General features: G+C 48.1%; 6 protein-coding genes, 2 long non-coding RNA genes, 2 other non-coding genes and 1 pseudogene across 17 annotated transcripts; 6 read left to right on the top strand and 5 right to left on the bottom strand.

Moving 5' to 3' along the window:
* Positions 1–1,821: 1,821 nt before the first annotated feature.
* CNBP (CCHC-type zinc finger nucleic acid binding protein) lies at positions 1,822–58,489 on the bottom strand. Of its 7 annotated transcripts, none has more exons than XM_057555672.1 (6): positions 11,598–11,762; positions 9,507–9,563; positions 4,223–4,339; positions 4,013–4,103; positions 3,660–3,863; positions 1,822–2,797 (listed from the first exon to the last, which is right to left on the bottom strand). In XM_057555672.1, the coding sequence occupies exons 3-6, from the start codon at positions 4,323–4,325 to the stop codon at positions 2,680–2,682; spliced, it is 516 nt and encodes a 171-aa protein (XP_057411655.1). In that variant the 5' UTR covers positions 4,326–4,339; positions 9,507–9,563; positions 11,598–11,762; the 3' UTR covers positions 1,822–2,679. The 7 variants fall into 7 exon arrangements, with proteins under 7 accessions (XP_057411655.1, XP_057411651.1, XP_057411652.1 ...); XM_057555668.1 differs by having other exon boundaries at positions 4,202–4,339; positions 11,598–11,760; XM_057555669.1 differs by lacking the exons at positions 9,507–9,563; positions 11,598–11,762 and adding an exon at positions 58,362–58,489 and having other exon boundaries at positions 4,202–4,339.
* Positions 58,490–59,099: 610 nt separating this feature from the next.
* COPG1 (COPI coat complex subunit gamma 1) lies at positions 59,100–84,049 on the top strand. The gene is made up of 24 exons (XM_007179173.2): positions 59,100–59,257; positions 60,145–60,197; positions 60,636–60,716; positions 60,956–61,027; positions 61,156–61,235; positions 62,301–62,376; positions 62,584–62,676; positions 63,108–63,194; positions 64,363–64,520; positions 64,615–64,748; positions 66,319–66,386; positions 66,574–66,762; positions 68,683–68,778; positions 70,763–71,006; positions 71,836–71,911; positions 73,250–73,353; positions 73,732–73,857; positions 74,169–74,237; positions 76,798–76,940; positions 77,225–77,396; positions 78,004–78,101; positions 80,279–80,417; positions 80,652–80,750; positions 83,567–84,049. The coding sequence occupies exons 1-24, from the start codon at positions 59,221–59,223 to the stop codon at positions 83,695–83,697; spliced, it is 2,625 nt and encodes an 874-aa protein (XP_007179235.1). The 5' UTR covers positions 59,100–59,220; the 3' UTR covers positions 83,698–84,049.
* A 994-nt stretch (positions 84,050–85,043) lies between these two features.
* On the top strand, positions 85,044–101,518 carry HMCES (5-hydroxymethylcytosine binding, ES cell specific). Of its 2 annotated transcripts, XM_057555401.1 has the most exons (8): positions 85,044–85,117; positions 85,535–85,743; positions 92,609–92,752; positions 93,539–93,664; positions 95,993–96,174; positions 99,204–99,396; positions 100,307–100,407; positions 100,860–101,518. In XM_057555401.1, the coding sequence occupies exons 2-8, from the start codon at positions 85,561–85,563 to the stop codon at positions 100,987–100,989; spliced, it is 1,059 nt and encodes a 352-aa protein (XP_057411384.1). In that variant the 5' UTR covers positions 85,044–85,117; positions 85,535–85,560; the 3' UTR covers positions 100,990–101,518. The 2 variants fall into 2 exon arrangements, with proteins under 2 accessions (XP_057411384.1, XP_057411383.1); XM_057555400.1 differs by lacking the exon at positions 100,307–100,407.
* An 8,236-nt stretch (positions 101,519–109,754) lies between these two features.
* LOC130709096 (histone H1.10) lies at positions 109,755–111,164 on the bottom strand. The gene has a single exon (XM_057555327.1). The coding sequence runs from the start codon at positions 110,814–110,816 to the stop codon at positions 110,175–110,177; it is 642 nt and encodes a 213-aa protein (XP_057411310.1). The 5' UTR covers positions 110,817–111,164; the 3' UTR covers positions 109,755–110,174.
* Positions 111,165–112,762: 1,598 nt separating this feature from the next.
* Positions 112,763–142,362, top strand: LOC130709097 (uncharacterized). The gene is made up of 3 exons (XR_009009574.1): positions 112,763–112,838; positions 120,828–122,257; positions 142,224–142,362. It is a non-coding gene; the product is annotated as an uncharacterized LOC130709097 (long non-coding RNA).
* RAB7A (RAB7A, member RAS oncogene family) lies at positions 142,175–213,612 on the bottom strand. Its single transcript, XM_057555328.1, has 6 exons — positions 213,391–213,612; positions 158,607–158,667; positions 155,658–155,784; positions 148,041–148,259; positions 146,385–146,513; positions 142,175–143,617 (listed from the first exon to the last, which is right to left on the bottom strand). The coding sequence occupies exons 2-6, from the start codon at positions 158,657–158,659 to the stop codon at positions 143,522–143,524; spliced, it is 624 nt and encodes a 207-aa protein (XP_057411311.1). The 5' UTR covers positions 158,660–158,667; positions 213,391–213,612; the 3' UTR covers positions 142,175–143,521.
* On the top strand, positions 176,103–176,175 carry TRNAG-CCC (transfer RNA glycine (anticodon CCC)). Its single transcript has one exon. It is a non-coding gene; the product is annotated as a tRNA-Gly (tRNA).
* On the top strand, positions 189,243–189,349 carry LOC130709145 (U6 spliceosomal RNA). The gene has a single exon (XR_009009633.1). It is a non-coding gene; the product is annotated as a U6 spliceosomal RNA (small nuclear RNA).
* An 8,389-nt stretch (positions 213,613–222,001) lies between the features above and the next one.
* On the bottom strand, positions 222,002–245,474 carry LOC103018116 (26S proteasome regulatory subunit 4-like; annotated as a pseudogene).
* A 10,923-nt stretch (positions 245,475–256,397) lies between these two features.
* RPN1 (ribophorin I) lies at positions 256,398–274,226 on the top strand. Its single transcript, XM_057554283.1, has 10 exons — positions 256,398–256,737; positions 259,614–259,678; positions 261,123–261,429; positions 265,175–265,384; positions 266,389–266,581; positions 267,655–267,754; positions 268,545–268,683; positions 268,924–269,043; positions 272,280–272,525; positions 273,658–274,226. The coding sequence occupies exons 1-10, from the start codon at positions 256,474–256,476 to the stop codon at positions 273,838–273,840; spliced, it is 1,827 nt and encodes a 608-aa protein (XP_057410266.1). The 5' UTR covers positions 256,398–256,473; the 3' UTR covers positions 273,841–274,226.
* Positions 262,224–276,284, bottom strand: LOC130709015 (uncharacterized). The gene is made up of 3 exons (XR_009009428.1): positions 274,974–276,284; positions 266,196–272,784; positions 262,224–262,470 (listed from the first exon to the last, which is right to left on the bottom strand). It is a non-coding gene; the product is annotated as an uncharacterized LOC130709015 (long non-coding RNA).
* Positions 276,285–278,182: the final 1,898 nt, after the last annotated feature.

Here is a 278,182-nt window from a genome sequence, read left to right as displayed (position 1 = left end):
AGAAGCTGAGGAGAAATAGCTATTCTAGAAGTACACAAAAGGGAGGCGGACCCTAACAGGTGAAAGATGCTACCTCCAAACAAGCCTCACTTTTCACAAAACCATTCATGTATCAAGGCAATGTTACTATCTGAAAACTGTTTTTAAAAAGTAGCCTTAAGGACTTCCCTGGTGGCACAGTGGTTAAGAATCCACCTGCCAATGCAGGGGACATGGGTTTGAGCCCTGGTCTGGGAAGATCCCACGCCACGGAGCAACTAAGCCCATGTGCCACAACTACTGAAGCCCGTGCACTCTAGGGCCCGTGTGCCGCAACTACTGAACCTGTCTGCTGCAACTACTGAAACCCACACGCCTAGAGGCTGTGCTCCACAACAAGAGAAGCCACCGCAATGAGAACCACACGCACCGCAACGAAGAGTAGACCCCACTCTCGCTGCAACTAGAGAAAGCCCGCGCGCAGCAACCAAGACCCAACGCAGCCAAAAAATAAATAGGATTAAAAAGAAAAAGATATCTAAAGAAGCATTTAAAAAAAAACAAAGTAGCCTTACAACCAAGTTTGACAGCAAAGCATTAATCCTACACAAACTGCTCATTGGCTCCTAGCAATTAGCTCAATATCCCTGTAAAACACATTTTCTCACTGGACTCGTTCAGTCATCAAGGTCAATGCAAAGAAATGCTACCTTATGAAAGCACACTTTGTGGTATGTTTCAAATAGGTCCTTAATTATGTGCGTCAAAGGGTCTCGAACAAAAGGCACCTGCTAGGTACTACAAACGTAGCACAAAGGACGGTGCTACGTTGGAACAAAGCAGTTCTAAATATCTCGTTTGCTGTTTTATGTTTCCCACTTGAGGTTGGAAACCTTGGGAGAAAATAACCTCATGTGCGCTGGCCCCCAACCCTGAATTTAATTACATGTAACAGTGATGCCTTTGAAAACAGGGCTTCCCTTACACTGTCTCATGCTTGTGCTAGAAACTAAAAAAAAATCAAATAGAAAGTAAGCTTGTACTCATAACGAAATGAACCCATGTCGTGTTTTCATTTTCTTGCCTGCTCTGGACTATTAATTTGACCAAGCTGGAATTAGCACAGCACAGATGAAACACCAAATCTTAACACTGCAGTGATACACCAACATAAACTGACCAGACTTTACATGGAGGGTGAAAAATGCACGATACATCCAAGGTGAAATCACATGGCGGTGTGAAGGGGGAACAAATGAACTAGCCTGGGGAAGCATGTGCCACTAACTGTATGTAGTTTGGGGTGGGGTGGGGGGACGACAAGAAAGTATAGAGGGCGTAGGGTAGGAAGCGTACTTCAAGTTCCCGGCTCTAGGCAGCTGTACACCCTTCAAGCAAGTTAAGCTTCTAGTAACTCACCTATAAAGTGAGTTCATTAAACCAGATGACTTCTAAGGTCCATCTCAACTCTAGCTCAGACCCTAGGGAAAAAAGAAGGAATCCAACATTTCAGATCCCCGTGAAGCCCAGGAAAAATATGAAATGCTAAAACAGCAATAGTATTAGAACTGTTCAGAATGAACACGGAGCTAAAGGCCATCATTATAATGGATTAGAAAGAATTAAATTTTCTATATCCTTGCAAAACAATTGACCCCAAAGTATCTGAAGCCTGTGCTTCCTTGTAACAGCTATTTTTCATTACTGAAGACATGACTTAGTACAAAAAGAAAAGTCCAAACTGTGAGCTTTCAGTCCTCCACATTCCCCCGTTTAATATGGCATTTTGCACTATATACATTAATGAAAATCTGAAACAAACAGAAAGAACTTTAGTCAAACTCCCCTTCCTCCTCCAGCTTTATTGGATAGTTTAAAATTACATTTCTATTTTCTAGGACTTCAGTTGCTTTTTCCATCTGACTTTTAAAAACTGATTACAGCAAATGAAACACAGTTGTCTAAGTGATATAGTATACAAAAATAACATCTTGATTTCTGTGAAAATGCATTTCTCTGCAATTCCTGAATAGCTCCAAATTATGCTAGCTCTGAGCATAGATGTTTACTCTGGGTTTTAGATTTAGTCTTTGAAAAAATGTGTTCTACACCTTTGCCATCGCCATCTGTTTACCCAGCATCAACGCTGCGGGGAAGTTGTTCCTGTTCAGGCTTTTATCCCAAGTTTTCTCGCACAGCCGTTAACACGCATGTTTGGTTTTTATTTTGTTTACTCCCAGTCAACTGTATGTCCTATGTAGGGCCTGATACAGATGTTACTTGATGTTATTTAACAGCTACTGAGGTCAGACAATCCAAGGCAGTCATTATGCTAAAATTAAAGTTACTTATGGAAGCTCATGGACACTTCCAGGATTGGTTTTTACCTCCTACATGGGAACATATTTGAGAAACCCAGAACGGGCTTACTGGTCTGACTCAACTCTTCCCATTCATCAATCCCTATTCACCAGTGGCGCGGAAAGGGGGTTCTTTAACAAAGCATTATACATAACACCTCTACCAAACTAAACATAAACTTTTTTTTGTAGTTAAATGCAGGAAGTCGGTTTTTTTCCACCCCTTTCCTCCTTTTACACGGCAAGTAAAGCTCACTGGCCTGGGAGTAGCCTCTATCTGCCAACCTTTGGCCAGTGAAGAGGATTCAATCAGAAAAGGAGGGGCGACAGAGGACAGTAATTAAGCCGTGGCCTCGATCGTGCACTCCCGTGCAAGGTGCCCTGACTCGCCACAGCGGTAACAGTTGACTTCACTCGTCTTGCTGCAGTTGATGGCTACATGACCAGTCTCGCCACACCTAAAGAAAGGAAAGTAGAACAACTTCATAATAGCGCTCAGAAAATGCCAAACTGGACTAAAGCAATAGTTACTGCAGAACAAAAAGCAACAATAAACCAGTACAGCTTTGTTTTCAGGACAGTAAGTCTTATTATCCCTAAACTAAGAGCAAAAAGGAGGAATTTGATAGTGAAGCTACCCAATTGTGCAGCCTAAGGCATAAGACCAAAACTTTTGCCATAAGAGTCCAATCAACACCACAACCAAAACACTGGCCAATGTTATAGTTTCACACAAATGAACCCCTAAGATTTCACAGGCATATACATATCAAAACTTATAAAATTTTACACTTTAACGTGTACATATTATTATATGTCACATTCACAGACAGGCAGAGACTTCTGGTTTCATGACAAAAGATTTGTGTGTGTGAATTACACGGTTTTCTACAAAGTCTCTGAAAACCCCAAATTATTGTAACAAAACATTATTTTTGGCAGGGGGGGAGGGAGCCCACCCTGCACAGTTAGGCGGGATCTTAGTTCCCTGACCAGGGATCAGACCCATGCCCCCTGAAGTGGAAGCACGCACGGAGTCTTGACCACTGCACCGTCAGGGAAGTCCCAACATTCTTATTTTTAGAACATTAAAAATTCCAAAGTTGTGCTGCGTGCTGCCCAGCTGCCATAACCCACCAGGCATCACGGCAGGACACTGCCCAAGGTAGAGACAGTTCGGCTACGCAAGCCGGAAACCTCTCCTATGGTCGCAGCCACCTCAGGGCATGTACTATCCCCAAGGCCCTCCCATTTATAGCCAACTCACTCTCCAGGAGCCCCTGCCATGAGCTCTCGGCCAGCAGCACGCCGGCAGCTCACCTGTAGCACTTCACTTTGGTGCAGTCTTTCTGAATGTGCCCGAACTCGCCGCAGGAATAGCACTTCTGCTCGTCGGCATGGTCGCAGTCCCGGGCCAGGTGGCCGGGTTTGCCGCAGTTGTAGCAGCACTGCTCTCGCTCCCTCTTGGGCTCCTTGCAGTCCTTGGCAATGTGGCCTCCTCGGCCGCAGTTATAGCAGGCTTCAACAATAAGGAAAAGAAGCAGACCAAGACTATAAAACCTTACAGACGCCGCTACGTTCCAAACCATACAGCACACACCCTCAGAGGTGGAAGATCTCTTCCAACACAGCAGTGCATGCTCGTACGAAGAGGAAGTGTTAAATACTTACCATCCTCCTGAAGATCACAATCCTTGGCAAGGTGACCAGACTCACCACAGCGGTAACAGATGTCTGGAAGAGACGAGGAAACAAACTGGAAACCTATTTTGGGCAGAAACAAAAAGAATTTGACTAATTAGACCAGTCTTGATACTTATGCATGCTGAAGTACTTCAAAATTTTTTATTCGACAAAAATACCTCTATCCGAGGTAAAACCACCTCTGCCACGGCTTCTCATTCCACGACCACGGCCCCCACCAGTGGGGCACTCCCGGGCCCAGTGGCCAGATCGTCCACACTTGAAGCATTCATTACTGCTCATGGCTGCAGCCAGATCTTCAAAACATTAAAAATGACCACATTAAACCACTTGAAATTACTTTTAGCTTTTATTCCCCGTTTAGTGTACTTTTAGATAATTATTCCGGAGAAAAAAAAGCCAACCAATATATTGGTTAGAAAAACAATCACATAACTATATATGTAGGCATTATATATCTATTATGAAATATATTAAAAGTGAAAAACACATTGAAAACATTATGTATTTTCATAAACTTGTGATCTTTACAATCATTAAGATTATGCATACATGTTAATCCAATTATTAATGGGATGACGGGACTTACAGGGTTAGTATCCATGAATATCCATTATTAGAAATAATTAGTAATACCTCATTCCAGGTCCAACTTAATGGACATTTTCATGGTTACAAGCCAGTAAACTTTATTGTGGGCAACTGGAAGTCATTTACTGGCTATAAAACTGGAATAAGCCAGTGGAGCTGTAGTATGGACTCTGAGAGGGGATGAAGAAACATTCTCGTCTGCGCCCTTAGCACCTAACACAGTGCCCAGTTAAACTGCAGCACTACGTGCCGATTCAGTATTTAGAGCAGGCACGTTAGAAGAAATGCAGGCAATTCTGTCTCTAGACGGCACAGTATGTTAAAAATATTAGAAAAATGACAAAGAGGACACCAAAGTAAAATACCAGTAGCACTGGGACCATTTTTTCCCTCTTCTAGTCTCCCATTTCTAAATTTTTCTGTAATTTTACATTTAAAACAAGGCTACTTGGAATTTCATAGACGACTCCTTTATTGGGTATTGTTTCAAAATAAAAGCAAAACTCCAACTAAAGCAAATGCATTTTATACTTCTTATGTAACAATCCAAAAATAAGCACGGGCTATTCCTAGAATAGAATAGAATGGAATGGAATAGAACAGAATGGAATGTTGCAGGACAAAGTCCCAGTAAAGTGGCCTTTAAAAAACAAACTAGTTAAAAACAATGTAACCTTTACATTTCCACACTTCCATATCTAAACATTTTTACCCTTATTTCCAGTGTCAAACAATGGTAAACAAAGTTTTTAAAACACATTGTAGAGCAATCTAGTGACTAAAAATTATGCTCAAGTTTCAAGTCTCCATCATCAAATATTGAAAAGAACTCATTACCTTTCCCAACTCTCTGCAATCAGAGCCAGGATAAATCTTCAGAGGAATCTTTCTACCAACTCTTGCCACTTGCCGTATAAACTTATTACCAATAGGGGGTAGGGGAAAGTGCCTGAATGCATAATGCACGTTTCTAGTCGGATGAAACCAGTCAGTGAAGATTAAAAACGTATTTTTGCAAAATTACATTTGCTTTCTTATACGGGTGCTGGCATTCTAAGTCATGTGCAGGGCTGGTTTCCACCAGAGAGAATACTCATGATTAAAAAACGAATGGCACATAAAATGATCACAAAAAAATGCAGCTTATGGTATGTCATCCTCCCCTCAACCCCATTTTCATTTTGCATCTTCTGTTTACTCGGGACCAATTTGAGCACATTAACTCTTGGTCCCAAGGAGTTCTTTGCACAAACGATCACTTCCTTTCACAAGGTAATCCAGGCAATTTGACAAGTTCTGAGTATTTTATAATTCTCTTATTTCAATAAGATACTTATCTTTTCGAAAAATGACAACCCAATATTCAACATGCATTTTCAAAGCTAAAGAAATGATAGTTCCGGGCAACCTCCCTTTTAGACTGCTGCTTTAAAAGGACCTCTTGTTTCATAATGGTAAAGTACAAAGGAAATACGTTATAATGAATCATCAGATGTTTATCAGTGTATTGAATAAAGTCAGCAGTTAAAATTTTAGGTTTACTTTTAGCCTACAAATATTAGTTTAAAAAATTTAGCTACTCAAGAACTGATTAAGCTAAGTGTGGATTTTCCATGAACTGTTTCTCTCTCTTTGGCCAAGCCGACCTCAATCAGCTGGTCTACATTTTCACCAACTCCTTTATGACAGAGAGCTCTTTAGTAACATTAACCCAACTGATTCCCACTATGTTTTTAAGGCATGCTACTGATCCTGGTACTCATCTTACATACAAATGTATTTATAAGGTTATAAGGTCTTTAGAGAATGGCATGCTATTATTCCTTAGGAAAACTAGAGGCGGTAAGACAAAGCGGCAAATCTATCATGGCTCCCTGACTCCCACAGCTCTTGGCTGCGAGTTTGCAGCATGGCACTGACCTGCCCCCGCCTCTCCCGCCTGTCACAACCTTTTGCAGCCTTCAAGGGCCAACTCTATAAAAGAACCTGACCACACCACCCAGCCTGGAGCTATGCTTAATCCCTAGTAAGACCCAGGGCACTCTACACTACCATTTTGCTTTTTATCATATTCCTTCAGAGTAGACACCAAGTAATTCACCTTTGAATCATAATACCCCATACAATTATCCTTTTAGTAGCAGTATAACTCAGTATTTTAACTGCTGGGGTCTTTCGGGTTTTTTTTTTGTGGGGGGGCACCAATAGTCATTTGCTGAACGAAACAATTTGTGTTTCTTGTACAGACCCGATCCAATCCAGTAAGTACTGACAATAAAACACCTGAATTCTTGCTATCACAAGAGTTGTTGCACCATTAATTTAAAGTAACGATGCTGAGAATTCCCTGGCGGTCCAGTGGTTAAGACTCAGCGCTTTCACTGCCGGGGCCCGGTTCAAACTAAGATCTCACAAGCCGCGTAGCACAGCCAAAAAAAAAAAAAGTTAACGATGTATTTTCAACTACGTACTCAATGAGGACTGACTACAATCACTCTAAATTCAGTATGTATTTCAGATTGTCTAGTAAAATCCCCACATGTAACTGAGAAATTTTCACTCCAGGTCACTAAAATCAGCAACCGAGCCAGGACCCCTAACTTGCCATCCAGACTCTCAGCAACATTTTATGGAATGCTACAAAACATATATACGAATTTAAAAAACAAATACCGTATTTTCACTGTTGCCAGGCAGCAGGGGAGCATATTTTTCTTCCTTTTGCTGCTAAAAATCATTGCTGTACCTACACCCATGGATCCCTCACACAGTATAAAAAGACTGACCACTTAACCCAGCTTAACCACTTGCTGCGTTACCTCAGGACACCTGACCCCTCTCCTGTCTTGAGGAAGATAAAACTGATCTGTAACCAGATTACTACCAGGTGCCTTGTGCTTAATAGGTGCTCAATTTAAAAAAACGTATGGATTTATGCCCACTGCTTACACAGTTATTCCTGCCTTTCCACTCTTCTCCCAGTTAAGCTGGATTGTAGACAGAGAGATGAGCACTCAGTCCAGGGAATTCCCTGGTGGCCTAGTGGTTAGGGCTCTGGGCATCCATCCTGCAAGCCGCGCAACACAGCCAAAACAAACAAACAAACAAACAAAACCAATCTACACAGCAGGCTTGAAGTGGGCCCAACTCTGCTTATACTGAAGTTTCCCATCTCATAAAATCTACTTCCTGAGTGGAATGGATTAGAGGTAAGACAAGAAAAAGGGTGAATTCCTAATGACTCCACATTTTCAATAACAGGAATCAGGATCTGTTTCCATTTCGACTGCTGTGTATTGAATTTTCATTGCCATAAATCACATGTAAAGACGTGGTAGGAGCACAGGCATGCCAGGCAGGAGGAGTAAGGCAGTCAGGATACGGTTTGCAAAGATTCACTGTGAGGGCCACGTAAGCTAAACTATGAGGCCTCGTTTACAGATACTGCACTCGTCTAGGCTTTAAGGCTTAAATCCTGGAATTGGTACCAAAACGCAAATGGAATACAAATGTCTTCGTGAATGTAATTCTACCATATTTTTGATACTAAGAACAAAGCCAGTAAACTACTTAAATCTTAACAGCACACGGTCAAGACTAACAATGCGTTCCAACGAATAAGAGACCATAACTCTCTATAAATACGTTTAAAATAAGTAGCAAGAGGCAAGGGGGGAGGGGGAACGTGACATAAAGCAGTTGATGAGGATCAGCTTGGACTGTTTTCCTGACACAGCCGTATTGATTCACATCTGCTGTATCTCCAGTCACCTTCCCCAAACTCAGGGTTGCCCCCGACTCGTCCACGTTGACCTAACCTGCACGGAGACCACAGTGGGGCTTCTGCCCCTTGAATGCACTCACCCATTTTTACGCCCTAATAAGTTGGGTCAGAGTTCCAACATGGTACTGAAACACTTCAAACTGCTGAAATAAAGATAAACTACAGATAGAATGGAAGGAAGCAAGTTATATTGTGCACTACCTGCATTCTGGCCAGAATACTGTAGAAGACAGTACAGTCCTGGGAGCAATGCTACTCACACCCATTTCTGCATGTCCTGAAGGGTTTTAGTCAGTAGCTGAACACCAACTATAAGTCAAGGATTGATAAACACATTATCTGTAACTCCTACAACCTTGCTAGTCATGTATTCCTGTCCCCATTTTACAATAAGGAAACTGAGGTTCTGAGACCAAATGACTTCCCAAAGCCATACAACTACTGGGTTGGCCACAAAGTTCGCTCGGGTTTTCCCATAACACCTTATTTCTAGAACTTTTTGGCTAACCCTACAGAAAGTTCTAGAGTCAGGATTTCAACAGTTGGCTCCAAGTCCTCTGCAGAGGCTTTTTGTTAGGGTTAAGTGATACAGTACACGAAAATGCTATCAGAAAAGCACACCAATTTAGAGAAGTCAAAATAAAACTAGAATCAATACGTTTCTAAAAATCCACACCCATGAATGAATTCAAAGCCACTTTAGATTTTAACCTTCTTCCTGAGGCAGAGCTTAGGAGTGTCACCACAGACCAAAGACCGGCAACCTGATGTCACTAGTTAAAACCCTCATGTGTAACTATGGAAACACTCCAGGCGACCACCATACTGCACTCTCAGTCCTGATTAACAGAGCCCATCCACTCACACCGTGAACGTTGGTAGCCACAAGCTCTATTTTATTATTCCAGCAGTTTTTTACAACATGAAAATGGTGTACACTTTACTGTGAATCTCTCAACAGCATGCCCTTACTGCAGCGGCATCTGACACTGGCAGAATAAGAGTTCTATTAAATGAGACAGTACAGAAAGTGTTCTCCACATAGCAGGCCAGGATGCCTTGGCATCAGTCTTCTGCTCTCCACTTACTGTCAGAAGGCTGGGAAGAGGAAAGAAGCCAGCAATTCTTAAAAGAAACTCTCACTCCTGCAAGGGGGAAAAAAAAAAAAAGCAAAATCTCTCTTGTGGTCAAGAGTTTAGACAACAGACCAATCATTCCAACTAGTCAAACTGTGGTTCTACTGCCTTTAAGTACCCATTTTAAGCTTCCATTTAGGTACCACAGACTTCAATTAGATTTTAAGAAAGGTAAAAAGAATCCAATCCCAAAACTGTATTACAAAACTCACTTATAATACCTTAGAAAAGACAGCATTCGGCCTGTTCCAGATGTTCAAATGCAAGTGTAATAAATGCCCCTTAAGTTTTCCACTGATTTGGCTCAAAATATTTTAAAGAGACTGCACGTATGAAACACCTAGCTTGTTATCAATAGGAAAAGAAATGTGGACCTTTGGTTGCTGAGAAAAACTTACCCAATTTATCTGTGACATATTAGATAAGTTCATAAATATATACTGTTAGCTTTTTTCAAATACTGTTGCCAAGAGTTGCGATTTGGAAAAATCTTAAGTCCTTAATTCAGCCCTTGGGAACCTAATAAATTATTCCTTTTATATTCCAGTACAGAGAGCTCCTTGTAGACAAGAATCAGGCTCAACAAACTAAAAACAGCATGAAACTATGTACGCGGCACTTTGTAGGTGTTTAAGCCTCCATCACAGTAATTTTTAAGAAGCATTTGAAAATAACTGCTTTGCAGAGGGGGAAAGAAAAAGCCTAAGAGGTAGGAACTTCTTTTCATCCATCTCTTTAGAACCTCAAAACCTTACACTCAACTTATAGGTCTTGAGCAAAAGAATAACAAAGTTCTTAATTCAAATTAAGGTTAACTCACTGATGCAGAAATTAACTGGTTATGTTCCTCTCCCAAAACTGGGTCAAACAATAGGAAAAAGGGAAAACCCTGTTTTTAAAAACTTGTCATTTGGGGGTACAAGATGAGGACGTAAATTAATCCTCCTGAAAAGAAAAAAAACTAATCCCGACTCTTGGCTTCTTTACCTTACCCTTTCTGTGGATCCCTCTGAATAATGCCTGAAACACACTATCTGAAGACACAGATGAAAACTGAGCAATGTTTTCTTTTCCTAAGACCCCCAAAACCAGATGTAATCACTTCCTTTGGAAGTGCCCTGTGGCTGCGGCCATGTGGTTAACATGTGGCAACAAGCACAAGCTTTACCAATAATAAAATCAACACCCAAACCCAAATGTGGGCCATTATGCCATTCTAAAATAGGTTTTCACGTTTGGAAAATCCAAATGGAGGTTGGCTAATTAATCTTCTCGCCTCGTTTTTAGATTAAATCGTATTCGTTTCACCTATCCAAGAGATGATGCAAAGGTTACTGCTGCTGCCATGATTTTGGAAGTTTGACAAATTCATGCTTTTTTCTGATAGCGGAGTTTTTTAAAAAGCCTCCGTACCTTAAATTAGTGTTGACTCAAGAAAAGCGGGCCTTATCTGCCCCTTCCCGAACTGCACCGTAAGACAAGTAACTCAGCATGTCAATGACGATAAAAATTCAAGAAGCGGGAAGCTATCGGGAAGTAGGCAGAACGAGTCCCGAAGCCTCACGGGCCTTCCGGCGGGGTGTCCCCCCACCCTAAACGGAGAGGTTCTCCAAGGCCCCACCTAAGCCCACAGAGCCCCTGGCATATGGCCCGCGCCAGGCCCAGCCCCCCTGCCCCCCGCCGCTCCAGGGCCCTCCCCCCACACGGACCCCTCCCCGCACGTTCCCGCCAAATCCACCCCCGCCCTGCGTTCCGCGGCCCCGGAGCCCCCGCCTCGGCCCCAAGGACGCGCGGCCTCGTCCGCGGCGAGGCTGCGGCCTGGGCCCGGCGGCCCGATTGCGGCGGACCCGCGTCCCGGGCGGCAGGCAAGGCGGGAAGGCGGCAGGCCGCGGGGCGCAGTCCGGGGCCGGGCGGCGGCGGCCCGGTTCCCGCCTGACGCAGCAGCGGCGCAGGCCGGAGCGCGGCCGCCATCGCCGCCTCCCTGCTCCCGACCCTTCGCCCGCGGCCCCCACACCGCGGCCCCCGGCATGTTCGCGGCCTCACCTTCACCGTCGGAGAGGCCAGCAGCGGCGGAGACTCGGACGCAGGCCGAGAAGGCGACTCGCGAGGCAGCGGCTGTTTATTTTCAGGGTCCTCGCCTGCGCCACACGCGGGTCTGCACACGGCCCCACACACGCCGCTGCGCACGGCTCTCCTCCGCCTCGCCCACGCGGCCAATCAGCGCGCGGGGCTCGGCCGTCCAATTAGGGCCGCCTGCGGGGAGGGCCGCCCCGCCCGACGCGGCGCGGCGGGCGGGGCTCTTCCCCTGAGCGCTTGGCCCTTCCCGCCGTGCCCCGCGCGCGGCCTTCCCGCCCCGAGATCCGGCCTCTCAGGATCGGGGATGTCGGGGTCCTGGTTCGGCGACCGTTCTGGCAGCAGCGCCGAGGGGCGCCGCGAGGGGGTCTCAGGGAGGCGGTTGCGGTGCGCGTGGGGCCGGGAGGACTCCTCCCCGTGGCGGGCTCCGGAAAGCGTGTGCCCGCGGACCCTGAGCTCGGCGCGGCCGGAGCCCGGCCCCACTTCCGGGGCCTCTCGGTTTGGGGAAGTCGGACTGCCCAGTCACGCAGGTGGCCGTGGCTGCGGCCCGCAGGCCTGAGATTCGTTTGGGTTTTTCTGGGGCCCAGGCAGAGCCCCGGAGGCCTCATAGCTCCCACTTGCAGGACTGATAACACCCCCTTTCAAATAAAAGTCCCTCCCTGGGGAGCGGGCGGGGGTGGAAGGACGGCCCGCAACCTCGGTCCCAACACCCTTGTCACCGGAGGAGCATGTGATGAGTGACGTTCCCTGCGACAGGAGGGCCACCCGGCCTGGGCTGTCACGGTCCCGAAAGGCCTTTAGATTTTCTCCAAAAGACATTGTATATATAGCATAGATATTCTGTCATGGTGGAATAAAGTCAAACTGTTCAGTGGTAAACTAAGAAGTTACAGAATTTTGTGTCCCATTTGGGAATGGCCTTTATTAAAAACATGAAAGAAAAAAAAAAAGGAAGAGTCCCTAGTCTCTTGAGCCCTAAAAGGCCCTAAAATCACTTCAGTCTCATACTAAACTTGGTGTGCTCTTGAGGTTAGTCTGCGGCCCATGCTGGCTGATGCCTGCCAGGAGTGTACTTTTCATTCTTTTAATGACTTACACTTGGAAAGTAAGCGCTCCTATCTTTTGTTATTAAGATGTTAAAACTGGGGTGATCAGTCCTTGTTTGTCGCGTTAGCTCTGCAGGTGGCTGTGTAGACTTGAGCTATTCATTTGCCCCCGGTTTCACCTCATTTGAATCCTAGTCGCAAGGCTGTATGGCTTCTTAAATCATGTTGTGAGGAGGTAGTATAGCAGAGTGGTTAAGAGCTCAGATGCTGAGAGTCAGGGTTAAACCTGATTCAAATCACTTAATTATTCTAAAGCATTTAGCAGATTGTGTCCAACGTAGTGCCCAAGAGAGGGTAGCAATTATCAGAGTGGATGGACTATTTTAAGGACCAATGATTTTTTTAAAAACTTTTGTTAAGGCAATTTAAAGTAAAAATATTTTAAAATTAAGTATGAAAAGTCCCCATTTCCAGTAAGATTGAGTTGCCTGGCACTTTATGCATTAAGTTGCAACACCAGAGTTACCAATAATAAAATGGTATTTTGTGCTTACATAGTTTTATTACCAAGAAGCTTATACAGCTTCATGGACTTCCCCTCCCTAACTGTTGAATCTTTATAATATCTTGAGGTAAGGCGTAGTGTGGTAATTGCAGACACAACTAGTGATTTCCTAAGCCCTAACAGTGAGTCAGTGCAACACAAGAGCCTATGTAGGAAGTCCAGCCTGGGTGCCTCCACGCCACACCAGGAGGATGAATTAAAATTGTCGTAGGAACCATAAATTAATATTTTCTGACTTGATTTTTGTTTACCATTCCAACCACAGTGCTACATAAAATATTTGCTATTCATTATAGACTCAGGGACTGAATGTTCCTAATATTAAAAAAAATTTTTTAAAAAAAGGGTGGGTGTGAAATAAAGATATTAGACATAATGTTCTTCTATAGGTTTAAAAGACTTAAGTAGAGGAATGGAAACATAATGTGGGCTTTGCTGTTTGGCTCTGGGAGGAACAGCTAATGGCTCTCTACCTGGCGTCCAGCTTTCCGCAATGACTACTCTCTACCTGGTGTCCAGCTTTCCGTAATGACTATTATTAATAGAGCCAGTCTGGTCATGAGGCATTCTGACTGACCCAGAGAAGGTCTGGGATGGAGCTGAGCTACAGTGACTCGTGTTGCGTGGATATGCGCCTCGGTACACCTGTTTCACTAGCGATGTTTGAAAATAAAGGGAAAAGGCCACCCCACTCAAAAGATAAGCTGCCAAGTGTATTTGAAGGCAGAGGCTCCTATTATGTTTCCCTCCCCTGGAGATGTATTTTATCCCCTCCTGCCCTCCAGTGTTCAGTCTAACCCAGGGTATTGTGCGCAGCATTGCAGGGGTTACAAAGGTTAGTTAAGACACAGACCATGCCCTTGAAGATCTTGCAGGATGACACGGGCCAAAAGAAAGTATTCAGTGTCCTCAAAGGACCAGCTAAAATGCTGTGATTCAGCATGATTCAGGATTCTTTCAAATGAATGCCAGTTGAGCAGCAATATCTGCCAACTCCTAATTTCCGCCTAAAATGCCCGACTGTCCAGCACAAGCCTTAGATCCTGTTGTTAAATGGAGATGATACTGTGTATATCCTTCTAAACCCTTCCGTGTCTTGTTTTCTCTGCCAACAGGGAAATAGTCTCTGACTTTGCTTGGAAAGTATGCAACTAAGGTTAAGGAGAATAAATTGTTTCCACCTCTCATGTCGGCTTCTAAAGCAGAAACATAGCTTACTAAGCTAAATCCTGAAATAGGAAGCAGTTATACAGTACTAATAATAGCTAATAGGTAATATAGAGAGAGTTCTTATTACAGTGCCTGGCATAAAGTAATTACTGTAAAGTATTATCCATCATTATTGTTATTATCATTATCTACTGAGTGCTTACTATACACCAGGCATTGTTTATAACCTCTTTGTAAGTTTTCACAAAACCCCTGTGAGATAAGTACTTTTATTATCCCTATGGGGAAATAGGTCCAGAGAATTTAAGTAATCTGCCCAAGGTCAGAGAGTAAATAAATGACTGGGCAGGCTTCAAACAAGGGCGGCTGAAGTGCTTCACACAAAGCTTCCAGCCTCCCAGTAGTTACTGAGACCGAATCCTGCAATTTCCCACTGACTCCTTAAAGTGACAGAGTGGGGAAGGATAGCTGATGACAAGGAAAGTATGAAACACTGACTAATCATTTAGTGAGCTTTCCATTGGTTGGCTTCCTTCTCTGTGACCTTATGTTGAAACTGTCTCTACTTCTGCAAACTAACTGGTAAAAGAAAAACTTTATTTGCAAATAGTTTTAAAGTTTCAAAATAAAACCACCCATCTTTTTTTTATTAATAGAAAAGTAGATGCATTCATTTTAAAAAAGTAATTTCGGGACTTCCCTGGTGGTCCAGTGGTTAAGACTCCACACTCCTAACGCAGAGGACCCGGGTTCGATCCCTGGTCAGGGAACTAGAAACCACATGCCACAACTAAAAGATCCCGCATGCCACAACTAACAGCCCGCATGCTGCAATTAAGATCCCTCGTGCTGCAACTAAGACCCGGTGCAGCCAAATAAATAAATAAATAAATAAATATTTTACAGTAATTTCATGTCAAGCATCTACATTATTTAAACTTTGAAATAGGTAGTGAATAGCAAGATAATGGTGTGTTTAAATTGTTTCCAAAGAGTATTTTTCAAGATGTCTTATGCTGTGTTTTGAGAGAGCATGATACAGTGTAAAATTGGATCATGTAGCTCTCATAATCTATAAACATAATGTAATTGATTTTTTTGGGAGGGGGGAAGGATTTCTTATTTATTTATTTATTTATTTTTGGCTGTGTTGGGTCTTCGTTTCGTGCGAGGGCTTTCTCTAGTTGCGGCGAGCGGGGGGCCACTCTTCATCACGGTGCGCGCGCCTTTCACTATCGTGGCCCCTCCCGTTGCAGGGCACAGGCTCCAGACGCGCAGGCTCAGTAGTTGTGGCTCACGGGCCCAGTTGCTCCGCGGCATGTGGGATCTTCCCAGACCAGGGCTCGAACCTGTGTGCCCTGCATTGGCAGGCAGATTCTCAACCACTGCACCACCAGGGAAGCCCAATGTAATTGATTTTTAAAGATTAAATTTAAAAAGAACTATTATATAATTGGGTGAATAGGATCTAAAATCTAAAAGGACATGTAGTCTAATCTCAGAGTATTTAGTCTAATCCTCTCACTGTAAATTTAAATTTAAAGAAGACCTATAGAGTTGCACACAGTTCCTACGAGTGCTAAAAAGAACTGATGTTTCTTCAGCCATAAAAAAGAAATAATGCCATTTGCAGCAACATGGATGGACCTAGAGATTGTCATATACGTGAAGTAAGTCAGAAAGAAAGACAAATACCATATGATATCACTTATATGTGAAATCTAAAATATGACACAAATGAACTTATGTATGAAACAGAAATAGACTCACATAGAGAACAGACTTGTGGTTGCCAAGGGGGAGGGGGTTGGAGGAGGGATGGATTGGGAGTTTGGGATTAGCAGCAAACTGGTATAGATAGAATGGATAAACAACAAGGTCTTCCTATACAGCACAGGAAACTATATTCAATATCCTGTGATAAACTATAATGGAAAAGAATGTGTATATATATATATATACACACACACACACACATACACAACAATCACTTTTCTGTACAGTAGAAATTAACACATTATAAATCAACTATACTTCAATAAAATACATTTTTTTAAATATGAAAAAAACCCTGATGTTTTTAATATGAAAACAGGTGCCACCCACATGTCATAAGGGCTGTTACCTGTGCTTGTGCCCTGATTAGTCCAGTTAACTGCAGTGGAGGTAAGAAAAGGAGGGCCCAAATCTAATACTATACATTTCTTCATTGTGTCTCCAGCCCTTTTCTGTGGAAATTTACACAAATGGCCATTCTAGTTTATAAATTAGTAACTTATGAGTTTGGCAAGGATGAATCAATTTCTCAATCTTGAGAAATATACTCAGACTTCAATTTAAGAAACATAAACTTTAGACTCTACATTTTCATAAGGACTATGAAAATGTCCTCCAATTATGAATTATAACTACAAAAGAGAATGTTTGAATTTATACCTGGCTGAAGAATGGCTTTTAGGTAATTAAATATTACAGTCCCCACCCCAAGTGCCACTTCCAAGTGCCCAAATATTACCATCCCCACCCCAAGTCCCACTTCTTTCTCTTCCTCCCAATATCATGCAAATGGTATATATCCTTCTGGTCCATTTTTTATATTACATAAATAAATGTATGTATACATTAAATGTATAAACTTGGGCAGACTATTTAAATATAAAATTTTTATAAATATGTAAAATTTATAATAGTATATTGTATTATATATTCTGTAATATATATTACCATATGTATAAATTATATAAAATGTATATATAATCTATAATATGAATAATTTAATTATATAAATATAGGTTATATATAATTTTTATATATGGTTTATACATATCAAACAATACATACATAGTATCATATCTATCTGCTTACTTGTTTGTGTTCCCTTACAAGGACCTAAGAGCTGCAAGGCAGGGACTTTGTCTTGCTTTGTCTGTTTTCTGCTGTACTTCCAGCTCCTAGAATGGCCCCCTATACATGAAAGGCACTCAAATAGTTGCTGAATGAATAAACATCAATCTTTATCTTGCTTTTCTAATTTGGTATTATGTTTCTGAGATCTATCCATATAAATGTATATACACACATATATCTGTATTCTTTTTTATAGTTCATTATTTTTTACTGCTGTGTATTATAGATATACTATATTTTATTTATCCACTTCCATATCCATTTCCCTAATGGAGGGTATTTATGTTATTTCCACTCTTTTGCTATTATACAATGTTGTAATAAGCACCCTTGTGTACAGGTCTCCTCAGGCACGTGTGGGAGAGCTTCTCTACGGTATACAAACCCAGAGGAGAGGTGCTGGCAGTGAACAGGCTGTATGTTACGTTTCACTGGTTGCCTGCCATGTGACTCTCAAAGTGGCCATACCAAATTATACTCCCAGCTGCAGTGGCTAAGCGTGCCATGTTTCTCAAATCTTTGCCAACATTTTATACGGTGAGATGATTTAATTTTTGCCTATCTGACGGGTGAAACGTGGGGTCTCTCTTGTTTGTTTGCTTCTATTGAGATAATTGTAGATTCACGTGTAGCTGAAAGAAATAATACAGAGAGATCAGATGTACTCTTTACCCAATTTCCCCCAATAGTAACATCTCGCATAATACAATGTCACAATCAGGATGTTGAAGTCGATACTGCCCACTGATTCTGTTCCGCTGTCCTCAGTTTTACTTGTACTCTGTGTGTCTGTTGTTTAGTTCTATACAAGTATGTCTCACGCATAGGTCTGTGCATCCATCTCTCCGCTCAAGAGACTGAACGGCTGCAACGTTGAGTTCCTTCAGAACTCAAAGACATGTATGTTATGTGTATCTCTTGAGGAGGAACTAGGACTCTATTTTATTGCTGAACTATTGTTTCTTGACTGCTTTTCCTTTATTCCTGCATTCCCTCACTTCCCTTAAGATCCTTAATTACTGAGACCTGTTCAAGGGCAAGCACTGTGGCCAGGCTTCGATCCCAACATGGCTTAGGCCAAAAATGGCTTCTCTTATGTCAAGAAAGCCATGCCGGGGCTTCCCTGGTGGCGCAGTGGTTAAGAATCCGCCTGCCAATGCAGGGGACACGGGTTCGAGCCCTGGTCCAGGAAGATCCCACATGCCGTGCAGCAACTAAGCCCGTGTGCCACAACTACTGAGCCTGCGCTCTAGAGCCCGCGAGCCACAACTACTGAAGCCCGCGCGCCTAGAGCCTATGCTCCACAACAAGAGAAGCCACTGCAATGAGAAGCCCGCACACCGTAACGAAGAGGGGCAAGCGTGCGCAGCAACTAAGACCCAGCGCAGCCAAAAATAATAAATAAATTTAAAAAATAATAATTAAAAAAAAAAAAAAAAAAAAAAGAAAGCCATGCCTGGTTCTCTTTCTCCAGAGACCACCTGCCCTACCTGGTAACACAATCTTCAAGTATTACAAATAAAGCTGCTGTGAACATTTGTGTAAAGGTTTTTGTGTGCACATGTTTCCACCCGGTATCTTGTCTTTTTCCCACATCACAGTGAGGTTGAACATACTTCATACATTTGTAGGCCATTTAAGTTTCCTCTTGTGAGAAACGCTGATTTGCTCATTTTTTCTATTTTGTTGTTTGCCATTTTCCTACTGACTTGAAAGGGTCCTTAATATGTTCTGGATACCAATCCTTTGACAGTTATACGATGGATGTTGTGTTTATTGATGGTTTAGTGATCATTGTTTCTCAAAGTGATGTGAAGAGTAAGAATTGATAAAGAATTTCTGGGGCTTCCCTGGTGGCGCAGTGGTTGAGAGTCTGCCTGCTAATGCAGGGGACACGGGTTCGAGCCCTGGTCTGGGAGGATCCCACATGCCACGGAGCGGCTGGGCCCGTGAGCCACAACTACTGAGCCTGCGCGTCTGGAGCCTGTGCCCCGCAACGGGAGGGGCCGCGATAGTGAGAGGCCCGCGCACCGCGATGAAGAGCGGTCCCTGCACCGCGATGAAGAGTGGCCCCCACTTGCCGTAACTAGAGAAAGCCCTCGCAAGAACCGAAGACCCAACACAGCCAAAAATAAAGAAATAAATAAATAAAGTAGCTATAAAATTAAAAAAAAAAAAAAAAAAGAATTTCTGAAACTTGCATTTGGATGAAGGGACAGAGGGGTTTCATTCAGGCTGCCCACACTGTGTTTGGGAAGACGGCTGCCCTACTCCCCAACGCTCTGTAGCACCACCTTTGCCTCTGTTATATGCCAACTATATGTTTTAACGGTGGCATGCAGGATGCCAGCCAGAGAGCATCAAACCCTCTGCCTGCTGCAGGGCAAACGCCAGGCATCCTTACGTTTGCTTTTAACAAACCCTTTGCCTCATTCAGAGGAGGCATTCAGACGCGTTATTGCATCACAAACCCATGCTTCTCAGCATTTCGACCCTCGGAAGCTGCTGACTTCATGATATACTTTCTTCACGATGCTGCCATTTTCCCCAGCGCTGCAGCCAGAATTTAGAATCCTGACTCACCCTCCAGCCAGCCACCGAGAATGCTGATTATTCTGGTATGGTCAGTGCTCTCAAAGTGACTTTGATGGGGGAAATAGCTTCTGGACAAGCCCAAGCCAGTGCAACCTCAGGTAACAGGGAGGCCTTTTCTTTCCTGACTCTCATCTGCTCAGCCTCTTGTTCTTTCTGCCTTGGCAGATGCAGAAGCCATGCTCCTGCAATCCTGGCCAGAAAGCTGCGGATTGTACGAGCTGGCAGAGCCTGCACTGTCCTTCTGAGCTCAGAGAGTTGTCTTTCCCATCAGCACTGAAGTCCCGGCTGGGGGCGGCACCCACAGTGCAGTGGTCTGCAGAACTGAGTTACAATTCCAAATTCAGCTGGCATTTCGATAGATTACCTTATAAAACATTCACTCACCAAAATTATCTTGATTATCTTTTATGCACATTGCAGTTACCCAAATTGCCAATGGAGAAACTGATACACAAAGTTTCTTATAATTTCCCCTCAACCCACAGCAAAAACATAAAGGTAGGTAATAGGATTTCGAGGAGCATGAAATTTATACCTATAAAGTGTTATACCAAATAAATATTAAAGAAAAGAAGCTTTGGGGCTTCCCTGGTGGCGCAGTGGTTGAGAATCTGCCTGTTAATGCAGACGACACGGGTTCAAGCCCTGGTCTGGGAAGATCCCACATGCCGCGGAGCAACTAGGCCCGTGAGCCACAATTACTGAGCCTGCGCGTCTGGAGCCTGAGCTCCGCAACAAGAGAGGCCGCGACAGTGAGAGGCCTGCGCACCGTGATGAAAAGTGGCCCCCGCTTGCCACAACTAGAGAAAGCCCTCGCACAGAAACAAAGACCCGAGCCAAAAATAAAAATCAATTAATAAAAAAAAAAAAGATGCTTTGGATATTCAAAGGTCTGTGGTGAAGGTCGAACAGTTATAATATATGAAAATGCTTTGCAAATTCCACACTGTTTTACCAAGGTAAACTGTGATTAAGATCAGTTTCTGTTAGCCTGACACATGTCATGAAATTCTTTTTCTAGGGCTTCCCCGGTGACGCAGTGGTTAAGAATCTGCCTGCCAATGCAGGGGACACGGGTTCGAGCCCTGGTCCAGGAAGATCCCACATGCCGCGGAGCAACTAAGCCAGTGTGCCACAACTACCGAGCCTGAGCTCTAGAGCCCGCAAGCCACAACTACTGAGCCCATGTGCCACAACTACTGAAGCCTGCACGCCTGGAGCCCATGCTCCACAACAAGAGAAGCCACGACAATGAGAAGCCCGTGCACCGCAACAAAGAGTAGCCCTCGCTCACTGCAGCTAGAGAAAGCCTGCACACAGCCATGAAGACCCAACACACCCAAAAATAAATTAATTAATTAATTAATTTCAAAAAAGAAATTTTTTTTCTACACTGATTTATTACAAGTAAAGAAAATATTTTGGACACATGAATAAGCAATCATAGTATTTCTCTTGCATTTGAAGAATGATTGGAAGTAATTTTTCCCTTTATTTAGGGGTTGGTTTCCTCATTTGATGCAATAAAAGTTCTCGGGGGATTACAACTGACTCTAAAAGTTACTGGTGCTGAAGATTTACCCAAAATGAAGTCTGCTTTGAGTGGCACAGAATTCAAAGACAGCTCTGCACCAAACTGAAGTGAGTGGTGAATTCGATCTTTTCTGTGCTTCCTCCTTTCTTCCTTTTGGAAAATCAGATCCACATCTAGTTTCCTAGGGATTTCCTGAGTTGACCAGGGCCACTTCCTTCTCTCTTCCAGGTTGACCAGCCCCATTCCATCAGGGACTGTCATTTTATCAACCCACGTATGCTACGATAATAATCACCTCATTTACATAGCATTTCATAGTTTGCACATAAAAATTCAGTCAGAATTTATCATGAGATTATTATGTGCCACACTCTGCTGGGCAGCTCCACCTTTGTTACATTATTCAGTCGTTTGTCATCTTATTATTTGAACCTATGAGGTTTTTTTAAAAATAAATTTATTTATTTATTTATTTATTTTTGGCTGCGTTGGGTCTTCGTTGATGCACGGGGGCTTTCTCTAGCTGCGGTGAGCAGGGGCTCCTCTTTGTTGCAGTAAGCGGACTTCTCATTGTGGTGGCTTCTCCTGTTGTGGAGCACGGGCTCTAGGTGCGTGGGCTTCAGTAGTTGTGGCGTGCAGGCTCAGCAGTCATGGCTCGCAGGTTCCAGAGCGCAGGCTCAGTAGTTGTGGCGCACGGGCTTAGCTGCTCCGCAGCATGTGGGATCTTCCCGGACCAGGGATCGAATCCGTGTCCCCTACATTGGGAGGTGGATTCTTTTTTTTTTTTTTTAAGTTTTTTTAAAATTAATTAATTAATTAATTAATTAATGGCTGTGCTGGGTCTTCGTTTCTGTGCGAGGGCTTTCTCTAGTTGTGGCAAGTGGGGGCCACTCTTCATCGCGGTGCGCGGGCCTCTCATTATCGCGGCCTCTCTTGTTGCAGAGCACAGGCTCCAGACGCGCAGGCTCAGTAATTGTGGCTCACGGGCCTAGTTGCTCCGCGGCATGTGGGATCTTCCCAGACCAGGGCTCGAACCCGTGTCCCCTGCATCGGCAGGCAGACTCTCAACCACTGCGCCACCAGGGAAGCCCAGGCAGGTGGATTCTTAACCACTGCACCCCCAGGGTAGTCCTGAACCTGTGAGGTTTAGAAATCTCATAGATTCAAGCACGACCTCTCTAGGTGGGATCTAGATATTTAAGTAGGAGACATTAGCACCCTAACCTACTGTTTTTCACAGGGTGAGATGCCTGGATGCTTTAGGTGGTATACAACAGAGCATCAACTAAAATTGCGCCGTATGGTAATAAAGTGTCATCTCAAGGAGAAAGCCTCAGTTTGGTGCTTACCAGACTTTAACTCCTCTGTGACACTTCACCTACCCTGTGTTGAGTAGCCGTCTTGGATGTTATCATTTTATTGTGATAACATAATATACAAGTTATGCTGTTTTCTCACTTGTGCAGTAGGGTCTCCTCTTTTTTTTTTTGGATATACACACATAGATGTTTTATTTTATGGCTGAACCATCTGAGAGAAAGTTGCAGATTTTGTACATTGTTTTTACAGAGATATAATTGACATATAACATTATATTAGTTTCAGGTATACACCACAATGATTCCATATTTGTATATATTGCAAAATGATCACCACAAAAGTCTAGTTACCATCCTTCACCACAGTTACTCATTTTTTCATTGTGATGAGAACTTTTAAGACCTATTCTCTCGGAGGGATAAATTAGGAGTTTGGGATTAACACATACACACTACTATATATACGTTAGATAACCAACAAGGACCTACAGTATAGCACAGGGAACTCTACTCAATATTTTGTAATAACCTATAAGGGAAAGGAATCTGAAAAAATAGATATATATGTATGTATGCCTGAATCACTTTGCTGTATACCTGAAACTAACACAACACTGTAAATCAATTTTACTTCAATAAAAAAAAAAACAACACCTCATACCAAAAAAAAAAGACCTGTTCTCTCAACAACTTTCAAATACGCAATACAGTATCATTAACTATATTCATCATGCTGTACAATCTATTCCCAGGACTTATTTATTTTATAACTGGAAGTCTGTACCTTTTGACCCCCTTCACTGATTTTCACCTACCCAACCCCTCACAACCCAGCAACCACCAATCTGTCCTCTGTTTCTATGAGCTCGATTGTTTTTGTTTTTTTAATTCCACATATAAGTGAGATCATATGGTATTAGTCTTTCTCTGGCTTATTTCACTTAGCATAACGCCCTCGAGGTCCATCCATGTTGTTGCAAATGGCAAGATTTCCTCCTTTTCCTCCAACTGAATAATATTTAGTTGTTTATATGTACCACAATTTCTGTATCCATTCATCTGTCAAAAGACACTTAGGTTGCTTCCAAAAGTTTCCACTTAAAATAAGAATAAAATGTGAGTTAATCTAAAAATAAACATGAAGTAAATAAGAGCAGAGGAAGTACACAAATGTGAAGAGTCAAAACGATAGGTGGATGTGACAAAAGGGAGTCACGTCTGTGCCAGTGGAGCCAGTGTGGAAACCTAGTGAAATTCAAAGGACCGTCTATTGGCGGAGGAGGAGAGGAAAGTACCCAGGGCAGAGTCTTCAGAGCCTGTCGACTGGCCTGGGGTCTGCCTTTGGGCTCTGACAGGCCTTCAGGGTCCGCTGTCAGAGTAATCTGTGTGATAATCAGGGTGGAAGAAAAGAGCCTCAAGAAATACACTACTGCCATTAAACGTAAAACCCAAGATTTTCTTGAATATGGCAAGAAAGCTGTTGAAGAATCAACACAATGGTCAACTATCCTGGAGGATTGACAGTGTTTTAAATTAAGGGGAAAATAAGAGGACAGAACCAAGCTCCTGTCGCTTCCGTCTTCTGTGTGCAGAGTCTTCAGACAGAAGAAGCCGGAGCAGGGCTGGCGCTGGGACACGCGAATGTCTGCAGACTCGCAGGTCCACCAGCTTTTCCTGCTGCCTTGCTCTTCAGGGGCAGCTGTCTGCAGGGCTGTTGGGTGGGGGTGGGAAGGGGGTGAAGTGTTAGCAGAAGGGACTTTGGAGAGGTCCAGCCCCTGCATGTCGTGTATGTCTAAAAATTCCGTGTAGGCGGTAGGTGGAAGGTCTTTTTAGCCACAGGCGGCATCTCAAGTGCAGAGCAATAGTCTCACTCTGTGTGTGTGTGTGGTGTGTGTGTGTGTGTGTGTGCTCACACACACACGCCTGCATGCAGCACCTTACACGCCCTCCATGATTGGAAGATTGGAAGAATAACACAGACGGTAAAACCCCCTCTCAAGATAAACAACCCCAAGTGTGTTGACTGGGCCTCAGGGGGATCTAAGACCCCACTGGAGGTGAAAGTTGTCTTTGATTTCTGGTTTTTATTTCCTTTTCACTCCCTTTCCCCTTCCTTACTATTATCTTTCCAGTACTCTTAGGTAGTGGCCCCAGCTGAATAGAGCCAATAAATCACTTTCCCCGGAGAGGTTAGGGGACATTAGCCAACAGTCTTAGCTTTTCCAGGGTTTCATCCATGGGTCCTTCTTGGAGACCCCATTAAACCCTTTGTGGTAGATTTCACGGAGAGGCTAGCAAATACAATCTCCTCAAGGCTGTTCACATCATAACCACAGACCCTTACCTACTTTCTTCTCCTACCATCTTTTAAGACCTTTATACATTCTTCTATAAAGGACAGAACTTTGGGTTATTATGTAGGGACATAAACAATAAAACTGTAGTTTAAGATCTGCAATAGGGAAAAGAAGAGAATTCTGAAAAGTCAAATCATAGGAAGTTTTGGAAAACACACGGCTTAGTTTCATTACATGATTCTAAACTGTAGACCCTCCAAGGTCAAGGGTAGGCAAGATGTGACTAAGGTTTACAGTAGCAGCTCCTAGCAGAGGCCTACAGGGGATCATTACGGAGTGCACGAGGACTGTCCCCGTCCGCATCACTCCTGAGACTGCCCAAACTGCCCGTGATCCTCAGAGCCAGCATTTCTCAGATCTCACTAGAAAGTTGCTAAGACAAGGCATCTTCCACAGGCTTTTCCTGTTTCCTAAGTACCTTCCAACACCATACCGGTGACAACGTCATTGGCATGGGTTTTATGCTGCCTTTGCGATGATACAGCAGACAATGTGGAATCTCCAGAATCGATATTAATACAAATAGTTTTTAAATGCAACCACCACACAAAGGGAAGGTTGACACTTACCTCACCAGAGAGGGTTGTGAGTTTAGAATAATGTATGTCAGAAGCGCTTTTTACACTGTAAAGTGCTATCCATTTACTAGTTATTACTTGAATATTAGAAAACAACCCACAGGACCTTACAAGGAGTCATTATTCCAGGTCATTTTTACTCTCTGTAACAAAGCATTGATTCTCCAACATTTGTGGTCAGTTAATCATTTTGGCAAAAATACCTCAAGACTTGCCATCTCGTTCACTCTTACCATCCAATCCAAGACTTTTATGAGAATAAGTGGGAAGAATAGAGCTATTTTTAATATCCAGATATGCTATAAAAGTCACCCTTTTAGGTCTTCCTTGGTGGCACAGTGGTTAAGAATCCGCCTGCCAATGCAGGGGACACAGGTTCAATCCCTAGTCCAGGAAGATCCCACATGCCGCAGAACAACTAAGCCCGTGCGCCACAACTACTGAGCCCGCACGCCTACAGCCCGTGCTCCGCAACAAGAGAAGCCCCACCACAGTGAGAAGCCCATGCACCTCAATGAAGAGTAGCCCCCGCTCGCCACAACTAGAGAAAGCCTGTGCGCACCAACGAAGAGCCAACGCAGCCAAATATAAATAAATAAAATAAATAAAAAAAAAAAAAGTCACCCTTTTATAGTGTACAGTTCACTGGGTTTCAGTACTTTCACAGAACCATGCAACCATTACCTAATTCCAGACATTTTTTTTTAGGGCAGCTTTAGGTTCAGAGCAAAATTGAGTGGAGAGTACAGAGCTCCCACACCCCTGCTCCGGAAATCCTGGCAGCCACCGCTCATCTCACTATCTCCCTAGTTCTGCCTTTTCCAGCGTGTCCGAGAGTTGGAATCATACAGTTCGTAGCCTTTTCAGATGGGCTTCTTTCACTTAGTCATATGCATTTCCGTTTTCTCCACAGCTTTTCATGGCTTGATAGCTCCTTGCTTTTTACTGCCAAATAATATTCCGTTGTCTGAATGTACCACAGTTTATGTATCCATTCATTTACTGAAGGATGTCTTGGTTGCTTCCAAGTGTTGGTAATTATAAATAAAACTGCTATAAATGCCTGTGTGCAGGCTTTTCTGTTGACATAAATTTTCACCTCCTTTGGGTAAATACCAAGGAGTATGATTGCTGGATCATACAGTAAGAGTATGTTTACTTTTGTACGAGTCTGCCAAACTGTCTTACAAAGTGACTGTACCATTTGCCTTCCCACCAGCAGCGAGTGAGAATTCATGTTGCTCCGCGTCCTCACCAGCGTTGTTAGTCTTTGGTTTTTGGCCCTCTGACAGGCGTGTAGTGATATCTCATCACTGTTTTTTTTTTTTTTTTTAAGAAATTCACGTTCTTTTATTTATTTATTTACTTATGACTGTGTTGAGTCTTCGTTTCTGTGCAAGGGCTTTCTCTAGTTGTGGCAAGCGGGGACCACTCTTCATCGCGGTGCGCGGGCCTCTCACCATCGCGGCCTCTCTTGTTGTGGAGCACAGGCTCCAGACGCGCAGGCTCAGTAATTGTGGCTCACGGGCCCAGTTGCTCCGTGGCATGTGGGATCTTCCCAGACCAGGGCTCGAACCCGTGTCCCCTGCATTGGCAGGCAGATTCTCAACCACTGCGCCACCAGGGAAGCCCCTCATCACTGTTTTTAATCTGCAGTTCCCTGATGACGTATGACGCTGAGCATCTCTTCACATGTGTATTCGCCATCTCTACATCTTTGGTGAGGTGCTTGTTCAGCTGTTTTGCTCATTTTTAAATTGAGTTGTTCTTTTTCTTATTGTTGAGTTTTAAGAGTTCTTTGTATATTCACAATATTTAAAAGTTTCTTTGAGATTTCTTCTTTAACCCACATGTTATTTAGAAGTGTGTGGTTTAATCTCCAAGTATCTGGGGGTGCTTTCCAGATCTCTCTCTGTTACTCATTCCTATTTTAACCCCACATGGTCTGGGAGTAGGCTGGCATCATGTGGCCACCCCGTGTTACAGGGCAGAGTCATGGCCCTGAGTACTGACATCACTGAATCTGCAGCATCGGAGCTGAGTCCGACAATAACTTTAATCTGGAAGGATTAACCATCTAAAAAAAAAATGTCCAAATCTCCACCTCTCTGTGTTTTAAACTGATTTATACAATTTAAAATAAAAGGCTCAGTGTTCAGTAAAGGAAAACTAAGCAGATTTCTGTTTAACGAACCATGGCCTAAATGTACCAAGCCACACGGATTGGGGGTAGATTCCCCTTCTGAATTTTTTTATTGTGGTAAAATATACCTAACATAAAATTTACCTTCTGAACCATTTTTAAGTGTCCAGTTCAGTGGCATTAAGTACACTCACACTGTTGTGCATCCACCGCCACCATCCTCCTCCAGAACTTTCTCATCTTCCCAAACTAACACTCTGTCCCCACTGAACACTAACTCCCCCTCCCCCTCCCCCAGCCCGTGACCCCACCCCACCCCCACCCCCGCCATCCTCCTTTCTGTCTCTATGGATTTGACTGCTCTAGGGACCTCATGCAAGTGAATCGTACAGCATTTGTCTTTTTGTGACTGGCAGAACTTCCTTTCTTTTTAAGTCTCTATCTGAATTTTTATTTCTCCATTTTGTTTCAAATTAAAACTACAACAGTACAAATCAGTCCTGATTTAGCAAATGAACGTGCTGTGTGGAGGTGACCTAAAGACAGGGTAACCACCGTCTCCAGAGGCTGCTGCCTTTGCAAGGATGGTCATTTGCACAAGGAGCTCAAACCTCTCTATTGACCATAGCTGAGAAGCAGCAGAGCATTATTTAGTTTTTTTTGCCAAAAGAGAATCTAAATCGTGCTGAATCAGAGCAACTATAAACATTGCTTGCTTTTCGATATTTTACTTTATCAGGCAGGCTCTGAGATAATCAGCCTGTGTCCTGGAACTGTACTTCTGAGAAACAGATACAAATGAGTTGGCAGAGTCCATAAGCAAAATATTTCAGGCCCTCCTAATCTAGGACAAGCCAACTAACATAAGTTGTGGTTTGTATTATACAAATCTTTATAAAAGGCGAGCATTAATTGGTGCAAGGAAATTTTTAGTCTATAGAAAATGGCAACATATAAAGCAGTTAATGATTTATCCTTGTACTTTAATATTTTACTATATATACTTTTTCATATAATATTTTCTAAGTATCGTAATTTTATCACCTCTTCCTATTGTAAATTTATCAAACTGAAAATTCAAAGCAATAACTGCTGGTGCGTCTAGAAAAAAAATCCAACTTTCTTACATTGTATCACCATAAAAAATGTGGTTATAGTCTGTATGTATAAGTATATATATTATATATTTATATATTATGAAGAGTGTAAATATATATTTATGTCTGTGTATGTATGTAAAATTGCATGGTATTTACTGGTTTTGACCAAATTTAAAAGATGGCCTCCAAGTGTATAAATTGTGACAAATAAAAGCTGCCTTGATGATTTTATCAACATCCACCATAGGAGGAAAATTCAAGACAAGATAAATACTGTTGTTTAAAAATGGATACAGCCAGGGGAGGGGAGGGAAGGAATGGGAGTTTGGGATTAGCAGAGGCAAACTATTATATACAGGATGGATAAACAACAAGGTAATACTGTATAGCACAGGGAACTATATTCAATATCCTGTAACGAACCATAATGGAAAAGAATATGAAAAAGAATATATATATACACATATATGTATAACTGTACACTTTGCTGTACAGATGAAATTAACACAACATTGTAAATCAACTATACTTCAATAAAATTTTTAAAAAATAGAAATGAATACAAATAATTATAACAATATTTTAACTGCATGTGGAGTGTGAACTTGAATGATTCCATATGGACTGAAATTTAAAAAAAATGTTTAAATATAATTAGGAGCTCAGTTTTAAAAGCTCAACATGAAACTTGAGAATATCAGAAATATTGTGAAAATATACTATATAACCATGTTCTTTTATTCCAAGTAGCAAGACAGTCTTCTGAAAAAAATAACTCAGACTTCACACCTCCCAACGTCCTCCACAAAGCAACAAGCCCAGAAAACTTCAGCAATTTGCTGATGGTCACAGAGCCAGGACACCAACCCTTTCCTGAAATCCAATAGGCTCTAATAAGAAGGTTTTCAAGGACAGGAGAAAATATACAACAAAACAGAAATATTCTGGAATAAGGGAAATCTGTTTTGCTGACCATTTTTATACAGTGAGATGTATTAGGATTAAGGAGAGAGGTAATCACTACAGAATTAAATACTGACACCAAAAAGAAAACAAACCCTCAGGTGTGGCACTGAAATAGCCCAGAAATAAGCAGTTTATACAGGAGAAGTGATTTCCTAATCCCTGAAAAATGCTAAAGCAGGCTAGGAGGGAGGTGGCTTGGAGAAGGTTATTTTCTTCACAACACTGGAGTGACCCTTGTACATTACTCCTGGGGATGTAAAATGGTGCAGCCACTGTGGAAAACAGTTTGATGGTTCCTCAAAAAGTTAAACAGAGAACTATTGTATGACCCAGTAATTCCACTCTGATGTATATCCCCAAAGTAATTGAAAACAGGGACTCAAACAGATACTTGTAGGCCAATGCTCATTGGAGCATTATTTGCAGTAGTCAAAAGGTGGAAACGACCCAAGTGTCCATCAACAGATGATGAATAAATAAAAAGTGATATATACATTCAATGGAATATTACTCTGCCATAAAAGGAATGAAAACAGAAAATAACAAGTGTTGACAAGGATGGAGAGGAATTGGAACCCTCTTGTATTGCTGGTGGGAAAGTGAAATGGTACAGTCACTGTGGAAAATACTTTGGTGGTTCCTCAAAAAATTGAACATAGAATTACTGTATGATTCAGCAATTCCACTACTAGGTATAAACCCCCAAAGAATTGAAAGCAGGGAGTTGAATAGACATTTGCACACCGGTGTTCACGGCAGCATTATTCACAGTAGCCAAGGGGTGGAAACAACCCAAATGTCCAACAATGGATGAATGGATAAACAGAATGAGTGGATAAACAGTGGATAGGGCTTCCCTGGTGGCGCAGTGGTTGGGAGTCTGCCTGCTAATGCAGGGGACACGGGTTCGAGCCCTGGTCTGGGAAGATCCCACATGCCACGGAGCAGCTGGGCCCGTGAGCCACAATTGCTGAGCCTGCGCGTCTGGAGCCTGTGCCCCGCAACGGGAGGGGCCGCGATGGAGAAAGGCCCGCGCACCGCGATGAAGAGCGGTCCCCGCACCGCGATGAAGAGTGGCCCCCGCCTGCCGCAACTGGAGAAAGCCCTCGCACGAACCGAAGACCCAATACAGACAAAAATAAATAAATTAATTAATTAAAAAGAAAATCCTTAAAAAAAAAAAAAAAAAAAAAAACAGTGGATAAACAAATATTCTGCTTTAAAAGTGAATGAAATTCTGGGGACTTCCCTGGCGGTCCAGTGGTTAAGACTTCCCCTTCCAATGCAGGGGCTGCGGGTTTGATCCTGGCTGGGGAACTAAGATCCCACATGCTGCGTGGCATGGCCAAAAAAAAAAAAAAAAAAATGAATGAAATTCTGATACATGTTACAACATGGATAAACCTTGAAAGACATTATGCTCAGTGAAATAAGCTGTCACGGAAGGACAGATACTGTATGATTCCACTTAGATGAGGTCCCTAGAGGAGTCAGCTTTATAGAGACAGACAGTAGAATGGGGGTTGGCAGGGCATGGAGCAGGGAGGGGGAAGTTAGTGTTTAATGGGGACAGAGTTTCAGTTTGGGAAGATGAAAAAATTCTGGAGACGGATGGTGATGGTTACACAACAACATGAATGTACTTAATACCACTGAACTGTACGCTTAAAACTGGTTAAATGGTAAATTTTATGTTCTGTATATTCTACCAAAATAAAAACAAAAGCACGATATATTCAGCACCAAAAAAGGGGGGGGGATGGGGGAATTGAATTCTGACACATTCTATAACATGGGCAAATCTTTAAAACACTTCTAAGTGAAATAAGCTGGACACAAAAGGACAAATACTATATGATTCCACTTATATGAAATACCTATCGTGAGAAAATTCATAGAGGCACAGAGTGGACGAGAGGTTACCAAGGGTGGGAAGCAAGGGCGAGTGGGGAGCTGTTACTTCCTGGGGACAGAGCTCCTGTGTGCGGGGATGGAAAAGTTTTGGAAGTAGATAGTGGTGATGGCTGCACAACACTGCGATGAATGCCGCTGAATGGCATGCTTTGAAATGGTGAAAATGGCGAATTATATATATTTTCCCCCACCAAAACAAACAAGTAAACAAGATCAAATGAACAAAAAACGCTTCAGTGGCTCCACAGCTCTGCAGAGCTCGAAGTGCCTGCATCCTGGCTGGCGGGCAGGGCCCTTCTCTGCCTTTTCAGGCTCCTCGGCTGGTCCTGGCCGACACCCAGTCCTTCTGGCCCAGCTCAACTGGGCCTTCTCCAATTCCCAGTCTGAGTGTCTCACCCAATCCAGTGAGTAACTGGCCAATCCTGAACCACCTACGGCCCCACCCTGCCCCCTCCTAGGCCTCAACTCTGAGTCATCTGGGCTCGCACAGGGGCTGTCTGCTCAGTCATCTTAAGGACCCAGAGAGGAAGGAGAGAGAGCAGAGGTAGGGGCTGGCCAAGGTCATGGCTTAGGACACAGTGTGTGCTCCAGCAGAAAGGCCACAGGACTTGGCATCCGAAGACAGAGGTTCCAGGTCCCCTCTGCCACCAGCTAATAGGGTGATGGTGGACCACCCACTGCCCCTCTCTGGACCTGCTTTCTCTTCTGTAAAATGAGAGGGTTGGACTGGGATCTCCAAGAGTGCTTTCAATTCCAGGCTTTGGGGAATAAACTTGGGCACAGAGTAGAGCAAGATAAAAGCAACCCTTTTTCTTTTTTTAATTTGGCTGTGCCGGATCTTAGTTGCGGCATGCGGGCTCTAGTTCCCTGACCAGGGATTGAACCCGGGCCCACTGCATTGGGAGCGTGGAGTCTTAGCTGCTGGACCACCAGGGAAGTACCAGAAGCAACCTTCTTCAAAGGAGAAAGTTTTCCTGAAATTTTCAATTGATGATTTTATTCTCATCAGAGCACCTGTGGCAGCCTTTAAGGTTTCTTGAGAGAGAAATGAAAAAAATTTAATGTGTCCAAGTTAAGAGTTTTGAGGCTGAGTTACACAATAATTTTAGTTATGCAATAATTTCAGTCCATTACAATATTAGGATTTTCATAAAAGAAATTTTCCAGAGGAAATAGCAGTTATTCTTTCTACTCTTAGCCTACAAATGTAAACCTAAGATATTGAGTAGAATCTGGATATTAGTAATGCATTGTTGAAGGTAGAAGAAACTAAGAGGAGGCAGTAAAACAGGTGTGGCAGTGGAATACTATACAGCGGTGACTCGGAACTCAGCGCAACTTCCTACCACAATGCAGATGAGTCTCCCAATCATAGACTCTGTACGACTCCCCTCTGTGAAGCATTAAGAAGTGGGTGAAATTAATTGACCGTGCTTTTCCTGATTCCACAGCATTCCAGCATGAGTTAACTTTGGTTTTAAAAATAAAATATGTAACAACTGGAAAAATATTTAAGATAAGATTTTATTTAACTCATCAATTTCACTTCTGGGTATTTATCCTAATGAAATATTCAGTGATGTGCACAACTATTACTTATATGCATATTCACTGAAGGATTGTTGTTACAGACTGAATGTTTATGTCCCCCCAAAATTTGTATTGAAACTCTAATCCTCAGTGTGATAGTATTAGGAGGTGGGACCTTTGGAAGGTAATTAGCTCATAACGGTGGAGACCTCATGAGGGGGATTAGTGCCCTTCTAAGAAGAGGTCAGGGAGTGAGCATGCTCCTTTTCTGCCATGTGAGGATACAATGAGGGGACAGCTGTCTGCAAACCAGGAAGCGGACCCTCACTAGACACCAGCTCTGCCAACACCTTGATCTTAGACTTCCCAGCCTCCAGAACTGTGAGAAATAAATGTCTGCTGTTTAAGCCAGCCAGATAATTTGTTATAGCAGCCCAGATAAGACTAAGATAATTGTTTATAATACCGAAAAAGAAGAAACAACCTAAATGTCTTAAGGAATTGGTTTTATATGTATAATACATATATGTATTGATATAATAGCATACATATAAACATACGGCAGTATATACATATGCCATTATACCAATATATCAATTCATATGCCAGAGATATATCACATATATAAGTAAATATAATATAAATTACATGTAAATATATTTGTATTATATCAATATATATTTATTTAACAGATGTCAGTGTATCAATACAGTGGAATGTTATACAGCCATTTAAACTATTGGAGAAGATATTTAATCACTTAATAATAGTAACTAACATTTACTGGACTCCAATTAAGCATATGTATTATCTCATTTAATCCTTACACTATAACTCACTGTGATAAAATACTTGTATTTATAGATGAGAATACTGACACATAGGGAGTGAAGTAACTTGCTCAAAACAACCTAGTTAAAAAGTGACAAGCCCAGAAACATATCCATTGATTTTTGCTTAAGTAAAAAATCAGGTATGTAACAATATGTGCAGTATTATCCCATTTTTATTGCTGTAGTTTTTGTTTTAATTTTTTCAAAATATGTGTCTGTGCACATATGTAAGACATAACAACATATACATACATACACAACACACACATAACCTCTACAAAATGCAGTGGTGGGATTATGAGAAATTATGCTTTTCTTCCTTTTGGTTGATGTGTGTCCAGTGGGTCTGTCGAAATATGGTGCAGGATCTTACTGATTACCAGCCCCTGGGGACTGCCCTATCCGAGGGTGAGTCAACATAACACAATACGCGGGGGTTGCTGTTTGCATGTTCCTAAGACCTACAGCAGGGCCAGAGGTGCACCTGTCATTCCTAGGACCAACGTGCCAGGGGTTGCTCATTTGCATGGAGCCTATCAAATCAGAGGGCCACGCCCCACTCTGGAGTTCAGGATCCCTGAGCATGGTGGCATCTGTACCCAGCGCAGCAGGGCGGCATGCTGTCCTCCACGCTCCAACTCTGGAACTGGGGGGAGTCTCTGGCTGCAGGCTCTGGCCCTCCTTCCGGTGGGGGAGCCCTTGTCCTGGATCCAACCCACAGTGAGCAAAGGCCTAGACAGCTGCAAGGAGGGGCCACCCTAACAGGATACCACCTAGAAGTGATGGTACCAGGTATGGCCGCTGCCCCCACCTCACAGAAATCTGCCGTGTGTGCTGTTGTTCAATAGGATGCTTGGGTAGATTAGATACTTGTATCAATATATTGGACAATTTTTGTTAGGTTGAATAATTTTACAATAAATACAAGTCATTTGAAAAGGCTGCCCAAGTTACCACATCACTCTATTACAGCAAGTGGTGCGGCTATAACTCAACTCACTAAATAGCTTTGACAACGTCTACTGTCTAAAGTTTCTTTAATGAAGCATTTTTTCATAAAAACATAATCTGGGGGGAGGGGCAACATAGGGATGGGGGGAGTGGGAGGTACAAACTATTGGGTGTAAGCTAGGCTCAAGGACGTATTGTACAACATTTTGTAATAACTGTAAATACAAAGTAACCTTTAAAATTGTATTAAAAATTTTTAAAAATTTTTTTAATAAAAAAATTGCAAATATTTTTTAAACATTTTGGAAGCATTCATTCATTTAACAAATATTTGGGAGCTGGCCACAAGGAGAAGACACAAGATTCATAAGTTGTGCGTTTACGGTGTGCACACGGAAATCCCATTTTCCTCTACGCCCCTGACAAGGAAGCCCCTAGATTCTCTGCGTCTGTGTCTCTGGGGTGCAGGCGCCCTGCCCTCCCTCTGGCTCTTCTCTGACTCACTCTTATGGCTGCTGGAGGCCAACAGGAGCACTCCCCTCCCTGGGATAACTTGTAATATTCTGATACCCATGATACCTTATATTTATTGGGTGCTCCGTGTGTGTCAAGCACTTTGCCTCCCTCAGCTCTTACCCCTCCCAACAGCACAGCGAGATGCTCGATGCTCTTCTCACTTTAATGCTGAAAAGCACTCATACACAGAGAGGTCGGGTATCGGCCCAGGCAGACCGGCCCCAGCGCCTGCACCCAGTCTCAAGCCCTTACCTCGATGCCATGTCCACCCCCAAAGCATGTATACAGCCCACCCTGGCTGGCCTGGAAAGTTCTCAAGGGAGAAATCCATCTAGGCGTTCCAAATAGCAGCAGACACTACAGTGGCCAAGACTTATTGTTTCAAAATCCAGTTTTTCTCTTGCACTGTTGGTGGGAATGTAAATTGATACAGCCACTACGGAGAACAGTATGGAGGTTCCTTAAAAAACTAAAAATAGAACTACCATACGACCCAGCAATCCCACTACTGGGCATATACCCTGAGAAAACCATAATTCCAAAAGAGTCATGTACCAAAATGTTCATTGCAGCTCTATTTACAATAGCCAGGACATGGAAGCAACCTAAGTGTCCATCATCGGATGAATGGATAAAGAAGATGTGGCACATATATACAATGGAATATTACTCAGCCATAAAAAGGAACGAAATGGAGGTATTTGTAGTGAGGTGGATGGAGTTAGAGTCTGTCATACAGAGTGAAGTAAGTCAGAAAGAGAAAAACAAATACAGTATGCTAACACATATATATGGAATCTAAGGGAAAAAAAAAAAAAAGGCCATGAAGAACCTAGTGGCAAGACGGGAATAAAGACACAGACCGACTAGAGAATGGACTTGAGGATATGGGGAGGGGGTGGGGTGAGATGTGACAGGGTAAGAGAGTGGCATGGACATATATACACTACCAAACGTAAAACAGATAGCTAGTGGGAAGCAGCCGCATAGCACAGGGAGATCAGCTCGGTGCTTTGTGACCACCTAGAGGGGTGGGATAGGGAGGGTGGGAGGGAGGGAGACTCAAGAGGGAAGAGATATGGGAACATATGTATACGTATAACTGATTCACTTTGTTATAAAGCAGAAACTAACACACCATTGTAAAGCAATTATACTCCAATAAAGATGTTAAAAAAAAAAAATCCAGTTTTTCTCTGGAATCCAGACCCTTCCTTTTCTTTCAGCCCAGCTGCCTCTGCTAGGCCCTCACCGTCACCAGCCTGCACACAAGCACCACTCACTCAAGTGGAGTCATATTTAAGCCCCTCCACCAGTTCCATACTGACCCGGGGACAGAGTCCAGCCTGTTGCGTGGCAAGCAAGGTTCTCAGTGACCCAGCCCCAGCCAGCCTTCCCAGCTCCATCGCCCACCTCCATCCTGCCACCAAGCTGATCTCACCATGCTGGACCCCTCCTGAGGCTCCACCTGCAAAGGCACCTCCTGCCCTCCTCCAGGGACCCACTGGGCCAGAGGAGCCGGGCGTAGTCAGGGGGACTGATGTAAAGGACAAACTAAAATGCAGTGTGTAAGACCATCCTGAGAGAATGAGGGAAGACTGCTCGGAGGAGGAGATATTTCCCCTGTGTCTTGAAGAATGAGAAGCACAAACTCGGCAGTTGGCGAAATGCAAATTCAGGCAATAATGAGATACTCATTTTCATCTGTGGAATTGGCAAAAACTGAAAAGAATGAGAACACCCAGTGCTTGCAAAGATTCAGGGAAAAAGACATTCCTGTTCATTGCTGGTAGGATTGTGGCCAGCTATGACCTTTTTGGAAAGTAACTTGGTTCTCTCAAAATTACACTCGGCAGCAAAAAGGAAGAAACTTCCGAGATGAGCCACGAGGTGGATGAATGTCCACGTCGTTGGGCCACGTGAAAGAGCCAAACCCGGACAGCTACACACTGAGTGATCCCAGGTACATGAAGTCCCAGGAAATGGGAAACTGCATGGGCAGTGGGGGAAAGGCTCTCTTGCGAAGGTGCAAGGACCTTGGGGGGTAGAAACTTGTGTATCTGGGCTGTGTTGGTGGTGATACTGGTGAATACGCTTGTCAAAACTCACTGACTCATACACTGAAAAGGGGAGCATTTTACTGCATGAACATGGTATCTGCAAAAAGTTGATTTAAAAAATTAAAAATACAAATAAATATGTTTTTTGACCTTGCAAATCCCATTTTGGAGAATCAGGCCCGCAGATATAAAAGTACCAGTATATCTTTTTTTTTTTTTAAGTCTTTATTGAATTTGTTAAAATATTGCTTCTGTTTTATGTTTTGATTTTTTGGCCACGAGGCATGTGGGATCTTAGCTCCCTAACCAGGGATCGAACATGCACCCCCTGCACTGGGAGGTGACATCTTAACCACTGGACCACCAGGGAAGTCCCAAAGTACCGGTATAGCAGAATATATGTAGATGGATGTTTTATCGCAGTATTGTTTTTAGAGGCAAAAAAAACTGGAACTGATAGGAATGTTTATCATCAGGAAAATATAATAAATTATAATAGATCCTTAATGTAAAATATTATAAACCCACTTCAAAGAATAAGTTAAATTAGTATCTATCGGCCTTGAGGAATATGCATGCTATGGTAAAAAAAAAAAAAAAGTGAGGTGTCAAGAAATGTGCATAGTATTCCATTTTTGGGAAAAAAAGTGTATATATACACTTTTTTCGATATATCGTTTATATCTGAAAGATAGAGGAAAAAATATGGATTGAGCACTTCAGGCCGTTAATATTTATTTATTACTTCAGGGGATGGAATTAGAGTAGGGTGTGGGGTAGATATAATTTTTCTTTCACAAAATTTTGAATTATTTCAATTGTAAAAAATAAGCATGAGTTACCTTTGTAATTCTTTCAAGTCTTAAAGAAAATTTAAGAAAAAAATGATAACGAGTATAAGGAATCATTAAATGTTTCATAATATAAAATAGGATAAAAATATTAAATGGAATTCGTGCTTTACTTACAACTGGAAAAATGAAATATGCATGTGGATAAGGACCGGTAAGGAGAACTCAAAACAGGTTTTTAGAGTTTTGTGGAGCGTAGGAGTGTGCATTCTTTTTTTTTAAATCTGTGAATGCTTCCGGGCAATAACCAGAATAGTTCTATTATGTAAAATATGCAAAATATGGACGCAGTGAACAAAGTATAGATAGAAAATGCAAAAACTGAAGTGGTTCAGTAAAGATGGCAGGCTTATGAATAATTTTCTTCCATTTCCCCCAACTTTATGTAATATTACAACATCTTAGAATAAGAAGTAACTCCTCCCCTCTGAGGAGCTAGGTACTCTTTTCTGGAATCAATGACATTAGGAGAAAAGAAGAAACAAACGTCATCAGCTTTGTCAACATAAACCCCTATATGGAGAAGGACTAGAAAGAAGAAGGCTGCGATGGTTGAGGTTTCTGATTTCTCTTTCCTTCACTGTTACACTGCAAAAAGTACAAATCAAGAGTAGGGGGGAAGCAATTCGCAGCAATGTGGATGGACCTAAAGATGATCATACACTAAGTGAAGTAAGCAGACAGAGAAAGACAAACAGCATATGATATCACTTATTTGTGGAACCTAAAAAATAATAATACAAAGGAACTTATATACAAAACAGAAACAGACCCACAGACATAGAAAACAAATTTTTGCTACCAAAGGGGAAAGTTGGGAGAGGGCTAAATTAGGAGTTTGGGATTAACATATGCACACTACTATATATAAAATAGATAACCAACAAAGACCTACTGTACAGCACAGTGAACTCTACTCAATATTTCGTAATAACCTATAAGGGAAAAGAAGCTGAAAAAAATAGATATATATGTATGTATAACTGAATCACTTTGCTGTATACCTGAAACTAACACATTGTAAATCAATGATACTTCAATAAAAATTAATTTAAAAAAAAGAGTAGAAGGAATAACTTTTAATTTGTGTTTTCCCAGTTGCCAGAGGCTCTATGTTCTTTTTCCAATTATAAAAAGTCTCTGTTTTCAATTCTAGCTGATCGGGTCGTCCCTGAAACACATTACCTCAAGCTGCTGACCTTTGGAAAGCAAATCAGAGACCATGTGGAGATGTGATCCGACTCCAGCTTCAGTGAGGGTGATTCACCCCCAGTTACAGCCCTGCCCTGGGCAAGGGGGTTGCTGGGTCCGACACACGGAGGGGACACCGGAGCAGGCCTGAAGCTGATGTTCCAGGAAGGAGGCCCGGGACTTCCCTGGCAATCTCTGCCAAGCTCGCGGAGGATGTTTGTGCCATGTCTAAACACGGACTGCAGATTGAACGTGACCCAAGCAGGTCACTTTCCCTGCACTTTTTTTTTTTTTTTTTTTTCCCCTGCACTTTAAAAAACAAACTCAATCCAAGACTTGATATGGTTCAAATCAGCTGGATCAGGGGGCCTCTCGGGTTGAGAGACGCTCCAGCCACTTCTAATTCGGTTTTAGAATATGAAGAAATATCAAATTGGTATTCAAAATCGTGATATATTTTAAATATTTAGATAATTAACACTTTCAACACATTTGCATTTGTAATAGTGCTATCCTAAAGATGGCTACAGAATTATATATACATATATATGGATGGAGATACATATATTTCCTTTCTGGAATGCATAGATACATTTTAGAGTCAGGAAAAAGGATAAGTTTATTTTATTTTATTTTTTTGCTTTTTGTTTTTGGCTGTGCCACGCAGCTTGCTTTAAAGCAATAGCTCCAATTGTTTATTTGAAAAAGTACAGTAAATACACAGGGAAATTTTTACACATATTGTGCAATATTCTCTCTCTATATATATCTGCTCATGGTGTACCACAGGTGTACTGATTTGATAAAGGAAGACAAATTCAAGGTAATACGATAAGCATTTTTTTTAATCCTTCTTTTCATCTCTGACTCACGCAGGCCCTTGTATGGAGATGGAGCTCTTGGAGAATGTGCAACCTGGACACCTGCCCAGGGCAGGCCCTGCTAGAAGACAGCAAGAGCTGCAGGGGGTGGAGCCTGTGACTCGGCATCAAAGGACTCAGGTTGGAATTGCAGCGCTGCTCTTTCTTGTGTGACTCTGAGCCTATATCCTCCACAGCGAGATGGAGATAGTCGTAAGACCTGCACAGGCTTGTGGGGAAGGTAAACTGAGATCATGCGCAGAATGGCTTAGCACAAGATTTAGCACAAAGGTTGCTCAAATGTTTACTTCCTTGGGCCGTCTCTCTCCGGCTGGACGTGAGGATTACGTGGGATGATATATGTGAAAACAAATGTTAGTTATAATTAGAAATGGGCAACAGGGACCCGGAATCTGTGTCAAGACAGCACGTCTGTGTGTAAGATGGTGGTGGCAGGAGGTTTTTGCACTGCCTCTCAATTTCCAGCACAGGGATGCTAGCCCTCAAATGCTAGAATATTTTTTTTAGCTACCTTCTGAGCTCCCCTGACCTTTTGGCAGTTCCCAGATCTAGCTAGCTTCTTAGAATGCTTCTGGAAATGCAGAGGAGCACAGGAAAGGGGCAGGCCTATGGGCAAGGAACTACAGGTCACAGCTTCTGACACTCAAGCAATACTTCTGGGCTGCATCCAGAGGCTCAGCAAGGCGTGGCCTGCTCCCTCTGACCTTCCCTCCCTTCTTTCATACTCCAGCCACCCTGGCCTTTCTTCTGTCCCTAAAACACGTCAAGCTGAGTCTTAGTCAAGGTGTATTCCTGCTCCTTCCTTTGCCCTTGGTTCCCTGCTCCTAGAACATTCTGACCCAGATCTCCACAAGGCTGGCTCCCTCTCATCATCTAACTCTCAGCTAAGCTACCTGCTGCAAGGAAGGCCTCTCCTGACCCCCATAGCTAAAGCATCCACCCCTCAACCCCTGCTCACTCTCTGTCCTACTGTGCTATTTTATTTTCTTTACAGCACTTGTCATCATCTGAAATTGTCTTATCTGTGTATTGGTTATTTGATACCTCACAGAAGCAAGAGCTCGCCTATCGTGTCCATACTGAATCCCCAGCATCTGCACACTCAAGAAATACTTGTTAAACGAATGAATGAGTGAAATCCTTCATGGCATCTTCATAGCCGAATGGATAGCTTCCTCCTGGGTGATCCATGGCAGTTTATTTACTCCTGTATGCAGTACTCTTCCTGGTTGTGGTGGTTCGATATGTCAGTGGTCTCCAATGAACATCAGCCCCTTTGTGGTCCCTCAAGTGTAAATTCCGGGATTGCCCATGTGACTTCCTTTGGCCAATAGGACGGTAGCAAGTGTGCTGCGCACAGAACCTTGGTAAGTACTTGAATGCTGGGGTCTGTCTTCTTGGGACACTGTCTCTTAAGGTCTTGAGTTACTCTGTAAAGAGGTCCAGCTACCGTGATGAAGAGAAGAGACCACACAGAGGGACAAGTGAGCCCAGCCAGCCCCCTTTTCCAGCCATCCCAGCTGAAGCCCTAGAAATGTGAGAGAAGACGCTCTCTTCACTCACCTTCCACCACCAGAGATACCAGGTAGGGCAGAAGAACCACCCAGCTGAGCCCAGCCCAGAGTGCAGAGCCAGGAGAAATATGAAATCACTTTAAAAATAAGTTTGACTTGCTTACTTCAGCAGCAAGTAGCTGAAACACCAGCTTACCTTCCATTATGAATGGTCGTGTATGAGTCTACGACCCAGATCCCAAGGCAAAGGGCTGCAACATAGTTCCCTTTGTCTTCCGCACTTTGCCCGGCATCCCACACAAATAAAGTCAATAGTTCATTCAGAAGTTTATTGAACTCCTCTCCAAGCTAGTCTCTGTGCTACTTGTGTGAAGGAGAGGGTGCCAGTCATTTTCTCCGTGATCTTTAAGGTCATCCCAGAGGTGTCAGTAGGGCCGTTTCCCAGCGTGTCCCTGGTCACAGAGCTTGTGAAGGGCTGCAGCAGCTGGGCCAGCAGGGGTGAGCATCCTGCAGACTTTGCAGCTGGGTCACTGCCCTCTGCCTGGGCCTTACGTCCTGTACTCTTTCCCTCAGCAACAACTGCTCTCTGGGAGAGAGAGAGAATGGGGTAGGTCTGCCTAAACTTGAAGTTCATTCATGTCTTAAAAAACAAGAAACAAACCCTCCTCTATACTGCCCCAAACCTATGTTTTTTGGGGTTTTTTAAATTTTATTTATTTATTTATTTTTGGCTGTGTTGGGTCTTCGTTTCTGTGCGAGGGCTTTCTCTAGTTGCGGCGAGCGGGGGCCACTCTTCATCGCGGTGCGCGGGCCTCTCACTATCGCGGCCTCTCATTGCGGAGCACAGGCTCCAGACGCACAGGCTCAGCAATTGTGGCTAACGGGACTAGTCGCTCCGTGGCATGTGGGATCTTCCCAGACCAGGGCTTGAACCCGTGTCCCCTGCATTAGCAGGCAGATTTTCAACCACTGCGCCACCAGGGAAGCCCCCAAACCTATGTTTAATTAGAAAGTCTTATTTCTTCATTTCTTTTTCCCTCTTGGACAAATTAAATAAATCCAAAGTGATGACACAGTTTATCTCAGGTAGATTAGAAGCTATGATTGGTGATTTGAAAGTTAAAAAATTAATTTTACGGTTAAAAATAAATACATTAAAAAAATTTAAGGGAAGAAGTGGGGGTTCTTTTACCCCCAAACTTTTTATTATTAAAAGAAGTCGAATATGCAGACTTAAAAGATGAAACAATTGTCATTAAGTTGCCATATTCACTTATATGTGAATGTGTGTGTGTGTGTGTGTGTGTGTGTGTTTTCCTCCAAGATTTGGAGGAAACTTCAATTCTCCAACCACCACAGCACCATCACACCTACAAAAAGTAACCCCATGAGACAGAGTCTTTGAACACAGGGCTGGGGGGAAAGAGATAACACCTTTGTCTTCGCTTCTTACCTGGGAGCACAGGCTAGTTGGCCAGGGTGCTGGGCCAAGTGTGGGAGGAGGGAACGAGAGGGCTTTCTGATCCTCAAAGGCCGGGCAAAGGCGTGGACTTGGCGCCCTTCAAAGTTGTGTTTAAAACCATTTATGGGAGCGCCCCAGCTCCTGGATTCTGAGCCCGCCTGAGTAACTGCCTTTGCGTTAGCAAGCTCCGGGCTAGCTCACCCATCAGCAGTGTGGAAATGGCATGAAAGATAGAACTGAGTGGGTCTCTGAGAGACAAAACAAACTGTAGCCACAAGTCAAGCACGTGCGGGAAACAGAAAAGATTCAGTGCAAACCATTTCTGCTGTGAATGGACCCAGGTCTTCCCAGGGGGGCGACCTAGGTGGGGACAGTTGGACGGAGGAAGGACATGAGGCTCAGGCAGGGGGAAATTCCTAGCTGTGTTAACTGAGTACGGAATGTGCCGGACGGGCACCTCGCTCTTCCACCTCTGCCAGCTCGGGGTGGGGGGCTGCCACAGGGGATGCTTCCTGGCCGGGAAGGTTTTTGCAGAAGCCCTCTGTGCCTTCTCTGCAGCCCTATCTCCGTTCCTCCACCCCTCTGGTTCCATCTCTCTCACAGACTGTTTTTCTTTATCTGAGTCCCTAAACGTCCTCATCCCTGTATTGCAGAGGCGATATCTGCTTGCAGGGCAGTTCTCGGGCAGGGCCACACGGGGTGGGGTGGGGTGGGTGACCGTGGCTAGCACATTGTCAGGCACCTTAGAACAGGCCCTAAGTAAACGGTGTCTGAGTCATTTCCTGGGGAACCCCCGCCCTGCTCACAGCTGGGTCCAGCCAATGGGAGATGCCAGTGGGGGCTGGGCAGGCAGGAGGAGGGAGAAACCAGGGTTCTTCTCCCCTCCTCCCTGGCAGGGGGTGGGGTGCGAGCTGACCCTCCTCTGTCGTTCTGGCACCTGCCGACAGCTCTCCCTCTGTGCCCCCGTGCCCAGCAGGCAGCCCCGCACCTGAGCCAGCCTCTGGGCTCAGGCAACACCACCCCTTGTCCTGGGGCAGCAGAGGTCTCCCCGTTGCTGCTGCTGGTTTCTGGGTTCCCTGCCTCCTGCGTGGCTTCCCAGCCCTTCAATCACCTGGGAGACCAACTCCTTGTATTAAATTCTGTCTGTTCGAAATACCTACAGTGGTTTCAGTTTTCCTGGCTGGACCCTGGCTGGTACACATGGTAAGTGTTCAGATCAAGTATGTAGTAAAGGGATAACTCAGCAGGCTTGGGTAGCCCAAACCCTGCACATTCCATGGAAAGCACTGCCCTTGACTGGCTCCTGGGAGCTAACCTATAGACTCTTGGAATATCCTGCCTGGTAAGAGTGTCTTTGTGTATCTGGAGTCTGGGGCCACGCCAGACAGCTAATGCTAACAATGCGATTTATGTATGGTGAATGCTTATTTTTATTTGCCTGGGGCCTTGGGCCACACTGTTTTAGTTCGATGTGGTTGGGGGGTGGTAGTGGAGACCGAATACCTGTGGTCAGTCATGGGGTTGCTCCCTGCCTACAAGACTGGCCCTCCAAAAAAACCCCGAACTCTGAGGCTCAGATGAGCTTCCCTGGTTGGCCACATTTTGTGCATATTGTCACACATGGTCGCTGGGAAAACTAAGTGCTGTCTGCAGGTCTCCTCTGGGTGAGGACAGCCAGACGCTCTCACTTGGTCGCTCCTGGACCCCGCTCTGTACATTTTTTCCTTTGCTGATTTTATAAATTTATTTATTTATTTTTGGCTGCGTTGGGTCTTTGTCGCTGCGCGGGGCTTCCCCTACTTGTGGCGAGTGGGGGTTACTTTTCCTTGCGGTGCACAGGCTTCTCACTGCAGTGGCTTCTCTTGTTGTGGAGCATAGGCTCTAGGCGTGCTCCATACGTCAATAGGCGTCTATTGAACTCTTCGACTAAGTGACCATTTGCTAGCCAGGGAGTGACCAGAGAAGGTTCGTGTGGGTGAGGCCACTCTAGCTGCAGAGTGAGGGAGGACCAGGAGTAAAACAGGGCGGAGGCGACTACAGAAGCCCAGAGAGACAGGCTGGCGTGTGGACCAGGGGGGCTCAGTAATTGCGGCGCACGGGCTCAGTTGCTCTGCCGCACGTGGGATCTTCCTGGACCACGGCTCGAACCCGTGTCCCCTGCACTGACAGGCGGATTCTCAACCACTGCGCCGCCACTTCCAAAGTCCCTCCTTTGCTGATTTTAATCTCTGTTCTTCTGCTATAACGAACTGTAACCACGAGTTTAACAGTTTTCCTGAGTTGTATGAGTCCTCCTAGCACATCACTGAAGCTGAGGGTGGTCCTGGAGACCCCCAACACACCAATTAAACAGGAAACTTCGTTCTTCCCAGAGACAAAATGTCTAGGGTCCCCAGAACTTAAGTAACTTAACTGAACTGGATGCAGGTTCCACTTGACTCCAAAGGCCTGGCCCCCGTCACCACACACCATGTACTGCCTCTGGCAAGGAAGGAATGTGGAAGCGGGAAGGCCACTTGACTGAGGAGCTGAAGTAGGGACGGCTGAGGCCCCTCCTGACTCCAACAACTTATAAAGCCATACGCCAATAGGCATCTATTGAACTCTTTGACTAAGCGACAATTTGCTAGCCAGGGAGTGACTGGAGAAGGTTCGTGTAGGTGAGGCCACTGGAGCTGCAGAGTGAGGGAGGACCAGGAGTGAAACAGGGCAGAGGCGACTGCAGAAGCCCAGAGAGACAGGCTGGCGCGTGGACCGGGGGTGGCAGTGGGGAGGGAGAGACAGGGTGGATTCAAGCCACCACACGGGAAGTGGCTGCTGGGCCTCTCCGCTGGGAATCCAACCCCCCTTCCCCAAACCGGTGGTGTCCCGGCTTCAGCACTGAGGTAGGTGATACTGGATAATTAGAGTGAGAAACACAGCATCCTCTGGTCCCTTCCTTCCCCTTGCTTCACCCACCCCAGCAAATCACATCATGCCTGCTTCTGAAATAGATCTGCAAGGGCCCTCTTCTCTCTCTCTCCACCTCCACCACCAAAGTGCAGCCCGGCACCCCCTCTGCCTCTGCACCACCCGCTCTGTCCCGGGATGCTCGCCTGGCTAGTTCCTTCTCATCCCTCTGGCTCCGTGCGAGACGTGGCCCCTCAGAGACGCTTCCCCTGCCCACCCAGGGAGAGGAGGCCACGCCGTCCTCTTCTACGGCCTCCTCTTTTGTTCTCATTTACAACTTTTCTCACTTTCTCCGACAATCACAGCTAGGACTTGTTGAGCGTTTACTGTGTGCCAGACACTGCTCGAAGCATATTACTTCATCTTAGCTCACTTGGTCCTCATTTACCCAATTCCATTTTAAATTAACTTTACAACTAAGGAAACAAGTTTAAAACTACTGCCTCAACACGCCTGCGGGCACGAGGAGGGCAGGGAGCCCGCCTGCCAGGTTATTGCTGATCCAGAAGCCAGGCACACAGCCCGGTCCATAAGCAGGAACTCTGGATGTATGTGCTGGAGAGGCAGAGAAGCGTGCGGATGGACTGGATGTGGAGACGGGGAAGGAAGGTGTTGAGGGTGGACCTCGGTCTCTGAGTGAGGCAACCGGGTGGCAGCATTGACAGAGGTGCGGAGGTCTGCCGGGTGAGCCGCTGTGCAAACCCTGTGCAAAGCCCTCTCTGAACGTGGGCTGGACCTGATTACTTGATTCTACCACGTAGGACATGACAAAAGTGATGTGATGTCACATCTGTAGTTAGATTACAAAAAATTCTGACTTCCATCTCACTAGTAGACTCACTCTATTGCCCTCCTGGTTTGCACACTGTAAGGAAGTGAGCCGACGTGGAGAGGCTCGCATGGCAAGGGGCCGAGGGCAGCGTCTGGCCAAAGCCATTGAACGACAGAGGCCCTTGGGCCAGTGGCACACAAGGAACTGAATCCTGGCAACAGTCACGCAATCTTGGAAGACCTTCCCCCAGCCTTCAGATGAGACCCCAGCCCCTGTGCAGCCTCGTGAGAGAGCCTGAAGCAGAGGACCCGGCTGAGCTGGGCCCAGATTCCTAGCCACACAAACTGTGAGGTAAGAAATGGATGGTTTTTTATTTTTTATTGTGGTGAAAAGCAGGTAGCATAAAATTTACCATCTTAGCCTTTTGAAGTGTCCTGTTCAGTACTGTGAACTACACGCATATTGCCCCAGGGCTGAACTTCCTGGGGGATGCCAAGTCCCAGGCCCTTTACAAGCTGCACCAGGGTCACCCTCCAGGGGAATGCCAGTACCGGGTCCCTGCACATGAAATGTGTCCCCACCTTAGTCACACAGGGTGACTTGTGTACACGCCACGATACCATGTGTGTGTATTTTAGCTGTTCGTGCAAAGGCAGACTTGCTCTGGGGCCTTTCTGACCACAAAATCCGCGGAACCACGTACAACCCAAGGTTGGTGGGCCCCGTGGGGTGGGTGTAGGGCTCGGAGAGCTCATCACAGGCACTCCCTGTTGGTTTATTGAGCTGTCTCTATTCTGTCACTGTCCTCCAGTCTGCTGGCGGGTGGAGATGTGCTCAACCCTTTCTATTCACTGTCACCAGCTCCTGGTGAGTCACTAATAAACAATCCAGCCCCGCCACCCCTCCTGGAGGGTGAGAGCCTGCAGAGCCTACTTTGCAGCGACAGGAAAACTGTCTCTGGGGAACCCTGAAGCTTTGTTGCAGGCCTATCAGGCTTACAGACACACACCCAGAGAAGAGCAGGATGGGTGCTAATTTTGTTGCCTGGGAACTGAGAGGCCACAAGAAGCGGAGCTGCCTGACACTCCCAGTCCGGGGCTCTTTCATCACACAAAGAGAACACCATGCGGACGCTGATTTGACTTCAGATGTTAAGTTTTTCTTTTCAGTCAACCAGCAGGGATCAACGTGAAGGAATGTCTTATTGCAGAAGAAGAATAAACATGGGGTCACTCAGAGCAGGGCTGGAGTCTGGGCTCTGTCATTCATTCATCCCGCTGCTATTTACTGACCACTTATGATGTGCCAGTTGTCAGGAATATGCCAGACAAGGAGCTGCCTTCGCAGCTGAAGGTGGAGAGATGACAGTACACAAGTGTGATGGTTCACTTTATGTGTCAACTTGACTGGGCCATGGGGCACCCAGATATCTGGTCAAACATTACCCTGGGTGTGTCTGTGAGGGTGTTTTTGGATGAGATTACATTTAAACCACCAGACTGAGTAAAGCAAACTGCCCTCCCCAACGTGGGTGGGCCTCACCCAAACAGCTGAGGGCCTGAGTAAAACAAAAAAAAAAAAACTGAATAAGAGGGAACTAAACCTGCCTAACGGCCTTTCAAACGAAGATATCAGCTTTTTTCCTGCCTTTGGACTCAAATTGAAACATCAGCTCTTCCTGAGTCGAGACTGCCAGTCTTCAGACAGAAACCACTACTCAGCTCTCCTCCTCCTCAGACCTTTGGACTCGGACCAGAACTTCATCATCGGCTCTCCTGGGGCTCCACATTGCTGACTCACCCTGCAGGTCTCGGGGACCTGCCCACTCCCATAACTGCACGAGCCAATTCCTTACAGTAGATCTCAACCTCTCTGTCTCTCTGCCTCTATATATACACACACACAAACATACACATCCTATTATTTCTGTCTTTTTCGAGAATCTTGACTAATACGACAGGCCAACAAATGATCAATCCGGACAGTGATAAATTGCCATGAAGAAAGTAAAACAAGATTGTGGAAAAGAGAGGGGGTGGTACTTTAGCCACAGAAGTCAGGAACGCCTCTCTGAGCAGGTGGCCTTTCAGCTGACCACAGCAGGAGAGCAACAGGCACATAAAAGCTGTGGGGAACGGGCTGGACAGAGGCCTTGCCCACAGGGCAGGGTCACGGAGAGCTGGAGGAACAGGAAGAACCCCAGCGAGGCTGGAGGGGACCATGGCAGGAGAGTGAGGCAGGATGCAGGGCCTCACAGGCCACGGGGGAGGAGTCTGGATTTTATTCCCAGTGTGAGGGGAATCCTCTCGAAGCTTTTCTACTTTTTTGGGGGGGGACTGCACCTCACAGCATGCAGGATCTTAGTTCCCTGACCAGGGATTGAACCCGTGCCCCCCGCAGTAGAAGCACGGAGTCTTAACCATTGGACCACCAGGGAAGTCCTGGAAGCTTTTAAGAAGTTGCTAACCCTCTGGCTGCTTTGTGTCCCTAGCTTGCTGTGTGATCTTGAGCAAATGAATGTACCTCTCTGAGCTTCAGTTTCCTGGCGTTGTTGTGACGATCAAATGAGATAACGTAAGAGAATGAGTTAGCGTCCTGTCTGGCGCAAAGAAGCGGCTGTGGAAATGTCAGTTTCTCTTGCTGGTTGTTCAACGGGGGCACTGATTGGTAAATGCTGACATTAGAACTAGTTGGGGAAGTAAAACTGACATGAACTTTCTGGAAACAGGGGCAAAATGTATACCAGAGATGTTTATCACAATGTCGTTTACACGTGGAGAAACTGGAAACAGCTAAATGCCTGAGAGGAAGATGCTTTGGTGCATTAAAGCTAGAGGTGTGGGGACTTCCCTGGTGGTCCAGTGGTAAAGAATCCACCTTGCAATGCAGGGGACACAGGTTCGGTCCCTGGTCAGGGAACTAAGATCCTACATGCCGCAGGGCAACTAAGCCCGTGCGCCACAACTACTGAGCTCGGGTGCCTCAACGAGAGAGCCCGCGTGCCACATACTACAGAGCCCATGCGCTTTGAACTCCTGCACCACAACTACAGAGCCCACGCGCCCTGAAGCCTGCACGCCGTAACTAGAAAAGAGAAAACCCCCATGCCACAACTAGAGAGAAGCCCACGCACCACAACTAAGACCTGATGCAGCCAAAAATAAATAAAATTTAAAAATAATAAATACATCTTTAAAAAAAAAAACTTGTAGTCAGACAGACTTGGGTTCAAACTTTGGCTCTTCCGCTGCCTCCCCCGGGCAACTTTTGGCAAATCATCAAATTCTGTAAGCTTCAGTGAACTTGGAAAATGGGGACCGTAAGAATTAAATTAGAGAGCTTGTGCAGCCCATAACACAGTACCCGGCACCTGTCAGAGACACCGGGGGAAATGCAAGTACCAAGGTTACCTTTATTTTTTTAAATTTATTTATTTTTTATTTTATTTATTTTTGGCTGTGTTGGGTCTTCGTTGCTGTGCGCGGGCTTTTTCTAGTTGCGGTGAGTGGGGGCTACTCCTCGTTGCAGTGTGTGGGCTTCTCATTGCAGTGGCTTCTCTTGCTGCGGAGCACGGGCTCTAGGCGTGCACGCTTCAGTAGTTGTGGCACGGGGGCTCAGTAGTTGTGGCTCGCGGGCTCAGTAGCTGTGGCGCACGGGCTTAGTTGCTCCGCAGCATGTGGGATCTTCCTGGACCAGGGCTTGAACCCATGTCCCCTGCATTGGCAGGTGGATTCTTAACCACTGCGCCACCAGGGAAGCCTGATTTAATTGAATTCTAATTAAAATCCCATGGTTTGTCTATGGAACAAGCAGAGGCAAGACATGCTCTGAGAATAAGATGGAAGGACTCGCCTTCCTAGATACTAACATCAACGCTTATCCTGACTATGATGATTAACGCAGTACGGAATTGACACAGAGATAGACAGACTGACAATGATACAGAACAGGAAGCCCAGAAACAGACCCACAGAGATGGCCCTTGATGGATAACATACAAACAGAATATAAATGGAAGTTTGATATGGGGCAAAAATGGCATTGCAAATCAGTGTGGAAAGAAAGGATTATTCAATAAAATGTGTTAGGCAATTGATTATCCAAATGGAAAAACAATGAAATTGACTCCTTACCTCACACAATAAAAAAAAATTTATGATGAAGTCAGAACTTAAATGTGAAAGGCAAATTTAAAATCTTTAGAAGAAAACATAAAACTGTGCTGTTCGATACAGCTCAATATAAAAAAACCAAACAACTCAATCAAAATATGGGCAGAAGACCTAAATAGACTTTTCTACAAAGAAGATACCCATATGGCCAACAGGCACATGAAAAGATGCTCAACACTGCTAATTGTTAGAGAAACGCAAGTCAAAACCACAGTGAGGTATCACCTCACACCAGTCAGAATGGCCATCATCAAAAAGTTTACAAATAATAAATGCTGGAGAGGATGTGGAGAAAAAGGAACTCTCCCACAGTGTGGGTGGGAATGTAAATTGGTGCAGCCACTATAGAGAACAGTATGCAGGTTCCTTTAAAAAAAAAAAAAACTAAAAATAGAACTACCATATGATCCAGCAATACCCCTCCTGAGCATATATCAGGAAAAGACGAAAACTCTAATTCAAAAAGATACTTGCGGGTCTTCCCTGGTGGCGCGATGGTTAAGAATCCGCCTGCCAATGCAGGGGACACAGGTTCGAGCCCTGGTCAGGGAAGATCCCACATGCCGCGGAGCAACTAAGCCCGAGCGCCACAACTAGTGAGCCTGCGCTCTACAGCCCGAGAGCCACAACTACTGAGCCCACGCACCGCAACTACTGAAGCCCACACGCCTAGAGCCCGCGCTCCGCAACAAGAGAAGCCACCGCAGTGAGAAGCCCACGCACCGCAACGAAGAGTAGCCCCCGCTCGCCACAACTAGAGAAAGCCCGTGCACAGCAATGAAGACCCAACGCAGCCAAATAAATAAATAAATAAATAAATAAACACACACCTGTAACTACTAACACCCCCCCCCCAAAAACCCTGGAAACAATTTAAATGCCCAGCAATAAGAAAACAGGTAAGTATGTTATGGTTTATTCACAGTGGGGTATTATATAGCAGTGAAAATGATGAACCACAGCCAAGTATACTCAGGATAAACCTTGGATAGTGCTGAGGACAGCAAGTCACAGAATACTACCTATTCACAACCTCTGGGTCATATTCATTTCAGTGGCCACCTTGCTGTCCTATTGTAGGATGTTATTTTATGTTTTCAACTCTTATAGAACATTTGGAAATAACACTTGGAAATTGGGAATTTTCCTCCCAACAGTGAAGTAACTCCCAGGTCGCCATAGTCTTTGTATAACATTGGATACGTTTCTAGAGGAGCCTAAAGTCTACAGGAAGAGTGGTGACGAGGGGGAGCTCTGTCTTAAGTGAACGTGAGACGTGGAGGGAGGGCAGGAGTGGAGGGACTGGCTGGGTGTGCATCTGCTTATTTTGCAAAAAGAAACACGGAAAGGAGAAACCGTAAAGTGACACCTCAGATCTTTTCTTAATTAAGGTAAAATATGCATAAAATAGACCTTTTAAGCCATTTTTAAGTGTACAGTTCACTAGCATTAAGTATCTTCACACTGTTGCGCCACTGTTGCTACCATCCATCTCCAGAACTGTTTTCATCCCCCAGACTGAAACTCCGCCCCCAATTAAACAACAACTCCCCATTCCCCCTTCCAGCCCTGACAGTCACCATTCTACTTTCCATCTCTATGAATTTGACTACTATAGGTATCTCAAATAAATGGAATTATATTATTTGTCCAAAAAAAAAAAAAAAAAAAGTGAAATGAAAACCGACCAATAACAAAGACATGATTAATTTCAAGTAGAAGACATAATTCACAAAGCTAACATCTGTCACTTCTCATGGGTAAAGTATTTCCTTTTATATACTTTGGTAACCCTAGTATATATTAGTATACAGGAACCAACCAGAATAATATTATTTAACGCTCTTAGATTTTCAACACCTCCAATCCCATGAGCTGAAAATGCTACAAACTTCAAAGTGTACCCATAGGTACATCATTACTCTTCAAAACACCCTTCCTCAGTAGCCCACAAACTTCCCACCCCCTGGGTAGGTGAGCAGCAGTTACACCATATGTAAGTTCTTGTCTTCTTGGCAAGGTGCCACCTCCTGTGGTTGAAGGAAGAAATACAAAAACTTAATAAATACTTGTGAAACTGCATCACTCAGTCTTTTTTTATGATTTGTATGGAAATGAATCATAACATAGAGTAAATTTTCCCTGAAATTCAAATTATTTGAATGAAATGAAAGAGAATTGTATATGGCACAGATGTAAGCTCCATGTAAATTCTTTCAATTAGTTTTTATGAAAACTCACCATTGTCTATTTTATTCACTGCCAAGAATAAACTTAGAATATGATTTTTAAAGTCAAAAAAAAAAAAAAAAAAAAAAAGAATACTACCTATTGTGTGATACCATTTTCATGAAGCCCAGAAGCGAGCAAAAACTACAGGGTTCATTAAGCGTCTACACGTATGTGATTTTTTTCAAAAGGCAGGGAGACAATAAACTAAAACCTCAGGATGATAGTTACCTCTGGGCATGGGCAGGGCATGACAGTGCGGGGGGACTCTGGTTATTGGTAATGTTCTAGATCTGCACTTGGGAGGTGAGTTCTTGGGTGTTATTGCATTGCTATGCTCTAGAACTTACATGTGAACATATACTCTTTCGTATGCATCAAATATAAATAAAAAAGTAGTAAAGGAAAAAAAGTGGCCAATTTTCTCCTTTTTTTTTAAACTTTGTTGTATTGTTCTAATGTTCCCTCCCCTCAAATACATATGCTTTTTATCCCAATCAGAAAAAATATATATATATTAAATTACCTGGGAAATGTCTCTTGATAAATTCAGGAGTTGTTTGCAAGTAGAATTGTGCTAAAGGGCTCAAAAGAAATGGTGTAAGAAAGCGTATCTCGGTGGCCATCTAATAACCGTGTGTCCAGGGCAAAGCTTCCTGAAGGTGGCTTCACCCTGAGACTCCCTCTCAGTTGGTGGACTGGGGTTCAGGGAAGCAGCAGTCTTTGGAAACCCAGCTCTGTCACTCAGCAGCTGTGTCTCCTTTGGACACGGACGTAACCTCTCTGAGATTCATTTCTGTGACTATGAAAGCATAATGATGTTTACTTTGAACTTTCTTCTGGTGGTTAAGGATAAAATACATGAAGTGTCTGTCCCCTGGTGAGTCCTTGCTAAATGCCAGCACTTGCATTGTGATCCCCTGCCTCAATAATGATGGTAGCTTATTAAAGAGTAGCCCTTGACAGTTTGCAAAGGTGTGCATTGGGGGGGGGGGGGCGGTTATATTCTTTATCTCATCCTTAAAAAGTCTAATTTTTAAAAATTCTTTTGGCTTTTTTTTTTTTTTTTTTTTTGCCCACGCTGCGAGGCTTCAGGAGTTGAACCCGGGCCCTCAACAGTGAAAGCGCCAAGTCCTAATCACTGGACTTCCAGGGAATTCCCAAAAAGTCTAATTTTTATTACTAATAATGACTTACATGTCTAGAGCGCTGGCTGTGTTTATAAGTGTTATATAATAGTGGGTCCTCAGTAAGTGCTGAATGAATGAGCGCATGAGTGAGTGAGTGAATGAATGAATGCTCTCAAAGCGGGAGCAGAGAAGAAACAGGGAGAACTCTTTTATAAGGCTAGAAGCCGCCCCTAAAGCAAAGGCAGCCGTGAGTCTCCCTGTTACCTTGGGGACAGACAGGGCAGGCCCAGGACTCTGCCTGGAATCATGCTGGTGGGCAGCCAGGGCCTGGCAAGGGGCCCTGCTCTTGGCGAGAGGTCCTGGCAGACCTCTTCCTGCTGTGGCTTCTGAAAAACTAGAGGTAAAAAGAGAGAGTTGGTGCCACCTGGAGGGCAAGAGTGGGCACCTCAGAGGAAGGCTGGGGAAATTCTTAGTACAAAACAGTTTTTTTTAGTTTGGGGTGGGGTGTGGTGTCTGTGTGGTGGTAGTGGTGGTGAGAAAGTACCATTAAAATAATCTCTGCCTTTTTAAATTAAATGTTTATTAAGGTAATTGTAGATTCAGCTGCAGTTGTGAGAAATAATACAGAAAGGTCTTTCATACCCTTTGTCCAGTTTCCCCCAATGGTAATATCTTGCAAAACTATAGTACATAGATCAATGGAATAGAATTGAGAGTCCAGAAATAAATTCACACATTTATGGTTAATTGCCCCTGAAAAAAGTGCCAACACAATTCAATGGGAGAAAGAACAGTCTTTTCCACAAATGTTGTTGGGACAACTGGATGGCCACATGGCGAAAGAATGACATTGGACCGAACCTCACACCTTATACACAAACTAACTCGAAATGGGCCAAAGACCGAAATGTAAGAGGTAAAACTATAAAACTCTTAGAAGAAAACATAGGGATAAATCTTCATGACCTTGGATCAAGCAATGATTTCTTACATATGACACCAAAAACATAAGCAACAACAACAACAAAAATGAATAAATTGCACCTCATCACAGTAAAAACTTTTGTGCTTCAAAGTACACCATAAAGAAAGTGAAAAGAAAACCCACGGAATGAGAGAGAGTATTTGCAAATCATATACCTGATAAGGGCCTAGTATTCAGATTATATAAAGAACTCATAACTCTATGATAAAAAGATAAATAACTCAATTTAAAAATGGGCAAGGGATTTGAATAGACATTTCTTCAAAGAATACAGATGGCCAAAAGCACCTGAAAAGATGCTCAACATCGGGGCTTCCCTGGTGGGGTGGCACAGTGGTTGAGAATCCGCCTGCCAATGCAGGGGACATGGGTTCGAGCCCTGGTCTGGGAAGATCCCACATGCCGCGGAGCAACTAAGCCCATGCGCCAAAACCACTGAGGCTGCGCTCTACAGCCCGTGAGCCACAACTGCTGAAGCCCACATGCCACAACTACTGAAGCTCATGCACCTAGAGCCCGTGCTCTGCAACAAGAGAAGCCACTGCAATGAGAAGCCCACGCACCACAACGAAGAGTAGCCCCCATTCGCTGCAACCAGAGAAAGCCCACACACAGCAATGAAGACCCAACGCAGCCAAAAATAAATAAATAAATAAATTAATTAATTAAAAAAAAAAGATACTCAACATCATTAGCCATCAGGGAAATGCAAATCAAAACCACAATGAGATACCACTTCACTCCCACTAGAATGGCTGTAATCAAAAAGTCAATAAATGTTACTGAAGATGTGGAGAAATTGGAAACTTTAATACACTGCTAGTGGGAAAATAAAGTGGGGCAGATGCTTTGGAAACCAGGCAGTTTTGCAAAAAGTTAAACAGAGTTATCATATGACCAGCATTTCTACTCTTATATGCTCAAGAGAAATGAAGACATGTGTCACACAAAAGCTTGTACACAAGTATTCACAGCAGCATTACTCACAAGAGTCAAAAAGTGGAAACAGCCCAAGTGTCCATTAACTGATGAATATTAAATAAACAAAATGTGTGTATGTATATGTATATATATATATATATTCATAAATGCAATAGAATTCAGCAATAAAAAAGAATGAAATACTGATTGATGCTGTGACATGAACCTTGAAAATATTATGCTAAGTGAAAGAAGCAGACACACAAAAGGCCACATTGTATGACTCTATTTACATGAAATACCCAGAACAGGCAAATCCACAGAGACAGAAAGTAGATCAATGGCTGGGGCGGGGAGTGAGGGATGGTGAATGACTAGTAATGGAGACAGATTTCTTTGGGGTGGTGAGAATGTTCTGGAAGTAGTGGTGATGCACGCTCAACTGTTTGAATATACTAAGAACCACTGAAGTGTACACTTATAAAAAGGTGAATTTTAAGGTATGTAGATTATATCTCAGTTTTTCAAAACGAGTAAAGTTAATAAAAAAAAAACAATACCACAGGCAGGATATTGATATTGGTACAACCTACTAATCTTATTCAGATTCCCTAATTTATCCTGTACTTTCAGTATCCTGTGTTTCTACAAAGGACTCAGCAATTATGGTGAAGAATGTATATTACAGGGACTTCCCTGGTGGTCCAGTGGGTAAGACTCCACACTCCCAGGGCAGGGGGCCCCGGTTCCAAAATAAATAAATAATAACTAACATTTTTTTTTAAATAAGGAATGAAGTACTGATACATGCTGTAATATGGATGAACCTTGCAAATATTTTTTTAAAAAGAATGTATATTACAGTTAAAAAATAATAAAAACCCTACAATTACATATTAGCTTATACAGAAAGCTGGACTCACAACCCACAATTCTCATTATAAAAAGGAGGTATTATAAAAATTGCCCTTGGTATACAGTTCTATAGAATTAATATCATAATATAAAAGGATATTTATCTCAACACACTTTACCTGTACTTCACGGTCTTAACACAACAACGCAAATCTCTGGGGTTCTTTTCTGGTTTTTAACCATGAGGCATACTTATTTCACCTTAATTACAAACACTTTTACACCCTGCTTTTCCCTTTTAACGTCTCATTTTACTTAAGAAGTTTGGATACTGCCTCCCAAGTCCTCAGAAATATCCCTTTATAAGGGTGTGGAATATTTCATCCGATGGACGCACCACAATTCCCTTAATCATCCCCTTACTGCTGGGCATTTAGGGTGTTTCCAGTTATCTTGCTGCAAACTGCTGCAGTGAGCAACTTGATTTTCTTCCTTTGGATGATTTCCCCCGGATAAGGAAGGGGTGGGGTTACTGATTAAAGATTTTGCACATCTTTCTGGCTCTTGACAATTTCACGTTGGCGCAAGACCCCCGCCCCCCCTCCCCCACGGCCCCGGGCCCCGCGCCCCAGCTTCTGCAAAGCCGGACTGCAGAGGCGGGCCCCTGCGCATCCGGGGTCCCCGCGCGTTGCGGTCCACGCCCCCCGCACCTTGGGCACCGCCCGCGCCCCGGCTCACCTGGACTCCTCCCCTCGGGCCAGGGGACTCCGTCTCGGTGTCGCGCAAGTCCTCACCTTGGCCTCGGGGTGTCTTCCCAGGTCGGTGGAGGTAACCCTGGGCGACGTCTGTCTCTCCTTCGCGTCCTTTCCCGCCCCCAGCGCCAGGCGGCGCATCCAGTAGGTGCTCGATAAATACCCACAGATTTAAAGAGCAAGTTGACGTTGCCGCGCTCACCTTTCACTATAGTCAGATCCCTGGAAGTTAACCAAGTACCAAGCAGTTCGCACCGGGAGCGGAGGTGAGGGGGGTGGGCAGAGGTGAACTGTAGGAGCCCATTCATGCAACAATTGTCTGAGCACCTACTGTATGCCAACATCATCCACCGCAGGGAATAAAAGACAGTCAAAGCGGTAAAGTTAAGAATGTACGTAGTGTGTCAGACGGCGATTCGAGGTAGGCAGAGAAATCCGGCAGGGGAGGGGCTGAAGTGAGGCGAGGCTGGCGGGCCTCCCGGAGGCGGTGACCAGAAGAGGTAGCACCTCGGAGGTGGGCGGCTGCTTGGGCCAGCGTGCTAGGGCCTCGCCTCCGAAAGCACGTTTAAACTCCCGCCACAGGCAGTGAGGCGGGAACGAATGTACGGAGATGAGGGCGTAAGGCCCCGAATTAAGCCCCGGCCCCTCCCGGCAGGGACGGGGTTAATGCCTGATGGGGCGAAGCGTCCCGGGTGTGCGCATGCGCGGAGCGCGGAGTGCGCCTGCGCACAGCGCCGGGCGACGTGGCCGGCCGGAAGTGGCCCGTGCGGAACCTCCGGAGGACCGCCGTCGTCAGTCGGTCTATCCTGCGCTAGGTGCTGGTTCGCGCCCCCGCCGGCACCACCATGCTGAAGAAATTTGACAAGAAGGACGAGGAATCGGGTGAGGGGGGCGAGGCCTGGGGGAGGCCGGACCACTGCCCAGGCTCTCGGCGCCCTCCCCGGAGGCCTCTGTCCCGACCCGAGGCCCCGGGAGGGACGCGGGCTTGTGCGAGGGGCTGCCGCCGGTCAGTGGCAAGCCCTGGAGAGCCCGAGCAGGCTCCACTGCCCCGCACTCGTAAGCTCGGACCGCGATTCTCTGGGTGACCTTGGGCGGGTCGCACGCCTCTCTGGGCCTCAGTTTCCCCATCTGTCAGGGGAGGGGGCCGCGCGCGATGCTCTTGTGGGGATTCGCTGGGGCTGCGTCGGTGCTGGCCAGACTGGGGAGCACAGTGTCCCGTGGCTGAGAACCCTGACTCTCATGCATTTACCCAGTAAACATATATTGAGCGCTTACTGCATGCCAGGCTGTACTGTGCCCTGACATTGCAGTAGAACAAGTGAGACGCTCAGTGCTCGAGCCGGGAATATTAGAATGGTCGCGACGTAGTGGAGGAAACAGACGTCAGTCAGATACTGAGGTGTGTAACTACACGTGTGCTATCTGCCAAGCACAGACCCTAGTCGCTGGAGGTGGGTCCCGCACGTAATAGGGACTCAGTTAAGTACCAGTTGCATAAATGAATGCAAGACGTGACACTCTGAGAGGCACACAAGGACTGTACCAGGGCTGCTGGGTGACTGTGAGTCAGTGGTTTGGGATGGAGGGAGCCCCCCTTGCGGGAGGGTGGCTGGATCTCCTGGCAGGTTGTAGAGCTTTGGTTGCCGTTCAGAGGAGTTGGAACTTGACTAGGTCGGGCACTGGGACATGTTTCCCTTGGCTATGTCTGGGAGAGTTCTGAAATTCAGGGTCACAGCCTGTGCTCAGTCGTGCCTGTTCTCTGACTGTAGGCGGAGGCTCCAACCCATTCCAGCACCTTGAGAAGAGCGCCGTGCTCCAGGAGGCAAGTGTCGTTTGCTCCTGTCTCTTCCGTCACGAGTGTTCCCAGTCAGCGTGCGGGCGTGTTCAGAGTGCTGGTTTAAAGGACAGCCGGGGAAAGACCTGCTCCTGGAAAGACGGGGGCACTTTGTTCCCGGGGACGGTTCATTAGGCCTTTTTCTTCGTCTTCGTTTCTCTTTCTAGTTAATTAATAAGCGTTGCCTGAGTATCCATTAGTCACTAAATCAGCACATCCTCAGCTAATATTTAGGGAAGATTTCAGGAGTTGTTAATAGGTGAAGTAAGAAAAAAGCAAAACAAGACTCTTTCCTTATGAAAATAAGGGTGGGGCAAGTGTATTTATTTACTCTGGGCATTCTCAGACCTCGAACGTGCTTGAGGGCAGTCAGGGAAGGGAAATAAACTCAGCCAGAAGGTAATATCCTTGGTCGCTTCTTCCTAGGCCCGCGTGTTTAACGAAACTCCTATCAATCCTCGGAAATGTGCCCACATCCTCACCAAGATCCTCTATCTCATAAACCAGGTAACAGGGTGAGGCTTGGGGGTGGGGAAGATGGTACTGGGGTGTGTTGGGGGGAGGGGCACAGCCCCTGTGTAGTTATAGCCAGCGGCCCAGCTCTGGGTCCCCTCAGCGTCCCACTCCGATGTGTCGCCCTGGACGGAGCCTCTGCAGGGTCCGAGGATCTGGCCTGGGCTGATCTGGCAGGAAGAGCATTGTGGCCCGTCTGTCCCAAGCTGAGACTTCTTTCTTGATTAAAACAGGGGGAGCACCTGGGGACCACAGAAGCAACCGAGGCCTTCTTTGCCATGACTAAACTCTTTCAGTCCAACGATGTAAGTGTCCCCACCCCAGCCCTCCCCCAGAGGGGGCAGCTCTGACAGGGTGGTGGGAGGGCCTCCTGTCAGCGAGGCTGCCTTATGCTGCACCAGGGGTCAGAGGGCTTTTCGCATCTCTTGCCCAGCCCACCCTCCGTCGGATGTGCTACTTGACCATCAAGGAGATGTCCTGCATCGCAGAGGATGTCATCATCGTGACCAGCAGGCGAGTCTTGGTCTCTGAAGGATCCACCGACACAGAGCCCATCTTCTCACGAGCGCCAGGCGCTCAGACTTCGGCTGACGCGTTGCCCGTGCCCTTTTCTCCTCTCCTCTCCTGTCTCCCCCGTCCTTCAGTTACCCCGCCCACCCGTGGCGGCCTCCAGAGAGTGGGCGGTTTCCCTTTTAATTCTCTGGCCTGAACTTAGGCACAGAGCCTTCCTTCCCTTGATTCTTCTCAGTCAACTGAGGCAGCCGGAAGTTTCACAAAGACTCTAGCGAGTACCAAGAGAAAGCCCAGGAAGCATGCACGTAGGGGTCTGTATACACGGGAAGCACAGGCAGACTCGCTCACTAAGGACTGCTTTGCTCACTAAGTGTTAGGCTGAGGGATTCAGGGGACAGAGTGGACCGAAATATAATCCCTGGGCTCTCTTGTCTTATTCCTTCTTGCCACAGTTTCGGGGGGGACGTTATACATTCGTGTGTAGGTTCATTTAGACAATATTTATCGTCTGTCAGCCCCCGTGTAACTCTGGGAATAGAGCAGCAAACACGACAGGCGTGGCCTCTGCAGCCCCAGAATTTACCGAGAAGTAACCCAGCAGACAGGCATTAGGGAAGTGTGACGGCTGTGAGAGCAGATCAGGAGGACAGCCAACTTGAATTTGGGCCAGGAAAGGCCTCCTGGAACTGTCTGAGTGGAGTCCTGAGGGCTGAGTGAGAAATTGGACAGAGGTGGAGATGAGCGGGGCAGTGCGCCCGGCTGAGGGGGCGCAGGTGCCAGGGCCTGGGGTGGAGAGCGTGGCCTGTTTGGGGACGTCTTTGTGAGGGGCTGATGGGGATGGCAGCAGGAAGCCTCGGGAAGGTTTCAGTCAGAGCAGGGGAGTGACCTGGTCAGTTTTCAGTTTTACGAGAAACCCTCTGGCTGCTATGTGGTGTTTGGCGGGGAAGGGTTAAGAGCACAGACAGGACGCCCGTTAGGAGACTGGCGTGGTGACCTGGGGTGGGCAGGGCAGGGCCGGGGGGGCAGGCCCGGCCCCTGCGTGAGGCCGTCGCCTTGTCCCCGCAGCTTGACGAAGGACATGACCGGGAAGGAAGACAGCTACCGGGGCCCGGCCGTGCGCGCCCTCTGCCAGATCACCGACGTGAGTCCCCCGTGGCCAGCTCGGTCGCCACGGGGTCTCACCCTTCACGCGCTGTAGCTCGTCCCCGGCTCCTGGGAGGGGTGCGGGAACACAGGACATGAGCCTGCTTCCTCCCTCCTGGCCGCCCCTCCTCCACACCATCACCTGCACTCCTGAGGGCGGCAGGGACTCACCGGGCCCCCTCCCGCCCACCGCTTGTCCCCGCAGAGCACCATGCTGCAGGCTATCGAGCGCTACATGAAGCAGGCCATCGTGGACAAGGTGCCCAGCGTCTCCAGCTCTGCGCTGGTGTCTTCCCTGGTGTGTAGCCTCGGCAGGGGCCGGCGGGGCTGGGGGCAGGGGCTGGATTGGGAGACTGAAGAAACATCAGAGTCGCTTTCCAAAAGAAAAAAAAAGCTTTGTATCCCCAGATCTGAGAGTCCCACCCCCTTCTCAGTGAAGAGCGCCCGGGGAACTCTGGGTCAATTGAGGGGCCAGTTGGACAGCCTTGACCCATCCTTTGGGGTGACAGATTTTTGGAATTTGAGCCCGGCAGGAAGTCTGCCAGGGCAGGGAGAGTGAGGGTGGGAGCTGTCCCGAGTCTGTGCACTTCTCAGAGGACCCGGACGACAGAGGGGCCCTGGGCTGTGTCTGAGGGAAGACCCAGAGCCAGCTGAACTGTGGCCAGGCCGGGAGGTGTGATGGCAGAGCATCCTGCCTGCTCACCCCTCAGTGTGCCCTGTGCCCCACAGCACCTGCTCAAGTGCAGCTTCGACGTGGTCAAGCGCTGGGTGAATGAGGCCCAGGAGGCGGCGTCCAGTGATAACATCATGGTGCAGGTGAGCAGAGCAGTGATATTGAAGGTACTTAGGCTGGTGGCATGTCCTGGCCAGACAGCATGGACTCGTACCACGGAGACCCTGGCGGCCCCTGGCTGGAGCAGGCTTTCATCGTTTTGTCGTGGTGGCGAGACTTGGGGGGTTTGGGGAAAGAATCCAGGGCACCACTTGCAGGGGGAGTTGGGTTAGAGACGTTACTAGCTGGTACCGAAATATCGAGTATTTTGATAACCAGCTGAGTGTTGTTTTGGGGTATGCGACATAGCTGACCTGGCCCAGGCAGGCGGAGGGCCTTTGCCCAGCTGGCTTTGTTAGTGACGCATGGAAGCATCCTGGTGGGGCTTTCACGTGCTGATCTCTTCTTCAGTGACTTCAGCCAGGAACCCCTTTATTTCCATGAGTCTCAGTTTCCTTGTCTGTAAAACAGGAATGAAAGTCCTTGCCTCACAAAGCTGTGAGGATAAAATGAGAGCCTCTGTAGCCTCTGCCCATCTGGCCCCTGCCTGCAGCCTCCCTGTGTGGGCGTCTGTTCCCTCCCTCTGTGCCCTTTGTGCTGGGTCTCGTCTCCAGGACCAGCTGTGGCCCCTCAAACCCTTACCAGGGTCAGAGGAGCTTCCCACGTAGAAGGCCCTTGAGTGTCACCCTGGTAAGGATTTAGGAAAGAGCAGAGGGGACAGGAGGTAACTCCGTGTGCCTTCCCTCTGCAGACCTAGCCTTGCCGGCAGCAGCCGCAAGTCCTTGGGCAGGGCAGTGGGGGCAGAAGTACCTGTCACACGGTGTCACCCGTAAGGTCTGACGCTGTGAGGGCTCACGTCTGCACAGCACCTTACGACACGTGTCCCCCTCGAGGCCTGGCTCCCGCCTTCTCTTTCTGGTCAGAGACACCTGGTCTCCTCCTGTTCTTCCATCTGTGGCACCTGTTGTCCCCTCCACACCTGCACTCACGCTGCCCATCGAGGCCCTTGCTGAAATTGGGGGCGGACGAGGACCGCAGACGCCCAGGTGGCTTGTTGGGCACGGTCGCACCCAGGCTCTGGAGGAAGCGACCGTGGTGCCCATCCCGGAGACGAGGAGGCCGGAGCCCAGAGGGACCGTGACCTCCAGAGCCCCACGGCCAGGGGGCCCGGCCTCACACGCCCGTGCTCTGCTGCCCTCTCCCGCCTTCTAGTACCACGCGCTGGGGCTCCTGTACCACGTGCGGAAGAACGACCGCCTGGCTGTCAGCAAGATGATCAGCAAGTTCACGCGGCACGGCCTCAAGTCCCCCTTCGCCTACTGCATGATGATCCGCGTGGCCAGCCGGCAGCTGGAGGAGGAGGACGGCAGGTAGGGGCACTGTGTCCTCCTCACGCCACGCGAGGCCTCGCCCGTCTCCCGGGCGGGCCCCCCCAGCGTCCTCTTGCCGCCTGTTGTCCCGCAGCCGCGACAGCCCGCTGTTCGACTTCATCGAGAGCTGCCTGCGCAACAAGCACGAGATGGTGGTGTACGAAGCCGCCTCGGCCATCGTCAACCTGCCGGGGTGCAGTGCCAAGGAGCTGGCCCCGGCCGTGTCAGGTGACCAGGCGCTCCCCACCCAGGCCCCACGCGGCTCTGCCTGCCAGGAGCTAGGCCCTGGGCCAGGTGGCGCGGGAAAGAAAGGAAATGCCCTCAGGCGGGCCGCAGGCTACGGTTGGGAGAGGGCATCAGTCCCCAGGCAGCACCTGCTCCCTGCCGGGCCAGGGCCTCTCACCTGGGCTCTGGCGCGTGGCGGAGGCGAGGTTCAGAGGGGCTCTGCTGCCTGCGGGTGGCTGCCGTGGCAGGAGGGCCCGGCGGAGGAAGCCCGCATTTATGCAGCCGGGGCCTGGGCCGTCTCGGGGAGGAGAAAGCGGGCTTGGTCAGAGTCTGGACAGGAGCCTGGGTTTGCAGTCCTGGCTCTGTGGCGGGACAGCTGGGCGAGCCTGGGTGAGCCGGCTGTCCTCTCCGCGGGAAGGATAGCAATCGTGCCGTTACACTGGCAGCGTGGTGCACGCGGCACCTGCTCTCTGGGCGGTCGTGCAGCAGAATCCGCTGGGCTCCCGCTGCTGTCGGGCCAGCTGCCGAGTGATCAGTGCCTTGGTTGTGCAGGCCCTTGTGCGGAGCGTTGAGATCTCACTGCATGTCGGGGTAGCAGGCATGTGATGGTGGGCTAAGTGGTTGGTCCTGGAAGGCGGGTGCGTTGAGAAGTGACTTGGAGCAGGAGAGAAGGGGCAAGCGTCCCAGAAGGACAGACCTAGTAATGAAAGCCATGATGTTCTGGCCAGAGAGTTCCAGCTGCAGAGGCTGAGAAATGGTTGGCCCTCCTGCTTTTCTCATGTTCTCCAGAATAAGGTTGCAAACCTGTTAGGCAGAGAGATGGGGTTCACATTTGCAGAGAGAAGTCTCTCCTCCTCCTTGGCGACAGGAACAAAAGAACTAAATGAATTCATTCCCTGGTTCGAATGTTTGTTCTTTCTTGTTATATTACTCATGTTCCAGAATAACGAAAGCCAAACAGAGAGAGCTTTTAAAATAAGGGTTGTTTAAGAAAACCGTAAATAAGTGCTGAAAAAGTATAAGAGAATGGAAGCCAAGTTACGAGGAGAGGCGCGTAGACACTGCAGAAAACAGCAGTCACGTTCGCCTCTCCAGCGGGCGCACGCGGAGCCTGAGCTTCCTGAGGCCAAGGCGCGGGCTGGGGCGGCCGATGCTCTGCCGGGACCCCAGGGCAGGCAGCCCCGGGTGTCAGTCCTGGTTCTGCCACTTCCTGGCTGCTGGCCTCGTTCCTTCAGTTGCTCTGCCCCTTTGTGCCTTGGCCTCTGTGTCTGTGAAATGGGGAGATACGGGAGCTGCTTGGCAGGCATGTGGGGACTCGCGGGGACACGGCAGGCAGGGCTCAGCCCTGTGCCCGGCACCGTAGGCTCCTGCGTGTGAACCGCCGGGCGGTTGCAAGCGTGCCCAGGGGGAGGACGGCTGTCTCCTTGGTTGGGGTGGTGGCACCAGTAGGGAGACAGCTGGACGCAGCCTCAGAGCCCTTGCATGTGCGCCCCGCCGCTGTGCCCGGTCCCTGCCCCTCGTGGGGGCCCCTGGGCTTCCCGGCAGCCCAGCACCCATATCCGTCTCCCCGCAGTGCTCCAGCTCTTCTGCAGCTCCCCCAAGGCTGCGCTCCGTTATGCCGCCGTCCGCACCCTCAACAAGGTGAGTTCAGAGTTGGCGGAGTGGGGCTGGGGGAGTGTCTCCTGGCCCCCGCCCTGCGGGAGGTGCAGCCCTGGTCCTCCTCTGTCCTCTGGCGGTGACGCGAGCTCACCCGAAGGACCAGCGGAACAGTGGGGGGCCTGCTGTACCCCATCCCTGTCCTCATCTCTTTGCTCCCGAATCAAAACAGGTGGCCATGAAGCATCCATCTGCGGTGACAGCTTGTAACCTGGACCTGGAGAACCTGGTTACAGACTCGAACCGCAGCATTGCCACGCTGGCCATCACCACCCTCCTCAAGACGGGCAGCGAGGGCAGCATCGACCGCCTCATGAAGCAGATCTCCTCTTTCATGTCGGAGATCTCGGACGAGTTCAAGGTCCACAGTCCCCGCCTGCCGCGTCCCCGCTCCGAGCCGGGGCGGGGGTTCTGGGGGGCTGGTGGGGCAGAGGGCTGGCAGAGGTGCACGCGACACTGCGTCCGGCTTTTGTCCAGCGAGGCCAGGAGCCTCCAGGCCAGCTTGTTAAGTTCTTCACTGTTTCTTGTGCGCTTGCCGTGTGCTGGGCAGAGTTTGGAGAAAGGGGAACAGAGCAGTGGACAGACCAGTTCTGCTCTCGTGGAGCTTGCTTGCTGGGGAGGGGAGGTGGACAGTCAGCAAGGTGGGGACACGGTAATTTCACACACTAGTGCAGGGAGGAGACCCCACAGGGTAGGGGTTCCAGGAGGAGCCGCCCCGGGGAGGTACCTGGGAAGACACAGGAGAAAAGGCAGAAGCAAGTGTGTTGGGAACAAGAGGAAGGGGCTGAAGTGCCAGGTTGGGGGCTTCGCGGCCAGTGGAGCCATGAAGTCGGAGCAGGTGGTGGCGAGACCGTGGGAGGCCTGGGGGCTCGTGATAAAGAGCTGTGGTTTTAAGGAAGCTGCTAAAGCGTTTTCTGTAGCGTTCTCTAAACTTTTATTTTCAAACAATTCACAGAAGGTTGTAAAGAAATACACTGAGAATTCCCGTGCTCCCCTCCCCCAGCTGCCTCGTCCTCCAGCACCCGCAGGGCCACAGGACAGTGTCAGCACAGGCACAGGCAGCAGCTTACTCACCGGTTACACGTGTGTGTGTGTGTGTGTGTGTGTGTGTGTGTGTGTGTGTGTGCGTGTGTGTGAGAAACTCTGCGTAAGATATAGGATGCTCAACTACACCACCACCAGGAGACTCCCTGGCGTTCCCTGCATAGCCACACCCATCCCCTCCTCCCCATCCCTACACACTGTTCTCAATTTCTGTAATTATGTTATTTCACAACAGTTACATAAACGTTAGTATGTTGTTGGAGAGCTTTAATCAGGGTAGAAGGCAGACAGACGGCAATGTGAATGACTGTGATAGAAAGCGTGGTGAGTTCTGCAGCAGGAATGACGCAAAGTAGGCAGAATAAACTCTGTGGGTTATAGGAGTACTTTGTAGACTGTGGAATGACACAGTGAGACTTGCGTGTAGAGAGATCCTTCTCAAGCTGCTGGAGGGTGAACTGGGCTGAGACTTGGCTGTGGGAGTTGGGCAGAGAGGCGAAGGCACCCGCAGGCCTGGGAAGCGGGAGGGGGGCTGGTCTCAGAGCCCCTGGGGAACAGAGCCAGGTGTCGGGGCGCCATGTGGCAGCTGAGGGCGTGAACGTCCTCAGAGGTGAGTCCGTGTTCTGGTTTGGGCTCGCGGTGCTTTGGATGCGTTTGGGGAAGGAGGGAGACGATCCGGGCTGAGAGGAGGGAAGCGGGGGTAATGGTGATCGCGGCCGAGTTTGAGGTGCCTGTGGGCACCAGGTGAGGTTGTGTGGTAGACATTTGGAAGCACTGCTCTTGAACTCAGACCAGAGACGAAGATTTGGGCATCAGGGGCATAGAAGAGGTGGTTAAAACCACGGGAGGAGATGAGATTGCCAAAGAGACTGAGAAGAGAAGAGGGCTGGGGCCAGAGCACCCCAGGGGGCAGCCTGAGCTGGAAGGCTCAGGGGTGGGAATGGTGGGGGAGGGGAGAAGCAGCACAGGCGGGATGGCGGGGCTGGCGGACTTTCCTGGAAGTCTGAGTAGGGGGCCCCAGAGTCTGGATCTGGGCCTCGGGACTGCTGTGCGTGCCTCCCTGTCTGGGGGGCTCGGGGCTGCGGGCGCCCCGAGGGTGGAGGTGGGGCTCCCCTCGCGTCTCGGCCTGTTGCTCCCAGGGCCCGGCCCTGCCTGAGGAAGGACTCCGCTGGCACTGGGTGCGTGAAGTAACCACCAGGTGGCGGGGCCACCGCTCACGCATGTCTGTTTGGCCCAGGTGGTGGTGGTCCAGGCCATCAGCGCACTGTGTCAGAAGTACCCTCGCAAGCACGCCGTGCTCATGAACTTCCTGTTCTCCATGCTGCGTGAGGAGGTAAGAGCAGGGCGCTCGGGCGCCGGGTCTCCTGTGCGGGTGGTGGCCTGGCCGCTGGCTCCACGCCCAGCTAGTTCTCGGGTGTACCCGGTCCACCTGCTGGCCGGCTGCTTTCGTGGTGCCCACGACCCTTGAAACTCCTCATGGGCTGACAGTGTAAACATGCACCGATCACTAATAACCCTAATGACACGCTACCCGGGCTCTAAAGACCCAGCAGATGCCCCAAGGTGATGCTTGTGTAGAAGATGGGAAACCGAGTTCTGTCTGGTGTCATCTCGCGTAGGAATATTCCAGCCATTCCAGGAGTTCCAGGGTGGTTTCTTGGGAAACTGAGGCTAATAATGTGACATTGGTTCTATTTTTGTTCCTGACGTGAATTAGTGATTCACGTGGGCCACCTTTCTTGGTTGTCTCAACAAAACCGGTCCGTTCAGAGGAGCAGACGCAGAGTGTCCATCAGTAGATCTGGTCCCCGGATATTTGGTGGCCCTTTGCCGCAGCCCCAGGTGGGCCCTTGCACCAAGGCAGTAGAGGAACCGTTGCCTTGGGTGCCTTTGGGGTTCCCAAGAATACGAGAAGGGAGCAGGGCTTAGGGTGCCTTCAGCTGACGGCCCAGCACAGTGGAGACACCACGCAGCGTACACAATCTTGTGATCCGCATAACAGGCCTTGTCGTAGACGTCATTTTCTCCCTTTAAAAATCTGGGGTCTGAGAGCACCTGCCCGTGGCCACCTGGTCAGTAAGTGTCGGGCTCCAGAGCCCGTGGTGTTCTCCCGGGCCTCCCTGCCTCCCAGGACAACATGTAGCTCCACGGGAGACAGCGCGAGAGCTTCACTCGTTAGAGCACAGCGCTCAGACACCGAGGCCCTGTCTGCTGGAAGAGGGCCTGTCCCTCAGCACAGGGTGTGTCGGCCACGAGCTGCTGCAGGCGAAGCCCTGATGCGGTGGCTCCGAGCCTGTCAGTGCCCAGTCGGCGGGCGGGCTGCAGAACCGGTGTTATAACTAGGGCACCTGCTGACAGAACAGCCTTACTGAAATGTAAGGCGCGTGTGTAATTCACAGAGAGTATCTATTCTTCACAATAACCCACGAGGTCAGTACGCTAATGGTCCTTGTTATGAAGGTGCCTGAGGCTCAGACAAAGAGAGTGACTTATCACGGCCGTAAAACAAACTAATCTGAGAACAGGGGCTAGATTTGACCCACAGACAAGTTCTGCTTGGGTTGTGCAGAGTTTTACACATTTTGAATTAGTAGCCATTATTTAAAAATCAGGAAAACCACCTCGATAGATTTCCAGTTTCTCTTTAAAAACTTCTAAGACCTGGCAACGCTAGGCTGCGTGGTGATTTCGCTCTTTAGATGGTGTTTAGATGGCACTGTGCACGGCACGACCGTCCCATCCAGTGTGCTGCGCGTTGCCGGGTTACGGCCGGGCACCTGGGGGCATCTCACTTGCCACTTCTGTTATTAAAGTCTTTAAGTGGCAGAGCATAGATTTGACCCGGGATCGTTTGTCTCTCTACTGCCCCATTCTGCCTTTTTTTAAACTGTCATAAAATACCCACGACGTAGAATTCCATCATCTTACCTGTCTTTAAGCGTAGAGTTCAGTTTTGTGCAGTACATTCACAAGGGCGTGCAGTTAACCTCCAGAACTTTCTCATGCTGCAGACGGAGCTCTGTTCCCATTAAACACTAACACCCCACTCCTCCAGCTTCCACATCACCCATTCTGCCTTTATCTCAAACTTGGAAAGAACATGAAGTCCCAGATATTTCTATTAAACCATCTACTCTTAGAGCAGGAAGGGCCCCAGCGAGCATTCAGCCTGAGCCTTTTGTTTTACACAGAAGGGAGGTAGAGGCCGGGAGAGCCGGGCGCTCGTCACCAGGTTCAGTGCCTGGACCGCTGTGCCGGGTCCCGGTTAGGCTCTGGCGAGAGCAGCCTCGGCACTCAGCTCGCCCCTTGTGCCGCAGGGCGGCTTTGAGTACAAGCGGGCCATCGTGGACTGCATCATCTGCATCATCGAGGAGAACGCGGAGAGCAAGGAGACGGGGCTGTCGCACCTGTGCGAGTTCATTGAGGACTGCGAGTTCACCGTGCTGGCCACACGCATCCTGCACCTCCTGGGCCAGGAGGGGCCCAAGACCAACAACCCCTCCAAGTACATCCGCTTCATCTACAACCGGGTGGTCCTGGAGCACGAGGAGGTCCGGGCAGGTGGGTCAGAGCAGGGCTGCCCCTGGGCCCCAGGCTTGCCCTGGAGTAGACGCCCCAGCAGAGGGCCCTGAGCCCCCGGGGGGACACGGGCACCTGGTGTTCTTGCCTCACAAGCTCGGTGTTCCATAATCTTGTAGGAAGGACCTTAGATGTTTGGGCGTCATCTAGGTGAATGGTTCTTAACCTCTAATTCGCCTTAGTGATTTTTTTAAGTGCCACTATATGTTGTCATTTAACTTTCTTTCTCTCTTTCTCGCTCCCTTTTTCCTTTCTTTCTTCCTTCCTTTCTTTTTAGTGTTTAGTTTTTTATTTTTTTTTTATTTTTTTTTTTTATTTTTTTTTTAGTTTTTTATTTTTAATAGTAGCTTTGTTGAGATATAATTCACATACGATAAAACTCACTCTTTTAAATGAGGATGCAATTCAATGTGCAATCATCATATTCTTAATTTTACTTTTAATTTACTGCTCTTTTCTTCTCATGCCCTCTCTGGACAGATGTTCCTCTTTCAGCAATTGTTACTCATTCAGTAGTAGTTTGTTCTCTCGTTTATGGTCGTATACTGCTTCACTGCGAGCTGAGGCCATTTGGATACAGAAGTTGAGGGCAGCTCTCGTGGCCTCTTAGTTAATGCTGAAAAGGACTCCTGGGACCCAAGAACAGGGCTTCCTTCCCCGTGAGAGGCAAGGAGTTGAGGCCGGTGGTGTCCACGTGACCGAGGCTCCTTGTTTCATGGTGTCGGGTTGGGCCTGCTGGGTCGGGCCTGCTTGGCTCTGGATGGCCCGTTCCGAGCCCTGGCAGTAAATCGTGTTTGCTTCATAAATACAGGCGCCGTCAGTGCTCTGGCCAAGTTCGGCGCGCAGAATGAAGAGATGCTGCCGAGTATCTTGGTGTTGCTGAAGAGGTGAGTCCGGGCCGCGGGCCTGGTGGACAAGTGTTCCCGCGGGCCCAGGCGGCTGTCCTTGGTCTCTTTTTAACTGAAAAAGGGGAGAAAAGGTACACAACTATTGATTATAGGGAAAAATGGAAACACAGAAAAGTATGGGACTTCCCTGGGGGTCCAGTGGGTAAGACTCTGCCCTCCCAATGCAAGGGGCCCAGGTTCGATCCCAGGTCGGGGAACTACATCCTGCATGCCACAACTAAGAGTTCCCATGCCGCAACTAAAATCCTGCATGCCGCAACTAAGACCCGGCACAGCCTAAATTAATTTTTAAAAAAAAGAAAAGCATGAAAAACAATGTCATGCAAATAATCCCTCCACCTAGGCGTTAATTTGAGATGTTTTCTATTTTAAAAAACAGCTTTATTGAGATACAATTCGAGACCCATACGATGTACCCATTTAAAATGTATAATACGATGGTTTTAGTACATTCAGAGTTGCATAACGATTGCCACAGTCTAAGTTGAAAACTTTTTTTTTTTTTGACCATGTCACGTGGCTTGTGGGATCTTAGTTCCCGACCAGGGATGGAACCTGTGCCCCCTGCAGTGGAAGTGCAGAGTCCTAACCACTGGACCACTGGGGAAGTCCCGACAACGTTTTTAGCACCCTCAAAAGAAACAGTGTACCGATTAATAGTCACCACACCTCCCCCAGCCCCCCAGCCCTAGTCAACCACTCGCTTTACTTCTGGCTCTGGATTTGCCCGTTCTGGACACCGCATATAAACTCAGGCATACAGTGTGTCGCCTTTCATGTGTCTGGCTTCTTCATGATGTTTTCAGGGTTCATCCGTGTTGTAGCATGTGCCAGTACTTCATTCCTTCGTATGGGCAAATAATATTTAATTGCATGAATAGACCACATTTTGTTTGTCCGTACATCCGCTGATAGGCATCTCGGTTGTTTCCACTTCGTGGCTGTTGTGACGAGTGCTGCTGTAAACATTTGTGTGCGACTTTTTATATGACATGTTTTCAGTTCTCTTGTGTGTATACGCAGGAGTGGAATTGTTGGGTCATATTAAATTCTTTTGTGATGTATGCTGTGGGTATAGGAGATTGCCTCCCTCACTGGGTGGGCTCGGGGGAGAGGGTCCAGGGAGTATGAATACGGCCACCTCCTAGTTAATTAGAGTCCCGCGGGCCCTTCTGTGCATTTGATGCCTGGGTCCACATCCGAGGACTGAGCCTTAAGAGACCTGCTTCCTCTCACCGACCTCTGCTGAAGCCCTGCAGCACCCCTCCTGCCGCCCTGCGGGGCCCTGGTCAGGAGGACCTTGTGTTCTGGCCACAGGTGTGTGATGGACGATGACAACGAAGTGAGGGACCGAGCCACCTTCTATCTCAGTGTCCTGGCGCAGAAGCAGAAGGCCCTCAACGCAGGCTACATCCTCAACGGTGCGTCCTTCCCGGCCGGCCCCGACCCAGCGCCCGACGGGGCTGCAGTCTCGCCGGGCAGGGGGATTCGGAGGCAGCGTGCTCTCAGGGCTTTCCTGGCACCTGCAGAGCGTCCCTGTGACCTCAGGAGACCCGGGGCCCTGCGTTCACAGCCCTGTGGGTGGAAACAGCCCAGTGAATTGAAACACGAATTAGTCATAGAGCCTCCATTTGCAGAGCGCTTTACCCTTTTTAAGTCCCTCTCCTATGTCCGTTTACTCCCCACATCAGTCCTGCGAAGGACAATGTCATGAGAAAGTGGGACCTCAGAGGCCTAAGTGGTTTTCTCAAGGTCCTACAACCTCGACCCCAGGATCTCAGTCTCCCAATGGCCTCTAGGTCTGACCGTGTCCATCCCTGGTCTGGAGAGGGCTCTGCAGCAGTATACTCTAGAACCATCGGAAAAGCCTTTTGACCTCAAGTCTGTGCCCCTGGCCACCACACCCATGGCAGAGCAGAGAACAGGTAAGTAACACCTGCACTCCTTTCATAGGCCCTCCGGTCCAGGCCTCCGCTGGAGGGTCTGCGTTGGCTGCAGAGTCACTAAACCTGCCCAGGATGGATGGGGCTGTGCTGGGCGGAGGGAGTTACCCCGTCTGCCTCTGGCCGCAGGAAATGAAGGCACGTAGGCACAAACACGTGCTCTCTTCCTCACGTGCTCTGTACTTCACACTCTCGGGGGTAGAAGTGATAATCCCTGAGTAACAGCACCGTGGTCAGCACTACCCTGGCCCGTTCCTGGAGTTGTGGGTCACCATGCCTGTTTGTTCCTGCAGAAAGCACCCCCATCACAGCAGCCAAGCAGCCTGAGAAGGTGGCAGCCACCCGGCAGGAGATCTTCCAAGGTGAGTAGTGGTGCTTGGTGGGGCTCCCGGGACCACGGCTAGGGTAGCGGTTCTTCTCTGGGGAATTAAGAGTAGGAACTGTCATTGGTTGGGTCTCTCCTGAGTGCTGGGCTCTGAGAGTATTTAGACAGCATGTTTGACCCTCAGGTGGAGGTTATTGGGTCCATTTGGTATTGGAAGATTTGGACGTTCAGAGAGAGACAGTGATTTGCCCAAGTTTGCACAGCAAGAAGGGGCGGTGGGGGTTGGCGGTGGAATTAAGATCCAGCTCCAACTGGCTCAGAGCTGCCTCGGCCTTGGTTCTGAGGCTCAGTTCCCTGAGGCCCAGGCCAGTTCAGGATGTCTGATGCCACATAGCTGACTCAAGGGACACGGTCCTTTGTCTCGGATTCCAGATGTGTTCCGTCCACGTTGTCTTGCAGGGTTTTGTTTAGGTTTTCATCTGTCCCTCTGCGTGTTTTAAGGGGAGAGGCTGCGCGTCCAGTTGCCAGACCACGTTATCCACTAGATTCCTACCTTTGAGGCCTAGCACGTGTCCCTCGTCCTTGGTGATGCCCCCCCCCCGACTCCTCCCTTCTCTTCCGTGGTCCTGTGCAGTTCTGCACGTTCTGTCGTCTGTATTCTCTGTCACTGCACTTAGTGCCTTCCTTCCTCACAGTAGGCTCCCGATCATCATTGAATTAAATTAAATCCCACCTTTTCCATTCCCTTCCCGAACCCTGTCTTCCATCAACATACTGTCTCAGATTCAGCAAAACTAGGATCCTGAGCCGACTGGGATCACTCTAATCCGAAACTTTTCCTTGTGTGTTAGTTCTCTCTTGCTGCCGTCACAAGTTACCATGAAGTTAGTGGTTTAACATAACACAAATTTATTACCTTGTTCCGAGGACAGAAATCCAAAATGGGTTCCGCCGTGTTGGCGGTGCCGAGCTCCCTCTGGAGGCTCTGAGGGGTTCGTCTTTGGCGGCCGCCTACATTCGCTGCCTAGAGCCCCTGTCCTCTGTCTCCAAAGCCAGAAGCACAGCCACAGTCACATCTCTCTGCCTCTGACCCTCCTGCCTCCCTCTCACCTGGACCTTGTGGTCACATTGGGCTCACCCAGATAATCCAGGAGACGCTCCCCATCTCAAGATCCAGTGTAATCCCTGCAAAGTGAGGGAACATACTCACAGGTTCTGGGAATTAGCTCGTGCACATCTTGGGGGGCCGTCGTTCTGCCACGCCCTCCAAGGAAGACTCCTTTGAAGCCTCTTTGAGGGACTCAAGCCCATTTGTAAACGACCTTCCGAAGCCTAATGTTTATTGATCACATGTTAAGTTCCAGGATCTTTGCTAGATCTTGACCTTTATTGCCTCTTTTATCTTCACAACAACCCTGTGAACAAGATTATTGTATCTATTTTATTGATGAAGAGTCTGAAACTCAGGGGCATTAGTTTATAGCTACTAGCAGAATCCCCCAGGCAGTAAGGGGCATGTCCGCAAACTTGATGCCCAATGAAATAAATTCCCATAGAAAAGCACTCTGGGGGCTGATGCTCACAGGGGTCCTGAATGTGCCTCCTAATATGTAAGCTGACTCTTTCTGGGCTTTTTATTGCCTGCATGTTCAGAGGGCTGAAGCAGGCACACAGGCTGCCTCTTTGTGGGGGGAGAAGGCCAAATAATAATAATGCCTTCTTTCTCTCCCTATCCCTGAAATGTGAATCGAGTACCTACTCAGGCAGAATATCAAATCCCTGGCCTCAGGCACAGTTCTTTTCCACATGGAGTTCAAGTTAACTGGGAAGACAAGTTAAAAATCTTGAGTAGTGGTCTTCAAGTATCAGTATACATCAGAGTCATCTGAGGAAACTTGTTAGAAATGAAATTGGTGGATCCCAAACCTAGAGATTTTGATAGAGCCGATCTGGGGTGGGTCCAAGAATCTGTGTTGTTAACAAGCCCTCACCCCCAGGTAATTCTGACACAGGTGATTCATGACCACTCTGTGGGGAATTCTGCCCCTGCCGTAGAATAGGGGCAGCTGCCAGACGCCTTGTTCACCTGGACTCACCAGGGCTGGAACCTGGCTGTGGGCTGCAGGGAGAGGCCTTACCAAACACCCACCGTCCACACTAGGTTGGGTTTTCTGCAACACTCTGAATCTGCAGCCTCTCCTTTTGGGCCACCGTCTTAACTGCCACACGTCTAAGACCAGTTTGTTCTTTCACCTGGTTCCGTGGCCATCGCAGCATTCAGCGCCTCTTAGTCTTTTCCCAGTCTCCCTCTTTTAAGAATCCTTGCTGAGCTTCTAAGGTTGAGGGAGTCTCCACATGGATTAGGCCTGGGACGTTGGGCCTAGTGTCCGTTGGTTGCTCTGGCGTCTGGTGTGGGACAGCGGGGCGGAGTGTTTCGTGTGGCTGGCACAAGCTGAGCGGAGGGAGGGAGGTGAGGAGACGCTCGGGTGTGTTTGGGAAATCGGGAGTGACTGCTTCAGTGGGTGGGAGAGCTTGAGGACCAGGCCTGAGGATTGTTTAGCGACATCGCTGAGTGAGGTGTGGCCCGGGGGTTTCAGAGCAGCTGGCGGCAGTGCCGGAGCTCCAGGGGCTGGGGCCCCTCTTCAAGTCCTCGCCTGAGCCCGTGGCCCTCACCGAGTCGGAGACGGAGTACGTGATCCGCTGCACCAAACACACCTTCCCTGAGCACATGGTCTTCCAGGTGAGCTGGGGGAGGTCCTCCCGCAGGGCCCTGGCACCCCACGCCGGTGCTTGGAGCCCAGCCCGATGCCAGATCCACAACCAGCTGCTGTGTCCCTCGAGTCCTTGGTGCAGGGCCTCTGTGGCGCCTGAGTGTCCACGTGCAGACGGGGGGCCTGGGACGGGGGCCTGGGATGGGCGTCGGCGTGGCCCTGGGGTGAGAGGCAGGACCTCCTGGCTGCTCCTGGGCAGCAGGCTTGGGTCCAGGGCAGTGTCTCAGCGCCCACGCCCCGCTCCCTGGTCCAGTTTGACTGCACAAACACGCTCAACGACCAGACCCTGGAGAACGTCACCGTGCAGATGGAGCCCACGGAGGCCTACGAGGTGCTGTGTTACGTGCCCGCCCGGAGCCTGCCCTACAACCAGCCCGGGACCTGCTACACGCTGGTGGCCCTGCCCAAGGAAGACCCCACGGCGGGTGAGCCCCTCTGCAGATGCCCCCCCCCCCCGGCCTCGTGGGAGCCCCTGGGGGTGGGGTGGGTGGCTTGTGCACCAGCTGTTTGCTTCCTGTCAGAGCTTCAGCTCCTCGAGGTCAGTCCCGAGAAGAAGAGAAGGATGGCTAAGTCCTGGGGGCTTTTCACACGTCAGCTCATTTCCTCCTCATAGACCCCTGGGGAGCAGGAAAGTAAGACTCGGGTTAAATGGCTTGTCTGAGTTCACGTGGCTGGTAGGATGCAGAGCTCAGGTCTGCCTGGTCCTCAAACCAGGACTCTCTCATTGTACCAGGAGAGAGCACAGAGGAGGGCCCAGAGACAGGCACAAACATGGACCGTCCCAGGTCCGCTCCAACCAAAGAAACCAGTTGCTTTTTCCAGGAGCCACCCTGCAGCATCTCTGCCTTCCTCTTTCTTCCTTCCCTGTGAGGGCAGCTCCTGGGGGCTGCAACCTGGCTCTCCTGCCTTCTACCAGCCGGCGCCCTCTGTCCAGATTTGTGGGGCCGGGTGGCATGTGCCGCTAGTGGGGCGGGCTGTGGCCGCCCGCCCGCAGAGGACCTCGCCCGACCGCCCGGCCTTGCCTCCCCGCAGTGGGCTGCACGTTCAGCTGCGTGATGAAGTTCACCGTCAAGGACTGCGATCCCACCACCGGGGAGACCGACGACGAAGGCTATGAGGATGAGTATGTGGTAAGAAGCTGGGGCAAGGAGGCTTCAGGAGCTGACAGCCAGTCTTGAAGCATTTTCCTGCTGGTTTTGGTTTTGAAAGAATTTTTTTTTTAACTTAAAAAAAAAATACATGTTCGTGTGTAAAAAGAAAACTTGGGAAATACAAAAACAAAGTATACACAAACAGGAAAACATTACCCATAGTCCTTGGGAATGACTGGGTGGTGGGGAGAAGTTGTATCGCTGCGGTTATTCTGTACATTACAGATCTTGCTGTGCTCACTTAGAACCAGAGTGTATTTTCCTACCATTACAAATACCTCATAAACACAATTTTTAATGACTTTAAGATACTCCCTTATCTTAATATATTCTAACTCACTTGACCTCGTATTCCTTAAACACTTGGCATTTGTGATTCCAAATTTTCACTTAAAAAAAAAAATTTTTTTTTTTTTTTTTTTTTGGCCGCACTGCACGGCTTGTGGGATCTTAGTCCCCCAACCAGGCATTGAACCTGGGCCCTTAGCAGTGGAAGCATGGAGTCCTAACCTCTGGACTGCCAGGGAATTCCCAAATTTTCACTTTTTAAATGCTACATTAAGCATCCCTTTGGGTACAAATTTTTATCTGCATTTCAAGTTATCTTCTTAGGACAGATTCCTAGAAGAATAATTGGGTCAAAGGGTAAGCCTGATTTTAAGACTTTTTTGAGGGACTTCCCTGGTGGCGCAGTGGCTAAGAATCCGCCTGCCAATGCAGGGGACACGGGTTCAAGCCCTGGTCCAGGATGATCCCACCTGCCGCGGAGGAACTAAGCCTGTGTGCCACAACTACTGAGCCTTCGCTCTAGAGCCCGTGTGCCCTAGAGCCCGTGCTCCGCAACAAGAGAAGCCACCGCAGTGAGAAGCCCGTGCACCACAATGAAGAGTAGCCCCCGCTCGCCGCAACTAGAGAAACCTCGTGCACAGCAGTGAAGACCCAACACAGCCAAAAAAAAAAAGGACTTTGATTCATACTGTCAAATTGCTTTCTAGAGAAATTGGATCAGTTTGCATCTGCTGGGCAGTCCTTTCATGCACTGAAACGGCCCTTCCAATTCCAGCTCTCGGAGCTTGCATGGAACTGAGTGCAGGGTTGTTCTGGGGTTTGCCCAGGTCACAGTGGCTCAGTGCCATCTGAGTGCAGACCCTGATACTAAACCTGGGATGGAGATTGTCAGAGCCCTCATGTCCAGAGGGGCAGTCACCGAATACAGCTGATGGTCACTTGTGTCCTCCCAGGTCCATTGTTGAGGATGGGCCTTCCCTGAGCCAGCAATGACCTAAGGGCGGGAACTGCCCTAGGACAGGAGGGCTGGGTCTGGGGCATAGCTTCTACCGTAGGAGCTGAGTCCTACTTGTGAACACCTTACACGTGCACAGGAGTAGGGGCTCAGTGAAGAGCTGTTGGGTGAATGAATGGGGAACGTTTATGTACAGTTAGTTCAAGGTGGGGGGCAGTATGACATGTCGGCCCCAGGGAGGGCACGGCTGAGTCACAGGATGCGGGCCTCCTTCCCGTCCAACCTGGCACTTACTCTAGGCTTCAGAGTGATGTGTTCCCACAGCTGCCACCCGAGGATGAGGACAGTGGGCCCTCCATATCTGTTGGTTCTGCCTCCATGTGTTCAACCAACAGATAGAAAATATTCAGAATTGGGGTGGGGGGGTGTTCCAGAAAATTCCAAAAAGCAAAACTTGAGTTTGCCACAGAAGGCAACTTTTTCCATAGTGTTTGCATTGTACTTACAACTATTCACATAACATTTACATTGTGTCAGGTATTATAAGTAACCTAGAGATGATTCAAAGTATAAGGGAGGATGTGTGTAGGTTAAATGCAAATACTGCAGCATTTTATATAAAGGACTTGAGAATCTGCGATTTTGGTATCCGAGGGCGTCCTGGAACCAGTCCCCACAGATACTGAGGGACGGCTGTAAACGGGTGAGGCGTTTTCTGCCGAGGGGACACCACTTGGCTGTGAGCACCCTGAGGACAGGGAGCCGGTCAGGTGGTGCCTGTGCCCTGACCACAGTGCCTAGCAAGCACCTGCGGCTGCGCGGTGGGAAGGGGCGGGCGGCCAGAGCGGAGCAGAGGCTCGGAGGTGTCTCTCCCCTAGAGCTGTGTGCCTAACGCGCCCCTGCATCTCCCCAGCTGGAAGATCTGGAAGTCACGGTAGCTGATCACATCCAAAAGGTCATGAAGCTGAACTTTGAAGCAGCCTGGGATGAGGTAGGGGATGAGTTTGAGAAGGAGGAAACATTCACCTTGTCCACCATCAAGACACTTGAAGGTAAATCCTTGGGATGCCATTTCCGGCTTGCTTGCCTTACAAGATCCTTGGCTACTGTTGAAGAGCTCCCCCCGTCCCCCGCCCCCAAGTCCCCAAAGATCCAGGGCCGTGTCTAGAGCACGTACTTCAGATGCCACTTCATTAAAGACTGCAGAGTGGGGTCAGGGGATGGGGGGTTGGTGGCGGCACCAGGGGGAGGTCGTGGGTTAATAACACTGGGATTTCTCCCCACAGAGGCTGTGGGCAATATTGTGAAGTTCTTAGGAATGCACCCTTGTGAGAGGTCAGACAAAGTGCCGGATAACAAGAACACGCACACGCTGCTCCTGGCAGGTAAGCAGCATTTCTGGTGGGAAGGGTCTTGATGCCACTGCATCCTGGGCTGAGGGCTCCCCCCTGGGAACCTGGGAATTCAGAATTCACAGCGTTGAATGTTCACAGGGCATAAAGAGACCTGCAGTGGAATGTCTCCCTCCCAACACTTGCTGCCAGTCATTCAGTTTCCCTTCCACCAGGCACCCAGTGTTAAATGATAAAGGATGCTGTAGATCCTTCCTGTGATCATAGGGATGTAAAGGCAAATGTGTACGCATTTCCCTTTTTAAACTCAAATGTCTATATACAGGTGGTGTATACATCGTTCTGCACTTGGTTTTCACTTGATGGTGCATCTTGGAGAACTTCCCTATCGATACTCAGAGCTTCCTTTTTTTTTTTTTTAACGTAACATGAAATTTACCATATTAACCATTTTTAGGTGTACAGTTCAGTGGCGTTAAGTACATTCACATTGTTGTGCAACTATCACATCATCCAACTCCAGAACTTTTTCATCATCCGAAACTGTGCTTTCTTTTTTGTAGTTGATTACTATTCCATTCTATGGATGGACCATATTTTGTAGAACCAGTTCATGTATTGATGAACATTTAGATTGTTCTAGTCTTTTTTTTTTTAATAAATTTATTTATTTATTTTTGGCTGTGTTGGGTCTTTGCTGCTGCACGCGGTCTTTCTCTAGTTGCGGCGAGCGGGGGCTACTCTTCGTTGCAGTGCGTGGGCTTCTCATTGCGGTGGCTTCTCATTGCGGAGCATGGGCTCTAGGCACGTGGGCTTCGGTAGTTGCGGCACACGGGCTCAGTAGTTGTAGCTCACGGGCTCTAGAGCACAGGCTCAGTAGTTGTGGCGCACGGGCTTAGTTACTCCGCGGCATGTGGGATCTTCCCGGACCAGGGACTGAACCCGTGTCCCCTGCATTGGCAGGCGGATTCTCAACCACTGCGCCACCAGGGAAGCCCCTATTCTAGTCTTTTGCTGTTAAAAACTGTGCTGCAGGGCTTCCCTGGTGGCGCAGTGGTTGAGAATCCGCCTGCCAATGCAGGGGACACGGGTTTGAGCCCTGGTCTGGGAAGATCCCCCATGCTGCGGAGCAACTGGGCCCGTGAGCCACAACTACTGAGCCTGAGCGTCTGGAGCCTCTGCTCCGCAATAAGAGAGGCCGCGATAGTGAGAGGCCCGCGCACCGCGATGAAGAGTGGCCCCCACTCGCCGCAAGTGGAGAAAGCCCTCACACAGAAACGAAGACCCAACACAGCCAAAAATAAAAATAATAAATAAATAATAAATAAATAATTAAAAAAAAAAAACAACTGTGCTGCAGGGAATAATCCCATACATACATGTATACATACACACTTTATTTTGCCTATGTGCACTGAGGGTATTTGTAGGGTAAGTTTCCCAAGGCTTTACCAGGTCAAAGTGCATTTTTCATTTTGGTAAATATTTCCAGTTGCCTTCCATAGGAATTGTATGCCTTTTCTCCCACACTTTGGACAACACAATGTGTCAAAATTTATGATCTTTGCCAGGTGTAAAGAATGGTGTCTCCATGTAGTTTTTTTAATTTAATTTATTTATTTTTGTCTGCATTGGGTCTTCGTTGCTGCACGCAGGCTTTCTCTAGTTGCGGTGAGCAGGGGCTACTCTTTGTTGTGGAGCACGGGCCCTAGGCACGCGGGCTTCAGTAGTTGTGGCACACGGGCTCAGAAGTTGTGGTGCGCGGGCTCTAGAGCGCAGGCTCAGTAGTTGTGGCACACGGGCTTAGTTGCTCCACGGCATGTGGGATCTTCCCGGACCAGGGCTCGAACCCTTGTCCCCTAGCATTGGCAGGCGGATTCTTAACCACTGCGCCACCAGGGAAACCCTCCGTGTGGTTTTACTTTACATTTCTTGTATATTGAAGGAAGTTAAGTATCTTCTCAAATGCAAAGTGCCATTTGTATTTCCTTTTCTGTGAATTGTTTTCAGATCCTTTGTCCAATTTTCTATTGGGTTGATTGGTCTTTTCTAATAGGAGTCGGATTTTAAGCACTTATCATGGAAATTTTCAAATTTACACAAAAATGGAACCCCCAAGTACTCATCCTCCAGCTGCAACAACAGATAGTGTCTCTACCTATACTCATTCTCCACCCCCAGATTATTTTAGAGCAAACTCCATATATGGACATTTCATATGTAAATGTTTCTGATCTGTATGCTTCTCTAGAAGCTAATGACCCTTTGTTTAAAAGGGAGGCAATACGCTTATCACACACCTAAAACAATGAACGAAAGGAAATTTTTTTCTGAGTGTTTATAAACAGGGTTAGGAAGTAGTTCTGCTTCAGTGCCCTGCTCACAGCTGACAGCCCCCAAGCCCATCATTTCTGACCACAGTGAAGCAACCCAGTCCCCCGGGGTTTGCACACACCTGCGCTGCGGTTTTGTCATGGTGGGGCTGTCCCTTCGTCTGTGCTCTTAGATTCCGGCAGCGTGTGTGAGTGCCCCTGTGATGTCAGACACAAGCCATAGGTGTCCACTAATTCATTTTAGCTTGGCCGAAGCGTGAAATACAGCTAGTAGAGTGATCTCTGCTGAGATCATTGATGATGCTGCAGCTCAAGAGGTAAAGTGACGTGCCCAGGGCCTCACGCAGGGATTTCAGCCAGTGCTCCTGGTTGCGGGCCCCTCCCGTCTCAAGCCCCAGAGCTGCCTTCGCCAGTTGCTGCAGGTGCCCCTCTCAGCCCAGCTCCCAGCCCCCTTCAGCCTTACACACCTGTCCTTCTCACAGCCTTACACACCTGTCCTTCTCACTTCTCTTCCAGGCGTATTCCGGGGGGGTCACGACATCCTGGTGCGCTCCCGGCTGCTGCTTTTGGACACAGTAACAATGCAGGTGACAGCCAGAAGTTCAGAGGAGCTGCCAGTGGACATCATCTTGGCGTCTGTGGGCTAGGAGGCCAGCCTGCATAGGATCACATCCTACCCTTTCCCCCCCAACACTGTGCAGAAGTCAGGCCTGCCTTATGAACCCAGTGGAAACTCCTTTCCAAGCCAATTGTATTCAAAAACAATTAGGAATCAATGAGGTTTTTTGTTTTTTTTTTTTAATTTAACCCCTGCCCCAAAACTCCCTGCTGAGGGTAACTTTTGAAAGAGGGGGATGATTTTAGCTTGTCATAGAACTTGCTGCCTTGCCTGCCAGGGAAGGGACATCTCAAATGAATAAAGTGCTTGCACCACCTCTTGAGTTGATCCCCTAAGGAACCATCTTATCCCTATAAATAAATCAGCATGTATTTATTGAATGACTGCTACTTCTGCAGACTCGTGCTTAGGGGTCCGGCTTCCCTACCACCAAGAACACCTCCGCGTCCCCTTTGCACCTGCAGCCCTTTGCCACTGTACTTACCATGAGGGAGGACCCTCTCACTGGCCTCCGTCCGAGCCCCATGCCCAGGAGCAGGAGCAGTGCAGGTTTGCTGAGGGAATGACAGCAGCTGGCAGGCGTTGAGCCTTTGCCCTTAAACCACCCTCCTTTTACAGGACATGAGTGAGGCCGGAGGGTTTGGGTGGATTACCTGGCTGTTGCCTAGTGCCGGGTCTGAGGTGGCCGGTGCACTTCCGCCGGAGGAACAGCCCTTACAGAGCAGAAGTCACTCGTTTCCTCTGCTGGGCTTTTAAACACAAGCCAGGTGGTTTGCCAATTTTGTGGCTGAAATACACCTGTAAAGCCTATTTTTAAAAAACATAGGCCTCAACCCTTAGAGATTCCGGTTTGGGGGTGGGGGAAATGTGGGGCCTTGGAAAGTGTTGTGGTGCCCACCGAAGTTTCAGAGCGACTTGTGTGATCCATGGCAGTTTTCCTGATGGTTTTTCAATTTTTGCCCGGAACTATGGGCCGTTAGTAGGACTGCGAAGTAAAGAAAATTTCCCGATTTCACCCCTACGAGAACCCGGTGCCCTGGAGTTGTGGTTCCCGCTGTACGGAGAGGGGCTGCAGGCCCCCGGGTCGCATCTAGGGTCTCTGCCAGCCTGCACCCTCGGGACCCTTCCCGGCCCATTCCCGAGGTTCGCCCTGGGAGGGAGTTAACCCCGCGGGGGAACGGCCCATACGGAGGACGAGTCCTCGAGACAATCAGCGGCTCCTGCTCGGGCTCCTTCAGGATTGTCAGGTCCCACAGCGCCAACCCTCTGCACGGTGCGGGAGGGGAAGAAGCCCCAGCGCTAGGCGGAACCGCCGGCCGCTGGGGGTTGGGGCCGGCCTGCTGGGGGCGGGGCGGCCTGCGGGGGCGGGGCCTAGCGCGGGGGGCGGGGCCTGGCGCGGGGAATGCGGGCGCGCCGAGAGCGAAGCGGACGCTGGGTCTGAGGTGGAGGTGAGGAGGGGACGGGCGGACGGGCAGGCGGGCCTGAGGGGGAGGCGAAGTGGGACGGACGGGGCCTGAGCGGCGGTGAGCGGGGCCGAGGCGGGATGGGAGGGCGGCGGGCCTGAGAGGGAAGTGAGACCGGACGGGCGGCGGGGGTGGGGTGGGGCGCGGTCCTCGGGGTCAGCGGTCCCGGAGGGAGCGGGGCGGAGCGGGGGAGGCCGGGGCCTGCGGGGCAGGAGGAGCCCCCGGCCGAGAAGCTTCCTTTCCTTGCCCGGCCGGGCCGCGGGGCGGGAGGTGTCCCTGTGAGCCCGGCGCGCGGGCCTGGGGTGGGGGTAGGGTGGGGCGGGGCGGGGCGCGGAGGGAGACCCAGGGGGCCGAGGCCCGAGACCCGCGTCTGAGGCGCTCGAACCCCGTCCTCGCGTCCAGGACCCGCGGTGTTCGCAGCGCCGAGGATGTGCGGGCGGACGTCCTGCCACCTGCCCAAGGAGGTCCTCGCCCGGGCCTGCGCCTACCGGGACCGGCAGGGCCAACGGCGGCTCCCAGAGTGGAGGGACCCGGACCGGTACTGCCCGTCGTACAACAAGAGCCCGCAGTCCAGCAGCCCGGTGCTCCTGTCCCGGCTGCACGTGGAGAAGGTGAGCGCGGACCTGCCCTGCGCCCGCCGCTGCGCCTGTGCTGACGCCTCCGGGACGGGTCACTGTTCCTGGGGCCCCAGCTGCGTGCTGCTCTGCACGAGGCGCGCCGGCCCTGCTGCCTGCCCGGTTCATATGCATTTGAAAGCACTGTTTAAGGTAGCGTCTTTCAGACCTCACTGATCATCAGGGACCTTTCAATATCTTTAAAAAAAAAAAAAAAAAAAGGGATTTCCATGCCCCTTATGAGTCCAGCGAAGTCAGAATCTCTGGGCTTAGGGCAGGATTAAGACTAGCTAGTCTAAAAACACCTCTGACGTTTCTTGAACATTTAAGTTTCTATTCTTTCTGCTTGCGTCTTCCATCTTTTTATGTTTGTCTTTTACTGAAGCTAGGAACAGAGGTATTTGGTTTGGTATTCTGAAGTTTAATTGCATTCTTTATCTTGGTAGAATCTACTTCCGTAGTGTTGGAGTGGTGGATAATTTATAATCATGTTTTGGTTCTTGGCTTTATCTCCTGAAAGGGGGGGGGGGATGTGTCTGTATGCATGCATACCTGCAGTGTAATAAAAATGCTTCATTCCAGAAATTAGTAGTTCTTCCATGTCTTAAATATTTTAAATATCCTTGATATGTTTTTTAAAATCCTGATTGTTTCCATCTTGGATTTTTATTCTTTCTGATCCATAATGCTTAAGTCACTTGATACAATTGATTATACCCCTGCTGCATACTCTTCAGAACTGTTGTGATAATATGATAGTCAAAAAAGATTCATTTTTCCGTTACAGGGATCAGATTATTTTAGAAAAAAAAAATACCAGATGACTTTGATCTTTTTGGTTGAATGAAGCCATTTACATGAAATAGTTTATTCTCGAGCCATTTTTAGTGGATGCATACTTGTTGAAACTAAACAGACTTTTTTTAATGAGAGGCAAATCAAAGTAAAATCAATATCATGGGGAACCTTGACTGGGAAAGGAAAAAATAAAACGTTTCAGAGGGAGGCATAATTTGAAGAGAAAGAAGGATTAACTGTGTGAGGTTTCTTATTTTTTAGCCTTGGTTCTCTTTGTACCACATCATTAAAATTATAGAATGAATGTTAGCTGGAAGAAAACTTTAACAGATGTAAAGACAGAAGTGTAGAAAGATTATGAGTGGTCCTGGGTTACCCAGGCAGTGAGGGAAGAGCTGGTACCGAGGTCCCGTCCACTGTTCCCACTCCAGTGGATACTTCCTGGAACTAGGAATGGGGAAGGTGGAGCCCCTAAGCACGCACGCATAGCCCTCCTCTTCTGTCAGTGATGTCAGTTTGCTGATGGAATGTTTTGACTCCACATCTCCAATAAATTTTATAAAGATTGCTAGGGTTTCCTAATTTTGATAAATATTTGAGGTTTCATTTATCTGAAAATGAACATCGTAAATTGTAAAGCGAAAATAGAACTATTTCAGATCACTAATCCGTATCATCAATGTCAGCACATGTGTATAGATTGTAACATTTGCATTTGAAGCCACTGACTTGCAAGTTACTTCCTCTTTCATTTATCTACCCCTGGTGCTACCAGCTGTTCAGGTTACAAGTCCAAGAGGGTAGAGGAAAAGATGACTAATATTGAGCAATATTTTCAGTATTTTGGCTTAGAAGCTGCTTTCTATTCATTGCTCCCAGTATGGGGCAGCCCTGTATTTGGGTTTGGTTTACAATTGTCCATTGAACACACTCAGGTTAAAGGTGATCAGTGGAATTCGTACGAGCATGATTTCTCAGCCTTGGCACTATTGACATTTTAAGTGGGATAATTGTTGGGGGAAGCTGACCTGTGCCTTGTAGAATGTTTAGCAGCGTCACTGGCCTCTACCCAGTAGATGCCAGTTTTCCCTAGGTCATCATAACCAAAAATGTCTCCTGACATTGCCAAATACCCACACGATACACCCACTCGATGCCAGTGGACCAGCCCTCACCCCCGGGCTTGGTGAAGTGAAGGCTGGGGGGGGGGGGCGGTGTCAGAATTGTCCAGTGTCCAGAACCTCAGATCTAGAGTTTTGTCTTGTAAATTTCTGATGCGAGATTGTTTAGTTGGCTGTGAGATAATGTTATCTCTTATTTTCATTTATGCTTTGTGCAGGGAGCCCTTCTGCTTGGAAGGTACATTTGACACATTTGATTCCGGAAGAGAAAGAGGATTTACAAAAGCTCTGTGTTTTCACACATTCTTTCTCTTCCTTCCTTCTCTACCCTACCATTTCTTCCAGGATCACCTTTTCCTTAGTTATCCTGCGAGCTCGTTTATTGGTTTTAAAGGCTGCTTCTGTCTTTAAGGAGGAAGCAACACATGCATGTATATATGTATGTATGTATATATGTATGTATGTATGTATGTATGTATATATGTATGCATGTATATGTATGTATGTATATGTATGCATGTATATATGTATGTATATATGTATGCATGTATATACGTATGTATATACGGATGTGTATGTATGCATGCATGTGTGTATATGTGTATATATGTATGTATGTATGCATGCATGCATGCATGCATGTATGTATACATATGTACAGTTGATCCTCATTCTTCATAGATTCTGTGTTGGTAAATTTGCCTACTTGCCTACTTTGTAACCCCCAAAATAATACTCATGATGCTTTTATAGTCATTCGTGGACATACAGAGTGGTGAAATATTCAAGTTACCCAAATATGTATTCCTAACTGAGATCAAGTAAGATGAAGTTCTACTTTCTTGTTTCACTTTTTATACTATAAACAAGTGTCTTTTTTGAGATCTGTTTATTGCCATGTTTTTTGCATTTCTATGCTTTTTGTTGGTGATCTTAGTGTTTAAAATTGTCCCCAAGCATAGTGGTAAAGTGCAGGCTAGAATTCCTAAATGCAAGAAGGGCGTAATATGCCTTACAGAGAAAATACATGTGTTAGAGACGCTTCGTTCAGGCATGAGTTACTGTGGCTGCTGGTCATGAATTCAACATTAATGAACTAACAATATATGTTAAATAAAGTTTAACATATAATAATAAATATGTTAAAAACACACAGAAGACAAGGTTGTATATTGATCAGTTGATGAAAATGTTGTCACTATAGGTTCCTGGCAACCTAACGGTGTTTCCCCTAAGAGCCGCAGTTCAGCGTTCCCTACTTCAGTGTTCGTGGCAACTTTATACAACCTACCTGCCATGTATAACAAGAATGGGTCTGTGTTGTGTATGTGTGTGTGTGTGTGTGTGTTTGTATGGCAAGGGGATTAACTAATACAGGCAAGATATTGAAAGAAGTGGGACAGGATCCTGTGAAGAGCACAGTGGAGGAATTAGCTTTAAACAAAAGGGAAGCCCAGGACTTCCCTGGTGGTCCAGTGGTTAAGACTCCGCGATCCCAGTGCGAGGGTCCCGGGTTCGATCCCTGGTCAGGGAACTAGATCCCGCATGCCGCAACTAAAGATCCCACATGCTGCAACTAAGACCCGGTGCAGCCAAATAAATTTAAGAGAAAACAAAAGGGAAGCCCTTCTAAGACACTACTACTGACAGTTCCCCTCTTGGAATTCCATCCTCTCAACTTTTTTCATTCTGCTTTTATCTCTCTAGGAACTTTTTGTTGGACTGCACTTTTTCCTCATTTCTCCTTTTTGTTTTTGTACCCCCAGGTTTGATCCTGTGATTGATTTGCTCTCTAAGAAACTTTATCCTAATGGCTTTACCAGTCACCTTTGTATAGAAGATTTTGCTGTTTCTTTTTCATCATAACCTCAAAAAATATTAAACTACAATTAGTGTGCTTATTCCATGCCACACATCTAACCTCATAAGTAGCAGAGAAGGGACTTTTGAACCAGGGTCTTCTTACAAAGGCCGTTTTCTTTCCTTTATACCAGAGGTTGGCAAACCATGGTCCTCAGACCAAATCTGGCTCACTGCCCGTTTTTATCAATAAAGTTTTATTAGAATACAGCCATGCTCACTTGTTCTTTGGCTGCTTTCACACTACCAACGGTGGCAGAGTTGAGTTGAGTTGCAGCAGAGACTGTGTGGACTCAGAAAGCCAAAAATATTTACTGTCTGGTCCATTACAGAAAAAGTTTGCTGACCCATTCTCTACCATGCTGCCTCTCTCCTAAGCTTTAATTCCACATGCTTGTTGGACATAGTAAACCTCTGTCTGTGGATTTTATTCTAGTAACTCAGAACAACCTTTATATTATGTTCACCAGTGAGGAATTAGGAGAAGGCATTGCAGGTATGGTTTGTCTCTTCCCTGGAGTCTGGGGCCTCAGCTGAGAAGGCATTGGGGCTAGAATCATCTAGAGCAGGAGGCAGAAAACTAGGGCCCTCTGATCATTTTTGTAAATGAAATTTTATGGGACAGAGCAACATCCATTTATCAATTGTCTATGGCTGCTCTGTCCCTATAATAGCGTTTATAACAAAGACTGTAAAGTCTACAGTACTTAATATTTAGCCTTTTAGAGAAAAGTTTACCAACATCTGATCTAGAGGCATCTTCAGGGCTTCCCTGGTGGCGCAGTGGTGGAGAATCTGCCTGCTAATGCAGGGGACACGGGTTCGAGCCCTGGTCTGGGAAGATCCCACATGCCGCAGAGCAACTAAGCCCGTGTGCCACAACTACTGAGCCTGCGCGTCTGGAGCCTGTGCCCTGCAACGGGAGGGGCCGCGATAGTGAAAGGCCCGCGCACCGCGATGAAGAGCGGTCCCCGCCCCGCGATGGAGAGTGGCCCCCACTTGCCGCAACTAGAGAAAGCCCTCGCACAGAAACGAAGACCCAACACAGTCAAAAAAAATAAAATAAATAAATAAATAGAGGCATCTTCACTCTCTTATCTGGCAGTTGATGTTGGCTCTGAACTGGGGCTTTTGACCAAAGCCCCTACATGTGGCCTCTCCACAAAGCCTGGGCTTTTTCACCAAGGTGGCTGGATTTCTTATATGGCAGCTCATGGCAGCGAAGGCAGTGTCTCGGCAAACAAGGAGGAAGCTGAAAAACCTTTTCTGACTTAGCCTTAGAAATCATACAGTGTCACTCGTGCCACATTCTGTTGGATAGAAGCAGGTCACAGGCCCGTCCAGATTCAAGAAAAGGGCACATAGGTCCCCCACACAGCTCTTGATGGGAGAAGCGTCAAAGACTTTGGGACCCTTTTTCTAAGCTGCCACAGACTTCCCGCTGTTACCTGAAATTCAACATGTGATCTTTCCCCACATCAAACCTCTTTTCGGATTTTTCTCTTTTGTTCAATAGCACCGTCATTATTTCAGGCTTCTGGGCCTGAAAACTTAATCATCCCTGTTTTCTTTGTCCATTTGACACCACAATTTCTTTTCTTCTTTTTTCTTTCTATCTTTTGAATGTCTTTTATTCTCACTACTGTCACCAGACCTACTGTACCACCCTAGTAGAACCTAAAATGTACTCTCTGCTCACTGGTGTCTTCCAACTCAGTGTAGTACACCGTGAGAATAGTGTGTGTGCGTTTTAATCTATAGATTTCATCAAATTCTCAAGGGACCAGTTACCCCAAAAAAGTTTAACAACCATGTGTTGAGGGTGAGGCCCCAAGACTACCCCCACATTCGGAGGTGCGTTCGAAGGACTCAGCATGTGACGTGGCTAAGCTTTATTACAGTGAAAGCATACACAGTAGAATCAGCAAGGGAAAAGAAACAAGTAGAAATCTGGAGAAATTCATGCACAAGCTTCCTTATCGTCTCTCCTTCCTGTGAGGGGGCACACCAAGCATGTTTTCTCTCCAGCAGTGAAAAATGTAGTAACGTGCAGTGTTTCTGCCCAGGGAAACCCATTAGAAACTTAGGCCCAAGGTTTTTGTCGGGGGCTGGTCATCTAGGCACTCTCTGCCTGGCAAGTACCAAAGTTCTAGACTCCTAGAAGGAAAGCAGGTACTCAGCATAAACCTCATTTTTTGCACAAAGTAGGCATAGTATACCATCTTTATCAGTTAGGGAAAGGTGGAAACACTAAAAATCCAAGTTCTCAGATCCTAACTGAGGGCCAATCCTGTAAGCAGGCCTTCCTACAAATAGCATCCTCAGGCTTGCTATAACTTGGCTACACAAAACCACTTCCTGCACATTCTTGACACGGCCTCTAATTTCATATCTGGTCTTTCCTCCCATCTCTTCTCTGTCTGATTCCTATACCTCTTGTGGGATCCAATCCAAGAACCACCTCACCCTATTCCTTCCCCTCTGCCTTTCCCAAGGAGTTGATAATACTTCTCCATTCCATCTCTCACAGATCACTCTCCATTGAACTTTTTTGACACTCCTTGTGTGTACCACTTATATGGCCCTTAGCCTATGGTATCTTATCACTTCATATTTTTAATGTCTGTGTGGCCTCACGAGTTATAGTGCAAGCCCTTTGAGGTTAAGCACCTTCCATGTGCCCCCATACTACCCTATGTATCCCTTAATCATAGCATGTACCTTTTTGTATGATGGTTGTCTGTAACGTGTGCTTCTTGAGAGCTGGGGCCATGTGAAGTGCAGGGCCTGGAACTATGTCTCTCCTGCAGTAGGTACTCATTAAAAGTTTACAGAAATTAAAGCTCTTTGTATCCCCCATCCTACCCAAGCAGAATGTCATACATTCTAATAAATATGGTTGCTAGAGAACTCAAATTACTCACATCATGATACATCATTAAAATTGTTTTCAAGTAGAATCTTTCCTTATTAATAATCCTCTTTGTATTTTGATACTAGTAGTAATGTAATGCATGTACTGAATTAGGTTTTCTAAATTTCATTATGATCTCCTCACTGGATCTTAACCTTTTTCGTGGCAGGGCGCAGACTCATCTGAGCGTATCATTGCTCCCATGCGGTGGGGCTTGGTCCCATCTTGGTTTAAAGAAGCTGATCCTTCCAAGCTGCAGTACAACACTAGCAACTGTCGTAGTGATACCATAATGGAGAAACGGTCCTTTAAGGTAGGTAGCTGGTCTAGGGAAAAGGCACATGTTCTGATATTTTATCTAACAGAACTATTAGTGCCTTATATACCTGAGAAATAGTTCCAAAGTGTGTTCCCAGTTATTAATGTAGAGTGCTGTTCTCTTTATTACTGTGTGACAAAGCATGCCAAGACAACAGTTTATTATTTCTCATAATAAACCATGGGCTGCCTGGGCTCAACTAGACAGTTTTTACTCAACCAGAGGTTCTCATGTAGTTCTAATCAGATGACAGCTGGATGTCCCAGGTGGCTTCTTAACCCACATGTGTGACACCTCAGCTGGGATGAGTAGAACAGCTGGAGGCCTTTCCATGTGCCTGCTAGGGGGTGTCAGGGTGGTCAGGCATCTCACATGGCATCTGGCTTATCCAGAGTTCACCATCCAAGGGAGCAGGGCGGGAGCTGCAGGGCTTTGTGACCTTGCCTTGGAAATCATAACAGCGTCACTTCTGCTGCGTTCTGTTGGTAATACAGAGCCAGCCTGAGATCACTGAGGGAGGGGACTACATAGTATGTGAATATTGGTAGGCGTGGTTCTCTGGGGGGCCAGCTTTGGAGACCAGCTACCACAGTGCCTGTTTCCTGCTATGTACATTATTTAATCTTTTCAACTTCTGTGTAAGTGTGACTTTATACATAAGAAATGTGACATACAGAGGAATTAACTGCTCTGAGGTCACATATTGGCAGATCTGAGATTTTAAGTCCATGAAACATGTTTCCATCACTAAGACCATATCTTGCTCATGTTTTCCCTCAGGTGCCTCTGGGAAAGGGAAGACGCTGTGTTGTTTTAGCAGATGGTTTCTATGAGTGGCAGCGATGTCAGAGAACAAACCGGACGCAGCCCTACTTCATCTACTTCCCCCAAATCAAAACAGAAAAGGTATCATCAGCAGTGTATATCTGTGTCTGTGTCTTTGTGTGTTTGGTATGTTCTCTGAGCTTCTTGCATTTTTGGTTTGATGTCTTTCCTATTTTTTTGAAAATTCTCAGCCATTATCTATTCAACTATTTCTTCTGCCCCATTTTCTCTTCTCTTTCTGGCATTCTAATTATATATGTGTTAGACGGTTTGATATTGTCCCATAGTTTTTGGATGTTCTCTTATGTATATTTCATTCTTTTTTCTCTGTGTTTCAGTTTGAGTGATTTTTATTGACCTGTTTTTAAGTTCACTGTTCTTTCTTATTTCACTGAAATTGCTTATCTGCCTGTTCATGCATGTTGTCTACCTTTTCTATAAGAGCTATTATATATATATATGTAATACATAGCTAATATATATATATAGTAATTACACTTAAATTCCTGTCTGATAGTTTCAGCATTTGGGAAATGTAATCTCTTGAGTCTGGTCCTGTTGATTTCTATATATCTTGGCAATTCATTGGTTATTTTTGGCTTTTTGTATGTCTTATAATTTTTTATTGATTGCCAGACATAGTAGATAGGACAGAGACTGAGATCAGTAATATTTGTGTCTGGAAATGGATATGTTTATTCTTTTTTGGCTGCCTTGGGTCTTCGTTGCTGCGCGCAGGCTTTCCCTAGTTGCGGCGAGCGGGGGCTGCTCTTCGTTGCCGTGTGCGGGCTTCTCATCGCGGTGGCTTCTCTTGTTGCGGAGCACGGGCTCTAGGCACACCGGCTTCAGTAGTTGTGGCTCAGTAGTTGTGGCGCACGGGCTTAGTTGCTCTGCTGTATGTGGGATCTTCCCAGACCAGGGATCGAACCCACGTTGCCTGCACTGGCAGGCGGATTCTTAAACACTGTGCCAGCAGGGAAGCCCCTGTTTATTCTTTTATTAGGCCATTAATGTCCGAGGTTGAGTTGATCTTGTCCGGAGCTGAACTGGGTTTGGTTTTTGTTGTGCACCACAGGCTTTAAATATTTCTCTGCTGTCACCTTGTGTTTAGGGTAAGGGTTGGTTTTCCAGAGGGTTTTTCTCAGTAGCCCTGCTCCCTGCAGCTGTTGTTACGTCCCTTTGAGCCTGTGCCTTCCAGAGGCTCTCTCCATGCTCTTGCCCCTCCCCCAGAGGTAGACTGCTGTTGCTTGTCATTTGGTGTGCAGGGAGGTGGAGAGAGTTCTCCATTGTCTTGGTTCAGTCTCAGTCTTAAGCAGAGCTGTGTCCCCGGCTCTCAGGCTCAAGCTTTCTCAGTGATCCTGCTCCTTCCCCAGGGGCGTAGAGGGTTTTTTTCTTTTGCCCTCTTCCAGCTTCAGGGGGTCTTTACCTGTATCTTAGGAGCGATAGGATTTATCCCTTTTCCCCTTGGCCCCTTAAGGTTTTTGTTCTTTAGAGGAGAAGTGACCAGCTGAGGCTTCTCACCATCCCTGAGGCAAAAGAGCTCCCCGTGTCTAGCACACATTGGCAAGGAAGCTTTCTCCAGTCCCCTGCCCCCAGTCTCTCTCGATACCACCTGTGGAGGGTGGTCTGCAAGCTGAGGCAAACTTCCCTGATGCCTGCAGCCCCCAGGGGTTCTGTGCTCTCAGGCTAGCCCACACTCTGCATCGAGCAATTTGATGATAATTTTATCTGAATTCTTACCTGCTGCATGAAGGAGGCCTTGTTTTCCTTCTGTTACCACTGGGAAGCCAGTACTGGTGTCTCATCTCCTCTTGGATGACCCTGTCTTTCCATAAAGTTCAGGTTAATTGGTTGCCCTGTGACCTCAGTTCTCTGATGAGTTTAAGTTATGGTTATTTAGATTCTCTACCTTTTTTTTTGTTAGGGTGGAGGTGACACTTTCCAGCTTTCTGTATTCTAGGCCTTGAACTGAATCTTAAATGGCAAGTAGGAGTTGGCATGATGAAAAAGGGAAGGGAAGACCTTTGAGGCAGAGGAAATTTGCTTCTGCGAGATAGAGGGGCATGAAATTGCATGAGGGCATCATTTAGAAATAGCTGGGCTTAATTCAAGTTAACATTGTAATTGAAAGCCGGAATGACTATCCAGATCATGGAAGGCCTGAATATCCACTGAAGGTGTTAAACTGTATTGTGAAAGCATTAAGGAGCCATAAATCTATTGCTTCAGTGAGTATCTGCCACCAAGCCTCTTTCCTTCTGCAACAGTGGATCAAGAGGACCCATGCTAAAGGCATGGGCTGAATTACTTCTAAAATGATTGCCATGCTCTCAAGTCTGTAATAGTACCCAACCTGCAGGGGGGAAGGCGGCTGCTGAGTATCTAATCTACCATGGATTTTGCTTCCAGTCAGAGAGCATGGGTGCTGCAGATGGCCCTGAGGACTGGGAGAAAGTCTGGGACAACTGGAGGCCGCTGACAATGGCCGGGCTCTTTGACTGCTGGGAGCCCCCGGAGGGAGGAGACTGCCTGTATTCTTACACCATCATCACAGTGGATTCTTGCAAAGGCTTGAATGGCATCCACCACAGGCAAGTCACACTTCTCATGCCTGGGTCCAAAAGGATTCAGGGCAGGGTTTGTCCTCTTTGCTTTTAGATAGGCAGCTTCTGTACGCACAGATTTAGAGAGTAGGAAAGTAAGACAGTTGCTTCACAAAGTATAGTCAGTTTGGCTGTAACATGATATGCATTCCTAAAAATCACCACACTATGCAAAATTGCACTATGAAAACCATAGGACTTACGGGAAAAGTGGGACTAAGGGGACAACACTTACAAATTTTGTCAGTGACACAGTAAAAAAAAAAAAAAAAAATAGGAATGTAGTAAAAACAGTACTATCGTTCCATGCATTAAGTGGTTAAGAAGTACATAGATATTACAATAAATATGGCACTTTACCTTAGAAAGACCTGAAACTGACTTGTGGAAGTGAGTGTCGCAAGAGTTGCAGCTTGTGTTATTGTGCAGTGGTAGAAGGAAGATTCTGCAAAATTATCGTCTTTTGCAGTCTTAAATCCTGGGGCATGTTCTTCTGCCTTTGAAACGTTGTTCCTTCGAGGCATGCTTTTATAATAGATACATATTTAATCAAAACTGAACATTTTGGTCCAATGTGTGGCCTCCTCCAATTAACTTTAGTATCACTAGTGGAAATTCCCTAACAGCATCTTCATCTGTACTCATGTCTTCTCCCAACAGCTGAGAGCTCTGGAAATGGCAGCAGTGTTTGGGGCCACCAAAACAGCCATTACTAGCACTAAGAGGAGCCACCTCTGTGGTGTTTGTGTGGTCTTTGTGTATAGAGAGGGCATTCTCTTTGTGAGACAGCTTCCAGTTTTTTAGTTTTTTTACTGTTCGGCTTTCAGTCCATATCTTTCCATTGCTTCTATTCCTTCAGACCTGGCTGGTATTGACTTTATAACACTTCTTGCAATTGTTCCAGCCGTGGATGTTCCTTTTTTCCCAGCCCTGTTACTGTTGTGGATCCTTTATGTCTGTTGCTCGGGAGATATCACATGTTCTCTTCTTGCTTTCAAGACGCTTTATTATTATTTCAAGCTTCTCGTCAAGACTTACAAGTTTTCTGTTTGCATGCACTGCTTAGTGTGTTTGAGCCAGGAAGCTTAGACATGTTTGAGATGTTGAATGAATAGTTTTTTTAATATAGAGAAAAGTTTACAAATGCAAAATGAGAACAGAACACAGCTTTGGAGGATAATATGCAGTGAGCCAAGGTAGCCGTCAGTGTTTGAGATGTGTGCATTTTGTGTACTCTTACAAGGCTCAGTTCAGCGGGGTGCAGTTTTCTGTGTTCACTTTGTGTTTCTCACAGACAAAACCGTATATAAGCAAAGGCAAAATCTGCATTATGTTCTAATAGATCAATCACATTGGAACAGATTTTCATTTTAAAAACAAGCGTTACAGGACTTCCCTGGTGGTCCAGTGGCTAAGACTCTGCGCTCCCAATGCAGGGGGCCCGGGTTCGATCCCTGGTCAGGGAACTAGGTCCCACATGCATGCCGCAACTAAGAGTTCACATGCTGCAGCGAAGATCCCGCACAAGGCAACAAAGATCCTGTGTGCTGCAACTAAGACCCAAAGCAGCCAAATAAATAAATAAATAAATAATTTAAAAATATATTTAATAAAATAAAAAACAAACGTTAGCAGAACTGACTATACTTGTGTAACACTTTCACAGTTTTTGCCAGATCTGAGTGTCCTCAGAAGTAATTTTATGATCTTTTGCTGGAAAGAACGCAGTGCTGCACACACTGGATTACCGATTTTAGCCCTCTTGTCCTAAGCGTTCTGTCTGAAGTGATGCTTTCATGGGATATAATAGTTCTAGTTTTTGCTAATTCACCTTAAAATAAATTCCTATTTCATCTAATCTAAGATTTTGTACCACTTATTTATACATTGTTAAGAAAAATAAAGTGCTGCCAATTATTGCCAATTAAAGTGTGATACAGTGCAGAGATGCCATTCATCATAAAATGCATCTGGATTTCAAAGATCTTAAAATACCCTTTTTTTTCCTTAATATTTATTGATTTATTTAAATTTATTTGGTTGCCCCAGGTCTTAGTTGTGGCAGGTGGGCTCCTTAGTTGCAGCATGTGGGCTCCTTAGTTGTGGCATGCAAACTCAGTTGCGGCACGTGTGTGAGATCTAGTTCCCTGACCAGGGATCGAACCTGGGCCCCCTGCATTGGGAGCTTGGAGTCCCAACCACTGCACCACCAGGGAAGTCCCTTAAAACACTTTTTAAAAGTACCTGTTTGGAGGAATTCCCTGGCGATCCAGTGGTTAGGACTCTGTGCTTCCACTGCTGAGGGCCCGGGTTCGATCTCTGGTCAGGGAACTAAGAATCCCATAAGCTGTGCAGTGTGGCCAAAAAAATTAATTAAATTAAAATAAACTAAAATGTTTGACTTGTTGAAGTAATAATAATTATTAAAATAGATGTTAACGCATTTATCTCCTATCTGTACCACCCACCAATGAAGTGTGTACATTCTTTGCATTGGCCCAGAACATAAAATTGGGGGCTAAACAAGGGATCTTTTCCTAACATCTGCTGGGTACCAGGAGTCATCTGAGGCACGCTCTTTGCTTTTCTGAGCCATAGTTTCTTTTTGTTCACAATTATATAAATAGCTCTTTCTTAGATAAATCTTCCATGGGTGATAAGGCTGGAGAGTATTATTGATAGACACGTTTTCCAGGGTTTATTTTCCCTTTAAGTCTAGGCTGGAGTGTCGTAAAGGTCACCAGTTTGCTAGCGTGTACACTGGAGTGGATCCACTCATAGCACGGGGCACTGTCTTTGCCATCTGACTCTGTTAAGCTGGCTCTCCTGGTGTTGAGTTTTGTGCCCTGTTGGTCCCTGGGGGTGGGGGGGTGGGGGGAACACCGGGCAGCAACTGGCACGTGAGGCGCGGAGGGAGGGTGAGCTGCTGCTTGGGGCAGTTTGCGCTTCAGCTGACCAGGCCTCTCCCCGCCGCCCCCCCCGCTGCTCCCGACCACTGTCTTCACCGCACGGGCTAGGATGCCTGCCATACTAGATGGAGAGGAGGCAGTCTCTATGTGGCTGGACTTCGGGGAGGTCTCAGCTCAAGAAGCTCTGAAGTTAATTCACCCCACGGAGAACATCACCTTCCACCGAGTCTCCTCCGTGGTGAACAGCTCCCGGAACAACACTCCTGAGTGCCTGCTTCCTCTCCGCTTGCTGGGCAGAAAGGTAGGGCCTCTGACTGCGACAGTCCTTCCTGAGCTTTCTGCCTGCCGTCAGTGTGACCTGTTCATTTCATGCTGTGACCTTGCACAATCAGAGACTGAATACAGACCACACCAGATTCACCTTCCTCGTGCACGGCAAGGTGGACCAGGGCAGTGACTCTCAAAGTGGGCTGTGACTCGGGAGTCCTCAGGAGACCTGTTGCAAAATGGAAATGCCAGCCTCTATCTAGACCTACTGCTTCAGTATTCAGGGCTGGGCTTGGGCTTCTGTATCTTTAAGAAGCTGCCTTGGTGGGTCTGATAATAAGCCAAGTTTGAGGATTCCTAATCTAGAGGGTGATTGTGAGAAGGACAAAGGAGCCCTTGACCATAACTGTATCTCTCGCCAACCAGATGTGTGATTTATGTCTGTTTTCTGCACCTCTGTTTTCCCAACTACAAGATGGAGGAGTTCCAATCCTCTTTCCCCTTCAGGGGGATTTGAGAACATTCCTGCCGTGAACTTTAACTTCTTAGAATTGGCGGGGATCCAGATGATGTATTTTGAAGGGAAGGTGAACAGGCAAGAGGCCTCAGTGAGAAGGAAGTCCCAGAGCAGAAGCTGGCCCCTGCTGATACCCGGGGTGAAGGTTTAGGAGTAGCAACTGTTTGTCAGTGGCATAGAGGGACCTGAAGTAAGACGTGGGTCTGATTGTTCCAAAGTAGGCATCTTAGGGTGCCTGAGAAGTGTGCAGGACAATGATGGCTAGAACAGCTGCCCCCTTCCCCACTTTTCTAAAAGTTTATTAAGTTTTCATACTCACTGTCAGTGTCATCCTTTTTCTTCAGTTCTCTCGAACTCCTGCTCCCCTGACACTTTTTTTCATTACCCGTCTCTAAAAATGTCATTGTATGTATTCCTTTTGCACTAGACACTGCCCCGTTTCTGCCATGGTCTTTACTCCAGAAGAATTCACATTCTGGAGAGGTGGCATCGTGTGAACTCAGAAGCTTCAGTCCGGGGTTGGCGAAGGTGTACAGGAAGCAGAGGGAGCGGGGCTGGTAGGGGGCTGTGTGGAGGGCGGTGCCGCGGGAGAGAGCTGCGCTCGGCCCTCGGCTGACTCCTGCCCTCCAGCTCACCTCCCCACCCCACGCTGCCTGGTCTTGGCTGAAGCACACACTTTTCCCTGACACTGCTTCATTGTCTGCCCGTGTTTGGAGTGCCCAGCAGCCCTCTTCTCTGGCTGGCCCCGCACACCTCCTCTGGGAAGCCTCCTCTGAGAGCTGCTCCCTCCTCCTTGCAGCCCTTGGAGCACACTCTGCTCCTCTCCTCCCACTCCTGATTAGGGGCCCCAGCTGGCCCTTGCTGACATTTTCCATGCTGAGGTCAATACCTAATGCCTCTTCCCCTCTTTCTTCCCTTGGAGTTGGCCTATTTCCAAAAGCTTGAGCTGGTCGTTTGAGCTTTTCCTTCTTTCTCCTTAGGAGCTCAAGGCAAGTGGCAGCAGCCAGAAGATGTTGCAATGGCTGGCCACAAAGTCACCCAAAAAGCAAGACACCAAAACACCCCAAAAGGCAGAGTCAGATGTGCCCCAGTGGTCCAGCCAGTTCTTGAAGAAGAGCCCGCTCTCCCCCAAGAGAGGCGGTGCTGACCTCCTGGAGCGATGGCTGAAGCGGGAGAAGGAGGAGGAGCCTGTGGCCAAGCGGCCTCACACCCAGTAGCGCAGGACTTCCAGAGGCCGAGGCCGAGGTGCGCCGTGCTGAACACCACGGTGACGACAGGTTGGGGAGGTGGGTGTGGCTTGGAGGAGGTAGCACAGTGTTAGTTAACAGTTGTGGCTTCTTGGGGGAGTGGCTGTCCTGACTGTGACTGGGAACCCCCAGTGGGGTGGGTGGGCAGCCTGGGAAAAGGGAGAGGCACCACCGTCAACTCATGATGGGGGGGGGCCCTTGTGGCCACAGCTCTCTCCTGGAACCCCGGGGACCTTCCCTCAGAGTCTGACCCTGCTGGCAGTTCTCAGCGTCCCCTGGTACTGCTTAGCAGAGGCTGTTTTCTGTTTAGCCTTCTGGCTCTTTTCAGTGCTTTGGAATTAAGTTCTTAAAACATTGTATTTTTTTCTGAATAAAGTGTTTGATAAACTGTTTACATTTCAGAAAATGCTGCTGGTGGGAAGAACTCTGGATCTCACTGTTTTCTCCTGGCATAGTCCTAGGGAATGGTTTTGTCACAATGTGGGGCATTGGGGTTTTTGTGGACAAAACTGCTTTTCTGGAAACAACAAAAAGGCTTGGTGGGGCGCTCTTTATTGAGTCTCTGTTCACTCGTAATACTTGAAAATTGCCTGAATCTTTTAGCTTAAAACCAGCCAGAGTGCCTGCCAAACACGAGGGGTTGCAGAGGCCAAGACCCCTGCATGGGGAGCGTAGGATCCGGGTGCGAGCCCTGCCCAGGTTCGCGGCCCCTGGGTGGAGCAGCGCACGGAGGGTGACACGGGTTTGGGGGCCATCCGGCCCAGCCTGGTCAACGCCCCCGCGGTTTGTTCTGCAAGCTCGTCCCAGGCACCAGTCACTCTGTAATTAGATGTTTGGGTGGTTGTGACTGTACGCCTCCCCACCCAGATGACTGGGTCCGTGAAGGCAGGGACCGCTTTCTGCCCACGTGAACAGGAGGCCTGCAAAGGCTCCTGCAACGTAGCTGCGCACTAACTGCGCGCGCAGCCCTCCAGGCTTAACCGGATGCCACGCCTCGGGGGGGCGAGGAGCGGGCCGCCCACGGTGGGGGCGCCGAGGCCGAGGGGCCTTCCCAGGGGTCTGGGGACAGCCTCCAGGAGGGCCGCGCCGGGCACGCCCCCTCCCCCCCTCCTCCGGGCGTCCGGGACACGGAACCCGCCAAGCGCAGTCCTGGCGGCGGGAGGGATGGGGCGCCTCCGCGCACAGGCTGCCGTGCGCACGCCGCCGCCGGGCCTATGCAAATCAGGGATCGCAACCTCACCAATCAGAGCGGGGCCCCGGCGCTGTTCCTGCCAATGGGGGCGAGTGGCGCCGGCGGGCGGGATCCCCGCTCCAGACCCTAGGCCTCCAAATTCTTCCGGTGGCGGCGGCGGCGGGGGAGTGGCGGGTGGGGTTTGGAAACCAACCTCGGCGCGAGGGGCGCGGGGCGCTTTCCCGGGGCCTGCAGTTTTCTCTGGGCTCTTTGGCACGGGGTTGTAGTAAGAGATCTTACAGATACAGATACCTTACCAGAATGTTGACTGTTACGACTTTTGTCGTATTTGCTTCAAGTTTAATGAGCGACGAAGTAAAATTCCCTTTGTTTCTCCTCGCTTTTCCCCACTCTTTTTCAGGGTTTTCAGTTTGGTGGGGTCTTTTACGAGGCAGAATAGAGTGTCCTCAAGAGCCTGTGTCCTTTTCATTCAGGTTTTTATACTTTGACATAAATGTGATGTTAAAAGCACATTCTTGTATCAAAACATTGTTTTGTGATATTCAGGTTTACATAAATGGTATCATCTTGGGCATTTCCTTCGGCAGTTTTTTCCCCCTATCTGAGTCATCAGCTTTACTAGGTATTGCCAAGTTGCTCTCCAAATTTTCACTAGTTCAGGGGCATGTGATTACCATTTTCCCACCTTTTGCCAATACTTACTCCTGCTTGTTAGAGCAGCATAGCATCCTGTCCTGCCCTTTGTTTTTGTTTTTAATTTATTCATTTTTTATTTTATTTTTATTTTTGGCTGCGTTGGGTCTCCTATCGTGGTGTGATCTAGTAGACCAGGACCCCCAACTGTTCTCAGGGCAGGAGGTACAGCTCTTGAATGAGGCTGTCTGGCCTCTCAGCTGGGTTCCCTCCCGGCTGGCAGGCCCTCCTCACCCCACCCTACCTGCACAATGACCAGGCTTGGCTCCAGGCCTTAGGGGACCCTTTCCTGCTCTGCAGCCTTAGAGCAGGCAGAGGGTCCCCTAGACTCCAGATTCTAGTAGATGGGTGTCTCCCCTGCTGCTGTCTGCGGTCCCTCTGGATCCATCTCTTCCTGCAAAGCTTGTGTACCTGAAGCACAGTCCTGCTTTGTATAGAAGCAAACAGAACAGACGCAGGCAAGGGAGGGGCTTGGCCCACAGCGCACAGCTTGGCATAGGTAAGTTGAGGGCAAATCTGAGGGGCTCCTGGCCTGGGAACGGTGTCTCAGTTTGGAGAGTTTGGACAGGACCCTGCTTGCTGCCAGGAGAGCCCAGAGGGTAGGTCGGTGGTGGGAACCAGAGAGGGTAATGCGTGGCCTCAGACTCTCTCCCTCTTCTCAACCAGAATGAGGAGCACTCCGTGATGGGAGGTGTGGAACCTCATTCCTTGGGGAAAGGAGCTTTGGCTCGGGCTGCATGGAAGGGTCCCTAGTACATACAAAACTGACCAAGTCCTTGGTCCTCTCTGAGACTTGGTTTGCCTGTCTCTGAATCAGGAGAGTGGGTGCTCAGAGTTGAACTCCCAGGATCCCACAGCCACAGGTGCTGGTTGTTGGAGACTGAGAACCTACCTCTTGTCATGGTGTCCCTCATGTGGTGATGGGTGAGGGTCCCCCTTGCGTCCCGGGGCTCCAGGGAAGAGAGGCATGCTGCAGGCTCCGCAGGCAACACTCCCAGCGGGCAGTGGAAGCTAAAGGACTGTTTGGAGGAGCTGGGGCTTCAGTGAAAGGGGTTGTATAATCACACTGAATAACACAAAAAGTTTTATAGGGCAGCCAGGCTGGGGCAGGGCCCCAGTGCCACACTTTTTGCCCCTGATGGAGACAGCCAGAAGAAAGCCAGGGGCTGGGAGAGGCAAGAGGAGGTGAGTGAGAATAAGGAAGCACATATGTGCAGGGTGCACTGAGCAAGGCTCTGGGGTCCTAGGAACAGCCCTGTGGGAGGAGGTGGTCACCCTGGTGCAGGCCCTCAGCACGAGCAGCCTGGTCTCTGCTGTCACCACTGTGTGGCGTCCTTTGGCTCCGGCTCCATCAGGACACCACCATTCGAAGCTGCTTGTCTCGTGAAGCAGCCAGAACAGCCCACATAGAAGATCAAGTTGAGTGATCGCAAAGGTGGGGACTGAAGGCCACACTGAGTCACACATGATTTTGCTTGGGCCATACAGTATTTATTTTTAGTTGTGATAAAATACACAGGACGTAAGATTTAACATCTCAACCATTTTTAAGTGTACAGTTCAGTGGTATTAAATACAATACATTCACATTATTGTACAACCATCACCACCATCCATCCCCAGAACTCTTTTCATCTTGCAAAACTGAAATTCTGACCCCATTAAACACTAACTCCCCATCCCCCGCCAGCCCCTGGCACCCACCATCCTACTTTCTGTCTCTGTGAAGTTGACTTCTCTAGGGACCTCATATAAGTGGGATCATACAGTACTTGTCCCTTTGTGACTGGCTTATTTCACTGAGCACGCTGTCTTCCAGGTTCATCCGTGTTGTCTCAAGTGTCAGAACTTCCTTTTAAGACTGAATAATACTCCATTGTGTGTAGAGACCACACTTTGTTCATCCATCATCCTTTGATGGACACCTGGGTTGCTTCCACCTTTTGGCTGTTGTGAATAGTGTTGCTATGAACATGGGATCTCTCTTTGAGTCACTGTTTTCGGTGCTTTTGGGTATGTTCCCAGAAGTAAAATTGCTGGATCAATTCTACGTTTGATTGAGGAACCTCCATACCGTTTTCCAGCAGCTGCACCATCTTACATTCCCACCAACAGGGCACAAAGTTCCAATTTCTCCACATTCTCACCAACACTTGTGTTTTTTTTTTTTTAATGGTAGCCATCCTAATGGGTGTGAGGTGGAGGATTTCTTTTTCTAAGCCCACATTTTAAAAGTGGGAGGTTTCACAAAAAGAAGTTTATAGTTTCCACATAAAAAATTCTCAGGAAGGACTTCCCTGGTGGCACAGTGGTTAAGAATCCGCCTGCCAATGCAGGGGACACGGGTTCAAGCTCTGGTCCAGGAAGATCCCACATGCCGCGGAGCAACTAAGCCTGTGCGCCACAACTACTGAGCCTGTGCTCTAGAGCCCTCGAGCCACAACTGCTGAGCCTGCACGCCACAACTACTGAAGCCCGCACGCAGAGAGCCCGTGCTCTGCAACGAGAGAAGCCACCACAATGAGAAGCCCGTGCACCGCAACGAAGAGTGGCCCTGCTTACCGCAACTAGAGAAAGCCCACGCGCAGCAACGAAGACCCAACGCAGCCAAAAGAAATAAAATAAATAATTAAAAAAAAAAATTCTCAGGAGGCGGCTCTGATGTCTGAGCCCCGGTGTGGGACCACTGCCGGCCGGGGCACCCTCCTGCCAGGCCTCCCTGGATGGCCCACGCCCCTCCATGCCTCGGGAGGGGAAATCAGAAACAGGTGCTCCTAATAGGTCTGAGAAGGTGGGAAGCTCTGTCCACATTCCGCCGCATTGCTGCCTGGAGACCATCAGCAGGACTCTTCAGGGGGGTCTGTGTCCTCCAGCTGGGCAGGCTGTCCTGCCCGGCCTGGGGCCTGTGCACCTCTGTGTCTGAGACCCTGGTGCAGTTCACACGCACCCATTCTGTAGTGGGGAATCATGATGGCTTCGTACTGTGTCAGTTTGGCTGCACTGCGCTACCTCTCCCAGAGCGCCCTCGCTTCTAGGTTTCCCGGTAGCGTGGGCCACAGGCAGATTCTTGCCAGATTTGGAAGGAAGCAACCATTTTGGTTGGTGAGCTGCTGATTTACCTCCTTGTTGGGAAGTGGCACCTGGGCCTGCAATTACTCTACTTGCCCTGGACTCTCCTTCAGTTTTTCTGACTACTGGGCCAGGTGTGGACATGTTGAGCTCTGGGTGAAAGGTCTCAGCTTCTGCAGGATACCCTCATCGCCAAGGTCAGAGGCAACATGGACATGGGTTTCAGTCCTGTGCTCAGTGCCAGGCCCTGTCCTGGCAGAGGACAGCTTTAGCTGGGTTGGTCCCCAGCAGTTGAATGGGTGGAGACCCCATTCTTTGGGTCGCTCGGGCTGCTCGGCCTGGAAAGGGGCCTTTGCAGTGTGTGCAGAGGTGTCCGGGGCCCAGGGAGAAGTAGGACCCAGGAGCGCAGAGGGTAGACCCGAGACCCTGAGGAGATTCACAGGGAGGCAGGGTCCCAGCCCTGTGAGAGGAAGGAGGCGGCTTCACAGGAGGAGAGAGCGCTGCCCCAGGGGTGCGAGGAATGGAGACGGAAACCTGAGACCCTGGCCAGGGGTGGTGTGTTCAGACCGCCCTGGTCAGCAGGTGAGTAAGAGAAATCTTTTTTGGCTCTGTTTATAGATGAGGGAACTGAGGCTTGGAGAGAACACTCTTGCCCCAGAGAAAAGACCATGGTGGACCCAGGCCCAGAACCCTGACCTCATCCTCTGCGGGCCCCGCACCCAAGTCCCCTCCATCAGTGGGTGCGGGCCTGGGCTGTTGCTGTGCCCTGTCGTACAGACAAGAAAACCACGTAGTCCTTTCTCTCCTTTGCTGCACAATGGTTACCTCCTCCAGGGCCTCACAGTGTCACGTGCCTTCAGTGTTCACCTGGAATTGAGGCCCCTTGAAGCCAAATCCAAGAGACACAGTAAATAAATGGGCTCCCCCGCTCTGTGCAGGAGCTGAGTGTGGTGTCAGGGCAGAAAATACACCTTCAGCACCAGTAAGGTGAGTGTTGGAACATCTCCCTCACTGGGCTGTCTTGAGGCTGAGGTCTCTAGCCTTCCTCAGAGTGCCTGGCACACGCCGAGGGTTCATTCAACTTCAGGATGTGGGATCCATCTACAGAGATGCAGCTCGGCCGAAGGGTCTGAGTGAGCAAGTTGGGAAGGTGGGGGACCTGTGGGTGGAGGAGAGTGGGACCCTAGGAGAGTGGTTTTGAGGAAGAGCAATTTGAATAGATGACAAGGTCCAGGATATAGGCATGGGAGGATAAAGTGAGTTAAAGGAATGAGAGACCAGATTGCAAGTGACATAAACCCAATTTCAACTAGCTTATGTGAAAAGCAAGTATCAGCTCACAGAATAGCCAGGTCTGTGTAGCTTCAGGCATGGCTGGATCCAGACGCTGCATTAATGTCCTTAGTTCTTGGCTCCACCTTTATGTCTTGGCTCTTTTTTCAGGTGGGTTTTCCCTATGTGTTGACAAAGATGGCCACTGGCAGCTCTGGCCCCAGTGTCCCTACCCTTAGTGATCCTGGGCGAGAGAGCACCTCTTTCTCACTAGTTCCAGGAAGTCTCAGGATTGACTCATTGAACTCACTGGGGTCAAGAACCAGTTTCTCCAATCATTGTGGCCAAGGAATGGACTAAACACTCAACAGCCAGGTCTTTGGTCGTGTGACCATCCCTGGGACTGGACGGGTCAGACCCCCCAGAGCCGTGTGGCCTGAGAGTAGGGGGGCGGTTTGTCCCCAGAAGAAAACTAAAGTGCTTTGTATTTTCAGAAGAATGAGAGATGCTACCTGGAGAAGATAGGCCTCGGTGTGGACAACAAGCCAGAGGCTAAGTCTTCAGAGAATGGAGGGGGGCGGTGGCGACAGGAGAAGGGTGTGGGCAGCAGCATCAGAGCGAGAGGCTGCTGGAAGAGCCGGTGGTGTGAGCAGTGAAGGGCGGATTTCAGTGGGAAATCTGGAAGGACAGTGCGGAATAAGGCCGACCTGAAGGGCACTTTGGGGCCTTGGAGCTCACGGGATGTCTTCAAAGGATAGAGAGTCAGTAGGGGTGGAGCTCTGGTCAGGGAGGACTCTGGGAAGGGGAGGTGGCTCAGTGTGAAGGGTTGGGCAGGAAGGAGCAGTGTCCACATGCCCAGGTCCCTGCAGCCCTTCCCAACCCTCTCTGAACCTCAGGGCCACCTAGGAGAGGGTCAGAAACCCAAGCCCCAGGCCCCAGCCTCAGATGCTGACTTGGACAGCTGGGGTGAGCCCAGGTGGCATCTGGGCCTGGGTTTCTGGTTTAGGGAAAGAGGGTGTGGAATGGGAGGGCTCCCGTTTAGCTGGTCAGGAGCACCATCCCCCAGAACCCTGGGGAGGCTGCGGCCTCTCACTGCTGCTGGCTGCTGGTGGCCTATTGGTTGGCTCTGCAGGCAGCTTGGGACCGGCTGAGGCTGGCACGGTGGCCCTGCAGCAGGGCACGGGGCACACTGCCCCAAAATCAAAACTGCAAAGTAGATGAAGCTGTTACTTATCAGTAAGTGGCCAGGATATGGGCTGGCAAGGTGGGTGGAGTCCCAAGAATTGAAAACAGCCTTTGCCCTAATGCCAGCCAGATCAGGGCCCCATCTGGCTCTCGTGTCTCTGAGCTTCTGCCTTGAGGGCAATGATGTGGTACCCCTCCCCTGTGACTTCTGTCTCCCCACTTCTCCCACACTGACTGGAGGCTTGGGCAGGGCAGGCACCTGTGCTGGTTCCGCCCGCGGCTGGGTCCCCGGGGCCCAGGCCAGGGCAGGGCAATAACACACTGGCAGCTGGCCGTGCAGTTCCCTGCAGCAGGAAGCAGTGGGGAGAGCCTGCAGGAGGGTGGAGAGAGACTTGAAGTGGCACTGGCTGGCCACTTGCCCAATGTGGGAAGGGTCTGCCCTGTTACCCAGCCTGTGTGCCAGAGGAGGGTAGTGGCTGCCAGGCCATGGGCAGGGTCACTTGCTGGCCAGGGGCTCTTCTCCAGCGGAGATCCCCTGAAGCTCTCACCTACTTGCTCAGCCTGGTCTGTGCGTGTGCACTATCCTAGAATGTTGTCTGGCTTTCCACTGCTCCAGGGCTCTCCCTGTTTTGCAGGGTTGTCCCTTCACAGGAACATCTGTCAGAAGAGGCTTCAAGTCTAGTGCCCAAGTAGAGGCACAGCTATTCCATATGCTGGACGCAAAGGGTGGGAGGGTGTCCCAGGGCTGAAGGTCATTCCTGCCAATTTGTAATCCTCTGGGTCCCGTGTGCACTCCAGATTAATTTACAAGCTCCGGGAGCGTCAGAGCCTTGCTCAGACTACACCTCAGTTAGTGGTGAGTGAACCAGAACCCGGCTCCACTGTCCCTGTCACAGCAACACGAAGCCTCTCTGAATTCGGAGTCAGGAAGCTCGGTGAAGGCCCAGCGTGCGGTGACTTTGTGAGACCTGAGGGTCTCTAACCCGCAGACCCCGCAAAGCCCCCGCTCCCCCACCCCCCCAGGCGGTGGACCCAGCTGCCCATCTACCAAGGTAAACTCCGCACTTCCTTGGGGACCAACCGGCCCCCGCTCGTGCCGGGCTCCGGGCCTGCACCTCTAACGGATCCGGGGTGCTGGGGACCCACCCCCCCCATCCAGCCCAAGCCCCGAGGCGGCCGCGCCCAACCCTACTCCACTCGGAAGAAAACAAGAGCGATTCAAAGGTTTAAACAATTTATTGTGCCCAATTTATTGTGTCCCAAAAAAGGCGACGAGAAAAAGCTGCGCCGCGCGGCCCCGCGCCCCGCGCGATTGCTCGGCGCGCGCCCGTTGGCAGGGAGGGCGGAGGCGGGAAGGGCTGCGCGGCCATCCTCGTCCTCGCGCGCAGGCGCGGCGCGGCCTTCGGTGCCCGGTAACCAAGGCGACAGCCGTTGCCAAGGGCGAGAGCCAATAGGGGCACCGCCAGGGCCGTTTCAAAAATCTAAAGCAAACAAAAAAACGCTCCCACGCGGGGGATGGGCAGGTCGGCGCGGGGCCGGGTCCCCGTAAGTCGGAGCGCGCACGGCGGCCCGGGCCGGTGCCCCGCGCAAAACCTACGTGCACTCGGGGTGGAAAAGTGGGCGCCGGGGCCCCGCGTTCACTTGCGGCCCTTGGGCACTTTGGGCACGCTGGGCTTGGCCGCCTTCTTCACCTTCTTGCCGCCCGCGGCTGCCGCCTTCTTGGCCTTGCTGCCTTTGTCCTTCTTGGAGGCGGCACCCTTCTTGTGCGAGCGCTTCTCGGGCTGCGGGCCCTTGGCGGGCTTCTTGTCCGCGCGCCGCGCAGCGGCCGCGCTCGGGGCCGCCTTCTTGGCCTTGTGCGCAGCAGGCGCCGGGGCGGAGGCGGGCGCCGGGGCTCCGCGCCGCTCCCCGCCGCCCTCCAGCTTCTTGCGGTTGAGCTTGAAGGAGCCGTTGGCGCCCGTGCCCTTCACCTGCAGCAGCGTATCGTTCTGCACCAGCGCCTTGATGGAGTACTTGAGGTAGGTGCGCCCGTTTTGTTGGTCGAACCATGCCACCTTCTTGGCCTCCGCGTAGATCTTGGCCAGCGACGAGCCGTTGCGCTCGCCCAGGCGGCGGATGGTCTCCACCACGAGCTGGCTGTATTTTCCGGGCTGATTCTTCTTCTTGCTGTTCTTCCTTTTTTTGGAGGGGGACAGCGAAGCCGAGCCGCTGGCCTTAGCCGCCTTCTTGGCCGCCCCTTCGGCGGTCGTCAGCGGCAGGGCCTCCTCCAGCTCCACAGACATGGTGGCGAGCGGGTTGGTGGCGGGCGGGGCGCGGAAGCCCGGGGGCCGCGCCGGGAAGAGGAAGGCGAGGGGCCGCGGGGGCGCCGGGGGGCTGGGGGCGCGCGGCGGCTCCAGGCGGGAGCGGCCGCGGCCGTGCCTGGGGCCGGGCGGCAGGGCTGGGGTGGGGGCCGGGCCGGCCGGAGCGGGGGTCCCGAGCCGGGGCCGGCGCGGGGGCGGCCGGAGCGCAGGAGTCCGGCGCGAGGCAGTCAGAGCGGGGATCGTCTCGAAGCGGGTTTAGCCGGCCTCGCGAGCGTCGCTGCCGCCTCCGCCAGAGCTTGCTGGGCGTGCGCGCTGAGCTTTGGCGAGGAGGGCGCCCCGCTCCACTTTTATGGCTCTACGGCGGACCACGTTGAGAACAACAACAGCCTGGTCCGGGGCCAGCGCCAACTTGTGCTTCTTGGAGCCCCTTCCCCGGCCGCTGGCTTCCCAGACCGCGCCTCCCCGGCGCCGCCGCGCTCGCCGCCGTGCGCCCCGGACAGGGCCCGAGCTTGCGGCACGGCGGAGAGGCGGCCCGCGCCCAGGGAGGGCTCGGCAGAGGGGAACGGAGGGACGCACCCTAGGCTGCGGTAGCGCGAGAGGAGGGGGGCACCCCGTTTAGGGCCGAATAGCGTGGGCCCCCGGGGAGGCCCCGCGGCCCGGAGCTCGGCGGTCGTCAGCCAAGAGTGGTCCACGGGTCCCCAAGCCCAGACCGCGTCCGGGGGGGCCCGGGCCTGCCCGCTGGACGCGCTTTAATTTGTCCGAACTAACACAGGGCACGCCCTCACGCGGTCGGCTGGGGCAGTGTGGAGGGAGCCGGGACGTCTTCGAGGGGGGTCTCCGCCAGAGTGCAAGGGGAGAGCGGATGCTGGCGCCCTCCCCTGCGCGCCCGGGGTCTCCTTAGGCCTCGGGGGCCTGGGCAGGACGCGGGAGGCGGCGGAGAGGACCGCAGGTGCTTCTCTGGGGACATTTCCTAGCCGCCGCCCCCCGCCCCCGCCCCCGCCCCCGCCCCCGCCGCAGATGCTACAAGGGCCCCATTTTATGGTGGGTGAGCAGCCTCCACCATTCCCCCCAAAGCCAAATGGTGGCTCCGGCGGGAGAGAGGGGGAGGCCGCGGACCCCGGACGGTTTCCCGGAGAGGATGGGGGAGGGGAGTTGCTTCTCGTTCCGGGCCACACCCCTCCCCCTCCCATGTGGGGAGCGCAGTTGAGAGCGGGGGCTCCCTCCCCGGGTACCAGGCGGAGGCTTGTGCAAATCTGGTGGCCTTGCCGCTGTGTCCAGTATTGGGGGTGCGGAGGAGGCGCTGGACCATCTTTCTCGAAGCCAAAGGAGCCCCCACTTGGGGAGCTGAGGCCACGGGGAGACGCTCCGGGAGGAGGGAGGATCCCTTTGGGGTGAGTGATTTAGGCCCGGATCCTACGGCCACGGCAGGATAAACAGTTCCCTGAGGCCCGAGCATGAAAAGCAGAGGGGGTGGGACGGGGCGGGGGTTGGACTTGAGCTCCAGGGGTGAGGAGAGCTTCAGGCCGTGAGAGCCAAAAAAGCGGGGCGCGTTTCGGGCCTTCTGACCCAGCAGGCCCCCTGAGCGGTCTGTGCTTCCCCCGTCGCAGCGCTTGTCCGGCCCCCATTTGCTTTCCGACAAGCTGGGGAATAAGCCCCAGGGAAGAAGGAAATTGAGGCTGGTGGGGTGTTTGCGGGGGTCAGGGGCTTGAGCCACAAAAGGGGGCAGAGAGTACAGCCCGTAGGAGAGGGAGGATGGATCTCAGCCCGGGCTCCTGCTGAGAAGGCCAAGCTCCTCTCCCAGAGAGGAGGGCCGCTTAGCGAGCCCAGCCCAGGTGATGAAACACCATCCGAAGTTCCTAACTGGGGGAGGGGAGGAGCGGGGGGGGGGGGGCGGGGACACACGGGTCTGTGAGAGCTGAGCCCTGGGAGGAATGGGGAGCAGTGGCAAGGAGCTTGCAGATACCGCATGGCTTGAGCAAAGACCTCGGGTTCCGAAGATGCAGGGTGAGAAGCAGCGAGGTGTAGACCCCGTGCCCCCGAGGGGTCTGCCTGGGAGCAGAAGCCCTGGGAGTGCGCAGAGGGTGGGTGTGCTGGGGGTGGGCGTGGTGGCCCTCCCGGGAGGACCCGGGCACACTGAGGTGGAGTGGGGCAGGGGCGCCCACGAGAGCTGGCCCAAGGCACCCGGCTGACTGCCAAGAGGGGCTCCAGCTTGGGTCTCTGAAAGGTCAAAGGGAGAGCGGAGGGTGATACCCCCGAAGGACCCCTGACCGAAACCTGCCCAGCCGTCGCCGTGGAGGGGGGCAGGTCGCTGGAAATGCGAATTTGGAGCTGGTTGCAGTAGCAGGCGGGGTGAGGGCTGTCTCCCCGGGTCATCGGAAGGGAAGGAAGGACGTGGGGCTGGCCGGAGAGGGAGGCTGCCCATTGGAGACAGAGGAAGACCGGTCAGAGAGGAAGGGAGGGCCAGGCGTGGCTGGTGTCCTGGAAGCCGAGGAGGAGAGAGTTTCAAGAAGGGCTGGTCTGTCCAGTGCAGCTCCCTCAGGAAGCTGGTTGATCCTCAGAGCCGGCTTCTGAGACCCTCTGCCTGGACCCTGCCTGTTTCGTCTGGTGTTTTACTAAAACCTAAATTAGTTCCAGGATTTAAAAATCAGGCGATTTCAGTAAAAATGCAGTCCACATTTCAGATTTCCCTTTAAAAGATCGGAAGATTTGACCGGGGTGGGTTGGGGGGAGTGGGCAGAGGGTGCGGGGCCTGAGTAACAACAGTTCAGTGAGGGGTGCTGGGAGGCTCTCTTGCCGTAACTGGAGGAGAGAAGGAATCAAAGCAGAGAATGGACACACGCAGGCAGGGCAGTGTGGCCCAGACCACAGGGAGGACACAGCAGACAAGGCTCAAGAGTCCACACTGGCCCTGGTGGGCTCCTTGGCCTGCACAGAGGGGGTTGCTGCCTGGGGCCCAGGGCTCAGGGAGACTAATTCTAGGCTTTGGGAGTGGGCAGGGAGGTGATTTCCTGCCAGTGACCTCATTATACAAGTGAGGACACTGAGGCCTGGGTGGCAGTTAGTAGCTTTATCCAGTTCTCCAGGACTCTAGGCCTTAAGGGATGCCTCTTGAACCAAACGCTCCTGGGTAGCCCCCTGCCATCCTTCTAAGGACATCACAGGTGGGGAAGGCCTCACGTGGCCAATGGGAAAATGCCAAAATACGGGAAAAGGAGCACCTGGAATTGGCCAGGGCCTGGCGGAGAGGACCACCCCTTCCCCAGGGCCGGGGGTGCATATTCTGGGCGGGTCCACTCTCCCTAGGCAGGCTTCTCCAGTCCTGGGGCTCCAAACACCACCCATACATTGGTGACGCCCATTTCTGTCTCTCTCCCGACTTAACAGGCGGCCACGAACTGCCTGCGGCCTCCCCTGGGACGTCTAAAAAGTGTCTCCTCTGTGTCATCGTTGAAACAAAAACTCCCCATTTTCTCTTGCAATCCTGCTCCTCCCCAGGCTTGCAGAAAGCATGGGCCCCTCCTCATCTCTTCTTCCCTCTCCCCTGTCCCCCAACCCATAGGTGCCTGCGTGCACTTCTCCCCCAGCTGCCGCGCTTGCCGCCCTCCCTCTCCGGCCTTTTTGTTCCTCCCACGCACCAGGGGCTCCCACCTTGGGGCCTCCGCACCTGCTGTGTGGCTAGCTCCTTTCACCCAGAACCCATTCAGTGCAGCCTCCAGGCCAGCCGGGCCAAGACGCCTCTCTGGGATTCCTGTCTCGTTACTCTGCTTTATTTTCTTAATAGCACTTACGATCATCTGACCCTGTTTTGCCCATTTCTGGGGGGGCTCCGAGAGCGTAGCTGGGTCTGCCTTGCTCCTTGCCGGCCCCCAGCCCCGGGCACACCCTGCTTGGCGAGGCAGCAGCAGGAAGGTGGACTCTGGGAGTCAGGAGCTCCCCTCCCCCAAACTCCCTGTGTGACCCACCTGCCCGGGTCCCGGGCGGGCTCAGTGTTGCCATCTGTATAAGGGGTACACGCACAAAAGGGCAAACAGAGGCACCTCCACCTCGGAGTGTTTCTGACAGCCTGGGCAGGAGTCCCGGGCAGGGAGGCCCAGAGGGCTGTGGGGTCTCCAGCCTGCTGTAGGAAAGGCCCAGTCGGCTCTGGCCGGGCTGCTGGGGTAACAGTTAAGAGGCCAAAGGGTCTGTCTCCCCAGAAGGTGCTTTAAACTGAGAGGTTGGCTCCAGCCTTAGCCTGGGCTGGGCCCAGTTTGGGGTTTAAAATGTAAATAAGAGGCATTAAGTGCTTTTCAGTATTTAAGGGGAGACAAAGGGGAATTCACCAGACGAGACTGTGGGGAGGTTGCCTTTAAGATGCAAATGTGTATTGTGAAGCCCTGAATGGGGATGTGGTGAGGGCCTCTGGCCCCTCACCCCCAGGGCCAGCGGCGGGGCGGGGGCGGGACCGCCAGGCAGGAGGCTGAGATCAAAGGAGCGGATGAGTTGATGCTGATGCTTAGAGGAGGTGGAACGGGGGACTGAGCTGCCACCGCGTCCTGTCCTGTCCTGTCCCCGGGGGCCCCGGCTGCCCACCACCTCTGCTTCCCCGCAGGGTCCCCCGCTGCAGACGCCCCCGAGGTGCTGCTGTCCTTAACGTGCAGTTTGTCAAGAAGGGACTTAGGTGCTACTCAGTGTGGAAGGAGCCAGACCCCGGCGGAACCTGTCACCGCCTAGCGCTGTGTGTCAGGGTCACAGTGAGGAAGGCCCCCCTCCGGGGGACTGAGGAACGTGGGTTTCGAGTAAGGACCCCAACCTAGAGACGGGCCTGCAGCGCTGATCAGAGGCGCGGCGTGGAGACTGGAGCCCGTACCCTGGGGCGTGAACAGTGGCTCGGCTCCAGGAGGGGTCCCACCACCTCCCTCTGCCGCTCCTGCCCGAGCTGGGGACCTTCTCCAGGACTTTTACTTTTCTCTCCTTTCATTTCTTTAAGTGCTGGGTAGTTTTTTCTTGGTGAAGTTATTTGTGGTATAAAACCCAACGGGAGTATAAGGATGAGAAGTGAAAGCAAAGCTCCCGCCCTTGCCCCCAGCTCGCGAGCTGTGCGCGCACAGGGCTGCGTGTCGCTGGCTCTGGACACCAGGTCCGCGTCCAGGTGGCCTGTCCTGAATGGCTGCAGCGCCAGCCGTCTGGTCGTGTCCTCCTGCGGGGCAGGCGGGGCTGTTACTAAGGTGTTTCCGTGACTGTCCTTTGTTCACGAGCCCAGAACTAGCCGCCAGATTCACTGTTACAAATCGAGTTAAGCCTTGCTGCCCCCCGACCGTGCAGCCCTCCGAGCGCCCCCTCCTCCCCGCACCCGCGTCCCCCGTGAGCGCCCATCCCGGCTTCTGTGACTCCCCCCAGCCTGGCCTGTGTGTGTCCCCACCTCCCCACCCCACTTCAGGCACCGCCATCCCCCCAGCCCACGTGACCTGGCCGCCTCCTCAGGGCTTCCCGACACCCCGTCTCTTCTGGGCCGTGGCCACCAGCCTTTGGGGGCGTGAAGGGACGTGGCATCCTGCCCCCCTCACAGCCTGGCTCTGCCCTCCCCACCTTCCCCTGCCCTTCTTCCTTTCGGCCTCGGCCCAGCCCAGCCTCCCCAGGGGCCTCCCCTGCGGGGGTCTCTGCCTGGCAGGGCCAGGCCTGGGGGGAGCAGTGGAGTTGGGGGGCGTTTGGGCCCTTGTTTCAAGGACAGGGGAGCCGGCGACTCTCCTGGCCCAGGAGACGCGGGCTCCCGGCCCCCCTGTCTGCGGGGCAGGGGTTTCCTGGAACCCAGGCTGCCCGGTCCAGTGCCCCCGGGGAGGGAGCCGGCCCAGTGGGCGAGGCCAGACTTGTCTTCCAGCCTTGGGCTGTGGTAGAGCTTGACATCTCTTCTCCAGAAGGCCCGGGGTTTGAGGCCCGAGGAGCCCGGGCGGGTTTGCGATAGAGAGACTATTTGGGGAGGGGCCCCAGCGACCAGGACAAAACCCGACAAAGAAACCGTCTTCCACCGTCGCCCTGTGGGGCAGAGGCGCCGACAAGGGAATCATGGCTTTATCTCCTTTCTTACAAGCAGCCTCAGCTATGGAGACACTCCTGCGGGGGCCGGGGCGGGGGGACCCGCAAAGCCCTAAAGGGGGCGAGAGCAGCCTGGACCCAGGCGCCGGGCATCCACCCATCCTGTGCGGCCGGGGCTGCGTTTCTGCCTGCGGCGGAAAACCGGGACCCAGGAGAGACTGGGTAAGGTCCCCAGTGACCCCTGGCCAGGAAGAGATGGCAGAGCATTTGCTGTTTACCTCATTTCAAGGCGGCCCCCCCACCCCACTTTCTAGCACTTGGTCTTACACCACCTATCGCTTTCTCATGCCTGCCACCCCCCAGGAGAGCAGGGACCTGGTCAACCCATGCTGCACGAGGCCTGGCACGTAGTAGGTCCTCAATAAATATTCGTTGAATGAATGAGATGGGAGTCAAACCCTGGCGGGCTTCCCGTCCCAGTGCGAGTCTGCGCGGTCCCAGGGCCGAGCCGAGAGCCCGCGGGGCCTGCGAGGCTCGCAGACGCTCATGTCAGTGTGACTGGCGATCCCGACATTCTCTCCTGGTCAAGAACAATTCACAGCTGCCCTGAGAGGCTGGGACTCTGCTCCCTAACTGCCGTTGTCCGGGCGGGCTGCCACCCCCCAGCCCGGGCCCCCGCCCTCCCCGCTCAGGACCCTCCAGGACTCCCCGACTGGCCTGCAGCACTTGGGCCTGCTGACCTCTTCGACTTTATGTCCTGGCGCCCCTGCCCTCCCCGCGGCCTCCCTCCGGGAGCCCACTTCCCACCCCTGGTTTGATTTCCATCAGCTCCTTCAGTCCTGTCATCCTGATTCCTTTTCTCATAAGTTTTCTGTAGCTAAAGTATCTTTTATTTTAGCATCTGTCCCCCACCCCCAAGACCTTGTCTGTCTTGTGTAGCATTGAATGATGAGAATCTAGAAAGGAATCTAGCTCCAAACTCAGGAGTTAGGTCCGTCAGGACTCAGAATTATATTTGTGAAAGGGGGAAACAAAAGCCACCAGACCAACACCTAGTCTAGAGCTTGACATAAACGGCTCTCCAAAAATGAGTTCCCTTACTTGATTTCCCTCTAATCCGATATTAATTCTTGAACGCTTTGGGACCGTCGATGTGGGAAGGACCCTTAGACCCTGTCTTGTCGTCCTGTCTGCCCTGTCCCCATCTTACGTGAAGAAGCTGAGGTCCAGAGAAGAGGCAGGGCTCACACAGTGCCACTGGATTGCGCTCCAACCCTGATTCCCAGCGCAGCGCTCTTGCCCTTCCCGACCCTTCATCTGTCCAGTGAGCCAGGGGCGGGGGAGGGACAGCAAGGCCAAGGCTAGGTCCCAGGATGAGGACAGGTGTTTGCCAAGCTCCAGCCTTGTCTGGGTGCAGAATCTTTCCATCCGGGCCAGGCCCCGGAGCCAGGGAACAGCAGAAGGGCAGCCGGAGGAGGCCCAAGCACTCTCAGGCATCTCAGCTCACTCTGGACCTGCCTGTTAGGCACCATCTGCCCCAGAAGATTGAGAAAGCCTCAGAGTGGATCTCCCTGTTGCCAGATCTTCACAGAGGCCAAGGTTTTCTCAAAGCCCCCATTGGACCCCATCAGATCCTGCCCACCCCTCAAACACGCGGGCGGCTTTCCATCACACTTAAAATAAAATACAAACGTCTCTCCATGGCCTTATGCGGCCTGCCTTCCTGTCCCCGCCCTGGACAGCCGGCCCACCCCACGCGGTGTCTTTGTGCTGCTGTCCCCTCCTCCTTGGACTCTCAGGCCCTATTCCTTGTTGCCAGTCAGGTGAATAACACCTCAGGGGAGGCTTCCCTAAACACCCCGTCTGAAGTAGGGCCACCCACCCCCATCTTTCACCATCACTTTGACAAGTTTTTCTTTAAAGCACTTATCACTACTTGAGCTTTTGCATTTATAGCCTAGTCTCTCCTCCCCACCTGGAGTCAGCTTGTCTGGTGTGTGGGTCACCGAATTCTCTGTACTTAGCATATGGTAGATGCTCAGTAAACATTTGTTTGAATAAGTGAATGAGAAAGGGCCCTCACAGGGAGTACAGAGATTCGGCCTGTTTTTTCTGCCCAAGGTATTAACCTGCGCGTCCAGAGAGCCTGGGGGTTAGGGCCAAGACAGCACCTTCCCCTGCCCTCCCCCCTACCCTAGGCCTTCGACGAGTGAGCAGTTTGCTCCAGTGGAGGAACTAGCATTTCAGACGGGAGAGCTTGGGGCAGCTTTCTGTGTGGGGAGCGGGGACAGTTCTCGGGAAGGACAGTCTTCACCCCTAGGGTGAGCAACGACCACGGCCGGGTCAATCTGGGGTCAATCGCTGTGGAGGGGACTGAACGGAAAAGGTCCCCGGGATGCTCGGAAAGGAAGCTCGTCTCTGCGCCAGGGGGAGCGGGAGCAGGCGCCCAGCCTCTGCGTTTTCGGCTGCCCAAGTCCCCTCCGGGCTTCAGAGGCGCGCCGCGTGGTCTCACCCGCATCCCCGGCCCTTCCGCGCCCGCCTCCCTCCCGCCCCGCCGGTGCGGCTGGACGGCCGGGCGGGTAACTGCGCTCAACTGCGCTCGGCCCGCGGCGGGCGTTGGGCGCGCGCCCCGCCCCGTCTCCATGGAGACCGCGCGCCCGCCTCCCAACAGCCCACCGGCTGCGCGGCTCCGGGGACCAGACGCGCGGATCCTAAAGCTTGGAGACGCATGTCAACACGCGGACCCCCAGACCCCCTTCTCGACAGGCCCAGGGAGGGGCGGGGGAGTCCTCTCGTTTAACAAAGGGTCGATGCTGGGACAGGTTTGGGAAAAGGAATTGAGCCAAAGCCTGGAGAGCTTGGACCCTTGGGTGCTGTTGCTGGTCCAGGACCTGCACTGGAGCTTTCCTGCCACAGGTCCTCCTGAGGCCTTGCTAAGGTTCCCCTGGGGTCGCGCCGAGGCCAGACCCCAGGACTTCGTCCCCTGGGCACAGATCCCTCTGGTCACTCCCTGCGGGGCTGCACTGGAGGAGGCTCTGAGATGAGGGTCTGTGAAGGACGCTGCAAGGCTCCCCCCGACGCCGCCGGGCAGCCACGAGGGAAGGCGTCCCGCTGTGGGGACCGCTTGCCCCCACAGATCCCAGGCAGGCTATGGCAGAAGCTCTGCAAAGCTGACCTCGGTCTTTGACCTCTGCCTGGTAGGCTCAGAGAACAGCCTAGGCCACATCTACGCCTGCCAAGGAGACCAACTGCTGGTTTCCTCCCAAGACCCGCACCCTGCACAGATTTTTAGGTGTCCACAGCCCCAGTAGAGGACTGGCTAACCTGAAAGCTGACTTCTCCCGGGATATGGCCAAGTGACAGCTGGTGCACACCTGACCTGCCACTGCACCAACCACTAGAGCTGGCTTCCAGAGTGACCTTTTAACTGGTCCTCACTGGCCACTCCTGATGCTGCCTTCAAGGCCTGTACAGTCGGCACCTGCTGGCCTTTGTATGTCAGGAATCCACACCACCAGCCCCTGTGGTGACACCGGACACTGGGGACCAGAGCTTCGCAGATTTGCCTGATGGTAAACCACCAGAGATCTGTCCTCACGTGGTACCACCACACTGCACACCTCTGTGCCTTTCTTGTCCACCTGTCTGGGATGCTTTTCTATTAAATTTTGTCCCAGGAAACAAAAAAACAAAAGTCCAAACCAAAACAGAAGACAAAAGCATTAATTTTATCTGTCCCAGGGTTCACAGACTTACAGGCCTACCTGGCCAGGTAGAAAATATCAATGAATGAGATGGTTTGCGAGGGACTGGTGACCTGGGGGGCACGGTGGGCCCATAAGGGGGCAATGAGCCCAGCCCCCGCTGCTATGCCAGGTAGAAAGCAGGCCCCGGGCTGCAAAATACTCTGAAGAGAAGTGGCAAAACGGTATTTTTTAGTATATAATCTCTTGTTTTGTTATTTAAACATCATTCAAAATTCAGATTAAAGGGCTTCCCTGGTGGCACAGTGGTTAAGAATCCGCCTGCCAATGCAGGGGACACGGGTTTGAGCCCTGGTCCGGGAAGATCCCACATGCCGCAGAGCAACTAAGCCCGTGTGCCACAACTACTGAGCCTGCGCTCTAGAGCCCACGAGCCACAACTACTGAGCCCTCATGCTGCAACTACTGAAGCTCGCGCGCCTAGAGCCCGTGCTCCACGGCAAGAGAAGCCAGCGCAATGAGAAGCCTGCACACCGCAACGAAGAGTAGCCCCCGCTCGCCACAACTCCTAGAAAGCCCACGCGCAGCAACAAAGACCCAACGCTGCCAAAAATAAATAAATAAAAAAATTTTAAAATTTAAAGAAAAAATTGTAAGAAGTAAAACAAGGCACGTCTGCAGCTCAGGGTTGGCCTGCCTGGACTTCAGCACAGATTCAGCCCTGTCTGCCCATGATCTTATGAAAACGCCACTTAAGCCTGCTGTGAGCAGACCCCCTGGACGCTCTTCTTTGCATGTGCCTGAGCCCCAGAGATCCCTCCGTGTTACTGGCCAGCTGGGGGCTCCTCAGGGCGGGACCCTGCCTGGCCCACCTCCCTCACCTGCTTCTCCCTGAGGAGCAAGGGCTGCCCAAAGATTCTTTACCAAACTGATCCTGCAGCCAGTCTGGAAGGAGATGGAGAGCGAGGCGGGGGGTCTCTGCGCCTCTCAGCACCAGGTCCCAGGCCAGCCGCGCGGTACTCTCTTCCCGCTTTGAGTTTGGCCCCAGACTTGGGAGCCGACTTTCTCAAAAGCCCCTCCCACCCCTTGAACCTAGAGGTCAGGGTGGGAAGAGCAGCGCAACAGCCTGGCTTCCAAGGCAGCTTCCGGCAGCATCCGCCCCGGCGCTGAGATTCCCAACCTCAGCCCTGAAAATCTGCACCTAGTTCCTGGCCCCTTTCCGGACGGCTTATGCGCTAACCAGCAACGTGCGTTTGTGCGCAAGCCCGCGCCCTGCTCTGGGGCTCCAGCGGTCAGCCCTGGGCTCCTCCAGATCCAGGTGTGACTTCCCAGGCGGACGGTTCCTGTGCACAGTGAGGGGCGTGTGACGGTAGTTCCTCGGGCTTCAGGCCTTGACTGAGAAGGGAAGGGGGTTTCTCTCTTCCCCTTTCCAGAAACATATACAACAGAAATAGAAACCAACTGCTCCGCCCTCTAATACTTGTCTGCTGCCAGCCCGTCATCTCGCAGGACCACGGACACTGGAACACAATGACCACGGTGACGCCGGCTCCTTTCCTAGTTCCCTAAGGAGCCTTGGGCCACGGCCTCTGCTGATTGGTCACAATCCAGAAGAGTGGTTCTTAACCTGGCTGCACACTCAGATCACCTGGTGAGCTTTAAAAAACACCAGCGCCTTCTTCCAGGACAGTGAAATCCAAAGTGCCAAAGGTAGGGCCCAGGCATGGGGATTTTTTCTTCCAGTTTTATTGGGGTATAATTGATGGGCACTAGGATTTCCAGGGGATTCTAGGGCATTACCAGAGAAAGAATGCCTGCCTCGGGGCAGTGGAAACGCTGCCCTGCCCCCAGCGGGAGGAGGTGAGCCCTGGGGCTCCCTGTGGTCCAGGGGCAGGCTTCCCAGCTTCCGGGATGCTGGGTGGGTGAGAGCCACTCCAAGGGCGGGGGGCAATCTGAGTCTGGGGCCTTTCTCAGGGGAGGGAGGGGTGCCTGTTCTTTGGCCCCCTCTGCTTCCACCTCCTTCAGGTAGTGAGGCTGGCAGGTCTTGCCCACTGGCTCTTTTAGAGCTTGATGGCCAAAGAAATAGCCCCACCCCACTGTGCCGTCCCACACCTTGGAAGAAGGTCGTGTTCTCTATATACACCAGGGAGTGGCAGCAGAAGTCGAGCTGGCAGAGCTGTCTTGTGTGCGGTGTGGCTTTGCCCACGCACGGGCGCTCCTGCTGAAAGGGCAACCCTCGCAGGGACATCACAGAGGATGGAGGTTGTTTGCGGGCAGAGGCAGGGGCACCTGGGGTTCTGTGAGGCTGAGCCTTCTTTTCAGGTTTCGTGAGCTGCAGACACTAATTGCCTTTGACTTTTTTTAGCTCGGCAGTTTCCTTTTTTCCCTTTTTTTAAAAACAAAAATGAGATGCACATAACAAACTTTTTACCATTTTAACCATTTTTAAGTATACAATTCAGTGTCAGACATCTATTCACAATGTTGTGCAACCATCACCACTGTTTATGTCCAGAACTTTTCCATCATTCCTAACAGAAACTCTGTACCAACTAAAGAGTAACTCTCCATTCCCCCACTGCCCACATCTATTCTATTTTCAGTTGATAGGAATTTTCCTATTCTAGCTCCATCTAAGTGAAGTCATACAATATTTATTTTTCTATGTCAGGCTTATTTTACTTAGCAAAATGGCTTCAAGGTTCATCCATGTTGCAGCATTATTCAGAATTTGTTCCTTTTTTGTGGCTGAATAGTATTCCGTTATACATATATAAACCACATTTTGTTTACCCATCATCTGTTGATGGACACTTGGGTTGTTTCCACCTTATAGCTATCGCAAATAATGCTGCTGTGAACTTGCTATACTTGCTACTTGCTTCAGTAGTTGTGGCTCGCGGGCTCTAGAGCACAGGCTCAGTAGTTGTGGCGCACAGGCTTAGTTGCTCCAGGGCATGTGGGATCTTCCTGGACCAGGACTTGAACCTGTGTGCCCTACATTGGCAGGCAGATTCTTAACCAATGCACCACCAGGGAAGTCCCTTTTGTTTTGCTTTGAATAATAGCCATACTACTGGGTGTAAGGTGGCTTTGATTTGCATTTCCCAAATGACTAGTGACATTGAGCATCTTTTCATGTTCTTATTGGCCAGCAGTGTATCTTCTTTGGACAGATATCCAAGTCTTTTGACCATTTTTTAAATTGCCCTGTTTTTTTGTTACTGAGTTGTAGAAGTTCTTTATATGTTCGGATATTAACTTTTGCTGCAAAAAAGTCCTTAATTTTGATGAAGTCCAACTTACCTATTTCTTCTTTCCTGTGCTTTTGCTGTCATATCTAAGAAGTCATTGTCAAATCCAGTGTCCTGAAACTTTCCCGTGTTTTCTTCTAAGGGTTTTATAGTTTTAGCTACAACAGTTAGACCTTTGATCCATTTCCAGTTAATTTTTGTATATGTGTTAAGGTAAGGGTCCAACTTCATTCTTTTGTGTGGCTATCCAGTTTCCCCAGTACAATTTGTTGAAGACTATTCTTTCCCCATTGAATGGTCTTGGCACCCTCGTTGAAAATTAACAGACCATATATATACCATTTCCAAGTGCTCTGTTCTATTCCATTGGTGTATATGTCTGTTCTTATGCCAGTGCCTCACTGTCTCGATTACAGTGGTTTTGTATTAAGTTTTGAATCAGGACGTTATTTGTCATCTTAACAGTTATTAAACTTCCAATCCATGAACACAGTATCTTTCCATTTATTTAGGTCTTTAATTTCTATTAGCATTGCTTTGTACTTTTCAGCGTACAAGTCTTTCACCTACCTGGTTAAATTTATTCCTAATATTTTATTATTTTTGATGCTATCGTAAATGGAATTATTTTCCTAATTTTTTTTGGATTGTTTCTTGTTAGCATATAGAAATGCAGCTGATTTTTGTGTGTTGATTTTTGTATTCTGCGATGTTGCTGAAGTAGTTTATCATCTCTAATTATATTGTGGACTCTTCAGGGTTTTTTTTTTTTTAATTTAACTTTAAGCATCTAGTATTTTTTTTAATATATTTTTCTTAACCATATTTACTTATTTATTTATTTATTTTTATTTTATGGCTGTGTTGGGTCTTTGTTTCTGTGCAAGGGCTTTCTCCAGTTGCGGCAAGCGGGGGCCACTCTTCATCGCGCTGTGCGGGCCTCTCACTATCGCGGCCTCTCTTGTTGCAGAGCACAGGCTCCAGACGCGCAGGCTCAGTAGTTGTGGCTCACGGGCCTAGTTGCTCCGCGGCATGTGGGATCTTCCCAGACCAGGGCTCGAACCCGTGTCCCCTGCATTGGCAGGCAGATTCTCAACCACTGCGCCACCAGGGAAGCCCCTCTTCAGGGTTTTCTACATATAAGACTGTGCCCTCTGTGAACAAAGATACTTTTACGTCTTCCTTTCCAATTTGGAGGCCTTTTATCTGTTTTTCTGCCCTAATTGTTCTGGATAGAACTGCCAGTGCGCTGTGGAATGTGGTGATGGAAGGGGGCCTCCTTGTCTTGTTCCTCATCTTAGGGAAAAGGCTTTCAGTCTTTAACCGCTGAGTATGATGTTGACTGTGGGGTTTTCATATGTGGCTTTTATTATGTTGAGGCAGTTTCCTCCTATTGCTAGTTTACTCAGTGTTTGTATCACAAAAAGGTGTTGAAGTTTTAAACACTGGGATATAATTGACACATACCATGATATTAGTTTCAGGTGTACCGCTGTTTGTATATATTGTGAAATGATCACCACAGTAAGTGTAGTCAAATCCGTCACCATACATCGTTACAAAATTTTTTTTTTCTTCTGATGAGAACTTTTAAGGTCTAGTCTCTTAGTGAAACTGCAGGGGCTGCTTAGTTAATAACATTTCACCTGTAACCTGCCTTGACTCATCAAGGCGGTTTTAATTGTTGCTACAAAAAGACCTGCGTGTCCTCCACGCAGCCTAACAGTGTCCGGAAGCCCAGAGTCAGCTGCACCCGGTTGGAGCTGAGCCGGTTGAAACTGGTTAGGACCGCCGGCCCTCCAACTGGGCCTGCGCAGGTGTCCCCGGGGCGGCCTTTGGAACCTGCAGAGGCCTGCGGCCTACTTCCCCCCGCTCACACCCTTCTTCCATCGCTTTTCTCCACGCACCCCACGCGCAGACGCCGCCCTGCTTCCTTATTCCTTCTCCCGAAACCACCCGGGCCCCGTGCCTGCCGGGGCGTTTGTTCTCCTGTCTCCTCGCTCGGCTTGCCGACCTCGGCCGGCATCTCAGCTTGTGGCTTGCCGCGCGTCAGGTAAGATAGCTTGTTTCAGCAACTTTGAAATATGCAGTCGAGTATGATGAACCCTGGTCGCCATCCCGAACGTTACATTCCCAGGACCAACGTTGTAACCGGACGCCTGGCCCCCTTGACCCATTTCACCCACACACCCCCGCCAGCTCTGGCAACCTCCAGTCTGTTCTCTGTGTCCGTGGGTTTGGCTTATTTATTTATTTTTAGATTCCACATATCAAGGAGATCACACAGTATTTGTCTTTCTCTTACTTCGCTTAGCCTGATGCCCTCAAGTCCATCCACGATGTCATAAATGTCGAGATTTCCTTCGTTTCTTATGGCTGAGTAAGAAGAGTCCATTGCATCCGTGTACCGCATCTTCTCTATCCGTTTGTCTGTTGATGGACACCCAGGTTGTTTCCATGTCTTGACCGTTGTGACTAGTGCTGCGGTGACCGTGAGGCTGCAGCTGTCTTTCGAGTTGTGTCTTCACTTCCTTCAGATAAATACTGAGCAGTGGAATTGCTGGATGGGTTGATAGTTCTATTTTTTTAATTTACTTATTTGTTTGTTTTACTTTTTCACAAACCCCTGTGTCGAGGGCTGACTTTCAGTAGATCGTGGCGAGGGAGCTGCTCTGCCGCGTTCGAGGCCCGACCCAGAAGCAGCTCGTCTGCAGACGGTTCAGCACCAGGTTCTCCACTAACGTGTGGTGCATCATTCTGTCTTTCATTTCTTGAGGACCCTGCATCCTCTCTTCCACTCCCACCAACAGTGACAAGGGTTCCCTTTTCGCCACATCATCACCAACACTTGTTACTTCTTGTCTTTGATAAATAGCCATTCTGACAGGTGTGAGGTGATATCTCATCGTGGTCTTGACTGGTTTCCCTGATGATTAGTGATGTTGAGCATCTTTTCATGTCCCCGTTGGCCATCCGTGTGTCTCCTTTGGAAAAATGTCTCTTCAGATCCTTTGCCCGTTTTTCAATTGGATTGTTTGTTCTTTTGCTTTTGAGTTGTATGAGTTTTTAAATATATTTTGGATATTAAGCCCTTATCAGCTATAGGATTTGCAAATATTTTATCCCATTCAGCAGGTTGTCTTTTCATTGTGTCCATGGCTTCCTTTGCAGAAACTTTCTAGTTGAATTTTTTCAAATGCTTTCTCTGCATCAGTTGAGATCATGTTTTTTTGTCTTCATCTTATAAATGTCATGTATTGATAGACTTTCGTATGTTGAATCATCCTTGCATTCTAGGAATAAATTCCACTTGGACATAGTGTATAATCCTTTTAATATGCTTTAGCAATTTCTGTTTTTACAGTGAGAATAGCCAGATAATCAATGACCTGAGAGGATTTTGATGATCCGCAGGGTAACCTGAGTTGATCTCAGAGTTGGAGGATCCTATCCCAGGGCCAGAAATGGGGGATGGCAGGCAGTTTCCCTGTCCTTCCACAACTCCTGGACAAGACAGCCCCCAAACAGTCCTTTCCAGGCTTGGAGGGCTGACTGGAGAGAGAGCCAGGGTCCTTTTTTTTTTTAAGTTTTTGTTTTGTTTTTTTTTTGATGTGGACCATTTTTTAAAAGTCTTTATTGAATCTGGTACAATATTGCTTCTGTCTTATGTTTTGGTTTTTTGGCTGTGTGGCATGTGGGATCTTAGCTCCCCCACCAGGGATCGAACCCGCACCCCCTGCATTGGAAGAGGAAGTCTTAACCACTGGACCGCCAGGGAAGGCCCCAGCATGCTTTTCTGAACTGACAGCCATGCTGGCTTCTCCAAGTAGAAGGAACAGATACACGTGCAGACCCCACTTCAGCCAGTTGGCCTTTCTTCCCCTAAAGCGAGGGGTTTATTACAGCCCTTACTCTTCCTCCCCTCTGGCCTAAAGTAGGGACTCACGGTTCGCCCATAAGCTAGACTAGACCCTAAGTGGTAACGGACTTCCAGCACTGGCTCCTTTCCCTGGAGTTTTGGCAAAATGGCAAGTGCCCAGCGACAAGGGCGGCTCTAGCCCTGCAGCGCCAACTGAGGCAGGACTCCCGCCAGCGAGCTCGCTTCTCCCCAGACGTCAGGCAACTCGGGAGCGTGAGCCCGCCTGGCAGAGCAGCCCCGCCAGCTCTCGTTCCGCCACACACCAGGGCTCCGGCAGCACCAGATGCCAGGCACACGCTTCTTGGCCAGCCCGTGCAAGTGACACACACAGGGAGAAGGCACGTGTGCAGCGTGGTGGGTCCTCAGTTAGTGATCCATAGGAGCAGGTGGAAAACTGGACTTTGCCTGGTGTTTTCCAATTTCAAAATACTGATGGGGGGACTTCCCTGGTGGTCCAGTGGTTAAGACTTACCTTTCCAGTGCAAGGGGCGCAGGTTCGATCCTTGATCGGGGAACTAAGATTCTGTATGCTGCAGGGGGGAAAACAGACATACTGGTGGGATGTGTGTAGGGGAAGTGGACCAAAGAATACGTGCAGGACTGCAGCCTAGTGGGGGTGGTGAGGAGAGCAAGTGCATATTTGAGATCCTTAATTTTAAAAATTTATTTATTTATTTATTTATTTTTCTGTGTTGGGTGTTTGTTGCTGCGTGCGGGCTTTCTCTAGTTGTGGCGAGTGGGCGCTACTCTTCGTTGTGGTGCGCGGGCTTCTCATTGTGGTGGCTTTTCTTGTTGTGAAACACGGGTTCTAGGTGCACAGGATTCAATAGTTGTGGCATGTGGGCTCAGTAGTTGTGGCGCACGGGCTTAGTTACTCCACGGCATGTGCGATCTTCCTGGACCAGGGCTCGAACCCGTGTCCCCTGCATTGGCATGCGGATTCTTAGCGACTGCGCCACCAAGGAAGCCCCCTTAATTTTTTTTTGAGGCATAATCTTCTGTCTGTTAGGAACCAGCAGTGAGCCTTACACATACTTGCAGCCTATAACATAATTAGGGAAATATTTTTACAGCAGTTTGACTATGGCTGCACATTAGAATCACCTGGAGAGGTTTGAAAAGGACACCTGGACCCCCAGCCCAGCTACCTAAAGTCCAGCAAAATTGGGTGGTGTCCTGGGCCTCAGCTGATTCACAGCCAGGCTTGAGAGAAAGGAACCTTCTCCCAGCCAACTCCAGGCAAGTGCTTAACTTGTTTTCTCCTCTTTACAGAGGGTAGTTCATACCTTACAAGGCTTTTAAGGATTAAAACCAGTCAGGAGTGGGAACCTGCCATTAAGCCAGCTTTAAGAAATAAGGCAAAGTTAGTGACAGACACGGGAGCTAGTACCTAGACAGGATTTGCTACGGGCTGAATGTGTCCCCTCTGAATCCACATGTTGAATTCCTAACGCCAGTACCTCGCGGTGTGAGTGCATTTGGAGACAGGCTTTTAGAGGGCAGTTAAGTGAAAAGGAGGTCACTTAGGTGCCCTAACCCAATATGACTGGTGTCCTCATAAGAGATTAGGACAAGACAGGCCCAGAGGGACAACCATGAGAGGACCCAGGGAGAAGATGCCCATCTACAAGGCAAGGAGAGACGCCTCAGAAGGAAACAGTGCTGCCGACACCTTGATCTCGGACTTCTAGCCCCCAAAACCATGAGAAAATAAAATTCTGTTGTTTAAGCCACTCAGACTGTGGTATTTGTAGCAGCAGCCCTAGCAAAGTAACATAGGACACGTCCAAGAAATGAGCGAAATGACAAAGAATAAAATGAGATCTGGAAGGTGACAGTAGTTTGGGATCCAGGAAAAGGCCCCTAGGAAGGCAGGCACATTATGGTCAGGATCAGAGTCGGCTTCGTGATCAAGTTCAAGGTGTGGCAGGTCCAGGATCATCAGTCACAGTGAAGGTGAGAGTGAGGATAAGGATCAGGGTCAGGGTTAAGGTCAGTTTTAAGGACAAGATCCCTTCAGGGTTGGGGTGCTTCAAACTGTGGATGATGGTCTCTGTCTAAAGGATGGCTAAGGTCAGGGTTAAGGTAAAGTTCAAGGTCAGAATGCATCATTATCAGTACAAGGGCAGAATCAATATGAAAATGAGGTTATTTTGAGGTCAGTCTGAGAAAGGTCAGGATGATCGGCAGTGTTAAGGTAAGGATCTAGAGCAGGCATCAAGGTCAGGTTCAGAACAAAGGCAAGGCGTGGTCATAATGATGTTCAGGGCCAGAATCAGACTTAAGTTAAAGGACAAACTCAAAGTCAAATGCACTTCAAAGTTAAGGTGGTTGTGGGAATTCTTTGGCGGTCCAGTGGTTAGGACTCCGCGCTCTCACCGACGGGCCTGGGTTCAGTCCCTGGTCGGGGAACTCAGATCCCAGAAGCCATGTGGTGCAGCGCCCCCAGGAAAAAAAAAAAAAAACCTAGGATAAGATAAGAATGCTAGTTGGCATCAGGATGAGGGTCAGGTAAAAGGTCTGAACAAGACTAGGGCTTCCCTGGTGGTGCAGTGGTTGAGAATCTGCCTGCCAATTCAGGGGACACGGGTTTGAGCCCTGGTCCGGGAAGATCCCACATGCCGTGGAGCAACTAAGCCTGTGTACCACAACTGCTGAAGCCCACGTGCCTAGAGCCCGTGCTCCGCAGCAAGAGAAGCCACCGCGATGAGAAGCCTGCGCACCAAAACAAAGAGGAGCCCCCACTCGCCACAACTAGAGAAAAGCCCATGTACAGCAATGAAGACCCAATGCAGCCAAAAATATATAAATAAAATAAAATTAAAACAAAAAAAAAACGGTCTGAAGAAGGCTAAGGATTAGGGTCAGGGTCAAAGTTATTTTAAGTCTAGGGCAGCTCAAAGTCAGGATTATCACTAGTGAGAGGATGACAGATTCAAGGTGAAGCATAAACGTAGGGCATGACGTGACCAGGGTGATTCAGCTTCAAAGTTATGAAAAGCATCAGTGTCAGTGTTTGGTTCAGTATCAGTCAAAGTGAGTTTCAAGGACAAATTAAAAATGAGGGCAAAATATGGTAAGGGTGGTTAGGGTGAGGACAAGGGTCAGAATTAGGGCCTGGTTCAGGACCACTTTTTTTTTTTTTCCTTTTTTTCTTTTTTTTTGGCATTTGAATCCAATAAAAATATCTTTACTAACCTTTTTTTTTTTCAATTTTTATTTATTTTTTTGCCTGTGTTCCGTCTTTGTGGCTGTGCTTGGGCTTTCTGTAGTTGCGGTGGCTTCACTTGTTGCAGAGCATGGGCTCTAGGCTGCGTGGGGTTCAGCAGTTGTGGCTCGCGGGCTCAGTAGTTGTGGCTCGCGGGCTCTAGAGCGCAGGCTCAGTAGTTGTGGCTCATGGGCTTAGTTGCTCCGCGGCATGTGGGATCTTCCCGGACCAGGGCTCGAACCTGTGTCCCCTGTGTTAGCAGGCAGATTCTTAACCACTGCGCCACCAGGGAAGTCCCTTTTGTTTTGTTTTGAATAATAGCCATACTACTGGGTGTAAAGTGGCTTTGATTTGCATTTACCAAATGACTAGTGACATTGAGCATCTTTTCATGTTCTTATTGGCCACTGGTGTATCTTCTTTGGACAGATATCCAAGTCTTTTGACCATTTTTAAATTGCACTGATTTTTTGTTACTGAGTTGTAGAAGTTCTTTATATGTTCGGATATTAACTTTTGCTGCAAAAAAGTCCTTAATTTTGATGAAGTCCAACTTACCTATTGATTTCTTGTTTCCTGTGCTTTTGCTGTCATATCTAAGAAGTCATTGTCAAATCCACTGTCATGAAACTTTCCCCTGTGTTTTCTTCTAAGGGTTTTATAGTTTTAGCTATGACAGTTAGACCCTTGATCCATTTCCAGTTAATTTTTGTATATGTGTTAAGGTAAGGGTCCAACTTCATTCTTCTGTGTGGCTATCCAGTTTCCCCAGTACAATTTGTTGAAGACTATTCTTTCCCCTTTGAATGGTCTTGGCACCCTCGTTGAAAGTTCATAGACCATATATATACCATTTCCAAGCGCTCTGTTCTATTCCATTGGTGTATATGTCTGTTCTTACGCCAGGGCCTCACTGTCTCGATTACAGTGGTTTTGTATTAAGTTTTGAATCAGGACGTTATTTGTCATCTTAACAGTTATAAGCTTCCAATCCATGAACACAGTATCCTTCCATTTATTTAGGTCTTTAATTTCTATCAGCATTGGTTTGTACTTTTCAGCGTACAAGTCTTTCACCTACCTGGTTAAATTTATTCCTAATATTTTATTATTTTTGATGCTATCGTAAATGGAATTATTTTCCTAATTTTTTTGGGTTGTTTCTTGTTAGCATATAGAAATGCAGCTGATTTTTGTGTGTTGATTTTTGTATTCTGCGATGTTGCTGAAGTAGTTTATCATCTCCAATTATATTGTGGACTCTTCAGGGTTTTCTACATGTAAGACTGTGCCCTCTGTGAACAAAGATACTTTACGTCTTCCTCTCCAATTTGGAGGCCTTTTATCTGTTTTTCTGCCCTGATTGTTCTGGATAGAACTGCCAGTGCGCTGTGGAATGTGGTGATGGAAGGGGGCCTCCTTGTCTTGTTCCTGATCTTAGGGAAAAGGCTTTCAGTCTTTAACCGCTGAGTATGATGTTGACTGTGGGGTTTTCATATGTGACTTTTATTATGTTGAGGCAGTTTCCTCCTATTGCTAGTTTACCCAGTGTTTGTATCACAAAAAGGTGTTGAAGTTTTAAACACTGGGATATAATTGACACATACCATGATATTAGTTTCAGGTGTACCGCTGTTTGTATATATTGTGAAATGATCACCACAGTAAGTATAGTCAAATCCGTTACCATACTGTTACAAAAAATTTTTTTCTTCTGATGAGAACTTTTAAGGACTAGTCTCTTAGTGAAACTGCAGGGGCTGCTTAGTTAATAACATTTCACCTGTAACCTGCCTTGACTCATCAAGGCGGTTTTAATTGTTGCTACAAAAAGACCTGCGTGTCCTCCACACAGCCTAACAGTGTCCGGAAGCCCAGAGTCAGCTGCACCCGGTTGGAGCTGAGCCGGTTGAAACTGGTTAGGACCGCCGGCCCGCCAACTGGGCCTGCGCAGGTGTCCCCGGGGCGGCCTTTGGAACCTGCAGAGGCCTGCGGCCTACTTCCCCCCGCTCACACCCTTCTTCCATCGCTTTTCTCCACGCACCCCACGCGCAGACGCCGCCCTGCTTCCTTATTCCTTCTCCCGAAACCACCCGGGCCCCGTGCCTGCCGGGGCGTTTGTTCTCCTGTCTCCTCGCTCGGCTTGCCGACCTCGGCCGGCATCTCAGCTTGTGGCTTGCCGCGCGTCAGGTAAGATAGCTTGTTTCAGCAACTTTGAAATATGCAGTCGAGTATGATGAACCCTGGTCGCCATCCCGAACGTTACATTCCCAGGACCAACGTTGTAACCGGACGCCTGGCCCCCTTGACCCATTTCACCCACACACCCCCGCCAGCTCTGGCAACCTCCAGTCTGTTCTCTGTGTCCGTGGGTTTGGCTTATTTATTTATTTTTAGATTCCACATATCAAGGAGATCACACAGTATTTGTCTTCCTCTGACTTACTTCGCTTAGCCTGATGCCCTCAAGTCCATCCACGATGTCATAAATGTCGAGATTTCCTTCGTGTCTTATGGCTGAGTAAGAAGAGTCCATTGCATCCGTGTACCGCATCTTCTCTATCCGTTTGTCTGTTGATGGACACCCAGGTTGTTTCCATGTCTTGACCGTTGTGACTAGTGCTGCGGTGACCGTGAGGCTGCAGCTGTCTTTCGAGTTGTGTCTTCACTTCCTTCAGATAAATACTGAGCAGTGGAATTGCTGGATGGGTTGATAGTTCTGTTTTTTTTAATTTACTTATTTGTTTGTTTTACTTTTTCACAAACCCCTGTGTCGAGGGCTGACTTTCAGTAGATCGTGGCGAGGGAGCTGCTCTGCCGCGTTCGAGGCCCGACCCAGAAGCAGCTCGTCTGCAGACGGTTCAGCACCAGGTTCTCCACTAACGTGTGGTGCATCATTCTGTCTTTCATTTCTTGAGGACCCTGCATCCTCTCTTCCACTCCCACCAACAGTGACAAGGGTTCCCTTTTCGCCACATCATCACCAACACTTGTTACTTCTTGTCTTTGATAAATAGCCATTCTGACAGGTGTGAGGTGATATCTCATCGTGGTCTTGACTGGTTTCCCTGATGATTAGTGATGTTGAGCATCTTTTCATGTCCCCGTTGGCCATCCGTGTGTCTCCTTTGGAAAAATGTCTCTTCAGATCCTTTGCCCGTTTTTCAATTGGATTGTTTGTTCTTTTGCTTTTGAGTTGTATGAGTTTTTAAATATATTTTGGATATTAAGCCCTTATCAGCTATAGGATTTGCAAATATTTTATCCCATTCAGCAGGTTGTCTTTTCATTGTGTCCATGGCTTCCTTTGCAGAAACTTTCTAGTTGAATTTTTTCAAATGCTTTTTCTGTATCAGTTGAGATCATGTTTGTTTGTTTGTTTGTTTTTAATTTATTTATTTATGGCTGTGTTGGGTCTTCGTTTCTGTGCGAGGACTTTCTCTAGTTGTGGCAAGCGGGGGCCTCTCTTCAACGCGGTGCGTGGGCCTCTCACTATCGCGGCCTCTCTTGTTGCGGAGCACAGGCTCCAGATGCGCAGGCTCAGTAGTTTTGGCTCACGGGCCTAGTTGCTCCGTGGCACGTGGGATCTTCCCAGACCAGGGCTCGAACCCGTGTCCCCTGCATTGGCAGGCGGATTCTCAACCACTGCGCCACCAGGGAAGCCCGAGATCATGTTTTTTTGTCTTCATCCTATAAATGTTGTGTATCAATAGACTTTTGTATGTTGAATCATCCTTGCATTCTAGGAATAAATTCCACTTGGACATAGTGTATAATCCTTTTAATATGCTTTAGCAATTTCTGTTTTTACAGCGAGAATAGCCAGATAATCAATGACCTGAGAGGATTTTGATGATCCGCAGGGTAACCTGAGTTGATCTCAGAGTTGGAGGATCCTATCCCAGGGCCAGAAATGGGGGATGGCAGGCAGTTTCCCTGTCCTTTCACAACTCCTGGACAAGACAGCCCCCAAACAGTCCTTTCCAGGCGTGGAGGGCTGACTGGAGAGAGAGCCAGGGTCCTTTTTTTTTTTTTTTTTTTTTAAGTTTTTGTTTTGTTTTTTTTTAATGTGGACCATTTTTTAAGTCTTTATTGAATCTGGTACAATATTGCTTCTGTCTTATATTTTGGTTTTTTGGCTGTGTGGCATGTGGGATCTTAGCTCCCCCACCAGGGATCGAACCCGCATCCCCTGCATTGGAAGAGGAAGTCTTAACCACTGGACCGCCAGGGAAGGCCCCAGCATGCTTTTCTGAACTGACAGCCATGCTGGCTTCTCCAAGTAGAAGGAACAGATACACGTGCAGACCCCACTTCAGCCAGTTGGCCTTTCCTCCCCTAAAGCGAGGGGTTTATTACAGCCCTTACTCTTCCTCCCCTCTGGCCTAAAGTATGGACTCACGGTTCGCCCATAAGCTAGACTAGACCCTAAGTGGTAACGGACTTCCAGCACTGGCTCCTTTCCCTGGAGTTTTGGCAAAATGGCAAGTGCCCAGCGACAAGGGCGGCTCTAGCCCTGCAGCGCCAACTGAGGCAGGACTCCCGCCAGCGAGCTCGCTTCTCCCCAGACGTCAGGCAACTCGGGAGCGTGAGCCCGCCTGGCAGAGCAGCCCCGCCAGCTCTCGTTCCGCCACACACCAGGGCTCCGGCAGCACCAGATGCCAGGCACACGCTTCTTGGCCAGCCCGTGCAAGTGACACACAGGGAGAAGGCAAGTGTGCAGCGTGGTGGGTCCTCAGTTAGTGATCCATAGGAGCAGGTGGAAAACGACTTTGCCTGGTGTTTTCCGATTTCAAAATACTGATGGGGGGACTTCCCTGGTGGTCCAGCGGTTAAGACTTACCTTTCCAGTGCAGGGGGCGCAGGTTCGATCCTTGATCGCGGAACTAAGATTCTGTACGCTGTGGGGGGAAAACAGAAATACTGGTGGGATGTGTGTAGGGGAAGTGGACCAAAGAATACGTGCAGGACTGCAGCCTAGTGGGGGTGGTGAGGAGAGCAAGTGCATATTTGAGATCCTTAAGTTTTTTTAAATTAATTTTATTTATTTTTAGCTGCATCGGGTCTTCGTTGCTGCACACAGGCTTTCTCTAGTTGAGGCGAGCGAGCGCTACTCTTCATTGCGGTGCGCGGGCTTCTTGTTGCAGTGGCTTCTCTTGCTGTGGAGCACGGGCTCTAGGTGTGCGGGCTCCATTTGTTGTGGCACATGGGCTCAGTAGTTGTGGCTTGCGGGCTCTAGAGCGCAGGCTTAGTAGTTGTGGCACACAGGCTTAGTTGCTCCGCGGCATGTGAGATCTTCCCGGACCAGGGCTCAAACCCGTGTCCCCTGCACTGGCAGGCGGATTTTTAACCACTGCGCCACCAGGGAAGTCCTGTACCACATCTTCTTTATCCATTCATCTGCTGATGGACATTTAGGTGGTTTCCATGTTTTGACTATTGTAAATAATCCTGTTGTGAACATTGGGGTACATGTATCTTTCTGAATTATAGTTTTGTCTGGGTAAATGTCCAAAAATGGGACTGCTGGATCATATGGAACTCTATTTTTAGTTTTTTGAGGAACCTCCATACTGTTTTCCATAGTGGCTGCACCAATCTACATTCCCACCAACAGTGTAGGAGGGTTCCCTTTGCTCCACACCCTCTCCAGAATTTGTTATTTGTAGACTTTTTAATGATGGCCATTCTGACCAGTGTGAGGTGATACCTCATTGTAGTTTTGATTTGCATTTTTCTAATAATTAGAGATGTTGAGCATCTTTTCATTTGCCTACTGGCCATCTGTATGTCTTTCTTCTTTGGAGAAATGTCTATTAAGGTCTTCTGCCCTTTTTTAAGTTGACTTTTTTAAGTTTTTAATTTATTTTTTAGTTTTAATTTTTTTACAAATTTATTTATTTTATTTTTGGTTGTGTTGGGTCTTCATTGCTGTGCCTAGGCTTTCTCTAGTTGCCGTGAGCGGGGGCTACTCTTCCTTGCAGTGCGCAGGCTTCTCGTTGCAGTGGCTTCTCTTGCTGCAGAGCACAGTCTCTAGGCACGCGGGCTACATTAGTTGTGGCATGTGGGCTCCGTAGTTGTGGCTTGCAGGCTCTAGAGCTCAGGCTCAGTAGTTGTGGCACACAGGCTTAGGTGCTCCATGGCCTGTGGGATCTTCCCGGACCAGGGCTCGAACCCGTGTCCCCTGCATTGGCAGGCGGATTCTTAACCACTGCGCCACCAGGGAAGTCCCATCAGAGAATGTTTTGCCTATGATCTCTTCTAGGAGTTTTATGGTGTCATATCTTATGTTTAAGTCTTTAAGCCATCTTGAGTTTATTTTTGTGTGTGGTGTGAGGGAGTGTTCTAACTTCACTGATTTACATGCAGCTGTCCAACCTTCCCAACACCACTTGCTGAAGAGACTGTCTTTTTTCCATTGTATATTCTTGCCTCCTTTGTCAAAGATTAATTGAGCATAGGTGTGTGGGTTTATTTCTGGGCTCTCTTTTCTGTTCCATTGATCCGTATGTCTGTTTTTGTACCAATACAACACTGTTTTGATTACTGTAGCTTTGTAGTATTGTTTGAAGTATAGCAGAGTTATGCCTCCTGCTTTGTTTTTTCCCTCAGGATTGGTTTGGCAATTCCTGGTCTTTCATGGTTTCATATAAATTTTTAGATTATTTATTCTGTTTCTGTGAAAAATGTCTTGGGAATTTTGTTAGGGATGGCATTAAATCTGTAGATTACTTTGGGTAGTATCGCCATCTTAATATTCTTCTAATCTAAGAGCATGGGATATCTTTCCATTTCTTTGAATCCTTTTTAATTTCCTTTATTAATGTTTCATAGTTCTCAGGGTGTAAGTCTTTCACGTCCTTGGTCAGGTTTATTCCTAGGATTTTTTTTTTTTTTGGTTCTATTTTAAAAGTTACTTGTTTTTTACATTCCCTTTCTGATATTTTATTGTTAGTGTAAAGAAATGCAACCGATTTTTTTGTTTTGTTTTGGTTTTTTTGGCCTCACCTCGTGGCATGGAATAACTTCCCCAATCAGGGATGGAACCCATGCCCCCTGCAGTCGAAGGGTGGAGTCTTAACCACTGGACCACCAGGAAAGTCCCTGCAACTGATTTTTGAATGTTAATCTTGTATCCTGCTACTTTGCTGAATTCATTTACTAGATCTAGTAGTTTTTGTGTGGAGTCTTCAGGGTTTTCTATATATAGTATCATAGCATCTGCATATAATGACAGTTTTACCTCTTCCCTTCCAATTTGGATACCTTTTCTTTTTCCTGTCTGATTGCTGTGGCTAAACTTCCAGTACTATGTTGAACTTAAGTGGTGAGAGTGGGCATCCTTGTTTCAGATTTTAGCGGGAAGGCTTTTAGGTTTTCACTATTATATTGGCTGTGGGTTTGTCATAAATGGCTTATTATGTTGAGATATGTTCCCTCTATTCCAGTTTGGTAAGAGGTTTTATCATGAATGGATGCTGAATTTTGTCAAATGCTTTTTCTGCATCTATTGAGATGACCATTTGGTTTTTGACTTTTCTTTTGTTAATGTGGTATATCACATTGATTTTGCAAATGTTGAACCATCCTTGTGAACTTGGGATAAATCCCACTTGGATTCAAACTTGGGATCGTGGTGTATGATCTTTTTTTTATGTGTTGTTGGATTCGGTTTGCTAATATTCTGTTGAGAATTTTTGCATCTATATTCAAAGATATTGGCCCGTAATGTTCTTTTTTGGAGTGTTCTTTTTTATGGCTGAGTAGTATTCCAGTGTATTTATGTACCACATCTTCTTTATCTATTTATTTGTCAATGGATATTTAGGTTGTTTCCATGTCTTGGCTATTGTAAACAGTGCTGCAATGAACATAGGGGTGCGTGTATCTTTTTGAATTAGAGTCTTCTCTGGACATACACCCATGAGTGGGATTGCCAGCTCATATGGTAGTTCGATTTTTAGTTTTCTGAAGAACCTCCATACTGTTCTCCATAGTGGCTGCACCAACTTACATTCCCACAAACAGTGCAGGAGGGTCCCCTTTTCTCTGCACCCTCTCCAGCATTTGTTATCTGTAGACTTTTTAAGAACAGCTCTCTTTTTAAATTTTTTTTTTATTTTTTGCCCCCACACATGCAGGATCTTAGTTCCCCGACCAGGGATTGAACCCCCGTTCCCCTTGCAGTTGAAGCATGGCGTCCTAACCACTGGACCACCAGGGAATTCCTGTAGACTTCTTAATGATGGCCATTCTGACTGGTAGGAGGTGGTACCTCACTGTAGTTTTGATTTGCATTCTCTAATAATTAGTGATATTGAGCATCTTTTCATGTGCTTGTAGGCCATCTGTATGTCTTCTTTGGAGAAATGTCTATTAACATCTTCTGCCCATTTTTCTACTGGGTTTTTTTTTGTTGTTGAGTTGTACAGGGCTACTTTCAAATGTGAGGTCAAGTTCTTGCTTATTTGAAATTCAAGGAGGATTAAGGCCAGGTGATTTTCAGTGCACAGGTTCAAGGTGAAGTTCAAGATCAAGCTGAAAAGAGCGAGGCACAGAACACTGGATCAAGGTCAGGTTCCAGGTTAATTTGAAAGCTTACCCAAGGTTGCTTCAAGGGGATTATGGTCAGGAACATCCTGTATGAAGGATAAGATTGGACTTGAGAAGTTCAAGGTTAAAATCAGTTTCTCAATATGAGACATTGGCAGCATGATCTGCATCAGGGGTGAGGGTCAATTTCAAGGTCAACTTCAAGATGGTCAAATTCAAGGACCAGTTCAGCTCTGGCTTTGGTTAACGTGCAGCATCGGGAGGGTCATTCCAAGGTTGTAACATAAGTGTGACACAGGGTCAAGTTCAGGACAAGGTAAAAATTAGGGCAATTCACGAGGAACACATATCCATAGGGTGAGAGACTGGATCAGGGTCAGGCTCAAGATCAGTTTCAAGATAAACATCTGGTTTGAGGCAAAGTAGGAAGTCAACCTAAAATTAGGACATCATGTGGTCAGGTCATTTGGAAGGCAAGGAAGTGCCAACATCACTGTGAGGTCCAGGAAGATCTTAGGGTCATGACAAGGCAAGAGGTTCAACCTCAGAGTGTATCTGGCTGAGAATCAGGGACTGGGTCAGGATTAATGAAACAAGATGAATATACTCAGCAATATACTTTCACCTCAACAGCAAGCTCTTGCTGAGAGCTTGAGCCAATTAGGATGAGTCTAATTAGTGGTAATGGGGAGAATCCGTATTACTGTAAGCAAGCTTAGTCTCAACCATTGCAGGTCAGTGTAAACCGTGATGGACCTACATTCAGCTCTAGGGCACTTTCATCTAACTAGTGCTACTGGAAAGCACTACGTGCAGACAAGCTCAGCCTCAGGCATTCTTCTCACAGATAAAACCTTATTGCTGGTTAGCGTTAACTAACACGAACGGAAGCAATGCAACACACCTTCATCTAAAGGCACTTTCTTACTGAGAGGTAGGAGAAATTAGGACCAATGTGAATAGAGGTTTTGATAAGAAGTCCCATCAGTGCAACAAAGTCAGTCCCAGACCCCTTACAGCTTGTTGGAGTGAACTGAACACAAGCACAGCAATGCACATTCACAGGGCGGCAGTGGGTTTGGATCAAGCTGAGGAGTACTACTGAGATGAATTTGTATCTGTGCAACAAATCATTCCCGTTCTTCTCAAAAGTAACTTCCTCTTGTTAGAACAAAGTGAGATGAATGTAAACACAGCAGCACACATTTGTCGCAATTCACATTCTTACCGGGAGGCACAGCAAATTCAAACGAACTTAACTGTGTTACTGAAAAGAATTTGCATTAGTGCAAACACTCCAAATCCCATTCTCCTCAAGAGCAAATCTTACTGCTTGCTGGAGCAAACTTGTTTCTCTCAGAAGCACGTGCTGATGCTGACTCTTAGTAGGATTATGGGAAAAGACGCTGTATTAGTGCAGAGTTCAGTCTCAGCCTTACTTCGTACTGTGGAGAAACCAAATCTAGGTAAGTGTAGCTGTATGTGTAGAGTTTAGGTAAATAAGGTGAGATCAAGGTCAGCCAGACATTGGGCTGACGGGACATTACATGGATTAGTCTCAGGCTGGAGTAAGGTTGTCATGGTAGGTAGGGTTCAGTGTTAACTTCAAAGTTGGAATATGACAGGGTCAGGAGGAGGGTCAGATTCAAGGTCATTTCAAGGGGGACCATGTTTAGGATGATTGTCAGTGACAAGATGAAGCTGAGAACAGAGTCAAGGTCGGTTGAAAGTCAAATTTCGAATCAGCTAGCTACGGTTGGGATCAGGGCCACAAGGTTATGTTCAAGCTCATTTCAAAATAAAGCAGGTCAGTGTAAAGATGATCATCATTTTTAGGGCATGGTTGAGGTCAGTGGTCAAAGTCCATTTCCACGTCATGTTCAGGGTTAGGACCAGAGGGACCCGGCCTGAGAACAGCAGCCTGGTCCACACAGCACGGCCCAGCACTGGGCCGCCAGCTGGGAAGGACGCTGCTCCTCTCAAGGCCAAACAGCATAGCCACCAAGCCCAGCCCAGGGTGCAGGGCCCCAGAAGGGGTGAGCCCCACTAGCCGCGGCGGCACTGTGGTGGTGAGCTCCTGAGGACGGTGCTTTCACACGTCAAATATGAGCCAAGAGCAGCGGGGGAAAGACACCGACTGAGGGGCTTGAGAAGTGGACCCAAGTAGAATTCAAAGGCTAAGTCTGCAAAGCCTACACTGTCCTGCTGCGGGAAGCATGACTAGTTCCCCCAGTTGGTTCTGGGCGGCATCTACTCAGTCCCGGCTGTTGCTTGTCTATGTTGGAACATGGGGCTGATGCGGCCAGATCTTCCTGTCCTGTGAAAAATCAGAAATCCAGAACTATGTGATGGCTGACCATCACAGCATTAGCAACCACGCCAGTCAAAAAACAAGACAGCACAAAGGCCGAGTCACACTCACAGGCTGTGGGTGGTCCATGGGTCACCAGCAACTCGCGGTTGCTCCTCTAAAGGGACAATGCTCTCTCCATGCAGGGTCCCACCCCCCCAATACTGTGATTAAAAATGCAAAAGACAAAAGCCAGGGACAGGTACTGCGGGGCTGGAGAGGAGAAGGCCTTTCTGCCTCAGAGGCCTGCGGGCCCAGAAAAAGCAGCGGCAGTGATTAGCTAACAGGGTCTCTCCTGAGCCCGAGTCTGGAAGAGGGAAAAAAGACAGGGTGAAGACAGACGGTCTTTGTTCTTGTTACATTTTATTGGCATCACGTTCATCTCTTTACAGAAGAACTCGGCCCACACCCTAGAATGCAGGCCTCTGGAGAGAGGGAGGTGCTCTGAGAAGCAAGCTACAATGCGGGCAGGTCCTGGGGCACAGCTGCCTGGCTTCACACCCAGGACACGGGGAAGGCATGGCGGGTTGTACTGGCAAGAAGGAGAGGAGGTCTGCTCACCTAAGGATGCCACAGCCCCGAAAGGAGCGCCTTCCAGGACAAAGGTAAAGTCACTAGGACAGGTCTGGTAGGATTTTCCTTTTCCTTTCCCTCTTGTACGTGGATGCTGATCTAATAGGGGAGTTTCCAAGTGTGGAGCAGAGGAAAAAAAAAGAAAAATCAGAGTTTTATATTTCTGAAACAGCCGTTTCTCCACTGCACACACCATGGTATTATGCAAATCAACCTCTTGGAAAAATTTAGATACAGAAGGGAACTAGACAGTTTTCCCCCTGGAGAGATGAAAAGCTTTTTGGCTCCTAAGTCTTTGATTAAAAGGCGTACATGATTCTCGTGTCTACTGTACAGAATACTGCCTCCAGGCGTACATGATTCTCGTGTCTACTGTACAGAATACTGCCTCCAGCTGGATTTCTGCAATCTGAGTGGCTGAACACTCTGTGATCCAGACAGGCTTCAACCCTCCATCTCTACGCCTGCATCACAGGACTTAAACACGTAATCCAAGAATTTCTTACACTAATTTATACACTTTTAATTGGTTGCATATATTAACATGTACTATAAGATTCTTTTCTAAGAAGCATTACATAATAAATGGATACTGTAAAAAGGTCTGATTAGTTAAAAGTAACAAGCATTAACAGATACATACAAAACTCAGCCTTATCAGACTGGGTGTGAGCCTGTAATGAAGCGCAGGGCACCCGCCTTCCCAAGTGGTAGCCTTCACGGGGGTGGGGGGGGTAAAAAGACCACAAGACAGTTAAAAAAACCAGAACTAATTAGACACGGGTTGACTGTAAACAGTTCTCTCTCTCCAGTGGACAAAAAGAAGCAGCCTCCGAGGCCGACTCCAAACCGGAACGATTTCTGCAGCCGGCCCGTCCTGCTGCCATCTGAGGGCTGACGCAGGGACCCCGATGGAGCCGTCACAGGCCTGGGCTGTGGAGTGAGTCTGTGTCAGGGGTGTGTGTGTGTGTGTGTGCAGGGGAGACTGTGTTTGGGGGTTCTTTTGGCAGCTGGATGTGAGAGATGACTGTTGGTGTGGAGAGGAGAGGGGCTCATGGTGGAAGGCCTACGTGTGTTCTTGGATCGCGAAGGACTCTGTGCTCTGCTCTCTGCCACTTCAGCAGCTGCAGCTTTCCGCCGAGGCCTTGGCCCGGTCGTTCTTGTCCAGTTTGATGGGCTCAGGGAATTCATTGTACAGCTCCACCTCCGTTTCCTGGGCAGGGAGAGACAGACAGGCTGGTCAGTCCAGGCTCGGGGAGACTCCCGAGCCCAGCCCGGGCAGATGGGGGGCATGGGCGCGGAGCAGGCCCAGCAGTGAAGCGAGGGCCCTGGCAGAGGCGCTCAAGGCCAAGTGAGCGGAAGACGGGGCAAGGTGACACAGAGCAGGGAGGACAGGGCTGACGTGCCCTCCGTGTGACGTCAGCCTGGGGGCCACCGCCTGCTCCGGAGGCTTCTACTAACGCCTGACAAGAAGGCAGACGCTCCCGTGGGCTGGATTTGGCCGCTCTGAGCCGGCATTTCCACAAGGTTCCTGGGCACTCCTCCAGCCCGCTATCTGCTCTCATCTTCCTGGACTCAGGGTCTAGCTTCCTTTTCTTATCTCCAAATCTGCACACGCAGAGCCCAGCCGAGGACGGATCCCTCTGTCTGTGGGGATCACAGGACACAGACTGGGGTCAGTTCAGTGGGACTTCCCACTGATTAGCATGTTTCCAGTGAGGAGCAGCTTTCTACTTCCTGATGCAGAAAAGTAATTTGTCACTTAAACACTGAGCACGTGCGCATCAGGAACTGTTCAAGGATTTGGAAAAGCAGGGACTGGTTCTATCCATCAGAAGTTCTCTAGGAAAAATCATTCCATTCACAATTGCTATAAAAGTAACAACCTCTAGGACTACGTATTTTTTAAAAAAGCTCTACTGAATACAGCAGTGTGTGTGTGCCGTGTTGTTCAGTATATTCAAAAGTGCCAGCCGCCACGACGCCCTGATTCCAGGACACTTCCGCCACCCCCAGGAGAAAGTCTACCATCGGCGGCCACCCCGGACCCTATCTGATGCCCTCAGCCCTCACACACACTTAGCTACTTTCTGTCTTAACAGAGAGTCCTCACCGGAGATCGGATTTGCTGGCACCCTGATTAATGGACTTCTGGCTCCAGAACTGAGAGAAAATAAAAGTCTGTTGCTTTAGCCACCCAGTCTGTGGTATTTGTTAAGGCACCCAGAGAGACTAATACAACGGTTGTACTGCAATTCCAATCAGAATCTCAATTAAGGTCTTATCTGGGGGGAGGGTGAGGAAAGAAAAAGTTGTACCTGGAATAAAATGAACCAAAAATAGCCAAGAAAAAAGATAAAATTAGTGAGGGGAGGCCTGCCTGATCAGGGGTCAGACGCAGAGGCAGCGAAATCAAGATGGTCCAGGCAAGGAGCACGCAGACGGCCAGGACAGACCCCAACGTATGTGAATACTGGATACTCAACTGAAAAATACTCTATGACCAAAGGAATTGAAAAAAACCACTGCAGTAACAGGTGAAGTGAGGTTCAATTCAAAAGCGCTCTTGAGCACTGCGGGGTCCCGCGGGAGGGCTGCGTATGGGCTCTGCCATGGAGAGTGTCAGCCGAGCTCCAGGGGGAGGCCTGCAGCGTGCTGGCAGGAACTGAAGGATTACTACTGTCCCTGGGAAAGCCAGCTGGCACTTGCCCGCAAAAATACACCTTTCAATCTAACAGTCTCACTCCCGAGATGCCAGCTCGTCACTATAACGAGGCTCTAGGAACAGCAATATTCAGAGAGAAAAACTCCAACAGTGATGCCAGCCAACAGGGAACTGGTGAAAAGCGACTCCTGTACAGCCCGCAGGCCAGGTGCCCCGACTGCCGAGAAGCGCGCCTTCTGTAAACCTGCGCCCAGGAGCTGCAGGACCACCCCGCCCTCTGCAGCTTCCACAGGCCCCCTGCCTCCGACCGCAGCCCTTACCTGCCCACTACAGACGACTGACAATGCTGGGACCTGCCACAATGCACCGGCCCCAACAGAGCTGCTGAGTCAAAAAGTCTTCAACTGGCACTTGCCAGCAAGAAGCCACTGTTATTTCGGGGGAACAGTTGAATAAACAAAGTAAGAAAGAAAATGTAGGAAAACTTTATCCAAGGAATACAATTCCTAGAGCTTTGGGTTAACCTTTCTGGGGATCATTTAGGAGAATTCCAAAAGTCAGTGTATCTCATTTAATCTTCACAAGTGCCCCAAAAGCCCGCAGTCTCTTACAGCTCAGATATGATTAAAAAAAACAAACGGGACTTCCGTGGTGGTGCAATGGTTGGGAATCCACCTGCCAATGCAGCAGACACGGGTTCGAGCCCTAGTCCGGGAAGATCCCACATACTGCGGAGCAACTAAGCCCGTGCGCCACAACTACTGAGCCTGCGCTCTAGAGCCCGCACTCCGCAACAGAAGCTACTGCAGTGAAGGGCCCCCACTTGCTGCAATTAGACAGGGCCCGAGCGCAGCAGCAAAGACCCAACACAGCCATACATACATACATAAATAAATAAATAATAGATAAGTTTATTTAAAAAAAAAAAAAACTAGATCCAATGATGGGCAGCAGAGCTGGGTTTCGAATTCAAGTTTATCCCCTCCTCAAATAGAAGGACCAATCTGACCAGGGCCACGTAGTGGCCTGGCCACCTGAGAGCTGCAAAAGGAAAGAACAACGCAGCTGGTCAGACCAGGGAGACCTCGGCAGAGGTCTCTGTTGCCCCGCACGGTTGAGGTTATTCACAAATGAGCGGAATTTCTGGAAGCCTTACTAGCAGACCGTGCCATTAGCTTCCCGGATAAACACGGGTTTCTGGCTACGTGGAAAAGAGTCCGCGAGGCAAGAAGATTACGGACGAGGCAGCCAGGCCGGGCCTGGCTCAGCGGTCGGTCCATCACCAGAGGGAGCCAGACCACTGCTGGACACCCACCTGCTTCAGCGCGTTCCGGGCAATCGTCTGGAAGGCCTGCTCCACGTTGATGGCCTCCTTGGCGCTGGTCTCGAAGTAGGGAATGTTGTTTTTGCTGTAGCACCAGGCCTGTGCCCGCTTTGTGGCCACCTGGAAGAAGAGGCAGGGCATGTGTGTGCAGGGAACAGCGGGAATCCCACCTGGGAAGGACTGTCCCCCCCCCACCGCCCCGGTCACCCCGCTGGCTACACACAGTAGAGCCAGGAGCCAAAGCACCCCGTCTGCCACCCACAGCTTCCAACCCTCAGCTGCACTAAGATTAGAAGCAGCTTCTGAAGGGAGTAAGACGCCGGCCTGGGAAGAAGTAACCGTCCCTCCTGGGACCTCGAGGCCCTCAGCGCAGGACGGGCCTGGAAGCTTGGTCTTATTCTGGGACCTCGAGGCCCTCAGCGCAGGACGGGCCTGGAAGCTTGGTCTTAAGCTCTGCAGCCCCTTCTGTTACTGCTCACGGCACCTCACCTGGCCACACACCTACGCACCAGAGCCCCGAGGCCCTCACCCTGCCTCCCATGTCCTGACCTTTCCCCACCCTAGCCCATTTTCAGGCATGAGAAGGACTAAGGCACTTAGGAAAGGGAGAAAAAGAGATGAGTGGTCAGAAATACACCTAGCTACGATTAAGAGTCTACATTCCCCAGAGCAACGCTATTTGAAAGAAACTAGAGCAATTCTGCTCAAAGCCAAAGCATCTCCTGCACACACAGGGATCAAGGGGGGGGCCCCTGAGGCGCTGAGAGAGCACGTGAGAAGGTCACACCCGAATCCCCTCCTTCCCAGCGCAGAAAGGGAACGAGGCTCAGAGGCAAAGGTGCTAATGACCCAAACTCACAGCTGCAGGGGCGGCATGGGGGTGTGGACTGGCCTCCTGGGCCCCGGTCCCCGAAGGCAGCTGGCCGGGAGGTAGTGCACCCCCAGAGCCAGTCTGGGCTCAGCACAGAACCCTCCAAATTCACACGGTACCCCAGAAGCAGGGGGCTCTCACAGGAGAGGAAAATGCTAGAAAGCTCCTCCTGGGCACCGCAGCCCCGGACGCACTGTCATCTGGCATCTAAGTGCCCTCGTCAGATGAACACAGCGTCAGACTCAGGAAGCATCCCCTATTTAAGAGTGCATGAGCCAGACTAAGTGCAAGTCTGCCTTTGCGTCCGAAAGACCAAAATATCCCACGGCCTCAAGGCAAATCAAGTCACCGGGGCCAAGAGGGCTGGCCAGTGCAGGCAGCTCCACGGGGTGGACTTCCTACTTTGTTGCCGTGATTCCCAAGGGAACACCAACCACTGCAGACTTTGGCTGCCCGCCTCTCCACGGGGAAGCCAGGATGTAGGTCTTTACAGGTTAGGGAGCAAGGCCCCATTCCAAGGGCCGGGCAGGTGGCTGGTTAGTTGTCTCCCACCCCCGCCCCCGCACGAGCACACGCAGCCAGAGACATGGGGTGTAGATCCCTGAGGCATGTCGTTTTTTACCAGTCACATCTAAAAACAGCACCTGTCATCCAAAGCTTAGCTGCCCCTTTACGAGAAGGCCCTTCCTGGGACTCAGGAGCCCTAACCCAGGCGAGGGCAGGTTCTCAGGTCCTCAAGCCCCCCAGTGGCGATCCCCTGCATCGCTGGCGCTTACCTGTCTGTTTTCGAGGTCAATCTTGTTCCCCAGCACGACGAAGGGGAAGCTCTCCGGGTCCCGGGGGCTGGCCTGGATGAGGAACTCGTCTCTCCAGCTGTCGAGGGTCTTGAACGTGTTGGGGGCAGTCACGTCGAACACCAGGACGCAGCAGTCTGCGCCTCTGTAGAAGGCCACACCCAGAGACTGGAACCTCTCCTGTCCGGCCGTGTCCCAGATCTGCGAGAGACAAGACGGTCGTTCCTTGGGCCGGAGCGCCAGGAGTGGGGTGTGTGGAGGACGCCAGGGGCCCTCCCAGAGACAAGCACTTCAGGATTCATCAGGGAACAGACTTCAGCACCCGAGTGTCCAGACCACCCCGACAGCAATGTGAGTGGACGTGTCCCATGAGTCTGGCGGATGCTAGAGAAATGTTCATCTTGATCCAGGTGGTGGTCACATGGGTAGATGTTTATGTAAAATCAGCACTGTAAACATAAGATTTATGTACCCTGGGAACTTTCTGGGGGTGATGGACATCTAGGGAGGTGATTATTCATTGAATTGGACATTTATTTTTACTTTTGGTCGTGCCGTGTGGCTTGCAGGATCTCAGTTCCTCAACCAGGGACTGAACCCAGGCCACGGCAGTGTGAAAGCACCGAGTCCTAACCACTGCACCACCAGGGAACTCCCAAACTGTACATTTAAATGTACGCATTTTACTGTATATATAAAGTTGACCTACAAAAACCCCAGTATGTTTTATTTATATTATACCTTAATTAAGAGACAAAGGAAACAAAAGTACCAGAAAGGGGGGGGGGGGTGCCGGGAAGGAGAGAGGGGGAGAGAAATAAAGGGACAAGCAACGTGGGAACACGCCATGGAGGACAGATTCAGGTCGCTTCTGATCAATGGACCACCAGGCGCTCAGCTCAAAGAACTTCCCACCATTCACTGCCACGCCAGGTCCAAGAGCAAGGATGCATTTCCTCAACGCCCCAGATTCCAAAAGGGCCCCTGGTTTGCCTGGAGAGGACTAGTGTTCTCCAGAATGGCCGCACCCCCACAGCGAGCCACGGTGCCGGGGTCCAAAGCAGTTCGCAGTTACCACTTAGCTTCAGAGCAACATGAGAATCTGGACCATCCTCATAACCCAAATAAATTTCAACCTTATGTCCAAAGCACCAGCCAATGAGCCGAAGGCCTGCGACTTAGACCAACATGGAGTGTGGACTGAGCCACGACAGTTTCATCTCCAGAAGCAGCGTCTGCAGAAGGAGGGCTGAGCTCCTCCCAGGCAGCCCACAGCACTCGGGGACACGCCAACCCCACCGCGGCCACAGACAGCTTCCACTTCAGGTAGGAAAAGCCTCGCCGCACAGAGTGCACACAGGATGCTTGCGCAGAGTGAGCGAACACACACGAGGAGGACCCAGCAGAACAGGGCAGTATCATGGGAGTCGCATTTCTCTACTACTACCAAGCTCATGATGTTCTAAACCCCACAAAACTTCCCAGAATGTTCTCCAGAAGGAGCCCTGAAACGTAACATGCAAATGCTGAAGGTTGGTTTTCCCTTGGGGACGGGCTCAAACAACATCATGGCAGACAGGCGCAGGGCCAGGACTTAAATATTGTCTGGAAATATCTAAAGCTGGGAACGGCAGCATTAGAACCCCTTGAAGAAGTTCCCATAAAGCAGTGCAACTACACAGGCTAAACTCTGGCTCACGGACGGGCCAAGGACAGTGCATGTGGAAGGGGGCTGTTGTGGTCGCCCGTCAGCGCGGGGCAAAGAGTGCCCACCCCAGCCCAGAGGTTACCCTCCGAGGAGGGCAGCTCTGCAAGGCCCACACAGCCCTCTCTTCCAACGTATGCGGCCCTCCACAACCAGCACACGACGCCACAGGCGACCAGACTCCGGGTCACAGCTCTGGCTGCAAGAGGCCCGACCACGGCAGCCTACCCCTGCCCCCGCGTGCTCCAAGCACTCTGGGAAGAACCTTCCTGAAAAGGACAGGTCCTAGTGGCCACGGGGGCTCAGCGTGCCTGCAGGCGTGGAGTCAGGAGGCTGTGGTAATGTCCACGCGGGGCCCAGCGGTGCTCACGCTACGCGGAAGGAAGCAGCCGCCGGGAACCAGAAGTGATGATAAGGCTGAAGGGCAACGAAAGAAACAAAGCCGAAGGCTCTGCCTGCTCTCAGTGGGCAGGGACGAGCACCGCCTGCCCCACGCGAGCAGCAGGGCACACGTGCGGACGCACGGTCTCTGTGGACAGCACGGCAGCAGCCGGACCCTGTGAGGGTCACCTCTGTGCTCTCCTGCTGTCCAACGTCCTACCCTGAATGCGTGTCCCTGAGTGGAGAAAAGAGCGTTTTCTCATAAAAGAAGACCAAGGTGGAGGGAGAATCAAGAACTCCGTCACAGCAGGTAAAAACTGACAACTACTTCTATAAAGAGAAGCACAGGAAAAAAAAAATTAAAAACAGAATTAAATATAGGCTTGGACAACAGCAACAAAAAAATTCCCATCAGAGAAATAACATTGTCACCACATAAACATCTGGGTAAGTAAAGCAAAAGCCAAAAAATGCTCCGAAACTCTTGGCGTCCTCCCACCCAGAGGTAGTCACGAGCACACGTCCTTCTCTAGGTGCCTGTGGTGCAGGGTCACTCACGCAGCTGCAATCTCAGTACACAGGCCACTCCTCTCTGCCCCACGAAACACACAGCACCCTCCCCGGCGACAGCCCACATCCTTACTCTGCCCCACGGACTCAGCAAACCACTTCACTCGTTTTAAAAAAATATTGCTGCCAATTTTCCATAATTATAAGTAACTCAGTAATGAGCTTTAACACAGAGAGTCTTCCCTGTATTTCAGATTGCTTCTTTAGGACAGGATCCCAAGAGCAGAATTACACAAGAACTTTATGACTCTTGGCGGAACCAAATGGGTATTTGGAACTCAGATACTGAGAAGGCAAAGTAAGGAATTAAAAAGAAAAGTTGAAAAATTGAGGGTTATTCTTAACAAGTTTCCAAAATTAATTTAACTTAACACTTAGAAAAGTACAGTCTTGTAGCTATGATCTTTCAAAATTTGTAATATTTTAACTGAAATACTTTATTTTCTACCTTCAAAATACACCCAATATATCTATCTACCCACAACTCCAAGGTGACAACTATTAACACTGCTGTTTTTACATCAGTTCTTCAGGAAGAGAGTCAACCCTTCCTCACAGCCTTCCTTCCCTTCCCCCCCAAGAAGTAAGCGGCTCCTGAGACCTGTATCACAGAGACAGTGTATGTAACATAATTACATACAAGATCCTCTGCATCTTTTTGCTGTTTTTTTCTCCAGATGTTAACAGCTGTACAGTATCCCGGTGCCTTAAAACACCACCATTGCCTCCCTGGTCCTCTACATTATCCGTAGTTTCTCGTGACTGCACAGAGGCTGCAGTAAGCATTCTTCCTCACTTCTCGTCGGGCCCACAGTTTCCTAGGCTCTGAACCCAGATGCAGAGTGGCTGCTTGTCAGGGATGCGTGTGTGTGACGGTGGAGAGCCAACTGAAGTCTCCATTCAAAAGGCTGCACGGATATATTCCCACCAACAGTTTGAGAATATTCTACTTCTAGCCAAAACTCGATTTTGTCAGCCTTTTAAATTTGCAATTCCTTGACATCAGGCGACAGGACATGGTTTCTTCTGAGAGTTGCCTGTTATCCACTAGGTCATTCTGCCGAATGGATACTATTAGGCATTATTAACAGTTTCTCCCAGTCTGTAGTTTGTTACTTAGAATCTTGTTATTCAGATGTTTACTGTGGTCTACTATCAGTCTTTAACCTTTTATGATTTGTGCTTTCTCTATTTTAAATGCCTAAAGTTAAAACAAAAAACAAAAACTATTTTCATTTTACAGGTTTTCATTTTGTGCTTTTTCCAATCAGGTCTTGAACACTCTGGCTACTCCTCACCAAATGGAAAGCCACCGGCCCAGACCCGTTTACAGTATGACTTGTCCTCTGACTTGTCCTTTCCCCATTCTGCAAAGCCACCTATACCTACCCAGCGTCCAGCTAGGTGTGCCCTGTTTCTGTGCCCCCCGGGATCCCCTTGATCTGTGGATCTCTGTGACAATATCATACTGTTTAAATTACTATGGCTTCATAAGTTACCTTTAGGTTTTTCATGCACACTTGACTCCATCTAATGTTTAATACCGATTGATTTCTAGCTTCTTCCTGAACAATATAAGAAATTTTTAAAATGCACCACAGTCACTAGTCTTTCCCCACACATTAAATTACACAGTTTCAATCCCGGTTTCCTTGTACTAGTTTGAAGCTACGTACTCTTAATATTAGGGTCATAATTCTAAAAACAGATGCATACGCACAATTAAGTTTATCTCAGTCTATCTTATCTCAGACCTTTCCACTTCGGCCTGAAGTGTCTCTCTCAGGGTTTCTGCCCCTGAGCCTAAGGAGGCGCTCGCTTTCCTTCCTGGAGGAGGGCATTTCCAGGGGGTCAGAGCACTCTGCCGACAACCCCCGAGCTCACATCCCACAGCCTGCCCGTTCCCACTGTCAGCCTCACCGCTGCTCCTCCAGGTCATTCTTTTTCCTCTGGCTGCCTTCAAGTTCATCTTAAAAAAAAAAAGAATTTTTTTTCCGCAGGATTTTTCTAGACTTATTTCTCCTGAGTCTGTGGATTTGATGCCACATCAGTTCTGGAAAATCCTCAGCAAATACCTTTCACCTGTTTGCTCGTCTGAGACTAATTAAGTCCAACCTACTCACTGAATCCTGTTTTTACCTCTTTTCCCCATTTCCCACCATTTTTCTTCCTTTCAGCCCTCTTGTGGTGTGTATCCTATCTGTTGCTAAAAACACTCTCTGTATTTCCAAACTGTGGTTATTGTATTTCATTTTTAGAAGTTCTACTGACCTACACCACCTGCTTAGTTTCTTCTCCACAGATACACAAGATTGCCTGATTTCTTTAAATACAAAGACCATTCTGAATTGCCAGGGGGGTTTCCACTGGTTCTTGCCTTGTTGTCTTAATTTGAATTATCTTTTTTTGCAAGCTGCTAAAGGCCCGTGAAAAATAGGTGAGGATTCCTCAAGATCTATAATGATGACGTCTTTGTCCGGAGATGATGGCTTTCATTTAATTCTAGTCTTTTAAACTGGCTGCAGGAGCACAAGGGCCAGCCTTTTGTTTCAATCTGAGGACCATGTTCTTTTTTCCACCCTTTCCAGACTCTGCTTGGTGCCCTGGCTTCTCCAGATGGGGTTGACTCCAGGAAACTCCAAGATCCGAGCCCATGGTACCTGTGGGGCTCTATCAGAATGGCCCCTGAGCCAGGAGGGGCTGGGTCTCGCTTCTCATCAGCCCACCTGGCTGTCAGAACCACAGCGTGGCTCTCCATCTGCTTCTCCTGCTACGGGACACGGGAAATCTTCAGGTGGCATTTGACCCTGGCACCCTGAATACATCCCATTTCCCTTCTGCTTTCTGTTGCAGCCAAGAACTCATCTAACTGCTGTTCCTTTATCTGTAACCTGTCTTCTCTCTCCAGTTGCTTTTAGGATTCTGATTTTTGGCACTCCAGTTTTGAGTTTACTCTTGAGGTAATTTGCTCAGCTTAATCTTGGAAGTTTTCTGTTTTCTTCAGCTGTGTTTAATCTGAGGTTTAACCGTTCAGTTTATTTCAGTGACTATTTTTTCACTTCTTGAAGTTCTACTAAGCTTTCCATATCCTCATTTTTTATAGTGCCCCCTTTTCATTATGGTTTCCATTCCAAGAAATCTCCAGTCATTTTGAGCATTTTCTGCAGGACATTATTTCCCCTTGAGCTCATCCTTTGTCCCTATAGGGTGGTCTTATCTTTGTTTTTGCCAGGAGTGACAGAGGATTATGTCAGATCCTCCAGACTAAACTCTCTGTGCCTGGCAGAGCAGAAACTGAGAATCCACACACAGGCACAGTGGGGCTGGGAGTCTCCAACCAGGAAGCAAGCAGCAAAGCCCCAGCCTGCACCCCACATGCCAGCTTTGCCACTTCCGTGGGCTGAGGTTTGGGGTCCTGTTTTCACATCTTTCCAAGGTCCTAGATGAGTGTGTGTCTATGTGTGCAAGGGGGTTCCTAGATGAGTGTGTGTCTATGTGTGCAAGGGAGTTCTGAGTTCTGGGCCCGCACCTTGTGCAGTTCACGCCTCTTGTCCTTGATGACAGACAGAACTCAAGTCTCTGTTATAAATTCACAAATCACCATGGCAGGAGCCCCTGTGCTTATTATGATGAGCTTTCAGTTCTCTCTTCTTTCCTGTTATCTGGTAATTTCCTTTTCTCTCAAGCTTGGCTTATTCAAACTTTAGTTACACACACACACACGTACTATTAAAGTATACTCTGACTTACAATATTATATTAGTTTCAAGTGTACGACACTGTGATTTTATATTCTTGTAAGTTACAAAAGGACCACCACGGTGGCTAGCTACCGTCTGTCATCGCACAGAGTTATTACAATACTGCCGACTACACACTGCTTCCCCAGGACTTCTTTGCTGCGTGACGGGACGTGTGTGCCTCTTGACCCCCTGGCCCTACCTCGCCCACCTCCAGCTGGACACCGAACACCCCTGTGCCTACGCCTGCGGTATAGGGTAGCCACATTAGCCCCATCCTGGAGGTCTGAGTTCCCCTGGGAGCATGTGACAGCTTGAGGTCAACACGTGTAAAAACTATCTGCAACCTGTACCATCCAAACATTTCAGCGAGCCCGGTGCTCGCTAGGACCCCCATGCCTTAGTCTCCCCAGGACATCATTTAGCAGAGAAAGTAAGGAACAACTGGTGTGGAGGTGGGAGCTTCCAAAGACAACATCTGGGCTGAAAGTTGACGACTTCAGGATGGGTGCAGCTGCGTGACCAAAGGGCCTAGCAGGCAGAGACACGTGCAACTACAGCTTTGTAAGAGCAGCACCTGATTTGGAAGGACTGGCAGGAGATGAAAAAGTGAAGAGTTTGTAGCCGGAATGCAAAGGCTTTTAAAGAGCCATGTGAAGGAATCTGTTTTTATCCTAACTGTTGAAAGGGAAGCCCTTGAAATCAGATTAAGCTGATACATGAAAAACCACATTGGCTTAATAGAAACACAACTTTAAGGGCTACAGATAGGACAGATTATAAGAAGCCAGAAAAACTAATTTAACAGCTGCTGTAAGAACCTAGGAGGGACACAAAGATTTTTTTGGCCTAAAGCACTAGGCGAGGGTATTAGAAAAGAGACAAGTTACACATTTTGGAGACATAAGACAGGAACCTGTAGGTTGCCAAATTTACAGCAAACAAACAAAAAAACAATGAAAACCAGGAAGTCCAGTTAAATTTGAACTCTGGAAAAAAATGAAACATTTGTAGTATGTCTCACACAGTATTTGGGACATACTTGATGTCTTGCATTTTATCTGGCAATCCTACCTGTAAGCCAGTTATCCATGAATGTAATAGTGAGATCTAAAGAACAGGGAGGGGAAAATGCCTGGGCATGAAAAAGGGGTAAAGACGAATGACCAAGGCTTGGCTGGCAAAGGTGAGACATGCGCTTACCTGCATTGTAACTAGTCTGTCATCCACCATCACCTCCTTTGTCAGAAAGTCTGCTCCTATTGTGGCTTTGTACTGATTACTGAATTTCTTGTTCACATACTGGTTCATGAGTGATGTCTTACCGACTCTGAAATTGGAGAAAAACCACAAGTATAAGTCAACTAGGAAGGCACTGAAAACTGACTCTGACACCTGCAGCTCGGAAGGAACCTGCCCGTCCTGCAGGAGAACAAGGCCCTGCCCACCCCCATCAGAGGAGGAAAACTTCCCAGTTCACTCGCCTGACGACATGCTTTCTCCTGGGACAAAAACACGGGGTACAGATGTGGGCCAGATCTGGAAAAGCTGCTTCTAGGTTCTGGTACAGTTGGTAGAGCCTAGTATTATTATTTCTCTCCTTCCAGAAGCATGCCGACAAATACTCTGCTTCTAAAAGAAGCCCCAGCAATAAGATCGCTCCACTAGTCCAAAAATATCTGTGCCACCTTGGGTGTGTCTCCATTTAGTGGTTGCTATTCAGTCCAAGCAAATAATAGCCAGAGGAGGCCACTGGCTCCGGGCAGACATTTGCACCAGTTATAACCAACCTGCTGCTGCAAAGTTTAAAATCTGAAGCAGAAAAAAGCACCAGTATTTCACCAAACCAGAATCTACCTCAAAGTATGCTCCTCCAGAGGTATTTTCCAGTAAGAAAACTCAGCAAGAGACAATGTGTGATTTTTTTTTTGGTGATGAGGTAGTTAGGGCAGGCCGAAGACAACGCAAGCCTTCCTCACAGCCAGTAATACCTTCCTTTTCAGAAAGGAACACATTCATTTCACATGTAGAGGGGACGTGGAAATACAAACAGCCCAAGGCAGTGTTCTCCACCCGGCCACGTGCACCAGAATTTCCAGGGGGAAAAGACAGGAAATCTGTAATCAGGCAAGTTTGGGTAACACAGGCTAAGAGCAGTACTTTCAATCCTGACAGCATACCAGCGGCACCAGGGGAATGTACGTGAGTGGGAGGGGGGGAGAGGGAGAGAGAGATGAGTACGCGTGTATGTAAGCACTGCCAACCAGGTCCTACCCACTGGACTGGGCAAATGCTAATTGTTAAAAGGCTCCTCGAGTGATTAAAACAGCCAGCCACGGTAGAAAAAGCAGTGCCTTTTAAAAAGAACTTTGGAATAAGGAGGCGCACCTGCATTTATTATCATATTTTTAAAAATATGTAGCCTCCAGTCTGAGTTTTCATGGGTCACTTCAGATGCCAAGTCTGAAAAGCTCCCCAAGTAACCCCCTGAATCTTAACAGTGATGAAAGAACTAGTTAGTTACCCGGTTAGCGGCAGATCTGAGACCCAAACCCAGTTCTCCAGTCCCAGGCTCTACTGACTCAGGCACAGCAGGAGGAGGACACAGGCGTACCTCACTTCAATGCGCTCTGCGCAAGCTGCGCTTTTTACAGACTGAAGGTCTGTGGCAGCCCTGTGTCGAGCTGGCCGTAATGGTCATATCGGCGCCACGACCTAGCCTGGGGCAAGCTGTCTCAGAGCCCAAAGCCTCGTGTCTGTGCGGTCTCTGCAGACACCAGCAGACACCAATGGCATTTGCTCACTTCATGTCTGTGTCACATTTTGTTAGTTCTCGCAATAGTTCAAACTTCTTCATTAGTATATTTGTTATGACGATCAGTGATTCTGATGTTACTACTGCAAAAATATTACGACTCCCTGAAGGCTGAGATGATGGTTAGCATTTTTCTAGCCATAAAAGCATTTAAATTGAGGTGTGTACACTGTTTTTAGACATAAGGCTATTGTACACTTAAGAGACTACAGTATAGTGCAAACATAACTTTTATATGCCCTGGGAAACCAAAAGGTTCACGTGACTCCCTTCACTGCAATACCCACTTCGTCGCGGCGGTCCAGAACCAAGCCCGTGGTGTCTCTGGGGTCTGCGTGCGCTGCACAGCGCACCCCAAACCTCCATCTCGTGGACAGGGCGCCAACGGCAACAAGCCTACATAAACAGCGCTCCCTAGTCTAACCAGCTTGGGAAAGGGATTCCATGAAATTTTTTTTTTTTAATGTATTTTCTTTGTTTTTGGCTGCGTTGGGTCTTCGTTGCTGCACGCAGGCTTTCTGTAGTTGCGGCGAGCAGGGGCTACTCTTTGTTGTGGTGCACGGGCTTCTCATTGCAGTGGCTTCTCTTGTTGTGGAGCACGGGCTTTAGGCACGCGGGCTTCAGTAGTTGTGGCACACAGGCTCAGTAGTTGTGGCTCGCAGGCTCTAGAGCGCAGGCTCAGTAGTTGTGACACACAGGCTTAGTTGCTCCACGGCATGTGGGATCCTCCCAGACCAGAGATCGAACCCGTGTCCCATACATTGGCAGGCGGATTCTTTTTTTTTTTTAAATAAATTTGTTTGTTTGCTTGTTTATTTTTGGCCGCGCTGGGTCTTCATTGCTGCGCGCGGGCTTTCTCTAGTTGCGGCGAGCGGGGGCTACTCTTCGTTGCGGTGCGCGGGCTTCTCATTGCGGTGGCTTCTCTTGCTGTGGAACACGGGCTCTAGGCGCGTGGGCTTCAGCAGTTGTGGCTTGTGGTCTTAGTTGCTCCGCGGCATGTGGGATCTTCCCGGAGCCACGGGGAGGGCTTGAACCCGTGTCCCCTACACTGGCAGGCGGGCTCTTAACCACTGTGCCACCAGGGAAGTCCCCCATGAAACTATCATTAATTGAGTTCAAACAGCCACCCTTTTGCCCAAATTGGGGCACAAAGGACTACCTGACCAGGGGCCATTCGGATTGTTGCTGTGCTCCTAAGAGCACGGAAACGTAGGGCCCTAAGGGCACGGCTGTTAGAGATGGAAGCAGCAAACGTCAGCACAGAGGGCATGAGCTCCAAGCGGGTTAAGTGTAAGTCCAGGCCAGCGTGCTCGCCCCAGTGCAGGAGGGACACTTACCCAGAGTCCCCCAGGATGATGACCTTCAGCAGCACTTTCTTCCTCGAGGTCATCCTTCAAGCTGGAAGAGAGGAGAGCGCACGTGAGCAGGAAGGGAACACCCAGGGGGCCCACCCCCCTGGGCACAGAACGTCTCGCAGCCCCAAGAGCACCGCGCCTGAGCCCTTCCGCCGGCTGCTCCCCGCCACCCAGGGCCTTCGACAGAACACAGCATCAGTACTGGAACTCTGGACCCAAGAGCTCAGCCATCCCGCCCCTGGGAGGAGTCTGAAGGAATGATTCTTCCACTTGGATGCTGGATCAATGCTCCATTTACTCAACAGCTGGGTCCTGCTTCAGGCAGGTCTCTGCTCAAACATCACTCCTCGGAGGTGACCACTTTATGTGAAGTAAAGCAGCACACCCCCTCCCCGTTTGCCGTCTGTCCTTTTACTCTGCCTTATTTTTCTTCAGAGTGCTTACCACTACAGTTGACTCTTGAACATCTCAAGGGTTAGGGGCACTGACCCTCAACTCAGTTGAAAATCGCTTATAACTTTACAGTCGGCCCTCCGCATCTGCGGTCCCGCATCCACAGTATCGACCAAGCAGGGTCGCGTCATTCGTGCTGTTCAAGGGTCAACTGTACTTGACATTTTAATGTATTATATTCATTTCTCTTCTCCCTTTCCTAATAATTTCTGTGAAAACAGTTTTATTCCCCACGGTTTTATTCTCCAGTGCCAAGTAGAGAATTATCAAATATTGGGTTAATGCACAAATTAATATTTGACTTCGCAGCTCTTGAGACCACCTTTCCCCAGAAAGCCTTTCAGGTAGCCTTCCACAGCCTCGACCAGACAACATGTCAGAGGCCTAATCTGTGCTCGACTCCCTGCCACCACGTGACCGCCTGGTCAATTTACCTATCAACACCGGCCTCCTGTCTTAATTGCCCCTCAGTCCTCAGGGCCTGACCCAGTAACTTTCAGAAGATGAACAACTTTCAGGAAAGCAGGAGTCCTAAATTCTGGACCCCAATGTCAGTGACTTAACTAAAAACTGCCAGAGGAGCACTCCTCAGGCAGCCGATCCCCAGGAGAGAGCTGCAACCTCCTCTAGAATCAGGAATTTATGATTGCATGTGAGCCTCAGAAATGACACCTATGCCTTCTGAGAACCTCTAGCCTTGGCCATTATCCTCAGGAGACGCTGAAGTAGCCAGGGCAGGAGACTACCACGAACAGTTACGGGGCAATATCCGACTCCTACCTTCCGTGGAGCTGGGGGAAATTGAGTGTTTATACTTAAGCAAAGTACGGGCGGGATTAGATGGCGAGCCCTACACTCCCGAAAGTGGTGTCTTCCACGGCTTCAGAAATGGTGTGGGAACGGGAGTCAGACCAGAGGCAGCTGGCAGGCGCCAGGACCCAGCCTGGGGCAAGCTGTCTCAGAGCCCAAAGCCTCGTGTCTGTGCCGTCTCTGCAGACACCAGCTTCTGTCTATGAAGCGCTCACCAGTGCTAGCTGGGGGCGGCACAAGACAAGCCCGAGTTCTGCCTGCTTCCTTTGGTCTTCCATCAGATCTAGGGTTGGTGTTGGTTTTTTCTCTCTGCAGTTAGAAGGTACACACCCCCAATCACCCATGATCACCCATGAGATCCACAGCCCTACCTTCCTCCCTAGGGACTACCTTGACCAAAGTTTAAGAGTCTCATCCCAAGGTCTGGTACCATATTTTGGGCTAGAGATCAGATTATGACAGTTGGGACAAGTTTCAAATCCAAAGGGCAAATTAAGGAAAGGTATGAAAAGAAGGTGAGATTTACAAAGAAATTCTTAAAGAATATTTAAGTCACTGATTTTGAGAATGGGAAAAGGGATTTCCATGACCTGGTTTAGTAAGGTTCACGGTGCATCGAGTATTATTTCATATTAGAAGGAAATAAGAAACACACTTCACCCATCCTGCTCCCACACGACAGACCTCACGTTTGTGTCCTCTCAGGTTTCTGCTCACAGCGGTGGCAGGTGGGCCCGTGTGGCCACCTTGACCCTCCTGGGCAGCAGAGCACGACGCCTGAGCGTCTTTCCTCACCTGCACACCCAGTCACAGAAGCCCCAGAACCCAGCGGAGGGCGCAGCCGGGAAGTCCCGAGTCCCCATCAGAGCTCGCCCAGCCCCGCACACAACCCGGTATTCTGTCTCTCCCATGTTACTATTTAGCCTTGTTTTCCAGTACTTGCTTCCATGACAGTCTCAGTGTCTAATATTTCTTTGAGTGAATTAAGCATTTTAATACCCATTCCTACCTTTTGTTTAATATATCAAAAATCTGGGGAAAACAACGCTATAAGGAACAGCTCTGAACTTCCATATGTGGGGTCATTTTCCTGGGCCGCAGCAATACCGCTGGGGAGGTCTCTCAGGCTCAAACTCACGAGACTATTGCAGGCCACGCCGGCCCTGAGGAACACGGCTCGCTGGCTGTCCTCGCGACAGCCCACACCGCAGACAGCTCAGGCACAGGGAGGCGGCCTGGACTCACCACCCTGACTCTGAGCCCTCATTCCTGGGGGGGCTCCCCACGGGGGACACGTCCAGCGTGAGAGCCACTGTGCTCCAGTGGGCCTGGGGCCCGTCAGGCACTCACAGCCCCTCCCCATCTGGCAGATGCAGTCACCAACCAGGAGACATTTTATCACAAACCGCGCTGCCTTTAGTGGGGTTCCCAGGGAAACAGCTAGAAAGTTAAACAAAGGGCAAATTCTCACTCACAGGAAAGGGTTTTGTCCACCTTAACCCACGGGTATTGTTTAGGAATGGGGTAACTGAGTCAAAAGTACAAACATTTTCATAACTTGTGCTAATTCACTTTCCTGAAGGGTTTTCCAAATTTACACTGCAACCACTGTTGCAATGATTAACAGCATACAGCATCTAAATGAGAAAAATGACAATTTTACTGAGACAAAATCTGAATAAATGAAGAGATACCTCCAATAGGAAGCCTTAATGTAAAGATAGGAATTCTTCCCTAACAATTCCAAGGGTTTTTTTTGGAATTTGATGAAATAATTATAACTTTATTCATAAAAATAAATGCATAAGAGTCCCTCCCATTCCTCTCAAAAAAGAGTAATGACAGGGATTTGCCTAACAGTCTTGGAAAGTATGTTATAAAAATACAGTATGAACACCATGGGCTGGAATAAACAGAAGAGACTCCAGAAAGGAACAATTTCGGCATGTCCAGCGTTAACAAAATTCAGCAGCAAAAGGATGAACCATTTACCAAGTGGTGAGAGCCAGAATTAACATCCTTAAACCTCACCTTCCACAAGAGATCCCCACAGGAGTAAAGCTGTAATGTAAGAATGGCTGTGTATGAAGCTGAAAGGAATACACACAAGATTAGCAGGTTTTCCTGGGTGGTGGGATTCCAGACGATTGCGTTTTCTTTATACTCGTGTGAAGAGCACATGTCTTTTAAACTCAAAAAGCTATTTCCATTTTGGAGGAAAATGTTCACCTGTTGATTTTTCAGGTAAATTTTCTGCTTGCAAGAATATTCCTGGGGCTTCCTTGGTGGCGCCGTGGTTAAGAATCTGCCTGCCAATGCAGGGGACACGGGTTCGAGCCCTGGTCCGGGAAGATCCCACATGCCGCGGAGCAACTAAGCCCGTGCGCCACAACAACTGAGCCTGCGCTCTAGAGCCCGTGAGCCACAACTACTGAGCCCGCGAGCCACAACTACTGAAGCCCGCGCACCTAGAGCCGTGCTCCGCGACAAGAGAAGCCACCGCAATGAGAAGCCCGCACACCGCAATGAAGAGTAGCCCCCGCTTGCCGCAGCTAGAGAAAGCCTGCGCGCAGCAACGAAGACCCAACACAGCCAGAAATAAATTAAAAAATTAATTAAAAAAAAAAAAAAGAATATTCCTGTTCGCCATGAGGTGCACCTAAAGGCAGACTTTCCTCTTCGCTCGGTGCCTGTGAACAGTCGGGCTTTTGCAAACGGGGCGCCGGCCTGGAGGAAACCCCCGGCTGGCTTCACCAGGACGCTGATGGCTTTAAACTGGCAGAAGCTAAGAGCTATGTTTTTGTACTTAATGTTCTCCAGGACCAAGAATGGGGCACTTGTTTCTAGAAAAGAGCTAAGAAAAAAACAAAACCAAACGAAACCCTGAACACAACTTTTGCCACAAGAAGCAGTGGCTTTAAAACCTTCACTGGCAGTTTCTGCTTTCTGTTACCCATTTCCATCACCACCTTCATGAATTTTCGAAGACTGAAATTACTTTTAAAAATCCTACCAAGTTAGAAATTTCTAAGTGGAAAACCATTCTTCAATGCACAGACCACTTCCTTTTACACTTTTACAGGAGAAAGGGAAGCAGGCAGAGAGAACGGAGGGAGCTGTATGAGGTCCCTAACCCCTGTTGCCTGGAAACGAACATTTTAGATAGCATCCATTAATCCAGGAAGCTCTCTAAAAGCCTTTCTAGAATAAGATATATTCAGAACACACTTCCTTCCTTCTACTATCAAACCAAACTTGATCAGTGTGCTCTGGGGTGCATTCTTCCCTGGAAGAACAAGCATTTTTTTAGAACAAACACTAACTATTCCATACGCTGAATCGAGTCTTCCCCTCACGTACAGTGTTTCCCGTGTAATGAATCAAAAACCAGAACTTCCCCCCATCAGCTGGAGTTGCCGCTTTCTTCATTGCTGAAGCACAGCAGCCAGCTGGCCATAAAGGCAGACAAAATAAGGACGCCCCAAGCAGGTAAAAACATCAGGAAAATACTGTTCCCAACTCTGGGCTCGGCAGGGTCAGTGAGGACAGAAAGGGACTGACGGAGAGGGGTCAGCGGAGGGCAAGGAGGATAAAGGGCTGGGGTGGGGAAGAGCAGGAAGCTGGGGGTCAGCGGGCCACCGCCAAGTCTGAGTTCTTGGAGGTAGGATGACTTTGCCTATGCTCAAGTGGAGGTGAGGCTCTACAGGGAGATGCAGGGCCAAGGAGGTGAGAGCAAAGTGTCTGCAAAGCCGTCAAGACAACAGTGTAAAACGCAGGGGGTGAAACTGAACGAGGTGTCATCACGTCCAAGGTCACACAGCAATCCAGTGGCAGAGCTGGAGTGATCAGGTGTGCAAGCCCAGACCCAACACCTGACTGCCCTGCCACTCGGCAATACCAGCTTTCCCCTGGTTCACCAGCAACTAGGCATTTAAAAAAGCTCCCTCTGGGGACTGAGGTACACACACGAGGTTGGAAATCAGTGACGTGAGGTCAAAAACTGCTGTTCTGGTTTACATGTGTGTCTGATACAAAACCAATGATGGTACAGAATATCTGAACAAGTGCTAAAGGTTCAACAAAGCTGGGACAGTTAAACCACTTGATTTTCTATAGTCCATTAACATTTTTACTTGGTCTGTGTTTCCAAGTTGCCTACCTTTAACAGCTACAGCCTAACCAGACAGTTGACTTTTCTGCCCCCATTGAAGTACTGAATTGTACAACATTCAGAAAAGTACAAAAGAATGAAGCAAAGACAAAGGCCAAACACAGTTCCATCTCTTAGAAGCAATCACTATTAGCATCAGGGTATAAGTCTTTCCAGTTTTCCTTCCAACGGTTGAGATCATACTGTTCATAACTCTGCATCCCATTTTTTTCTACATTAAATATCTTCCCACGCTATTAAGGCTGATAATACTTCAGCATATGGATAATCCCACTCCTTTGTTATTAAGTGGTTGCTTTTAGTTATAATGAGATGAACCTATGTATACAATCTGATCAGACTCACAAATGAGTTATTACTCAGCTAAATAGTATAAGTATTTGAAAGGCCCTTGAAATACGCTGACAAATTAGTTTCCAGAACAACTTTATTTCCACCCGCGCCAGCAATGAACTAGTATTCCAATTTCACCACCCCCAGCTATCATTAGCACAAATCACTGTTAATCAGATAGACAGCTAGAAATGAGGGTCAACGGGTTCTATCTGTACTCCTTACATTAGTAGAGTCAAACATCTCCACCACGTATTTCTCAGTTGTCTGATGGTCTCTGCCTATTTTACCTACTAGAATGTGATTTACTGCACACCTGGTCTAAATATAACATCGCGAAGGAAGCAACACTGGGACACAGACTTCACAAGTTGTAGGCTTCTGAGCAGAATAAAAGTACCATTCTCAACTTTAACCAGCATCCCACTGCCTTCCAAGAGTCTGGGCTCTGTTCCTGACCATTAGAGAAACCCAGCAGTCTTCTTGCTCTCCAAACTGATGGACTTCAAGGCTCGAGAGAGGGAGGCAAGCGATGTCTGCTGATAAAGTTTTGGAGAAGGTTACGTGGAGAGACGGGGAAGGCATCTGAACTCACATAATATTACCGTGCTGGTCGTCAAGCTGAGCAGTAGTGTCTGTTGTAGGCAGACTTTTTTTTTTTTTTTTAAATCTATCTATCTATTTATTTATTTATGGCTGTGTTGGGTCTTCGTTTCTGTGCAAGGGCTTTCTCTAGTTGCGGTGAGCGGGGGCCACTCTTCATCACAGTGCGCGGGCCTCTCACTATCGCGGTCTCTCTTGTTGCGGAGCACAGGCTCCAGACGCGCAGGCTCAGTAGTTGTGGCTCACAGGTCTAGTTGCTCCGTGGCATGTGGGATCTTCCTGGACCAGGGATGGAACCCGTGTCCCCTGCATTGGCAGGCAGACTCTCAACCACTGCGCCACCAGGGAAGCCCCCAGACTCTTTTTTCTAACTTTCCAAACTGAGGAAGCAGACTAGGACCTGAAGAGTGGAAGGGCACAGCCCATGAAACAGCAAGAAGCAAATTCCAGCTAGTGAACTGCACCCCAGGCCTCAGTGAGGTCGTCTACTTAATCCTCAGGACAAGCCCATAGGGTTGAATTCCCACTTAACAGATGAGGAAACAGAAGCTCATAAGTGGTCACTGCATTTCTAAAAATATTCAGACAGAAGATTGGAGCCCAGGACTGATTACAAAGACCTTCATCTCAGCCACTACACTGGGTTGATCACCAAGATCATAACGGCATTTCATGCTTCAAATAACCTACAGGGTGAGACCACGTGCACAGCCAAAGACGGGGGCGAGATGATAACTGAGGCTGAGTCACCAGGGGGAGGCAGGGAGGTTCATAACACTGGTCTCGTTACTTTTGTAACACCTGAGATTTCCTGTAGTAAAAACTGTAAATGCAATTCACACTTTTAACACACAAGGAGTATCTGGAAGAGAAATCAAGACTTGATTAATAAGGCTTGGTAATCATCTCTGGCCATCTGTGATAATCAGCCTCTGGTTGAGGGGCAAGCAGGAGTGTTAGTTTTGCCACCGCAGAAATCTGAGGTTAGAAGTGTCTAGCAAATACCACTTAAAAAGGAGGCCTAAATAAAAAATTATCTCAGGGTTTTGATAAGAACAGGTAACTTTTTTTTTTTTTAAGATTTATTATTTATTTATTTTTGGCTGCACCGGGTCTTAGTGGTGGCATACAGGATCTTTTGCTGTGGCACGTGGGCTCTTCGTTGTGGTGTGCAGACTTCTCTCTAGTTGTGCCATGAGGGTTTTCTCTTCTCTCGTTGTGGCGCGCGGGCTCCAGGGCGCATGGGCTCTGTAGTTTGCAGCACGCGGGCTCTAGTTAGGCACAGGAGCTCAGTAGTTGTGGTGCGCAGGCTTAGCTGCCCCGTGGCATGTGGGATCTTATTTCCCTGACCAGGGATCGAACATGCGTCCCCTGCATTGTAAGGCGGATTCTTTACCACTGGGCCACCAGGAAAGTCCCACAGGTAACTTCTTTTAACATCAGTTTGAGAGAGAAAAAGGTAACACAAATATTAATTTGGATTCCCATCCCAGAGAAGCTTAAGAAGGAAAGAGAAAAGTCAGAATGAGATCAGAATTTTCAACCAATAATACCATCCAGACAACTTCAATTCCAGTGGCTAAAAGGCACTGTGCAAGGGTTCTAAAGTATCAGGAAACAGCCATAAAATGTTGTAAGGTGAATAAAAAACGTCTCTCAACAGCACCTCCCAGCCAGGAGGCAGAAGGAAGGAAGGAAGTCATGCTGGTTGCAGAAGGGAGGTCTGCCTGACGGGCCTGGGGAACACAGGTCACAATCCGTGAAGGAGGGCTAGTTACCCAGAGGCCTGAGCTCAATCAGACCATTTTGATGCCTGTAGTAAGCTCTCATCACCAACTGCTTCCCTTGCAAGCTCACTACTGACTGTCTCCAGGCTAATAAGCATTTTATCCGCTCATCTCACCTGGGGAAGCAGGAAGGTTAAGACAACTTAGTGTTGTTAAGGGTGGCCAGCGTGCCCTTGGGGATGGGAGTTGAAGCGTGGCCACTTTAACAACCCAAGGGTTAGCAAATCTAGGAAATATTCTACTACAAGAAAGAGGAAAAAGGACGGGGTGTGACAGACTGGCTTGGGTTAAAAATGAAAATGGCTTACAAGTTCTAAGCCCAGGGGAGAGGCAAAAGAAAGCATCACTGAATAACGTTTTGAAAGCTACAGAACTAAAACTGAAGTCATAACTTCAAACAGTAGCAAAAACGTCCCACCAATAAAGAAAGATGGAAACTGGAGATGTTTGGAAACTCCACGATCAGGCGGCACAGGGACCAAAAGCAGGTACAAGGAAGTGAAGGAGAGAAAAATGTAAGAGGCCAAAAGCCACTTCTGTGGCATCATCCAGTCATTTCCGGGGCGCTCAGGACAGTGCTGGTGTTCTAGGAATGGAGACATGATTAGACTGGAACACAGAACTTAGCAACGGGTCAAGACGATCACTACCTCTGAATGTACAACAGGCGTTTAGGCAGTTAGGCCTCCTTTTTACTTGTGACTGGCCTTTGCCTTGTTTGCACTATTCTCCTCTCCCCTAAGTCATCGGCCTGGCCTAGCACACCTTCCGTGCCCTTCCACTGGCCGGTCCCCTATCTCCCTTCATTCAACACAGCTGTTTCAGAATAACCCTAAACCCCTGAATCTTGCTTATACATTCCCAGGGCACTAAGCTTTGTCTGTGGCGAGCTATTCCTCACTCCCTTAAGGTTAAATGCTGCCTTCACTGAGAAGCTTCCTCTGGCCTCCCCAGAGCCCAGGACACACTCAGGCCTCCCTCCCCTGTGTCCGCTACACTCTCCCGCACTGCCAGGGGAGGACGGGGCTCTACAGGGCCCTCTGGGTGGAAGAAGTCAACCCTCAGCGCATGGCCCTCTGACCACGTGGAAGCCTGCGGGCAGTGCAGGACAGGACGACAGTCACCTGCAAGACCATCTTCACCTCTGCCGCCGTCCTCGAAAGGCTCTCCGCCCTGGACTGCGGTCCTCTAACCAAGCACCGCTGTGCCCGTGCCATCCACGCAGGGGTGCCGTTTGCTCTGAGACACTGGGGTTATACAGCTTGAAATACGTGGTCTGCAGATAATGCATAACCTGTATGCTCCAAGTAAGACTTCTACTGTAATGATATTAGCAAATAAGCTGCTGGTCTGATGTTCCATTTAGAACCACCACCTCCACGTGGGAAACTCAGCAGGAAGATGTTACTAGAAGCCTTCATAAGGACACTTTGAGGGCCCAAGGGGTGGGGATAGACACTCTTTCATTACACAGTAAAAATATCTAGTGAGAAAAGCACATTAAAGAGTTGCCCAACTACTTTAAAATACTACCGTGATCGAGACATATTAAATTAATTTTAAGAGTAATTACCTTAGTTGGGAGAGTCAGGGAAGGATTCCTCCAGGAAGATCTGCCTGAATCTGGATCTGAAGGAGGAAAAGCACGCCAAAATTTCCCTGGCAGGAAAACCAGCGCATGCAGCATGCAAAGTCCTTGTTGCAGGGAGAAACGAACACCTGGGGGTTGACGGCCAGATCACAGGGGACCTAGCAGGCCACGGCGCGGCCCTGAAACCAGAGCACTGAGAAGCCCACCCTTTGCGATTCTTACACAGTAGTGTTCATGCTGTGACGCCATCAACCTGCCTGCCATGGGGGGAGGGGGCAGTGTTGAGCAGGAGACCCTCCAGCGGACGGTGAAGAGGCTGCTGTAACCTCCAGGCAAGGGGGCTGCACCAGAGCCAAGGTGAGACTGAGGGGAACGGAGGTGCTCCCAGGGTCAAGAGAAGAGGGGCCGCACCAAGCGATGAACTGGACTGAGAAGAGGCAGGACACGAGGGGCATGCCACGAAGCGCCCGGGCGCATGCGCAACGCAACGAAAAGCATCCTTGGACAGGGAACCCTGAAAAAGAGCCGGGCGTTTTTTGGAAGGGAATTATGTTTGATTTAGACATGCTAAGTTTGAAGTGACCCTGACATAAACAAGAGAAAGTCTTTACTCAATTACGCATATGGTTTGCTTGGTTAATGCTCAAAATGTCTTTCAGTGGCAAATATATAACTGAGTGGAGGACAGACATGGATCAAAATACAGATGTGATAAAGAATCTGAGTAATAGTTACCTTTCACTGTAGGAAAACCCCACTAAAAGCAGAGATACTGCCAGTATCTCTGACCAACCCAGAATGGAATCTGCCCAAAGAGGGCAGATGAATGGCTGGGGGCAGTGTACAGGACGTGTGGAATTTCCTGCCTTGCTGAATCAGTTTGTACTCTGCAAAGTTCAAGAGCCACTGCTTTAACTGACTCAAGGATCTGGTAAGGAACAGGTATTCTGAGATTCACATTCACCTACTTCCATGTTATAGTTTACAGGGATTTCCAAGACTATGAAAAACATGAACTCAGTTGAATTTTATCATATTCCTCCAATGCTAGAGGGCCTGGGATAATCTTGCAATCAAAGCTATTTTTAAAAGATATGGTTGTACTTAGTTACATCTTAAGTTTCACTGTTAACTGTGCTGGAGTTATGACTTCAGTCTACAGCCCTGTGCTAACACGGGCACATCAGCTCTGCCTGGGCAGAGTGCGAAGAACAATGCTGGTGGACCTTGCCTCCTAAAGGCTGCTGCCTGGTGGCAAGAAGACAAACAATACACAGGGCAGGACAAACATGGACTTCAAGACAAGAGTGGTGTAGAAGAGAGAACCCAACCGGCAGAAATACCGAACATTTTCCAAAGCAAGACTAAACAAGTGCACACGCGATGCCTCGGAAGGAGCACTCAGCGTGTCCACGCTGTCAGGACACTTTACTGTTTTCAACTCCTCGTAAGCTTCAGAGACAGCCCCAGGAAGTCCCGGGGAAAGTGCGAGGGGACTGAGATGAGAAAGAGCCGGACTGTGGAGCGTCAGGCCCGGGGCCAAGACAGGCGGGACACGGGAGTACAACGTCACCGAGGTGGGAGGCCTGAGCTGCACACAAAGCCCAAGCACAGCCACCTCGCTGCTCCAGGCAACCTCCGGAGGGAGCCACCTCGTCTAACCTGGCAACACTGCTCCCAGCAGGCCTCATCTCCCCCCACATGCCCCATGTCTCAGGTGCACCTGCCACTCCCCACGGGGCCGCGCGCGTGAGGGCTCGGGGGACAACCCCCACGGGGCCGTGCACGGGCCCGGAGAGCACAGCCTTCCCTGGTGGAGACACGGGTCCAGGGGCTGCCCCCGCGAGCGCCTTCTTCTAGGCTCGGCCCACACTGATGATGCCAAGCTTCCGGGCACAAGGCTAGCGCTTATTCACATGAAGACTTCAAGCCTCCTGCCCGTCACTCAGCAGGAAAAGCCTGGCTGACCATTCTCACCAGGGCACATTCTCTGGATCCGCCACAGTATTAACTGTCGTTTGTGCTCTCACTTAAAAGGTGGAGACGTTACTTTCTTGTGTGCAGTGATCTGTGATCTTTAGCAGTAAAGGTTTAAGGGAGTAGGCAAAAATCTAGACGGATTACACAAGACATAAAGAAATGCCTTGGCAGCTCCGTTTCCTCCCCAGGCCTGGATCATTTTCTTTTAAAAAATATTTATTTATGGCTACGCCGGGTCTTAGCTGCAGAACGTGCGATCTTCGTTGTGGCATGCAGGATCTTTTTTTTTTTCTTAGTTGCAGCATGCGGACTCTTAGTTGCGGCATGTGGGCTTCTTAGTTGCGGCACACGGGATCTACCTCCCCGACCAGGGATCGAACCTGGGCCCCCTGCACTGGGAGCGCAGTCTTCCCTCCTGGACCACCAGGGAAGTCCCAGGCCTGGATCATTTTCGCGGCTAGCCCTGCCTCTCACTAAGGTCTGCCTGGGCCAAGGGGGGACTCGGTGCCCGCTCGCGCACCGCGCTGCTCCATGAGAGGCCTCCGCAGCCCTCGGTGCTGCTCCTCAGCTCTAGCCCGGGTAGATTATGTCCGACCATCAGGCAGGTAAAAGGAGCAGGGGGCACACAGCAAGCGTCCCCACCCCTCGGGCACCAGCCTCTGCCACAGGGAGAACTGTCCTGGCACTTGCAATGCTTTTCCATTCAGCTCGGGCTCAAATGGCAGCCTCTCCCTAGAACTCAAGACGTATACACACAGAAAAGTAAGGTAACTTGTCCAAGGACACACATCTAGTCATCTTGGAGCCAGGATTTTTTTATATATATTTATTTATCTACGTATTTGGCTGCGTCGGGTCTTAGTTGTGGCACACGGGATCTTCGTTGCGGCATGCGGGATCTTTCGTTGTGGTGCACAGGCTCTAGAGCGCAAGAGCTCAGCAGTTGCGGTGCACGGGCTTAGTTGCTCCGTGGCATGTGGGATCTCAGTCCCCCGACCAGGGATCAAACCCACGTCCCCTGCACTGGAAGGCGGATTCTTAACCACCGGACCACTAGGGAAAGTCCCTGGAGCCAGGATTTGAAATGAGGCAGTCCGGCTCCAGAGTTCTTCCAACAAGCATCACTGGCTTCTCCAACATTCAAATTTTCACTGGGTATCTAAGTGCAAGGCACCAGGCCAGGTTCTGTTTTATAGTTCTGCTCTGACTGTCCCATTCCAATCTGCTTAAGGCACTTGCGACCACAGCCCCACTGAATGATAAGCAGAAGCAGGAGCTCCCACGCTCTCAGGGAGACAGCTGAACGGTTACACTGAACACCAGCAAGAGAAGGATGGCTAGAAACTGACCAAGCGAGGCAATTTAAAGGCTACCCCTCCACAGGGGAGATGCAATAGCCATGGGAAGACTATGGGCTTTGGGTCACAACCACGGGTTGAAATCCCATCTTGCACATTCAGCTGTGTGAACTTAAATGTGCTTTCATGTGAAAATGAGCATCCCCTACAAATGAGATAATGCAGAGAAAGCTCTATCTGGCTCATTAAATCTACTAAGTAAGTGGCTATTATGACATGAGGGCTTTTCTAACAGTGAATAGAAACTTGTAGCTAGTCAACTAGTATTACTTCACTTTCCAAATCTCATCACTACAGCCTCTCACACTACCTGTTTGACTTTTGCTACATTCGCATGTTAACCCACATAAATGTGTCTGAGGTCCTAGTTACTCATCTAAGACAAATCGCACCTTCACTTACGTGCTTCCTAAAATCACACTGCATACCAGCACTGAGGCCCTGTGTTGTACATCAGCAAGCACTGCAGTGGGGTCACATCTGGCATAAGACCTGTCACTGGAGGAAGATCCATGGCCAATGCCATGGAAGAAAAAGCAGAACTGAGAAGCGGGCACTGGGTCACTAAGTGACTTACAATTTGAATTCTTGCCTCTGCTTCTACTGTTGTGCATTAACTGTATAGGCATGTGCGCCCTAGGACGATGGCTCACTGCTCCCAAGATCCTGAGCCATGTCGATCAGACGATCTCAGACTAAAACATCCCATGTCCTGCAATCCCTCCTCCGTGCTTCAGACTTAAACATGTCCAATCACGTATCCCCATTTGTTTCAGGAACAGTGGTCACTAACCATGACTAAGGGTAAGCACACTTAGTTCAGTTCAAACACCTGCTGAGGGTCCAGTAAGTGTCAGTTACTGGGTTGGAGGCTGGGGTTTACCTACAGAAAACTACAAACACTTCTTATTTCAAAAGGAGGCCATCATAATTCTCTGTAAGCTGAACAAAGCATTCTGTTTTGCAGCTTTCAAGTGTTAAACTGCAAACTTCAGTGGCCAAATTCAGCTGGCTATTTCACAACTCCTTGCTGGACAAGGGGTTCTATGTGATTCTAAAAACAGTGAGGGGGCTTCCCTGGTGGTGCAGTGGTTAAGAATCCGCCTGCCAATGCATGAGACACGGGTTCGAGCCCTGGTCCGGGAAGATCCCACATGCCACAGAGCAACTGAGCCCGTGTGCCACAACTACTGAAGCCTGCGTGCCTAGAGCCCGTGCTCCACAACAAAGACAAGCCACGGCAGTGAGAAGCCCGCACACTGCAATGAAGAGCAGCCCCCACTCACCGCAACTAGAGAAAGCCCGTGTGCAGCAATGAAGACCCAACGCAGCCATAAATAAATAGATAGGGAAAAGAAAAGTAAGGCCAAGTGAAGAACAAAGCCAAATCACCTTAAACTCAGCCATAATGGGTCCTTAGAAGTCATTTTATCCTGACCTTTTATTAGCAGAGACACTCCTTCCGTGGCACCGACACCTCGCCCAGTTCCTGCCTGCACACTCACAGTGACCATGAAGTACCTCCTGTGCAGTGTTCCGCTGTCAAAGGCTGCAGAGGGATTCAGAGACACTCAGACACTCCATCATCAGTGCCAACATCTTTTCTAAACTCCTGTCCATGCAACGTGGCTTCCAGATCACTCAACTTCCTGGTTGCCTACCTCTGACTGGATCAGATTCACTGTACTTCTTAAAATGCCTGCCTCTTTGTAAAAGTACTGTCCATTACTAACACATGGTGATGCCATAGGATGTGGAGAATTTTACAAACCTCTAAAAACTCACTCAGCTTTGATGTTCTTAATTGCACTCACAGGTACCACCAGCCTTAGCAGTCATTGTAATTGTCCAGGAAGTGTACTGCCGTTGGGCTAAGCTTCTCGATAATGCCAACCCTTGGTTAGTCCAGGCCACACATTCCCAGCGGGGGTGTTATTAACAACGGTTTGTGGCCCTCTAGAAGCCACAATATAAAAACAGATAGGGCTTCCCTGGTGGTGCAGTGGTTGAGAATCTGCCTGCCAATGCAGGGGACACGGGTTCGAGCCCTGGCCTGGGAAGATCCCACATGCCGCGGAGCAACTGGGCCCGTGAGCCACAATTACTGAGCCTGGGCGTCTGGAGCCTGTGCTCCGCAACGGGAGACGCTGCGATAGTGAGAGGCCCACGCACCGCGATGAGGAGTGGCCCCCGCTTGCCACAACTAGAGAAAGCCCTCACACAGAAACGAAGACCCAACACAGCCATAAATAAATAAATAAATTAAAAAAAAAAAAAAACAGATAGACACAGTACATCCATGGCATTAAAACTTTACTGGGGTAGGGGAAACAAAATCTAAAAAGGCCTGGGGGGCAGAAGGGAGGTGCGATAATGAAAGGTGGCGGAGAAAGGCTGGCCTAGACCTGTGCTGTCCTATACAGCAGCCACTAGCCATTTAGATGGAATCAAATACAGCTCCTCAGCCACACCAGCCACACTCTGAGTGCTCACAAGCCACACAGCTCACACCTACCGCACTGGCCAGTGCAGACAGAGAGCACTTCCATCATCACAGTGGGTTCTATGGTATGGTGCTGGTCTAAACAACCCTGGAGGATTTTACTAGCATTAGTGGACAGTCCTCAAACGTCTCAAATCTCTATTTATGGCCATTAATTACTGATTATCTAGCCCATCTTCTTTCACTCTTGAAAACACAGTAAAGATACTAGCTCCTCAAGGGCAAACTTTAGAAAGTATTAGTTAACATGCGAATTTTTCATTAGACTACTACAGCAAGATATTGGCTGCATCATACCCACTTCAAAATATTTGGAGCCACTGGTCCAAACACTACCCTAGGTCCTTTGTAACCCACTGAGACTGAGGTTCAGTTAGCTGTTTGAAAGCAAACCATACTGTGCACGACACAAGGAGCAGCAAGGACCAGACACAGACCACACTGATCAACAGGCACAGTTTGCCTGCGTAAGGCAAAATTACGAAAATGTCAACCAAATCTTGAAATCCTCCTTTGATTAGGTGTGAAAGTCTTCTCCTGACAGTGTACAGAGTTTCATCAGATCCTCTTAGGAGCTGGATGCGACTGCGTAAGGTGGTCACATGTATTTTCTTCTCAAGCACCTTTGGAAAAACCATGGTGACTGAGGTGTCTCACACAGCTAGACTTACATTTCAAAACAATTTCTTCCTGGCCATTTCCTAATCAAGAAGCCAGAAAAAAAAAAAAAAGAAAATCCAGTCAGGTAAGTGATAATCTGTTTCCACACTAGGCAATTTTTAAAGCTCCAAAACAAGTATAGCAAACATTGCAGAATGTAATACGCCTGGTCAGGTCAGGTGCCAACAAGTTAATGCCACCGCTCAAGGGTCCAGGTTCCAGAATCTCAGGCAGGGAAGCCCAGGTCACATGATACAACATGCCACCAAGACAGAGGGAAAGAAGTCAGAGAGGCAGGCTGAGCTCTATCAGATGAAAAGCAAATGTGTCCTTTACCCTCCTAACAGGGGAAAGGTGGAAACCAATGGAAGACAGATTCAACCAGAGTCCACAGGAGGGCGAGGTGGAGAGCATCACTAAGCCAGCAGCCTTCCTCCCCAAGTCAACACAAGCTGTGGCCAAAGGCCAGGCTACGAATGTGAAGGGTGCACTAGTGCTACCTCTCCTCCCCAGCGCTCCTGCTATTCTCCAGTCAACAGAGCCCCAAACAGGACTCTCCCTGCAGGGCAGCCCAACCCGCCTCACATTTAACTGAAGACATAAGAAGGACTCTCAATGGCCGCTGGCTGTCCAGGGTATGCAAGGGCCCCTTAGTTCCAAAGATGGGTTTGTTTCTTCCAGACAGTGAACTTCAATTTCAACTTTTGCACCATCACACCACCCAAATCCCTCCACCTCTCCAAAGAATAAGATCAAAGGAATGCAAACCTGTGGCTACACAGCATTTACCCCTCGGACGCTGAAGCGCGCAGGTGGAGTTATGCCCAGGGGAAAGGCTCGTTAGAGCAGCAAACTCTTGCCCAAAGTTTAAGGGTCTACAGGCTCGAAACCTTGGGTATTGCTTCCAAGTCAGATCCTAGGAATATAGGAGTACCAGGAGTCCCATACCTTGTCACAAGGGCCATCATTCTCAGAACGGATACGTGAAGAAGAAAATGTTCCCAAGTACATCAGCTTTAAAATAAAGACCATATTTCATATCATGTCATCAAAGTACATTAAACTTAATATGTAACCACGGGGGCTTCAATTCACAAAGCCTCCCCAGCAAAAACATTTTTAAAACAAGTGTTCAAAAATTTTAATATGAAAGGAAAGAAAGAGAGAGAATAGCATTATCAACTCATATTCTGTAAGGAAACTTGCAATTAAAAAGAGTATGTGGGACTTCCCTGGTGGTCCAGTGGTTAAGACTCTGCGCTCCCAATGCAGGGGGCCCAGGTTCAATCCCTGGTCAGGGAACTAGATCCCGCATGCCGCAACTAAAGATCCCGCGTGCTGCAACTAAGACCCAGCACAGCCAAAAAAAAAAAAAAAAGAGTATGGGATGCCTCCAATGGGAAATGATGCACTACTCAGACTCTCGATTCTAGATCACTTCCTTGGGCTATTTCACTCTGGTGTCTCACTGCCCTTGACCAACTGTAGGTTGTAGGAATGATGGTAGAACAAATGGCTCTTGTCTACACAAATGAATTCTATCTGGACAAACTTCCACCATGGAAAAGCCAGTTGTGCGTCCATCTGCAGGTTCCTTGCAACATTACCAACTTCCATGTATGTCTGTTCTTTGTTCATTTCATATTTAAATGACAGTCACGATCTTACCTTTTCTTGAAAATTATCTTTTAACAATACCCATCACCTAGGGGCTTCCCTGGTGGTCCAGTGGTTAAGACTCCGCGCTTCCACTGCAGGGGGCATGGGTTCGATCCCTGCTCGGGAAACTAATACCCTGCATTCCGCTCGCCCCCCCAACACCCCAAAACCAAAAACAACAACAAAAAACCCATCACCTAGACTTAACAGCCAACACTTCCAAAAAAGTTTTAAGCATTCTGGTTCATCTTCAGAGGCAAAAGCGCAATACTCTGAAGAGAGCATGAAGAGTGACAAGATTCCTCCTAGTCTACAGCGGTCACACACAGGCCGGTCAGCGTGCTAGGGCTGCAGGGGCATATTCCCAATTCCTTCCCCCCAGAGGGGTCAGATCTGCTCCTCACTCACACGCAAGAGGAACTTGGGGGATGAGAGACCAACCAAGTGCTTGGGACCTGAAGGCTCTGGTTCAAATCAGGGCTCTGAAACTTACTAGCTGTGCAAGCTGAGGTAAGTAATTTGCTCTCCTTGGGCCTTACACTGAATTCCTGACTCTGTAAAAGGTGGGTGTGTTCCTGAGAAGATATGAGAATGAAGAGGCAGAGGAGCCAAAGACCAACGTCTCTCTATTTCTCAAATTCCTGGAGCTACAACTGGGTCCTGGTGAAATTAATCCAGTACAACATTCTCCAACTCAGCGCGCTGTGGGGCTCCTTGTCCTGTGACAGCTCAATTACAGAACCTATTTTAGTCTCCACCCTTCTTCCTGAGATGAGCCCCATGACTTAGGGAATCTTCCACCAAATACAAAGCTTAAAATTAAGATATATTCTTTCTTAACATTTAAAGATACAAGAAACAGCAGCAAGAGTCTAATCAAGGACTAAGCATCGGCAACAAACACACACAGCCCTCAGGGACACCAATAAGCCCCAGCTAGCCCACTGTGCTGAAGTACAACTCCAAAACACACATCCAAACGTGCGTCAACCAATGAACAGAGAACAAACTCCAAGTAAGCAAAATAATCTGGGCCCCCAGGACTAAAAAGTCAAAAGCGGAGAAGAGATGAGAAATCACGAGATGTCTCACCGTCACCACGCTGGGCGGGACATGGATTCCCCAGGTCCTCCTGGGAGGCTGCCAGGAACCCTCCACCCACGTCCACGGGAACCAGCAGCAGTGCAGTGATGGCCCTGACCGCACACCAGGCTCCTGCCCACAGCTTCCCACTTCTCCAGATCCAGTTCCTTTCCAGCGCCCTCGACTCATCTACCTCGGACTCTGCCGTGACATGTTTTTAACTGGAATGACCTTCCTGCCGCTCCGCACCATCACTGCCTCTCACATCTACTCACCTATCCTGCCTAACCCAACCCAAATAACACCGGAGCACCTTCTAACGTGAAGAAATCTCTAGGTTCTCAGCTGGCCCCTCGACCTATACAGATGCAGACGCAAAAACATCACGTGAACTCTTGTGAGCTCCACTGAAAAAGGCACTCAAACCCTGGCAGCCTCAATACACAGTAAACGTGTGCCCAACTGCATCACTCCAGAGGACAGGATCTGGACCAGTGGTTTAACAAACGAGTTTTGAATCAAGGAAACAGAATAACCACCAGTTGCTGAATAAAGTAGGACATACCAAGAAGCACTGGGAAAACACTGTCATGGGAAGCAGAAGACAGGACACTCATCAGGACAGCAAGTGTAAGATTGAACTAAATGTACCATATGATTCCTTTCTGCAGTCCTGACTTTATAATCAGCTACCAAAACTGTTACAAAGTGTAAATTCTGATGAAGATTATTTCATATAATAATTCCTCACTCTGAGAGCCCATGATTAGAGAAAAACAATTAGTGTATCCTGCCTTTTTAATAGGAATTGTAGGGCTTCCCTGGTGGCACAGTGGTTAAGAATCCGCCTGCCAATGCAGGGGCCATGAGTTTTAGCCCTGGTCCGGGAAGATCCCACATGCCGTGGAGCAACTAAGCCCGTGCATCACAACTACTGAGCCTGCACTCTAGCGCCTGACAGCCACAAATACTGAGCTCACGCACCTAGAGCCCGTGCTCCACAACGAGAAGCCACCACAACGAGAAGCCTGCACACCACAATGAAGAGTAGACCCCGCTCGCCGCAACTAGAGGCAGCCCGCGCACGGCAACGAAGACCCAATGCAGCCAAAAATAAATAAATAAAATAAATAAATTTATAGGGAAAAAAAAAGGAAGTGTACAAGTGGAAAAAAGTTTGCCAGTTGACAAGTGGGAAAAATTTTTAACACATGAATGCCAGTAGAAGGAATACATGATAAAAAATAAGGACCTACTGCATAGTACAGGGAACTATATTCAGTATCTTGTAATAACCTATAATGGAAAAGAATCTGAAAAAGAATAGACAGATATATATCTGTATCATTTTGCTGTACACATGAAACTAATACAACATTGTAAATCAACTACTGTAATTTAAAAAAGAGAGTAGAAGGAATACAGAAGGAATGACTGAAACAGAATTTTAAAAAATCATTTTGGGGCTTCCCTGGTGGCGCAGTGGTTAAGAATCCGCCTGCCAATGCAGGGGACACGCGTTCGAGCCCTGGTCCAGGAAGATCCCACATGTCGCGGAGCAACTAAGCCCGTGCGCCACAACTACTGAGCCCGTGTGCTGCAACTACTGAGCCTGCGCTCTACAGCCCATGCTCCATAACAAGAGAAGCCACCGCAATGAGAGGCCTGCGCACCACAACAAAGACCCAATGCAGCCAAACATAAATTAATTAATTAATTTTAAAAAATCATTTTGTGGGCTTCCCTGGTGGCGCAGTGGTTGAGAATCTGCCTGCTAATGCAGGGGACACGGGTTCGAGCCCTGGTCTGGGAAGATCCCACATGCCACGGAGCAGCTGGGCCCGTGAGCCACAACTACTGAGCCTGCGCGTCTGGAGCCTGTGCCCCGCAACGGGAGGGGCCGCGATAGTGAAAGGCCCGCGCACCGCGATGAAGAGCGGTCCCCGCACCGCGATGAAGAGTGGCCCCCACTTGCCGCAACTAGAGAAAGCCCTCGCACGAACCGAAGACCCAACACAGCCAAAAATAAATAAATAAATAAATAAAGTAGCTATACAATTAAAAAAAAAAAATTGTTAAAAAAAAAAAAAAATCATTTTGTAATCCTTAATGAAAACAAGAAAAGTCAGGTCAAGATCATCAGTGATGCTAACACCGTACAGGTGAAGGTAGGTGGAAAACTAAAGATCCACATGGCGCCAAAATATTGCCTTGCGGATCACTTCGTAGTCACAAAGGTTAGGCAGGAAGAGCAGTAATACGGCAGTGACCATCATAACACAGTGATTAAACTTATCTTCACTAACAGTGGGACGATCAGACATTACGAAGTTTCTTGTCAAAAATGTATAACCAGGGCTTCCCTGGTGGCGCAGTGGTTGAGAGTCTGCCTGCCAATGCAGGGGACACGGGTTCGAGCCCTGGTCTGGGAAGATCCCACATGCCGCGGAGCAACTAAGCCCGTGAGCCACAGCTACTGAGCCTGCGCGTCTGGAGCCTGTGCTCCGCAACAGGAGAGGCCGCGACAGTGAGAGGCCCGCGCACCGCGATGAAGAGTGGCCCCCACTCGCCGCAACTGGAGAAAGCCCTCGCACGGAAACGAAGACCCAACACAGCCCCCCAAAAATAAATAAATAAATAAATAAATAAATAAATAAATAAAATTAAAAAAAAAAAAATGTATAACCAAACGTACTCAAGCTTTCAGATCTAACTTCCAGTTCACAAGAGGTACCAGGACTAGAGGAACACATTCAAGATCAAAGGATGAGACCAGCCAAACCTGAAGTGCGGAACATTCTGTTAGGACACCTAGCTGGAGCCTGTCAAAGTTAAAGGTAACGATATAAAAGGGGGGGAGCAGAGGAGACCACATTCTTGATGAAAAGACTCAAGCATTTATGCGTGAAGTGTCATGATGTCTAATATACTTTGTATTCGTTCAACCAAATATGCAGATAAAACAAATAGATAAAATGTTAGCTGCCAAAATTTGGTAGGAGTGTGTGCGTTCATGTACTATATGAGTCTGTTTACTTTTCATATATTTGGAATTTTTTCATAATCGAACATTTTAAAAAGAGACAGCTACCCCACAGGAGAGGGGTGGCTCCCTGACACAGTGTCACCAGGGCACCATCTCTGGTCAGATCATCCTCTGCCTAAACGGCTTCTGACCCTCGCCCCCAGGGCCTGTGAGACCCATCAGGGAAATGCCTCAAGCAGAACCTTCCAAAGAACTTTAGGTGTGCTGCACTGGGAAACACCCCTCCTCAAGCCAGAAAGGCCCTCACTACTAGATCAGATTTAAGTAATCCTTCAGGACACTGTAAAATTCCGTCCCGTTTCTGTTTCTTGTTTTTAGAGGAGTGTGTGTGGAACACTTCAGAAAGTTCAGAGAAAGTGTGGGAGAGGTCTGTAATAAAGAATAAACGACATGGTTTGCTTAGTTTACTGTGCTGGGGGGAAGAAAGGCTTGAAAGGAAATGAACGTTGGTAAACGTTCCTTCTGATTCTTGGGGAAGAGTGAACGGAAACCCTTCAAGTGTCCATCTCCCCTCCCCTGTCCCTCCCCCTTAGCCCTCTTCACCTTTCATCTTCACATGGCAAAACCTACCTGCTTCCTAGAACAAACCGACCCATCACTTTCAGCTCCCAGGTTTTCGAATTTATTAGCATAAAGTTATAGAAAGCATTCTTACTTTATTATAATGTATGTGCTAAAGTATACATAACAAAATTTACCATTTTAACCATTTTTAAGTGTATAGTTAATGGCATTAAGTACCATGAAGTTTATTTTCAACAAGAATTTTTTTTTTTTTTTTTTCCAGCAAGAAATTTTAAATCTCACCGAAGGTGACCGGCAAAACCTGGGCGTATCCGGGCGGCCAAGCGCGGGGAGGGGGGGATACGGCAAGGCAAAGGCCCCGCAGCTGCCGCAGAGCAGGAACACAGTCAGTGTCTGCTCACGAGGACGACGCCACGGGTCGACAGGCATCGCCAGAAATGAACTCTTAAATGCCTGACCGCTTTTCAGTAATGCCCAAGACAGTCAGTAATTCAGATGACTATTTCAATACACTGAGTTCTGTATACACAGACCCTGTTCCTGTAGTTTAAAACTCAAATTATTTTTTAAAGCAGGATTGTTGGTTGACAGCTGTTGCTCTAGAGTAGATGTGCCCCATTGTTCCAGAAGAGGAATCTACTCTGTAGAACCGAGTCTTGAAAATCTAAATAAAGGACTGCTGGCTCAGAGGTCATGTCAATTCGGACAGATAGGCCTTGGTGCATAAGGCCTATTCAGAAGCTGGTGACCTTGGAACAGACTGATTTCTCAAGCGCCTGCACTGAGAGAAATGCTAGAGATACAAAGATGACTGAGCTGGTCTCCATGTCTCGAGCTCGGTTTAACGAGACACTTGGTAAGCAAACAGGAAGATATGTGCTAGGTCACAAGGATATAGTCAAGACTTCTTCCTAAGAGTGGGATATGAGGAGTGTACAGGACATTGACATCATATACATATATATAAAATTCGCCTCCTTTGAACTTTTAAAATAGCAAGCATATATAATTCTTGTAATCAAAAGAAACTCTCAACACAGAATAAGGGGGGGTAGGGGTGATAATGAATTTTCACATCTGCACTTCAATTTCTTTCCTCGTTGTAGGAGGACTTCCTGCCCACCTCCTAGGGCTGTCGGGCTCATCCCATAGGCAAATCGGTAAAGGCGCCTTATAAACAATAAAAGGCTTTACAGAGGTCCGCACCTTACCTGAAGTCACTGCGGGACAGGCAGTGGGGAACAATGTGGTTCTGCCTTGCTCCCTACAACAACGGCTAGACTGGAAAAGATCTCAGAGTTACCGCTAGTCCCATCTTCTCGACCCCATGTTTCCCACAGCTCTCACTAGCTTTTCATTTCTACCTCACACTTCTCTTCTGCTTCCTGGATGAACTTCCCCACTCAGACTCAAAGGACTTACCAATCAAAAAAGCCTGTTGGCTTGGCGACTGCAATGACCTTTCTGCCAGTCAGAGTACATCTGGCCATTCTCAAATCACACTAGTTCCCTGCACTGTGAGAAGCACTCATGAAGCAAAGGTATGGAAAAGATCAGCATAATGATGCTCTGGGGCCTGTCTCCAGGAAGAGTAACTCTATTACTGCCAGATGTACCAGTTAGGGTTCTCCAGAGAAACAGAACCATTAGGATGAAGGAACAGAGCCTAATAGTTCTGTTGACACCACATATAAGCCCATGTTTTACCAGTTACCTTTAAGTGACATTTAAAATCTGTTGTTAAAAATAAAATTCATTAAGTCAGAAAGAGATAAACAAATACTGTATGCTAACACATATATATGGAATCTTAAAAATAAAAAAGGTTCTGAAGAACCTAGGGGCAGGACAGGAATGAAGACACAGACACAGAGAATGGACTTGAGGACACGGGGAGGGGGAAGGGTAAGCTGGGACGAAGTGAGAGAGTGACACTGACATATACACACTACCAAATGTGAAATAGATAGCTAGTGGGAAGCAGCTGCATAGCACAGGGAGATCAGCTCGGTGCTTTGTGACCACCTAGAGGGGTGGGATAGGGAGGGTGGGAGGGAGACACAAGAGGGAGGGGATATGGGGACACACGTATACATATAGCTGATTCACTTTGTTATACAGCAAAAACTAACGTAACACTGTAAAGCACTTATACTCCAAAAAAGATGTTAAAAAATAAAGAAAAAGAATGTATACACAAACGTATCACTGTCACTTTGCTGTACAGCAGAAATCTACACATTATAACTCAACTACAATACAATTTTTTTGTTTGTAAAAAAATAAAATAAACTTCATATATATGAGATTTATGTTTATGTAACACTATATGAGATTATATAATACATACATGAGATTTGGTACTTAGATTTAGTAAGGAAGTTCTCACATGGTTATGGAGGCCGAGATGTCCCACGATCTGCAGTTTGAAGGCCTGAGAACCAGGCGAGCTGGTGGTGACCAGTCTGAGATGGAAGACGGCAGGAAACCTGCAGGCAGAGTGAATCCTCTCCCTCAGCCTTTCTTTCCAGTCGGGCCTCCCAGGACTGGATGAGGGCAGTCTGCTTGGCTCAGTGCACACATTCAACTGTGAATCTCATCCAGAAACACGGCAAAGACACCCCCAGAATGATGCTTTAGGCAAACACCTGGGCATCCCTTGCCCGGTCAGGTTGACACACAAAATTAACCATCACACCAGGTAGATGTGAAAACCCAGCAGACTGCAGGGCTCAGGCAAAAGCCCAGCCCCTTAGGCTGAGGAGGAAGTGCTAAAGAACAGGATGTCAGAAGTTTCCAAACACTCTGCTTCCATTTCAAAGGTTACTATCCACAGGTTATTACTGAAGTATAGGTTTAAAGGGACTCAAACTGTGCTGGCAAGATTCTGGCAAAATAAAGATCCACGTGCCTCAGAAGATCACCGATGCACAGCTTGCTTCGGATACCATTTAGGAATATCACTGCCAAACACTAACTCAAGGTGGAAACACACCAGTACCACGCTAAAAAGGAAAAGGGCCGAACAGTCTGTAACTAGGTCAGGTTTGTGTGCTTTTGCACAGGTCCACGCAGCGCTGCTGAGCACACTACAAGGTGGTGACGCGTGGTCGCCTTACGACAGCAGCTTTAGAATAGAGATTCTCAGTTTCCCTACTGCTGCTTACCAACCTTGATGTAACTACAAAATCACATTTCAAGGTCAGAGATCTGTCAGTTAAGATGTTGTTTGGCTTTTATTTGAGAGAAAGAACTTGTTAGAAGAGAACATACTGATCTTAATTTCTGCGTGTGTTAAGAACATCACCCTGTGGTGCAACCATCACAACTACCTATTTCCAGAACTTTTTCATCAGGGCAAACAGAAACTCTATGCAGATTAAGCAATAACTCCCCATTTCCTGCTCCCCCAGCCTGTGGTAATCTCTATTCTACCTTCTGTCTCTGAATTGGCCTTATCTAAATAGCTTTTGTAAGCGGGGTCACACAGTATTTGTCCTTTCCCGACTGGTTTATCTCACTTGGCATGCTTTCCTTTCAAGGTTCGTCCACACTGCAGCCCACACCAGAACTTCATTCCTTTATAGGGTGAATAATACACCGCTGTACCTAGGTACCACATTTGGCTTATCCATTTACCACTTGGTAAGCACACGGGCACTCTCTACCTGATGACTGTTGTGAATAGTTCTGCCGTGAACAATAGTGCACGAGTATCTGTTTGAGATCCTGATTTCAAATTCTGCGGGTATATACACCTAAGTGCCAGGACATACAGTACTTTTGTTTAATCTTCTAAGGAACCACCACACTGCTTTCCACAACTCCAGCACCATATTACGTCCCTACCAGCAATACACGAGGGTCCCAATTTCTCTACTTCCTCACCAACACATATTTTTTGCATTTTAAAAAATAAGAGCCATCATAATCCATGTGAAGTAGTATATCACTGTTTCGAATTTCCTAACAGCTAGTGATGCTGTGTATTTTGTGTGTGTGGATAAGCCATTTCTATATCTTCTTTGGAGAAATGTCTATTTGGGTCCTGAACCCATTTTTAATCAAACTGCTTGTCTGTTGTTGACTTGTAGGAGCTTTAAATATGTATTCTGAATATTAAGCCTCATCAGATGTATGAATTATAAACATATTCTCCCATTCTGTAGGCTGACTTTTTACTCTCCTAATGCTGTCCTTGGAAACACAAAAGTTTTTAATTGTGATAAAGTCTAATTTACCTTTTTTTTCTACTGTTGCCTGTGCGTTTGGTATCATATCCACAAAATCACTGCTGAACCCACCTCTTGAAATATCCCCGTTTTCAACTTTTTTTTTTTTTTTTTGGCCACACCACGTGGCATGTGGGATCTTAGTTCCCCGACCAGGGATCAAACCCACGCCCCATGCAGTGGAAGTACGGAGTCTTAACACGACTGGACCGCCACAGAAGTCCCTCAAAGTTTTAACTCTTTAGATTTAGGTCTTTGAGATTTAAATACAAGACGTGACACCATAAAACTCCTAAAAGAGAACACAGGCAAAACATTCTCTGATGTAAATCATACCAATGTTTTCTTAGGTCAGTCTCCCAAAGCAACAGAAATAGAACCAAAAATAAACAGATGGGACCTAATCAAACTTAACAAGCTTTTGCACAGCAAAGGAAACCCTAAACAAAACGAAAAGACAACCTATGGACTGGGAGAAAATATTTGCTAACAATGCAACTGACAAGGGCTTAATTGCCAAAATATACAAACAGCTCACACAACTCAATAACAAAAAAACAACCCAATCAAAAAATGTGCAAAAGACCTAAATAGACATTTCTCCAAAGAAATACAGGTGGCCAACGGGCACATAAAAAGAGGCTCAACATCACTAATTATTAGAGAAATGCAAATCAAAATTATAATGAGGGGGATTTCCCTGGTGGTCCAGTGGCTAAGACTGCGCACTCTCAATGCAGGGGGCCTGGGTCCGATCCCCGGTCAGGGAACTAGATCCCACATGCTGCAACTAAAGGATCCTGCATGCCGCCAACTAAAGATCCCACATGCTGCAACTAAAGATCTCACGTGCCACAACTAAGACCTGGTGCAGCCAAATTAAAAAATAAAATAAAATAAAATACAATGAGGTACCACCTCACACAGGTCAGAATGGCCATCATTAAAAAGTCTACAAGGGGGACTTCCCTGGTGGCACAGTGATGAAGAATCCACCTGCCAATGCAGGGAACACGGGTTTGATCCGTGGTCTGGGAAGATCCCACATGCCGCAGAGCAACTAAGCCCATGCGCCACAACTACTGAGCCTGTGCTCTAGAGCCCGCGAGCCACAACTACTGAGCCCACACGCCACAACTACTGAAGCCCATGTGCTCTAGGGCCCGTGTGCCACAACTCCTGAGCCCGTGTGCTGCAACTACTGAAGCCCGCGTGCTTAGAGCCTGTGCTCTGCAACAAGAGAAGCCTGCACACCTCAACAAAGACCCAATGCAGCCAAAAAAAAAAAAAAAAAAAAAAAAAAGGCTACAAGGGACCCCCTGGTGATCCAGTGGTTAAGAATCCACCTTCCAATGCAGGGGACGTAGGTTCAATCCCCGGTTGGGGAACTAAGATCCCACGTGCTGTGGGGCAACTAAGCCCACATGCCACAGCTAGAGAGCCTGCATGCCACAACTACTGAGCCTGAGCACTCTGGAGCACACATGCCACAACTAAGATCCTACATGCTGCAACTAAGACCTGATGCATCCATATAATTTTTTTAAAGTGTACAAATAATAAATATTGGAGAGGGTGTGGAGAAAAGGGAACCCTCCTACACTGTTAGTGGGAATGTAAGTTGGTGCAACCATTATGGAAAACAGTATAGACGTTCCTCAGAAAACTAAAAATAGAATTACTATATGATCCAGCAATCCCACTGCTGGGCACATACCCAGACAAAACTTTAATTCAACAAGATACATGCCCCTATATTCATCGCAGCATTATTTACAATAGCCAAGATGTGGAAACAACCTAAATGTCCACTAACAGATGAATGGATACAGAAGATGTGGGGGGGGGTGTGTGTATGTGTGTATATATATATATATGTATGTGTATATATACACATAAATATGTGTGTACACACACACACACACACACACACACACACACACACACACACGCTCTGGAATATTACTCAGCCAAAAAAAGGAATGAAATAATGCCGTTTGCAGCAACATGGATGGATAGAGATTACCATACTAAGCAAAGTCAGTCAGAAAGAGAAAGACAAATACCATATGATAACACTTACATGTGGAATCTAAAATACAACACAAATGAACATATCTATGAAACAGAAACAGACTCACACACATAGAGAACAGATGTGCGGTTGCCGGGGGGGGGAGGGGGGTGGGGTAGGGATGGATTGGGAGTTTGGGATTAGCAGATGCAAACTAGTATATATAGAATGGATAAACAACAAGGTCTTACTGTATAGCACAAGGAACTATATTCAATATTCTGTGACAAGCCATAATGGAAAAGAATATGAAAAAGAATATGCATAACGAAGTCACTTTGCTGTACAGCAGAAATTAACACAACATGGTAAATCAACTATACTTCAATAAAAATTTTTTTAAAAAGATTTAGGTCTGGGCTTCCCTGGTGGCACAGTGGTTAAGAATCCACCTGCCAATGCAGGGGACACAGGTTCGAGCCCTGGTCCAGGAAGATCCCACAGGCCGCGGAGCAACTAAGCCCGTGCGCCACAACTACTGAGCCTGCGCTCTAGAGCCCGTGCGCCACAACTACCGAGCCCGTGCGCCACAACCACTGAAGCCCGCGCACCTAGAGCCCGTGTTCCACAACAAGGGAAGCCACTGCAAAGAGAAGCCTGCGCAGCGCAACGAAGAGTAGCCCCCACTCACCCGCAACTAGAGAAAGCCCGCGCGCAGCAACAAAGACCCAACACAGCCAAAAATAAATTAATAAAATAAATTTTAAAAAGAAAAAAAAAAGATTTAGGTCTTTTATTGGTTTTAATTTTTTTATATGATGATAGGTCCAGGTCCAAATCCTTCCGCAGGTAGATGTTTTCTCAGCACCATTATAATTTGTTGAAGACACTGTGCTTTCACCACTGAATGGACTTGGCACCTGTGTCAAAATTCAATTCACCATGAATGTGAAGATTAATTTCTGGGCTTTCTATTCTGTTCCACTGGTTTACATGTGTATCCTTATCTTGGTACCACACTGTTTCGATTACTATAGTTTTGTAGTAAGTTTTATTCCTTCATTTATTTTTTAAATATTTATTTATTTATTTAGCTGCACTGGGTCTTAGTCGTGGCACGCAGGATCTCCGTTGCTGCGTGCGAGATCTTCGTTGTGGCATGCGGAGTCTTTTACTTGGGGCGTGAGGAATCTTTTAGTTGCAGCATGTGGAGTCTTTAGTTGAGGCATGCAGGGTCTTTAGTTGTGGCATGCAAACTCTTAGTTGTGGCATGTGGAACCTAGTTTCCTGACAAGGGATCGAACCCGGGCCCCCTGCATTGAGAGCGTGGAGTATTAGCCACTGGACCACCAGGGAAGTCCCCTGTAGTAAGTTTTAAAATCAGGAAGTGAGAGACCTCCAACTCTGAGCTTTCAAAATTGTTTTGACTATTGAGAGTCCCATGATTTTCTACATGAATTTTAGGATAGGTTTTTCTATTTCTGCAAAAATTGTCACTGGCATTTTGATAAGGATTGCGTTGAATCTGTAGATGGTTTCCCAAGAATATTAACTTTTCTAATCCATGAATGTGGCAGGTCTTTCCACTTATTTACATCTTTAACTTCTCTCAGCAATGTTTATAGTTTTTAGTTTACAAGTCTTTCTCACCTACCAAGTTAAATTTATTCGTAGGTATTTTATTCTTTTTGATACTCCTGTACATGGAATTGTTTCCTTAATTTCCTCTTTGGATTGTTCATTTCTAGTATTTAGAAATGCAGTTGATGGGGACTTCCCTGGTGGTGCAGTGGTTAAGAATCCACCTGCCGTGCTCGCTTTGGCAGCACATATACTAAAACTGGAACAATACAGAGAAGATTAGCATCGCCCTTGCGCAAGGATGACACGCAAATTCACAAAGCGTTCCATATTTTTATTAATAAGGCAATTATATTAAAATATCTCACTAAAAAAAAAAAAAAAAAGAATCCGCCTGCCAATGCAGGGGACACAGGTTCGAGCCCTGGTCCAGGAAGATCTCACATGCCATGGAGCAACTAAGCCCGTGCGCCACAACTACTGAGCCTGCACTCTAGAGCCCGCGAGCCACAACTACTGAAGCCCGCGCGCCCAGAGCCCGTGCTCTGCAACAAGAGAAGCCACAGCAATGAGAAGCCCATGCACCAGGACGAAGAGTAGCCCCCGCTCGCCACAACTAGAGAAAGCCTGCTCACAGCAACGAAGACCCAATGCAGCCAAAAATAAATAAATTAGTTAATTATAAAAGAAAAAAAAAAAAAGAAAGAAATACAGCTGATTTTTTTAAAAATTCATTTTTATTTATTTATTTTTGGCTGTATTGGGTCTTCGTTTCTGTGCGAGGGCTTTCTCTAGTTGCGGCAAGCGGGGGCCACTCTTCGTCGCGGTGCGCGGGCCTCTCACTGTCGCAGACTCTCTTGTTGCGGAGCACAAGCTCCAGACGCGCAGGCTCAGTAGTTGTGGCTCACGGGCCTAGTTGCTCCGCGGCATGTGGGATCTTCCCAGACCAGGGGCTTGAACCCATGTCGCCTGCATTAGCAGGCAGGTTCTCAACCACTGAGCCACCAGGGAAGCCCAGATTTTCTATTTAGTTCTGGAAGTTTGTGTGCTTCTAGGAAATTGTCAATTTCATCTAGGCTATCCAATTTGTTGGTGTGCAAGTGTTCCTAAGACTCTTATAATCCTTTTTATTCATAGAATGGGTAGTATAACATCCCCACTTTCATTTCTGATTTTACTAATATGAGCCTTTTTAAAATTCTTACTCAATCTAAAGGGTTTTCTGCGCTAATCTTTGTTAGCATTTATAGTTATAAATTTCCCCCATAGCACTTCTTTGCTGTGTCCCGTTTTATTTATTTTTAAAATTTTATTTATTTATTTTGGCCATGCCACAGAGCACTCGAGATCTTAGTTCCCCAACCAGGGATCGAACCCATGCCCCCTGCACGGGGAGCGCAGTGTGTTAACCACTAGATCGCCGGGGAAGTCCCATGTCCTGTAAGTTTTAGTATGCTGTTTTTATTTTATCTGTCCCTAAAAAAATTTTTTTTCCACATCGCACGGCTTGCGGGGTGTCTTTGTTCCCCAACCAGGGATTGAACCCGGGCCATGGCAATGAAAGCACGAAGTCCTAACCACTGGACTGCCACTGAATTCCCTGTTCCTAAATATTTTTAAATTTCTCTTGTGATTTCTTCTTTGGCCCATTAGTTCTTTAAGAATGTGTTATTTGACATCTACACATCTCTGGATTTTCTAGTTTTCCTCCTGTTACTGATTTCTAAACTTCATCTCTTTGTGGTCACAAAGGTACTTCGTATGACAATCTACTTTTTAAAACCTACTGAGACTTAAATTATGGCCCAACATATATTCTATGGTGGAGAATGACCCATGTCTACTTGAGAAGACTGTGTGTTCTGTTGGCAGTGGATAGGGTCGTGCGTGTGTCTGCTGGATCGAATTGGTTTACTGTGTCATTCAAGTCCTCCACTTCCTCACTTATCTTCTGTCTGGGTCACTCAGTATTACTGTCAAACTACTTCTCCCTTCAGTTCTGTTAATTTCTGCTTCATATATTTTGCGGGCCTGTCAAACGGTGTGTAAATGTTTATCACTGTTTTATCTTCTTGCTGTACTTAATCTACTTCACCTCAGATTAGTATAGTCGCCCTCTCTTTTGGTTACTATTTGCATGGATCTTTTCCTCACCCTTTCACATTAAACATTTTCATGTCTTTGGCTCTGAAGTGAGTTTCTTGTGGACAGCAAGTAAATAGATGTTTTTCTCTCCAATCTGCCAATCTGTCTTTTGACTGGAGAGTTTAATGCATTTACAGTTAAAGGAATTACTAATAATGAAGTACTTATTTCGGTCATTTTCCTGTTTGTGTTTCATATGCCTTATGGCTTTTTTGTCCCTTATTTCCTCCATGGCTATCTTCTTTTGTCCTTAGCTGATTTTTTATAGTGAAACATTTTAATTCCCTTCTCATTTCCTTTTGCATATATCCTATGGCTCTTCTTTTTTTCTGGTTATCATGGAATTACATTTGACATCCTAGTAACAGTATAAGGCCAATTTATACCAGCTTAACTTCAAAAACATACAAGAACTGTTCCTATACAACTCTGGCCCGCCTCCCTTTCACTTACTGATGTTACAAAATTACATCTTTATGTTGTGTGCCCCCCCACAAAGGATTAACAATTGGGTTTTTAAGTAAGTTAGTCTCTTAACACCAGCTACAATAGCACCAGCTTTTGTAGGACGAGCCCCTTGCTGCAGGCAGGTCTGGTGGTAAAGAACTCTCTCAGCTTTGGTTTATCTGGGAAGGTCTTAATTCCTCCCTTATTTCTGAAGGACAGTTTTGCCAGATACAGGATTCTTGGTTGACAGCTTTCCCCTTCAATACTTTGAATACATCAAACCATGCCATCTGGCCTCCAAGGTTTCTGATGTGAAATCTACCGATAATCTTTATTTGATCTTTAGCTCATTTTTTCTTTTTTCTCATTTTTTCCTGGAAATAAAAAATTTTTATTTAGTATCATTAGCATAGTTAGTCTTGTTAATATAATTAGTATTGTTACTGTAGTTGGTTAGCACAGGTAGTATGCAGGCAGCTCAGATACTGCAGGTTTGGTGCCAGACCACTGCAATAAAGTGAATACCGCCTTAAATCAAGTCTTTATATGCACACAAACTTTTAGGCATTTTATAGGCACACAAACTTTTGGGTGCATATAAAAGTTATGTTTACACTATACTGTAGTCTGTTAAGTGTGCAATAGTTTCATGTCTAAGAAAATGTACATGGCCTTAATTTCAAAATACTTAATTACTAAAACTACCAAACATCCTCTGAGCCTTCAGGGAGTTGTAATCTTTTTGCAACAGCAACATCAAAGATCACTGATCCAAAAAAAAAAAAAAAAAAAAAAAAGATCACTGATCAAAATTCACTATAACATAATAATAATGAAAAAGTCTGACGTATTTTGAGAATTATCAAAATGTGACAAAGAGACCTGAACTGAGCAAATGCTGTTGGAGAAATGGCACTGACAGACTTGCTCGACGCAGGGTTGCCACAAACCTTCAATTTGTAAAAAATGCATATTTGCTGAGCTATTTGTAATGAGGTGGATGGACCTAGAGTCTGTCATACAGAGTGAAGTTAAGTCAGAAAGAGAAAAACGAATACTATATACTAACGCACATATATGGAATCTAAAAAAAATCGGTACTGATGAACCTAGTGGCAGGGCAGGAATAAAGACGCAGACATACAGAACGGATGGACTTGAGGACACGGTGGGGAAGGGGAAGCTGGGAAGTGAGAGAGTAGCACCGACATATACACACTACCAAATGTAAAATGGATGGGGCTTCCCTGGTGGTGCAGTGGTTGAGAGTCTGCCTGCTGATGCAGGGGACACGGGTTCGAGCCTTGGTCTGGGAGGATCCCGCGTGCCGCGGAGCGGCTGGGCCCGTGAGCCACAATTGCTGAGCCTGCGCGTCTGGAGCCTGTGCTCCGCAACGGGAGGGGCCGCGATGGTGAGAGGCCCGCGCACCGCGATGAAGAGTGGCCCCCGCTTGCCGCAACTGGAGAAAGCCCTTGCACAGAAACGAAGACCCAACACAGCCAAAAATAAATAAATAATAAAAATAAGTACATTTAAAATGGATGGCTAGCGGGAAGCTGCTGCATAGCACAGGGACATCAGCCCGGTGCTCTGTGACCACCTAGAGGGGTGGGATAGGGAGGGTGGGAGGGAGGCTCAACAGGGAAAGGATATGGGGATACACGTATACATATAGCTGATTCACTTTGTTATACAGCAGAAACTAACACAACATTGTAAAGCAATTATACTCCAATAAAGATATTAAAAAATGCATATTTGCTAAGCGCAATAAAGCAAACTGCAATAAAACGAGGTAGTTAGCAATGTTAGCATAATTAGCATTGTTGGTTAATATTGTCAGTTAGTGTACTTAGCAGGTGACCATGGTGCAGGGCCTCACTGAAGCCTCCCTGCTGACAAGGAGGCTCGTGTGGACTATTCAAAGCTCCTCAAAACCACTGGCCAAGGTAACTTCACTAAAATGATGCTGGCCCAGCTGGCCATCAAGGTCTTTAAAAAAAAAAATCAACAGAGCTCCTCCAGCCTCCAGGCACTTTTCCATTAAGTCCACAGCATGAAGATTTTTTTTTAAAATTATTTTATTTCTTAAAGTACACTTGATTTACAATGTTGTGTTAATTTCTGCTGCACAGTAAAATGATTCAGTTATACATATATACCTTCTTTTTTATATTCTTTTCCATTATGGTTTATCACACTATATTGAATATAGTTCCCTGTGCTATACAGAACTTTGTTATTTATATATTTTACATATAGTAGTTTGTACAATATATGTTAATCCCAAAGTCCTCATTTACCCTTCCCCCACTCCCTTTCCCCTTTGGTAACCATAAGTTTGTTTTCTATGTCTGTGAGTCTCTTTCTGTTTCATAGTTTCATTTGTGTCATATTTTAGATTCCACATATAAGTGATATCACATGGTATTTTTCTGTCTCTTTCTGACTTCACTTAGTATGATAATCTCTAGTTCCATCCATGTTGCTGCAAATGGCATTATTTCATTCTTTTTTATAGCTGAGTAGTATTCCACTGTATGTATGTACCACATCTTCTTTACCCATTCATCTGTCGATGGACATTTAGGTTGCTTCCATGTCCTGGTTATTGTAAATAGTGCTGCTATGAACACTGGGGTGTACGTATCTTTTTGAATTAGAGTTTTGTCTGGATATATGCCCAGGAGTGGGATTGCTGGATCATATGGTAGCTCTATTTTTAGTTTTCTCAGGAGCCTCCATACTGTCTTCCATAGTGGCTGCATCAACTTACATTCCCACAACAGTGTAGGAGGGTTCCCTTTTCTCCACACCCTCTCCAGAATTCGTTATTTGTAAGCTTTTTTTTTTTAATAGATTAATTTTTTTAAATTAACTAATTAATTTATTTTTGCTGTGTTGGGTCTTCGTTTCTGTGCGAGGTCTTTCTCTAGTTGCGGTGAGCGGGGGCCACTCTTCATCGCGGTGCGTGGGCCTCTCACTGTCGCGGAGCACAGGCTCCAGACGCACAGGCTCAGTAGTTGTGGCTCACGGGCTTAGTTGCTCCGCGGCATGTGGGATCTTCCTGGACCAGGGCTCGAACCCGTGTCCCCTGCATTGGCAGGCAGATTCTCAACCACTGCGCTACCAGGGAAGCCCTGTGAACTTTTTGATGATGGCTAATCTGACTGGTATAAGGAGTTCTGATTTGCATTTCTCTAATAATTAGCGATGAACATCTTTTCACGTGCCTATTGGCCATCTCTATGTCTTCTTTGGAGAAATGTCTATTTAGGTCTTTTGCCCATATTTTGATTGGGTTGTTTTTTTGTTATTGAGTTGTGTGAGCTATTTATTCATTTTGGAAGTTAAGCCATTGTCAGTCACACTGTTTGCAAATATTTTGTCCCAGTCCATAACTGTCTTTTCACCTTGTTTATGGTTTCCTTTGCTGTGCAAAAGCTTGTAAGTTTGATTAGGTCCCGTTTTTTTATTTTTATTTCTATTACCTTGAAAAAATGACCTAAGAAAACACCAGTATGCTTTATGTCAGAGAACCCAGCCTATGTTCATTACAAGCAAGAGGTTCGTTATAGGATAACAAAGCACCATGAACCAACCTGTGTGGAGAGTCAGAGAAGTGATAGGGGGTGTGCCCCCCCCCAAAGAGGCTTGGGGTCACTTTCCTGTATAGTCGAGTTCCCTGACTATAATACGGAAGTTGTATTCCACTGTGATTTCTCCTTTTTATAACAGTGGCATGGAGCAGTCCCTTTAAGAGGCTTGACCAAGGCATGAGCTGTTCAGCAGCTTGAGATTCTAGGGGAGCTCCGCATGAGCCAGACATCCTGGGGGGTCCACAGGGAGGAGTCTTGATAACACACAGCAGCCCAGAGGGGTGGAGGGGATGATGGAAAGGTGCCTTTTAAAAAGCAACTTCCAGATTCCCAGGAACCTGGTATTTCCATTTTAGGTGGTGAATTTGTGTGTCAGATGTCCGTCTGGGAGCTCCCGCGTGGGCTCCCGGGAAGCCCGAGGAACGCTGCGCGGCCCACCGGCGCTGTGTGTACAGCCTTTCAACGCTCGGTGACCCTGCCCATGAGTCTGCATCTGACCCATCAGAGAGGCTCCTCCTTCGTGCCACACCCTGAGAGCGCAGCTGGGGAAGCAAGAGGAGGACTGGGACGGGCTGGGGATTTGCTGCACGTCTTAATCTCCCCAGTTTTGGCTTTTTTACGCTAAGCAGCCCAATGTGCGGTCAACCAGTGTTGCGCTCCTTGAAATCCATCGCCAGCTTCCATCCCCTCCCCAGCGAGTCCCAGTTCCTTACTGGGCTTTCAGGACCCTGTGTGACTGGCCCCCTGCAGACCTTGCAGCACCGCCCACGCCTTGCACTTTACTCACTGAACTGCTCAGTTTCCCACTGACACTTTGCATGTGCGGTTTTCTCCCTGGGGTGCCCACAACCCAGGCCAAGCACCACTGGGCTCCCCAAGAGGAATCAGACACAGACCCTGCCTGAAGAGCTCCCAGTCCAGCTGGGGAGATGAGACAGGGGCCCAACTACAGTGCAGTCACCTGTTCACAGGGACCAAGGAGGACACGGAGCACAGCCCATGCTCACCTGCGGTGGGAGGGATCAGGGCAGCTTCGTGAAGGAGGTGAAGTCCAGCTGGGCCCCGAGGTGTGGGTCTGAGCGCAGGAAGTGGAGAGCAGGCGTCCGGGCGGCGGGAAGCCGGGGTGTCAGGCACACGCAGGACAGAAACGGGGAGCGAGGCTGGGAGGCAGGGGCTGGACCACCCCCACTGGGGCACCGTGCTCAGCGGCTCCAGCTCAGGGCCTGGAAGCGGGCGGCTGCCTCTTACGTCCCTCGTTAGTCCAAGCTACAACAGGAGAGTTTAATCCATTCACACTCAGGCTGCGCTCCTTTCTCTTCATTCTTTTCTTTCTGTTCCTCAGGCTGAATAACTTCAGTTGTCTTAACGTTCTGCTTGCCGGTTCATTCTTCTGCTCACACCACTCTTAAACCCTTCTAATAAGTTTCTCCTTTCAGTTACTACACTTTTCTGTTCCAGAATTGTTTGGTTCCTTTTTATAATTACTCTTTCTTGATACCCTCCTTTTTTTCAGACACTGTATTCCCAATTTCCTTTACTTCTTTGCCCATGGTTTCCTTTGGCTCCTTGAGCATATTTAAGACAGTTGATTTAATATCTGACTAGTAATCCCAACATCTGTGCCTCCTCTGGGATGGTTTCTGTCAAATTCTTTTCTTTTTTCCTGTGAATGGGCCACACGTTCCTGTTTCTTTGTATGTTCCGTAATTTTTTTTGTTAAGAAACGGACACTCTTGAGTATTTTATAGTGCGGAATTCTGGAAATCTGATTCTCCTACTCTCCAAGGATTGTTGACTGTTGCCTGTTCAGGGCTAGAACTGTCCACTTATGAGCCCACCACTCGCGTAGGAAAGACCAGCAGACTATCTCCTCAGGAAGGCTTCATCCAATCAGGTCCTAGAGTTCCAAAACAGCTGATTCCAACCACTCTTTCCAGCTCAACGGCTGACCTGGTAGAGGAACCGGCCACTAAAGCTTCCTACTCTGTCATTTTGTGTGACATCACTGTAGTCTACAGTCTTTTAATTTAAATATCAGTGACTCAGTCCAATTTTTAGACCTTGACCAAACTCATTCAAGCCCTTGAATCGCTGCTAATTCTCTCAGCAGAAAATGCCAAGTACATGCATATTCTCCAAATATAAGGTACGGTTTGTTTTCTAGTTTTGGTGAAGGATCAGGATGAGTCACTCTTCCTTGAATGTAACTCCTTCCTTAAACCTCTTGTGACCACAGAAGACGACGACAGTAAGAGAGACAGTGTGTGGCAGCAGGCAAAGTTCATCTCATCTCACAGCACAGACCTCAGCATCAACCTAGTTGCTCCAGGGTTTAAGTACCGTTCGAAGCACTAGGGTGGAACGTAGTTATTAAGAGGTGGCTGACAGGAGCATGACAAAGAATCTACTTCTAGAGTCTTTATTCCGGGGACAACTTCCCAGTGCCTGCGGCTGTAGCTAAGTTAATACTTCCAACTCCGTGCCCTAACCCTAACCACATTAGGAGCCTGGACATTCGCTAGAATATTTACCTTCTTTTATCTTAAAAGAAATATCTTCTGGAAACATACATAAGAAAAAATACAAAGAATGCTCTGTGCAGGAGAAGTACTTAGCTCTCACTCCAGAAACCTTCTCTAAAACATGCCTTTGGGCTTCCCTGGTGGCACAGTGGTTAAGAATCCACCTGCCGATGCAGGGGACACAGGTTCAAGCCCTGGTCCGGAAGATCCCACATGCCGCGGAGCAACTAAGCCCGTGGGCCACAACTACTGAAGCCCGCGCACCTAGAGTCCGCGAGCCGTAACTACTGAGCCCGCGCGCCACAACTACTGAAGCCCACACACCTGGAGCCCGTGCTCCCCAACAAGAGAAGCCACCGCAATGAGAAGCCCACGCACCACAACGAAGACCCAAAACAGCCAAAAATAAATAAATAAAATAAATAAATTTTTAAAAATAAAAAATAAAACACGCCATTTTTGAGGCAATTAATTTGTACCAGTGGGTAAGCCAGGGGATACGATGTGAAAAACCGATGTGCTAACAGCCAGCAATTCCCACCAAACAAGTTCCTCCAACAATAACAGGAAAACTGCACCAAGAGCTGGCCCTCAGGGGCCCTGAGCACGACATCATCACCGACGAGCAGCAAGGGGAAGCTGGGAAACTCTCCGTGTCACTGGAAGCTGACACAGACCAGGGCAGCGCAGCACGCAGCACTGCCTGGGCACCTTTGGTCCCTCCTTTCTTCGGGAGCACTTCGCCCTGCTCCCTTCCGTCACCAACTCCACTGCGCTTGCCCCGCCCAGCCCCCAGCTACCCAACACCTGCCCAACAAGCTCTCCCGCTTTCACAGCCACCGCCATCGTCCTGGGCTGGGCTCGGGCGCTTCACGCCCCAGCTATTTCAGCTGCAAATCCTTTCACCCAGAATGATCTCCTCTGCGTTTTCTTGTCCTTTCCCTTTCGACAGGTAAGTATGGATAGGCTGCCATGACAAAATGTGATTAACGTGAAAACAAGAGTACCACAAACCTGCTTTCAGTCCCATCACGTACTTGCTACCTGGGCTCTCGAATAACACAGCTGAAAAGCGCGAAGCCCGCCGCCCCTGAAGTCATGTGCGCGGCGCTGCACTCCAGGCCCGCTCTCAGTCCCGATCCTCCCCCCTCGTTTTCAAGGCCTACCACCATCTCAGTCAATCAGGCCCGGAATCTCACAGCCTGCTTCCAGGTTCTGTCACGTCAACATGTTTGGAAGGTCACAGGTCCACTTCTCTCCTCCCCTCCATGCACTTCTCTCAGCCAAAAAATGACCCAAGTAGGGAAAATACTCTGCCCCTACTTCAAAATACATATTCAGAATACATTAAATACATACCAGGCAGACTTACATGTATTATTAACAGACCTTCTAAAATGCAGTTAGATTTTCTTAAAAAGGGGTACAGAACAAATTATGCTTCCATTGTGTTTATTAGCTTGAAGCCTACGAAATGTCAGCTTGGAAAGTCAAAACCAAGCAATTAAAGGGCTCATGGTCATCTCTAAGTAGGAGGGATTGAGAGGACACACAGACTTGTTTTCCAGGTTTCCTTTTGGACTGATCAAGTACATCATCGCCTGTTCACCTGTCCGGAAGCCTCCTATCAAATCGTTCTTCATATGACATCATCCCCTTTGTAGGTAGCTCTTCAAGTGTCACACAGCCAACAGGAGGCCCCCCCCCAGGACAGGAGCCGCCTCCCCCTTGGGCACTTCCCTACCGTGGCACTGGCCGGGCGCAGCCTTTGCAAGCTCAGGCATCTACAGACCGCACTTCCACCCCCGCACCACGGGGACAGGAAGCCAAAAACCAACTTAGTTCTCAGATTCAGACACGCAGGGTTTGACTCTGGCCTGTGAACAGCTACGGGTGAAGTTATTGGTTAACTGTGTGCCCAGAGAGGGGGTACCTGGCAGGACCGGCCCACACGAGCTCCTCCTCTCCCGCCCCGACCTGCCCCCACCCCCAGGGCTCTTGATGACGCAGCCTGGCCTCTCCACTGGGCTAACAGGGGTCCTGGGCACCAGGCTTCACCCCCCTCCCCTTGCAGACCGTGGGTACCTGCAACACAGGAGACACGGACAGGACTTCATATCACAACACGCACAAATGATGAGCTACACCTTTAGAAGATAACAAGCAAGAGAAAAAAGAAAGAACTGGTTGACCCAGTGTACTTTTTCTGTCAAAAAGGTAATTGTTTTTCCCAATTCAGACGGCTAACATTTCCTCAAAAGCCCTGAAAATAAAGACTGGCCCAATGGTCTACTCTTTATCTGTGAAAATTAATCAGTAAAAAGAAACATTTTAATGCATGCCAAGCCTGGCACATTCTTATGGAATCTGCTATGAACAACCCTCCACTAAGAAAGACAGAGAAATCTAACTTGTCAAAGTTAGACAAGAATGGTTAACAATAAAAACCCATCCAGGGGACTGCCGGTCCAGTGGTTACAACTCCACACGTCCACTGCAGGGGGCACGGGTACTAACCCTGGTTGGGGAACTAAGATCCAGCACACCACGCAGTATGGCATGGCCAAAAAATAAATAAAATTTAACAAAAAAATCCATCCAGAGTGCCGATTATGAAGTAACTGTGTATGCTCAAATACTGCAAGAAAAGACCAGAGATGGCAAAACATGAAATGCTTACAAGCATCATGAACACAGTTTAAAACCCAATACTTGCTTTCCAACCCACACAAGGCAACAGGGATACATACAAGGATGAAAAGATACGCACACTGCCCCCCAAACCCAACGCTCTCCGGGGCTCAGTAACGAGGTTTTCCACTGTTTGTACAACTCCTGCTGTACGGGAGCTTGTGGCGCGGTAGGTGCTCCATAAAACCTGCTGACTGAATGAGCAAGTACGTGGTGTTTGTCCCAGACACACGGCAGGTGGGTTGGAGGTAGCTCCTTCCCCCTACCAGGGCATCTTAGGAAAAGGCTTCCTCTCAGTTTCCTGATAAATCAATCTGCCAGACAAACTGATCAAGAAAACAGGACAAGCGAAGGAGGAGCACCAATTTAATCAGAAGCAAACAGGTCTTTGAGCACAGCTTCAAGAGAGTTAGTTCTATGAAAGATGGAAAGCTGCTTAATTTATGAAAACGTATCATGAAGCAGAGAAGCAAGCAAGACAGCGGCACTGTCCCAGAAACAAAGAATGGAACAGAAGCATTCACAAAAGACACATGTAGGTGGGAAATCTGTGTGGTAAAAAAAAATTTCTAGTCAGTGAGGAAAGGATGACAATACAATGAAGTACTGGGGCAACTATGCATTTGGAAAAAAAAGAGTCTGACGTCACATCATACAGAAGAATTCCAAACGTGCTAAGTACTAGGAAAAAAATAACCATTGTTTTTATTGTCCTAGGAAAGGAGAAGGCCTAAGTGTAATATGAAACCCAGGAAACAAAACAAATTGACAGATATGACTACAGAAAAGTTTCTATACTACAAAAACACAGCATCAACCAAACCAAGCCAAAAGAAAACAAGCCAAGAACACTGCAACATGAAAAAGAGTTGATATTCTTCCTATATAAAAAATACTCTTACTATATAAGAACCATTCTTGATATATATATATATGTTTTTTGTTTTTTTAATAAATTTATTTATCTTTTATTTCTGGCTGCGTTGGGTCTTCGTTGCTGCACACAGGCTTTCTCTACTTGCGGCGTGCGGGCTTCTCATTGCAGTGGCTTCTTGTTGCGGCGCACGGGTTTAGTTGCTCCGCGGCATGTGGGATCTTCCCAGACCAGGGCTCAAACTCGTGTCCCCTGCATTGGCAGGCGGATTCTTAACCACTGTGCCAACATGGAAGTCCCTTGCTATATTTTTTAAACCCTCACCTGGGCTTTCAAGAACAAAAGCCAATTCACAAAAGAAAAATAAATGGCTAATCTTTTTTTTTTTAAGTTTAATCCATTTATCAAAGAAATGGAAATGTTAAACAATGAGGCACCATTTAAATTTTCCCCGCTAGTTAAACTGGCAAACAGTAAGAAAACTGACAACTGGCAACTATATAAATAGAATTCTCCAACTACAAATATTAAGTACACAACCTTCCTGGAGGTACTATAGTAATGAGTACCAAATTTCAAGTACGTATAACCACTATATCTCAGGGAAACAATCAGGTAAGTGGACAAAGATAAACAGTAAATAATTTTGTGACAGAGAAAAGGCAGAAGTCACCGAAGTGTTCACTGAGAGGACGGTTAGCCTATGCCAGCAGCAGCAGCACACAGCCACGAGCGACAGCAGGCACTGACAAGGACGGGTGCCGAGTGAAGTCTTTAACAAGCAAGAGACACAGAGCGTGCACCGTATGACCCCCTTTAAACAGAAAAATGTAAGTCTGGAAGTACGGTCACCAAACCATCGGAAGGATGACAGAGAACCATTCACTTTAAGACTTCTACACTGCTTCTGTAATTGAGAAACAAGTCATTCTAGGAAAAATCTAGCCACCTAGCAGTGAGGTCCCCCCTGCTCCTCTAAAGAAGTGAATGAGCAGGGCTCCACATAGGTGACACCTTCTCCGTGGCTGAAAGGGTCCTTTACGTTTCCACGATGTCATCTTGCCAGTTAGGATACTGCAAAAGCCACTGTAGTATGAGCAAGAGCCAGAGAAAATTAGAATAGGAAGGATCCTGTGGGTACTTAGTCCCCCCCTTATCCATGGGAGGTACGGTCAAACCCCAGTGGATGCCTGAAACCACAGATAGTACCCAACCCTGTACATTCTGTTCTTTCTATACATACACACCTATGATAAAGTTTACCTTTCAGTCAGGCATGCAAAGAGATTAACAGCAATAACTAATAACAGAACAATTATAACAATATACTGTAATAGACGTTATATGAACGTGGTTTCTCTCAAAGTATCTTACTGTACTGTACTCATCCCCCCTCTTCTTGTGACGTGAGAGGATAAAATGGCGTTGTGCCACTGCTGGCCTTCTGACTACACATCTAAAGGAGGACCATCGCTTGGAGCGGTCCCAGACGGTGGGGCCATGACGGTGTCAAGGCCTGGACGTCTGGAGCGGAGAATGTGGACGGTTGGGGATTCCAGGTGGGAAGGAGCAGGACGGCGCGAGATTCCATCATGCTACTCAGAACAGCACTCAATTTAAAATTACAAATTGTTTACTTCTGGAATTCTCCATTTAATATTTTCGGACCATGGTTGACCGCAGGTAACCAAAACTGCAGAAAGTGAAACTGGGGATAAGGGGGGACCAGTGTACTCCCATTTTCCAGCAGTGGAAACTGAAGCTTACCAGCTCCCTTGAGACCCACACCCGGGGCCCTGCTTAAGGAAGCCTCCACCATCCTCCGGCTTCTGGTCCCCCAACTTCCATCAAGCTGAGGAATTTTCAGCAGGGAGCACAACAAACGTGTGTGTATACGTATCTATCAAAAGCCACTCGGGGAACTGATTTTTAGTTCTTTCTCTCATCCGGTTACCTTTGGAGGGAAAACATAAATTAGTCTAGGATGTGGGAGTTCCCTGGTTGCCTCATGGTTAGGATTCAGGACTCTCACTGCCATGGCCCGGGTTCAATCCCTGGTCCAGGAACTGAGATCCCACAAGGTGCACGGTGCCCGCCCACTGCAAAAGGCTTATTGGTTTAAATAAATAAGTCTGGGATCTACCCTAAGACCCTCTCCTAGAGCAGGTAAAACATCTATAAAACGTGTTTCAGACACACATATACAGGTCCCAGGGATTCAGTGAAAGGTGGGAATATGATGGGAAATACTTAGGAAAGGAAGCTGGCAGTGCCTGAGCAAGGCAGGACGCCAACAGACAAAACACCGAGATGAAGGGGAGAGGCAGGAACCAAACTGTAGGAAGCAGGGAACAAAGTGTGGTCAGGAAAAGGTTAAATACAGCAAGTCAGGGCAACACAGGGTCTGCATCGAAAGGACAAAGCCAGGAAGACAAGCTGGAGACACTTTGTGTAGAAAAACATAGGGTTCTGTAGCCAGGGAAGGAATGGGCCCTAAGGACCACTTCAAGACTATCTGGTAGCACTTCACAAGAAGGATGGGGGGGCTGGGCGAGGGTACTGACAACGTGGAAGGCAAGGGAGGGCTCACAATCAAATGTTCCTTTCACGCCTACTTCGTGTGAAGGATACTGCAAGGCACTCGAATTGAGGTTATCCCACTTATCATTTAAAAGAAATAGATTTCTTACGATAGGAAGCTGATTTGTAAGAGAAGATTTATGGGCAACTTGGTATCCTTTTTTGCATTTAAATTACTAGCTAATGGAACAAGAATCTACAAATGAGGCACTTTCCCCAACAGCTATTACCCACGGAAGCCAGCCACTGTAAAACTAGCACCATTTCTCCAATATTTCCAACTCTGTGCTTTCCAAGTCAAGTGCCTCTTGATCCCCTGTGCAGTGTGACTCACTCTAACCAGTGAGCTGTGAGCAGAAGTGACGTGTCATCTCTGGGCTGGAACACGTAACCACGGGAGCAAGACCCTCCAGCAGTTCTCCTTTACTTTGCCAAGACAGCCAACAGCGTCCCACACCGTGATGGCTGCTTCTTCAGCTGGAGTAAGGGTGACACAGAGCCCCGGGGAAATCCACACTGAACACGCTGGCCATTTTGAGATTACTTGTTGCTACAGAAAAACCCAGCCAATTCAGTCAGATGCTGCTGGAAAACTCACTACCTGGAAATTTACATTTCAAAAGAAACAGAATAGTCAAAGCATCCCTCTTTTCAAAAACACTTTAAAAAAACACTTAAATAAAACCGATCACTAAAATTTACAAGGGCTATTCTCTTCCACAGAAGGTGCTATTCTGGGCTTCTCTGGTGGCGCAGTGGTTAGGAATCCGCCTGCCAATGCAGGGGACACAAGTTCAAGCCCTGGTCCGGGAAGATCCCACATGCGGCGGAGCAACTAAGCCCGTGCACCACAGCTACTGAGCCTATGCTCTGGAGCCCGTGAGCCACAACTACTGAAGCTTGTGCGCCTAGAGCCCATGCTCCACAAGAGAAGCCACGGCAGTGAGAAGCCCGCACACGGCGACGAAGAGTAGTCCCCGCTCACCGCAACTAGAGAAAGCCCGCGCGCAGCAACAAAGACCCAACGCAGCTAAAAATAAATTAATTTTTCTAAAAAAAAGTACTTATCTTTAAAAAAAAAGAAAAACAGAAGGTGCTATTCTTCTCACCATTCTTGGGGTTAAAGACACATCTGCCAACCTGGAATATGGAGCGCTAGTCGGGATACTGAGTATGTTCTTTCAGGCTGGTCTTGCATCTGAAAAAAGATTCTGACAAGGCAAATGCTGCTTAGTTTGAACTTGGAAGTGAAGCATCAACAAGGTAACCGTTAAGCTCTACAAAACATAAAGGGATTATTTGTGTGTGTGCATATATATACTTTGTTCAAGGTATCACATTCACGTGTGGGGAGGGGAAAAACTAAAGCCACTTTCTCAAAGAATCAAGTTCCTTGGAAAGCAATTCTTGTTACGAGGACCTTGCAGCCCCTGGATCAATAGATTCTTGACTATGATGCTCCCGCTGTTCTAAATGCAGGTGCCAAACCAAGAGCTAAGAGTCTGTATTAACAGAACACGACGACAGTGCCTTTTTTTTTACTTGTTGATAAGACAGAATGGAAAACAAGAGAGGGTTACACACAACTATTTTTCAATAGTTTGAACGTTTGATATGAACCCTAGATTATCTCAGGCAGTTAGCCAATAAAACATTGCCCATAAACTGGTAAGAAGTGTCCACATGGGCTGGCTGGCTCAAGAAGAAAACCAAGCTAACTGCTCTCTTTCTCCAGCCCATCCCCCCAAACCAGCTCTTACTTTTAGCCTGTGTTAAAGGCATTCTGAGCAAGTACCTCTTTGAAGGTTTAAGCATGTCACCTGTATTTCAGTCCTAGCCCCACTCATCCCTTAATGTGTGTTTTTTCAGGTAAACTATAAATCCATAACTGAGACACCATCAGTCTTACCCAATAGGATTGTGAAGTTCAAGTGAAAGGATTACGCCCTATCCTAGCACCACCCAGTGAAGTACCACTTTGCTAAACATAAATCCTTCAGCATGGCACTGGAGTTCGTCCCCTCCCCACCCCAGTCTGCCCCCATACATACTGCCACTCCCCAGTTTGAGGTACCATAATCCCTCCATCTGCCCTACGTTCCCCATCTCCATTCGTTTGCTATGCCATTCCCTCCAACTACAATGGCTTTCCCAAGTCTCCCCTCCATATCAATTCATCCAAAATCTACTCAGCACCACCTAACCCAGTCATTGAACACTTCTAGCATTTTTGTGACTCTCACCTGTCTTGTTTTTACAATTATTCCTAAACCTCCAGTGTTTTTTATTTGATACTCCCCACAACTGGCAGCAGTATTTTCTTACAGTAGACAATGAAACTGTGTCAAATGAACACAGAACACATAATTTATCATTCAGGAAGGCTATCCATATTAATCACTGGCCCAGAAGCAAAACTTACAAAGCTACAAATAGTAAAACAGTGTCCAAAGTGAGAACTGGAAAAATATTTTTAAGTTTACTGAGTAATATTTCAAGATCCATGCTAGAATAATGATTCATCCCTGCCCTCAAGGAGATTAGACTGGGGGAGGCGCAGGGGCATGTAATATTATTCCAATCAAACCGAGGTCTACAGTGGATGCACAAAGCTCAAGATCACGCAGCCAGAAAGCGGCTGGTCAAACACCAACTAGTATCTAAATGGTCAGTCAGAACATGCAAAACAGACCTATTCCTAGCACGTGTATGAGGGAATCCAATATTTTAAGGACGCAAGTGTCACACCAAAGAAGGATTTCAATGAAAGCACTCTCTACCATGGCTAGATTTATACCCTACAGGTGACACTTTGAAGTCAATTCCATCCCCAGGAATGAGTCCAGATTATAAATGCAAAAACTAACCCATAAGGGCAACTAAGGGGGGCTAACTGCTCACTAGACTGAAGTCATTCTGCTTGTCTATCCCCAACGGATTTAAAAAGCATTTACAAGAGGCAGTCTCAAGTTATGACACATATGGCTCCAGAAACAACCTCCCCACCCCCTCAAGGATTGCCCATGCTGGTACTGGAGGGAGGTACGATGCTAGTACCACAAGGGCAAGATGAAAATAAGCGCCCGTAAAGATGTGGAATATCTGGAACTCACACATACAGCTGATGGGAGTGTAAAGTGGTATACAGCTTTGGAAAGCTGGCAGTGTCTACCGAGGTGCAGCACATACCGTTACGGACTGAACTTTGTCCCCCATCCCACCCCACCCCCCCAGAATTTATGAAGTCCTACCCTCTGGTACCTCAAAATGTCAAAATGTGACTGTACTTGGAGATGGAGCTCTCAAAGGGGTGATTAAAGTTAAACGAGGTCATGAGGGTGGGCCCTCATCAGACTGGTGTCCTTGTAAGAGGAGGTTAGGACACGGACCCCTACAGACAAAAGACCATATGAGGACACAAGGAGAAGACGTTCACCTACAAGCCAAGGAAAGAGGCCTCTAAAGAAACCAACCCTGCCAACACCTCGATCTCGGACTTCTAGGCTCCAGAATCATGAGAAAATAAATTTCTGTTGTTTAAGCCACCCAGTCTGGGGTATTTGTTATAGCAGCCCTAGCAACATACAGATACACACGCTAAAACTTTCCACTCCTCAGTATTAACTTATGAAAATGTGTGCATATAGTCATCAGAAGACAAACCCAAGAATATTCATACAGCATTTTTTTTTTTGGCCGCACCGCGTGGCATGTGGGACTTCCCTGACCAGGGGTTGAACCCGTGCCCCCTGCAGTGGAATCGTGGAATCTTAACCACTGAACCACCAGGGAAGTCCCGATACAGCATTATTTTTACCAGCCACAAACTACAAACTAGCCAAATGCCCATCAGTAAGTTAATAAAAACACTACGGTATCTCATATAATCAACTACTACTGAGCAATGAAAATGGAGTTACCACTGCACCCAACAGAAAATCTCACAGGCAACAATGACTCAAAGAAACAGATACAAAAGGGTACACAGTGTATGATTTACACAAAGTCCGAATCAGACAAAATTAAACTACAGTGTTAAAAATCAACAGGAGGAGGGACTTCCCTGGTGGTACAGGGGGTAAGACTCCAAGTTCCCGATGCAGGGGTCCAGGGTTCGATCCCTGGTTGGGGAACTAGATCCTGCATGCATGCCACGACTAAGAGCCGCATGTCACAACTAAGACTGAGTGCAGCCTAAATAAGTAAATGAATATTAAAAAAAAAAAAAGGTAAATGGAAAACTAGATCATTTAAAAAAAAAGCAGCAGGAGAGGATGACAACGACCTGAAGGAGGCACAAGGGGGCTTCTGAGTTTATGAAAACTCTCGACGTTGTTCACTTATCTGGACGCTTTTCATATGCCCTACTGCAAATTCAGAGTTTACTAAGATGTAGAAATGACAAGTTGCAACAACTTACTGATCCACTGTCACCACGGCAAAAAAACCTTATTATGGTACTGAATGCATCAGGTTCTTCACCTGTTGCCACTAAATATTTGAAAAATACAGCTAGTCTCCTGATCCCAGCTTCCCGCCACTGAGTGTTTATCTAGAGGGGTCCCACAGGTCAAAGGATCCAAAGAATATCCACGGCCCTCCAAAGTTAATCTCTCATACCGTATTTTAAAAATTCAATCTCATTAAAGGAAAGTATTAAAGTATACATTCGTAAGAATAAAATAACCAGTTAACACTCTGGTCTTCCTCGTAGTAGAAAACTGAATTTTTCTTCTTTTTACTTCTGTATTTTCCTAGCTTATTTTTTTTTTTAAAGAAATGGCTCATTTAATAATCAGCAAAAGAGAAATGTCATTTTAAATAAAAAGTAGTGGAAGAAAGATACATTTTTATAAAGAGTCAAACGCTGACTGCTTTACAGCAATCATGAATAATCAGAAAGCCAGGCTGGTGCATCAGAAAGAGCCTCAGCTGTGTTTCAGGATACCCAGACTAGCATTAGAGTAGCCGGGCCACCTGAGCACCCAGGCTGGGCCACCCTCTAAGCCTGCAGGGCTGCTGTGAACACCAGCTGAAATCCTATGTGAACTGTTAAGCACTAGCCAAACATTAAAAAACACTGAAAGACAAATACCATGTAGGAAAAGTTTCTACAAAACATGAATGCAGACTTCCCTGGTGGCGCAGTGGTTAAGAATCTGCCTGCCAATGCAGGTGACACGGGTTCAAGCCCTGGTCCGGGAAGATCCCACATGCCATGGAGCAACTAAGCCCGTGAGCCACAACTACTGAAGCCCGCGTGCCTAGAGCCCGTGCTCCGCAACAAGAGAAGCCACTGCAATGAGAAGCCCGTGCACTGCAACAAAGAGCAGCCCCCGCTCGCCGCAACTAGAGAAAGCCCGCGCACAGCAATGAAGACCCAATGCAGCCAAAAATAAATAAATAAATAAATTTATTAAAAAAAAAAAAAAAGAATGCTCTTTAACAACCATCACCTGAACAGGACAGGTTGGAGGACTTTAACGTGGCTCTTAACCTGTGGGCTGCCCAAACGACCCAGAGTTATTTCTGGGGCCCCTGGACCTATAAGTACACAGAGAACTGTCGGTAGCCTGACTGAATAACACACGTAAGAGGCACTATTTTTCATAAAGTCTGTGCTGTTACAATCAGGTTTTTTTTTTTTTTTTTTTTTTAGGGGACAATCAGGTTTTTTAAAGGTTAATTCATAGTAGCTTAGTTGTGTACTCTCAAACAACTCAAATGGTAATAAATTTTTAAAATTAAAACTGCACACCAAGATTGGAAACCAATGATGTAACTTTTTACTTCACAATGGAAATTTTAAGGTATTCCTTAACTGAGCTGAGCTTAAGCCCAGGAAAGGCAGTAGTAAGAGCAAGCCCTCTAGCTGCGAGAGGGTGGGCCAGAGAAGGCGCCTCCCTGCACCTGGGGGCGGGCACGCAGGCAAGGCCACTTGAGAGCCAAGCAAGGTCCCTGCCTCCCTTGATGGGCTTGCTCAAACCTGCTCTGTCCGGACAGCAAGCAGTCCTAGACAACCAGGAAATGGACAACAGAATCAGTGAGACTGATCTCCGAGGCAGTGATGACATCACCAAAACAGAGAGCCCCGGGGGGGGGGGGGGGGCCTGAGATCCCCTACATTAAGCCCTGCATCTTCACGGAGACGAGCAAGGCCAATACTGCATGTCACCACTGGAACCAACTCCCAAGCTCTCTTCCTCCCCCACGGAGACATTCTGCAAGTAGCTATTCTTAAATTGTTTTTGAAATCACAGCCTGGAGTACTAAAATTGAAACTAGTCGGGGACGGTGCTAAAAAGCCTGTTCTGATTTCCCCCACCGCATCACTCTTACTTTTGATTCACAAATCACACTAACCCCAACTACCATTAACAAGTTTTAAAACATAAGTGCAAACTATTTTTCTGTGTTTAATGCCATATGTAGGAAGGAAAAAGCAGAAAATACAGGGAAGGTGCGAGAGCAAATAACTGAACAGATCAACACATTGCAGCAAACTGCAGACAGAAGCACACAGCTCTAGCAGACGGCAGTCACAGACGCAGGTGTGATCACGCAGAGGAACAGATGCCGGGAATACAACCGCCACCTTACAGGGGAGACAGGAAGCAGCAGAAAGCCAGGAGCAGCGAAGTGGGGGGAGCTAATCTCCCCAGCTCCAGCCTCCTTCAGGGATGACATCAGTGCCGGGTGAACCACCGTCTGGGCCTCATGCAGGAGGACTCCTCCTGACTTCCCCGGAACACCCGGACTTAACTCCCAGACCAACAGCCAGGCGAGTTCTCCTTAGCCACATGTGAATTACGCAGACGGAGAGCTAGACAACTCACGACAGTAATAATGGTAAATATTTACGTCAAATCTCAGAGAGAAACAGTGCATAAAACGACTCTCCCCCATAAAAAAAAAAAAAAAAAAAAAACCGACTCTCCCACGTGTGCGGTCTGGGTTTGCTACACCTTTGCATAGAAAGACTAACGCCAAACCTAAGGGCAAGGATGTTCTCAGTGCAGGTCCCTTTGGAAATTTATTAAAAGCTAATCAAACAACCAGAACCTTTTGCTTCGCTTGGTGGTGGGGTCAGGAATTGGATTCAAAGCCACACTGTACTATAAAGCAATGCCCTCTGATTATGGGGTTTGGGGCAGGGGGTTAGGCCTGGTTGGCACCAAGAAATATTTTTGCTCCATGAGGTTGCTAACAATTACCTGAAAAAATGTCCAAATAAAGCTGTTTTAGAGTATCTTCTACATTCCACTCCCCCTTCTGTTTGTCTACTCCTGAAATTCTACCACAAATGCAAAACTCACGTCCCCTCTTCAAGAAGGGGAACCAGAGGACTTGTGGGACGTGGGGTGGCGGAGGGTTTTATCTAGGATGATACTGGTACTGAGACGGGGAGGCGGCACATGAAACTTTCACTGTGGGCTGAAGCAGCGGCCCCAGCCTGCCAAGTGCACCTCTGCTCAGACAGCCCCCGAAGCTGACATTCGCACTGTAAGATGACAGTGACACCAACCCCCTCCTTCAGTGAACAACAAAAAATGCTGGCGAGCAAAAGGTAAAACAAGTTTAGAGATGAAAATTACCCTTCAAAAAACACGACCAATTCAGAAACTATGATATTATCTTCTACGAACTCTCTTCAAAAGCAAACCAAATCAAATGCTGTTGTTAAAATGAGCAAAGCTTTCAAGTTACCCAGAACACCGTGCTGCCTGGATTACTCTGGATGCACTTGCTGAGATGAAAAATAACTCCTCTTTACAAAAAATCTCAAATTCTACCACCAAGCCATTCCACAAGAGAATTCCTAGCCATGATCACTCACCATCTTTAAATTCCTTGAGGATAGGAACCAGGCCTATCTCCCTGAGTCAATAGGCAATGCCTGATACATGGCAGATACTCAAAACATCTGATGAATGGATGAAACGCTACTCATCATTACACTCCTCTAAATGGAAACAATACTTAAGGCTACCACACTTAATACCCACTTAAGTATATCAGGCTGGGTAACAAAGTTTAAAGAAAAAAAAAAAAAAGAAATCAGACTACAACAGGGCTTGGACAGGATCTTCAGGAGAAGTACTCACAACTCACTTTCCACTTCTTAGACTCAAATCTGAACAAACTCTCCTAAGTCTGAAGAGAGAAGCACACCAATAGGAGACTTTATCAATCCATGGATGAGAAGTCATGCGGGTAATCAGCTGCTTCAGTCACAAGGAAGAGACAAGAGCCTGTTCTTTTGGAATCCAAAGAGAAGATACAGTATTTTCAACAGGAAAGAACCAGCTAGCTGGACACCCATGCACTAAGGCTTCAGGAAAGGTCCACATGGCAGGACTGCCAGCCCAACTCATTTGACAAAAGACGTAGGTAACAAAAACTTTCAAACTTCAATTGAGTACTCTGCTATGATACTAGAGCTCCCAGTTTACTGGCGCTACACTATTTAAAAACAAAAAAGGGTGTTGAAACTCACAACTGCAAATAGAATATTATGGTTTTAAGGCAGAATTAATGCCACCAGAAAAGGCTTCCAAAATGACATCACTAGAAAGAAAGGAGGCGGAGAGAGGCAGATACCAAGTGGCAAAAGATACTTCACAAGCTTCAGGGGCATCAGAAAGCAGTACAATCCAGAGGCCGAGCACAGTGCTCTGGAGTCTGGGTGCCTGGACTCCAATCTCCGCTCCATAACTTATCAGTTCTGCGACCTTGGGCAAATGACAACCTCTCCGAGCTTCCATTTCCCTATCTATAAGTGGGCACAATAATGGTACTTGAGAAGTCTATTCGGAGAATTAAATACAATAATCGGTGCAGAAATACCGCCACGCTGCCTAACATGCAGTAACCGCTCCAATGTTTGCTACTGTTTTTTTCAATTTTCCTAGTTTTGCGAACCATTCCTTTCGGGGAAGCCCGAACTGAACGCCCTAAGCGGGCCCCGCCGCGGTCCGAACCAAACACAGCTCTGCACCCAGCCACCGTCTCTCCCCCAGCAAGTTTGGAAACTTCTTCCACCCCTCACCGTAACGTCTTTGTGATAAAAAGCTCCCAGTCGCGGGAGCCCGAGGCGCCCGAGGGAGCCCGGGGCACGTGACCCGGGTCTCCGCGGACTCGCGGCGTCGGGGACCCTCACCCGCGTTGGTAGGACCGGACGGCGGGCACGCGGCTCTGCCTGGCACCGGGGCAGGGTGGGCGGCGCCCCCGCCGCTGGTCGGCCGGCCCCCACCCTCGGCCGCCGCCCCAGTGCCGGGCCGCCCAGGCCAGGTCGCCCTGGCCGTCCCGGGCCTGGACGCCCCGGGAAACGGGCGTGCGTGGCGCCAGCCGGGGTCACACCCGGCGACCTCTGACACCCCCGCGGACGCTCGGCAGGCCTGCCGCCGGGCCCGAAGACACAGAGCTCCCCAAGAGGCCGGGCCGGGCCTGCCCAAGACGCGGACGGCGCGCACCGGCGACCGAGGGCCGGGAGGGGGATGGGGCCGGGCCGCCACTTACCGCGGCCGCTCCGCTGGGCTCCGGGCCGGGCGCGTCGCGAGGGCTCCGCCGAGGAGAAGACGAGAGGACGACGGGAGCGAAAGAAACTCCAAGCTCCGATTCCGGCGGGCTCCTCGGCCTGTCCTAGCTTCCAACGCCGCCGCCGCCGCCGCCGCCTCGGGCTTTATGGCCAAGACTCCGGCTCCGCTCCCACTTCCGCCACCGCCGCCGCCCCGAGCGGAAGTACCTGTCACGAGACGCTCGACGCCAGGGCTACGGGGGAGGAGCCCCGCCTCTGCCGTGCGTCACGTTCAGCCGCCTCGGGCCCGGGCCTGGGTCACGTGGCACAAACATGTCTGCCCCCAGTGGCTGCGGCCATCTTTGAGGCCCGGCCGGGAGCAGGGTGGCGCCATGCTGGACCCACCCGCCGATGCCTCAGCCCCTGAACTTAGCACCAAAAGAGAAGAAAAGAAATTGAACCCACTAGCGCTCTGCGGAGGGCGGGGCACCCTACCCAGCTCCAGCTCCACCTGCACACATTAGAATCTACTCAGAACTTTGGCTCCATCTTCAAAAACATGCTCCTCTCATAGCCTTTTCTTATTGGTTCATGCAAACTTCATTCTTTTGGTTGCTGGGTACAAAAACTTTGGAATCATTCTTGATCCCCGTAGTGGGTTGAATAGTGACCCCCCTACACATGCTGGAACCCGTGGGTGTGATCTGATTTGGAAAAAGGGTATTTGAAGGTGTAATTAAGGATCTGGAGATGAGACCATCCTGGATTACCATGGGGAAACCCTAAATCCAATGACAAGTGTCCTTATAAGAGACACGGAGAAGAGAAGGCCACGTGGAGATGGAGTCAGAGGCTGGAGTGAGTAGCCATAACCCAAAGAATGCCAACAGCAAGGGCGGGGAGGGGCAGGTAGAAACAGTGTTGAGTTTAGACTTTTGTATTTGAGAGAACATATTTCTGTTGTTTGAACTACCAAGCTTGTGATGATTTGTGACAGCAGTTCTAGGAAACTAACTCAACTCCCCTGTCTATCTCTCGGACCCCTCATCCACAAGCTTCAAAAGATATCCAAAATGTGACTCCTTACTATCTCTGCCACTACCACCTGGTCTGAACCGCCATCATTTCTCACCTGGATTATGGCAACAACCTTGGTTTCCTGCTCCCACCTCATTCCCTATCCAGTCTTAACACAGTAGCCACAGTAATTCTATAAAAATGTCAAACCATGTCATTCTCCTGCTCAAACTATTCCCACAGGTCAGAATAAAAACTAAAGGCTTTACAAACAAAAGGTCCTATCCTGGGAATTCCCTGGCAGTCCAGTGGTTAGGACTCTGCACTTTCATTGCCAAGGGCCCATGTTGGATCCGTGGTTGGGGAATTAAGATCCCGCAAGCCACCAAAAAAAAAAAAAGTCCTGACCCCTTAGATACTTCTCGGACCTCATCTCCTTCTAACATCCCCTCTGATCAGTCTGCTCAAACTACACTAGTTTAAGAAAAGAGAAGGCACACATGTAACTAAACCCTTTGCAGTTGTATTTCTTTCGAACTGGACAGTTCTTCCCTCAGATATCTGTATGGCCACTCCCTCACTTTCTTCATGTTTTGACTTGAATGCCATCTTCGCAGTGAGAACGGCCTTCCCTAAATAAAACTGAAGTTCCCCTTCCTATCACACTAGACATAAAACATCCACTTGCTATCTCCCTTCCTGCTTTTTTGTTTCTTCATATTGCTTTCTTGTTTGCTTTCTGTCCATCTCCCCCACTAGAATGGCAGTTCCGTAAGGGTAGGGATTTTGTCTGTTTCATTCATTGCCATATCCTTGATTAGAACAGTGCTGGGGCACAGTAGATGCTCAGTGAGTACCATTTATAGAGTATTCAGGGCAATGGAAGTTGGAAATGGACTCAGAAGCCAAGAATTATGGTAATTCCACCCCATTCTGCACCCATTCAAAATGCTAGACTTAAAGAAACAACTATAGAACACAGAAAAAGGCAGAGCACAAAAATAAAAAGAGACCAGTGAACCCCCAGCTTTCTAAGAAGCAGACCAAGACGGCTATTCAAATGCAAACATGGCTATTTCTCATGAAAAAGAAAGGACTACTCCGAAGAAACCCATCAGCAAAGAAGGTGGAGTCAGGACCTGCAGAGAATTATTCCCAAGGAGCAGGACTGGACCCTTATCAGAAAACTGACCACATGTGCCTAACTGGATTTCAAAATTGCTGTGACCCAGTGGTAGCTATGTCACTCCTGTTTTTCCCCTTTTGAACAGAAGGGTCTGCTCCGGTTGTCTTATGCTTGTCAACTCTATTTGTTGGCTCTGTGGAGAGTAGAAAACATGTCCGTAGCTCACAGGTCTTCAGATCAAGAGAAACATATTCAAGAAGCTGTTCTTGAGGAATCACAGGAACTTTGTATTCTGAGGAGCCTCATTTGCACCAGGACCTGATTTACACAAGATCCACTATGAGCCAATGATGTACTGGGATGAGAATTTTAGGGCCTCTGGGAGGAGGTGAGCATATCTGGCACGCAGGAGAACTAGACAAAATCTGTGTCCTGAAGGTAGACCACGGTAGATTAAAAAAGGTGGTAAATTCTTTGTTCCTCCTTTCTTTGAGTTGTGGAATTTACTTCCCTTCCTTTTGAATTTGGGTTGGCCTTACTTTTTTTTTTCTCTAATAAATTTATTTATATATTTATTTTTGGCTGCGTTGGGTCTTTGTTGCTATGCGGGCTTTCTCTAGTTGCGGTGAGCTGGGGCTACTCTTCGTTGCGGTGTGTGGGCTTCTCATTGCGGTGGCTTCTCGTTTCGGAGCACGGGCTCTAGGCGCACGGACTTCAGTAGCTGTGGCATGCAGGCTCAGTAGTTGTGGCTCGTGGGCTCTAGAGCGCAGGCTCAGTACTTGTGGCACACGGACTTAGTTGCTCTGCGGCATGTGGGATCTTCCTGGACCAGGGCTTGAACCTGTGACCCCTGCATTGGCAGGTGGATTCTTAACCACTGTGCCACCAGGGAAGTCCAGCCTTACTGACTGATGTAGCAGAAGTGATATCCTGTGACTTCCACTGCTAGATAATCAGAAGCCTTACAGCTTTCACCCAGAACTCTTGAAATGCTCAGGCAGCAGAAGGCTAAGAAACCAGCCTCCATGCTGTAAGAATCTCAAATTATGTGTAGGTATTCTTATCAACGGCTCCAGCTGAGCCCCTGGTAGGTAGCCAGCATCCACTGCCAGCCACGTAACTGAGTCGTCTGAGATGTCCAACCATAGTAAACTTCAAATGACTGCAGCCCCAACTGAAAAATGATTGCAATCATACAAGAGGCCCAAGTGAGAACTACCCAATTTAGCCCAGCCAATCTACAGAACCAAGAGATTCTAATAAATTGTTTTCAGCCATACGTTTTGGGCTGCTTTGTTACACAGCAATAGATAACCAGGATAGAGCCTATACGAAATGAACCTGGAAAGGAACAGTTATATAAAAGACCTTTGGTAAAACAGGTTTGGTTGGTGGGGGGAAAGATCTCACAGAAAAGTTAGTTAAGGGAATGACATGATCACAGCTGTTATAGGAATCCTCTAGTAACTCGGTGTCCTGCTGAAGGTGAGAGGGGAGGAACCCTGAGCTGGGGCTGTACCTGAGGCTGGATGGGAAGCGAATGGCAGGGACTGTGTCTCATTGACCCATGAATACAATTCACTCAAGAAAATTTGTCCCCGCAATGGGACATGGATGGGATCTGGCAATATCTGGATAAGTTGGAGAGGTCAGAGGGAGAGAGGACTGGGGCCTAGAAGGAAGGCAGGCTGAAGGAGGCTGGGAGTGAGGAGTTCAGTTCTGGAAGCTGATTCAGAGGACCTCAGCAGGACGTCTCCAAGTGGAGATGCGGAGGAGGCAGCTAGGTATACTGGGCTGAGGCAGACACGGGGCAGTTGGGCATCTGGGTCCCTCAGATTAGCCTGGGTTGAAAATAGAGATTTGAGAGTAGTAAGGGGTATAGATGTGAATAAGATATCCCCTCAACGAAGTGCAGAAGTGTTTCACGCAATAAACTATTTACTGAGAATCTATTATGTGCGAGGCCTTGTTAAGTGCTGAGGACGCAAGAAAAACAAGGCCTCTGCTCTCAAGGTCCTTACTACTTTGTGCAGCAAACAATGCATAAGTAAGCACACACATACACACACACATAAATGAGAATTTCACTCAAATTTCCTTCAAGACAGAGCTGGTGAAATAAAACATGATACATCCATCAATGGAATGCTATGCAACTATAAAGAATGAGATAATTCTCCATATATTGATATGGAAATATCTCCAAGGGATATTATTAAGTGATAAAGCAAGATACAGAAAAGTATACACTATATGTTCCCTTTTTTGAAAAAAAAAAAAAGTGAGGGTGGAGTAAAAACAGTCTTCAGCAAATAAAAAATGTTATCTGGTATATGTGAATCAAGATTTAATCAGAGGGGCTTCCCTGGTGGCGCAGTGGTTGAGGGTCTGCCTGCCAATGCAGGGGACACGGGTTCGAGCCCTGGTCTGGGAGGATCCCACATGCCGCGGAGCGACTAGGCCCGTGAGCCACAGCTACTGAGCCTGCGCGTCTGGAGCCTGTGCTCCGCAGCAAGAGAGGCCGCAACAGTGAGAGGCCCGCGCACCGCGATGAGGAGTGGCCCCCACTCCCCGCAACTAGAAAAGGCCCTCGCGTGGAAACAAAGACCCAGCACAGCCAAAAATAAATAAATAAATTTATTAAAAAAAAAAAAAAGATGTAATCAGAGAAGGTAGACTAAGGCATTCATGGCAGGGTGAGAACTTGCACGTTGTCATGGTTGGTAGAAAGTCTGTGCAGGCTGTTGCTTCTGTTCCAGTGCTGAGCCCAACATCACGCACTACAGGTCAGCTAGCCCAGCAAGAAAAGCTGGAGGGGGAGGAAACCACAGCCACGCGGGACCCCGTGAGGATAACGAGAACCCACGAGGGCCAGCTGGAACCCATGTCTGTCTCTCACCACCTCTAGCATCAGTGCCGTGTGTGAGTGCCCTGTGCAGAGCGAGCTGCCCTGTACCACGGATCTGCACCCACGCTCGGCCCAGGATTCAGAGAAGCTGAAGGGGCAGGTCTGATGGGGGGCTGGAGGGCTGGAGGGCTGTGGGTCTGGAAGTTACCCCAAGGCCCCAAGACCAGCAGACCAGGGGCACCGTGCACAGGCGATCCCAGTGTCTGGGGCCGGTCGTGGTTTTCAGAGCATAAACAACATGACTGCTGTTTGACTTCTGCCTTCTAAATCTCAGGCAAATGTCTCACACGACCAATGTGAACACAGAGCTGTAGAGGGAAGAGCATTCTGGGAAATGTAGTTCCAGCGTGGCTGGTGCGCAACAAAGCCAGCACAGCTGATGAATGGGAGGCGCGGGGGCTAGATCCTCAGTGCGTATCTTTTATATTATCTTTATTTTTATTTTTTTATCTTTTTGGCTGCGTCGGGTCTTCGTTGCTCTGCGCAAGCTTTCTCTAGTTGTGGTGAGCGGGGGCTGCTCTTCGTTGCGGTGCGCAGGCTTCTCATTGCGGTGGCTTCTCTTGTTGCGGAGCACGGGCTCTAGAGCGCAAGCTCAGTAGTTGTGTCTCACGGGCTTACTTGCTCCACGACATGTGGGATCTTCCCGGACCAGGGCTCGAACCCATGTCCCCTGCATTGGCAGGCGGATTCTTAACCACTGCGCCACCAGGGAAGTCCCTATATTATCTTTAAGTTTTAACTATGGGACTGTATTAACTACCACATATTTAAATTAGGGACTTCCCTGGTGGTCCAGTGGTTAAGACTCTGCGCTCCCAATGCAGGGAGCCCAGATTCGATCGATCCCTGGTCGGGGAACTAGATCCCCGCACGCCGCAACTGAAGATCCTGCACACGGCAACGAAGATCCCGCGTGCCGCAACAAAGTCCCGGTGCAGCCAAATAAATTAATTAATTTTTAAAAATTATTTTAATTAAAAAAAATATTTAGATTAAGAAAAGAAATCCACAGAGTGATAAATGGGATGCAAGCGATAAGATGGGCTTCTCGGACGTGACGGAAGTTGGAGGAGAGGTGATATTCGACACAGGTGGTGAGAAAGGCTCCCTAAGGAGGTGACATTTGAGCAGAGAAACCTGTTGACAAGATGGAGCGACCATGCTGAGATTACCTGAGCAGAAGGTGTTACGGGACGAGGGAACAGCGGAGGCAATAGCTTTGTGCAGAGACAAGGTGTCCTGTTCAAGTGTGGTTGGGCAGAAGGAGGGAGAGAGTGGAGAGAGGGGGTGGGGAGACGGGCAGAGCCGGCTCACACGGAATCTCATGGGTGGTGGGAAGGCCTTTGACATGTGTGTTGCGTGTGAGGAGAAGCCCGGGGAGGGTCTGAAGCAGAGCGTGTGCGTGTCTATGTGTGAGCTGTGTCTCCCTTCACAGGCCGCTTCACTGCGGCCCTTCCCCTGTTCCCACGGCGACCCATGGCCCGTCCAGGCCCGCCACAGCCCCAGGACACTGCTTGCTTGATGTCTGCTGATTCATTCCCTCCTCGTCCAGCCTGGGGACCAGCACCTGCCCTGGCCTGCCTCAGTGGCCCAGCACCCGCTGGGTACATGTCTGACCAATTCAACACAGGGTCAAATGTTGAATTTTTCTATGTGATGCAGCTTTGCATTATTTATAAAGTTCTCTGAGATTTTCTATTCAAACACAGCTGGTTTGGCTCAAGGGTTCCACCCTTGGCAGTTTTCACTAGTCCAGGAGTTAGGCTGGCTGGCCCTCCACCCCTGCTCTAGTCTTCCCTTCTTGGTACTTCCCCTGACCCCAGCACTCAGCCTGAGCCCCTGTGCCTTTGAGGTACTCTCCTGAGCTCCCTGGGCCTCAGTGTCCTCGTTCTGAAATGGTGTTGATAAGCCCACCTCTCTGGGTCACTGTGGGACTCAGATGTGAAAGTGACTTACAAAGCACCCCATCACATGTGGGGGGAGACCAGAGTTACATGTCGGTTTCTGGGTGGTGGCTTCAGGCACTTTTCTTTAAGATGTGATCACTCATCCATTCATTCAAAGGTAATTAGGGACTGCCACAACTACTGAGCCTGCGCTCTGGAGCCCGTGAGCCACAACTACTGAAGCCCGCGCGCCTAGAGCCCACGCTCCACAACAAAGAGAAGCCACCGCAATGAGAAGCCCGCGCACCGCAACGAAGAGTAGCCCCCGCTCGCCGCAGCTAGAGAAAGCTCGCACGCAGCAACAAAGACCCAACACAGCCAAAAATAAATAAATAAAATAAATATATTTTTAAAAAAAATGCAATTAGGGACTTCCCTGGCGGTCCAGTGATTAGGACTCTGCACTTCCACTGCAGGGGGTGCGGGTTCGATCCCTGGTCAGGGAACTAAGATCCCACATGCCGCACAGCACAGCCAAAAAAAAAAAAAAAAAAAAAAAATCAGCTTCCAGGTTGACCACAGGGACACAGAGATGAACCAGCCCAAGTCCCTGAACTCCAGGAGGTGCCAGTGGGCTGTGTGTGTGTGTGGAACACCCACAAAAAGACAACCACACGTCACACTAGACCCTCCTCCTCCTCCAACTAGCCACAGGCTGCTTTCCAGAGCCTTCCTGCCCACGAGGCTGCACTGCAGCCCTCTGCCCACAGTGACCCTATCACGGACGGGCACTCGACCAGCTCCAGAGCATAACGGTCTTTTTTGGGGGGTGGAGGGAGCAGACCTGTTGGGAGAAAGAAGACTTTTTTCCCAGGAGAAAGAGTCAGCCAGGCCTAGACTTGCTGGGGGCTTCCTGTCACCTGGAGAGCAGAGCCCACCTGAGGCGGAGCTAGAATGTTCCTTGTTTTATGGGGAAATCCTCCCTCCTCCTAGAATTCCCCCTTCCTGAGAGCAGGGACCTTGTCTACCTGGTTTGCTGCTGTGATTCCAACGCCTGGAACAGTGCCTGGGACATGACAGATACTCAGCGAATATTCACTGAATGACTGATAAATTCATTGCTCTCCCATCCCCCTACTCCTCTCCTTTCACATAAAGAATTCCCCCCTTTCCTTTAAGGCTAGTTCATCAAGAATATATTAGTAGGGACTTCCCTGGTGGTGCAGTGGTTAAGAATCCACCTGCCAACACAGGGGACACGGGTTTGAGCCCTGGTCTGGGAAGATTCCACACGCCGTGAAGCAACTAAGCCCGTGCGCCACAACTACTGAGCCTGTGCTCTAGAGCCCACGAGCCACAACTACTGAGCTTGCGAGCCACAATTACTGAGCCTGCGTGCCGCAACTACTGAAGCCCGCGCGCCTAGAGCCCGTGCTCCGCAACAAGAGAAGCCACCTCAATGAGAAGCCCGCACACCACAACAAAGAGTAGCCCCGGCCCTCCGCAACTAGAGAAAGCCCGCGCGCAGCAATGAAGACCCAACGCAGCCAAAGATAAATAAATAAATAAGATTTTTTTTAAAAAAAGAATATATTGGTAAACACACCATCACAGTACTGTGTTACAGAAGGCAACCCTACCTGCTATAACAAATAGGCCTCCAAATGAGTCAGATGTCAAACAAAACAGAAGCGGGCAGCTTTCCTCCACACGCTGACGTGGGGACCGGGCTCATGCTCCCCGGTGGCCACACCATTCCCAAGGGGCTTGTCATTGTCTAGATAGAGCTGGTAGCAGGGGCAGAACTTTGTGCAGACGGCACATCTTCTTCTTAACGCCTGGGTGTGCGAGGGACACATGCCACCTCTGCTCATGTTACTTTGGTAAGAGCTAGTCATGCTGCACACCTGGATGCAAGCGGACCTACGAAACAGGGGCCCAGGTGAGGCAACAGCTGTGCACTCCAGAAGAGGGAGAGCAAACCTCGCTGGGGAGCTGTCTGCCTCTGCCGCTGATACAGCGTGGTGATCGCTGGGTACAGGAAGTGGAGGAGCAAGGGTGGCCCAGGAGAAACACCTGAGGTAGCCTGGGAGGCAGAGTAGTCAAGGAGGGCTTCCCAGAGCAGGAGGTGCTGCGGTGACTCATGAAGGATGATTAAGAACCTGCTGGGCCAAGAGGAAGGCGACTGCTTGGGAGGGATAGCTGGGTGCGAACGTTCAGAGAAAAGAGAGCGCGTGACATAACTCATTCCAGAAATTGCTGACGGCTTAGTGCTCCTGGAGAACAGAGTTCAAGGGAAGGAAGCAGGAGCAGTAAGGAAACTCACGCACAAAGACTGGGTCGCGGTGGGTCGTGAATGCCTTTGATCCGGATGTCAGCGGGGCCTTTTCCTGTTTTCCTCGTATTGACAGCCAAGACCCAAAATTGAGGCAAAGAGCACGGAGGATCTGACACTTCGATGACTAGGACCTCGGCTGAGATGGGGGCACACGCACAGAGAAGCGGCAGGACTGGCCCCGCCACGACGGCTCCCCTCCTCCCCTGCCCGCATCCAGCGGCAGCAGAATCGTGGGCAGAGGGGACGGAGGGAATTCTTGCAGTCACAGGGCCACCGAGCCCAGAGTGCTGGGCTTCCCCTCCCCCGCCGTTGCCAAGGTGAGATGTAAAGCTGGGGTGGGGGAAGCAGGACGGACTAGCATCTCATCTCCCAGGGGAACCTCTGCGTCGTCGGCAGCAGATGTGTGGATCCTGCCCTCTGCCTTCGTGGCAGGGACAAGAGAGGGGCTCACAGAGAAGGCTGCAGGGCAGCTGCCTGCAACCCTGCTTGGGTAAAGCCACTAGGCGGGCCCTTCCCAGAGCCAAGGGGTTGGTCCAAAGGGCAGCAGCTTGAGCCTCTGTATTAGCGATCTACTGGTACAAAACTAAACACCCCCAAACCTGAGTGCCATAAACTTGGGGTCATTTCTTATCTCATGATTCCTGTGGGCCAGGAGGTCAGACTGAAGATCATGTGCATGACTTACCTCTACTCCGTGCTGTCTGGGGCCTCAGCTGAGACCCGTGAAGGCTGGGAGCTAGGATGATCTGAAGGCCTGCCTGGGGCTCGCTCACACGCTGGCCGACTGGTGCTGCCCAAGAAGCTTCTTTCCATAGGGCTGTTTGTGCCCACACAACACAGCAGCTGGAGTCCCCCTGAGAAAACTATCCAAAGGACTGAGGTAGACGCTGTAACGTCGGATAGGACCGAGCCTCAGAAGTCCTATGTCATCACCTCCACAGAACTCAGCTGGTCACACAGGTCAGCTCCCATTCGGTGGGAGAGGCGACCACGGAAGGACGTGAACCCTGGCGGTAAGAATCACGGGGGCCAACGTGGAGGCTGGAGACCACAGCTCTCTCATTGGCTCCACAGCCAGGAGGGCTGGCCAGGGACGGGGCACCTTAAGACGATGAGCCAGAGGGGCAGGAAGAGTTCAAGCCTGAGTCGGCCCTCCCTCATCACGGACCTGAGCTGTGGGACGGCCCCACAGGGCTCTGTGGATAACTCACACATGGCCCGTGCGGGATGCAGGCCCAACAGAGATGGCAGTGCTCACGGAGCAGCTGGGACCTGAAAGATCTGTTCACAAGATGGCCCTTTCCCCACTGCTCTCCAGTGTCACCTTTGCCATAAATCGGATGACTGGGTATTTATGGGTCTATTTCTAGACTGTCCTGTTCCACTGATCTGTTTGCCCATCTTTATGCCAGTACCACACTAGATTAATCACTATACTTACATTATAGATCTTGATATCTGGCAGTGTAAATCTTCCAACTTCCTTCCTCCTCTCCTGGATGGCCTTGGCTATCGTTGGCCTTTTGCATTTCCATGTAAATTTTAGAATCAACTTGTCAATTTCCACCCCCAAAAATTCTGCTAGAATACAGACTGGAATTGCACGGCATTTATACTCCACTTGGGGAGAATTTTATTGAGTTGTACACTTACTTATTATTTGAATGCTTTTTCCTATGTATGTTACACTTCAAAAATATTTAATGTCATTAAGAAATCTGCTACCCAGAGCATATTTCATACTTATATTACAAGACATTGAGATTCTTCAACCAATTAACACTAAATTTTTTTTTTTAATTTTACATTTTTTTCCCAGGGGGTATGTGTTCCCTCAAATTCCACTGTTTACATACCATCTTCCCATGCCATCAATACTGCTATTTATGGAAAGGGAGTTGACTTAGAAATTTTTTAAACTTTTTTTTAAGAAAAACTTTGTATCACCATCATAAGGGGATAATGAGTCACTCTTGACATATATAGAAGATAACTGGCAAAATAAGTATAATGAACATAAGCATTATTGAATTATAAGTAGATACTGTCTGCTGAAGGAAGCCTGCTCTTTCTTTGTTCAGAATGTGTATTCGCAAGTGTCAGAGAAACGCAACATACGCACTGCTATCATACTTAGAATTTCTCCTTGAGGTATTCAGAAAGATTGGAAAATAACTGGAAAAGGAATAATTTTGTCACTTTTCTCTTTTGGAGCTAACTGTAGATCCACAAGTAGGTGTAAGAAATAATCCAGAGAGATGGCTTGAACACGTTACTGAATGTCCCCCAAGGGTGACATTTTTGCAAAGCTATAGCTCTTGAGTGTGAGGACACTGACATTGGTCATATTCAGAGCTCCTCAGTCTTACTTGTACTCCTTTCTGCGTGTGTGTGTGTGTGTGTGTGTGTGTGTGTGTGTGTGTGCGCGCGCGCGCATGCGCAGCTGCGCCCATGCGCGTGCATGCTACGTGCTATATAACTGAATCCCCTGTGTAGGTCTGTGTGTCCACCACCAGACTGTTCTTTAATTTCGTCCTTACTCAGGAACCCGGGCCGAGGCGCCAGCCTCCACCACTGCAGACCACCCGCTGCTGCGTTCGTCCCAGGGCGCAAGTGTGGAAACTCCTGCTCGCCTCTTCAAGGCCTCTGCCCACATGTAAAACATGATGCCTCCGTTCATGTTTCCTTAGACAAAGCCTATCACCTGGTCACAACAACTTCCATGAGGCAGGGAAGCATGATCTTACCATGACCCTGAAAGGAGGATAATCTGAGTATTAATGAACAGCATTGAATATTTGGACAGTATTTGAATATTAATGACCATTATCACACCGTTTAGACATTTCTCTCCCACTGACTGCACTAGTGAGCAACCTAAAAGGCCAGGACTCTATTCCATTCTTGGAAGAAACAAGGCAAACAGGACACAAACTGTTACGTAAAACTTTCAAAATAACCTGATACAGGTATTCCCCACTTTTTGAAAGTTCACTTTATGCCACTTCGCTTTTACGAAAGGCCTACGTTAGTACCTGTTTTCACTAACCAAAAGATCTCTAAAGAGGATTTTCACTTTTACGAAAAAAAGGCAAAAAGCAGAAATAGTATTCATCGTGTGTTCTGCAGCAAGCTGTTACAGAGGCAGTGCACGCTCTGAGCAGGAGCGGTCCCGCCAAGCTCCTTCCCCGAGGAAACACACTCAGCACCTCAGCGTCAAGCCGCCACACGCTTTAAACTGTGTCTGCAAGCATCTTATCCTGATTTATTCTGTGCATCTGTGAGCAAGATGTGTCCTAAGGTAACTGCTCCTTCGCTTTATGCCATTTGGCTTATGAAAGGTTTCTTAGGAACGCTTTACTTTCGGATAGTGGGGGAAAGCTGTTATTAATAATGCTGAGAGAGTAGCCTCATTTTCCTTCTCCGTGTTCTCTGGAGGTATCTCAAGTGTGGGACCGTTATCTGGATCATCTCTCTCTCTGCCCTTTCATTAAACCAGGCACCAGGATCCACCCATCTGGCGTCCTATTCCTCTCCTGGGTTCATCCTTTGTTCCATCCCAACGCCTGACCTTGCATCCCATACAGCACCCACCACGATTCCACCCTCCTACTGGGGCCTGGCCTCCACTCTGCCTCAGGGATCTTTCTTTACTTTCAATGTTTCAGCCGAATGAACCTCAATAATTAAACATCGTGATAACAATTAATTTGATACTCAAAACAGAGACTCCAAAGAACTAACTGTTTTGAGTTTTCCTTTCCAGGCTTTGTCCAGATGCAGATGGAATTTTTATGCAATAATATTAGTACACAGACTTTTTTTTTGTTTTTTTGGCTGCACCGCGTGGCTTGTGAGATTTTAGTTCCCCGATCAGGGATGGAACCCAGGCCGTTGGCAATGAGAGCACGGAGTCCTAACCACTGGACTGCCAGGAAATTCCCTATGGACCATTTTCATACTGCCTATTTTACCTAATGTTATACCAAATGCACTTATGTTACCAAATGGTTCCTAAGCATCCTAAAATCAGCTATCACTTTCACTTTTTCTCTGATTATGTAAACAACATATGTTCATTACTGAACATTTTAGAAAAATCAGGCGTCTGTGAATAGGAAAATGAGGCACCAACAATCATCCCACCTAGAGACAACTGGTAAAACAATATGTGGTATATACATCATTTGTGTTTTTTGTCTACGTTTGATATAACACACTGCAGTAGTTACCTTCAGAAAATATCAAAATCACCTTAAAACTTAGCAGCTGAAAATGACAAGCCTTTATTACCTCATGGTTTCTGAGGGTCAGGAATCCAGGGGTAACTTGGCTGCGTGTATGTGGAGGCAGTTGACGTGCCGGCTGAAGCTACAGTCACCTCAAGGCTTGAAGGGGGGAAGGACCCAGCTGGATGCCGACTCTCGCGGCTGTTGGCAGGCGTAGGTCTGCACTGGCTTGTCTGAGACGGCAGTTCCTCCCCACCCGGGAGCTCCACAGAGCTGCTCAGGGCCTGCAGCCACTTCCCCAGAACGAGGGATGCGTGCGAGAGGAAGGGTGATGGAGAGACTCTATCTTTTTAGAACTTAGTATCAAAAGCGACATTTCATCACTTCTGCTGTGTTGTTTGCTACAAGTGAGCCCCTAAATCTGGCCCGCACCAAAGACCAAGGGATACACAAGGGGATGAAAATCACTGGGGGTCATTTTAGAGGCTGCCTTCCTACCACTTATATGAAACATTATTTTGTAACCTACTTATTTTTCATTTATTTGAGATATAGTTCATATTCCACAAAACTTACCATTCACCAATTTTAAAGTGTACAACTCAGTGGTTTTTCGTATATTCACAGGGTTGTGGAAATAGCACCACTTACTCCAGGGCATTTTCATGACCCCATAAAGAAACTCCATGCCATTCATAGCCACTCCCCATGCCCTCTTTCCCAGCCCCGGAGACCAGTGATCTACTTTCTGTCTCTATGGATTTGCCTATTCTGAATACTGCACATAAATGCATACATGCAGTTATCTGGATATTACATATATGGATACATATGAGTTGCATATATATGCGGCCTTGTGTTTTGGCTTCTGAGCAATAATGTTTTCAAGGTTCATCCGTATTGTACTGTGTCGTCAGTGCTCATTCCTCTCTATGGCCAAGAAAGATTCCACTGTAATGGAGAGACACATTTTGTTTATCCATTCATCAGTTGATGGATATTTGTTCTCTTTTTTGGCTATTAGGAATCATGCTGCTATTAATACTCACGTACACATTTTTGTGAACCTATGTTTTCAACTCTCTTGGGTATAAACCTGGCTGGTCATACAGTAACTCTACGTATAATTTTTTGAGGAACTGCCAAACTATTTTCCAAAGCTGCTGCATCATTTTACATTCCCATTGGCAGTGTATGAGAGTTCTGATTTCCTGATATCCTGGACAATGCTTGTCATTGCCCATTTTTGTTTTCCTGTACTCATCCTAGTGGGTGTGAAGTGGTTTCTCATTGTGGATTTGATCTGCATTTTCCTAGTGACTAATAAAGTTTGTATATTTTCATGTGCTTATTGAACTTTTGTATACCTTCTCTGGAGAAACGTCCATTCAAATTCTTTGTCCATTTTTCAATTGGGTTGTCTTATTATTGTGTTTTTTATATATTCTGGGTAATACATCCTTAGCAGATATATGATTTGCAAATATTTTCTTCCATTCTGTGGATTTTTTCACTTTCTTGACAGTGTTCTTTGACACATGAAAGTTTTAAAATTTGATTAAATCCCATTAATATTTTTCCTTGGTTGCTTGCGGTTTAGATGTCATAGCTAAGAAACCATTGTGTACTCTAAGGTCATAAGTATTTGCATCTACGTTCTCTTCTTTGTTTTTTTGGCCACGCAGCTTGCAGGATCACAGCCACCCGACCAGGGACTGAACCTGGGCCCTCAGCAGTGAAAGCGTGGAGTCCCAACCACTGGACTGCCAGGGAATTCCCACATTTTCTTATAAAAGTTTTACAGTTTTAGCGGTTACATTTGGGCCTTTGATCAATTTGAATTAACTTCTGTATATGGTATCGTTAGGGATCCAACTTCATTCTTTTGCAGTGGTCCCAGTACCATTTGTTGAAAAGAATATTCTGATCCCATTAAATGAGCCTGTCACCCTAATTGAAATCAACTGCCTGTAGATGTATGGGTTTATTTCTGGACTCTCTAATCTGTTCCATTAATCCACGTGTCTATCCTGATGCCAGTACCACATTGTCTGGATTACTGTTACTCTGCAGTAGTTCTGAAATTGGGGAGTGTGAGGTCCTCCAACTTTGTCCTTATTTTCCAAGGTTGTTTTGACTATTCTGGGTCCCTTGCATTTCCAAGTAGTTAGGATCAGCTTGTCAGTGTCTGCCAAAAAAAAAAAAAAAAGGCAGCTGGGTTTTGATACAAATTGCACTGTATCTATAGATCACTTTGGAGTGGATTATCATCTTAACAATATTATGTCTTCCAATCTATGAATGCAAGGTGTGTTTCCATTTATTTAGATCTTCTTTAATTTCTTTCAACAATGTTTTGAACTTTTCAGTGTATAAATCTTGCACTTTTGTTAAATTTATTCTTAAGTATTTTATCCTTTTCAATCTATTACAGATGGAATTTTCTTAATTTCATTTTCAGATTCTTCATTGCTAGTGCAGATATAAAACTTCTTTGTATATTTATCTTGTATCTAGCACCCTTGCTAAGCTTGTTTATTAGCACTGTATGTTGTGTGTGTGTGTATTTATTCCTTAGGAGTTTCTATATGTAAGATCATGTCATCTTTCTTTCCAATCTGAATGCCTTTTATGTCATTTTCTTGCCTAACTGCCCTGGCAAGAACTTCCAGAACAATGCTGAAAGGAAGTAATGAAAGCAGACATCCTTGTCTTATTCCTAATCTCAGGGAAAACTTCTTATTCTTTCACCATTAAATATGATGTTAGCCATGGATTTTTCTTAGATGCCTTTTATCCATTTGAGGAAGTTCTCTTCGGTTCTTATTTTGTTAAGTGGTTTTTAAAAATCATATAGAGTATTGGATTTTGTCAAATGCTTTTTCTACATCTACTGAGATGCTCATGTGTTTTTTTCCCATTTTGTTCAATTAATATGGTATATTACATTAATTGATTTCCATATGTTCAACCAGCTTTGCATCCTGAGATAAATCCCAGTTGGTCATGGTGTATAATCCTTTTTATATGCTACTGGATTCAGTTTGCTAGTATTTTGTTCAGGACTTCTGTGTCTACGGTCACAAAACATACTGGCCGGTAGTTTTCTTTTCTTGTGATGTCTTTGTCTAGTTTCAGTGTCAGGGTAATTCTGACTTCAGAAAATGAGTTGGGAAGTGTTCTCATAATTTTTGGTGAAAACTGGACATTTTAAATAGTTGAATGTACAGCTCTAGAAATAAGATTTTCTCTGTCCCCAAGGTCTGTTGTCATTACTGCTTGTTGTGGTAGTTAAGTAACTACCCTGAACTAATTCTATAGTGTCTGTATTCTTTGTCATATAAGGTCACTGAAGTCTCTATTCAGTTAAGTTAATGGTCAGCTAATGACAGGACACAGATTTCTTTAAATGCCTGGAACAAATAAATCTCCCATTCTTTGCCAAGGGGCTGTGAGTGTGGCTAGGACAGACTTTCAGGGTGCAGACAGGCAGTTTACAACTCCACCTTAGACTTCATTTCCTGCGTGGGCAATGCTTCAAGGTCAACAAAGGTGAGAGCTTAGGGCTTTCTGAGTTCTTTTCTGAGCAAGTGCACATCCCTGGGTACACAGACCCACACGTGTGCACGACCACCCAGACTTCCCGGAACACGTCAAAGCTTCCAAAGCCCTTATGGAACTCTATTCCCTAAACTTTTCTTTTAAGCTTTTTTTTTTTTTTCCAGGTCTACTGTTTGACCCAACTCTTACCTGCTGCCTCTAACAATCACAGTTAAAAAACTTGCCTGTAACTGTTTTTTTTTAAATGTCCCTAGAGAGAAGACTTTTCACACTGAGAGAGCTCCAAGGCAGCCTTGCAACTGAGGGCTTCCAGGGAACCACCAGACTGATCAAATAATGGCATCCATTTGAGAACGTGTCTTTAGAGTTCTAGCTCCATTCTTCTTCCTCTGGTAGCTGCCATGTGGCACCAGAAATGCAGGCTGTTATTTTTAAAGGCTACTGTGGACCTGGAGAACAGAGGATGAGTCTAGGGCAAGTTAAAATGTCATAACACTCACTGTTCACCCTTATTCTTTTTTTTTTTTTTTTCAATTTTTGAATTTTATTTATTTTTTTATACAGGTTCTTATTAGTTATCCATTTTATACATATCAGTGTATACATGTCAATCCCAATCTCCCAATTCATCCCACCACCACCACCACCCCCGCCCCTTTCCCCCCTTGGTGTCCATACGTTTGTTCTCTACATCTGTGCCTCTATTTCTGCCCTGCAAACCAGTTCATCTGTACCATTTTCCTAGGTTCCACATTTAAGCGTTCATATACGATATTTGTTTTTCTCTTTCTGACTTACTTCACTCTGTATGACAGTCTCTAGATCCATCCAAGTCTCTACAAATGACCCAATTTTGTTCTTTTTAATGGCTGAGTAATATTCCATTGTATATATGTACCACATCTTCTTTATCCATTCGTCTGTTGATGGGCATTTAGGTTGCTTCCATGACCTGGCTATTGTAAATAGTGCTGCAATGAACATTGGGGTGCATGTGTCTTTTTGAATTATGGTTTTCTCTGGGTATATACCCAGTAGTGGGATTGCTGGGTCATATGGTAATTCTATTTTTAGTTTTTTTAAGGAACCTCCATACTGTTCTCCATAGTGGCTGTATCAATTTACATTGCCACCAACATGCAAGAGGGTTCCCTTTTCTCCACACCCTCTCCGGCATTTGTTGTTTGTAGATTTTCTGATGATGCCCATTCTAACTGGTGTGAGGTGATACACCTCACTGTAGTTTTCATTTGCATTTCTCTAATAATTAGTGATGTTGAGCAGCTTTTCATGTGCTTCTTGGCCATCTGTATGTCTTCTTTGGAGAAACGTCTATTTAGGTCTTCTGTCCATTTTTTGATTGGGCTATTTGTTTTTCTAAGGTTGAGCTGCATGAGCTGTTTATATATTTTGGAGATTAATCCTTTGTCCATTGATTTGTTTGCAAATATTTTCTCCCATTCTGAGGGTTGTCTTTTCGTCTTGTTTGTAGTTTCCTTTGCTGTGCAAAAGCTTTTAAGTTTCATTAGGTCCCATTTGTTTATTTTCGTTTTTATTTCCATTACTCTAGGAGGTGGATCAAAAAAGATCTTGGTGTGATTTATGTCAAAGAGTGTTCTTCCTATGTTTTCCTCTAAGAGTTTGATAGTGTCTGGCCTTACACTTAGGTCTTTAATCCATTTTGAGTTTATTTTTGTGCATGGTGTCAGGGAGTGTTCTAATTTCATACTTCTACATGTATCTGTCCAATTTTCCCAGCACCACTTATTGAAGAGGCTGTCTTTTCTCCACTGTATATGCTTGCCTCCTTTATCAAAGATAAGGTGACCATATGTGCGTGGGTTTATCTCTGGGCTTTCTATCCTGTTTCACTGATCTATATTTCTGTCTTTGTGCCAAGACCATATTGTCCTGATTACTGTAGCTTTGTAGTATAGTCTGAAGTCAGGGAGTCTGATTCCTCCAGCTCCGTTTTTTTCCCTCAAAACTGCTTTGGCTATTCGGGGTCTTTTGTGTCTCCATACAAATTTTAAGATTTTTTGCTCTAGTTCTGTAAAAAATGCCATTGGTAATTTGATAGGCATTGCATTGAATCTGTAGTGTTCACCCTTATTCTTGAATAAATGCTCTCCAGCTTGTTTCAAGATTTTGGCTAGTTTCCACACTTCTCAAAAAGTTGATTCTGACAATTCTTGCCAATTTTCTGGTTGACTTTACGGAGGAAGTAATTTCTGTAATCCTCACACTGCCATTTTCACTCACACCTACTTGTGTTGAAACTTGAAACTAAACCTTGAAATTTTTCAAATATGACTAATTATTCCAAAGTATGATCTTCTCATGACTGATTAGCATTCCATTCTATGAATACATTATTGTTTACTTAACAGCCACCTCCCAACTGGTAGACATTAGGTGGTGGAAGGCTCCAGGGACATGCAGGAACCAGCTTGTGCTGACTCTGAAGAGCCACTTGTGTACATCTCTTCCCAATTCCCTCCTTCAGTAAAGTTCCATTGGTAGCTTGAAATCAGCCATGGTGGAAACGCTTACACCACAGAAACTGGCAAAATTACAAAATATTTCCCCCCACCCACAAATGACAGGCAGCTTTTAAGCAGTTAACTGCACATCACTGGGTGCAGATATCATAACAGAGAGCCATAATAGGACCATGTGTTTTTTTGTTTGTTTTGTTTTGGCTGCGTGGCATGTGGGATCTTAGTTCCCCGATCAGGGACTGAAATTGTGCCCTGCAGTGGAAGTGCAGAGTCTTAACCACTGGACCACTAAGGAAGCCTAGGACCACGTTTTATTAATTTGTGTATCCTTAAGACTCAGCAGGAGGCCTAGTACACAGTAGGTGATCAAAACTTTTTTGTTCTTTTCGTGTACACACTTCCTGACATAGGTGGATTCCCAGTTTGAACCTTATTTTATAATCTTCCTTGATTTAGCATAACTTCAAAGCATATTATACTTAACACATAATTGTCATTATTTTAATGGCTGCAATTCTCCTTTGACTAAATGAATAATTATTTCTTTATTCCCTCCCATGTCGATTTATTATTACTTCATTTCCAGTATTTCACGGTGATGAACATCTCCATGAAATGAGCTTTCTGTATCTTGTTGAAACTCCTTTAAAGCTGGGAACAGGCTACCTTGCCAAAAGAACACCTGAGACAGAGTAAAAAACACACATGACCTCCTAGATCATTAATTCTTTTACACAGTAAATGTCTTTTCTGGGCCCAACTCCCTATTACAGGGACTCAGGAAGAACACACCTGCACCACACATTCACAAACAGGTACTACATTTAGGATTTTAATGCTGTGTACAGATTAAGTCGTATCTGCAAGACAGCGGTGCTCATCATATAACTGCATAGTTGCAAACCAGGAATAATCAGGATGTACTTTCAGCTGCTCGAATAGAACCAGAACACTTGTGCACTTGACAGGTTTCTTTCTCATCTATTAATAGCCCAGCTTTGCAGTATCAAGGAGCCAGGCTGCAAATATACATACTGTTGCTCAACTGTCCCTGGGGTGCCCCGGTCTGCGTGGCCCAGTGTGGCTGACTGCCTATTGGAAAAGGCCTCTTCCCTTACAGGGGACCTGAAGTGCACAGAGCACTTGGTCCCACACCCCATAGCCCAGGCTTAATCATACGGCTCACACAGCTGCAAGGGAATCTGGGAAATGTAGCATTTGATCTGGCTGACCATATATCCAGCTAAAAATTGAGGGCCATGATAACATACAAAGTAGAGAACTGATTTGGGGCAAAATTAGCATTCTCTCCTACAGTTTCCAATACCTTTTAAAAATGAATTAATACTTTTTTTCTGTACTTATTTTAAAAATACCCCAGTTATATTGCATCATCATTTTTATGTTAAAAGCGTTATTAGGTTGGTAAACTGAAACCTTTACACTGTACCAGAAAACGTGCTACCCTGTTTCAGTCTTCTTCTTTTTATATGCCAGGAGCTAAAAGGAATTGGCTCAGACCTTGCTCAGATGTGTAAACAAAGACAGGTGAGACCTAGTCTCTGCCTTCCAGGTCTGGTGTGGGAGACAAACATGTAAATAAATCATTACAGAAGGAAAACACAAAAAGCTATAGAAGCCGAGAACCAAACTTCTCCCAGGAGGAAAGAGAAAGCTTCTAAGAAGAGGAAATCCAAATTCATCCAGAAAAAAACAAGAGCCTTCTGGACAATGGGAAAATCTTGAGCAAAGGCACTGAACGTTGGAGGCACACCAGCAACTCAACTGAACACAGGGTGGATGGTGGCTAGAGACGATGCTGGGCCCAGGTCTTGGAGGGGAAGGTGCCTCACTTGTCCGACTGTGGTGGTATGTGAACTGGCTCTCATCATCCGTTTCAACTTCCTCTTGTGCCTTCACAGGCTGCTGAGGCCAGAAAGCTGAAAACTACATTTCCCTGTCTTCCTTGCAGCTAGAATTCTGGATGAGTTAGCTCCACCAGTTAAGTGCACTGATGCAGCTAGGAGTGAGGTCGTGGCCATCTTTCTGCTTCTATGGTTGCTACTGCTGGCTAGCACAGCCAGGGAAACACTATGTTTCAGCAGCAATTCAGATTTTAAAAAAAAATAAATTTATTTATTTTATTCATTTTATGTTTAGCTGCGTTGGGTCTTCGTTGCTGCGCATGGGCTTCCTCTAGTTGTGGTGAGTGGGGGCTACTCTTCATTGCGGTGCGTGGGCTTCTCATTGCAGTGGCTTCTCATGTTGCAGAGCATGGGCTCTAGGCACGCAGGCTTCAGTAGTTGTGGCACACAGGCTCAGTAGTTGTGGCTGGCGGGCTCTAGAGCACAGGCTCAGTAGTTGTGGCACATGGGCTTCGTTGCTCTGCGGCATGTGGGATCTTCCCAGACCAGGGCTCGAACCTGTGTCCCCTGCACTGGCAGGCGGGTTCTTAACCACTGCACCACCAGGGAAGCCCAGCAATTCAGCTTTGTGTGAACTAAGAGGCTGAGAGAGTTGCAGCCATGGCAGAGGCTCCCTTATATCTGGAACATAGCTCCAGTGACGCCCCCTTTTCCTGATTGTGGGAGAGGCTGCAGCTCCCCTAGTAGGCCAGTTCTGCTGTGTTGTTCTGGATGCATTCTTGAAGGCCCACTCAGAGACATTCCTTGAGGCCCTCCAATGACTTTGTAAACATCTAACGCCCTGGATTAAATCCCTTTCTGATTAAAATTGGTAGAATGGCTTGTTTCCTCTAACTGAACTCTGATTAATGCAGAGGCTTGCCGTTAAAACTGACTATTCAACCGCATTCCACCTAAAATGTGGCTCAAGTCCAGGCTCTGGCTTACATTCTGGAGAGCCTCTTCTTGTTATGCCCAAGAAGAAGCATGGACACCCCCACCACCACCAAAAAGCTCCCCTGACCTGGCCTGCCTCAGTGGAGAACAGACCACTTCTGAGAGCAGCTGAGGGCAAGCACAGACACAGCCTTCACTGCAGGCATCCTGCTTCTGACAGATCTGTCCTCCTTCCACACCCAAAGGTAAGGGCTGTACAATCCTAGCCACTGCTCAGGCCAACTGAGTGTCTGCAACAACACATGGAAGGAGTTAAAATACCTATCATCATAGAGATTTGGGTCCTCCTTCATTTCCCTACAAACAAAGCCATGAAGTTAAATGGGAGACTCTGGGGAGAGGGTGGGGGAGGGGGACTGCTGGTGGTGTGGAAGCAGAGAGCAGGGCCATCACTCTGCATCCATTACCTGACTGTGGTACACACGGGAACATTTTAAATTTTAATCATTGTCTATTTATTTTAAGGTAGAGTAGGAAAATATAACATGTGAAACAAACCCAATTTCATGAGCAGTATCTCTTCAGGACATGTTTAAAAGGCAAACCAATCGGGGGGATAATTAGGTAAGTAATAGTAGAACTGGCATGAAGATATGGCCAAAATCATGCGGGTGGCATGCCAATTCCTAAGATTTGGAAACCCCACTGCAAGATGACATTTGGTCCCTGTGACAACAGTAGGAGTTGCTTAATTTTTGCCTCCACTTTAGAATGGAGAGGATCAGAAAATTGAAATGACCTGTCAGTGTCACATGGCTGCTAGTGGTCAGTGACAAAGTTGGGATTCATTCCCGGCTGGTATGGTCTTCACCCCACTCCCACCCCCACCCCCACCTTATACAGACTCCGAAAGCCAACGGTAAGCATAACTTTGGAGAAGTGAAGAACTCTTCCAGTCTACTTCCTCCTGGCGGCTGTGGTCATCCATCAGGATCCCGGCTCCCCTCTGATGGGGCTGGTGTGCTGCAGGGAGAGCTCAGGAGGTGTGGCCTGGACATCCGAGCAGGCTGCCTCCTCCAAGGTGCAGGCTGGAAGGAAGCAGCCGCCTTCAGGTTCAGGGCAGAGGCGGCGGGGGGGCCCTTGCTGGGTCTCTCATGCTTCTTCTTGGCCTCCTCTCTGGGCTGCAACTGATACCCCAGGAAAACAAACGAGAAAGTGCAGCTGGGATGGTGTGGGGGGTTGGGATGCTGCCTGGGCACAGGCTGAGAGTCCCTTCTCAAAAGCCGGTGATTCGTGTGGCCCAGGTCTCAGGGTCAGAGCTGTTCTAGCCAGCCCTCCTGAGGGGCCAGTGGTCATTGGTGTGCCTTCTGTGCCCAAGGCTCCAACGCTGTCCAGGGTGCCAGCTGGGGGCCTCAGAAGCCAACCAGCAAGGAAGGCGAAGGTCTTCTGGGCACGGCTGCAGCTCACTGCTCTTCTGCAACCCAAACAACTTCCATTTCATCTGTTTTACATTCTAAAAACAGTTTGAGGGGGAATTCCCTGGAGGTCCAGTGGTTAGGACTTTGTGCTTCCACTGCAGGGGGCCCAGTTTCGATCCCTAGTAGGGGAACTAAGATCCCGCAAGCCGCATGGTGTGGCCTAAAAACAAAAGACAACAGTTTGAGAACCACTACCTTAGCATCTCCTAGGCCTCAGATTTGAAGAACTGTGCACAGGGCCCACGCTGCCTCTGAAGATATCCAGGGCAGAAATGGATGGGATAGAGGAGTGATGGCAAGTGATGACCGAGGGGCCTGGGGAACCAGGTGAGCAGGAAGGACAGTGGGTTCCAGACGCTGGCCTTTACCAAACCCTCTTGTAAAGTGCTTCCTTGTCAATCCTGCCTAGCTTAAAAATACACGTTGGGAGAATGCGTGGGTAGCTCAGTCAGTAGAGCAACAGACTTTTTTTTTTTGGCCAGCCATGTGGCTTGTGTGATCTTAGTTCCCCCACCAGGGACTGAATCTGGGGCCATGGCAGTGAAAGCACCGAGTCCTAACCACTGGACCACCAGGGAACTCCCCTAGAGCATCAGACTTTTTTTTTTTTTTTTGAATATTTATTTATTTATTTGGCTGCGCTGGGTCTTAGTTGCAGCACGTGGGATCTTTGTTGCTACGTGTGGGATCTTCTTTTTTAGTTGTGGCATGCGAACTCTTAGTTTCAGTATGTGGGATCTAGTTCCCTGACAAGGGATTGAACCGGGGCCCCCTGCGTTGGGAGTGCGAAGTCTTAGCCACTGGACCACCAGGGAAGTCTCCTAGAGCATCAGACTTTTAATCTGAGGGCCCAGTGTTCAAGTCCCTGTACAGGTGCAAAACAATAAAATAAATAAAATTTTAAAAATAAATAAAAATAAATAACCAATTAAAATAATAAAATTTATAAACAACCTAAATGCCCACTGACAGATGAATGAATAAAGATGTGGTCGGGACTTCCCTGGCAGTCCAGTGGTTAAGACTCTGCACTTCCACTGCAGGGGGCACAGGTTCAATCCCTGGTGGGGGAACTAAGATGTCGCATGCCACGCGGCGCAGCCAAATAAATAAATAAATGACGTGGTACATACGGACAATGGACTACTACTCAGCCATCAAAAAGAACAGAATAATGCCATTTGCAGCAATATGGATGCAACTAGAGATTATCAGACTAGGTGAAGTAAGTCAGATGGAGAGAGACTGGTGGACCGCCACTGTAACCAAATGGTCTCACGTAACATTGGCAACATCAGCATAAAGTAACACCACGGACCTCTTGACAAGACGAACAGAGACGGACCCAATATCACATACAGTATTTGCCAAAATTGCAAAACCTGCATGTAATAAGAAGGAAACATCAGGCAGACCCAAACTGAGGGACAGTCTACAAAATAACTGGCCTATGCTCTTTAAAAACCTCAAGGTCGGAGCTTCCCTGGTGGCACAGTGGTTGAGAATCTGCCTGCCAATGCAGGAGACACGGCTTCAAGCCCTGGTCTGGGAAGATCCCACATGCCGCGGAGCAACTAGGCCCGTGAGCCACAACTACTGAGCCTGCGCATCTGGAGCCTGTGCTCCGCAACAGGAGAGGCCACGATAGTGAGAGGCCCGCGCACCGCGATGAAGAGTGGCCCCCGCTTGCCGCAACTAGAGAAAGCCCTCGCACAGAAACGAAGACCCAACACGGCCAAAAATAAATAAATTAATTAATTAAAAACAACAACAACAACAACAAAAAACCTCAAGGTCGAAAAAGACAAAGAAAGGCTAAGAAAACTGTTCCAGATCAAGAGACTTAAGGAACATGAAAACAAAATGCAATGCATTGTCCTGGAATGGATCTTAGACCAGGAAAACACCACCACCACCACCACCATAAAGAGGACATTATTGGGACAATGGAAGAACCTGAATATGGGCTGTAAATTAGATAACAAGATTGTATCAATGCTGAATTTCCAGATTTTGATAGTTGTACTCTGGTTTTGTACTAGAATGCCTCTGAATTTAGGAAATAAACCCTGAAGTTAGAGGTTAAACACAAAGATGTTTTCAATTCACTCTCAAGTGGTTTAGAGAGAGAGAATGATAAAGGCAAAAAATTTACCTAAATAATCTATGGTCAAGTCAGACAACAGAGCATGGAGGACAAGTGAAGTTTTCTCCCACACCCTTTGCTGCCACCTCCCAGACACAAGCACAATCTTTCACGTATTTCTCTGGGCTCAGATAATCATCTATACACAGATGCATGGTTTGCTGGGGTTTGGCCTCTTTTTAAAAACAGGGTCATAGATTACATGTTACCCTACAATTTGATTTCTAAAATAGTTTTTAAAGTTTTTTTAAAAATCAAAGCAATATATGCATATGGTTAAAAATTAATAGTACTGAGGGGCTTAAATAAAAGCCAACACTCCCACCCCCTTCCTGACCCCAAGGCTGCTTCTCAGAGCAATCACTCTTAACTGTTTGTTTTGCTGGTGCTTACCCCTATAGCTCTAAATAACACGCTTATCCTGCTATTTCTGGGTATATGAATGGTACATTGACTTCCTGCTTTGTGTGAGGATTTAATTCACTTACACCCTCCTCCACTGTTTCCAAGGGTTTTCAACACTATCTGTAGTCCTTCTGTAACTTCCACTCTGGCCGTATCTGAGCTCCAGCTCTGTACCTTTTCCTTCCCTCACCCTGCCACCTGTCTACTTCTGTTAACTATAACTTTACACTGTCAAACTGATAATGTGTTATGTTGTTCTGTAACCATAATTATCTTCCTTGCTGAGTTGACAGGTGGACTCTCTCAATAAATGTTGCTCATATGATTAGCACGATAGAAATATTATTACCTGCACAACCAAGCAGTGTACTATGGTTACATCTCCTTTCTTGGATAGTCTTTGATTTTCCTTGCATTCAACTTCTTTTACTTAACAGTATGTCGAAGGTCTTCCAATTTTTTAAATGACCATGTGGTAATTTGAGTAGGTAGATTTAAATTTTAAAAATTAAACTAAATTTTTATAGTGGTAAAATATACATAAAAAGGCCATCTTAGAGCTTCCCTGGTGGCGCAGTGGTTGAGAATCTGCCTGCTAATGCAGGAGACATGGGTTTGAGCCCTGGTCTGGGAAGATCCCACATGCCGCGGAGCGACTAGGCCCGTGAGCCACAATTGCTGAGCCTGCGCGTCTGGAGCCTGTGCTCCGCAACAAGAGAGGCCGCGACAGTGAGAGGCCCGCGCACCGCGATGAAGAGTGGCCCCCACTTGCTACAACTAGAGAAAGCCCTCGCACAGAAACGAAGACCCAACACAGCCATAAATTAAATAAATAAATTAAATAAAAATAAAAAATAAATAAAAATAAAAAAATAAACAGGAGCTGTTGTTTAAAAAAAAAAAAAAAGGCCATCTTAACCATTTCTAAGTGCACAGGTCAGTGATATTAAGTACATTCTCACTGTCATGTGACCATTGCCACCATCCATTGCGTAACTTCTTCATCATCCTGCACTGAAACTGTCCCCATTAAACATGAACTCCTCAATCCCCGCCGCCACCCCCAGCCCCTGGGGCCACTGCTCTACTTCCATCTCTATGACTACTCTAGAGATCTCATAAAAAATGGCATCACACAATATTTGTCTTTTGTCCTTCTGGCTTACTTCACTTAACGTAATTTCCTCAAAGTTCACCTATGTTGTGGAGTACGTCAGAATTTCCTTGCTCTTTACAGATGAATAATATTCAATTGTGTGTGTGGATAGGCAGCATTTTGCTTTCTATTCATTGCCCACTGAAGGGTATTTGCCGTGTTTCCACTTTTTGGCTACTGTGAGTAATACTGCTGTGTGGGGCTTCCCTGGTGGCACAGTGGTTAGAATCCTCCTGCCGATGCAGGGGACATGGGTTCGAGCCCTGGTCCGGGAAGATCCCACATGCCGCGGAGCAACTGAGCCCGTGCGTCACAACTACTGAGCCTGTGCTCTAGAGCCCGTGAGCCACAACTACTGAGCCTGCGCTCTAGAGCCCGAGTGCCACAACTACTGAGCCTGCGCTCTAGAGCCCGAGTGCCACAACTACTGAGCCTGCGCTCTAGAGCCCGTGAGCCACAACTACTGAAGCCCGTGCACCTAGAGCCCGTGCTCCGCAACAAGAGAAGCCATCACAATGAGAAGCCCGCACACCGCAACGAAGAGTAGCCCCTGCTCGCCACAACTAGAGAAAGTCCACGCGCAGCAACGAAGACCCAACACAGCCAAAAAGAATAATAAATAAATTTAGGAAAAAAAAAATACTGTGGTGAACGTTGTTGTACAAATACCTGTTTGAGTACCTGCTTCCAGTTCTTTTGGGAATACGCCCAGAAATGGAATTGCTGGATCATATGGAGATTCTATGTTTCTTTTTTTTTTTTAAAGGAACCTCCATACTGTTTTCCACAGCAGCTGCACCATTTTACATTCCCACTAGAAGTGTGTAAGTGTTCCAATTTCTGCTTTTTTGATGATTCCTAATGGGTGTGAGGTGTTATCTTATTGTGGTTTTGATTTCTATTCCTTAATGATCAGTGATGTTGAGCATCTTTTCATGTGTTTATTGGTCATTTGGATAACTCCTCTGGTGAAATATCTTTTCAAGTCCTTTGGGCATTCTATTTAAAATTCATTTTTTAAATTGTGGTAAAATATTCATAACAAAATTAACTATTTTTCAGTGTACCAGTGGCATTAAATACATTCATATTTTTGTGCAACTCTTACCCATTTTTGAATTGGGTTGTTTGGTAATGCTGAATTTTAGTAGTTCTTTATATATTCTGGGTATTAATTCCTTATCAGATATGTGATTTGCAAATATTTTTTCCCACTTTATATGTTGCCTTTTTACTCTGTTGATTGTATTCTTTGATGCACAAACATTTTAAATTTTGATGAAGTCCGACTTATTTTTTCTGTCATTGCCTGTGTCTTTGGTGTCACATCCACAAAATCACTGCCAAACCCCATGTCATGAAGCTTTTGCCCTATATTTTGTTCTAAGAGTTTTACGGTTTTAGCTCTTACATTTAGGTCTTTGATCCACAGCATGCAGAGTTCAAAACTTGTTAAATCAAAGCAATCTTTTTTTAAATTAATTAATTAATTTATTTATTTTTGGCTGTGTTGGGTCTTCACTGCAGTGCGCAGGCTTCTCATTGTCGTGGCTTCTCTTGTGGAGCACGGGCTCTAGGCATGCAGGCTTCAGTAGTTGTGGCACACGGGCTCAGTAGTTGTGGCTTGCGGGCTCTAGAGCTCAGGCTCAGTAGTTGTGGCACACGGGCTTAGTAGCTCCACGGCATGTGGGATCTTCCCAGGCCAGGGATCGAACCCGTGTCCCCTGCATTGGCAGGCAGATTCTTAACCACTGCTCCACCAGGGAAGTCCTCAAAGCGATCTTTAAAATGTAAATGCCATCATGTCTGCTCACAAATCTGCAGAGGTTTTCATCTCACTCAAATTAAGAATCATTACCTTATCCTAGCCTACGGGGCTCCACCTGATGTGATTTACACTGTGATTTCACACGACTCTAGGTGCACTGGCCACAACGTGCTGCCCCTCCCATGTGCCGAGCACATTACCACTGCAGGGCATCTGTGCTTGCTGGTCCCTTTTCCGGGAGATCCCTGATCACACGACTCCTCGATGAGGTTGCTCCCAACCACCTTCATCTCTACGCCAACCCCGAGTTTGTTTTCTTATTAGCATGTATCACTGCTATCATTGTTCCTTCTGTTCCCCAGGAGACTATAAACTCTAGGAAGGCAAAGGTCAAGAACACATGGATGCTCAGAATAAAGCTTTAAGTGGTGGCCAGTGGATGAGAGCTTTCTAGATCAGATCCTTAAAATCAGGCTGCACCCCCTTTATCCCTCCCTCCTTCCACCGGCTGGAACCAAATGTGTGGCAACCAGTTGTAGTCTATTTAGATGATGGAAACTCCTTAGAGATGACCAAGCAACAAGACAGGTGGAACTTGGGTGCCTGGTGATTTTGGGAATCGGTGCTGTTGAGAAAGCTTGGGCTTCTTTTTTCCTTTTGAGGAAGAGCACACTTTATTGGAAAGAGAGCACTGCATGTGACCAACAGATGAAGGCAGCTCAACAGGCATCCTGACCACCAGTGTCGAGAAGACACACAGGGTGCTTTGCTGAAAAAGATCAACGGGAACATGGATTCCTCTGGGCAACCTCCCCAACCTTATCCCTCCCAGGAGGACTCCCAGCCATTTCCTCGAAGGCAACCATGATTCACTAGAGAGAGAGCCCTCAGGGGTGCCTTCTTGTTTACGTTATTTTATTTTTTTAAAGATTTTTTTTTAATGTGGACCATTTTTTTAAAAGTCTTTATTGAATTTGTTACAATTTCTGTTTTATGTTTTGGTTTTTTGGCCATGAGGCATGTGGGATCTTAGCTCCCCAGCCAGGGATTGAATCTGTACCCCCTGCACTGGAAAGTGAAGTCTTAACCACTGGTCTGCCAGGGAAGTCCCCGCCTTATCTACCTATCTATCTATCTATCTATCTATCTATGTATCTATCTATCTATCTATGTTTGGTTGCATTGGGTCTTCGTTGTTGTGCACGGGCTTTCACTAGTTGCAGTGAGCGGGGGCTACTCTGTGTTGCGGTGTGCGGGCTTCACATTGTCGTGGCTTCTCTTGTTGCAGAGCACGGGCTCTAGGAGCACAGGCTTCAGTAGCTGTGGCACGTGGGCTCAGCAGTTGTGGCTCGTGGGCTCTAGAGCACAGGCTCAGTAGTTGTGGCGCACGGACTTAGTTGCTCCGTGTCATATGGGATCTTCCCGGGCCAGGGCTCGAACCCGTGTCCCTTGCACTGGCAGGCAGATTCTTAACCACTGTACCACCAGGGAAGCCCCTGCCTTCTTTTTTATAAAGAAAATTTTCTTCAGATTTTAAAAAAGTCTTCATTTGTTACTTTCATTCTATGTCCTCTCAAGGTCACCAGACTCGCTTTGGTATAGAGTGCCTTGATGTCGGCACCAGACAGGTCATCTTCGGCAACAGTCAGGTGGTCTGGGACTACATCATCGGCCAGCTTCATCCTGTTGTATGAATAGTGCTCCTCAGTTCTTTACTCAGGCAGAGGAGTTCAATCCCCTTGTTCACCTGGCCTGGTCTCGTCAGGGCCGGATCCAAAGTTTCTATTCAGTTTGTGGCCGTGATAACTTTCACATCTCCCCTTGAATCAAATCCATGCAGCTGGTTCAACAGATCCAACTTCACTGTCTGAATTTCTCTCTCACCACCGGCATTTGAGTCACATCTTCTTGTCCCTATGGCATCACTTTCATCCATGAGGAGGATGGATGGTCCATATTCTTCAGCCACTTGAAACAATCCCTGGATGAGTTTGGCCCATCACTAGGTGCTTCTGAGTAAGTTCAGAGCCAACTGCCCTCCAGAAAGTGGCGAGGTTTGATGTACTCTTATTGCTTTGGCTGGTGAGGTCTCACCTGTGTTGGGCTGACCACACAGAATGAGTGACTTCACACTCATCTCCTCTTAATATTCAGGATGAGAGAGAGGAAGCGCTGCAGATTCCTTAACTTCCCGGATTCGGCTGTCCACCCCCCAGTATCAGTGTAGGTCTGCTGGGGGACCTTTCCCACCTTCACCACTGTGACCTGGGGGTCCGTGTCACCCATCAGCACACCTACCATGGCATGCACCTGTGGGTGAGCAGGGCCAAGCAGCCCGGTTTCCGCAGCACCTGGTCTACAAGTGAAAGAAAGCTGTCGCGCTGCTCTGAGCTGACACGTACAGATGCGATGGTGGGATGCACAACAATCACGTTTCCACGCTTCCTGCCGACACCGCCGTCCCCTCAGATCACCCACCTTTGATCTCTCCTCCTCTTGCTTTTCCTCTAAAGCCTTCACTTTTCTCTGAATTCTAATGAGTCCTTCCACCAGAGAACATAGTCTTTAATTCTCTCCAACCTGAATAATTTTAACTGGCACTGAGTGTGAGGGGGCACCGGGGACAGTTTGCTGGCAGCATCTGGTCCCTATTTCCTTTTCCTTTTTCCCACTCTATAGGTACAGGAGGGTCATATTTCTTTTTCTTGTCTTTGTAATCCTTTTGCCACCTACAAGACCATGACCACCACTCTGACTTTGACCCATCATGCTTTGGCCACTGGAGCCGCCAAGATTGGACTTTTATGTGGAGACACACTTTCACCTTAACAAAGTCACGGTTATTTTGCATCTCCGTCACAGCAGCTGTACCTATTTCTTAACTCTGAGCTTTCTCACCAGTGCGCCTCGGCGAGGAGAAAGGAGTGTCTTGTGGGTAGGGAGGAGTGTCAACCAAAAGAGGCTACAACCGTGACTAAAGACCTCCCTCTCTTACTCATCTCAGTGTATTCCTCATCCTAGAACGGGGGATGGGAAACAAACACTGCTCTTACTGCTGCATATATGCATATAATTTCAACTATTGATAAAAATACATATACCCGGGACTTCTCCGGTGGTGCAGTGGTTAAGAATCTGCCTGCCAATGCAGGGACACAGGTTCAAGCCCTGGTCCCAGAAGATCCCACATGATGCGGAGCAGCTAAGCCCGTGCACCACAACTACTGAGCCTGCGCTCTAGAGCCCGTGAGCCAAAACTACTGAGCCCGTGTGCCACAACTACTGAAGCCCGTATGCCTAGAGCCCGTGCTCCACAACAAGAGAAGCCACTGCAGTGAGATGCCTGTGCACCACAATGAAGAGTAGTCCCTGCTCGCTGCAACTAGAAAAAGTCTGCGCGCAGCAACGAAGACCCAACACAGCGCCAAAAAACAAACAAACAAAAAAACCATATACCTATGCACAGAAAAAAGACTAGAAGGAAATACTTCAACCCGTTAAGGGTGAGGATTCTGTTGCAAGATTCCAGGGAAGAAACCTAAGTACCAAGAAAGAGAAAGGAATGCTGAAAATGACCAGAAGCTTTCTAGATTAGGAAACTGAAATGATGCAATTACCATCAAAGTCATTAAAACCGCCACTCTTACTGCATGATAGTAAAAAAGATATATTTAACAAATCCATCCTGAATTCAGATATAACTTTTTTTTTTTTTTTGGCCGCGCCACACGGCTTGTGGGATTAGTTGCCCGACCAGGGATCAAACCCAGGCCCTTGGCAGTGAAAGCGCGGAGTCCCAACCACTGGACTGCCAGGGAAGTCCCCAACTTTTCTTTTAAAGATTTAAAGAGAGAGTATGGCTCGTTTTGTGTTTCCTGAAACATGTACCATGCAACAATTCCTGAGACGTGACCACTGTAAAAAGGGTTCTGTGGACGCACAGTGCTCTCCCTGGAATTTGAGAGGCTCTGAGAAATCCTGCAGCTAGGCAACACGGTTACTGTTGCTTAAGGAAGCTTTTTTTTAAGATTTAAAAAAAATAAATTTATTTATTTATTTTTGGCTGCGTTGGGTCTTCGTTGCTGTGCGCGGGCTTTCTCTACTTGCGGCGAGCTGGGGCTACTCTTCGTTGCAGTGCACGGGCTTCTCATTGCGGTGGCTTCTCTTGTTGCAGTGCACAGGCTCTAGGCGCGCAGGCTTCAGTAGTTGTGGCTCGCGGGCTCTAGAGTGCAGGCTCAGTAGCTGTGGCGCACGGGCTTAGTTGCTCCGCAACATGTGGGATCTTCCTGGACCTGGGATTGAACCCGTGTCCCCTGCACTGGCAGGCGGATTCTTAACCACTGCGCCACCAGGGAGGTCCCAAGGAAGCTTTATTGTGACAGACACCACTGCTCACATGTCCAGTCTCCCCTTGGTTGCTAGAATGTAAGCCTGATTTGTTCAGGGCAACAATGGGCCCAGCTAAAGAACTCCGTTTCTCAGCAGGCCCTGCAGCTAGAGGTGGCCAGGTGACAGGACTCCAGGCAACGAGGGGGAAGCTGCTGGGTGGGGCTTCCTGAGCAGCTCATAACAAGAAAGCTGACTGAGCAGGCAAGTATACTTTGCCATCTCCCCTTCCCCTCCATCCTGCCTGGAGTCATCTTGTGACCCTGAGGTGACAAGCATGGGGATGAAAACCACAGGGTAAGGATGAGTGAGCAAAAGGACAAAAGTAGCTTCGGCCTCTGATGGCTTCATGCATCGACTGTACTTCTCAGAACTTCTCGATCCATGAGAAAAGGGAAATCTATGCTCAGCTAAGGACTATGGGTTGGGTTTTCTATCAAAAGATAGGAGTCTGGGTCCTTGATGGTCCCATGGGGCAGCCACTCTAGCAGAAATCTAAACTTCTTTTACAAAAGAGAAAAATGAAGCCCTAATTTGTTCATCACCTGTAGCAGAGACAAGTAACATGCATTATTCTTGGGTCCTGGGTAAGAAAGGGGAGAACAGTCACGCTTTGGAGATGCTGAGTGTGAGGTGCCAGTGGGATAGACAAACACAGAGAAGCAGGAGAGAGCAGGAGGTGTGGGTCTGGAGCTTGGGGAAAAGAGCCGGGCTAGAAAAGGACAGGTCAGGGACTTCCCTGGTGGCGCAGTGGTTAAGAATCCGCCTGTCAATGCAGGGGACACGGGTTCGAGCCCTGGTCTGGGAAGATCCCACATGCCGCAGAGCAACTAAGTCCATGCGTCACAACTACTGAGCCCGCGCTCTAGAGCCCGTGAGCCACAATAAGAGAAGCCACCACAATGAGAAGCCTGCACACCTCCACGAAGAGTAGCCCCTGCTCGCCATAACTAGAGAAAGCCCGTGCACAGCGACAAAGAGCCAAAACACAGGCAAAAGTAAATAAATTAAAAAAAAAAAAAAAAAAAAAAGACAGGTCATAAGACTTCAGGGTGGACACTTCCGAGTCCCTCACTGCTGGTCTCAGGTGGGGCACAAACACATTCTGACCATCTCTGAGGAACAGAGCAGGGGTCAGGTTTGGACTACAAATGAGGAAGAGCTTGTCACGGTCAGAGCTGTCCAAGAAAGGAACAGGCCCCCTTGTCGGGGAGCACTCCACTCCTTGAGCAGTGCAAGCAGAGACTGGGTGCTGGAGAAGCAGGGAGAGGTCCCGAGCAGCGGGAAGTGGGTTTCGTGACTGTTAAGGATCTTTGAAACCTTGAGCTGCTGATATTCTAAGCATCTGATTTGGTTCTGAAGTGTGACGTTATCAACCTTGGAAAAAGGACCCACCCAACAGTGAGACCAGGAGTCGCAGGGCCCCCATCCTTGCCCTGATGCTATGGTCTTTCATAGAAGCCAGGGGCCATTTGGATGGTACTCAATTTCATGCAAGGTCTCAGACGTTTCTATTGACAAGTATTAGATAACTACTAGACTCAAGTTTTTTATTTAACTACGTACTGATGTTTTTTTCTCCACAGTTATTAAACTGATACATGCACGAAACAACAATAACAGTGACAACAACAAAAGAACTTGGTAAGTTCAAGAAAACACCAAGGGAGGGGGAAATATGTAATTCTACCACCCAGAGATAACCACGATTAGCAATTTTTTTTTTTAATTTTATAGCTACTTTATTTATTTATTCATCCATTTTTGGCTGTGTTGGGTCTTCGGTTCGTGCGAGGGCTTTCTCCAGTTGCGGCAAGCGGGGGCCACCCTTCATCGCGGTGTGGGGACCGCTCTTCATCGCGGTGTGCGGGCCCCTCACTATCGCGGCCCCTCCCGTCGCGGGGCACAGGCTCCAGACGCGCAGGCTCAGCAGTTGTGGCTCACGGGCCCAGCCGCTCCGCGGCATGTGGGATCCTCCCAGACCAGGGCTCGAACCCGTGTCCCCTGCATTAGCAGGCAGACTCTCAACCACTGCGCCACCAGGGAAGCCCAGCAATTTTAACATAAAAATATCATGTCTTTTTTGTGTGCATAAATTTTTCCTCAAAGCTGTGTTTTACTTTACATGCTATTCTGATGTCTTTGTTTTTTCCAACTTATTTTTATATAAACTTACAAAAAAGTTGCAAGGATAGTAAAAAGAACCCCTGTGAATCCCTGTGTACCCTTCACCCAGATATGCTGCTTCCTTTTAATGGCCAGGTGAGCCCTTTATCCACGTGACTCCACTGTCCCCAAAACATACCCTGAGATGAATACTCTCATTATCCACACCTCACACATGAAGACATTAGGCCTTAGTTAGGGGCTTCCAATATTTCACTTCACAGTCCTTTGTTAAAGGTCTTTGGTTCCTATCTTTGTGCACCTATTCCTTAGGTTTTCGATGCCATCTCTAAATAAGATTATCCACAAAATGCCCCAAACCCACTGGCAGGGCAGAAGGGAATCCACGATCATCACAGTACCTTAAACCTGTGTCCCATCACCGGGCCACGTCATGGCCCATGATGCACAATGACTAACTACATCTTTTAAATCTTCTAATGACCTTGTAAACAGCTTAATAGTGCATTTTTTATGATTCAGAATTACTTTGTCAAATGCAACTATATGAAACACACTCTACTCTCTATAATCCTATCAGATATTACTTCATGCTAAAATGCGTACGCACCCATGTTCACAGCAGCATTATTCACAACAGCCAAAAGGTAGACACAACCCAGGTGTCCACTGACAGATGAAGAAACAAGATGTGGTGTCAGGGTGGAAAAATTTTCTTTCCACCCTTCTAGGTTCTTTGGCTGGTCTAATGGTTCAACTGACATAAGACAGATTAACAGAAGAAAAACAGACTTAATTTCATATGTACGGGAGCCCCATAAAAACATGAGACCCAAAGGCAGTCAGGCAATTGAGGCTTATCTGCATCCCTGAACTAGGAAAGGGATGGAAGCTGGGGCTGCAGAGGCGAGGAGGGCCATTCACAGCACCTGAGAAGAGCGGATGTCTGGTGATTAGATGTCTGCCCTGCCACTCAGGTTAAGTCTTTAACATAAAAAAGTCATCTCTGGTAATTGCTTTCTTTAGGGGCTGGCCTCTTATTTAAATTCTTTTAGGCTGATAAAGAAGAGGTAAAAATTTTTCCTGAAACTTCTGGGTCTTGATAGCCTTTGGCTCAAAATAATTCACATGACAAGGTGGCACATTTGGGGTAGCATATTCTGCTCCCCTTCAGTGCTATACACACACAAGAGAATATTAATCTGCCTTTAAAGGGAAGGAAATTCTGACACACGCTACAGTGGGTGAACCTTGAGGACATTACGCTCAGTGAAATAAGCCAGTCACAAAAATATACTCTGACTCCTCTTATATGAGGTCCCTGGAGCAGTCAACTTCACAGAGACAGAAAGCAGAATGGTGGCTGCCAGGGACTCAGGGGAGGGAAAAATGGAGAGGTATTGTTTAATGGGTACAGAGTTTCATCTTTCTGTAAAATGAAAAGACTTCTGGAGATTGCTTACACAACAGTGTGAATGTACTTAACGCCACTGAAATGTACACTTAAAAATATTAAGATGCTGAGTTCTACGTTATGTGTACATTACCACTATTAAAAGAAAAATTTTAAACATACGCAGTACGTGTTTCATATTAAATGAGCAATGAAACATGAGCAATGAGCCGCAGAAATGGAGGCTGACGCCTCTGAAAGGCATTGGGAGACGCTCCGAAGAGGCGCCTGTGAGCTGAACAGTGCAGGAGGCTGTGAGCAAGGCGGCGTCTCCGCAAACGGCCTGCAGACCATATCCGCATTCTCCCGCTGGAGACGGGAAGCCGGGGGCCCTGAAGCCAGCAGACCTGCTGGCCCCCACTTCTCCTTGCAGGCTTCCTGTGTTAACTGTCACCCTGTGGCCGCCTGCTCCTTACCCTCCGGAGAAATTCTCCTGCTTCTGAGTGCAGTATTAGTTCCTTAACCCTGAGGTTGAAATACTGCAGAACTAGAGACCACTACTGAGTGCCCGCTGTATGCCCTGCGCAAGGTGCTTTACATACATTGTCTCTGATCATTTTCACGGTGACCCTATGAAAGAAGTCTTGTGATTCTCGTCTTACTCATGAGGAGACTGAAGTCTGGAAAGGTTAGGTAACTTACTCAACGATACACAGTAAGGAGCTAAGTTCTTTGCATTATATGGCCTCTAAGATGATAAAAATAAAAGTAAGATCCATAGGGCAACTAGCATATTTTTAAAGCCCCTATAAGGTCCCAGAGGCAAAAATGGATCAAGCAACTCAGGGTTGCCCCCAAATAGTAAATGCTCTTTCCTGAGCATTTAGCACAGCTTAGGAACTTGGCTCACTCTAGTTCCATCACCAGAGCTATGGCATTATGTGTATACCATAGGCCCGAGTGGTACGTGCAAGGGTGTCCACTTGTCCAGCACCCGCACACTGGGAAAGCTCAAGAATGGTCAGTTGCTTCAGGAAGGAGGACGTTGCTCTCACATTCAAATAGGTGATTCCCAAAACCAATACCCGTTCTGAAACTGCTACTACTTTATTCTTTAAACATTAAGAAGACATTTCGGGATGATTTTAAGGCAGAACTTGCTTCAGTTTCTAAGTCAATGTGTCATTGTGTTCCATGGTACTAACCCTAAAAACACAGGAAGATATACCAGCAACAGAACCTACTGAAAATATGTGTGCTTGTAGCAGAAAGGCATTTATTCATTCATTCATTCATTCAACAAACGGTCTTGAGCGCCTGCTGTTTGCCCGGCTCCTCCTCCCCCCCTCAAAAACAAAAACAAAAACAAGAACAAAAATCTCGCTTTCAAGACTCAGGTCGTCTCATCGATTCGAAACCTTTGCATCAAGTATTGATACTACAGTACTGACCTTTAAAATTTTATCCTCACAAATTCAATCTCATGAATCTATTAACCACCGTGGTTCCAGCTGAAAAAACCTACTTTTTTTTAACGTTGCCTTCTCGCTTTATGATGTGATAACCTCATAAAAAGACTTTGTGTATTTAGATCACACACTCAAATATGCCCAAACTTGTTTCCCCCGCCCCTGTCCCCGTCCTCCCATCTCTGCTGCCTTCCTCGCCGCCCGTTTCGGCCCTTCGGCTGGGACTCTGCCTGTGCGAGCTCGTGGGCATCTCTACCCTCGTGGGTCTTTCTAAAAAACACCCAAAACCCGCCAACGATGCACATCCTCACACGTTTTTCCGCGCTTTGCTTTTGTCACTTAGTGTCTCCTGGGGTTGGGTCCACATTAGCGTAGGAACCGTACTGCGGTTTCTAGCGACGGCAGGTCACTCCTCTGAAAGGAGAGACTAACTCATGTCACCTGGTTATTCCTGGTTTCGCGGTCAAGACAAGAAGGTCAGCCTTCGTGTCCACGCGAGGCAGCTGAGGGCACCGGCACCCCTCCCTAAACGGCCGAGAGGGAACCCCTAACGTGGCCGCGGGGCACTGTCGGCCCAAAGCCGAGCCCGGGAAGGGCCGGGAGCCCCAAAGACCGCCCCACCGCGGCAGAGCACGAGCGCCCTGCGCCGGCGGCCGGGCCACGGGCCACGCCGCACGCTCGCCTCCACTTCCGGCCACGCAGTGGGGGCCGCCATCTTGTGCTTTCGGCCACCTACCCGACGACAAAGACGCCGGGAAACTCCGCGGGAGCCGTCTTTCGCGAGGAGCCTGCTACAATCCCCGCGTGTCCCAGAAACAGGCCAGCCTCTCAGCGCGCCGTACCGCCACACGGGAAGCCGCCATCTTGTACATCTTGTACGGCAAAGCCCTCCATTTCCGGGACCGGCCGCTGACTTGACCCGTGAGGCGCGAGCCAACAAAGGTGGCGTGAGCGCCCTCTGGCGGCGGCGCAGGAGTAGCGCCGCCAGCTTTGACCTGCGGGGAATTCTGCTTCCGGGTCTCCTGGGGGTGGGGCGTTGACGTGAGCGCCGAGCAGGGTCGCGGCTGGGGTGGCACCCGAGCGTGCGCAACGGCGATGGCGTGGGGCTGCGGGCGGGGATCGCGTGGGTTGAGGGTCTGCGTGGTCTGTTACCTCGGCCCCTCCCTGGAGGCCCGTGCTATTGTTACCATTTACGGGTGAGAACACGCGCCCTCCTTGCCCACTCTGCTAAACCCCGGTGAAGATGGCTTGGAGATCCGTCCCCCCTTTTTGTAAAATGGGTAACATTACTTAATGGGGGGTTATTGCGAGGACTGAGTTTTCGGATGACAGTACCTGGTACTTAACGTCCGTTTCCTCTCCATCGGGGATAGTGATAACAACCTCGTGCAGGATGGCCCCTGGGCTGCCCGGGGTCTGCACACGTCCCCTGGAGGATCCTCCTGGGCAGGGAGCGCTGAAGTGGTAAAGGACAGTGGGGGCAGCGTGGTGCACGGGGTGGGGACGTTAATGACGGGAGCTGAGGAAGCTTCTGCAGAGGGCCAGCCGCGGAGCAGACGAGGCATGAACATACCTGCTCATTTGAACGAGGCCAGCGACACGTTGGAGGGTGTCCAGGGGGTTCGTGAAGCAGACGGCAGTGGTTATGGAGACGGCCCAGGGAAGCACCATCCCGAGGCCCACCCAGAAGTTGTCCCTTATCTGTGGCCGGTGATGGGTCGCCACGGGCTGGTGTTCTGGTATGACCTGGCTATCAGCTCTCTCAGCCCTCAGGGACCTGACTGGTTGGGCAGTGCCCCGGAGGCAGCCCTGGCTCTGTCGCAGGAGTCTGGCAGCCTGGCTTCCCTTGTAGGGCTCCTGCTTGTCCTCCTTCATAGATGTCTTTGGGATTTACACTTCCAAGATGCGTAGCACTTACAAGTGCAAATACAGTGATTTGAGGACTCTTTAGATATCATTACCTGCTCTACCTGCTTCAATCCACCAATCAGACCACCTCCTATTCCATCAGGGTAGCTTCCTGTTTGGATGCATTCCAGGGCTTCAGGAGACCTCTCTTTAAAGTGCAAAAATAACCTTTGTATCTGGTATCAGTTCCCACATAGGTGAGGAGTTAGCACCTTAATGGCGGTACGTGTAGTTAAGGGCAAGTCTGAGAGTTTTCATCCTCATCTTCATCACACTCCTGGGCGAGAGTCCAGGGCCCAGGGAAAATGCCGTTTCTGTCCTTGGGAAATAGACGAGATTTGTTAAGCCAGGTGTGCAAGTGCACAGGTATTATTGCCTTGTCGTGGAAGAAATGACGGAAGGAAACCTCATCCTATTTTTCTGTTGAACACTGAAATTGTCTAATATCGTCCTTAATGTTATGAGTGACATTCATGCTGGACAACACAAACCAAAGCAAACAGGAACATCAGGCCTTTGCACTTGTATCCACATAATGTGTATAATTAATGATTTATGTAGTTGTCTTTTCTTTTTTGGCTGTGCCCCTCGGCTTGTGGGATCCTAGTTCCCTAACCAGGGATCAAACCTGGGCCCCGCAGTAAAAGCGCTGAGTCCTAACCACTGGACCTCCAGGGAATTCTCTATGCAGTTGTCTTTTAAATCAGAATAAAAAAGAAAGAAAGAAAGAACGGAGGGAGGGAGGGAGGGAGAAAGAAAGAAGAAAGAAAGAAAAGAAAGAAAGAAAAAAACCTACAAACAAAATACTTTATATTGTCTTTTATGTTTACCCACGTAGTTACCTTGATTGGTACTCTTCCCCCCTGCCCCCGCTGTTTGGAATTGAGTTACTGTCTAGTGTCATTTCATTTTAGCCTGAAAGATTCCCTTTATTATTTCCTGGAATGCAGGTCTGCTAGCAACAAATTCTCTCAATTTTTGTTTACCTGGGAATCTTCATTTCTCTTTCATTTTTATTTTATTATTATAGTGTATTACATTAATTGACTTTTGGATGTTAAACCAAGCTCCTATTCTTGGGAAAGCCCACTTGATCATGGCATATAATTCTTTTTATATGTTGCTGGATTTGGTTTGCTAATATGTTGTTGAGAAAATTTGCATATATATTCATAAAACACATTGGTCTGGGGACTTCCCTGGTGGCGCAGTGGCTAAGAATCCGCCTGCCAATGCAGGGGACACAGGTTTGAGCCCTAGTCCGGGAAGATCCCACGTGCCGTGGAGCAACTAAGCCCGTGCACCCTAACTACTGAGCCCACATGCCACGACTACTGAAACCCACGCGCCTAGAGCCTGTGCTCCGCAACGAGAAGCCACCGCAATGAGAAGGCTGCCTGCCGCAACAAAGAGTAGCCCCCGCTCGCCGCAACTAGAGAAAGCCCACGTGCAGCAACGAAGACCCAACGCAGCCAAAAATAAATAAATCAATTTATCAAAACAAACAAACAAAAACCCCCATATTGGTCTGTAGTTTCTTTTCACTTGTGATGGCTTTGGTTATTTTTTTGTTTGTTTTTCTGTTTTTTTTTTTTAATGTCTTTGGTTTTGAAATCAGGGTAATGATGGCCTCGTGGAATGAGTTCCTTCCTCCTCTATTTTTGAGAAGAGGCTGTGCTCCCAGAGTGGGAGGCATTGAAGAAGCAGACACGGAGAAGCTGGGGATCGGAGCGGGACCCTGGCCAGCTCTGCAGGCCTCCCAGCGCACATGAATCAGTTCTGCAGTTTTCAGGTGTAGTTGCTGCCTTCAGATTCCAGCTTCGGGGAGAGCGAGTCTGGCCTAGATTGGGTCTCGTTCCCCTTCGTGCACCTGTGGTGTTTGGTGCACTTTGACTGTTCCCCCAAACGGAACTAATGCAAGTTCCTCAAAAGGATTGTGGAGTTCTGTGGCCCGGACTGCTCACCGTCTACAAGACATCTTCGCTCTCATTCTTCCACATCAAAAGTATGTTCTCTGTTAAAAGGATGTTTTACTGCCTCTCTTTCGGATGGGTATGCAACTTAAGGCTCAATAAATGTTTCTTGAGGGAGTGAAAGGATGAGTTAATAAAGAGAATGAAAATGGCTTCATGTGTAACGGAGAATTTGGGGGCAGTGTTTTCTAAGCTAAAAAGTAACATACCGTTCACTCATCATCAGCACTTCTTGTGGACAGACGCAGCCTGTGCTCCTCCTCCTTTATCTTTGCCAGTGTTACCTCTGTGGGAGAGCGGTGGGGCGGCCAGGGAGCCTTCCTGGGACCTGAGACCGGCCAGGGCGCGCAAGCAGGCGCTTGGCGGGCCGCCCGTTGCCACGGAAACGGGGTCCTCGCCCCTGGGCGCCGCCATCTTGGGGCGCCGGCGGGCCCAATGGGCGGCTGCGCCGTGGCGGACGCGGGGTGCGCGCGCGGGCGGGAGAACTGCGGCCCAGCTCATTCACGGCCATGGAGGCGCCCGCAGCCCGCCTGGTGCAGCTGCTGCTGCTGATCGGGGCCTGGGCCCCGACGCCGGGCCGCGCCTCCGCGGAGGCGCCGCCGCTGGTCAACGAGGACGTGAAGCGCACCGTGGACCTGAGCAGCCACTTGGCCAAGGTGACGGCCGAGGTGGTCCTGGCGTACACGGGCGGCAGCTCCTCGCCCCGCGTCGCCTCCTTCCTTCTGGCTCTGGAGCCCGAGCTGGAGGCCCGGCTGGCGTACCTCGGCGTGCAGGTGAGCGGGGCCCGGGGACACGGGCCGGCCGGGAGGACTGGCGCCCGTCCCCGCCCCGGACACGTCAGCCCCGGCCGGCGGCGCGGGCGGCTGGGCCCGGGGCCTGCGGGGGCGCCGCAAGGTGGTGCGGCCGGAGCGCGGATTCGCCGGGGAGCTGGGCTCCGTCCAGTGCGATCGCAAATGGAACAGGTCCCCTGCTTCCAAGTTTGGAATCGTTTGAAACTGCTGTTAATATAACGCATTTCTTACGGTTGCGAACCGACGCTTCAAAAAATTTCCTTTTCCTTAAAGTTAGTTTAAAAACTCGTGCAAGTAATACAGTACAGAAAGGGAAAGTCCAGTTCTCTCCCTCCCGCCGACCGGTTCTCATTCTTACAGTAAAGCAATAAATGCCTCCCAAGTTTGCTTCTGTTCTTCCAGGCATTTCACTGGTCATTTTTACGCCTCTCAAGGAAACAGTGTTGGCTTTGGGAATAGAGGGAATATACGTATACAGAGGTTTGCGTTCTATTGCTGTTTTCCTTAAACAACATCCATTAAGTGATTACCCAGTTATTGGTTTGGAGAATAGTCATTCCAGTGTCGTATTTCTTCTTAGCATACCTGACTGCTGAATTTGGAGCTATAGAGTTGCCTTTATAGAGATCATGCTTCTGAAATGACTCCTGTTCCCTTCTCATGCTTTGTCCATAATGAAACACGCAGTTTTACTTAAAGGTTTGTGGAAGGATGGATTAAAACTTCATTTGAATGTTCTGAATGTTAAATCCCATTCTTTTATAAAAGCTAGTTCTCATTTAGTGAGGTTGCCACAGTATAACAAGATGACAGCAGAAGCTATCTGGCCATCATGCCGGAGAGCGCTTACAAGCTGGGTTACGGTACTGGTGTCTTATTGAGAATTTACCTTGTGTCGGGTATTGTGGTAGGTATTTTAAGTACATTCTCATTTAACTCTCCTAAGAGTCCTTCGAGGTGTACTGTTACTGCTGGTGAGGACTGTAGTTTGGGAGTTTAAGTTGTTTAACCTCCTACATGATGTCTTAGAATAAAGAGTCAGGTTAGTTTGTTTCATGCTTTGTGTGTGTGCGTTCTTCACTGTACGACATTGCCTCTTCTGGCCTAGATGGTGTGAGGTAGGGTTCTGTTGGGGGTATAAGACCTGTAGTCCCATCACCAGGTTTATTCTGAACCATTTTTTGATTTGTAGTCCAAGAGTGAGATGAGTTAAACAGGTGTATGTGCTCCCTTGTACCCCTGTCCCAATGGGAAACGTAACTGTATGATAAACCTAACCAAGAAGATGTGTATTTTCCAACAACTGCCTGGGAGGCTTTGGTGAGGTTGCTAGAAATTGTTTCAGTGAATTATCTTCAACACTACATGTAGAAGTTTAGGAACTGGTAGAGGAGGCCGTGATGATTATTGACTAGGAGCCAGTGGTTCCTTGTCTTTTTACTACCAAAGACTCATCTTACTATTTTTGCTTTCATTTGGATCCTATATTTGAAATATTTTGTTTCTCTAACCTTTTATTAGATTACACATTGACTCTAGTAAATAGTTAGAAGTGATAATAAATATTTCTTAAGACAAATCAACATATAACTGAACAATGAGAGTTCCTGATAAGCACAAGTATACTAGAATGTTCCCACTGTGATAGGATTCTAGCAAAAGTAGTGAAATTTGTTGTTTTTATTAGGCTGTACAGCTTTGATGGGATGATTGTATGATAACTTTTAGGCTTTTTGAAATATTACAAATAGCTTTCTCATTATAGCTTTGTATACCCTATTGGGAATCACTGCTCCAGTCTTAAAAGGTGGTCTTAAATTTTTTTTCTTTTGGTGGAGGTTGGGTTGGCAAAGAGATCAGTGCTGTGTGTGTACGTTTTTCCCTTAGAATCTGTTCCACAATCTCATTCAAGATGCCTACTCTTTCTCAGAAAGACCCTGCAGCCTGCCGGAGCTGGCACCCTTTTCCTGGTTGCACAGCCGGTTGCAATGAAGGGTAAGAATAAAAGAGTGTACCACACAGTGGCCATTGCTTTTGCCACTGGTAACTTCTTTTGCGCAAGTAAAATCAGTTTTGGTTATGCATGAGACTTTTCTTCTACAACAATAAATAGGGACTTCCCTGGTGGTGCAGTGGTTAAGAATCTGCCTGCCAGTGCAGGGGACATGGGTTCGAGCCCTGGTCCAGGAATATCCCACACGTTGTGGAGCAACTAAGCTCGTGTGCCACAACTACTGAGCCTGTGCTCTACAGCCCTTGAGCCACAGCTACTGAGCCCACATGCTGCACCTACTGAAGCCTGGACACCTAGAGCCCATGCTCCACAACAAGAGAAGCCACTGCAATGAGAAGCCCGCGCACCACAACGAAGAGCAGCCCCTGCTCGCCACAACTAGAGAAAGCCCTTGCGCAGCAACGAAGACCCAACGCAGCCAAAATTAAAAATTAAAAGTTAAAAATAATAAATAATAAATAATACTGAGACTTTTTCTATGCATAGGCATATTGGAATGTAAATGAAGAAGAAAACGTCCAGAAAGAAACCTTTCTGGCCTTTCTATTTGTAAGTGTAAACTGTATTTGGAAGCGTAATTTTAATTTGTATCTGTGTATTTGATCATTCAGGAAAATATTATGATTTTCTAGAGCATATTATACAGCTTATTCAGTGCAAAAGTAGGTCTTTTGACAGTGTTCTTGTATTTCACTTGAAAAATTGTCACTGAAACCAGAATTCAATCTTTGCAAAGTTCTGGTGGTTTGAATGTTTTAATGTGGACTTCTGCGGCAGTTAGTTAATTGATAACTCAAAATTTAGAGACTAAAAGACAAGAATAACTTCCTTTGTACTTTTACAGGTGAAGGGAGAGGATGAGGAAGAGAACAATCTGGAAGTACGAGAAACCAAAATTAAGGGTAAAAGGTAAGGTAACAGTCAGAATATCTATGTCTGTCTTGCCTTGTCTGGTTGTAGGTTATCATATCAGGGCTGGAATCATAACTAGGAGAGTCGCTTAGAATGGGCCCAGCGTGTTAGGGGCTGTCTCAGTTAATAGAGTGTGCGGTAGCAGGCGACAGGCTCCCTGCATTCTGGACCCAGTTATGACGTCTTTCCTGACTCCTAGTGCTGAAATTGGACTCCCCTGAGAGTGGCAGTGTGTTTCACAACAGGAAAGTAGTTACTTCCATGCCAGATCAGGTCTCTAATCTATGGGGGTAGGGATCCCCAGTCAATAGATGGGAAACTGGTGGGTGGGACCTGCAGGCTGTTTGCCTCAGCAGACACCCTCCCATCGCTGCTTGGCTACCGTCCTGTTTACAAGGGGTAGACAGCCTTACCACACCTCCTTGCCAGCCTTCAGGGCACTGAAAGTGATGCTTTTTATTTTATTATTTTTTTTAATTTTAAAAAATTTTTGGCTGCGTTGGGTCTTTGTTGCTGTGCGGGCTTTCTCTAGTTGCAGCGAGCGGGGGCTGCTCTTCGTTGTGGTACGCGGGCTTGTCATTGTGGTGGCTTCTCTTGTTGTGGAGCACAGGCTCTAGGGTGCGCGGGCCTCAGTAGTTGTGGCTCACGGGCTCTAGAGCGCAGGCTTAGTAGTTGTGGTGCACAGGCTTAGTTGCTCCGCGGCATGTGGGATCTTCCCAGACCAGGCCTCGAACCCGTGTCTCTTGTATTGGCAGGCGGATTCTTAACCACTGTGCCACCAGGGAAGTCCAAAAGTGATGCTTTTTCGCGGGAGGTAGACTGAGCTCTTTGAACATGAAGCCTGGGTTTGAACTTGCCTTCTTCTCTGCTTTAACCTCAGTACCTAGCAGGGGGCCTGGCACTTGTTATTTATTTTAAAACACTTTACTAAGGATAGTTTTCAAACACACGTTAAAAAGCAGGAAGGGACTTCCCTGGTGGTGCAGTGGTTAAGAATCCGCCTGCCAGTGCAGGGGACACGGGTTCAAGCCCTGGTCCAGGAAGATACCACATGCTGCGGAGCAACTAAGCCCGTGCGCCACAACTACTGAGCCTGTGAGCCACAACTACTGAAGCTCACGCGCCTAGAGCCCGTGCTCTGCAACAAGAGAAGCCACCACAACGAGAAGCCCACGCACTGCAATGAGAAGCCCGCGCACCGCAACGAAGAGTAGCCCCCGCTCACTGCAACTAGAGAAAGCCCGCGCGCAGCAACAAAGACCCAACCGAGCCAAACATAAAATAAATTTAAAAAAAAAAAGGCTTAAATTAATAGGTTGAAGGTAATCTCTTAGAAGTAACTGCTTTTATCTTGGTACAAAATTTTGCTGTGATTTTAAGCTGCTCTTCTCTTTTCAGTTTCTTGATCTCTCTTAATTGTTTCTCCTCATTCTTGCTCCAGCGGGAGATTCTTCACCGTCAAGCTCCCAGTTGCCCTTGATCCCGGGGCCAGGATGTCAGTCATTGTGGAAGCCGTTTATACCCATGTGCTTCAGCCATATCCAACCCAGATCACCCAGTCGGAGAAACAGTTTGTGGTGTTTGAGGGGAACCATTATTTCTACTCTCCCTACCCGACCAAGACACAAACCATGCGTGTGAAACTCGCCTCCCGAAACGTGGAGAGCTACACCAAGTTGGGGAACCCGACGCGCTCCGAGGACCTCCTGGATTACGGACCTTTCCGCGATGTCCCTGCCTATAGTCAGGTGGGCCCTTGTGGAGTCCAGGCCACCCCTGTCCACTGCAGAGCATATCTCCTGCGGGGGTGACTGCACGTTGAGGGGCTTGGGTGGGAATCCAAAGCACTATGTCAGATCATCCCCAGAGTTTTAACCTGCCGAGAAGTGACTCCATGGGGCTCACTGTCCTCATTCTGGGAGTTCAGATAGAGGCTGGGGCTTGAGGAGGACTTTGTAAAGGAGGCGGAGTTGGGGGAGCAGGAAACAAGGCATTCTGGGCAGAGGCGATGGGGGGACAAAGGCGCGGGGATGGGAAAACGTGAGCTGTGCTGGCCCTGGTGGCTGGGGTTAGCTGCTGGTGGTGTTGCTGAGCCTAGGGCGTGGGCCTTAAAGGCAGAGGGAGTGATGAAGGTTTAAAAAAGATGTTGTTATTATGGGACGTTTCAAACATACAGAAGTATAGAGTATCGTAAACGGACAGCCATCTGTCGCTGAGATTCAGTGGTTGTCAGGCTATTGCTACGATGCTTCAGCCGTCCTCTCTCTTTTCTTTGCTCTGTACTTTCAGGATAGATTTTCTGAAGTACAAGTTTTCAAATCAAAGCATATGAACATTTAAGAATCTCTTGCTGTGTCACCAAATGCTTTTTCCGAAAATTTAGCCAGTTTATTATGGCATCAGCACTATGAAACTGCCAGTTTCCCCATACCCGTGCTGGTATTGGCATTGAATGCTATTAAATACAATTATAATAAAATAACAAAATGAAATAACCTTATCTTGTCCACTTCTTGGACTTTTGGGAAAGAAAGGTGTTTTTCTGGTCCTTTTGTCCTTTAACTTTTTTTTTTTCTTCCACTTTTAATGAGATTAAATTGACATACAGCACTGAATAAGTTCAAGGTGTACAGCATAATGATTTGACTTATATCATTAAATGATTATCACAAGGAGCTTAGTGCACATTCATCATGTCATACAGATACAAAATTAAAGAAATAGATACCTGTTCAGACCTTGGCTCCAGTTTTGGTGCTTCATGTATAAATTATATGGGACGAGGGGCTCTGAAATTAAAAAAAAAAAAAAGTTAAGGAAATAGAAAAAAATTTTTTCCTTGTGATAAGAACTCTTAGGATTTACTCTCTTAGCTTTCATATGTAATGTACAGCAGTGCTAATTATATTTATCACGTTGTACGTCACATCCCTAGTACTTATTTATGTTACAACTGGAAGTTTGGACCTTTTGACCACCTTCCTCCAATTCTCCCTCCGTCCCGCCCCCGCCTCTGGGGGCCACAAATCTGATCTCTTTCTCTATGAGTTTGTTTGTTTGTTTTTGGTTTTTGAAGTGTAATTGACCTACAACACTATGTTAATTCCTGTTATACAATATATATTTTTTTTATTATTTTTTATTTTTATTATTTATTTATTTATTTATTTATTTATGGCTGTGTTGGTTCTCTGTTTCTGTGCAAGGGCTTTCTCTAGTTGCGGCAAATGGGGGCCACTCTTCATCGCGGTGCGCGGGCCTCTATCGCGGCCTCTCTTGTTGCGGAGCACAGGCTCCAGACGCGCAGGCTCAGTAATTGTGGCTCACGGGCCTAGTTGCTCCGCAGCATGTGGGATCTTCCCAGACCAGGGCTCGAACCCGTGTCCCCTGCATTGGCAGGCAGATTCTCAACCACTGCGCCACCAGGGAAGCCCCTGTTATACAATATATTGATTCAGTATTTCTGTACATTTCAAAGCGATCACCACAATAAGTGCAGTTATGATATGTCACCATACAAAGATATTACATAGTTATTGACTTCCCCACACTGTACATTTCATACTTGTCTCATTTATTTTGCAACTGGAAGGTTGTACCTCTTAATGTGCCTCACCTATTTCTCTCCTTCCCTGATCCCCCTCCCCTCTGGCAACCACCTGTTTGTTCTCTATATCTATAACTCTGTTTCTGTTTTGTTCATTTGTTTTCTAGATTCCACATATAAGTGAAATTATACAGTATTTGTCTTTTTCTGATTTATTTCATTTAGCATAGTACCCTCTAGATCCATCCATGTTGTCACAAATGGCAAGATTCCATTCTTTTTATGACTGAGTAGTGTTCCACTCTGTGTGTGTGTGTGTGTGTGTGTGTGTGTGTGTGTATCTCACATCTTCTTTATCCATTCATCTGTTGATGGGCACTTAGGTTGCTTCTGTATCTTGGCTGTTGTAAATGACACTGCTATGAACTTTGAGGTGCATATAACTTTTCTAATGAGTGTTTTTCATTTTGTTTGGATAAACACTCAGGAGTAGAATTGCTGGGCCATACGGTAGTTGTATTTTTAATTTTTTAAGGAATCTCCGTACTGTTTTCTGTTATGGCTGCCCCAGTTTACATTCCCACCGACAGTGCACGCGGTTTCCTTTTTCTCTACATCCTCACTAACACTTGTTATTTATTATCTTTTGATAATAGCCATTCTGACAGGTGTGAAGTGATAGTAGCTCATTGTGGTTTTGATTTGCATTTGCCTGATGATTAGTGATGTTGAGCATCTTCTCATTTGCCTGTTGGCTCTCTGAATATCTTCCTTGGAAAAATGTCTATTCAGATCCTCTGCCCATTTGTAAATTGGGTCCTTTGTTTTTTGATGTCAGGTTGTAGGAGTTCTTTGTACAGTTTGGATGTTAATCCCCTGTTGGCTGTATCATTTGCAAATATCTTCTTCCATTCAGTAGGCAACCTTTTCATTTTGTTGGTAGTTTCCTTAGCTGTACAAAAGCTTTTTAATTTGATGTTTTTCTGGCCTTTCTGTAATTTTACTTTTTAAAAAATCTGTTATTCAGTTTATTTAAATTATAAAGAAACAAAACAGTTCACCCATTTCTCCCACCCATGCCTCTGGCAACCACCAATCTGTTCTTTGTATCTGTGACCAGAAAGATTTCTTAATACTAACTGCTGGGCCTCTGGGTTTTTTATTTGTAAAATTGGGGATAAGTAGTAATTACTTCATTGTGATGTTTTGAGGATTAAATGAAATTATGTGCTTATTCAGAGCTCATAAAGAGTGCCTGATGCATACATACATGTTAACTCCATAAATGTTATCTTAAAAAGTCTCTTCTGTGAACTTTTCCAGATGAATTTTCTTCAGGCTAGAAAAATCCAGTAATGCTACGTGTCTCCCTCAGTTATGAGTTATTTGTTAGCTCACTGGTGAGAGGTTATGTCTTCATTAGATCTTATATTTATTTCCTAGTTACAGTTTTTCTTTATTTACAGCTTAAGATTTTATTTTATTTTAAAACTGTAAAAATTGGTTAAAAAAATCAATTTGAAAAGCTCATTTGCAGAAATTTGGAAAATAAAAACTACAAGGAGAAAGTAGAAATAATCTGTAATTCTGTTTCCTATCTGTGTTGACATTCTCATGTGTCTCAGTTCAGGTTCTGTTTTCTTTTTCTCACATAGTCGCTATAAAATAATAAGTATAGCAATTTTGTGTGTAAAACAAATGATGTTTATGTTGGAACCTAAAACAGCTTTGTGTATTCTATCTTTCCAATTAATAATATATCGTGAATATTTCCATGTCATTACATTAGAGACAGCACAATTTAACCATTCTGTTGCATACATTAGACGTGTCACAGTTTAACCATCCTGGTACTGATGCATAGGTTGTTTCCAATCAATTTGCTTTAAGCTAGTGTTGATTCCTCTGTCACCAAACTTTGAGCTGCTTGTTTCCTTCCTCTCCAGGACACTTTTAAAGTACATTCGGAGAACAACAGCCCTTTCCTGACCATCACCAGCATGACCCGAGTCATCGAGGTCTCCCACTGGGGTAACATTGCTGTGGAGGAAAACGTGGACTTGAAGCACACGGGGGCTGTGCTGAAGGGGCCTTTTTCGCGCTATGATTACCAGAGACAGCCAGATAGTGGAGTCTCCTCCATCCGTTCTTTTAAGGTATGGACTGTTGGACTTGGACATCAGGGAAACCATGACTATCACATCTGTCCTTTCTTTTGCTTTTTGAAAGTAGCTAATTATGGACAGTCGTTGAGATTGACTGGTGTTCAGGTAGTTGAGTGACGGTGTTAGAACCAACAGAATGTTAAAAAAAAAATTGCCCCCAGGAATTCCCTGTCGGTCCAGTGGTTAGGACTTGGCATTTTCACTGCTGTGGCCCAGGTTCAATCCCTGGTTGGGGAACTAGCATCAAGGCCAAAAAAAAAAAAAGCCCCCATTTATATAAGTAAGTCATGTTTTTTAAAGAAAATTTGAATAATGGAAAAAGGAAAAACAAACCCAGGCACTAGTTTTGCTGACACTCTTTTATGTATTTCCTTTTTCTTTTATAATACTGTTTTTAAAAAACATTTGATCATATTGCATATACAGTTTTGTATCTTCTTCTGTCTTATCAGTGAAATCCTAGAAGCATTTTCATGTACTTAAGTATTACATAAGTGCTCACTGTGCGAACAAAGGCATTACATTTTCCCCTCGATTATCAAAATATGCTTACAGATTTGGAAATAAATAATTAAAAATAAGTAAAGATTTAAAAAAAATAAGTTAAAAATATTAGGTGGAGAAACCCCTTTCATAAGTAAACCATAAACCACCTAGTGACTTCATGTGATTTCCTCCATCTTTAGTTTGCTTTCCTGCAAAATAACTTACAAATTATTTGTACCTTTGTATTAAGTCTTTAGCATTTGCAAAGGTATTTTTGAGTCTGTTATTTACTGTTTAGAAAAATTTGGCTATTTACCAACTTGACTGAGAAGCAGATGAGGTATCTAGATATTTTGAAGCCTTTGGGGGGAAGTTAGACTTTCCTCAGGTTGTTCACAGTTTGGAGACTATTAAGTAGTAGTGTGATGAAGAGCTTGGTGCAGGAAGTCTTTTCTGGACTTAGGATCACTTCCTCTGAGTCTTCAGATGGTATACTCACTGTCTTGCAGACCATCCTTCCTGCTGCTGCACAGGATGTTTATTATCGGGATGAGATTGGCAATGTTTCCACCAGCCACCTTCTTATTTTGGATGACTCCGTAGAGATGGAAATCCGGCCTCGCTTTCCTCTTTTTGGCGGGTGGAAGACCCATTACATCGTCGGCTACAACCTCCCAAGCTATGAGTACCTCTATAATTTGGGTCAGTTTTCAATTGTTAGAGAGCTGAAAAGAGAAAGACTGTCTTTTTCTTTAATTTCCTGTGGGTTTGTTTTGTGCTGTGTCGTGTGTGTGTGTGTGTGTGTGTGTGTGATAATTGCCAGTCCTTTTAGATGGGGAGAGGGTAATCTCTTGTCATTCTTAGGAAGGCTGGGATATCAGCAACAACTTTTCATGGGTTGGTATAAATTACTGTTGTAAAAGTGATACCTGCATACGGTAATCAATTCACATAGGACAGTAAAAAGCTTCTTCTTACCCCCAGTTCTAGCATAAGAAGGAACTGCTTAAATTCTTTAAATTTGAAATATTTAAAAAATAAAAAATTCAGAGAATAATAAACACTTTTACACAAGCACCCAGAACTACTGATTATAAACATTTTGTCATATTTCCAAGTCTTTCCTTTTAAAACCTTTTTAGTGAAAAATAAAATATAGTAAATCACACAAAACAAATGCAAAGCTCAGTAAATTATAAGAGGAACACCTTGTAACCATCACTCAGGTCAAGAAATTGAAATTTGCCAGCCACTCAGAAGGCCCTTGTGTACCTCCTCTTTCCCCACAACAGCGATCACCGTCCTGACTTTTGGGAGCCACTCTCTTGAATTTCTTCATCGTTCTATCACCCACTTGTATGTCTCTAGATACTCTAGTTTTGCGTTTTTCAAAAAAGTTGATTTGTCTTGTCAGCCTCTAGTAATCCATAGTTTCCTCCTCCATCTGTTTTCCTCATGGTTTATCTGTTGAAGAACTTGACCCTGTTGGTAGTGTAGCCCATGGTCTGGATTTTGCTGATTGCGGGTCAGAGCACAGGGGCAGCACATGCCTCTGTCTTCGCATTTCTAGCCCATTGACAGCTGTCTCTGGAGCCTGATCAGACTCAGGTCGATCCTTTCAGCAGGACTCAGCTGACGTGTTCTTTCATTGAAGGTACACAGTCGGTGGTGGCTGGTGTCTCCTTCTGTGACGTTCAGGGCCTAGATTCTAGTGCTTTACTTACGAGAAAGACACGCACAAAACCAGTCACAGCTGTGTCTGCTTGACCCTCCAGGAGACCAGTATGCATTGAAGATGAGGCTTGTGGACCACGTGTTTGATGAACAAGTGATAGACTCTCTGACTGTGAAAATCATCCTGCCAGAAGGGGCCAAGTGAGTCTGACCTCCCTTCCTGTCTCCCTTCTTGGTGGTGCCCTCTTGGCACCTCAGGGGGACGTTGGGTTCTAGGGCGCAGAGGAGGGGCTTCCAGCGGAGTTTAAACTGAGACATTTGACTCAGTGAGGGCACAAGATTCACTTATGAGCTATCCCAACACAACCCTTTCTGTGACAGGGGCAGGATTCACAGCAGGCCAGAGTGATGGCCTGAGTCCGATGAGGTGACTGGCAAAAGGAGAGAATGCAGAGTTGAGGCAGCTGGGTGGCCTTGGGCTGTGCTCCTAGGAAGGGGAGGGATAGTGGAGACGGCTTTGTCTTGTCCTGGGCGTGTCACACCAGGTTCAGAAGGTTGGGGGGGGAGGGTGGTCTCAGATGGTATATCAGGTTCCATGGTTATAAACAGAGGGAGCTGTCTTTGGCCAGTTTAAGCAGAAAGGAAGGAATCTGGAAGGGTAAGGGATCTCATCAAATGTTGGCCTAAGTTGAAGAACCAGGCTTGGGAAAGGACAGAGCCACGGCATCTCTAGGAGTTCAGTTGGCAGAAACCAGTGGACACTCACAGGGCCACCTGCCCTTGGCACGGGCGACAGAACATTCTCATACTCAGGGCTTTCTGACAGTGGGTCTGCGGTCTCAGGGGGTCGGGTGTTCCCTGTGATGGGAGGGGAGCAGAGTGGAGTAGAACTGGTGACCTGGGAAGACCCCTTGGGCCTTGGATCCTCACTGTGAACCTAGTTGGTCAGTGTGGTTTGTCTGAGGCTCAGTTTCCCCCCATCGGCATCTAGGAACATCCAAGTGGACAGTCCCTATGAGATCAGCCGAGCCCCTGACGAGCTGCACTACACCTACCTGGACACGTTTGGCCGCCCCGTGATCGTGGCCCACAAGGAAAACCTGGTGGAACAGCACATTCAGGACATGGTGGTATGTGCTCCACAGCCCTGCCTCCCAGGCCTCCTCCCTGCAGAGCGGCTGCAGGGTCGGGGACCTGCCATCCTCTCCTCCTTGCCTGACGTGGTTTCGGCACAGCCACCTCTGGGGGCAGGGGTGGGGCAGATGGCGGGGGCAGCCCGGACAGTTGTAGGCCTGGTGAGGCCCCTTCGCCCCCAGGTTTCCGAGTCCGGGCGGACCTGTGTGTCAGCGTGTGTTCCTGGCTCCCCCCAGGTGCACTACACCTTCAACAAGGTGCTCATGCTGCAGGAGCCCCTGCTGGTGGTGGCTGCCTTCTACATCCTGTTCTTCACCGTCATCGTCTACGTCAGGCTGGACTTCTCCATCACAAAGGTACCCAACTCCGCCGCCTGCAGAGTGCGCTTGACTCGCTTTCCCAGCGCCCGGCCGCGCGACATACGCCTCTGCCCTGCCTGTGGCCTCAGCTGACCGTTACCCTAGAGACCCCTTCTTTTGTTGCTGTGGTCATGGACGTGCGCTGTTGAAGGAGACAGGTTGCTGCTGGCGGCCAGTTCCGTGGGGAGAGGCGGTGGGCAGAGCGTGTGCCCAGAAAGGCTCCTGGGGAAGTGACCGGCAGAAGAGGTGGGGCGGGGCTTTTGGCTGGAGGGAGCAGCTTGCGGGACAGCATGGCAGGCTTTCGCTGGGGCCTGTGGGTGGCAGTTGGTATGAACGAGCAAGGACGTTGGTCTGGCTGGTTCCGTAGACCAGCGAGGCTGCCCCGGGGTAGGGGTGCCACCGGGGCAGCTGCCAGCCTTGTCACGCAGAAGGGCTGAGTCTAGGTTTTATTGTGACATATCCCCATTTTCTACGCTATAAAAATTGCTTTTGTTTTATTAACTTAAAAAATGCCGAGTTTTAAAATGATTCTGCATTTAGACATCTTGCAAGAATAGTAAAATGAACTCTTGTGCACTCTTCACCTGGATGGAGTGGTTGACATTTGGCCTCTCTGTCGTGTGTACTCTTCCTGAGCCGTTTGAGAGTAAGTTGCCCACCTCCCTTGAATACTTAGGCGTGTGCACAGGCTGACCCCGAGGGCCCCGTCTCTCACAGCCAGAGCACGACGATCGAAGTCGAGAACGTGACGTTGCTCTAGTAACAACCAGCACCCGGTCCAGGCTCAAATTTTGCTGATCGCCCCAAGGGTAACTTCTGTAGCCGTTATTTTTCATACTTCAGAATTCAGTTGAGGATGATGCGTTGCATTTAGTTGTCATATTTCCTTAGTCAGCTTTACTCTGGGACATTCCTCAGCCTTTGTATGTAGTTTAGGTTTCTTATGTTTCTCCTTGAAAATTCAGATGATGCATTTTTGGCAGGAACATTATAAAGTGGTGCTGCGTCTGCAGTGCATCAAGTCGGGAGGTACCTGATGTCATTTGGTCCGGGGTTGGTGATATTGACTCTCCTTGGCTGAGTTGGTGCCTTTCTTGGTTTATTCACTGTAAAGTTACTATTTTTCTTTTTGCAATTAATATATAATCTGTTTGAGGCTATATAAATATCATATATATTCACCCATTAGTTACAGTATTTATTACTAATTCTTATCTGAATCTGATAGTTGTGGTGGCTGAAAAACTATGGTGCCTTTTACCTTACTAGGTGGTTTTCTACTGTAAGGAAAAGCTTTTCTTGTTGGTTGGTTGGTTCATTATTCGTTTGGATTCATGTGTTATTTTATTGGATTACTGTCCACTGTGCTGTTCCTTTTGATGCTCAAGTGTCCCAGGTTTGACTGTCTTTCTGTCTACATCATATTTTTGAGCACTTCCTTATTGTAGGGTGCAGCAATACGTCTCCGGCATATCTTGTATTTTCTCCAAGGAGCTCCGGTTCCTTTCAGTGCAGAATGGTACCTGGACACCATGATCTGGGAGCTGGTTGTGATCACTGCTTTTGGAGCATCTCTGCTCCTCAGCCCTTTCAGCAGACAGAGCCGGGAGATAAATACATGTAGTATTTGAAATATGAGTTATTCCAGTCTAACACCGCAGGGTTCTTTGCCTGGATCCCAACATCAGTGTGTTTATTTGCTGAAGTCTATAAACAAAACAAAACAGTTCCACAGTTGCTGCACTCATACCACTACAAACCCCAAACCCACCAGTAGAGCGCCAGGTTTCTTGGCAGTTCTTTTTGTCTTTATTTTTTTTAATAAATTTATTTATTTTATTTATTTATTTTTGGCTGCATTGGGTCTTTGTTGCTGCGCCTGGGCTTTCTCTAGTTGCGGCGAGCAGGGGCTACTCTTCGTTGCGGTGCGCGGGCTTCTCATTTTGGTGGCTTCTCTTGTTGTGGAGCACGGGCTCTAGGCTCCCGGGCTTCAGTAGTTGTGGCACGTAGGCTCAGTAGTTGTGGCTCGCGGGCTCTAGAATATGGGCTCAGTAGTTGTGCACGGGCTTAGTTGCTCCATGGCATGTGGGATCTTCCAGTATCGGGGATCAAACCCATGTCCCCTGCATTGGCAGGCAGATTCTCAACCACTGTGCCACTAGGGAAGCCCTCTTTTTGTCTTTAGATTGAGACTATAGTGTCAAAGTACTGTGATCCCAAGGTAGTTGCTCTGTTCTTCTTTCCCATGTTACTCATTTGAAAGGTAGTTGGGTTCATTTATGCTTGAATTTTATTCTGGTTTCTTCCTCCATCATTGGTGATATTTAATGTTGGTTGTGATACTGTAAGACATTAACAAAGTTCTAAATTGAGAACTTGAAAATGGTGCGGTTTCCTCCACCCTGTCCCACCCTGCCTTGTAGGGAACAATTTCATCAGTCCCCTAGGTGGCCTTTCTGATTTGTTTATTTTGCAAAAATAGGCAGATATTTCTTATTTTCTTCTTTTGTACACAAAAGGTAGCAACAGCATATCTATTTTTCACTTTGTTTTTTTCACTTATGTATCCTGAAAATCACTCATATCAGTTCATAGAGAGCTTTCTTCCTTGTTATTTATTTTTTTATAGCTGCAGAGGACTCTCTTGTATGGATAGGTCGTAGTTTATTCAACCGATTTCCTGTGTATACATCTCTATTTTAAATCTTTGATAATTTATTGAGGAAAAAAAAAACTAATTGTGGGCCAAACCGACCTTCTGCAGGCCAGAGTCAGCCTTTGAGCATGCCCGGTTAGGGCTTCTGCAGCGGCCCACTGGTGAGGGATTCTGGGGAGGACATAGGGCCGCGTCTAAAGGGCCGTGGCTGGCTAAGGAGCTTGGGCTTCATTCTTTAGGCCCTGGAAACACGTCCTGGAAGCCCTCCCCAGGCCAAGATGGGATTTCTCCTCCCTCAGTACCTCATACCCCTCACGGTGCACCCTGGCATTAGTATCCCTTTTATACGAGTCTGTCTGTCCTGCTGGACTTGGACGTGAACGTCTGCTTCATCTTCCCGTCCTATCCTGCCCATGGCTGAACCGTTCCAGGGTCAGTGTTGGTGAAAGTGTGATTCTCTGACTTTCCAAGATGGCGGCTTTTCTCGTTTGTGTGCTAGTGGTGGGTGCTCCTTGGGAGGAGAAGGTCGGAGTGGGCTCAGGGCTGGATGTCATCACACACGGTGTCTCTCCCCCAGGATCCGGCTGCAGAAGCCAGGATGAAGGTGGCCTGCATCACAGAGCAGGTCTTGACCCTGGTCAACAAGAGACTAGGTCTCTACCGTCACTTTGACGAGACAGTCAATAGGTACAAACAGTCCCGGGACGTGTCCACCCTCAACAGTGGCAGGAAGAGCCTGGAAACGGAGCACAAGGCCTTGGCCAGCGAGGTGGCGCTGCTGCAGTCCAGGCTGAAGACGGAGGGCTCCGACTTGTGCGATAGAGTAAGTGCCTGCCGTCGCCGAGTCACCCGGCTCGTTCCTGCCTCGCCCAACGTGGCCTTGCTCGCCGCTGGCCTGTGGGGTGAGCGCGCCCAGTGGTGGCCGCGTCGCGTGGTGCCAACCCTTGGGGTGGAACGAGGTCTGGGCTCTCGGTTGTGAGCTGGATTTGGAGGAAGCGCTGCTGGCCTCCACAGCACTGGTGTTGAGAGCAGCTGCTTCCTCTCCTGGAGGCCAGACTGGACGAGGCTCCAGGTTGCTCGGGCTGCAGGGAGAAGCACCCAGACTTAGAATTGTGGGTTTGAATCCAGGCTGTGATTCAGACTTTCTGAACCTGAGCAGGTTGCCTAACTTGTGTGCCTCAGTTTCCTCATCTCTAAAATGGGGGAGCTGTTAATCCTTACTGAGCTCACAGCGGTCATGTGAAATGAGTTAGTGCATGTGAAGTGCTGGGAATCCTGCCTAGGACGTGCTGCATGAGTTCTTGGCGCCTGTAAATGAGGCTGAAAGCCCTCGGGGTGCCCTTCTGAGCCCCCGACCACCCTCTCCACGCGCCCCCACCCGCTCCTGCTCCCTCTCCGCACCCGGTGCTGTTTTCTTCCGCACACCCGCCCCTTTGTGAAACCTCGTATTCGCGTGCTTAAGTATTTATTGTGCGTCAGCTTCCCGTGTCGTTACTGCTGTTTTCCAGAGCATAGAGTCGTGCCTGGCTTCATGGCTCACAAGTATTTGTTGAGTGTTGAATGAATGTGGCTATAAAAGGCCTCAGCCTGACACCCAGTTGGTGATAACAGGAGTCGCCCACCCGCTGCCGTTGGCCCTCTGCCTGATCAAGTCCCTGGCCAAGTTTGGCCGTGGGAGGGAAGAGAACAAACGTTCACCAAGTGCCTGCATGCGTCCGGCACTGTGCTGGGGGGTGTCGATATTTCCACACTCAGTCCTTACAGTCTCTCCACATCTGGGGCCGGGGGTGGTGAAGGGCCTGCCTCACAGGGGCCAGAGCTTGCAGGAACAGGCCTTTCAGGGGGTGAAGCTGGCCTCACCCTCCACAGCAGCCCCTCTGCCCCGGGAGGTGGTGGGTCTGTGGGGCAGGGCCGCGGAGGACACTCGAGCCCTGCCCTGCTCTTGCCTCGGCCAGGTGAGCGAAATGCAGAAACTGGACGCACAGGTCAAGGAGCTGGTACTGAAGTCGGCAGTGGAGGCCGAGCGGCTGGTGGCTGGCAAGCTCAAGAAAGACACGTACATCGAGAATGAGAAGCTCATCTCGGGAAAGCGACAGGAGCTGGTCACCAAGATCGACCACATCCTGGATGCCCTGTAGCCCTGCACTTCCAGAGGGCAGGGTGGGAGTGGTGAACATCAAGGCCGGCAAATGCTGGCTTCTGTATTTTGCAGAAGGCCTTCAAGGAAGAAAGAAGCCAGGCTCTGCCTCAGGCAATACAAGAAGCTTAGTTTTTGTCCCTAAAATGTTCATTTAAAAAAAAACAAAAACAAACTTAAATGTCATTAAAAACAAAATATTTTTGTGTTTTGAACAAAGAAATTTTTGAGTTGGTTTTATTTGTTCTGAAGCCTAGGATATTCTTTCCACCTGTAAGCCCCTTGTTTTATGCCCTTCTAATTCCTGATGTTTGGGTATTTTACAGGTGTGTATGTTTTTTAAAGCATGTGTGACCGAATGAAAATAAAGCTGGAACTGTGAACATCTGTTCTGTTCTGTTGAAAGTCTCTCATAACTTATTTCTTAACTTTGGGGATAGTACTTTTATCAAGTGCTTTTTATCCATTAAATAATGGATTCGCTCCTGAGAGCAAGTCTGCATGGCGAGTATTGGTTACATTTTACATATTAGAACACTTGACGCCACAAAGGTAAACTGGCCTAGGTAAGGTCCCAGAACAGAGTGGTGGGGTGTCAGAGTGCTTGTGTCATGGGCTCTTCTGGGCACTAAGGAAACAATGAGCAGAGCAGAGATGGCTCTTGTGGAGAACAGTCACGTGATCAACACAGACTCATGGTCACAAACTGACATAACCCTGTAAGGAAGAGGGACAGGGTCCTCTGATGGTAAATACAGGAGAGCACTGGATGGGGATGGGAGTTGGGGAAAGTTTCCCTGAGAAAGCGGCATGTGCCAAGGCCCTGGGGCTTGAGGACCTGAAGGGAATCCAGAGAGTGGGGTATAAAGTGTATGACACAGGGCTGCAGAGCTGGAAGAGCCCAGACAAGACAGGGCTTTATAGGTCTGCCCAGGCTTTTGGCTTGACCCTAAAGTCAAGGGAAGACCGACCCGAGTATGAGAGACATGCTTAGCTTTGGTTTTGGCTGAGAACGAACTGAAGACTATAAGTAGATGTGGGAGAAGGCCTGCGAGCCTGTTGTAACCCAGGCAGAAGATGAAGGCGTGGGCCAGTGTGCTGATGTAGGGACACGGATGGAGTGGAGAGACTTACGTGGGGGAATCGGCTGCCGAGTGATCAACTCCCTCCACTCCACTCTCCTCTCCGCCTGGGGTGGACGCCTTATCCTCACCTAGTGAAGTCCTGCTCGTCCTTCAGGGAACAGCTTAAGTACGGCCCCCGGGAAGCCTTCCACGACCTCTGGGACCCATCCTGTTGTGCCCTCTTGTGCTACCTTGTACCCGTCCTCCACATCGTCCAGCGCGGTCGGAACGTGTGTGCGATCACTGGACCAGCCCTGATAAGGCAGAGCCTCGTCTGATACGCTCACCCTTGTGTTATCAGCTAGACGTTCAGGTCAGCGTGTGACACCCAGTTGGTGGCTTACATCTTGGTGGGGAGGGTGGCGGGATGGCTGTGCCATTCACCTAATGTGGGGCAGTCTGCACGAGGCCAGTTTCGAGGAAGACGGTGATGAGTTCTGTTTCAGACCCGGTGAGGGGGTGTGTGCCTGAGCCGCCCGGTGGGACCGTCCGTGGGAGCTAGATATTCGGCGTGGAGACGGCTGCGGAAACGGCGAGCTGGAGGCTGCGGGTCCGCTGCCGGGGAAAGGTGTGGGGTGGTGGAGGCCCAGGACTGAGCATTAGGGCCCCAGGGTGCCGCGGCCGCCTGGAGCGCGACGCTGCGGCGGGTGCGGCAAGGGAGCGCAGGACCGCGTGGACTCGGGCAGTGCGTGTCTCGGGTCGACCAAGAGGAGGCTGTGGGGTTTCGGAGCGGGTCGTTGAGGTGGTGACTGCAGAGCTGCGTGGCTGGGCGGTGGGGACGGGCGCGGGAGAGGCTTCCCGGTGCAACTGACAGGTTGAGGATGGGCGCGTTCAGATGTGTTAACTGCCGTCGCGGAGTGTCGGGTGGGAGGGGGAGACTGAAGAGAGGAAATGGTGGAGGCCAGTGTGAGGGCTTGAGGCGGGGGTCGGGGAGGGTACGGAAGACGCTCGCTCCAGAGCGGGGCTGCACGACCCCCGGTCCCACCGGCACTGTGGTCTCGGGGAGCCTGGGAGACCGACGGGCGGCGCTCGGTTAGCCCTCGGGAGGGAACAGGTGACGGTACCTCGCGGCCGCTCCCTCGGCCTTAATGCTGGCTCCTCCGAAGAGCTTCTGGCCGCGCCGGGTCCTCGGGTCCCGCTCTCGAGGCCGCAGGCGGGGCTGCGCTCGGCCGGGGCCCCGGGCTGCAGGGCGGGCTCCCCTCAGGCGGTGGCCGCCTCGGCCGGCCGTTAGGCAGCTTCTTCTCCAGCCTCCCCGCCCGCTTAGTTCGGGTAAATCCCTCACTTCGGAGCAGGGAAGGGAAGAACCGGGGGCAGAAACCGAGGGTCGTGCCGGCGGGCGCCCTCTGCTGGGCCGGCGGGCCGCGCGCAGGCCGGGGAGCAAGCTGCGCGGCGCCCGCGCGACTCCCGGAAACCCGCCGACACTACACGGGCTGCGCCGGGTGCGCAGGCGCAGAGGGCCCGCCGGGGGAGACGCGGCTAGGGGAGCCGCGCATGCGCAGGGCCGCACCCACGGTGAAGCCGAGGGCTCTAGCGGTGGTGCCACCTAGGGGCGGGGGCCGGGAGCCGACTCCCGGCCTGGACCAGACTTGCGCTGGGCCGAGCCAGGGCCTCGTCCATCACCCCAGCGGGGCCCGGGCTAGGCCTGCGCGCCCGCTGCCCGAGCTCCGCGCATCCCCAGCTCTGGGGCGCGGGCCCCCCTGTTCCTACCTGGTCCTGGATTCCCCAGTGGCCAGCGGGGCCTGGTTCCCCCTCCTAAGCCTGGGGCGAGGGTGGACTGGCCTGGCCCGTGGTGCGCGGCGAGGTGCCCCAGACACGGACACGTTCACTGGTCGCGGACCAGCCTCCTCCCTGGGCCCACAGTGGGGAGTGGGCGCTCCTGGGCCACGTGTGGTCTAGGCACCCAGGCCAGCCTGCCGTCCAGCCCATCACCCGACCCCACCGTCCAGCCCATCATCCGACCCCGCTGTCCAGCCCGTTTTCCAGCCCCGCTGTCCAACCCCATCTTCCAGCCTTCCACCTCCACCGACAGGCCTCGAGCTGCCCACGGCCGCGGGTGGTCAGAGGGAGGAAAAGGTGGCTGAAGAAGAGGGCCGGGTGTCAGTCTCCCCCTCCATTTGTCTTGGAGGCTGACACGGAGAAACCCCAGAGGGCCAAGTGCGCCCTCACAGTTTCACCACAAGTATCCTGGCCGGGCATCTGGCGCCGAGCTGATAGTGCAGCCCGGCCGCAGCCCCGCCGGAAGCGCTGCCAGCGGTTGGGGCCGCGGCCCAGACAGGAAAGGCCCCCGCGCCCGGCCCGCGGCCTCACTACGCCGGCTGCTGCCCCGACGGCGGGGCCAGGCTGGAGCCCAGTGGCCGGGGACCGGGACCCGGACCTGGGGACCCACCTGTCACCTGCCTGGAGGTGACACGGAGGGAAGATGGAGCCTGCGGCCTGGGCCTGACCTGAGCCAGAGGAAGGGCAGCCTCTCCCTCCCATGGCCAAGCCCTCGTGGTGCCCCCGACCCAGCCGTTTACATTCCCAGCGTCCCTGCCGTCGCTGGTTCCATGGTCACTGTGACAGGCCCGGAACCAACTGCAGGGGAACAGAAGTGAAGAGAAGGCCACGGTACTGGCCGTGGGGAAGAGCAGGCCGAATGGGACATAGTTGAGAGGAGGGGTCGAAGGGTCTGGAGGATTTGCAGGTGGGGATGATGGGGGGGGAGGAGCCCAGACTCCAGCCCCCTTTCTGCCTTTCCTTCAGGAGGTGGAATCCAGAAAGATATGTTTTAAGATGAGAAAGACAGGAGCCCCTTTCAATGCTGGAGGGAAGGAAGGAGGTCATGGGGAGGGAAAGGTCGCAGATCCAGGAGAGACGGCGCCGGTCCAGAGAAGGAGTCCCGAACAGCAGGACTGGACGGGATTGAGGGCTGAACGGGGATTTCAAGGGAGATCTCTGAGCAGTTGACCGTGCCTCCCCCCAGCTCCGTGGAGGAAAGCGGCAGAGACCCCGTCCAGCTTTGCCTCCCAGGTGACCTTCCCGATTCCCCAGGTGGCTGGGAGGCCCCTACCTTACACCAATCGGCACTGCTCTCTGAGGTGCAGCAACTGCTTGCCGCCCTAGCCCGGGAGCTCTCTCTCTGCGGGGCTGAAGAGGCAGCATGTTGAGGCTGCGATTGATGCATTTCACAGATATCTTTACTCTGTCTCAGGCACAGTTCTAGACACTGGGGATACAGCA

The sequence above is a fragment of the Balaenoptera acutorostrata genome, chromosome 10, assembly GCF_949987535.1.
Source record: "Balaenoptera acutorostrata chromosome 10, mBalAcu1.1, whole genome shotgun sequence".
Classification (NCBI taxonomy): domain Eukaryota; kingdom Metazoa; phylum Chordata; class Mammalia; order Artiodactyla; family Balaenopteridae; genus Balaenoptera; species Balaenoptera acutorostrata.
The sequence above is the reverse complement of the archived record's forward strand: the minus strand, read 5'-3'. Positions and strand labels throughout refer to the sequence as shown.

Bases quoted from the DNA above. Each gene is read 5' to 3' on its own strand.
- LOC130709096 (XM_057555327.1), bottom strand. From the start codon at position 110,816: ATGTCTGTGGAGCTGGAGGAGGCCCTGCCGCTGACGACCGCCGAAGGG.
- HMCES (XM_057555400.1), top strand. From the start codon at position 85,561: ATGTGCGGGCGGACGTCCTGCCACCTGCCCAAGGAGGTCCTCGCCCGG. The intron at 92,753-93,538 runs GTAGGTAGCTGG...GTTTTCCCTCAG, and splicing joins TGGAGAAACGGTCCTTTAAG to GTGCCTCTGGGAAAGGGAAG. The intron at 99,397-100,859 runs GTAGGGCCTCTG...CTTTCTCCTTAG, and splicing joins TCCGCTTGCTGGGCAGAAAG to GAGCTCAAGGCAAGTGGCAG.
- RPN1 (XM_057554283.1), top strand. From the start codon at position 256,474: ATGGAGGCGCCCGCAGCCCGCCTGGTGCAGCTGCTGCTGCTGATCGGG. The intron at 259,679-261,122 runs GTAAGGTAACAG...TTCTTGCTCCAG, and splicing joins ACCAAAATTAAGGGTAAAAG to CGGGAGATTCTTCACCGTCA. The intron at 268,684-268,923 runs GTATGTGCTCCA...GGCTCCCCCCAG, and splicing joins AGCACATTCAGGACATGGTG to GTGCACTACACCTTCAACAA.
- RAB7A (XM_057555328.1), bottom strand. From the start codon at position 158,659: ATGACCTCGAGGAAGAAAGTGCTGCTGAAGGTCATCATCCTGGGGGAC. The intron at 155,785-158,606 runs GTAAGTGTCCCT...CTCCAATTTCAG, and splicing joins ATCATCCTGGGGGACTCTGG to AGTCGGTAAGACATCACTCA. The intron at 148,260-155,657 runs GTAAGCGCATGT...TGTCTCTCGCAG, and splicing joins ACAGACTAGTTACAATGCAG to ATCTGGGACACGGCCGGACA.
- COPG1 (XM_007179173.2), top strand. From the start codon at position 59,221: ATGCTGAAGAAATTTGACAAGAAGGACGAGGAATCGG. The intron at 63,195-64,362 runs GTGAGCAGAGCA...CCCGCCTTCTAG, and splicing joins GTGATAACATCATGGTGCAG to TACCACGCGCTGGGGCTCCT. The intron at 80,751-83,566 runs GTAAGCAGCATT...CTTCTCTTCCAG, and splicing joins GCACACGCTGCTCCTGGCAG to GCGTATTCCGGGGGGGTCAC.
- CNBP (XM_057555669.1), bottom strand. From the start codon at position 4,325: ATGAGCAGTAATGAATGCTTCAAGTGTGGACGATCTGGCCACTGGGCC. The intron at 4,104-4,201 runs GTATTTTTGTCG...TGCCCAAAATAG, and splicing joins TGGTTTTACCTCGGATAGAG to GTTTCCAGTTTGTTTCCTCG. The intron at 3,864-4,012 runs TGGTAAGTATTT...TTTCCTTATTGT, and splicing joins GATTGTGATCTTCAGGAGGA to TGAAGCCTGCTATAACTGCG.